Below are 274766 nucleotides of genomic sequence, written 5' to 3' on the forward strand. Positions count from 1 at the left end.
CTCTGAATTATTAAATTTCTAAGGGAAATCTAAAATAGATAATATGTTAAATTTCTTGCACGTTACATTCCCAGACGTTTTAATTTTTCAACCATTATAATAACCATTATAATAATGTTTTTTGTTTTACTGTTTTTAGCAGGAGACATTTTAAAAACAAGAATGTTAATATTAAAATCGAATCCCAAAGAGGGATATTACCAGTTAAACATAATATTAATTGAAAGACTGCTTCGTAACAATCAGTTTTATTTGTAATATGTAAGTCTGGGATCGAATCGTTTAAAACAGCGTATTGCCAACATATTGCCAAAAATTACAACCTCGCAGGGATGTTGTCACGTCCATCACAGGTCCAGCCACAGCAAGTAACAGTGGATAAACAATTACACATTTGGCATAGCTCATTTTGAATAGCTTGTGATTTGAAATGAGACTAGAGGTTCGCGTTTGTTGTTACAAACGCAGAGTGGTCGGGCAGACATTTTTTTTTCAATAAACACTGCCGTGTTAAGTTATGAATATTTTTATATAAGAACAAAGGATCACGAAATTCAATCCTGTCAGGTACAATCAATTATTTTGTGGTAAAATTCAGTAAACATTCTATGTACACAAGTTATTTCTGGCTTGATGACGTCATCATTCAAAAACGGGAAGTGAACACTGATTTAGTTCGGAGTCGATAAATGTTCATTGTAAAGTTTAATGACGTATGAAAGTATGGAAAATAAACGTGTATTTATTTATAACAACTAACTTCCGGTTTGATGACGTCACAGTATTTGGCAGCAGAGAGTAAACACTGTAATGGTTTCGTAACTTGGGCTACGAAGATATACGACATGAAATGAATTTTAGAATATAGTCGTTTTCAAATTCTTACAGAAGTAACTTCCGGTCTGATGACGTCATGAATGTTAAACCTTGCCAAGGTATTTTTGGTTAATCAAAGAATTTTATCAAGGAGCGATTTGGTAAAGTTTGAACGGATGGTTTTCAAATAAGAAAGCGCAAACACTGTGTTATGTGCCGCTAGGGGCGCCCTTTCGAAAGATGACGTCATCACACTTTTTTGTCTGGCATTACTCACTAAACACTATCATAATTTATATGTGTGTAGTAACATGCTTCCAACTTTCAATAACGGTTTTCATTGCACGTCCGTTAATACCGGAAGTGAAGGTCAAGCGGTTTTGTGTCCGGGGACAAGAAATGTTTCTCACGGCATAGTCTACAACCTCACGAAAAAAAGAACACATACTCCATTTAGTTCAAAAGATATAACGCAAACTATTTTGTCAAATTTGCCCTGAAATCGCTTGTAATTTAACCCTGATGGCGTCATGATGACGTAACAAAATTTATAACATCTTCGTAGCATGGTACAAGTTCACATTAGGTTTTTGGGTCATACCGTGAACCGGTTGGAAGAAATTTTGCTTTGATTAGATTTCAGGCAAAAGTCTTCATTTTAAATTCACCTAACTTCGACCTTCCGGTAGACCCGGAAGTAAAGGTCAAACAAGTTCACGTACACGACAAAAAAATGTTTATCAATTCATGGTCTATCCGATTACGGAATACAAACATCATTGATAATTTTGTTCAAGTAATTGATCACTTTTTCAGCTGAAATCGCTTGTTATTTGACGCCCGATGACGTCATCATGACGTCAGAGTAATATGCACCACCAGGCATGAGGTTGGATAAGTTACAAGTTCATATCATGAACCGTATAGGAGAAAAGCCGCGGAGAAGTATTGTCCAGAATTTTTTTAAGATTTATCAGAACAATAACAGAGAGTGGTCGGGTTGTGCCCGACCAATTACATCCCTGCAGCTAAGACTAAATATCCCTGCAATTAATCCGAAGTTGTTCACCTTTTACCCGGATTATAAACTAACAATTGGATAATTTCATACTGGTTTTTTGTTTTGTTTTTTAACAATGTTAAACCCATTAGTTGTTTTGGATGATTGTTTTAAAGGCGTTTTAGCTTTGTTGACTTGCTACATATATGAGCGCCACCTATTGTTCGATGGTGTTCAACGTTGTCTGCTTTAAGCAGCGCACTGTGCGGCCACCTCCCCCCCCCCAAATCTTTTGTTGTTAATTCGTGACGGCCGCCTGACCGCAAAAATATTAAATAAATGAAAAAAAAATGCTGACTGCCTCCCAGCGCGGAGACCTGCCTGCTGTCCCCCTCCGCCGCTAATATGTACGTGAACATCTCATACTGAGTGGGATTTCTGTTCTTCCATGTGTCTGACGTCAAACCCCCTATTTCAAAATATTTACACTCTACAAACACATACATCGTGCTATTGAACTACATTGTATAACATTGACAGCACATAATTGTTTTATCAACTGTCAATACATTGTCATCAAACACAAAGTGACATTCCGATTAAGTTTCACAAACCTATATGTCTACTTTTGCTGTTCAAACATGCAAGAGTATGCCAGCTGGTCATTAGTCCCTAACAATTCCCCCCCCCCTCAAACAAAGAAAAAAAAATCCCATAATTACATTTTCTATTCCTATGGTATATTTTCTCCAATATCAGAACTAATTTTGGCAAAGGGCATGCATACATAGGAACAGAGCCCAAACACCTTTATTAAAACGCCACAAGTGATTTTGATACCTCTTGCAAATTTGAGCGTGTGCACACAGCAGGTTCTCGATAATGAGGGGTCCGCTCATAAGTCCAACGCATCATAGGCCCGACGCCTCATAAGTCCGACATTTTGGACTTATTAGGCGTCGGACATTATGAGGCGTCGGACTTATGAGGCGGAATTAATGCCTATAAGTCCGACGCCTCATCAGTCCGAAATTTCGGACTGATGAGGCGTCGGACCTGTGAGGCGTCGGACTTGTGAAACAGCCCTCTCCGTAACACGCAACACATGCTTTGGGTCTACTGCTCAATTTTGAACAACTGGATTTGATATGGACCTGCCACAGCAAGGGTATCATCCCCCGTCGCTGCAATGCCAACGCCGTAAGTTACGCAAGTTACGCCACTGTGTGTCAAGCAACCCATGAAACTACCATACGGACTGTACTGATGAAGGTGGACTTTGCTTTCAGCACGACCAGATGCTGTGGATTGGTGTGTCGCAGCATGACAGTACACGGCCACATAAATGTTGTCTCGGCTATCGCAGCAAATGCCGTGGCATGTCACATTCTTTCGGTCGCCATTAAAGGTCGGGTGTATTGTAAACGCGTTGGTCTGGTTCAAGACGACCCCCTGGACGACAGCCGGGTTACTTGCGGCCACCAGGATTCGCCCCGTGCGGGTAACTGCGAGGAAATCGGGAGAGATGCTGAGAGGTGCTTGACCAACTACCGATCCACTGGATAAGTCCCGGACGGCGATTTCGTGAGGGTTGGAAAAACCAAGGATAATCTGGTTACCCTGGTAGTGAGCAGCGGTGCAAGGGGTACGACTCCATGTGCATGTTGACGCTGGCATAGGTTTAAAAATTTCGACCCCCTCGACTTGCGGAAAACCACTAAACTTGGTTAACACATCGGCACTGTACAAGTGAGCAACTCCATTAGCACCGACAGCGATGACATTTCCATTAGGTAACGCGACTAAGCGGCCTATGGAAAGAAGTAAATGAGCAATAATGTTTATTGGTTCTGTCTGTTTTTTTCTGTTAGGTTTCTAGGGTGTCACATCGAAAAAACTATTTGTCTAGCACTACAAAGGTTATTTACTTTTGAATGTGATACCGACCATGCATATGATAATTATATTACCTCATAAGGTTCAAATTAGTAAGCTCCGGACAATAATTCAGGTATGCTTTTTATGAAATCATAGGGGGAATTAGGTGAAACCGGTGTTTATGAAGGAATTCGGCTTTGATTAGAGACAATCAGTCAGTCAGTTATTCCGTGAGAAAGGTACGATGGGAATCAAAAGGCTGGGAACCGGGTCCTGCAAAGTGTATCAAAGAACTAGTGGCGAGAGCACCTTCATTGTCAAACACATGAATGTGATGTATCATTCCAATTCTTTGCTCAGATACTTCAATTTTGCTCCGCTGTTAATTTAAATGTCACATTTGCCCCAACAGATATAAATTCTGGTGCAGTGTAATTCGCAAATGTAGCATTCTGGTTCGTAATAGTTTTTAAAAAAAATCGTCATCTTTGTTTTAATGCTCCCATCATTCGATGTTCTAAGTATCAAAAGTAAAATATAAAAATATGTTTCCAATCTCTTTGGCTTTGTTAAAACAATTAAGCAGATTGTGTTCAATAAAGTTCAGTTTTCCTTTCGAAATTCACCTTTGAGGGTATTCATCATGACACTAATATTTTTTTCGCCGTTATTAATTTAATAACACGACTTGTATATATGGATATGGACATCAGGCTGAACATACAAAACTTATATTGCTCGTCGGATTTTTCTATTTTTGTTTGTTTTTTTAATAAAGTAGCGTGTTAAGGTGCCATGTTGTCATGCCTCCAGCACCTACCCGAGAAGAGGTTTTATTAATATGATTTTACAGCTTTGTTTGTTTGTTTTCCCGACTGAGGCGGTATTCAATTGACGACAAAATAATTATCAGTGATATTCAATATCATCTGCCATGAATTGCGCCTCCATTACTTTGATGGTGTCCACCCCATCTTTTTTTAATTATGCGCTTGCCGGCTTGGGAAAAATACCTGCTACCTTCTTGCACAGAGAGTCTACTTCAATCCCCCGTCCCCGTTTATGGATTACTTTGAAAGTTTTCTTTTTATTTTTCATTCTCCTCCCTCTCATACATGGAATGCACAAACTGAATATAAATGACAAAAAAACCGCAACAAATGTTGAAATTTTCCGAAAAAAATGAAGACGAATCAGAAGGCTGCATTCGCGATTTGAACTAACCAAAAATAAAACCATAAACCATAAATTAAAGTGCATAACTGAAATTTGGAAGTTGGAAGATGGAAGTTAAATGTTCTTTTTCAAAGTTCCTGAAGGTCTTTTTTTTTCATAATCAAAGTTTTACCTGCAGGTTTCAACTGTATGTTGTAAGGTTTTGCAGCTGTAGAGATGATTTTTCCATCCTCTCTGTAACCGTACACTATCACATCATTTTGTAAGGCAGCGATGAAATTGATCGTCATTCGTACCTCTGTACTTTGCCCGTCATACCGATATGAATATGATTGCTGCTGCTTATAATTGATTTGGGCATCAATTTGTCTCAGGAATTTCAAAGTTGTCTCAGAAGGGCTCACAACATCGCCGAGCTCAAAGCCATCTCTGCTCTTGAACTCCACTTTCGGATAGCCGGGGATGAAAACACGAGCTTCTTGTGCCAGCGTCTTGAGATCTGCATCAACCACCGAGTGGAGCTCGAGGAAGTCCGCGTCACCAGCGGATTCGACCAGGTCAGCGGCAGTCTTCAATGCATGGCACACACGGCGAATGCAAGCAGCAGTCTGGTTCTTCAAGGTCTCCCTGTCGTTGGTGATGATATCTATTTGCAAGATGAGATCTTTTTTCCTGGCTTCTACCCTGGCCTGATCGCCACTGGCTTCCTCTTGGGTATCGTCTCTGAAGGCCTTCAACTCCCGGGTAAGAAAGAAATCTTGTGATTGGATTGTACGACATTCTTGTTGGAACTGCTGAAGGTTGCTATCCACATTTTTGAACCTAGTCTCTGCCTTTGGAGAGTACAGCTGCGCCTTTTCAGGCAGTTTCAAATCGTGTTTACTTGGCTGTGCAGTGGGAGTGTATCCACAGACCTCGAGAGATTTTACCCGGAGATCCCCTCGACGAGAAATATCCCGAAGAATGTTGCGCTCGACTTGTGATATTTTTGTCGCCTCGACCTCAGCTTGTTTGATCACTTGTTCCTTTGCCGCGGAGATATCAGCGTTGCCAACTTTGTCTTGCTCGGTTCTCTCTCGAACAGCAGACAACTGTTCTTCCATTTGTGTCATTAGCTGTTTTGTAGTGTCTCTGAAGCGAGACGCAGCATCGCCAATCCCAATAACGTGATGCCCTTTATGATCAACAATGGTGCAGTCCCTGCAGATCAACTTGTCGCAGGTCTCGCAGAAGAACCTCTTCTTTTCACCCGAGTGTTTTTCACATCGTGGCTCAACTTTGACCTTTGAGGAGACCGACCCCAAGCGTAAATCAGCCAAGGCCAAGATCTGGTGTTCAGCCGTACCGGCAATGCGACTGTGACCCCTGTGGCACTGGTTGCAAAGTACAAGAGAACAGTCCATGCATCTTACCTGCGACTCTTGCTGCTCGCACAGATCGCAGAGTATCTTCTGGCGCCCTTTCTGCGTCAGTTTCTCCTTCAGAGCGAAATCTTCAACAATCTCCTTCAGATGAAAGTTGGTCTTGAGTCCCGAGACCCCGTCAGACGGGAGCTGAGAATCTCGTCGGCAGACGGGACAAGGAATTACGGACGTACACTCCAGTGTTTTCTGGTACGACAGAAGACAATTCTCACAGAAGCTGTGAAGACAATTGAGAATCTTTGGTGTCTGGTATCGCTCGTGACAGATGCCACACTCCAAGTGATCACGGCTGATCTCACCCAAAACCTTCGTCAGTGGTTCTTCACTCACAGCCATAATCTCTGCCGATGAGTAAGGAATAAAAGTACACGTTCATGAGTTTAGACATTCGGAACCTAAGCCAACCATAACAAGGTTTACCGAAAACTTTACAGTTACAACAACTGCATCAGATAACGGTTGTTACTCCTACAGGATCATATATCAAAAACTATTACAGTGTACACGATCGAAACTAGTACACGCGCGTTTCATGCTTTATGGCTAATAATTTACTGACACACAAAATACGCTTCATCAAAACAATGTTTTACTACCTTGTTTGAATTTAGATTCGCGTTCAAAGATGTGGCGAGATAGAAACGATCAGACTTGCACTGTTAGTTCCTAATTTATCTTGTACAAGTTGCTGTGCAATTCCACAGATGGACATGTACAATGGTAAACGCTAATGGGCGTGTGTATGCAGCCCAAACGAAAAGCCATCAAAGGCACGACGCACCTTATAAACCGCTATAATGCTTAATCATGCAAATTCGTTACACATTAACGACGTTGCATCAGGCGTTGCCACGCACATCGGTATAAAGTCCATCCACTTATTGCAGAACAAATAATAGGGACCGTAAGAAATCGTGAAGGGTAAGTGATGTATTATAAATGTCTCTGAATAAAACAGACCAGTTGGTTATATTTCCATTTTTTTTTGGTGGTTATTTCAAGAAACCCGAATTTCATTATACACCTTTAAATATAGTAAAATGCACCTTATCGGTACTTCGCCAGATGAAATTACCACGCAAAATTTTGATTTTATGAACAACCTATTCTTTTCCGAGCCGCATACGTATTCCGCACGTGTACCATTTCTGATTGTCACTAATACCTTGATGTTGGCCCTGGAAGGAGTGGCTTTAACCCATAGAGCTATACCAAATTACTAGAGCGCTAACTCCTCATTCTTGCGCGCGGAGACGCTTTAAAGCTAGACTTGACTCAAGTCGGAATTGCTTTAAGTCGGTATCTTAGGGTAGCGAAAATCACTTAGTTTACGCCTTCCCAGATGCCCGACAAGGTACACTTCAGCGTGCGTTCCACTTCAGTGCCGTATAACAATGTGCACACATTGTATGTACATGTACATAACAATGTGCACACACTGTATGTACATGTACATTGTACAACACGCGTATTACACGTACATGTGTGTGCATGTACAAGTATTGCAGAGCATGTGCATACATGTGGTGCAAACGTTAGCAATTCCGACTTGATCAATCTGCCATCAGCACCCCCCCCCCCCCTCGCGTGCACGCGCCTGTATTCATCAATGCATATGCAACATTATATAACCGACATACAGATCCTTGTCATTTGATTGGTGGAACTCACATCACGTAGCATTTGTTATTGCTCCCATTCATGCCGCGGCTCAAAAAGTACTATCCGCCCATGGGGAATGGGAAATACTATTCAACAGTTAGGATCTCGACGCGGTATTTGTGTGCAAATGCATGCTGGTGTGCGCGTTCAGCGTTGCGCGTAGCGCGTATTGTTCCAAAGAGCCAGCGCTACAGCGTTGGGACAAACACTTTCGTGAAAGGGTGGTTTGGAAGAAAAATACATTTTCCTCCAGTTTTGTATTGAAAAAAAAAAGTTCAAATATATGAAATGACAAGGATCTATATGTCAGTTATATCAACAAATATTGAGTGGCTTTAAATTGTGAAATGGGAGGAATATTATCGCTCGGTAAAATCTGGACTTTTCCAGTTCACTCGGCTTCGCCTCGTGAAATGGAAAAGTCCAGATTTTACCTTGCGATAATATTCCTCCCATTCCACGCTGAGCCACTCAACATTTGTATACCATCTCCATGCATATGCAGCAACATCGCTTGGACAATCAAAGTAACCGTTTTTCGAAGACTCGTTTATTATTTTCAGTAGGTATGGAAGGCTGGATAACAATCTGCAAAAGTTTAAAAACGTTAAGTTAATTTGTAGATTTGAAACACATTATATTAGGATGATAATACTAAGATCAGCTGCTCTTGGATTGCATTAAAAAGAGTACGACATTCAAATGTTATTCAAAACAAAAGTGATTTTTTATTGAGGTTAACCTGAAAAATATGTTGAGAACCATTGATACCGTTTCGTGTTGTGCATACCCAGAGCCGTTTCAAAGCATTCGAAATTACGCGTGCATGTATCTGTTTCTACTCCTCACCATGGGAAGCGTGTGCGTTCTCCGCGAAACTTTGGATGCGCGAATACGCAGACAACGCTGATTGCGTGTTAGGAATATTATTAAAACAATCTGCGCGCGTTTTTAAGAATAAAAACACCCATTACCTGAAATACTGTGATATGACTGGCTTCTACCGAAATCGGTAGAAGCCAATCACATCGCGAATTAATTTCCATAGACTTTTAATTAATTAACCAACGTGGAACAAACCAGTGCGTACGCTTGGCAGATTGACCAAGTCTGGGTTGCTGCATCACTTGAAAATAACATGCACATGTACGTTTTTAACATGTTGGTCCGGATTCGACGCATGAGGGCGCGCGTTATGTACTGTAAGGACGTATGCGATATGCGCTGTGGGTGGATTTAGGCACAAACCGAGCGCAACCCAGACTTGGCCAAATCTACTTTAAAGCCGTCCTGGGAGCAGACATTTTGAATACACGTGCGTGTTTGTAGAACACAATGCAATTAGATGGATTGAATTTTAAAAGTGTACGCTAAATGCAACGCGCAAGAAGAAGATAGACAAACAACTTAAGCGCGTAATGACAGTTAAAAAAAACGTCACGGCAAAATCATCTGCAGCGAATACGTGCACGTGTTGCGCTGTTTGCGTAGAGCAAAATGACACGGTCATTTGCTGATCGTAATTTTCGGTTTTGGGCGTATAGGCTTCGAGAACACACCGGTATGGAATACAAACGCAGATATGCAAATAGTCTAGGTCTCCATAGGTTTGTGTACAAACGTGGATGCGCCCGTCAGGCATTACTTTGTACATCGAGTTAGCGCTCTTGTAATTTAATATTATACAAATGTGGTGGTCTACCCTACTATAATTCTAGGGCTGGGGTCCGTCCTTGATTAAACACGGATGAAAGCTGGACACCAATCAATCACTTCTCGATCACTACGGTTTATTACCAATCGGATGCTTGGTCATATCATGGAGGTAGGAATAGAAAACCCCCAAAACAAAACCCTGAAATGAAAAATAGGTAGTGCCTATTTAACATATAATAATACACAAGACTTGATACTCATAATGGTTCGAAACATTAACAAAGTGTAAATTTTCTGGCGGAATAATAAATATACATAAACCTTACCCCAGGGTCAGTCAAGTCTATAAAAGTTATGATGTCTCATGCATACAAGGAGTGAGGTGACTGTACACTCGTCTGCATTCCTGGAATTTTAATTCCCCAAAATTGTACAATTTCGTCGCATTAGGATGCACGGTTTTAATTCACTCCCGAGTTGTCGACATACATGTACATGTACATTGTAGGCCTCTTCGCATGCATGTGTCCGGATTTCTCATCGCCCAGTTTACGCGCCAGTATTGCTCATCGAGGGAAAGTCCCTCCGCACGCAATAGCGCGCGGTGTCATAGAGAAAACCCTCTCACGACAAACACACCACACGCAACGGCGGTGTCCTATAGTATCGGGACTCCCACACAAATATTGAGTGGCTCAGAGTGAAATTGGAAGAATGCAATGTAAAATTTGGACTTTTCCATTTCACGAGGCGAAGCCGAGTGAACTGGAAAAGGTTCAGGTTTACCGAGCGATATTATTCCTCCCATTTCACAATTTAAAGCCACTCAATATTTGTTTTACATAAGTGACATATAGATTCTTGTCATTTGATATATTTGAACTTTTATTTCACTACATAATTGATGGGAAATGTATTTCTCTCTTCCAAACCGTTTAACCACTCCTTCACGAAAATGTTTGAACCCCACTCTGTAACGCTGGTTTTTTTCATAGATATAGAACAGGGGCCGTATTCACAAAACGACTTAAGTCATAAAAAAGCAAGCACCCCACTTAAATATGCGACTTAGACTAGTTTTACAATTTAAGCAGTATTCACAAAGCATTTTCACTAAGCGCCCCACTTATTTTCATGACTTAAATCTAAGTGTGGTCGGACCTGTCTTAAGTCAAGTTAAGTGGGGCACTAGGGTGTCATGGCGGCTTTATTCCTTTCCGTTGGTTGGTATTTTTCGGCACAAAATTGGACTTTCTAGGGGTAGAGGGAAATATCGTCAATAACGAATGATTGTAAAAGGAAAGCCAAGTTGAAATTAATGTGTGACAACCCTAAGATTGTAGTTCGTCGACATTCTGACAGTCATTTTCGAACGATTTGTTGATTTTTATGCGGGCGGCACGGGTACGATTGACGAAACCAATGTAATGGCATGCACAGTCCTACCACGTGACTGCCGAAAGGCTATTAATTAAAATTAACTGTCTTACCTTCCAGCGCGTATGACATAAATCATCATGACAATTTGTTTCATACTCGATTGTAAATAAAATGAACAATTCACTTGTAGTTTAGTTGTTCAAACGACCGTAAAAACTATGGTAAATAACTACATGCACTGAGAGCATACGATGTGCATGACGAACTAGGTGGACGCGTGCGTGACGCAGATAAGTTTTTGTGTATTAAATTGAGCTTGGATACTATATCTATGAACTCTTTTGAACAATACGCACAACGCGCAACGCTGAACGCACACACCAGCATGCCTTTGCACACAAATATGTCGTCTTGGAATAAGAATGATCCTAACTGTTCAATAGTATTTCCCATTTCCCATGGGCGGAAAGTACTTTTTGAGACCCGGCGTGAATGGGAGCAATAACGAATGTCACATGATGTGAGCTCCACCAATCAAATGGCAAGGATATGTATGTCGGTTATATAAAGCTCTATATGATTTAACCCTATAAGACCCGGGTTATTCTTACAATCTCACAGCCGGGGGGGGGGGGGGGGGGGGGGGGGGGTGGCGGATCTCGGCCATTTAGTGAAGCCCGGTTCATACTCTGCGCGAAAGCGAACGCGAACGCGAATTTGTGACGTCGTGGCAAGTATTCGCGCTGAGCATATTTCAACTCGGGCAAATTTCGTAGCAAATGTTTCGTGACGTCAAATCCGCTTCGCATTCGCATTCGCATTCGCATGAAGTATGGACCGAGCTTTATACAACTCGGTGCATGCATATAAAACAATCTAACGTCCGTTCATGCAACCTAACCTGGTTGGTTATTTATTCGCACATGGTGCGAATTATTCGCACATGGTGTTTCCGCAAACCTTTCATTATTTAGTATCTTCACCATGCAAAGCCTCAAATCTTACTTATCTTCGCTCTACGGGGAGCTGGTAACCAACCAGGTTAGGTTGTATGAACGGACGTCAATTCGGCGTTCTAAACTCATCAACAACTTAAGCTTCCTCAAGCGATGCCGCGACTCTAAGATAACTCCTGCCGGTCTGCGTATCCGCGATCCCATAAGCACTAACCGGTCGGATTCACTTTCTTAGAGTTTAGGCACTCTCCTGAAGACGGTCAGAGCATACTGACCAGAACGTCGAGTTTATACCTCTGGTTCTTTTCAGAACCATTCTCTTAGTTGAGAAATTATTCGCACATGGTGTTTCCGCAAACCTTTCATTATTTAGAGAGAAACTGATTAAAGAGGTGGGTTTTGAGATGTCTTGTGAAGAGAGAGAGGTTCTGTATTTCTCTAAATTTGTCTGGTAGGGAGTTCTAGAGACGTGGCGCTGTTCATAATGAAATCTTACATAAATATAATATTCCAATGTAAATAAAAATGTAGACCTACATAAAAAAAAACGCTTTGCTGGCTACGTTCTTCGCTTGTGTGTTTTTTTTTGTACTGTTGGGTTTTAAATACTACATAACCTTGATCTTTATGCGAGTGTGATGTTCTTTGCCTTTAGTCACAGCTTGTTTTCGATGGGAGGATTCAATTACCCTTCCCGCCTCCCCCATCCACCCCTACCCACTGATCTCTTTGGTCATAAACGAATACAAAATCAGCGAATACAATGTCTTTCATTTTTTGAGAAACAATTGTGCAATGTTTATTTTATCGTGTTCTCCATAGTCAGAGCATGAACTGAGATGATTTTTTTTCGAAGCGTATCTTTGTGAAGTTAGGGAGCGTGGCCTAGTAGTTAGTGCTCGTGACTCATGATCAGAGGGTCAGTGGTTCGAATCCAGCTACTGGTCATATGTTGTGTCTTTTGGCAAGACACTTCATCCCCGCTTGCCTCTCTCCAACAATGAATATAAATGGATATTGGCATTAGCTTGGGAGTAACCTGCGATTGAGTAGCAACCCATCCAGGGGGAGTGTATACAAATATATATTCTTAGTCGTTTCAAGCCACTGAAACCGGAGATAAACGCCGGTCTGATGGGCCACATTGGCTCATGACAGACCTTTTACTTTATTATGTTTCTGACACGATTACACAAAATAATACAGCAGCCAATGTTGGCTAAATTATGTAGTGTAGGATTTCGAGCTTTGACTGTGAATAACGCGTGTGCTTCTACCGTATCAGAACTCATAATAGGCAGCTGATTTCATTGCCTGTATTGATCCTCCAATTACGGGTTGCGCTTTAATTTGACAGTCTCGCTCCAGGGTCGTTTGGGAAGTACAATACGTGTACGTGCACCGTAGATGTTATCTTTGGCAAATGGTATTGTCTGCGTGTGTGCAACACATATATGCGTTAAAGGCGGAGTCGAGGGTAATCGTTTCGTACAGTAATGAATAGACCTTAGGTGCATTCATTATTTAAATTAAAATAGATAAGGACACCCTTTAAGACACACGCAACGCATTGAATCAATTTGCACGTTCATATCTGCTGTTAAAGGTACAGTTGTTTTGTGCGTTTGGTGTGTTGGAAGTGACAAAATTGCCTAAACTCGAAAGTAGGCTTAATACCTATGGACCTTTCGATGTTTTAGCTCAGTTGCTGTACATATTGTGAGGAAATAGAGAGACCTGTGCTTATTTTTTCGCGCCTCCTAATGGATTCCGTCGCCTTTAAAAGGCAGAATAATTGCCCAGGGCATGTTGGCTGGGGGTCATCCTTATCTTCACTTTAGGTTTTCTCACTGAATTGGAAGGTATACGTTTCCGCGTATTTACCAATGTTTAAGACAGGCGGAGATTGTCCTTTTTTGTGGGGGGAGGTTATAAATAAAAAAAAGGTGCTGCAAATGGTACTGTTTGATGAGAATAAAATTTAGTCTGATACTCGATGTTCTTCTTTCACATACTTATTTACAACAAATTTGTGTCTAGTTTTATATTTGTTATTTCCACACTCACATTTTTGTACAGCAAATAAAGTGCGCTTTCAATAAGAAAAGTACAACCCGTTTTCTAATATTTGGTGAAATGTCTAAGTGTGTCCCTTGTCATATGTTTTGTATCTGAAGTAGGGCCGGTCGTTCAGCAAAAAAAAAGAAAACAATCTGAAGAAAATAAATTGCAGTTGCAGCCGTATATATAGCTAAATTAAATGATGTCAGGTGCGTTTTGTCTAATATTTTTTTTTTATTCATCACTAAAAATGCCATATATAGATAAGTTACATGATAATCTGCACCATCTGCACCACTGGCAGACATGACATATTCAAGACAGGGTCGGTGGTAATTTAAAAAAAGAAGAAGAAGCTATTTTGGGAGGCAAAAACTAGGTCGATCGGAAATGGGAACCAAATAATAAAAAAAGACAATGTCTAATTGAAGGACTCCCATTTGTTCACATGTAACGTGTTCTGCCTGGCATGACTCCAAGAATTTGTGCATCCATTGAAATGCACTGACCGACTCCAATACTGTCGCACACGCAGAATCGATGAAGGAAACTTCTTTTAATTAATTAATTGTTAAAAATAAAATAAAAATAAAAAATGCCCCCCCCCCCCGAGAAAATTACAAGTGCGAGAGCAATTCTGATAAATAGGCCATTACGTTTGCGCTCGTGTCCTTGAAATTAAACGACCATTGATAACGCGGGCTGGGCAGACGCTAACATTTGCTGCGTAGTTAGCAACAGATTGTTTTCTCCATCGAAGAAGTAAGTTGAAGGCAGTTGGGTGTCCGTGAAATAAACACAAGATGAAGAGCTACAAGTTGTTTGATTTTAGCCGGGAAGAGCACATTTACGTCATCTTTTTGGTGGTTCGGTTTTATTGTTTGCAAGATGCGGCCGCTGGTCTCGTATGTAAGTACAGTTTTTAATTAATAGAGTTTTCACTGCAGACGTCGCAGCACATATTTCTCACAATACGTGTTTTATAAAATATGTCAATGAAGAGCGAAACCCAGTATTGAATGTACGTCATCCTGACGCGACTTCCATCTGATGATTGAATACATAATTTACCTAAGATTACAATGGGACAGGGTATAACCTACATCATAACAAGAAGTCTTCTGGCTAGCTCCTTCCTCTACGTACATTTGTTGGTTGGTTGGTGTCCATTTGTTTACAGCCTTTACTCCAAAAAGCAAGACAAGGCTACCCGAGTAACATTTGTTTTCAGAACGCACCAACATACAGGGTGTTCACCTATGGCTGATTGTTCACAATTGTTACGTGTGGTTGATTTACAAATAGGTATTTTTAGTCAAAGTCCAATAAATGGACAATGCCACGGTTGGTTGGTTTTCTCTTGTTTGCTTGACAACAACTGATGACTGGTCTTTCTTAATAGATACCAAGTAGATTTTTTGAAAAGCACACTTGAAAAAAATCGACATTTTAAAATTTGTGATTTGAGTCCCCAGCGCAGTTGGCAAATGGAGGCGAGTTCATATTTAAGCATTTCTGTCCCTAGTGGATTGATAGTATGATCCATTTTTTGATGTAAATAACAACCAAGACACATAGCATTCTTACCATACATAATAAGACAATTTATGCATTCAGGTTTGCTTGAATTTGTAAAAAAAAAAAAAGGAGAGTGGAGCATTTTTTTTTGGGACACCCTGTATGTTCAAAGGGCTCTTAACTGGTTCTTAAAGACTGATGTATGACTGGGCCGGATTTAGCCCACTCATTGGCAAGATTGGTTACTCCTTTACAATAGCACTGCCCGGTCACAAGAGACAATCAGCCAGTGAGTCAGATTTCAAAGAGGACCATAAGCTGGCCTTCTGGGATCAGCAAAAAAACAATACACATGATGAATCCGTTACGTGTTTGTGGCACACGGGTACAGTATTTTTTATCGTTAGGCTTAAATGAAAAACACGTATTTCAGTACATGTATTTATTTTTTTCTTTGGTTATACCGTGACTGTTATATATAAGATCCAAGGGGACGGATTTGCATGACTAAACCACTCCCCTCCAACTGACCACTGTAAATTACATAATTTAAATAGCTGCATCACGTTATTACTCCATATTGATCGATTTGATTCACTTTTTACCGATACATTAGATACATTTATTTCGATGCTTCATAAGGATGACACATAATACATGATGTTATATATTCAAATTGACAATACATACATAGATATATTAACAATAGTGAACATTAACTAAATGGCAACATCTAGGTCCGGGGTAAAAGAACAGCTTTTGTTCCCCAGCCTATGGACAGACAGACAAGTGACAGACATACATGAAAAGACAGAGCACAGACACCGGTGCAAGACAGTAATCAAAGCCGTTATTATCCCTATTACATTGTGTTGACTGCAATTCCTCATCACCCCAACCCAAAACAATTATCGATTTTTGGATCCGCTTTCAGCTATGTGGTTGCGAAGGCCGATTTCTAAAGGTTACGCAACATTTTATTTTGAATGAAACAACATGCACACAGCCATGTTGATGACCGCGGGCGAAAGCTTTGAAAATCAATTTCTGCCGTTTGGAAGACCGTATCTGGGTCATTCTATAAATTTGGGGTCCACTTTTTTTCCCGCCCCTGTTACATCTGACATCTATGATTGTATAATTCTGATGCACTCCTCAATGCAGTCATCCTCCAAGAGTGATTATGAATAGCAAACTACCTACCCAACAAATAAACAATCATTTGAAGTCACTTTTAATGATGCTTGAAGGCAAATTACAAAGTACCAAGGTAACAGGGACGGGAAAAATGTCACACTTTGGACCCCAAATTTAAAGAATGACCCATCTTCATGCAACTGTCGTTTCCCTCATAATGATTCAACTATGTGCTAACAATCGTTTTGATTTGTTTAGTACTTTGCACAAATAGGCCTGGTTACGTGCAGTTTGAAAGTTGTAACATGATGTTTCCAATATCTGTCAATCTTTTTCAAGCCTAACGATAATATAAATAAGGTTCCTATCCATTATGGTGTGCAGTATAAATGTGCAGTATACATATAACCCTTTTGGCCAGCTTCCATTGGTCGATAGCGAGACCCACACGAAGTCACGCCGAGTCACGCCAATGAACATGCTAATTCTGCGCTTCGTCATTGTTGCCCCAAAATCGGCCAACCTGAAAACCATGCACGTGAGTTTGGTCAGTCAAAAAACTCCTCGTCGAAATTGTCCTTGGAGAAAGTTCAAAGTGTAACACAAGCGTTTGCAACAACATATTAAGCTGAAATTTAAAATAAACTAATTCGGATGATATTAGTGTTCCATTACTCGTGAAACTTGAGGGGATTCCTAGAAACTGAGATAAATACATAGATTTGGGGGCTTTTTGAACGATTTCTTCCCGACTTTAAGGCCAGTTTTACCAGTAACCAGTATTGACTTTTCGGCGTCGATGACGGCGATTTTTTCACTGACATGAAGTTAGCGCTCAAGAACGTAATCTGATGAACGTTGTTTAACAACGGCGACGCTTAGGCCTACGCAACCATATGACAGCTTATATGGATTCAGTATTTGGTTAAGTATGGTTACCATCAGTGTAATGGTAGGCCTGACCATTTTTGTGCAATAAGTTTTGTTTTAGTGGTGCAATCAGTTGTACCCAGTGGTTGAAAGTCAGAATGAAATTACACAAATAAATAGTTAGCTATGGTTATGTGAAAATTATTATGCAAATGTGGATTTCATGCCACCAATGACGCCAATTATTATCTAACCAATAAATGTCTGGAATTGCTGCCATTTTGAAATCCAAGTTTGATATTCGTTAGTCCACTTTCACATACCTTTGTACAGCGAATATATGTGTTTTTAGGAAATGTACAATTCGCTTTCTACAAATTGGTGGAAGTTTGCACATGTCTGATGACGGGTTCACCTTTGTTCACACGTACTTTTTGTCAATCTGGCTTTTTTTTCTATCTAACTGCAAAATCCTGGCATTAATAAGTGCACCTATTGAAATGTACCCTCCATACTGTCACAACCAAAATCGACGAAGGAAACTGCATTTAATAATGTTTAAAAAGAACATTAACAATTAGTGAAGTTTTGTTCTGAAAAAAAGGTAAATAAAAAAACAGAGATAGTCTAGATAAATGGGCGAACACGTGGGCTGGACAGACGCTAAAATTAGCTGAGTAGTTGGCAACAGATTATTTTCGTCATCGAAGAAGTAAGTTGAAGGCAGTCGGGCGTCCGTAAAAAAAAAAACATGGTGAAGAGCTTCAAGTTTGTGCCATTTATTGCCACTTTTTTTAATGAATTGGAAGGAGACGGGTATGTGCCTACGGCATTCAAGGCATATTTCTAAATATCATTCAACTGACTGATCGTTGGAAATCACCTTCATTGCTTGATTTCTTCTAAATGACAGCAAACTACATGTAGATGGAATTGTTTCACGGAGTGTCTATAGCACCACAAATAAGCTCTTTCATAATGATTCGGTAGGTTACTTTTGGTATGAATGCAAACGCTCATATTTGTTATGCCTTTAAATGACAGTGAATTTATATGGCAAGATATTGATTTTGTTTACGCTGACAGTAGCATCAAGGACCGTGGCGTGCACATCAAACGCATCTGTAATAAACACTAAGATTTAGGGCGTAGTATTTATGACTGCATTACTCTCATCCTATCGCCAATTACCTACGTTTTCTGGCGGGAATGGACGTAATTTGCCCGCGTTATTAATTTTTGTAAAGAAGATATAACTTAGTGCTCGTCCATTCAACCTCAATCTAAACCGATGCTGTAACCACTGGTAACGTTTGGTTTTTCTATTGTAAGGTTGAGTCATTGGTGGGCTTATTCAAATAATACATTGATATTCGTGCAATTAATGTTAATGGTTACCACCAGTGTCATGGTAACCATTTTATGGAGCATGGTTTTCATTAGGGTGTCCCTTTTTTTAATGGTTGTCATTTCCAACCGACCCTGGTTTCGGCTCCAGACCCAAGAAAACATTATTTTTTTAATCAGCGTCGACCTTCAGTGGAATACATTTAACAAAACAAAATGCAAAAAAAATAATAATGAATGCAAAATTCGGGCAATCGGGCTCTGTATTATTTGGAAGGCTATATAAAATGAATAACAGATTCTGTTAGCGAGGTACGGCGTATAGTAACCAGTGGAATCCCAGAAGATGAGAGTATGTTGCCTCTCATCATATTGGGTGTCTGTAGTATACCTTTACTGGTATGTCATGGCTGCAACTACAGTCAAAACATTAATGAGCTGCTTTGTACGCGGCAGATATATTGTAAGTCAATTACATTTTATTAAAAATTGTTTTATTATTTCATTCAGTGATCAACTCATGGTAAACTCATTGCAAAACGCAAAAATGGAGAAAATACACAGTTAACATCATTTATTATAGCCATCTTTACGGTTGCAAGTGCAAAACAAACATTTCTGCAGTTCTTAGTTGTTGTTTTTTTCTCGACCGACCGACCCTTTTTCAGAGGCAAACAAAATATGAGAACCATAAAAAAAGGACGCAATCAGGTGTATCAGTGGTTAATTCAGTTTTGACGGAATAATTTCACGGGGTGTTTAGTATACCAATAGGATCTTCTTATCTTTATCGAATTAAGCTTTTTGATAATATTCGGTAGGTTACTTTTACTTTTAGAGTAAATGCAGGTGATCCTACTATGATACATTAAAATGATAGTAGATTTATATGGCAAGATAATTATGATGTTTACACTGACAGTCGGGAAATAAAGACTGTGGCGTGCGGACAACCGCAGGAGTTACTTCAGATACCTGCAATAAACACTCAGATTTGGGGCGTGGATTTTTTTTTATCCCCTAGATTACGTGTTATTTCTCTCCTATCAACTCTTATCCAATGACATAAAAGTAATAATGATTAAGAATAGTGATATAGTAATGACAAATTAAATGAAAAATTGTTTTGAAAAAAAAAAATCAAGGACTGCGCTGTGAAGATAAAAGGCAAGTGATACTTCTGACACTTTAAGATTGAGGGCGATGTATTTGTGATGACCAACGTTTTCTGGCGGGAATAGACGTACTCGACCCGCAATATAATTTCTTGTACAAAGAGGCAACAACTTAGTGCCTGTCTTCTAAACCTCAATTTAAACCGATGTCGAATGGTAACCACTGGTAACGTTCGGTTTAATTTAAGTACGATTTAGGTTAGGGTAAACAATACTTAAACAATAAATCGGTATTCGTACTGAAAATTTGAGAATGAAAATAACCGTCTATAAAGTTACCATGGGTATTTGATTATAATGACTAGTGTCCAAGTTGTTTTCCATGAAAAAAATCAGTGAATCTCTCTTGTCACGTGACAGTGTCACGTGACTCATTTTGCAAATTGGTTTTTAAATTGGCGGCACATTTTGAAAAATCCGAGATGTCCGCCATCAATTTGTGGTACATTAGTAATAATATGATGTGATTTTTAGATTACAAAATGAGGTTTGCCAGCAAAATGGATTTCATGTCACTTTATTAACAGCAATTGTCAACGCCAATAAGGTCCACAATTGCTGTCATTTTGAAACCCAAAAATTATCTTTCATATTTCAAAACATAGGAAACACAAAACATAATAACGACTGGAAAGCCAGTCATAAGCTACTTTTAGATGAAAATTGAAATACTGAGATTGTTTAATCCGTTCAAAGAATATTACCATTTAAACGCAATAACTCTAAAACATTTTTGTCCCAAAAAAAACAGTTTATTGTGTATTCCGACTGTTTGGAGCAATACAGAAAATAACACAGCAAACTCGTTTCAACAACTATCAACAAATTTTCGTAGTACACAATATCTTAATTAACAACCCTGGTTAAGCAAACAATATGATTTATAAAATTCACTTTTGTTTTAAAGACGGGCCTTCAAAAGACCTTGTTGAAATGTTTAACTTTTAAACTGAGGTTTTATTGCTAGTGATGTTTGAAGGTTGTGACGACGATTCTTGAAATGGCATTTTTTGAACGACAGAGGTTTTAGATTCATTGTGTTTCCACGGTGATATTCTTTGAACGAATTGAACAATTGTTGTTTTTTTTATTTAAAAATAGCTTATGAAATTGGCTTTCCAGTCATGATTACACACCAAGAAACATTCGTCACACCTGGCTAGAAACCAGTTAAATTTGACTAGCTATTCAGGGTCAGCTGGGTGCAACTGAAATCAGTCAATCTGACTAGATTTTTCCAGTCGGTATTGAAAAAATAGTTTTGCAAATAACTAAAATTTGAGTCGAATTTAACTACTTTTTTCTAGTCATAGTATGAACATTTGCATGTTTAACTTAGATCCTTTTCAATTTTTATTAACTAGGAAAACAAGTCAATATTCTTTGCTAAGTTGTTTGTAGAGTGTATATTTGGTGCTACATATTTTTGTAAATATGAAATATAATTTTGGGGTTTTGGGTTCCACTTTTTTGACTCACCCTGTACAAGAGGTTGTGCAATTAAACAGAAATGGCACATTTCATTTGTTTCTTTGAAGCTAGGGTTTTTTTGGCCTTCTCTTCACACATTTTTGTCATTTTGTTGATTATTGTGGATTATTTTGCCCTAATAAGCGCAAAAATGAATATATTTTCGTAATCCGCGTTGCTTTTCAAATGTACTGCTTAAATTGCTTAATGCCGTAGTGAAAAGCAATTTATTGGTCTATTGTTTGTGCATTTGCATTAATGTCTTCACACCTTGAATGGATGACAGATGCCGTGTTTTCATCTTTCTAGCTTTAAATGTGATGGGCAAACCAGCATGGGAGAGCACTCCTCTGGAGAACTACCCAGCTAGTTTAGCTCTCGATGGAGACATGAGCACATTCTCACACACAAGTAAGACCACGTACTAAAGAAGGGGCGTGGCTTGAGTGCATGTTGGGAGGGCTGACTTTGTGCAAGCTACTTCAATCCGAATAATTGCTCTCAATTGAATACATATTGTCTTAGTTTTCATAATTTTCATTAAAAAGAGATTTAAAGTGTAAACTTACAACTTAGATACGATTGCAAGTCAGACTATAGAAAAGAGAGCTAATACATGTTTCATATGTAGTCACAGATTAAAGGAATGGCCGCACAATCGTTATCTCTTTGCGATGTAATTGTCAAAATGTATTAATTTTCCCCGACGTGCATTTTGCAACATCGCGAAAATAAAAAGATTTTTTTTGTTATTTTGTTTCATTAACAAGGTTATGTTGTTTCACTAATGCAGTTTCCGGAGATCCGCATCCTTGGTGGAAAGTGGACCTGCTAAGCGAGCACTGCCTGGGAAGTATCACCGTCAGCCTCCGGGATGGATGCTGTTGTAATTATCACTATCTTCCCCTACTTTTTTTACCAATCTCATTAAAAATGCAATCAAATTAATTGTCATGCCTTCGTTTCAAGGTGGCGTTGATGACTTGTACTGATTACTTTATCAGTTTGTGAATTTCCCTGATGAACGTCTAATACCACATATGCATATAAAGGACTTGACTAGTCTACGCCCCACAAAAAGCTAATATGAATTTAAGTTTTGCTTAGATTTGCTTAGGGTGTGCTTTTTTCTGTGTGCTTTCAATTTTCCTGCGAGGATGACATTTTGCCTTTTAATGCCTTTTTTTTTTACTACAGATTTAGTGAAATTGGTTTTATAAAAATCATAAATTCTTGATAAAAGTTTTGAATACGAATTTACAATGTTTATAAAACCACCTTATTCTGTTTAATTTAATTTACGAAGCATTCTTATACCATGTCACACGACGAATTGTTTAGAATAGGGCCTGTTTTTTGAAACAGGAAAGTATTTATAATGCGTACCCTAATAAATTCAAAAATTACGATACAAACAAATCACATGTGAGTAGGTTTACTAAATCAATGATAATTTCTCTTATTTTTTTCTCCTCAAGATCAAGATCGTTTCATCACTGCGGTAGCTCGAGCAGGCCTGAGCTTCAATATCATCGAGAACCAACCATGCGGCGCACCAGCCACACGGGCTCAGTCCGCACCCGGATCCGTGAATACGTTCCTTTGCGACACACCACGGATGGCCCGCTACGTCAGCCTGGACATCGATGCCTCCAATCCGGCAACTACGGATCCTATGTTCATGCTTGCAGAGGTGACAGTGCAGGAGTTTACAGCCGGAGAGTGCCCGGTACCTACCGGTAAGACTTTCTGGTTGGCCCTAAGTTACACGCTTATTTAATAGGCACACGCCTCTCACCACCGTGGCCCTGGTTCGATTCCCGGCTGTGGACCATTATGTGGGTAAAGGTTCTTTCCTGTGCCACGTTGGTTTTTCTCCGGTCGGTTTCCTCCCTCCGGAAAAAATCAAACACTTTCATCTCAGGGGAAAAATCAAACGCTTTTGTCTCCGTGGTCATATAATGGGTCAATGTGGCTGGCTGCCAGAGGCACCTTTATATGCCAGCGGCTCGACTACGTTGTAGCCATGTCCTTCGCCATTCAGCCTCTCAGCTGCGAATAAAGATGATTAACCTCCAGATTGTAATAATTGTTATACGATTTTGGTGTTGTAAGAAATGGTTTTTCACTTTTTTGAAAGGTACATTGAGAAGTTTGCGAAAAAGGCCTCTATTCGAACTCGGATATCAACTTTATAGTCAAGTCCCCTTTCAACCAGTCCATGACTCTGCCCTCTTGTGGCGGTGATTTGTATGCATTTATTCGTATATATATATATATATATAATAGCATGTTCTCAAATTCGCTCGTAACCACCCATCCTGCAAACAGGGCGCTCTTGTGAAGGAAGTACGGAAGCCATTATGGGTAACTGATCATGACCTTCGCATACAGCTAGCGCACTACGTATGATAAACAGCTGTAGGGCGTTTGTGGGATGCATGAGCTTCGTCACAGGTCACGAACAATCCGTCGCAGAGATGACAAACCGACGAATAAGCGAAAACCTTGTTTCGAGTAATTCGCGTTTGAAGTTGGACGTTTTTCTGGGCGCCGTATTTTACCCTTAATGTTTCGATAAAAACCCTTTTAGTGTGTATTCGGAATAAAATAGGAAACTTAGTATCTATCAGGTCACTTATTTAATCAGAGAAGTTGTACGATATGATTTTATTTGATCGTAAACGTATTCGTCAGTTTGTCAAATCACATTAATCTCCAATAGCCGGTTGTTCTTCACACTGTTTGTATGATATTCGTCGGTTTCTCGGATCACGCGTGCACGCGCGCGCAATCCGAGAAACTGACGAATAACCTTTGTTGGTACTTCGAACGCACACCTTACATTAGCTGGTTAACAGCGAATTGCTTGTAGCTATTCGTCAGTTTGTCGAATCCGACGCGCGCCAATCCGACAAACTGGCGAATAACATTCGATGGTACTTTGAGCGCACACCTTACATAAGCTGGTTACCAGCGAAATTCCGTATTCGGCACTATGTCAAATTATGGATTTGTTTTTGTGAGTGATTCGCCACAAGGGGGGCTCTGAATCTCAAAATCCAGACAAAAATTCAGAATTTTGGCATTATTACTTGAAAGAGCAACCTTCATAAACCCTAAAAATAACAAAATCTCGAAATCGCCAAAATGGTCGATTCGCCGGTATGTCAGCTCTGCGACGAATCTATCCAATGAGAGCTCAAAGAGATCAGCCCTTCCTAGCGTCCTGTTTGCAGGGCGGCGGTGGACGAGCGAAGTTCTTAAAAAGCCTGGTGAGCTTTGAATATGCATATCCATAGAGGGCGCCCTCTTTCCATCATGCTGGAACCGTTAGAGAAAAAAAAAACGCGGCCCGTTTTCCAGCTCGATTAGCGATGGTTGGGAGGCTGCTTTACTGATAAGGTTCCCATTTCTTATAGACCTGTAATAAAATAACGTTACTCTTTGTTTTTATGTGAACTTTTGTATGGGCGCTAGATGGCTCTCGTCCCCAACTGGCTCCTATAACAAAGTGCACACGAAACAAAGCGTGACGTCGTTACGACTCCCGCATTTTGCAAGCTGGCGAGATGGCTGCCCAGGTTGCTCGCTCCTTAGAACAATTTATGGTTGACTGTCTAGATGCCCGCTGGTCTTTCTAAAGCCTTGTTCGCATTGGTCTGGATTTTTTAACGGAGATTGTTGTTAACTTAATAACCAAATTAAGTCCAGTGTCCAAACTGTCTAGTACCGATCGTCGATTGTACGTGTTCCGCTTGGCAGTCAAGGGCGAATCTACGCGGGGGGAAGGGAAGGGGGGGGGGGGGCGGGGCAACGGGGGCCATGTCACCCCCCCCCCCCAAAAAAAAAGGAACCCAGTTTTTTTAGTATCTAAATGAAGCCGCCAAAAAGACAGGCACTGCGTACACCTAAATCTTTTCCTAAAAAAAATGGTTAAAGTCGTCAGAAATTGCCTTAGATTGCACCAAATGCACAGAGCAACTAGAATCCATATCATTTTTCCCCGGGGCCCGTAAGCCCCGAACCCTACCTAGAATGTTGATTGATGTTTTGGAGTATTTGAGCTATCCATCCATTTATGAGAGTGCCAATCTACTGTAACTTTGCAAAAGTCACTCGTTCACCGCACAGACTATTTACGCCGCCATGATGGTTAGCGTTATGTGCCTCGATCGTTCGATCGCAGGGCGCCCTCATAAGATTCCGAGAGAGCATGTATAAAAGGTAAGGATAACACAACGAATGACTTTCTACTGGCCGAATTCAATCCAAAGTGCGGACGCACGAGTGAGTAACCACAATGGGTTACTTTTTGTTACAATGCGGACGCGGCTTTATAGTCACTTATTTCTCTGGCGTTGAGACTGCCTTTCAGTTTCACATTGTGATTATTACTTCACAAACTCTGCAAGTAATGGCCTATATCCTTTGAATCTCAGATCCAATTCCTGTGCCGGTGCACGTCAACGCCACCTCGGCTAACTTCGAACTGATGTACAAGGGAGCAGCGATCGGGAATACCGGTCCACTAGCGACTCGCGTGGCTAAATCTGCCAAGCGATGCGCCGCTAGCTGCCTCAAGCTCACCGGGTGCGTGTCCTTCGACTACGCGCCGGGGACTGGGCAGTGTCATCTCCACAACCTGAATGCGCAAGACATTCACAAGATCCCGAATGAGGATTTCATGATCTTTGTACCAGTGCAATAATTATCTATTCGAAGCCTGTGGCCAAAAGTCTCACATGTCTTAAGATCAAATTTAGGGACCAGGCAATTTAGAGTGAAAACCGTTCCGATTGAAATACTCCGACAGGGAATCAGTCCAACAAAAACTTTAAAGAAAGATTTATCTATTCAGTAATTATTGAATGAATTTCACCATCGTGTTGTCAATAGTTTCAGTTTGATTGGGTGAACTTTTTTCTCAATGGAGTAAGTTTAGCTCTTTAGAAAACAATAATAACTGTCCCGACCAAAGCCAGTTCTATTTTCGTGTGTATGAAGAAAGTCATGTTGCTGATATAGTTGCTCAAGTGGTTTTTTTTAACATTATCAGCCCAAAAGTGTAGTTTTTTTAAAATTAATTTGCGTAATAACAGTTTTCTTATTTTACTTGACAATCAGTTTAGCAATGGAATTGTAAAAGTGGGTATAGATAGATTGAGCTATTAAGATAGAAACTGCACTACCATTTACTGCAAATAACTACAAATAACTACATATTGTTTGTAGTTTCTAGGCATCAATTTAATAGCCATATTATTTATAGAGAACTATTGTTTATGCATCATATTCCTTTATTCTGATGTGATTGTTAAGGGTCCATGACGTCAATTTTGCTGGGGAACATAATTTTGTCCATCTTTCCACTTCTTTGAAATATATGAAAACTATTTCACATTCCATTTTTGTTTAATCATTTTGACACGTGCACATTTTTTAACATTTGTTATTTCCATGTTTTTTTCCTAACAAATGTAGGTGTTGTTGCTGTGATGTCATCTTATGTAGACAGTGCTCAGTTTCTTAAGGTTTTTTTTTTTCAAATGCTGGGCCCAAAAGTTTGCGCATTGAACAAAATGAGAAAACGTTGCTAATGAGCTTTCTCGTCACCGTTTCACGAACAGCCACATTTGTCAAAAATTACAATTTTTTTCAATTTTGAATTTTTTTTTTCACTATTTTGCTTTAAACATTGTATTTAACCATTTTTACATGTTTCTGTAAGTATTACATCATTAATTTTCAAAAAACATTGATGATGCAAGGGGCAGATATCTCGAAAACTGAGTTTTGCGGTTTCATGAAGAGCCACACACATTTTGTCCCCAACAACGAATCACCCAAGAAAGAACATTTACAACAGCGAAATATCCAAAATTCCCTCGATTTCTTTGGTGTTCAAATAGTTGTAACATTATCCAAAATGCTGGAATTGTGTTTGTGTGTTAATATGACTGCAACCAAATTAAATCTGGTAGTGTATGACCACAATTGGGTATATCACAACCCAATTTGGGGTATTTTAATTTTCATCCTTGTTTGGGTAAAATTAACCGAGGCAATTTTTTTCAGTGTGCCTATGGTAAGACAAGAGTAAATTGTTTGTTTCCCTTTTTTTTAAATAGTCCATGTACAGTTAGCTCAATATTGATTACAAAAATAAACATTCATGCTACGCGCGCGCAGAGCTGAGCCAATCAATGGCCTTAAATGGGCGCTAGCTACCGGTCCCCATATATTGGGGGAGGGGGGGGGGGCAGTCTAACTGGAGCGTTGGATTAGCCATCACGTGATACTCGTGTCTGCCCCGATGCCAACAAGTGCACTTGCTCATGAGCGGGTCTGCGTTGGCTGCCCGGGGTGATGTGACGCCACTGGACAAGTTTGTGACCAGATAGCGGGAACGTGAATTAATACGAAGTCGACTTTACTAATTAGTGACGTCACTTCATTCTCAAATCAGGGCTAAAACTGTGATTGGTCAATTCGAATGCAGTGTTTTGTAATACAACACCAGCCGGGCGCTTGTCGCGAAACATAATACGGAGCGCATGACCACAGCCTCTGTTTATATGTTATAATGTCTATGGAGCGACAACGGTGAATGACCGAAGACCCATTATAGAAAGCGTCCGCTGATTGGTCAGAATCTAGAGGTCAATATGTGATTATCTTGCATAATTAATCAGCAAATCTGCTCAAATGCATGACATATTACAAAGACTACGCACAGGGCGGCGGTAATAAAACCAGAGGATATTTATGTTTGCCTTGGGTACGGGTTAGTCTGAGTATACGGACCGAGCCAATCTCCTGATGACGTCTGATATGTCTAAACATGCAGATATTACGCAAGCCACGCGCCAGCCAAACAGAGTCGATTTTACTAAATCGTGACGTCATTACATTCCTATATCAGGAGTAAATGGTTTGATTAGTCAATTCGAATGCAGTGTTTTGTAATACAACAACAGTCGGGCGCAATATGGCGTAGCATGATACAGAGCGCGTGACCGAAGACCGATATAGAAAACACAAAGCGATGGGTCAAAATCTAGGAAGTCAGGTGGGGTCTTGCCTAATTAATCAGCGAATCTGAATAAAGTTGCAACAGTAGTACCCACTGATCTCTATCGGGATACCGCTTCGACCATTATGCGTGTGCACAAGACCGTGACGCCCTTCCACACACGCGGTGGCCATTTTGAAGCTCCCTCAAAAGCCCAACAACGCACGTATCCGTTTGCCCACAGTGTTATTTTACTCATGTTAATATTAGTTCAAATATGTAATTTTATTTCATGACTTTTCAGATATATTTTTACGTGGCAAAATGAGTGTCAAATTGGCGTCCAGTGACCTCATCCCCACGGCCCGAAGCGCTATCCAGTCAGTATACATTGTAATAGAGATCAGTGATCTTTCACGCGTAGTCGACCACGGCATTTGCCTTGGCCTAGAATATGTACGGTCGGGAGCAAAAAGAACTGTGTCGACTGGAAATGAGAACAATGAATAAACAAGGCATTTGTTATTGAAGGACTCCCCTTTGTTCACTCTTTTCTGCCTGTAACGTTTTCAGCCTGGCTTGACTTCAAGAATTATGTGTATCCATTGAAGTTTACTGGCCGAGTGTGATATTGTCACACACAAAATCGATGAAGGAAACTGCATTTGTTAATTAATGGTTACAGCTTGAAACCACCCCTCCAAAAAAAGGAGAAAAGCTGAAAAGCTTTTAATTCAGCAAAAATCACCAGTGCGAGAATAATTCATATACAAATTATATAGGTCAGTAAGGTTTGCGTTCATGTCTTTGAAATTGCGTCGGGGTGACGTAAATTGAATATTAGGTAACACACTGAGTATACAGTGTTAATACGTCGGTACGGTGAGGGGTAGAACGTAATATTACATAAGTACGAGGATCGATAACGCGGGCTTGCTGGACGCTCAAATTTGCTACAATTTATTCTGGCCATCGAAGAAGTAAGTTGAAGGCAGGCTGATGTCCATACAAAACACGATGCAGAGTTGCAAGTTTTTGGATTTGCAGAGGATTTTCGGCTTGTTGGTGATTCAATGTTGGTGTTTGCGAGATACTGCCGGTGGTCTTGTGTGTAAGTACACTTTGTAATGAATATATACACTCAACCAAAAAAGAAAGTCCCCTTCAGGCCCAAAAAAAAGAGTCGGTCTCTGGTCAGCGCGCGTTGATTTTAATCATGCGCGTCAATCTTTTTTTCTCCAAAATGTTCCGCGGTCGCCGCATCAATTCCGGAAATTTGGTCTGATCAGAATCCGAGTATTTTGTTTTTTTGCCTATTAAAATACTTGTTTGTCCAACCCAATAACTACTGCGAACATCATTGTTTTTCCCAAAACAGTGATAATCTTTACAACAATTATGCAATTTATGACAAATGGTACCGAAAAAAGGTGCATTTCTGTATACGTGCAAAGTGAGGGTGGACCACATGCACAACTTGCACATGTACAAAAGTGCAACTGTTTGCGGTATTATTTGTCATAAATTGCATAAATTCGTACTCATTTTCACTGTTTTGGGTCAAATAAAGAGTATGGCTTTTTGTTAAGGAATTTATGTACTGATTGATTGTTATTTGAGCAAAATGTGCCCAGTAGTTTTCGAGTTAGACAAAAAAGTATAGAAAGGGGACATGGAACCATTAGCAAACAAAATTTAGACTGAACAAAAAATGGTAAATTTGGAGCAGTAGTTCAAAAATAGTTAGGTTTTCCAACGGTGGTCGGCCAAAAATTTAACCATAAATACCACTTTTCTTGAAAATGACTTAACACCAGGTGCCATAATTTTACAAGATGCTTTAGACTTTCATTTACAAACATCCTAGTAAGGTACTTCGTAAAAATTTGATTGTTTTGTTTCTCGATGTTTGCAAATGTTGTATATTCCTTTTAACATCGGGGTTATCCTTCACTGACGTATTTCATACACACTGTAGCCTATGTGCTCGTTGTTGTGAAACGAAATCGAAAAGCTTATCCCACATGTGGAATTCAAATGTGTGTGATTGTTTTAAACACTTTCTCAGGACAGCAGTGAGTATACAATGTTTATAAAATATGTCTGTGCAGGCCAACAGCCAGTGTTAAATTAAGTCACCCTGCCTGAATGAATACATACTTTATCTAGGATTGGAATGAGACAGGGTATCGACCTTTATCATAAAACTCGCCTTGTGGGCAGCTCATATTCCCTAAATTCATTTGTCTAGTCCCCCCCCCCCCCCTATCAAAAGTCGTCGCCCGCAGTCGTCCCCTCCCCACACACGGCTTTTTTTTTTTTAACGAGTGCCTTTTTTTAAGAGACTTGAATTCAAGTGGGTAATACGGCTGGGATTAGTCCGCTTCACAGAGCGCCACCGCGTATCATACCGTACCAACAGCATCGGCACTGGCGCAGTATCGTCCAGGGGCTGCGTGTAGCATATATATTATAATACCATCCGGGAACGTTCAGTGCAACCTCGGCGAAATGTGCGTAGATTCCAATTACCGACTTGATTAATCTGCAAGCCTTTTGTGCACAAGTACGTGGAGTTGCAACCAAAATTGAACGGAACTCTCTGATTGGCTAATAATCAGCAGGATATGAATATTTATATTATGTACGCGTCTCGGTCGGTTCGGGTGCGTCAGTGAAGGTGGGATCGGAACGTTAAACGTGCTGGTGAATGCTACTTGTATATAGTTCGCCGTGTGTAACACAGCCGAACTGTCGATTGTTCGTGAATAAATTCTTTGGTCGTTTTGGAATCAATGATTCGATCATACTCTTAATCGAAAAACACGATTTTTTTTGGGGGGGGGTGGAAGGAGTATTAGATAAAGCTTACCTCGGATGCTTCCATAAAATTAAAAGTGCAGCTGAAACAGTGCAGCAAATTAAAAGAAAATGTTCAACTTGGGGCCCATATACGATTTCATTTGGCCTGAAATGTTCGCCTTTATATTTGGAGTGTTCTTGACACTCTTTCCACCGAGAACCTAGATCTATCGCATCTCCGGTGTAGTAGTTCAAATTGTCTCATCTCATTTTTACTCTAATCGTGTTGACATCTGGGGAAACAATCTAAAGAACCACAACCGGCCCAGCCTCGGTGACCGGAATTACCGTTGACGGTACTCGGTAACTTCCGTATACGACAACTAGTCTCAAACGAATGGCTGAGTTCACAAATGAATCTTTCGCATGGTGACTGCGATAGGTTCCCAGACGTTACACAACATGTTTTATCACCACCAGACTATATGAATGTAAATAGAAACTAGAGGTCAAGGCGTTTGTTGGGTTACAAACGCAGAGTTGTCGGGCCGACAACTTTTTCATGAGACACAGCCCAGTTAAGTTATGAATAATTTTATGTCAGAACAAAGGATCACGAAAATGTAACCTTTCCAGTACAACCAATTATTTTGTTTAAAACGAAAATATATCGAATTTCAGTGTACATTTATGTACACGTACCAGTTATTTCTGGTTCGATGACGTCATCAGTCCAAAAAGGGAAAGTGAATACTGATTTAGTTCGGAGATGACACATGATCATAACGGAGTTAAAATAACGTATGAAAATATGGAAAATGTAAGTGTATGTATCAATACAACCTAACTTCTTGTTTTATGACGTAACAGCATTAAAGATCCAAAGGTCTACATTGTAATGGATATCATTATTGGGGCTACGAACAAAGTTCTAAGACAGGGATAAAATGATAGAATTCAGAAAAAAAATCATGTTCAATTTCTCCCTACAGTAGCTCCCGGTCTGATGACGTCATAATTTGAAACCTTGAAAAGTTACATGTAGTTGATAATTCTAAGAAAGGGCCATTGGGTTAAATTTTGACAAATGGTTTTTAAATTTAAAAACGGAAGCCTTATTTTATGTATCGCTAGAGGGCGCCCTTTCATATAATGATGTCATAAATAATGTTGTTTTTGTGTCCTTTATTACCTTCTTAACACTTCCATATTTTATTTGCTTATAATAAAGAGCTTCAACTTTCGAGTTTTCAATTTTTATTGCACTTACGGTAACACTGGAAGTGAATGTTAAGCGGTTTTATGTTGGGAATAAGAATTGTTGCCCGAGGCATCATTTACAACCTCATGCAAAAACGAACACGATACTCTATTAGTTCTAAAGAGATAGCTGAAACTTTTTTTACAAATGTGGCCCTTAAATTGTTTGTAACTTGATACCTGATGACGTCATGATGACGTCAGATGTTTTTTAACATCTTTGGAAGTAGACTTGATGAAAAGTCGTTAGACTATAGTAGTTTATGTCCGTCATCGATCAGCGCCAAAATCCGCATACCACCGCCGTTCATGTAACGTGAACGCTACAACCAATAATGCAAAAGTCATGTACTAACGCGCGGCATGGTCAGTCTAGTGTCTAACGACTTGAATAAGACGTTTTCAAGCGAATATTCATATATGTAGCCACTGCAATGCATATGCATGACGTTTCCATAGCGAGGGCCAATAGTAGCTTATCTGGCTTACGAAGAAACATCCACTATAAATATGGGGGTAATTATTACACGATCATTTTCAAGTTTCCATTTGATTTGGTAGTCCTATTTTTTTAAATTACAGTAAAAAAGAGTATAACATTGTAGATAATATTAGTACTTTTGCAACTGTCTTTGAATAAAAGGAGTAATATTTAAGTAATTATGGAAGTTAAAACTGTTACGAATAATTGTAATCCCCTTCAAAAAATGAAGTGCGCGCCGACTGTAAACGCAAGCTCCTTTTGGCCCAAGTGGTTTGTTGTAGTTTAACTAATCACCCTGAAAACGAACTCGTTCGCGGTTTGTGCCCATTTTTAAGGTTTCAGAACCGCAATGACAAAAAGCCCGATGCCGCACACAATGAGGTTTAGAAATATATTGTTGCATTATCAAGGAGTAAGGAACATACCCTCCATTATGATGATCAAATGCACAAGTACTGTACGGAACTGTACTACTTTACTAGGAGAAGGTGTTGTACGTTGAGATTTGGAGTGTTGGAGATTTGGGGTACCGGTAACGATCGTTTAGTTGCGCACGGTTATTGCACTCGATGGCCCGAGTTCATCATGTTGGTTTAATTAGTTGAATCATGTGTAATTATATATTGTGGTGGTATTCTACTAAAGCTTGAAAGCTTCGTGAGTGAAGAAAGTATGCCTACATTACGTGATATGGACCTTCCTTTATGAAGTCGATACAGAAACACGAGAAAGGGGCTAGCTGGTATATCAGGGATTTCCCGTGACGTTGCCGTCAAGAAAACTTGTGATTGCCACAGTTTGTTGGGGTTTCAGAGCACTGGAAATCCCCAGTTTTCGCAACCCATGGTCAATGGAACCTCTATACCTTTCGGTGCTAGCTTCTAACTCCTCCATTTTAACGTTGGGCGACAGGAAATCCGAAGAAATTTGATGTAAGCGATTGAGAATGTTTGGTGAAGACTACACTAACATGCCGCGATAATGTGTACGTGTATGTAGACTTGTGTGTACGTGTGTCGTCGTGCAAGCCAAAACGCGGCTAAGAGATGCCTGTTGAATATTCATATTTTCTTGATTCTTAACCAATCAGACTGCTCCGTCCAATTTTGGAAGCAAGTCTCATTGCCTGTGCACAAACTGACAACGAGTTATTCAAGTCTGTAATGCATACACAGAGCACACGCATGGGATCGCACACGCATGGGGTCGAAAATGTACGTAGCGTCCCCGCTACTAGGACAGCATGCGGTACGTCCTACCCCCGGCACAGAGCTTGGCAGTCGCGCGCGGCGGACGTGATTAAAACCACTCATTACAGACTTGATTTTAAGTCTACTTTGGACGGGGTTCAAGTCCATGCTAGGTGTTATCAAAATCCCCTATATTGCTTTGTGGTGCTTGACCAACGGCCTACCTTCGTGAAATACAATTGTTGGTCTATTGTTTATACATTTCACTTAATGTTTTCATAACTGTGGTGGTTGACAGGCCGTGTTTTCATCTTTCTAGCTTTAAATGTGACTGGCAAACCAGCATGGCAGAGCACTTCTTATGAAGGCTACCCAGCTAGTAGTGCCGTTGATGGAGACACCAGCACATTTTCTTATACAGGTAAAACTATAAAATAGATTTCCCAGACAATTTTGGAAAGTGTGCATTTAAATTTGTGCATTTTCCTTGAAGTTGTTCAAGTCTCCAATGTAAGGCAACCCTTCGCCTTTTTCAGCCTAATTTACAGCCTAATTTACAGACACCTCAATTTTTTTCCCCTGCTTTTTATTTATTTTGTTTTTCTTTTATTTGCCGACATCTCAAGATGTTATGATTTTGCACATAATTACCCATTTCTTTTTGTAATGGTAACTGTGCCAGTAAGTCACTTTGTGAATGTGAAGCTCGTCGATACTTACGTTTGGCGAGACTACTTGTTTACTTATTTATTCGATGTGAAATTGCTTCAACATCGGTCAAAAAAAGAAACATGATTGTAATCGTCATGTTCTCTCCTTTGTTTTAACGCAGAGAGAGGAGATCTAAATCCTTGGTGGAAAGTGGACCTGCAAAGCGAGCACTTCCTGGGGAGGATCACCGTTACCCTGAGAAGTGGATGTTGTCGTAATTATAAATATCTTCTTTTGTTCCTCTCCACCAAGCTCATTAAAAGATCACTAAATTAAATTTCCATGCGTTTGTTTGCAGGTAATTTAAGCGACTTGTACTCGTTATCAATGTTTATATTTGTTTGCGGATGGATTTTGTTTACGAACGTGTAACACCAAATAGGCCTATGACCGACTTGAAAAGAGAGTATTACCCACAGAGTGTTGCTCACATTTTTACAAAGGCTATATGAAAAAAAACGCGCGCGCGGTTGTGATAATTCGTCAGATCCGTGCGCTGTCTCGGACGCTGAATTCAGTCCCATTTCAAAACATGATTCAGCAACTTTAGATATGAGAGCGAGATCGTTGTTCAGCGCCCTTCTTTAGATTTTGAGCAAGCTTGTTGCTTCAAACGGTCAAAATGCAGCAATAACAAATGGTGGACTGCACCTCTGATCCAGACGACCCAAACCAGACAGAAACAATAAAGTGCGTCCTCTTGTTATCATCCCTAAAAAAAACCCGCGAAAATTAGGAGCCTACCACCTGAGTAGAGGGGTACCACAAAGTGAGGGGACGCCTGAAAACGGACATCAAGTCGCGCAAGGACAGACAATACAGCCGTGTGGTTGCAAATGGCGATTTCTAAAGGTTACGTTACACTTTATTTTGAATGAAACTGCATGAACACAGCTAGACATGTTCACGTTGGCGGGTGAAATCTTAGAACATTAATTTTTCCAAATTGGAAGACCGTATCTTCATGCAACATGCATTCAGGATATATTTCCCTTATAACGATCTACGTACGTGCTAATAATCGTTGTGATATGTTCATTACCTTTCGTTGAAATTGTAAAAATAGGCTTGGCTACGTGCATTTTTTTAAAATTGTAACTCTGGCGTTTGCAATATTTGCCAATCTTTTCGAGCCTCATGTATATTAAGGTTCCTATCTACTATGGCATGCAGTAAAAAGTTGGAGAAAAGCCTCCATCACGAGTTATTAATTGATAATATCACCCTTTTTGCCGGCTTCCATTACCGAGACCCATGCCAAAAATCGCCGAGTGACGCTAATGAATAATTATGCTAATCTACCGTACGTTATGTGTCGCTTGGCCGAAATCGGTCAACCGTAGTGCCTATGGTGCTTTACTGAACAATGCACGTGGGCTGGGTCGGACGAATTATCCTCGTCGAAATTTTCCATGGAGATGGTTCACGGTGTAACGCTAGCGTTTGCAACAACAGTTTAAGTTGGAATTTGAAATAGACTTAGATGATATAAGTGTCCCACTACTCGTGAAATAACAATTTGGAAAAAATCCTAGAAATTGATATAAATACATAGATTTGGGGAACTTTTCTTCCAGACTTGAAGGTCAGCTATACCAGTAACCAGTATTGACGTTTCGGCATCAATGACTTTTGACACTGAAATGAAGTTTAGAATTTCTTCTTCCATTATAATTTAACATTTCAATCATACTGAGCATATTTCCTGAGAAACACACCGTTTAAAAGGCCATGTTTTTTTGTAGTGCATATATTCCACTGCTCTGCCGTAGCGTCCTAGTAGTAATCGGATTAGCTTTGCTTAACAACGGCAGACGCTTTGCCTTAGCAACCACATGACTGGTTACGCCGCGTGTACAGACACACACAACGCTGCGTAAGGACAGACATACGGAGCTTAAAAGTGTCTCATCGTGGCTCAAGGCTAATAAACTTTCTTTGAACCACCGTAAGACCAATTTTATGCTTTTCACCAGGTCGACTAAACCTTCCGATGATCTTAATGCCATCGAAATCGACAATATTCCCATTTCTAGGGTTCACTCAACCAAATTTGTGGGTGTCATTATTGACGACAAACTTTCGTGGACTGAACACATCACCACCATCACCAAAACCATCTCACGCAACACCGGTGCACTAGCTAAACTTCGTGCTTTCATTCCTCAAACTACTCTTTTCTTACTTTACAATACTCTTATTTTACCGTATCTCAAAAATTGCAATATAGCCTGGGCGCACACAAACAATTCCAAACTTCACGCACTAACTATCATTCAAAAAAAGGGCAACTAGGATATGTACTTTCTCACATCCTCGTGATCACACTGCACCACTTTTTGCTAGATTAAATACCGCAACTCTCTCTGATATCAACAATCTACACACAGTGATATTTTATGTTCAAGTTCACCCATAACCTGCTTCCCCGCACCTTTTCTTCTTATTTCACCACCCTACGAGACACACACACGCACTACACCAGATCTCGCAATAATCTAGTCTTACCCTTTACACGCACGACCCTTTCCATGAACACTCGACTATGGAACACCATTGAAACGAAGGTTAAGGCTCAGTCGTGCTTGGGTAGATTCAAATCTGCTTATAAGAGGTTCCTCATCTCCCATTACGTGACATAGCTTTGGTTTCTTTTCGTTGTTTTTTTTTTTCGTTCATGTTCTTTGTTTACTTTATACTTTATTATCTTCATTCATTTATCTAATATCGTCTATTTTTTTCATTCAGTGTTGTTATTTATAATTTTTTTTATTAATTTATTTATTTACTTACTTATTTACTTCATTATTTATAAAATTTTCTGATTGATGTATTTATTGTTAGGTTGATTGATTGATTTATTATTTGTTGGTCTCTCCTTTATTCGCTTTTGCTATATTATCATTTTTTGCCCCTTTGATTGCTTTGTCATTTCGCCCTCTGTTTTTACAACTCCGTACTTTGACTTTATTATGATTCAATTGATCGAAGGTTTTAAGCCTTTGTCCGTTCGTTGTTTTCGCTTTGTCTTATTAATTGTTATTCTTGTATTCACATATTATTGTTTCTTTTCACTTACTGAATGTTTTTGTTTAAGGCATCTTCGTTACAAGCCCCAGCTTTTAGAACGTGCCTCCATACTCAGTTTCCAGTTAATACCTATTGCTTAATATCATGTACATTTATTGACCCTTTTTGCCTATTATTACTTCAATTCAATACAAGAAGGCATTTATTCAACACTCCTTTAGAGAATACATCCATAAATAAAAGGAAGACTGGTAAATAGCAAAATAACAAAATCAATAAATTTGTCTCAAAAATAATAAAAGTAAAATGCGCTTTGAAGAAATGATAAACTTATTTCAATTTTTTACAACAGAAAGTAAGGAGTATGGGGCTGTTTAAGTAAGCCGAGGCTTGTAGGAAACAGCCCTTACAGACAAAACTAACAACAACCAAAAAAACAACCATGATAACAATACACGGATGAGACAGACAAGACAAAAGACTTACACGACGATAGCTAACGGCAAAAAGAAAAACAAAACAAAAAAAACAAAGCAGTGTTTGATTCAAAAACCAATATTATTGTTGGTACGCGCCCAGATTGTATTACCGTAATTTAGATACGGGAGAATATTATTTCATAATATTTCGTTATATATTTTTAATTAATTCGTTATATTATGTAAATTGTTTGCGTTTGTATACAGAGTTGGAAATAAATGTTAAATGAATGAATGAATAAATGAACATTGCACCGCGTGAAGACAACACCGTAGGTAGTGTCCTCAATCAAGTTTGTTAGTAAAATCGTCATACACACACGCGTTCCACCGCCCTCTAGCGCTCATTGGATAAGCACTCGAGTTGCGTTAACTTCCCGTTTCATTCGTGCTATGCCACACCGTTTGAGGTAAGCATGGTTGAATTGAGGGGACGTCACTATCGAACCGGATAGTACACCACACGGAGGGCATATTATATGTCGTACGTGTTCATAAAGCAGGCCAAATTCTATGTTTTGTATTCCCCTTCATGTCAAGGCAAAGGTTTTCAGTTTCGACAGGTAAATATTTATAACGCGTACCCTCACCAATTAAAAAATTATGCCCCCCCCCCCAATTAAAAAATAATACAATTGCAAACCCAGGTAGATTAAATTGAGGTTATTCTCTGTATTTTCTTTTTTCTCAAGCTAAGCATGGTGACCGTTTCATCACAGCGATAGCTCGAGCAGGCCTTAGCTTCAATATTATGGAGAACCAACCATGCGGCTCACCCACTACGGAGGCTCAGTCTGCTGTCGGATCTGTGAGTACGTTCCCCTGCGAGACGCCACGGATGGCCCGCTACGTCAGCCTAGACATCAATGGCTCGAATCCGTTAACTGTGGAGCCTTTCCTCATGCTTGCAGAGGTGACAGTGCAGGAGCTTGCAGCCGGTGAGTGCCTGTTACCCAAAAGAGAGGCTTTCTTATTGGCCCTTCATAACATTTTAATGCAGCCTTGATAATTCTAGACAACACAACATAAGTTTGACGTGTAACGAAGTACTTCTGCTCTCTTTTATGGGACAGATAAATTTAGAAGTGGACGAAAAGGCTTCACCGGGTTTCGAACTCAGATATAAACTGTATAGTTTTAGTCTCCTTTCAACCCGTTCGCGATTCGGCTCTCTTGTGGCGGTGGTTTATATTTTCCCTACATATTCACTGTAAAATCTGACTGCACGTCATGCACCAGTGTGCACTAGCACATGTTTGTCCCAAAATCATGAACACCTGCAGGCTCTTGACAGGAAACTGAGGCAGTTGAGGTTATATCTGCAACAACACAACAGTGAAGCTCAAGTACATGAGGTGTTACGAAGTTGCCAGTTGTGTATCACATGGCGTACTTGACGCACATGGGGTGACAGTCGGCTTAACCTCAGGTGTGTGTTTTACCAAACGTTGACCCTTCACGTACAACAACTCTTTTGATTTACGTACATGACGCGAGTCACTTTTTACAGTGTTTATTCCCATGTATATCCCATTCTTGAGACCTCTTGACATTTAAATAAAAGTTTCTTTTTGGGGAATTGTCTAGACAAGGCTGGGCTCCCTGATGTTTTGGAGGCTTCGGTAGAGTTTACGGTAGTATTTACTCTCTCGTGATTGCGCACATGGATTAAATTTGTGATTTATGAAAACTGTTGTTTTTTTTGTGGTATATTCCTCTGGCCGGGTTTAATCCAAGTGCGGACGGCCAAGACAAGTAAGTGACAACAGTCACTCACGGTTACTTTGTTGACAAATTAATGCGCACGCGGCTTTTGTCACTTACTTCTCTGGCGTTGAGACTGCCTCTTAGTTTCACATGTGGTACCTCACAAAATCTGCGAGTAATGGCCGATATCCTTTGAATCTCAGATCCAACTCCTGTGCCGGTGCACGTCAATGCAGTCTCGGCTAACTTCAAACTGATGTACAAGGGAGCAATGATCGGGAACACCGATCCGCTAGCGACTCACGTGGCTAAATCTGCGATGCGATGCGCCGCTATCTGCCTCAAGCTCACCGGGTGCGTGTCCTTCGACTACGCGCCGGGGACTGGGCAGTGTCATCTCCACGACCTGAATGCGCTAGACATCGACAACATACCAAACGAGGATTTCATGATCTATGTGCAAATACAATAATTTTCCGGTCAGCTCATTTGGCCAATGCGCTCGTATTTCTTAAGATTGAAACAAGACAATTTAGAGCGAAAATCGCTCTGATTAAAATGCTCTGACAGAGAATCAGTCCAGAGAAAACTGGAGGGAAAGATCGATATATTTAATAGCTATGTGGATTTCAATCTAAATCGTCTTGTAAACAGTTGTCTTGTCTCTAGATTCAGTTTGATTGGGTGAAATTTTACTCAAATAAAGTCATTTTTATCTCTTTGCAAATGAGTTGAAATGCCACACTCTAATAGCCACAACAAAAGATGTATTATTTCCCGACCAAAGCCAGTTCTATGTTCGTGATTAAAGTAAGGATGTAGGCTTGCTGCTGATGTAGTTATTCTCAAGATGGAATATGCGTCGGGGTGATGTAAATGCAACATTAGGTTCTGCCCTCCACCGACGTATTAAACCGTTAATATACTCAGTGTGTTACCCCTGAGTGAAAGTGAGTAAAAAAATCACTCGGATGGGACTCGAACCCAACACCTGCGGCTTTCGGACGTCTTACCACTCGACCACCGAGCTTGCCGGGATCGGATGGCTGGTTCGAATCGGATGTAGAAGAGGGTACCGCAATGAAACTATTCATAAGATGGACTTTGCGTCGGGGTGATGTAAATTCAATATTAGCTTTTGCCCTTCACCAACGTATAAACACTGCATACTCAGTTGCTCGTTTTAAGAATTCATGCAGGAACGTTTTTCAGACGTAACTGGCACAATGTGTTTGCGTAATGTGTTTGTGTATACATTATTGGGCAATCTGTTTATCGATACAATTGTACCAAAAAAATAGCTATAGATATCTGAATGCAAACTGTACGATCGTAAAATGTAAATAATAATCATAAACATTTTTTGTTCGAATTCACCGATTCTTATATTCAAATTCGTCCAGCAATATCGATTAAGTGCACTTCCAATATTTAATATCGTCTTTTGTCAGACAATTTCAAAATTAGTTGAAACACATTCAAACAATGAGCACATGTTTTCGACCCGGTGTGTTCATTTTCGTCTGGTCTACGCCGAATTGTGTTTTTCAGAAATCAAATTCGTCGAATTGATTGATAAAAGACGAATTCGATCTCTAAATGCTGCCATTCGGCAACAGCTTAGACGAATTTGACCAGTAGTGACGAATATTCTCTACCAGTGACTATAAAGAGGGTGACCAAACTTTGTAATTCAACGGTAAATGACTAAGTTGGTTTAGTTAATATCGTGTGCAATTTTCGTGGACGAAATTAATCCTAAAGGGGCCGGGTTATTTTTTACCATCTCTCAGCAAGGGGGGGATTCCGCCCCCCCCCCCAAGATCTTGGCCATCGAGTGATGAAAAATTTTGAAACTCAGTACATGCATAGAACAACTCTTACTAAACATACCCAAGAAATTTCATGACTATAGGTCAAAGGGTTTTGGAATTATGGCCAATTAATTATTCATATGTACGAATGGCAATTCTGCTCTTTATTTATACACGACGTATATGGGAAAATTCAGTTTTCACGGTGCGTAGCGCCGGAAAGTTTTTCGCTACGCAGCAACCCGTGGTCCGATTTTTATATGTTTGGTATCAAAAGATGTGTAAAGCTCGAGGCTAAAAAGTCATAACAGCTCGGGTCGCGAAAAAAAATGGGGGGGGGGCTAACACCCCCCCCGGCCCCTTTAGGGTTCAATGATAGAGTTGGTGAATTTGAGTGAAAAAAAATCTTTTAAAATAGCCGGGAAAACCTATAGTAAATCTATTTAATGACCTTATCATTCATATTACGTTATATAAATTGCTTTCTGGTGTGACTGTATTTCCATAATTATCCGCTGTTGTTTTATGACTGCCCTTTTTAGGATTAAAGTGTGATTTTGCAATCGCCAACAAAATTTTAGTTCTTTCTCTTTTACCATCATACCCCATTTGCATTTTCAAATCAATTCAGTTCTGTGCATAGAAGGCAAAATCGAAATTTATGATTGTGACTTTTCCTTTTTAAACAGTTTCCTTGTGAAGACGCAGTCGTGTGAACAAAAACAATAACAGTCTATCAATGTCAATGTCTGTATGCGTGACATTTCTAATGGTCTGTATTAACAAGATGCGGGCCCCTGATTGGATGCTTTTATATTAGACACAAATAAAACAATTCCGGCAAGCTTATTCTTTATCTGGTTTACTGTAGATTTATCGTAACTATATGGGGATAGAAGAGGAGCTGGGAAAAGTCAATGGCCTATGATGAGTACCATCGCACAATAGGTGGCGCTTTTCATTGTGGCAATATAGACCTTTCTGCGCTTGGTTGGCAAACTGCATTTTTGCCAACCACGGCCTGCAAAACTATGGAAGGTCCAACACTGCAAAAATGAAGAAGAGTTATTACCGATCACCAAAATTTTATTTGATACTTGAAAATACAACATTTTCAACAAAGCTACAAAATAATTCCCAACATATGCCTTTTTGCTATGTGTTGATGGCGTTATGAGGACTTTTTTGGAAAAACATGTTGCCAACCACGGCTTTATTTTATGCGCTTACGGCAGCCCATACAAAATGGCGTCAATGTTTACAAACAAAAGAAAGGCCTATTGCCGAAGTTCCACTCGTTGAAGCAGGGCGCTTTTGAAAAACGGGACAATTTGTTTAAAAAAAAGGGGGGGGGGAGTACCCCCTTAAGCTTCCCACTCCACCCCTCCCCTTGCTGGCTACGCCACGTCTAAGGGTTTGTTTGCGACATGATTATATAAAAAGCAGCCAATTTGGAAACAAGTGCGAGTGCACAATAAGCTCAGGCCATCTTGCATGAAAGTCCTGCATGCAATCTACGTTGTTTTACACTGACCCATATGAACAGTGACCTCTATAGTCACATTGGCGTGTAGCTTGGTAGTTCGTCCTTCATATGCAACACCATACTTTAGATTTATGCCTAGATATATAGCGATTGGAGATAAATACCAAGTAACTAGAACTATAACTGCACATATTTTGCCTCAATTTACAAACTGTTCATAAAGTTTCCCAATTGTTACAAGTTTGCTTTTGTTTCGAAAATAAAAATGTGGTAGTTATATTTTGTGGGAAACTTAGGGGCCTTTTTGGGGTTAATTTTCCGGGGACCGACCGACCTTCAAGTGACATGTAGAAGCTCCTGCCAGAGCTTCAAAATAGTTAGTGTAGCATTTAGGCTTTGACTCTGATCAGCGCGTACACGTCTTCTGTATGGAAGCTACCAGTTTTAATTTTAATATCCAACTGATTTCACGTCCATTATTGACCCTCCCATTTAGGTATTGCGCTATAATTTGATAGGGTCGTTGGGAATTGGTATGGATTGCTAGTGACACTTAGCGAATTATCATATCATATTGGCATCTTTGTCACGGGTCATGGTGTTCCTGATTGTCCTTTCTATTTTCACGCTCATATCTGACACCAGCACATCCCGTAATTTTAAATATAGATTTTTCCAGCTATTTGAAACCATTCTTTGGTTCTAATACACCGATTATTATGTTCAAATTCGTCCAGGACCATCGATTAAGTGCACTTCCAATGTTTATTTCGTCTTTTGTCAAACAATTTCAAATTCAGTTCAAGCAAATTCAAACAATGAGCACACGTTTTCCTCCCGGAATATTATATAGGCCTATTGTGTCTCGTCCACACCAAACCTTCTTATTCAGATATAAGATTCATCTAATGAGTTAAGCAAGACAAATTCGATCTCTAAATGCTGCCATTCGGCAACAGCTAAGAAGAATGTGATATTTATTGACGAATATTCTCGACCCGCTGACTAAAGAGGGGAACCACACTTTAATGTTAAATGACTAATTTATTTTGCTAAAAGTGTGTGAAATTTTTCGTGGACGAAATTAAATGATAGAGTTAGTGAATGTGAATGAATTTTTTTTTTTTTAAAGCCGGGAAAACCAATATCACTGTTTGAGAAAAATAAAACCAGGTCAACTATGTTTGTGACATGATCACATAAATAAATACAAAGTCAATGTGAACGAAATGTGTAGTGCAGGATTTGGGGGTTTCGACTGTTATTAGCGTGTGTGCGTCTACCATATCGGGGTTGGTTATAATATTGGTTATAATATACAGCTGATTTCGTGTCCATTAATGATCCTCCAATGTTGTCACCGCGTCAGGTTCGTTTGGGAAGCATCCGAAGTAGTATGCATTGTCAGGAACCATGGGCGTCGCGAGGGGGGACCACCCCAACCCATGGAAAAACATAAAAACGGGGAAACAACGGAAGACAAAATAACTAAACTCAATATAAAAGAAGAAGACAAGGTGCAAAGTCATACTGCTGTTAAAGGGAATGTACATCATTGGCTTTCGCTGTAATTTTCAGAAATGATCTAGTTGGGGGGTAGTATAATAGAACAAAATATTGTTACACTGACATGTTTGAAGTTTTGTGTCCAAAAATGCTTGAAAAACCAAGAAAAACAAAAAAATTCAAGTAGTCTGGTTCCCTGACTCCACTAAAAATGAAATGGATCAATTTATAGATGCCGGAAAATTGTAAAGTAAGGGAACAAGTCTAGCTGGCCTGCACCCGTTCATGAATATGTAACCAAAATATGTAACCATTCGTAAAAACTTGGTAGTTTTATTTTTCGATGTTTGCAAATGTTGTATTTTCCCTTTAATGTAATGCACATTGAACAACATGGGCGTCCGTGGGAATGTCAATGGGGGTAGGGTGTGCAAATGTCCCTCCTCCCAACATCGAAACATGATAAATTGTGAATATCAAGGAGAAAGTACAAGGATTTTGGGAAATAATGTGCTTTGTCTTATGGCATCGTCTGTTATCGTAGACCCCAATAGACCATTGTCGTTAAGGCGGAGTCAGAGGGCACTGGTTTTGTATATTCATGAGGAAACCTTTTGTGCATTTATTTGTATTACATTAAAATTCCCTCGTAGACACCCGCAACACAAACGGTCAATTTTCATGTTCATATCTGCTGTCAAAGGTACCAAGGATCGTTTTTTTTTATGCATTTGTTTTGCTTAAACATCTCAAGTAGAGCGCATAACAATTAACCTTTCGATGTTTGAGCTCAGTGGCTACTGTACATTCTAAGGAAATAGAGAACACCTGTGCCCAATGTTTAGTCTCGTACGTAGCATTTTTGAAAGGCGGATTAATTTTACTGTTAAAATTTAGGATTTGTTAACCTCTTTTCTCATTTTTTTTTCTCTCGTAATTCTAGCATATACGGACGGTCTACCTTTGTTCACAATTATGTTTTGTTCTGCCTGACATTCAAAATCCTGGCATATATTACACACGTTAAAATGTACTGGCCGACTACTATACTATAAGTTACAAGTAAAACGTTAAACAAAAATATGAAAATCGTATAACAGTTGAAGAATTCAGATAATCAGCCGGACAAGTTTGCGCTCTCGTCCTTGAATTTAAACGAGCATCGATTACGCAGGCTGCATGCAACACGACGCTTAAATAAGCTGCATCGTAAACATCACATGCACATTGTTTTCGCCATCGAAGAAGTAAGTTGAACGCTGTCGTTGTCCGTGAAAACAAAAAGGATGAACACCAACAAGTTTTCGGATTTTAGGCGGCAAGGAAACATTTATGCCCTCTTTTTGGTCGTACAGTTTTGGTGTTTGCGTGATGCTGCCAGTGGTCTCGTGCGTAAGTACACTTTTTATGAATATGCTATCTATCGAGGATGGGAAAGAGGGAGGTACGGGATGCAATAAATGCATATGGGATCATTTGCATTTCTCCCAAAAGTAAACTAACGATTTATTATCAAAAACAGCTTACTTGGAATAAAGATCATACTGGTACTAAACACCCCGTAACATCATTCCGTCTGGCTTGCTGTCATTAAGAAGAAATCAAGAAATTTAGGTAGTTTCCAACGATCAGTCAATTGACTGATTTTGTTTGGAAAAAAAGAGTGCTATGGACGAAATCGTGTTTCGTATTCAAAAGATTGTGCATGGTTTCTCACTCTTTTCCAAGAACTGAAACTTCAACAGATTATAGGTTTTGAACAAATGAACTCAAAGAACTTGGAAGCGAGTCTTGTAGCTCCTTTTACTTGAGTTCAGTTTTCCTTCGGTGGTGTGTCCATCTTGTTTACAGCCTGCACTAAAAAAAAAAGGCTAGCCGATTAAAGCTGGTTTGAGTTCGCAAGAATTGTACTTAGTTGCTCCAGAACGGCTCTTAATTATTGGTTGTTAAAGAGTGGCACATGAAAAGTTTGTTCATGCATAAGTTTATACAATAGCGTGATGGGGTAATCCTATACAGTAGCACTACCGGGACTCAAGTGACTATCAGTCAGTGAGTTAGGTACAAAGATTACTCTATGCTGGATCTCTTCGATTAGCCCAAATAACGCCCATGATAAATAATGTTACGGTGTTGTATCATTTTGAATTTTAACATCACTGTTTGAGAAAAAGGACACAAAGTCAACAAAATGATCGTTAGCCATGATACATAATGTTTGGGTGATGATGCAGTGAGTAAAATTATAGGCAAGAACATAGTTTTATTACTTATTAAACTGCTATTGTATTTTCTAAGATATAGGACTTTAAAATATGCATCTTTAAGATGACGTCTCCTGACAAAAGTTGTCGTCATCATGACGTCACCCAATTTCTGTCTGTAACACATTTCTGTATTATTATGTACATACCAAGTTCCTCCTACAGTTCTCTAGATAAACAAAACATAATAATATGTACCTTCAAGAGGTATCCGCGCTCACATTTTACTCGTACGCGTCAGAACAAAAAAAAGGTACCTGTACATTCTTACTCCTAAAAATATCATACCTCTGCAATTTATCTTTGTTTACAATTCCATTCTATCTGACTGGTTGAACTGCACAAAAACCTTGGCAAATATTTGCACCCTTGGCAAGTTCTGCTTGATCACACTACAAAAATTGACAAAGAAAACTGCCGGCAGCACAATCAATATCTTAATAGTAAACAAAAAAGAAAAAAAGTGCCTCAAAATGCAGATATCAATATGAGGCTAACAAGTTGGCGCTCTTGAGATTAAACGAGGATCGATACATCGGGCTGCACTGACGCTAAAATGAGCTGGTTATTAAGCATCAGAAATTTTTTTTGCCATTGCAGAAGTAATTTGCAAGCAGTTGGGCATTTCTTTTAAAAAACCGGATGAAGAACTATAAAGTTTTGGGATTTGATACGGGAAAAGCACATTTTATGTCATCTTTTTTGGTCGTTAAGTTTATGTGTTTGCATTATGCTGCTGCTCGTATTTCCAGTTATTTTTTTAATGACTATTCACTCTATCAAGCATGAACATGAGACAAGTATGGGCTTACGTTTTTAATGTGATAATATGATCATTTGCATTTATCCCAAAAGTATAAAGCAGTACGGTGGGTTGTTTTTTTTTGAAATACAGGGAGCTTTGGATGATATGGTGTTGTGTTTCGGGATCAAAAGATTGTGCATGTATTTTTTTTCTTATTTTTTTTTAAATTTAACGTGACATAATTTGACACATGATAACGCCATTGTGAGGAAATCTACTGGGACCATCTTCAGGTGATGGTCTAATTTTATACTGCTCGCTTTGACGAAAGTGCCAATGTGTATGGATAGAAGAAACAAAAGTGTGCAAAACCTACAATCTACAAACACTATCTTGCTATCACTTTGTAAACGGTTTAGATGCCAAACATTATGTGTTTAATTCCTAAACATCAATGTGCAATTGCTAAACACTATCCATCCTTACGCTAAACATGTTTAGTATTTAAACATGTTTACAAAGTGATAGCAAGAAAGTGTTTAGAAAAGTGTTTAATTGCTAAACACAGTTTTTGCAGTGTATGGAAGGGAATATGTAGGAACAAACAAAAAAGAGGGGAGGAGAAATGAGAAAACAAAGCTTTAACGAAAACAAGAGCTGTTGCGGCTGACTTGCCGAAACAACTATTGGCCTTCTTCACGAGTTGGCCATTTTTGTCGAGTCCCCCAGACTCATTTTATTAATTGTTAACGGTTGAATGGGATGGCGCCAGACTATTTATGCAGGCACAATGCAGCCTTATTTCACTGTCATTTTTTTTGTTACATGTGGCATTAGACATTAGGGAATGTTTAATTAAATAATGTACTGAAGCAGACTGGAATTTATTATTAATTAACCTAACTTTTTCTTCGCAAGTTCCAAAAATTAATATGATTTTGCGTCACTTTCAGTTCAATTTGGCCGACTCGCGATTAAGGCCCATCGCGCTTTAATGCAGACATCGTTGATCAATGAGGCAATGCATTGGCGCTCTTCAAATTAAACGAGGATCGATACATCGGGCTGCACTGACGCTAAAATGAGCTGCCTATTTAGCATCAGACTAAATGCAGGAGTAAGTTGCATGTAGTCGGGTGTCCGTAAAAAAAACACAGGATGAAGAACTATAATTTTTCTTGGTTTGAGACGGGAAGAGCACATTTATGTCATTGTTCTGGTCGTTGAATTCCGTGATAATTTTTCTGTTCTAACAAAATCATTTTTCTGTTCAAAACAAAATCACTACCTAACTGGGTAATATCCAGTGAAATAGTCGTCTGCCAAATCACCCTTCGTTTGTAACTCAACAGACGCAAATCTCACGTTCGCTGTTAGAACCTGTCGAAACAGTTTTGTTCTCGTTAAGATTTGGTAGGGTGTTTTGGCAACTTGCCAAAACAGCTTTTTGTTTGTCTTTTTGTTACTTTTTTTTTTTTTCTTGTCACGGTGCCATGTTTTTTTTTACGCGTATGACAATGTATCGTGGTAGTCGAATCAAACGATATTAGGCCTATGTAACTTAAGCCAGAAGTGGCAGACACGTTTGGCAAAGAAAAATGTTCGCCATCAATTTGTGATACTTTTTTTAATAATGTTGTGTTTGTTTCAAATTACAAAAAGACATTCGGTGACAAGTGGATTTCATGTCACCTTTGTAACGCCAGTCATCAAACCAATAAAGTCTGGAATTGCTACCATTTTGAAATCCAGGACTACTACATGGTTGATGGGTAAAGGGCTGAATACAACTGGCATTCGATTTTGAATTTGTTTCCAAAATTTAACAAAAAACACCTGCATTGCCAAACAAATCCTTCTTTATCCAAAAACTTTGATTGCCTGAACATGACACTTCATCCAATAAAAAAAGTTATCTCGAATCGGCGGGTCAGCACCTGTTGTCCTAACAAGTCATTTCTCGTGGCCCCTTTAAGCCTACGCTTTCCTAATTTTAAAGCTAGTACAATTAGAAAGAAACAAACAATGTCTGCTTTGTCTGCAATCCTCAATTCGAGTCCTGGCGGGGTCATGGTGCGTGTGCCCTTGAGCAAGGCACTCATTGCTTCTCTCCACCCAGGAGTAAATGGGTACCTGTGAGGGCAGAGATGGTTATGTGATTGATTTAGCTTGCTTGCGCCTAACAGGCAGCATCGAGCTGTATACTCCCCAGGGAGCTGAGATGGTATTTGGAATGTTAAATTGGCCCAATGATCAGGGATAATAATAATACTGTAAGCGCTGTGATTTAGTGTACTAAAAAGAGCGTTCTTAAATGCCGATTATTATTATTAATGCATTACACATTTTATAACTTACGTGTCATGTCTTCGTGGAATACAGTTGATTGGTCTATTGGTTAGGCATTTGCCTTAATGTATTCATAACTTGGGTGGTTGACAAGCCGTGTTTTTCATCTTTCTAGCTTTAAATGTGATTGGCAAACCAGCATGGGAGAGCACTCCTTTGGGCGGCTACCCAGCAAGTAAGGCCCTAGATGGAGACATCATGACATTCTCGCATACAAGTGAGGCTGCAAACTAATCATACATACCATAATGAACCTTTTTGCTAACTTATTCATAATTGTGATCCGCTCTGCAAAAATGAGTCTGTTGTGCCAAAATTCACGATTTGATTTGACTAAAATAATGCAATTGTAATGAAATAAGCTTTCATTTGGCGAATCATGGGACCTCACTGTGATATTTGGCTGCATTGTTCTGCTTGTTTCATTCTGTTAAGTTGTTTTTCACAAAGCTACAAACGTCTCAGTGTAGAAAAAAGTTTTAAAATTTAAAATATACAGTACCAAATATGCACAAAAACAAACTAATTTTGTAAGTCTTGTTCGTACAATATTTAAAACCCCTTTCTAAGACATTTAAACTAAACTACCAAACAACCAAAATAAAACAAAAACAAAAGATCCAAATTGTTATCAAATTTTCACTGTTTCCATTCCAAAATGGCAAAAATTTAAATTCAGATTATGCGCCATCGGACTCATTTGTGAAGATCAGGTCACAATTATGCACGCATGTGCATAAATGGGCATGGCGTTAAGAAGCGAAAGCGGTTTATTGAAAAAATGTAAAGGGTTCGGAATGTTCGCGTCATTTTCTCTTATTTTCTTCAGGATTTGTCGGGGCTGTCTTATCTAGCGGGGCCTCTAAAACCAAAAAATTGATTTTGTCCCGTGCGCACAAGGGGAGGGAAATCAACAGGGCTCCTTTTCGCACAAGTGAATACAAAATTAGAGTGTACTTCTTGGCACCTGTCCACCAAATTATTGCTGAATCGCACTTGGCGTCACCGTCGAATCGGCTGTCATTTTCAAGAACAGTGGATTTTTTTATCAATTTCCCATTATTGTAGTCCGACAAAACTAATAGAAGACTTTGTTGTTCGTGATTTTTCCAGCATCTGTAAAAATCAAACTTTTAACAAGTCATTGTAACAATATTTGCTTTAAAATCCCACCCGCCCCAACCCTTCAGTTTCTGAAAATGACAGCAAGAGCAAATATTGTATATTACGGCAAGAGGGATGGGATGCACACTCTTTCACCCTATTATAGTTACGTTTAATACTCGACTTATTTCAGAACTGAATCACTCACCGTTTCCTAAATTTTCTTCGGCGGGCATTTTGTCAACATCAGGAGAAATAAAAATTGTTATAGTAATTGCCACTTTCTACGTCTTGTTTGACCAATGCAGTTACCAAAGATCCGCATCCTTGGTGGAAAGTGGACTTGGAAGGCGAGCACTGCCTGGGGAGTATCACCGTCACCCTCCGAGGAGATTGCTGTAGTAATTACGCTGAACTCATTTTTGTTATCAAAGTCATCAAAAGACCAATCAAATTCATTATCGTGTGTTCGTTTCTAGTTGGTTTTGATGATTTGTACTTATTGTTATCACTTTACGAATGCCATTCCAATTATCGAAAACAAAATAGTAGGGGCTAAAGGATATACGCCACATAAATCTGATAATTGTAAAGTTACAGGGAAACATGTAGTTGAAATTCAGCTTATCTTGTTTTTTATGCATATTTCTATGTGTTGCAACAATAATATAAGATCTTAATACTTGTTTTCGTTGGAAATGACAAGAAAATGGTAATATTTCAATTATAAGCAAATATTTTCATCAATACATGTAAGAGGGTGCTATTTTGCTTTTGTCACACAAGGTACTCCTTGTCAAAGTGCATATGAACAGTACACAAATTAGTCCCACAAATTTACCCCCCCCCCAAAAAAAAAAAAAAACCTATTCCTAGCTAGAAAATGAAGACAAATTTGATATAAATTTGTACACAGAGCTACAGGGACACTACTGTTCTGCCTTGAATGATATCACGGTTAGGATCATGAACATGGGCATTTGTATTATCATAAAAACAAAAGTGTTAACATTTCTCCCTTTTACTGCTACAAAGGAGATAGAATGTCTCATAGTAACATGGCAAGAAAGCTGTTTTAAATGTGGTTCATTAAAACAAAAGATGCCATTGAATGTTTCCTTTTAGTTTCGCTTGCACGTTTTAAAATAAGGTAAAAAAAATTGTGTGCATTGAAAAATCTTTTTTTTTGCCAGAATCATATTTCTGGATAACTCCTGCTCTTTCACCATTGAAAGTATTACAGTTGTATGCCTACATAGTGCTGATTTCATAAACAAATCTAGGATAATTTTCGGTTTTTCCTCTCCAGATCAAGATCGTTTTATCACAGCGGTAGCTCGAGCAGGCCTGAGCTCCAATATTATCGAGAACCAACCATGCGGCTCACCAGCTACACGGGCTCAGTCCGCACCGGGATCCGTGAATACGTTCCTCTGCGACACACCACGGATGGCCCGCTACGTCAGCCTGGACATCGATGCCTCCAATCCGGCAACTACGGATCCTATACTCATGCTTGCAGAGGTGACAGTGCAGGAGTCACCCGGAGAGTGCCCGGTACCTAAAAGTAAGTCTTTCTGAGTGATCTTCGCATGCATATAAAATGCATTGTTAAGTCTGAACCACACCAACACAGCATATTTTCATTACAACTGATAATGTGTTTACCGACGGATATCGTATCGCCAACAGATAACGTCACAACAGTCGACCGATGCTGTATCACTAACCGATAATGTAACACGAATGTACCGATAGTGTAGTACAATGTGCTGCACTAACAGTCAATAGTTGTTACATTGTCAGTCATAACCGATAGTGTAACAAAACCTGACTGATATAGGGTTACTACATTTACTGCACTATCAGTCATATTTTGCTACATTATCGGTTGGTACATTATTCAGTAAATTGTTGTTACATTATCGATTGGTGATACATTTTCCGTTGGTTATTACATCATCAGTTGTACTAATGTTTTCTTTGAGTATGTGTTTACACGTATGCTTTCGTATGGGACCTTGTTGGCTCTCGACCACACCCAAAAGCGTATACTCTCATCATGTCTTACGTTGCGTGCTGTTTAAATAACTGGATAGTTTGCCCGCTCCTTAACGGGCTTCTTAACGGGCTATCTGTATGACTGCTGGTCTTTATTATAACTGTGGCATAGACACTGCCTTTCAACTTTATTGTGATTCTCATATTTCAAACTGTGCACGTATTGACCCATTCTCTTTTTGTTCAAACCTCAGATCCAACTCCTGTGCCGGTGCACGTCAACGCCACCTCGGTTAACTTCGAACTAATGTACAAGGGAGCAGCGATCGGGAATACCGGTCCACTAGCGACTCGCGTGGCTAAATCTGCCAAGCGATGCGCCGCTAGCTGCCTCAAACTCACTGGATGCGTGTCCTTCGACTACGCGCCGGGGACTGGGCAGTGTCATCTCCACGACCTGAAAGTGCAAGACATCGACAAGATCCCGAATGAGGATTTCATGATCTATGTGGCCGAGCAATAAATCTCCGTTCATTTCCTGTTGCCAATACTCTCATCTAAAAAATCAAACTATGAACCAGACAATTTAGAGTGGAAATCTCTCCGATTGAAATACTCTGACATGGAATCAAAAACTTGAGGGAGAGAGCGATCCAGTCAATAATTATTGAATGGATTTCAGATCGTCTTGTCTTTAGGTTCAGTTTGAATGGTTGAATTTTCACTCAAATGTAGTCCATTTTTGTTCTTTCGAAATAATTGAGTGTGAATACCATGCTCTTGTGAACGCAGAAAAAGATGTATATAGAATGGTAAAAAAAACGCAACCTCATTATACTTCCAATATCCAGGGACCTCAACCATTGATATGTATGGCAAGGACATTTTGTAAAAAGGAAAATGATACAAAGAACAACCGATTCGGTTTAATACTTTTGATTCCATATCAATATTGTTTGTCTCTGAATAGTGCAAGTAGGACAATTATTGTTGTTGTTGTTGCTGCTGCTGCTGCTGCTGCTGCTGCTGCTGCTGCTGCTGCTGCTGTTGCTGCTGCTGCTGCTATGTAAGTAAGGCTATGCTGCTGATATATGGCAGCAGTGTGCTCTTTTAGTAAAACATACATGTACATAACTTCTGACAGCACGGATCAATTTCAGTAATGCATTTTTTCTTTCAACTTAGTGGAAGAACATGTTCTTTTAAGCCATACAAACACTTCGTTGGTGTATCAAATTAGAAAAAAAATCCAGGTCACAGCAAGGGCGAATCCAGGGGGGGGGCCAAAGGGGGCCATGGCCCGCCCCCCCCCCAAAAAAAAAAGAAACCATTTTTTTTTTAATGTGACATCGCAATAAAGGCAGGCAATGAGTACACCACCATCTTTTCCTCAAAGTAAATTGGTTAAAGTGGAGTGGTCAGAAATTGCCTCAGATCGCACCACAGAGCATCTAGAATCCAAAATTTTTTCGGGGCCCTTAAGCGGGCCCCGAACCCCACGCCGTAATTTTTTAGACACACTTTTTCGGGGGACCAAAATTTGTTTGGGCCCCCCCCCCAAATTGTGTTCTGGATCCGCCCTTGGGTCACAGTACTCGCCCTGTAGCTGCTCCTGTGGTTCGTTTTCGAGAATTTTAGGCAGTAAAGTCGTTTATGGACAAACACTGCGGTATTCATTGACGTTTATTGAGAAGGCATACAATTATTAATACAACTTAAGACTACAACTTATCATCACGTGTTTCTTTAATTATAGTTAAACGATAATCTGGTTGATGACCTTATTAATTATACCATTTCTGCATTATATGCCTTTATTCTGATGATAGTCAATTGTATTTTCATATTTGTTGTTGGCTGTTTATGCCTTTTTTTTCATTATCACGATGCAATCTTGCAATCCTTCTAATGTTAACTCTTTCCTCGTTGTCAGATACACGCCGTTTTCATTTTAAAATCTATTTAGTATTGTTTTTCAAGTGAGCAAAATATGGTAGTTTTCCGTCGAAGTATAAAATGTCAGAACGATGCAGACGTATGATAGTAAAAAGAAAATAATGAAAATCTAAAAAGAAAAAAAAAACTTTTTATTACACAATGGCCAAAAATACCCGAAAAGTTACTAAACCATTAACCACTAAAAGATAAATCAATTTTACCCACTTCCGTTCTCAACGACATGAGAAAATGTTACAATTACAGCCTCCACCGAGATTGTAAGCGTCTACATGTATAATTGGCCGCATTCAGCCCCATGCGTTAACCATTTCATTTAAAAAGACAGGTACTGGGTAGTAGTAGCATACTCATTGGAGCCAGGGTAGGTTTCTGCACTTAGATGTATTCTTAGTTTCGCTTGATCTTCATAATAAGGTTTGGAGGTTTAAAGCAATTTTTCCAAAGTCTTTTCACTGGAAAGTTTTCATATATTTCTCTGATTTGTCAGGATTAAACATCCTGATCAATATGGACACCGTTGGTAGTGTCAAAACATTCCAATACACTGGCTAAGAAAATGATAACATTAAAGCTATAGTCCATCATTTGTAATTAGTGCATTTTGTTCGTTTGAAGCAACAAAAGTGTTCAAAATCTAATGAAGGATACTGAACAACTTACTTGATGAAATTTCAGCTCAGCTTCAGCTTTATATTCCGAGAAAAACAGCATTCTAGGATCTCAATTTCAAATCAAAAGTTGCTAAATCATGTTTCGAATTGTTTTGAATTGCAGCTTTACGCGATGTCGCGCACTGATCCAACGAATTATAGCAACCGCGCGCGCCTGTGCGTCGTTCCTATGCTTGTGCGCGCTGCGCCGAATAACAAAACGAACTACTAATTTAAATTTTCCTACGGTGCTTCTTAAGACGCACCGTTGGAAATGCCTTCTTTCGTTGATTTCTTCAAAATGAGAGCTTGCCAGAAAGGATAATTTCACAGGGAGTTTAGTCCCCTTACTATCTTTCAACCAGTATGTTTTTCAACAATAATTACGCCAGTTACTTTTTTGGATAGCTGCAAATGATGGACTCTGGCTTTAAAGATGTTCAGGACCCAGTTCTCCTGTCCCCTCGCCCAACCTCACCACCCCCACCAGCACTCCCTCCCCACCACTCTGGATCCGCCCCTGCCTATGTCCGTATTTGTAGATACTCCTTTCAATGTCTGATCCTGTGAAATTTAGCACGGTCCCGGGATCGCCTGCTCGACCGTCACTTCACACGTGTTCGGTTGGGTGACTCGCAGCAGTGGGATATCCACGGTGACAAACTGGGCCGTCAAGGGAGGGTCGCACACGAAGTCCACGGTAGACCTGCGCACTTCAGCTTGCTGGGCGGTCAGGGCGGAGCCGCATATACCGTTGTTGAGCCCGGTAGCGCTGGTCCCTGCACGGACCACGGCACCGGTCAAACGATCGCCTGTTGATGCGTTAGAAGGCAATAATTAATCAACGAAAATTCCAACATTTTCTTGTATTATTTTAACCTCCACTATTAATATTTCGAATAGGCGTGCATTGTGTTCGATCTGGAGACCCAGATGTACATGTTTTTTATAAAAACAAATTATAATAAATATTTTCATATTTAATTTATAAGTTAATATATCATGTTAAACGCCAAAGTATCCTCTTTCCAATGATACATCGATTGAGTGTCTGTGGCCACGGATGACTTTTGTCAATGTTCAAAACCTGTACTGGCCCAAGTTTTAGCTGGCTAAGATTGCTGGCTGGTTTGTTATGCAAAGGTTGAAATGGAAATGGTGGTGGCCACGTTGAATGCATTGGGCCATGAGGGGTTAACTTCAACAAGGAGAGCGGTTAAATCACTATGTCAAAATTGAAACAATTGTTTTAAAGAAAAGGAATTCTCTTTTTCCAGAAGATAGTTACCCTTTTGCACAAACTTGGCCCAGTGAAGGTTTGTGACCCTTGACAGGATAACAAGGAATGCTCAGTCATCCGTGGCCACAGACATGCAATCAAGGTATCATTGGAAAGAGGACACATTGGCGTTTGACATAATTTCGTGAAGTTTTTCTTTCGGCTTTTATTTCTGTTTTTTGTTTTTTGGATTTTTTTTTAATGATGTACATTATGAGGTCTCATTTTGGTTATTATTATCTTGGTTTTATCTTGATATTTATATTTACATAAAGGTACTTTGGTTTTATCTTTTGTACAGCGCTTTGTGGGTTTTTTTAAATGGGAAGGCGCTATATAAGTTTTTAATATTTATTATTATTATTATTATCTTCAATTTATTTGAAGATATTTACTAGGTTGTTTTTAATTTGGTATCTTTTTTTAAACACACAGTATATTATTAGGTCGAGCTTCTCGTAAAACAATACCTGTTGAATAAAGGGATACATGCAATTTCATGCAGAAATTCACACGTTTGGGCGCATTTAATATATCAGGTTCTTGTAATGTTTGTTTGTTTTTTCGTTGGCAAGTAAAGTTAGCACTTTCGGATTTTCTTGTCGGTTGGTTGGTTTTTTTTGTTTGTGTTCTCTTTTTCACTTGTTCCTTTCTTCGCTGAAGCTAATTCTTTTTTTTTTCAATAAGAAATTGTTAATGAATCTTACTAAACCACAAGTTGTCTTGAAGAGCATTTTTTTTTAATTTAAGCAGAGCGGTCTGAACAACATCCGTTGTAGCAAAAACAAATATTGGTGTCCAATTAGTTTATTTTTATAGAGGACCAATAGGCCCTAAAGTGAGATGCAGCTTGTTATCAATCATGGTTTTCTACACTTGAAAGTTAAATCATGAAGACTTACTGGTACAGTCCCCATGCTTCTTCACCACGACCTTCTTGATGCAGTATGCTGTGATGAGATTCACCTGCAGTACAGACGTCTCCGAGTTTACTGGAAGGAATAAGTTTAAGCTATTTAAACTCACAATGAATATTTACACGAAAGCGAATGAATAAAAGAAATACGCGTGTCCAAAAAAAGGTTTAAAAAAAACCGGTGTTTTATTGATTCTCAGGGATTGCAAACAGTGGCGTAGCCATGGGGCGATTTTTTTCCCAAACAACATAAGCAAATGGGGTGTACGCCATAAGGATTTGGACTTTACTTCCCTAAAAACAAGAAAATAAAAAAAAAAAAAAGGGAATTCGAACCTTATGCAACTCGGACCTTCTATATCTCTTTTTTGAAATCCTCCAAGCCGCAAAGTACAAAAGGAAAACAATTTACAATGTGCTTTCGGATTCACACCCTCCGATCTAAAAACCATTGCACTGTCCAACTGAGCCACTGCACTGAAGAGCTCGACAGCAAACTGTAATTCACGGCATTTATACGTATAACGAAAGCATCGTAGAGGACACTCAACAACCATCCATGCGATGTTCGGGAAAAGAAATATAATTCGCAACCAGGGGGGCATGGGGCACACTCCTTCCAAACTAAAGACTGCCCCTCCCCTTTTACCCTCCAGTCAGAATTTTTAAGCTTTTGTATAGGTTTCATCTGATTTTCGAATTGGTGTGGTAATTGAGTTTGCGACCCTGTATCAGAAAAAAAATCTTAAATTGGGCAGAACAAATCTATTAAACTAAAACATGCGTTAAGCAGGGAGACCAATGACAAAGTTGCCGCCGCCCCCCCCCCCCCCCCGCAAATTGGACCCAAGCTACTCCACCGCTTCGTGTAAGGGACCCGATATGATAAATTTATAGCAATCCTACCTTCAGGCATTTGTATAGGTATCATCTGATTGCCCAATTGGAATGGTGCTTGAGCTTGCGACCCTGTGTCAGAAAAAATACACCATTCTTAAAATAATTGGCAGAACAAATTTATTAAATTTAGTCAAGCTAATGTTTACAAAACACTTTTACAGTGCTCAATATGGGATATTTTCAATCACATCCGCAAAACGTGTATCAAGCAGGGAGACGACCAATGACAAATTGATGCCTTTCTCATAGTGCACTGTTTGAGACATTTTCTTAGATCTACTTTAATTAACAACCAGCAGATAATTACCGATCTGTGGCATGCATTTGTATGTACGTCAAATCACACGTCCAAAGGGCTGCAAGTTGATAAATGATATCGCAACACAAGTAAAACACAACTCAAGCAGGGAACGAAGATTGACTTTCCGTAAGAGGAAAACTGTTTCAGGGATATGTAGGCTTTACATTGGGATTGGCACTTTCGATGGCGTATTTTATTAACAGTGTATTCTCAGTCATCCTCGTCGTGCATGTCTCATCTCACGCAGACAGCGGCTGCAATGTAACTATCACTAAGGGAAGTCAGGTTGGCGTAGCGGTATTCTTTCCTCGCCTTCCACCGCTGTGACCCAGGTTCGAATCCCGCCCAGGCCAATATATGGATTGGGTTTTCCCCAGTATATTCCTCTGGGTTTTCCCCACCTCTGAAGCTGTTATTTCTTCTCATTTACAGGTGTCTTCAGGCTTTCGTGCTTGCAGTGCCTTGGGCGCTATTGGGAATCCTTGGTTTCAGTACCGAATTAATAAATAAATGACTACTAGACTCGTGCGCTTGACCTGAGAAGTAATTACAACCACTTGATGGTTGGTTGGGTGCAGCAGTGAGTTTTACTCGGTGTTGTCTGGGGGCTTTCAAGAATAAATTCACAAGCTTAATTCGTTTGCGACCCTCACTGAAACCAACTACTTCCTACCGAGCAGACGTCCTACCACTCGACCACTGAGCTTGCCAAGGTCGCCTGGCTAGTTTTGAATCCGATGTAACAATTTCAGCCTCGCACCGACAAGCTAAAAAAATATCTTCCCGACGCAAACACTGAAACTAAAACATTTTGGAGTTCATATTGCTGTAACTTGACCTCGGACATCGACTTCTGACTCAACTAAAACTTCGGTAAGACAGCCACTCACTCGATTCACACAAAGTCCCGTAGAATCCCTGACGACACTTGCAGGTTACCCGGTTGATACCGTCCACGCATGCGGCACCATTCTGACATGGACCGCTGGTACACTCGTCAGTATCTAAGACAAAAGGTCACGAAAATCACCCAGAAAAGTTGCTTGTATCCAGAGATGTTGCCATTACCAGTTCAGGTGTATATTTAAAACTCATTAAAATCACGGGTGAGCGTAAATTGCAAACAGGGTTGAAAACAGGGACTCAGCAAGAAAACAGTGTACATTAAAAAGGGATACGGTAAAAAAAAAAAAAGAAGATCCGCTTGTTAACATTTTAAGAAGTTTTTGAAGGTTTGGATTCCGTTACCCCATTCCATGAATAAAAACAAAAACTTACTGATCTCACACGCGGCACCCTCGTAGCCTCGGGAACAAACGCATACTGAGCCTCCAATACGATCTTTAATGCAAATTCCATTTTTGCAGGGATTTTTGATACAGCCATTCGACTCTGTAAGGAAATTATTAAAAATGAAAGGAGACCAATGATATAAGCATGTACATTTAATAGTGGCGTAACTGAGCGTCTGATATAGCAGGAGATGGCAAATTCAAAAACAAAACATATTTATGACTTTGGCGCAGTCGCAATTGATCTACAGGCCTCGATCAGTAACAGCTTTTCAAAGTACCTTTCCTGGATTTTCTACTTTTTTCCAAATAGCATGACCCAGAAAGAATATAGACTTTGGTTAACATCCAATTGAAAACAAAAATCTTGGCCAGGGCATTGTTAAGGTTTATACAACCGCCATGGAAATAAGGGGTGTTTTTTTTTTACCTTTTTGCGTAATCCCTACTTTTTTTCACTGAATGGGGTTCTATGTTTAATTTAGATTTTTTTTACGATTTTTAGATATTTTTTTGGTTGTGTTTTGTTTCATCATAACTTAAAATAAATCGGTATCATTATTGTGTGGAAATTGCGAATAAATCAAATCAAATCAAATCAAAACAATGACTGGCTAATTTCTCGTCGTCTGATTGGACGTCGTTGATCACGATTATATTACTTGTCCAAGCCTAAGGCCTGACCACACCGCAAAAAAAAGGTCCATAGAAAGATGGCTTGATAGATAGTATCATTGCATGTTCACACAATTACGTTACCAATCAGATGACGAAGTATTTAGTCAGGCGTTGTATTAAACAAATAATCAAATGGAAAGAATAATTATTTTAAGTGGCAGGTAGAATATGAAACATTCCATCTGTCGCCTCCTGGAATTTGTGTCACCATTGCACTCATAAACCTTCATTATTTTGGTACTAATCGAGCCAATCTCAAGTCTTTCACAGTTAAATAGTCGACTGGGGAAACTATTATGCGCCTCATCAAATGTTCCCCCCCCCCCCCGCGCTGCCCCAGGTCCGATGTCGGGATTTGGTCACGTTTTTCATGCCCAAGTGTGGGGATTTTGGTCACTCAAATTACACTGTTACCATTGGCGTACTACATGGAAATGCATTTACCAGTGCGCCCCACGTATGGATGTCGGGGCATGGTCGGGGATTGTCGCTCAAAGTTTGCCAGAGGGGTGGGGATTTTGTCACTTCAAATGTGACAATCCCCAGGTCTTGGGTGGGGCAGCCCGGGGGAGGTGTGGGGGGAAACAATTGATAGGCGCATTATCTGGAAAAAAAACTTTTACTGCCACCGCCTGTGTCAATGGACTTATAGTGATGGACTAATAGTGCATTTTTTTTAATGCAGGCCTACATTGTGGGGCCCATCATCATGAGAAAGTTTGCTAACTCTGACAAGTGTTCCTAGGTGTTCAAAGAACCCAGAGGCTGAAATTGGACTGAGGGGGATAAATGTGTGTGTTAATTGTTTCCTCCTGAATCAAGAAAGAAACCCGTGGTATACGCTGCTTACTTGTCTGACAAAGAACACCGGTGTATCCTTTTGCGCATGTGCAGGACACCTTGTTGATACTGTCCACGCAGTTGCCGCCATTTTGGCATGGATCGCTGGCACACTCGTCAATATCTATGGCAAATTATGGACCCAACAATCAGAAAATAAGGCATTTTCAAGTTTCTGAGGTTTTTCGGCTTCAAATTTATTAACGATGTTCATATGTATCGTGTTCCTATCACACCTGCAGGAGGGATTAAGCGATACAAGCTTGACAACCCAATTAAGACATAAACATGAGTATTGAAAGGCTATATTTATACACGCCCAGACGCATTTTTATCACTAAATCTATTAAGAAAACCCACTTTTGCTTGAGGACTTTAATCATATTTTGGGAGGTTGTAATACTGATTGAGCTAACCTCAAAACCTCAAAAGGTTAGTTCCACTCTAAAAATGACTTCACATTCACTTTGCGCAGAAACCGCTTCTGCAATTTTGTTCGGGTTTCGTGTATTTGAATTGTTCAGATCAATTAATGCTTCACTTTTAGGACCGCTTACTTATTTCACACGTGTTTCCCTGGAAGCCTTGAGCGCAGTCACAGCTGAAACTGTCCGCTTCCGGGATGCAGATGCCGTCATTCATACACGGGTCGCTATCACATGGATTCTTGGGCAGAACTGCAGGCAATTATGAAACCAAGAAAGTGGTCAATCTTAATCTGGTTAACAATCAGTAGCAACGTGCACTCTGTGCGCAAGTAGCTCCCTCATGTCACGCGGTTACAAAGAGAGAGTTTTGGAAAATAGCTGGGGGGACTCGAAAACATTCGACCATTAGAAAATGGTCGAATTATCACTGCACACAAATTAGTGATTTAAAGAGGTTGTGGAATGCTCGAAGACATTTCCGTCATTTTTCGGGTATATGTAGCCTAAGGTGTGATGAAATGAAAACGACTATTGTGTCTGTCATGAAATGAGTACATAAGGTACTTTTGAGAGCTGTTTTTCAGGTCCTGTTTCGACCCAAACGTGCAATTTGTGTAAAAGTCGACGTTGGGGGCAGCAAACAAAACATAGTAAATCGTGACGTAATAAGCAGGACTCGTTTATACTACGCTGCATCGGGAGTCCTGCTTATTACGTCACAATTTACTATGTTTTGTATGAAACAATAGTCGTTTTTATTTCATCACTCCTTAGGCTTCATATACCCGAAAAATGACGGAAATGTCTTACCAATTACATACCATACTACAACCTCTTTAACAAGCAACTTTTTCTGAGCCGGAAATTTATCCCGTATGCGTAGTTTTGCGTACCATTCTTAATTGTTGCTTTATTAACGCCGTTAGTATGACATGCCATCTCATTTGCCTCCATGCGTATTAAAAGCAAACTAGATGTTAAAAACAAATCGTTGTTAATGGAAAACGAAGAGATCGTGGTCGGGTAAAGCCTTCTGCGCATGCGACGAAATAAAAACAAATTAAGCAATTTGAGATTTGGGGATAATCTTACATTTTATTATGTCGTCAAAATGATCTACCAAATTTCAGGACACAAAGTTGCATCGTTTGTTAATTACGCTAATTACACAAAGAGACGAATGTGCGACAACTTCGGAATTATGACGAGGTGGCGAATCTCGATTCGTCACTTAGTCTCATTGATTTTGCATGTATACTGGCCTTTCACAGTTTTGCTAGCCTCTAAGATTTGCGTTTTGACGAAGTGACTTATCTGTGATCTAAAATGTGTGCATCTGATATACTTCACTTCGGAAGATTCGTCACTTCGTCAAAACAACGTGGAATTATTATCACTGAGGGGATACCTAAAAACCATCCTCACGGAAGGCTCAGGGTGCAATGGGTCAATTGGGCCCTGTTCTCAAAGCTGCACCAAAAAAAACCTCCCTGCTGCCCCCACAATATCTTGACCCATACTCACTGGTTTCACAGCGTGGTCCAGTGAATCCTTCTGCACATGTGCAGAAAACCTCGTTGATACCATCCTGGCAAGTGGCGCCATTAAGACATGGATCGCTGGCACACTCATCAATGTCTGGTTAAAATAAAATAAAATGAGTTGAAAATGAGCTAAGAATACAATATAGATTTGTCAAACAACTATTAATCAACAAGTACAAATTCCTTCAGAAAATATTGTAATAGCCGTTTGCCAAACACTCACTGGAGTCACAGAAAGGTCCTGTGAAGCCTTCTGCGCAGGTGCATGAAACCTCGTTCATACCATCCTGGCAAGTGGCACCATTCTGACATGGATCGCTGGCACAGTGATTAATGTCTGTATAAAATGATGGCAATCACAAAACAAATGCAACCAGGTGATTATATTTTCATTTTTTAATACCAAAAGGCTTAGCGTAAAAAAAAATATTCCCGTGACACGTCATGAATTTTTTTTACCAGTTCTCACATCTTTCCCCGGAACCACCTTAACTCAAAAGAGATATCTTTTTGTCACACTTTTGTCAACGCAGACTTATAAACGTATTGCTGGCCTCAACATGCCGTATTTAGACAGTACGCATTTTGTTTGCAATCAATTACACACCTATAAATGGATACAAGCCAACTAGACTGGTTCCATGACCTTACGATTCCCTGTCGCCTTAAAATTGCTCCATTTCATCTTAAGTTGCATCAGGGAACCAGACTACATGAAAATGATCTACGACCACAAAACTTCAAACAAGTGAGTGTTAAAATATTTTGCTATAAAATACTAACATCCCAAATCCATCCATTTCTGAAGATTACAGCAAAAGCAAATGTTCTATACATTTCCTTTAAGTCTTTGTTTTTCGGCGAAGTATTATCAAAACATTTCAGTAAGAAAGAAAAAAAGGCGTACATTGTTAACAAAGGGATGTATCAAACATTAATGAGGAACACTCATCAGTCTCACACAGTGAGCCAGTAAAGCCTTCTGCGCATGTGCAGGTAACCTTGTTGATACCGTCCGCACAAGTGGCGTGATTAAGGCATGGATCGCTGGCACAGTCATCAATGTCTGTGAATTGTTTTGATACAAAGCCTCACGTATAAAAGCCACATCAAAGCGAAGCAGTTTACATCGTTTCATCCGAACCCTTTTACAAATTCCCTGCCGTACAGACTACACCTAGCGAATCAATTAGCTTGAATGTCTATCAAATTTTGCTTACTAGTTTCGCAGAGATCTCCGGTGAAACCTTCTGCGCATGTGCAGGAAAACTCGTTTACACCATCCTTGCAAGTGGCGCCATTCTTGCATGGATCGCTGGCACATTCATCAATGTCTGAACAAAATGTTAACGATAACAAGGGGTCAACAGCCACATTAATGACCTTTTATGATGGAATCTTTTGATAAATGGTATTTGGTTGACGCAGTTTGTTTTTAAACTATATTGTAAAGAATGATCAATTACAACTGATGCAAGTTGTAGCATTACAACCCATGCAAGTTGTAGCATTACAACTCATGCAAGTTGTAGCATTACAACTAATGCAAGTTGTAGCATTACAACTAATGCAAGTTGTAGCATAGCAGGCATTACTGTTGAATACTAACTTGTTTCACAAAGGAATCCCGTGAAGCCTTCTGCGCATGTGCATGAAACCTCGTTGATACCATCCTGGCAAGTGGCACCATTCTGGCATGGATCGCTCGCACAGTGATTAATGTCTATGTAAAATGATGACAATGAAAAAAACATTTACAACCAGATGATAATGTTTTTATTCCTAACTCTGAATAGGCGTACTGTACGAAATATTCCTATGACTCTTATTGCTAGGACTCTGTGAAGAAAGATTGGTCTGCAACATTGAGTTTTATCAGTCCTTCTCACTTTTCCAAGAACCACCTCACTAAGGTGAGATTTTCTGTCACATTTATGGCAACGCAAGCTCATCATAGTATTGCTGACTTCAGAATGCAAAGTTTGTTGTTTTGCTTCTCAAAAAAAAGCTAAGAGTGGAGCACTATTTATGAACGATTGATATTTGATGGCACAATATGTAATCGATGAAACATTGTTATGTGTGCAATTTTTTTGTAGGGAATTGTTTCAAAGGCATGTACGTTAGAAGAAAAAAACAATGGTTAGTTATTCAGGAAGAGATGGATGCATTAAACATAAATGAGGAACACTCACCAGTCTCGCACAGTGAGCCAATAAAGCCTTTTGCGCATGTGCAGGTAACCTGGTTGATACCGTCCTCGCAAGTTGCGCCATTCAGGCATGGACCGCGGGCACACTCATCAATATCTGTGAATTATTATATACCAAACATCAGTATAAACTACACCAAAAATGAAGCAGCTTACATCGCTTCATCAGAACCCTTTTACCATTTCCCTTACGTACCGTACACACACAGTGCGTTCATTAGCTTCAATGCCTCTTATTTTTTTCAATTGCTTACTAGTTTCGCAGACAGCTCCGGTGAAACCTTCTGCGCATGTGCAGGAAACCTCGTTCACACCATCTTTGCAAGTGGCGCCATTCTTGCATGGATCGCTGGCACATTCATCAATGTCTGAAATTTTGTTTAACAATAACAAAGGCGTTATAACAGCCATACAAATGACCATTTATAATGGCATCGTTGATACATGGTATTTGGTGACGCGTTTCGATTTTAAACTATGTTGTAAAAAACGTATAAAATGGTCAATGACAACTAGTGCAAATTATAGCAAACATAATGGGTGAACACTAACTTGTTTCACAAAGAGATCCCGTGAAGCCTTCTGCGCATGTGCATGAAACCTCGTTGATACCATCCTGGCAAGTGGCCCCATTTTGACATGGATCGCTGGCACAGTGATTAATGTCTGTAAAGATGATGACAATCAACAAAATTTAATCACAACCTGGTAAAAATGTTCTCATTCTTATCTCTCGATACGCCTTCTGTAAAAAATATCCCTGCGATTCGTATCGTCAGGACTCTGTGAAGACAGATTGGTCTGAATCGTTGAGATTTGTATCAATCCTTTACTCAAAAAATTTCGGTCACATTTTAGTCAACGCAAGCTTATGAGCGTATTGTTGACATCAAAATGCAAGCTTTCTTTTCTTGTCCCTCAAAAAACAGCTAAGAGTGGAGCATTTTTTATTGATGGGTGATATTTGATGGCACAATTTATCAATTTAACAATTTTAATTTTGCATTTTTTGAAGGGAAGTGTTCCAAAAGTACCTCCATTAAAAAGCAACGCTTAATTGTTAAGAAAGAGATGGACGCATTAAGCATAAATGACGAACACTTACCAGTCTCACAGAGAACTCCGGTGAAGCCTTCTGCGCATGTGCAGGTAACCTTGTTGATACCGTCCGCGCAAGTGGCGCCATTCAGGCATGGATCGCTGGCACACTCATCGATGTCTGTGATTGTTTTAAAAACAAAACCGCCGGTTTGAAACCACAATTATGGCAAGCAATTTAATCTATTGAATTCGTAAGAACACTTTCACAAATTCTCTGACGTCCCAACTACACCTAGTGAACCATTAACATGAATTTAATCAAATGTGTATCAAATGTTAGAATTTGCTTACTAGTTTCGCAGAGAGCTCCGGTGAATCCTTCTGCACATGTGCAGGAAACCTCGTTGATACCGTCCGCGCAAGTGGCGCCATTCTGGCACGGATCGCTGGCACACTCATCAATGTCTGGGTGTGTTTTAAACAAAACCTCAGGTTTGAATCCACAACAAGGGCAAGCAATCTGTTTAATTCTTAAGAACTATTTTACAAATTCCCTGACGCACCACCTACACCTAGTGAACCATTAGCTTAAATTTTAATATAATGTCTTTCAAAAGTGTTATAATTTGCTATACTTGTTTCGCAGAGAGCTCCGGTGAAGCCTTGTACGCATGTGCAGGAAACCTGGTTGATATCATCCTTGCAAGTGGCGCCATTCAGGCATGGATCGCTGGCACAGTTATCAATGTCTAAACAAAACAATAAACAGAGGTCAAAAGCCACATTTTTAAATTTTGTAGCAGTATCGTCTATAAATAGTATTTGTTGACGCAGTTGGTTTCAAAACAAACGGTAAAAGACCCTATATTTAAAGGTTATACGCTGTCTTTGAATAGTTAAGTAATCCAACATTATTTTCATGAAGACACTCCAAAACGTATTGCTATCACGAAAAACATAACGTTAATGAACGAACAATTGCTTTGACCTGCAAATTGAGGTCAAAAACTAAAATATTAGCATATTACTCAACACAGCTAGCGGGTGCCGCGAGAAACGCGGCATCCCGCTAGTGTCCTAAGTGATAAATGACAACTAGCAAATATTATTGTTGAACACTATGTTTCACAAAGGGATCCATAAATCCTACTGCGCATGTGCAGTGTGGAGTGCTGTGGCCTCGTGGTTAAGGGCACTGATTCGTGGTCTGTGGGTAAAGCTGCAGGTTGTGGGTTCGAGTCCTGGCGGGGTCATGGTGCGTGTGCCCTTGAGCAAGGCACTTTGTCACTCATTGCTTCTCTCCACCCAGGAGCAAATGGGTACCTGTGAGGGCAGAGATGGTTATGTGATTGATTTAGCTTGCTTGCGCCCAACAGGCAGCATCGAGCTGTATACTCCCCAGGGAGCTGAGATGGTATTTGGAATGTTAAATTGCCCCAATGATCAGGGGTAATAATAATACTGTAAGCGCTGTGATTTAGTGTACTAAAAAGAGCGCTCTTAAATAAGGGAATAAATGTGTGCTCCGGAGGTTTTTATCACTCTGTTTAATACCACTTAGAGTCTGGGTGCTGATAATTACCCGAGCCGGAGGCGAGGGTAATTATCAGCACCCAGACTCTAAGTGGTATTAAACAGAGTGATAAATACCGACGGAGTACATATTTATTCCCATTCATAAATACCTTTTCGGTAAAAAAAAATCATATAATTCGTTCAAAACATCCCGATTTTGTTCAACAAATTCACTTTATGCTTTTTGAAACATCCCTCCTGCAAAATAATGGAGTGTTCAGCTGGCGAGTAAGATGAAAACAACCCTTTTATGGAGATTGACGCGCGCGTATCATGTTCTACGCGATGTCGCGCAGAACGCACCTGGCGCGTTGCGTTTTGAATTTAGAACTATAAAATTCTAACTCCCTGGTAGTGTTGCGCATGCCTACGTGAGGATTGTGAACGTTCAACCAATGAAACGATAAGAGGCACTGGATTTTTAGGAGTCCACATTTTATTGTGACACTGGAAAAGTGTTTAAGACCAGCTAGCCATGTCTTTATCATCCGTTTAATACCGGCCACGTGACGGGCTCTCGACCAATAGGAATGGCTAAACTGTCTGAGGTATTTATGAATGCCGATTATTATGTGCAGGAAACTTTGGTGATACCATCCTCACAAGTTCAATTCAATTCAAAGGCAACATATATTCCATTTCACATTTTGAATTGAGCAATGTTTTTCAGGAAAGTGTTTCAAAGGGATATCTGTTAGAAAAAATGGTAAATTGTTATTAAGGAAGAGATGGACGTACTCAGCACAAATAAATAACACTCACCAATTTCGCACAGTGAGCCAGTAAAGCCTATTGCGCATGTGCAGGTAACCTCGTTGATACCGTCCGCACACGTACCGTCATTCAGGCATGGATCGCTGGCACAGTCATCAATGTCTGTGAAATTTGTTTTCACACAAACCTTAGGTTTAAAACCACAACTAACGCAAACAATGGATGTGTTTTAAACAGAACCCTTTTACAAATTCTCGGACGTACAACCTACATACAGTACAAGTGAACCATTAGCTCTAATTTCTATCAAATGTTAGAATTTGCTTACTAGTTTCGCAGAGAGCACCGGTAAATCCTTCTGCACATGTGCATAACACCTGCTTGATGCCGTCCGTGCAGGTGGCACCGTTCAGGCATGGATTGCTGGCACAGTCATCAATGTCTGTGAATGTGTTCATACAAAACCACAGGTTTAAAACCATACCCGAGAAAAGCAGGGTTTTTTTCATCAGTACCCTTTTACAAATTCTCAGACGTACCACCTACACCTAGTAATGCAGTAGCTTGAATTTCTATCGAATTTCTATTCAATTTTAAAATGGGCTTACTACTTTCGCAGAGAGCTCCCGTGAAGCCTTCTGCACATGTGCAGGAAACCTCATTGATACCATCCTGGCAAGTGGCGCCATTCTGGCATGGATCGCTGGCACACTCATCAACGTCGGTGAATTTGTTTATACAAAACATTGGTTTACAACCACACCCAAGTGAAACAGCTGAATTCGCTTCATCGGAATCTTTTAACAAATTCCCTGCCGTACCACCTACACCTAGTTAATCCATTATTTTAATTTTCTGTTAAAGTATTTTGTTGTTGGCATGCGGCAATGGTACAGCCACCTGATTGAGACTTAGTTCGCAGTTTGGCAATCCCCGGAGTGCTGTCATGCTCGTTTTGTTTTCTGTTTTTTTATTGGTTTATTTGTCAGCTCACTTTGGTTTTTAAAAATGAAATTTGCTTACTAGTTTCGCACAAAGATCCGATGAAGCCATCTGCGCATTTGCAGGAAACCTTGTTGATACCATCCACGCACGTGGCGCCATTCTGGCATGGATCAATGGCACAGTCATCAATGTCTGCAAATTATTTATACAAAAGCTCAGATTTTATTAAAACAACACACAAGTGAAGCAGTTAGCATCGGTTCATTAGAACCCTCTTACAAATTCCGCAGTAAAACACCGAGGCCAACACCTTGTGACTCCATTAATTTTAGTTTTAAAAAGCTGGACAATTTGATAACTAATTTTGCAGAGAGCTGCACTTAAGCCTTCTGTGCATTTGAAGGAAACCTCGTTGATGCCTAGCCTGGTTCCAGGATCTTCCATCGTCCTTATGACTTTGAAAGCAGGGTATGGGAACTGTAGGAAGGTCTGTAGAAACAGGTCACCCGCTTTCTTTTCAAGCGGGAGCCGATAAAAGAGGGGCTCAATTGAAAGCGGCTCCCGGTAGGTGAACCAGGGGTATAAAGCCAGCTCGCCTAATGGGCAATATAGATTATGAATATATCGTCCCAATGTGTGCAAATAATATTGAATGTGTTTCTGGCAACTATAAATTAAGAGAGGGTCACTGAATTTCAGTATTTGAAACCTATGGAGCTCAAATGCTTTAAAATTGCCTGAGGGCAGACATTTTGGCAATTTTGCCCACTGGTTATGGTAAAAGTGCAGGTTTTTATAGTCCGACTGTCATCTGTGCGCAAAGGCGGCAAAAATTTACACACCATTTTCCAAAATAAAACAATCATAGTGCGCATGTTCTCAGATGCAACCAATGGCTTTAAGTAGGAGGAAACTACCGGTCCCCGTATGGGAGCAGGAACTAGTCTAGTTGATACCATCCGCGCACATGATCCATCGCTTGCACAGTCATCAATACATGCGATTTTCTTATAAAAAAAACAAAACCTCAGGTTTAAACCCACACAAAAAGTGAAGCAGATTACATTGCTCCATCAGAACCCTTTTACCATTTCCCTGACGTACCGTCTAGACCTAGTGAATCTATTAGCTTGAATGTCTATCAAATTGTAGAATTTGCTTACTAGTTTCGCAGAGAGCTCCGGTGAAACCTTCTGCGCATGTGCAGGAAACATCGTTGATGCCGTCCGCGCAAGTGGCGCCATTCTTGCATGGATCGCTGGCACATTCATCAATATCTGTGAATTTGTTATACAAATTAAATCTCAGGTTTGATAATAATGATAATAATGTGGGAGGCTAATCATACTTACTCACAGCTGAGAAGCTGAACTGCGAAGGACGCGGCCACATCGTGGTCGAGCCGCTAGCACGTACAGGCGCCTTTGGCTGTCAGCCACATCGACCCATGACCACGGAGAGGCACCCAGAGATCAAAAGTACTTGATTTTTTCCGGAGGGAGGAAAACCGGAGGGCACTGGAGAGAACCAACGCATATCTCTACTTACGTATATGCCTATGTTTAAAAAACGACAATGTTTCCAAAATGACAACTCAGAAGGGTTGGTCACATCCTTGGGAAGCCTATTGACGAGCCAGTTATCTTCTATGCTCTATACTCCCTTTCACATGGCCGACGCAGACAAGGTCGTCAGCGCCAACTCTACCCAGAGTACATCGCAACACATTTGTCACAGGATTTTCTGCTCTCCCCGCCAGAGATCCGTAGACTCACACAAAACAGAGATGAATGGAAAAAACTTGTGTCCGTTTGATGTGCAGTCAGAGGAGGAGGAGGAGAAAGAAGAAGAGGAGGAGGAGTAGGAGGAGGAGGAGGAGGACTTGAGAGGCGCAACGCATAATTCTACTTTTAACGCATGATGGGGATGATGATGATGATGATGATGATGATGATGATGATGATGATGATGATGATGATGGGGATGATGGGGATGATGATGATGATGATGATGATGGGGGGATGATGATGATGATGATAGGCCTGAGGCATGTATGATCTGCGGACAGGATTCGAACCAGGGCCACAGTAGCGAGAGGCAAGCGCTTTACGCACAAGCCACCCAGGCCACCTGGAGTAAAACATTTCATTAGTTTCATCAGAACCCATTCGTAAATTCCCTGCTGTACAACCTTCACCTGGTAAATCGATTTTCTTGAATGTCTGTCAAATTTGAGAATTTGCTTACTAGATTCGCAGAGAGCTCCTGTGTAGCCTGCTGCGCATGTGCAGGAAGCCTCGTTGATACCATCCTCGCAAGTGGCATCGTTCTGGCATGGATCACTGGCACACTCGTCAATGTCTGAACAAAAAGTTAACAACATCTGATATTTCAATTTCACCAAAATGAAATGGTTTCTTTCTTCATTCGATCTGTTTAACAGATTTTCCCCAGCCTGCACGACTACACCTTACGAACTTGAAATGGCTGCATGCCAATATGTGGTTCGAAATTGCCTATACGCTGACCAAATCACAATTTGTAGGCCTACACTTTAATGTATCTCACTGTAACTACGAAGACTTTTGTAGCCATTGCCCTTTATAGAAATGAATTCTTGTATTGTTTTGTGAAATTTGGGTCAAAAGTGGACCCAAAACTTGCTCCATTTTGCAGTGGACTGGAGAATACTACTTCATTTTCAACAACCATTTTCTGTTCATATTTGGAAGGGAAATTTCCCCAAATGGTATCAGTTACACTCCTCTCCCCCTCCCCCCCCCCCCCCAAAAGGACAGAAAGTGTAAAAGAGAATAACAAGCTGAAATCGAAAATATCATAGAGAATTGAGTGTATTTGTCTGGTTTGTTTGTACCGAGGCTGTGGGAGTACTCCTTGGCAGTTTATTAAACTGGTCCGCATGCATTCGCTTAGAACAAATATACCAATTTAGCCTAGACTTACTAGTTTCGCAGAGTGTTCCGGTAAAACCCGTAGCGCACGTGCAGGAAAACTGGTTGATACCGTCCTCGCAAGTGGCGCCATTCTTGCATGGATCGCTCGCACACTCATCAATGTCTGAAAACATGACGACAACAATATTATCGAAAAGCCATCAGTCTTAATTTGGGTAAAAGTTTATACATTTCAGGCCCGTATGTATTCAAATTCACCAACTCTTACTTTCAATTTTGTCCGAGGAAAATAAAAATCCAACAAAACCAATTCAGTCATTTACCAATCAATTTCAAAGTTTGGTCTCCCGGCCTCTTTAGTCTCCGGGTCGAGAGTATTCGACATTACTGATCAGATTCGTCTGAGCTATTGCCGAGTGGCAGCAATTTAGAGATCGAAATCGTATTATACAAATCAATTAGACGAACTTGATTTCTGAATAACAAGGTTTATTGGCGTAGACGAGACGAAATCGATTTCTCCGCGACAAACACAAATGTGCTTGAACTGAATCGATGTTGCTGGACGAATTGTATTTTCAGTGAATTCGAGAAATGTTCAAAATAGCTGGGAAAACCTGTATTATTTTGTTATGACGGAAAGAACATACCAGCTTAAAGATTGAGTTAACATTACTCTCTGAAAATTTGTTTGCACATGGTAAATTTTTCATCATTCAAGATTTCAAATTTCACGTTTCCCTCAAGAACCAACAAACTGGTATACTCACTGGTTTCACAGAAGGCTCCCGTAAAACCCGACTCACATATGCAGGAAAACTCGCCCAGGCCATCCTCGCAAGTGGCGCCGTTCTGGCATGGATCGCTTTCGCATTCGTCTGTGTGGTCAAATTTAAAGCTGGATAGAATCAGTTTGCAAAGTACATCATTATGAACATCTTCATCCCCTAAAAATTCGTTAAAGAGCTATTTTCCCTTGAAATTAAAGTGAACTAATTGTTCACGGATTTTTCAACATATTAAGCCAGATTAGCAGTCCGTGAAAACACCCTTAAGAAAGTCCTTTGTGTACCCATGGAGATAGACCCAGAATACCGTTATGTATAACCAATGAGAATCCTCAGTGGCTAGGGTCATTAAAAAAAACGTGAAAATACCCTTACAGGATTAGTTCTATATAATCCCCATGTAAATGTCCGTGAAACATCTCTTAAAGATTCTTTTCACGGAGAAATGGACTTTTAATGAAAATTTAAGGGATCAGATGTTCATAACATGACGTAGTCGAATCCTTCATAATTGTGATCACTTATCCAGTTACAAGCAGATAACATGTCTCGTCAAAATTCAATTACAAATCCAGTCACAAGTAAGTAACAAGTCCAGTCACAAATACATCACAAGTCCACCACACGTAAAGTCTCAAGAAAATCACAAGTTCAGTCACAAGAAAATCACAAGTTTAGTCACAAGTAAATCACAAGTCCAGTCACAGGTAAATCACAAGTCCAGTCTCAAGTAAATCACAAATCCAGTCACAAGTAAATCACAAGTCCAGTCACAGGCGAATCACAAGTACAGTTATGAAGAAATCACAGGTCCAGTCACATGTAAATCACAATTTCAGTCACATGTAAATCCCAAGTCCAGTCACATGTAAATCATGTGAATCATGCGGTTGGAACAACGGTGGCCGTGGGCACACTTTTTTGTGCTTTATTTACGGAATCTTTTTACGAGGCCCCAACAAATTATGCATTTTGAGCAATTGGGTCGCTTCTAGTAAGCAAATGATCATCTGTCTAAACAACGGGAAATGCACCTGTGTCTATAGCGGCGGCTCAAAAATTCAGCTCATCAATTTGCGAGAAAACTTACTGTGGATTCATCCCCCTTGAATGTCGAGTATTTATTTCAGGAATTTCTAATGCAGAAAAGAAAGTAACACACTTTTCCAGTTTGCATCCATTGGCGTCCGTATGTCGTTTTCCCGCTTTCTCGCTTTCAAGAATATTGTATTGAACCGAAACAGAAAAGGTGAGATGATTTTTTTGAAAATAACCACTTAGAGAACAATGAAGCTCGTCCAATTCATTCACCTAGATGTACTTGTGATTTACTTGAGACCACTTGTTATTTACTTGAGACGTTCTTCAAAGCTCACCTATGCAGTATAACATCGGCAGTTCATACGCCTCCACCTCGCAGATCGTGAGCATGGCTCTACTACTTAATATTCCAACGGTGATGTAACGTGCCCGTAGCGGTCGCTCACACTCCCTGACGATCGTACCGCCTCTCACGAAAGCTTCTTGCTTGGTCACGCGGGTACCGCATGCCGGGATATAGGCAACTTCGACACTAGGCCCAGCTCTAACGAGAGCGCTGTGCAACCTCGCCGCTGAAAAGTGAGGAAAGTGCGGCTACGTCATCACAATAATGGAGTAGATCGTTGGCACTGCTGTCATCTTTGAGGTGTGGGCTTTTGTTAAATGTTTAGTGAATTAAGATTTAAAAAAAACACCTCAAAAATGACTGCTCAGTACAATCGCTCTCTTATACACGGTGGTCCAAATGAAACGTAACAGCATACTACCACCACCTTGAGACCCAAACCACCTGTACCAATTGATGGAGAATCCTTTTAGAAGAATTACGATACCAAAATATTTGGATTTCGTCCAGTAGTTTTTGCTGCAGAGCATATTTTGGGAAGGATACTTTTTTTATGTGGATATTATTACACGACAATCCTTTAGCAATTCATCGGGACAAAAATTACCCCAACTTAACAAAAAACTACTAAACCGAATTGGGCGATCTTGGATTCATTTTTTTTTTTATTCTGCAAAGATTCTCCCTGCATTGCTTCAATGCTTTGAGTCTAAGGTAGTGGAAGTATGAGGTTCCGGTGTTTTGGTTTTTTTTTTACCACCCTGTATATAGATTATTATATTATCTGAAGTTTCAAAGTGTGACCTCTTTACCCGTCCCTGTTATCTTGGTGATTTCAAAGAATGTGTTTGGTATAAAGGCCTAGGTGCACTTTTGGAGGATGATTGCGTTAATGAGTACATCAGAATTATAAACGCATAGATGTCGGATGTAACAGGGACAGACAAAAAGTGGGCCCCAAATTTATGGAATGACTCATTCATTATTATTTTTCCAACTACATGTTCTTTGTAAATTTGTTGGTATGCTCTAGTCTAGTAGCAGACAAACCTATGGGCTCCGTTAGCCAACGAAAGAGCGCGCCCTTTTACCCATGGGCGGGACATTTCGCTGGTTGACGCGCACCGTTCCTTGTGTGTGACGCACGTACACCAGGGAATTTGTACTTCGCACACAAAGTGGCCGCGCTTCTCGGCAAAATCGCAGTCAGGCAAGATGGCGCCGGTCGGACATCCCCAACTGTACTTTCTTTGCCGGTGACGGGGTACTTGTCAACGGAGAGGATAAGGCCCAGGCTTATTATCGCCTGCAAGTCGTCTATACAAACTCACGCTAGGGGATCAGTGGCGTACGCAGGATTTTTTCAAGGAAGGTGTTTCAAAATTGGATGTCGTCATTTATGACGCTAGAAATGAAGATGGTAAATTGTGTTGGCGCCAGAAATAAAAAATAGTATCAGTGGGCTAAACTTAACGCTAAAATAAAAGTCAGGAGTTTGTGTTGGCGCCAGAAATAAAAGAGGATATATTTGAACGGGTTAAACTCGAAGGGCCGGGAACCCACGACCATCAGTTATCTTTTTGAGCTAAAGCATAGTAAATCGGGGGAAAAAAAGTTCTGTGTCTTTATAGTATGATGAACATATGAGTAAAGGGGTCAATGTGGGCCCCTCCCTCAACAGCATTTAAACCAAAAAAAAGAAGAAATTCAAGAAAAAAAGTGACACGGACTGCGGAAGTGCTAGGATCTGTTCTTGTTATTGGCTAAAATCACTCAGCTTCGTCCCCTGGATCTCATGATTCTCATCCATTGGAATCTTTGTGTAAACCGCCCCCACCCCTAAGGCCAAACTTCAGATACAGGATACATATGCGCTCTGGTCACAGGAGCGGATTCAGACTGCCATTTGCCGGGGGCCTAGAATTATTGTAATGAAGGGTCCAGGACCTGCGAAGCCCTTACGGCGTGGGGTCCGGGGCCCGCTTAAGGGCCCCCGAAAAAAAATTGGATTTTAGATGCTCTGTGTGTAATCTGAGGCGATTCCTGGCCACTTCCACCGTTTAGAAAACGTTTAAACATCGAAAATTCCATTTAATTTTTTTTTTTTTTTTTATAAAGTTTATTACGTACTCAAAGTTGAGAACCATGTTCCATCTCCGTATTTTTTCACAATTTTCTATTTTGGAAAGGGATTTATGCCACTTGTAGAGCCATTCGCTGCTGAAGGTACAAAATGGTGGGGGCACCGCTAGGGTGAAATTATAGCATAGAGGGAATTTGAATCCCGGGACATACCGTTATTTTGTTTTACCGTTTTGGATTTCCTCAAAAACAAAAACAGTTAACGAATCATAGACCGTTTTGTCGTTTAACAGTGTTCTAAAACGACAAGCGGTATTAAGATAAATACGTTTTCTCCGTTTTATAAGTTTAGTAAAATTCATTATAGCATAACGATCAATGATTTTTGTTTTACAGATTACACAAATACAGACTGTTTTTTTTATTCCAGTGTCATGGTTAACAGTCCGTGGCGCATTTTGTGGCGGTGGGCAAGGGGGTGGAGGGGGACCATGTTTTACACGAAGAAGTGTTACCTCGGCATAATTAATGCGTGATGTGATTCCTGGCGCGGACCCTGACCCCTTTCTCATGCGATTCAGTCAAGTTGGTGGGGCTTAAAGAGTTCCAAGCAAAATGGCGCTGGAAAACTTCAAGGGAGGACATTACTTTTCACAATGGAAACAGGATGGTAATAAGACGTTTGATGAAGTTGCAGACATTTTGAAGGAAACTGGGGCTCAAGTCGACGCGGCTCTTCAATAGGCAATTCGCAAATTTTGTCGTGAGAACGAAATGTAAGGAGCGGGGCCCAGGCAATGACTCGATCCCAAGGACGCATTAATTAACATTCCTGTGCATTGCTTAATTGCCGAACCTTAAATCAAAAAAATGGTCGGCAAGACTATTGACCGTTTTGTCATTGTCATGATTTTGTAAAACAACACTCTAAAAATAAAGCAACTAACCGTTTAACGCTTTCTACAATTAAAAACAACAACAAAAAGTATTTTGTGTGTGTGACTTAATACCGTTTGACCGTTTTACAAAACTGTAAACGAGAAAACGGTCAATGGTTCGTTTACTTGTTTTTGAGGAAATCCAAAACAGTAAAACGAAATAACGGTATGTTCCGGGATTAATTTGGCAGGAGGACTTATGGCGTGGGGTCCGGGGCCCGCTTAAGGGCCCCGGGAAATTTTGGATCGTAGATGCTCTGTGGTGCAATCTGAAGCGTTTCCTGGCCACTTTCCCCTGTTTTTTTTAGCAGAAGTTTTTTAAATTATGAGGGGATATTTTGTTTCATTTGTTTCAAATACATATAGGCCTATATACTCTTGCTCTTATAAAGTGTCTTCTGTATTCAAAGCTTAAAGTTGAGAACATGCACATAATTTGTAATTGTTCCGCGCTCGGTCACATAACTGTCTTTTCCCTCCATATTTTTACATGGCAAAGGGGGGTGTTTAACAGCTAAAACATCCCCCCCCCCCCCTGCGTACGCGCCTGTAGGGGATGACTACATGTAAATTCTGTCAGTATGACACTCGGGGTACATGTAATACACTGATGGACCGGCTGGTAAAGGGCTGAAGCATCGTGTCAGTTAAATGCACAGAAAGGTCATACTCCAGCAGTTGTTATGTACTGTAGCTCGTAAAACTCTTAGGCCATTACGGGGTCATTAGCGGATCTGGGGTTTGCAACAGGGGAAAAGCCAAGGGTGAGGAGTGAAGACAAATGAAAACAAACACTTTTACTCCCTATTACTCACAGAACAGCTTCGCACCACAAAGAAAAAAGTTCTACGTGTTGTTCATAATTGGGCCAATAAATAGCATGGAGCTTTTCTAGGCTGGTTTGAACTCCTGGTTTTACACCAGAACATTTCAAAAGGAGGGTTAAGATGATTTCTTGGACGGATCCAAAGGGGCAGTTGATGTGGCTAAACACACCACAACTAAATCTCCAACTTCCGACTCTCCAAAGTAAATTATACAATTAAAAGGTTTACTGCAGTGCGTCATCCACCCCTACCTCTCCTCTCCCCCCCCCCCCCCCTGCCAACAATCTGGCCCCAATAACCCAAGCATCCCATTCAGGTTCCAGGACAAAAGAGAGCCTGAAAATGGAAAAAAAATTGTCTTCAAAATGTAGTTCAAGTAATCTACATTAAATTCATATCATCAGTCGAAGAAAAAAGGGTTAACATACTGTGGATTAGGAAACCATGAACTCACGACAGCAGTCCCTTCTGTTAAGCACGGTGACCTTGCTGATGCAGTGTTCCGTTTGGAGGTCAACTTGCCAATACGGATTCCTCTGAAACTCTGAAGGCAAAACCAAACAGAACACAGGGCGAGTAAAAAAAAAAACGAAACTCAAATGATGGGTCCATTGTTTAACTGAAGTACTGCATGCAGCATTTTCGAAATCTAGAATATGAAAACCTAATTTATCAGCTGTTTTTTAGTACAAGAATCACTCAAATCGCTCATGTACTTTTCAAATTACGGAATTTTAAACACAGCCACCGTTTTAATGTTCTTTCAGCAAAACGAAAAGAAATCACAAAGGGATGTGTGTGAATTCGGACGATTCACAATGCAGTGCGCCACCAAGAGTTTGCAACAGAGAGTTCATTTTTCCCAGTGCATTGTGGGAGATGGTCGACAAATTCACAGCGCGGGACATTTGAAATTGTTAGTTTTTCCGGCCAGAAAGTTCGTCAGCGTATGATTCGAGTATCTGTTTGCCCGTTTCTTTCGTTTTATCAATATGGAGTTATTTTGTAAGGCGGCAGAACGTACTATGCCCCAATCTATAAAAAAAGTGAGCTCAAGTTTTCTACAGACACTCGTTCAAATGGGCCCATGTTTTGTCGACCGTAAACTTGAAAAACGAACTCTCTGTGGCAAACTCTTGGTGGCGCACTGCATTGTGAATCGCCCAAGTTGTTTTCAAAGAAAGAACGCTCACCTTTTGAGTAATCCGTGGACAGAACCTTAAAACATTTGTTGTGTTTAGAATTCCGTTACTTGAAAAGTACATCAGTGATGTAGATGATTCTTGTACTGCAAAAAAGCTTATGAATCGACCTTTCACATCCTAGAATTTGAAAGTGCTACATGCAGAGTATTTGGGTTTCGTTTTTTTTTACTCTTTACCCTGTAAAGTATGACATTTTAAGTATTTCTAATAGGCAAAAATGTGTTTAGATGTATTCGGCCTTTCCGCAACTTCTGTGGAAAAGCCTAATTAGTTTTTGTGTTGATTATGATTACGTCATTATGACGTCATCAACATGCGACTTTCGCCACCCTTCCCCAGTCAAAAATGTGGATATATTTAACACAAAAATATCGGACTGTTAATTTGTCATGAAACTTGGTGGAATGTTAGACGATGTTATTATTATGAACAGTCCAAGTTTACGTCACGATGACGTCATTGTTTTATTTAAAGAATTTTATTTTGGGGTGATTTTATTTTCATCACAATAGTATTTTGTTCAGATCAATGTCTTTATTCACATAGAAAATTGCACATTGCATGTGTGCATAGGTGGCGTCATGTGACGTCATTATAAAGGTGCAATTTTCAAAAGTCCTCTATCTAAAGAACTACAAGTCCGATTGCGTTGAAACTGTGTATGTTCATAGACAGGGATGTAGTACGACGTCACGATGAGGTTATCTTGTATTTTTAATAGATTTTCCAAGTTTTGAAGATTATTGCCATATTTCACAAACATGACAAAATTCAAATTTATTTTGTAATAGGTTTGTGAGCTCAAACATATTTGCATAAAATTGTTACAAATTTGTTACGAATTATAAACACATAAGGCGAGCCCTCAAATTAGAATCCCTCCCCGGACCGTTCGGGGTTGAGCCCGCCCAGTATGTTGAAGGGATTGGGACCTTTCGGCCTGGATTAACTCCACCAGGCTTCTGCACCATGGCTCTGGCTCATCACAAAGGAACCAATTTGCAACGTGCTAATCCTCCAGTAGGCAACAATGACTGTGATGAGCTTCATAGAAGTTGCCGCTGGTAATCCCAGTGGGCCGAATAATCCTCCAACAATGGCCAGACTTCAATTTATGTTGCCTATTGTGAAACCCTGAATTGCCAGTTTGGACCTATTGGGCTGTCACGCTTCAGTGACCGGGTGGCTTCTGGCTTCGTACCGATTGGGGTGAAAGAAATTAGCATACCGGACCCGGTACCCGAACGGTCTGTTATCTGATGGCTCGCCTAAGGTAAGTCCAATCGACATCAAACTTGGTGTGTAGGAAGATAGTATTACTAGTATAATGCAAAATTCAAACTGACGTCAAGATGACATTGTTACTAGCAAAATTTGGCAAAATGCACTTTGAAATGTGTTCGTACACAGAATGTATCACTTTACATGACTGCGCATCGACAAAAAACATAAACTCATGAAAAAAAATCATCATGCAGAAAAGCCGTATGTTCTGGTTTTAACTTTATGTTTTTGTTTTAGTGGTTTGTTTGGTTTTTCTTTTCGGGTGGGGGTAGTTTGTATTGAGTAGTTTTGGGTATAGAGAGGGGAAAGCAGCTAAACATGACGCAAAACACCGGTACCCCAACCCCCCTTATTTTACTTACTTGTCGATGAGCATGACTTTCCTGCCCAATTTGAGTTCAGCACCCCGTCAATGGCTCTTTGAGGTTTGGCGCTACCGTACTGTGAAGATTGCTTCACTGGTTTCCCAACAAGGTTCATCTTACTAGTCTCGGCTGTATTTTTTGTGGGGAAAAAAATATTATTAAAGGTCGTGTCCGACGGCTCCGTGCACTAGTACCACCTTCAACGGTAAGAAAGAAAGAGTTGCGGAGGTAGTCTGGTTCTCTGACCCCATTCTCATTTGGACTTCTAAAATGGGGTCTGGTACTAAGCGGTGACGCTTCCATACATTGCCCGGAATTCCGGGTAATGTTTGGTAACTATATGCATATGACGTACGAGGGTCTGGAACCCGCCTCGCCTCGTGATATCAAAATCACAACGGTAACGTTTGCGCGCGCTGAGCCAGTCTGATGCAAAAATGGCAATAGGCCATGCCACGAGTGTGCAATTTTGCAGGTAATAAGCTTCGGAATTTGACATTATCTCTGGCAAACATCGATAAAGAGAGAAATATTGCTGTTCAATGTTTACAACCTATGCAGTTGGAACGCTTGGAGGTTGCCTTAATGGAGACACTGCTGACTTTGTGTATTTTTGTGGTAAAGCAAGCGTGAGTCTCTTGATGATCGTGAGTTTTGTTGATCGAAAGATGGGCACTGTTTACCGGTCCCCTTATCTTTAGCAGGGGCCGGGAGACGGTCTATTGCGGAGAAGCACTTTACCAGGCAGACCCACCTTTAGTCTTGCCGATTTGGGGGCGGAGCTTGGTTTTCAAAAAAAAAGGTGGGTGCAAGGAATAAAAACTGTAGGCCTATTAAACATTTATTTTCCTTCTTTTTCCATGCTTTAAAATGAACTTAACCATAAAATAAAACATTCTAGCATTTTAATAGTTATATTTTCCGCCCAACTTGTGGGCGTGGCCTAAGTGTGTAAAGGGGTTGTGTGTACGGGTGGTTTGATCCAATTGTGACAAATATCGTGCATTTTCGGGGCAAAACCACGACAATTTGCAAGTACTTTAGTCGATGGACAATGTCCTGTAATAGTACCATCAAACCTGTTGTGCTCAAACTGTTAATTATACTCCACCTATCTCCCGGTTTACATCAGAGACTCCTCACTACCGGTTCTTGTTCATATAAGAAAATAGAGTCTGAATTGTTTTAAACTGAGACGGCAGACCATACAGACCTGTATTCCTTAATAAGACTCACCTTCCGATCTCTCCTCTATTAGCATGCGATCCAGGAATCCCAAGTCTCGATACAATAATTCATCAAGCTGAAAAAAGTGTGAGAATCGAACCAAACATTATGTTCTGGTACAACTGACAAACGCATTTTACATAGTCACCGCCTAACCAGCTTGTTACACCTTTTTAATGCATTCGTGTTTATTTCCACTTAATCAAATTTGGATACTAAAGGTTAAGTCAATGATTTGAATAAACAGATGAGATTCAGCGGTGGGCTTCTCCAAAAAGCAAACTTGTCAAGTGGAGAAAACCATAAGGTGTTGAAAAAAGTTGCGGGATCTCCGGAAAACGTACTAAGAACTTAGATATATAATGAGATCTTTAAATGATATTTTGTATTTAATTATAGGATAAAATAACAGTCTGATAGTCACATTTTCTTATAAATTGTTGCTTCAGAGAGTGAACTCATTTGATATAAATTTGAGCAGTAAGACTAGTATGCGCATTTCCAATGTCCTTTGAAAAGATGACCCTTTGAATCAGGTTGCATGATTCTTAAATGAAAAGAACATTCTTAACTTGCTTAGAGACTATAGTCAAACCCTTTTCATTTCTGTAGAACTAGACGTGTTCGACATATTTTCTACAAATTGTTTTGTACTAAGCCTATGAACTTGTTTCCACTATATTCAGTCCCATTTTTCCATGTTTTCCGGTTATGCGCGTCGTCACTAGTCTGCTTTGGCAATCTATATCAGTCATTCTGAACATTTATTGTGAAAATCTGATTCATTTTTTTAGCTACTAGTTCTAGTTACCTTTGTAAGTTGTTATTCAAGTAACATTAAGCATGACTTCAATGGAGTTAAATTATAATCAATAGGTAGTTTGCTGTTCATAGTCACTGCATGAGGAGTGCATCAAAATTATAAACTCATAGATGTCAGATGCAACATGGACAGAAAATAAATTGGACCCCATATTTAATAATAAAAAAATGACCCATAATTTTCCACCACACAATGTTTTCCGAGGTGCGAAACTTGAGGGCCTTTTTCTTCAGCAAATTCTGAATTTTGATTTCAAAAAAAGGGTGAGCTCAAATGTTTTGTACTTCAGGATTGTGGGTTTAAAAAAAGCACGGCCTTTCCATGGAATCCTTGTGGTCTTTTGCCTTCATACCTTAGAGTAGAAAAAAAGTGTATAACAGTTGAAATTGAGTAATGATTCCAAAGAAATGGAACTCGTAGGCAATCTCTATTTCCATAAATAAAACCAACACAATGGTCCGTCTTTGGACACTGGTCCGTTCTTATAAAACGTTGGACACGTGCTAGTTTAGCATTGTACCAGGCGCGGTTCTACGGGGGGGCTAGGGTGGCTGTAGCCCCCCCAAAAAAAAAATTTGTCTAGCCCCCTCAAAATAAATTCCGTAAAACTTGCATTAGCAAAAAGAAGGATTGTGTTGACATGCGAACGGTCTCCCCCTAAAGAAGAAATAGCCGTGACAAGGGGTGCATTAGTTAATATAGTGTGAAGGTTTTAGGATTTTATTGGCGCTCCCCATTGAAAATATGGCATGAGCCCCCCCCCCCCCCCCCCCCCCCACCTATTGATTTTCGGAGGCCTAAGTGTCTGGAAAAAATAAGCGGTCTACATTTCAGCACGCCTCCCTGAAAAAAATTCTGGATCCACCGTGCTAGCCCCCCAAAAATATTGGTTCTAGAACCGCGCCTGCATTGTACTCAATCCTATACAGTAATCCTCGCAATCCCTGATTCAATGAACGAGAAAAAACTGTCTTCTTTGAATTTTGCATTTCGATCTCAAATTTCGCAATTGAAATACTTTGGATCTGATCTGTCTGGGACTTCCAGTGCAAATGCATGCAATACAGAAGCAGGTCGACAGTACAAGACTCAAGGTCCCAGTATATCGCAGTATGGCAATGCAGTATCATTCCTATACGTGTAGTTAGAAATATCACGATAGCCTTCAATACAGCTTTGAACGGGACGAATTCCATACATGGACATTTGCTGTAAGTTTTCAGTAAATAGCCTCATAGGTTTTGTGCACGGGGTGTCAGTGCTGTCCTGGCATGAAACTTTTAACTTAGAGGTCATTAGTTAACATTTTTTACTGGTCAAAACCCGCTCTGCAACCTCTTGAATAAAAGAAATTGTGGATTAAATCACTCAAGTCCGTTACGCCAAATCCTACCTTCGTATCAGGTTCCTGTAAAGTGTACGCAGACACACCGTGGCACACGGCCAGCGTTAGCAGTATAAGACCCACCATGGCCCCACCAACTCTGGAAATCGAAACGAAAAAAAAAATCACTCCACAATTTTTTTTTTATCGTATCACCAGTTCAAGCTCCTGCTCTATATTATGTAGTTTGAAGCCTTCAGGACTGTGGGTAGCCGTCGGAGTATAACGACCTGAGATCTATATCACTCGCTACCGATGAAGGGCAACCTCTCGGCAGCGATGTACCAGCGCCGCACCCGTACCTACAAGCTTTGGTGAATAACCCCCCCCCCCCCCATAAAACTACCTAATAGCAGAATATACAATGGCTATACGCACGAACGGAGATGTATTAATGAAACCAACATTTGAATAACAGTTGCACAATATATTTTTTTTTTCATACCTTCGCGATTAGCCTACAATTGTGTATCATCGCATTGGCCTCGGACGATAACGGGAGTTCGAAGAAAAAACCTTGATGGCTTGCCGGTTTTGTATGCACGCCGCACCTTAATTCCCCGTTTCACCGGTTCACCGGATCACCCCATCACCGGTACGGGTTTTTCATTACCTATTTCACACATACCCGATTTCGTCCTATAATCGGTCACATGATTATCTGTCACATGATGACCAGTCACATGATGGCAATCATGTAACTTCCTTCGTGAATCTGATTGGTTAAAGAGGTTGTGGAATGCTGGAAGACATTTCCGTCATTTTTCGGGTATGTAGCCTATTAAAGGTGTGATGAAATGAAAACGACTATCGTGTCTGTCATGACATGAGTACCAAAGGTACTTTTTGAGAGCTGTTTTTCAGGTCCTGTTTCGACCCGAACGTGCAATCTGTGTAAAAGTCGTCGTTGGGGGCAGCAAACAAAACATAGTAGATCGTGACGTAATAAACAGGACTCGTTTTATACTGGGCTGCATCGGGGTGCACGCCTGTAAATAGACCAAAAATCCGTCCGCCGAGCTCATAAATAAAAGTTATACCCTCAAAATATTCTATATTAGAGAGTTCTGAGAACCATGGAATTGGGGAATTGAAGACATGTGGCACTGAACCTCTGGCCTGGACTTGGAGCTTCCAATTCTGAGCATTTTGGATGCAATCTGGCCCGAAAGTGGCGCTATTTAGCCATGTTGTGGAGGGATTCTTTTTCAAAATGGCTACTTTTCCAGTTCGGGAAACATCATTCGTTTTAGGGGTGTTCTTATTTGGGTGAGAATATCTCAAAAAGTCAATGGTCAACCCACCCAAAATTGAAAAGAAAATGAAAGATGACATGTTGATCATCATTTTTCTGTGCAGCTTGAATACCTGTGAGAGTTCTGAGTATTTTTAAATGAATTTTGAAGTATGGACATTTAGCACTAGTGTCTATGGGAATTTATTTGCAGGCGCGCACCCTATAGATCCTGAGTGGTGGCGGCCATGTTGTTATGACGGGGGATTTCAACGTGTGCTTTTTATTGCTGTAAGTACAAAATAAGCTTAAATTGAGTTAAAATAAATATGAAAACAAACATTTTACACTCTGTATCTTTGATTTTTCAGGTTTTTATTCAAAACACACTGTGGAAGTTAGCATTTACATGTAAGTGAACCGTTAAAAAAATGTAAACAATGAGTCATTCACCCCAGTCTGTGCATGTTCTTATTTTGTTTCCATTTCGGGGTATTTTAATTGGTTATTATTGAAATCGAACACAGAGAAGGCACAGTTCTTTCTTTATTCAGACAAAAATAAGTGAATAATATTGTTTGTACTTGTTTGAGCTTGTACAAATCAAATTTTGACTTGTAATAAAATGGATGGTGAAGGGTGGACATTCACATCCAAGGTAAAAAACTTTTAGCCAATGGATTTCTGGGCTCCTGAAAAACACTGAGACAAAATGGCCGACATGGAGTCGTGGTGCGCCAGAATTAAATGGGCGATTGCAAAAAAGAGCAGATTTCAGCCTTCAAAAGGATGCCGGCTTTGGCGGGGATGCATAAAAAAATCCTATGGCATCATTTCAATGAAAATGCCAGGCTCGAACAAACGCACTCTGAAGTCTGTGCACAGGGCGGCTTACATGGCACACACCGGAAATGTAAATTTGCCACGGGAGTGGGATGTAAGTCACCTGTGCCAGAATTCATTGTGCGTTTGTTTCGAGCATTTGTCCCTTGAACCTAGGGCTGTAAATAATAGCAGAAAAGTCTGCAAACGACTCAAGCAGTGCCAAGGGCACGATGGGTACCGGGAGTGCCTGCTTTAAGGTATCGTAATGAACAATAAATTTGTCAGTTACATTCCAAAAACATAATTTAAAAACGTTTGCAGTAATTGTGTTCAGATTGGATGATGTGGCAGACATTTTTCAAACCATCGTCTGGCTTAGGATCCAGTTGGCCACGTTTATACAGTGGCCGTGTGGCATAATACAGCTGGAATCTTTGAGAACGCAATTGTGCTCTGCGTGTTTTGTACTCCTGACCTTTAGCACGTTTAACATACTGTTTTTGTTTCTTATCCATTTCAGCAAGGGCTTTTGCAGCTGGGGAGCCTGCAGTTACTGGGCAACCAGCAGCTGCGCACTTTTTGACTATTGAATTGGCGTGTCTGTTATTCACCAAGTGCACTGCGCTATGGTCTCGACAAGAACCATTTCTTGAGAAGGTTAGTGTGGCCTTAGGGTTGGTTACTGCAAAGGCATGGTTCATTGATTCTGCTTTTTGAGTACTGGTGCCATATTTAGTTTTTTCAAGGGCTTCTTGGCCAAGTCGTTTGCCTAAGAGTTTGATGAGAGTCTGTTCATCACAAGTTGCTAATTTCAGTTTGCCACGGGCATCGACTGGCAGGTATGGAAACCGATATTTACCACCCATACAAATTTGGGACCACTTTTTGCAAAGGCCGTGATTCCCCATGTAACATTGAACAATGGCACTTGCTGCATTTCTAGCCATGGTCGTCATTTGGGAAGAGTTCCCACCGCTTTTTTTCAGTATAGCAGCAGCCTCGGCCTGTGCCCTGTGGCTGACGTCATCGGCAAATCGATCTTGAATGTTTTTCTTTGCTCTTTTATTTTTGCCTGGAAACATCTCTTTACTGAATTTTGCACGACTTATGGCCGCACAGAGTGATCGGTTTAAATGAGGCGGATCTAACGAATGTTCAGTTTCCATACCTGCCACCTTACTTTGCATATATGATCTCATACCCCGTGCCAGACAACCGTCGGCATCTGTTGTCACCCTATTTACAAACAAAGGTTCTTTACAGTTTAAAAGTTTTTGGGCGCACTGAATGCCCCCGTTGCGCTCATCTCCCATATTGAAGTTCGGTGGACGAGTGGCCGTGCATTTCCCTGCGTGCTTGTGATCCCTCGCTCCGTCAATGTCACATTTTTTGCAAAGTTTGTTCTCCTGGTGGTACATGACAACATACTTGCTGGTTGTCACATTTTCAACGACAACATCTCTTGTCTGGGTGGCTGCGACGAAGGGTGTTTTCTTGCGACAGTTTCGAAGGGGATTATTATATTGTCTGTCAGTTTCCACTGCAATTGCGCTGTGTCTCTCGTAACCCTGCAGTTCATGAATGTCTTTCACGATTTTTCTCTTGTTGCACATGTCCGTTTCATTTTCTGTGGTGATAATTTCACCACATTTGTTTGATGTACTTTGCAGGCTACTTATCGAGGGAACAGTTGTGTCCATTGCAGACAACAGCCGCCTAGCCCCAGCAGCTGCAATGCCGGTGTTGTAAAGACCAACCTGGAACGCCATGTTGGGAGTGGCAGTCCGTCGTCCTCTCCCCGTCTGTGGAATTTCGGTGAACAGTTTTGTCTTGTCAGTGCAGAACCCACACTTTTGGCAGGACAGTACCTCGGACACAGCCAAACCTCGTCGCTCCTCAGCATCTGGCATCAATGTGGGCCGGCCGCTGCAATCAGGATGTGTGCGTTGGTGATCTAGGATAGCCTGCGCTCCCAAGTCGACTGCAGAATTGATGTCGACGAACCGGTAGGCTGCTCGCTTCCCTCCATCTGACTGATCAGCTGGGCTCTGGTGCTGGAGTTCTCTTCTACAGAGGGGCTGTGGTACTGCTTCCTTCTTGAGTTGGAGTTTGTCAAGGGGAGTAGTTTCAGCAGCGTTTGGTCGAAGCAGCATGACTTTCCTTGTCGGCACTGCATTGGGCGTGGTACAGATGAACCCCCGCTCATCTCTTTCAACAGCAAGTTGCATCTGCTGTTGTGTTGGCCTTGTGTACACTGTTGGTGAGTTCATCTGAAAATGACTGATTGGGGATTTACACTTTGCAGGGAATAGTTTATGGCCATTCTGGAACCAGCTTTTCTTCCTTTTGTACACTGCTCGTCCCAATCGACCCATACTGAAACTGCTGCAGAAATAGCTGGTTTTGCAAAATTGAGATTGTTTTTCCCCTGTGTGAGCATGTGACAGAATGCATGTGGTCACACTAACTCTCAATGCCAGAGTGATGACTATACAGCACAAGTTTGGTTAATAATTCAGAAGCCAGTCTGTACAGAGAGTTTATTTCTGTTGTTATTTTATGGGGGGGGGGTGGGTGGGTGGGGGATGGAAGATAGGTGTTTTACAATGGAATCTTTGGAGACAGTAATTAGCCCAGCTAGTACTAAAGAAGCTGGGCTGTGATGGGGACAGGGCCAGGGAGTCATAAATAGGGTCATATAATAAATCTTCAGCATGTACTTTCAGAGAATAAAAGGCAGCCACAGCCAGGGATTAGTGCACAACATCAAGGCCCATTGTGTACAGTTTTTGATCTTCCAAGGGTGTTCATTGCTTGCAATAATTTAAGAAATGACCAAAATACTACTGTTGTAATGTTGCTTATGTTACATGCCACCATTAAAATACAGGGCACCCTGTACATTTGCATATACAAAATGTTAAAGCTGTGCTGAAATTAATTTATCCCCCCCCTTCTTTTCACCCTTGATCCGCCCCTAAAGTGGTTATGGCCACCACAAAGTGACCCCAGATGAACCAAGAAAATAGTTCACACACATTGCAAATGTAAAAGAAAGGAATATGTGGCAAAATTTGAAGTGAGAAGGAAAGAAAAAACAACTTCCATGTGCATATTGCATGCACACAAGCTGTATTTTCCTATTCAAAACAGTAGAAAACACCATAGCCACACCCTACAAATTAGCCCCTGTGGTTTCTCCGAGGGGCAATATTTTTCATTTTTTTTTTCAAAATAATGACTTTGAAGATATTCTACTTCTCCTGAATGTGGTTTTGTGTTAAAATTTGAGAGTTGCCTGCTATTAAAGGGTGCACGCCTGTAAATAGACCAAAAATCCGTCCGCCGAGCTCATAAATAAAAGTTATACCCTCAAAATATTCTATATTAGAGAGTTCTGAGAACCATGGAATTGGGGAATTGAAGACATGTGGCACTGAACCTCTGGCCTGGACTTGGAGCTTCCAATTCTGAGCATTTTGGATGCAATCTGGCCCGAAAGTGGCGCTATTTAGCCATGTTGTGGAGGGATTCTTTTTCAAAATGGCTACTTTTCCAGTTCGGGAAACATCATTCGTTTTAGGGGTGTTCTTATTTGGGTGAGAATATCTCAAAAAGTCAATGGTCAACCCACCCAAAATTGAAAAGAAAATGAAAGATGACATGTTGATCATCATTTTTCTGTGCAGCTTGAATACCTGTGAGAGTTCTGAGTATTTTTAAATGAATTTTGAAGTATGGACATTTAGCACTAGTGTCTATGGGAATTTATTTGCAGGCGCGCACCCATCGGGAGTCCTGTTTATTACGTCACGATTTACTATGTTTTGTTTGCTGCCCCCAACGACGACTTTTACACAAATTGCACGTTCGGGTCAAAACAGGACCTGAAAAACAGCTCTCAAAAGTACCTTCTGTACTCATTTCATGACAGACGCAATAGTTGTTTTTATTTCATCACACCTTAGGCTACATATACCCGAAAAATGACGGAAATGTCTTCGAGCATTTCACAACCCGAGTCTTAACATCAACAGTGCGTCTGGTGATATCGGGTTGGGTGAAATCGTATACCAAAACAATCAGACATGTTTGTCGCCCGGTATATGCGGTAAGATTTGTCCGAATTTTCAGCGCACACCTCTGTACGATGGCCCGATTGTCCAGTGAACCGGTAAAATTGTAAAGGTGTGCGTTGAGATCAAGTTTTAAATACTGTTTAGAGATACTCTATCATTCCAACATTAATAACGCCAACAGTTTCTCCTACGCCAAGTGACTTGAGAAATAAAGCCTGTCTACATTTCATCAAGGATGTTCACGTACTTTTGACCCCCCCCCCCCACCAATAAAAAATGACCTTGCCATGCCACTGTTGCATCCTAGACACCAGGATAAACGACTGTTATGAGCTCGAGTACAAAATGCACTGAGCGGATTTGCCTTAATTGGTTAGACGCGTGATAAAGGGCATTAATACCCGACAATCACTTATCAAAATTCAATGATAATGACCAAAAACGTAGACTAATGAATATTCAAACATATAATTCGCTGGCTTGACAGACTTCGAGGCCAGATCGGGAGCAGAGCCTTGCAAATTTGAAAGCCACCGCGCGCAGTGGTCTTTGTTGAAAAGTATTCATGGTTTTTGCCACCAGCACGGCCGTTATCACGCGTCTAACCAGGAGTTGGGCCGAGTCGTTAATCCTTGTGTGTAGGATCCTTGGTTGCAGAAAGAAATGAGCCCCGGCCGATTGCTCATTGTTCACTTTTCAGGTCATTGTCCGGTTCATTTTTTTTTAGTGCAGTTCAGTTCACACTTATATTTCCTCTTACTCAATTCAAAACTGATGGCAATATCTCAAATTACAGTAAGCAGTGCAAGTCTCCAAAAAAAGTAGAGCTACCCTGTAAACCGGAGATCCCCATAACTTTAAACACATAACACACATTGAAATTGCTTACGGATATTTTGAACAGTTAATATAAATTAAGGGTAGTATTAAGGGACATCAGACTAAAACAACAAGAGCCAGGCAGTATTAAACCAGGGTATTGTTTGCTTGTTGCAGTGACGTATACTAAACTGTGTTTAGCAATTAAACACAATTTTGCTATCACTTTGTATAAACATGTTTAGAAGCTAAACATTATGTGTTCAATTTCTAAACATCAATGTTCAATTGCTAAACACCATCCATCCTTACGCTAAACATGTTTAGTATTTAAACTTGTTTACAAACTGATAGCAAGAAAGTGTTTGGAAAAGTGTTGAAAAGCTAAACACAGTTTTTACAGTCACTTTGATTGGGGGTAGACGAGAAAAGGCACTCATTTACGCTGGAAAATTGCCTGGGTTAATTTTACCCAAGCAAGGGTGAAAACTGCAACTACCCAACATTGGGCTGTCCTTTACCCAATAATTGTTTGGGTTAGAATTTCTCTTAAATTCAACCAAAACTTGTAGTCATCCATGACCAAATTAAATTCAGTCTGGTATGCCACAAGTTTTGGATGAATTTAACAGAAATTCTAAATTAAACAATTGGGTAAAGGACAACCCAATTTTGGGTAGTTGCAGTTTTCACCCTTACTTAGGTAAAATTTACCCAGGCAATTGTTCCGTGTACGGGACACCAGGCCTCCGTAAATTCAAAAAGTACGTGTATACATGGTTCCTAATATGGGGTACAAAACCCAACAGAACAATAGACCCCACAAGGAAGTCTTTACAGAAATTAATCTGCCCCATAATGGAAACACTATGGTGTTTGAGATTTAACAAAGGACAACAAAAGAAAGGAAATTAAGGTTTTCCCCACATTATGTGTAAAGCGGTGTGCTCTTGTCAGTAGCTTTTCAGGTAGCAGACCAGTAAATAAACTTCCATAGACCCCAATGGTAAATGCTCCCACTTCAAAAATTCGGGGAAAATACTCACAACTCTCCAAGGGGTTCGAGACACACATCAAATTAAAGCTTATTTCATCATCTTTCATTTTCTTTTCAATTTTCGGGGGTCAACTGATGAATTTTAGGAGAAATTTCCATCTGAAGATGATCACCCCTGAAAATAGTCCTGAAGCCCATCGCCATTTTGAAAAACGATGCCTACACTCCATTGCAAAGTAGAGCGCTTTTAGGGTCCAAATTACATCAAAATTACACAGAACTGCAAGCTCCCAGTCCTGTGCACGGTTTCCACTCATATTTTTTACAACCCCTCAAGTTCATGGCCCACAGCATGCTCAAATACCGAAGATTTTAAGGGGGAAGGAAATCGTGATTTGGCCGGCGCAGGCAATTTCGGACCGATTTACTGGTCTGCGCCCTTCAACTGTGCCGCCTCGAAGAGCATCACTATTGAAGGGCGCCACCTATTGAACATCGGACCATAGGAAGAAGGTGTCAAACCATCCCCATCCCCACCCACCTCGCCTCCACACACAAGCCTCACACAGGTTTGTTTATGGTGTAAATCCAGGATTTTCGATTGTTCCTCGTCCTCATTCCTTTGTTTATACCCTAACTTTCTTGCAACAGCTCTCATTGGTTTTGTACACGTTTTCTAATCGAGGTCGTCCTCGATTTGATTCCTGTCCTCAATTCATCGATGACGCTCCACATGTGTGTCCTCGATTTACACCATAAACCTGCACGTACATTTTTAAAAGCATCAATCAATCTTGACCGTATTTTCCAAAATCAGGCATTCAACCTGAAGACAGGCATTTAGAAGTTAATTGTTTTCTATAAATAAATATTCAATTTGTGTTGTTTTACAACTATAAAACCTCGTCTTTTTCCTATTTGTGGACGTCTGCATTCCTCCTGACACTGATGGAGAAAAACATGATTGTATTACCTGTATAGATTTTTCCGACCAAAGTCGTAAAATTGTCGTTCAGATTCATTTCAGTGTACGGATATATAGCTGCTCCTGTGTTGGTGCAAGTATTACCCGTTGTCCACGGAGCCTAGTCTCCGTTCCAACGTGTCGTCTGGTATAGAAATGCAAATATCTGCGACCCCGCGCACCAGCCAATCGGAGTCGACTTTACTCAATCGTGACGTCATTTCATTCCGAAATCTGTTTGATCAGTCAAGTCGGATGCAATGCTTTTGTTATATGCAACAGCGGCCTGACATAGAGATCTATCAAACCTAGCCACAACATTAGCTAAGCTTGGCGCATCGCGGAACATTTCACAGAGCGGGTGACCGCAGGCTTTGTTTGCCCAATTCACGACGCAAAAAGGATAACAGATGTCGTATGTAGGTTTTATTTATAGACGTCCATGACGCGACTACGGGGTTATTATAACTCAATGACTAAATATAGAAAGCGGTTGCTGAATGGTCAGAATAGCGAGGTCAAAATGCAGTACATGTACAATTTTTTTTGCATGATTAATTGCCGAATCTGCTTGCATATAACAAAGACTACTCCTGTGTGGTTCGTTTTCTAGAATTTTAGGCAGTAAAGTCGGTTGTACACACAAAGCTTGGTATTCGATCTGATATAAGGTACCCTGTCGAGCCATGTGCCTAAAAGGGAACACAAGATTGAATACGTCTCCACTACAGGGAAATTTCAATAGGTGAATACGTCTCCACAAGCTTATCACGAAATATAGTTATATGGATTTTGCTCAAAACTATGAATTTCCAAGGACCAAGGTGTGTTGATCCGTCGCGAATTTAAGTGTTTTACGTAAGGGATATTAAGTCCGAATTTCAGCCCAGGAAATTAACTCTGGTTAAAAAAAGAGCACTTGGAAACTTCACTTTCAAACTCTAAAATGTTAGTACACGGGAACAAAGAAATGATTCCGCAAGGATATCAATTCCAGTGTTCACGTTTTCCTTTTCGTTTATCAGGCATGCATACAAACTTAACAACCTGAGACAGCAAATTGCAATCATTTGTTTCCTATATGTTTTATTTAAAATCTGTTTAATAGCCTTATCATTCACATTGTTTCGGCATCATATGCCTTTCCTCCGATGTGATTGTCAATTGTATTTTCATGATTGTTCCTACTTGTTTATGTATTCTAATTGTTAACTGTAGTTACCTGTTTAAAAGATGCAGACGTGCGATAATTATAACAAAATTATAAAAAAATTCAAACAATGTCCATGTAAAGGCCCCTAAAAAAACCACTGAAGTTAATCAACCATTAACCATTAACCACTAACCATTAAATCAGTTTAACATCCGTACATTCTCAACGACTAGAGAAATATTTAATATCCGTACTTCTCGAAAATCAACAATGCGCACCATTTGCAACCTCGCGCGGGACGGTGTGGTAACCGTTTCATATCAGACAGGACTAGGGTTTAAAAAAATAGATACACAGGATTGCTTCCGCGTACAGCGGTGTTTTTACTTGCAGCGCACATCGTCAATGGATCATGATTATTCAGCTAATTCGATGTTTATTCATAAGAAAATAACAATGACGCCACACCATTGCTGTCATTTCGTCATGCATGTACACTAAAACATTTCAGAACGGCTTTCGTCGAGCTGCCACAGTGTCCTAATGGATAGTGGAGTGATTTTTTGACCGCAAGATATGTGGTTCGTGCCCATACCCATTTTCATCAAATTATTTGTGTTGGTTGGGATAAGTTTAATTGAAGGGGAAACACTAGTACGAGAACCTAAGTGTCTTCCATCCACCCATCAGAGTCATAAATATTCATGTTAGGGTGCGTGATGTGATCGGTTAAAATACGATGTATGCTGCATAAAATACGCTCCCGTGCATAGACGATCTCTTCGTGTTGCTTGATTTTCATAATTAAGTTTGTAGGTGTGAAACAAATTCTACAACTTGGAAGTCTTTTCACTGGATGTTTTCATTATGCAGATAAAGAGCATACAAGTAGAGCATCATTACAAATAGAACTTTGTTCTCTCTGAGTTGTCATGATTTTGACATCGTGATGAATACGGACAATGTTAGTAGTTCCAAAACTCTGATGCAAACACCTAATAAAAAAATTGAAAATACAAGGGGTTCAGGAACCAGTTCCCCTCCCCCCCCCCCCCCCCCCACCACCATTCCCCTTCTGGATCCGTCCCTGTCTGTGTCCGCTCCTGTCTGTGTCCGCTCCTGTCTGTGTCCGTATTTGCAGATATTCCATGCAATGTCTGCTCCTTGAAAATTTAGCATGGTCCTGGGATCGCCTGCTCGACCGTCACTTCGCACATCTGCTGCTGGGTGACCCTCAGCAGTGGGATATCCACGGTGACAAACTGGGCCGTCAAGGGAGGGTCGCACACGAAGTCCACGGTAGACCGGCGTACTTCGGCTTGCTGGGCGGTCAGGGCCGAGCCGCACATACCGTTGTTGAGCCCGGTGGAGCTCGTCCCGGCACGGACCACGGCACCGGTCAAACGATCACCTGTAGATGCGTAAGAGCGGAAATAAATAGGGTTCAAATCCACGCCAAACATAACACACCCCTCCACTACACAACAACCTTGAAAGGAAAGTTACTATCATTTTTTTTTATGGGGGTGCAGTGCTTTGGGGTCAGCATTTCTCAGTCGGCGTTTCGGGAACGTTTTTGTTTTTTGCGCTGATATGACATTTCATTTTCTGGCCAAATCTCGCTGGGCCCCCAACCCCCATGCCCCGCTCAATGTTGTTTCTCATTGCGCGGTGTGTGCTCCATCCGCTGAAGAGAACAATATTGACCGGGGGAGTGGAGGAGTTGGTGACCGTTGGAGGTTATTTCCAAGTGTCCCAACCATTTCGGCCGGGATTGTAGAGCAATAAAACTTTTGTTTTTGTTTTACTTCTTCTTTTTCTTTTTCTTCTGCTTTAATCAAATCTGGTTTAGTATAAGCATTAATGATTGAGTGTTTTCGGGAATTCAAACAGCCAAGTTTATTTTTTAGATCTCGAGAAACCACATGTCATGAATTTCTTAATAAAAGCAAGGCTTTTCTTTCTGCAAATAACCCTGCCATTGGGTGCCCTTGGCCTCCGTTAATGGATTATGATTTCGATCAGTTTGATTTGCTCTTTAACTTGAACGCAACAACGTGAAGACTTACTGGTGCAGTCTCCACGCTTCTTCACCACGACCTTCTTGATGCAGTATGCTGTGATGAGATTCACCTGCAGCAAAGACGTCTCCGCGTTTACTGCAAAAGAAAATTCGTATAAGCATATATATGTAAACGTACAACGAATATCTACACAAATAAAGTTGAATAAAAAGATACGCGTGTTCAATGGAGGTTTAACAAAACAAATCGGGCACGAAACTAAAGTGTTATGGTCGATTTTCATGGCTTTCAAACAGTGGCGTAAATAGGGAGCATGGGGCACGCCCCTCGAGGACTGTTCCCCTTCTTGAAATGACACCCCAAGGGTCCCAAGCCAATAGAACACCTGTTACGTCATTGCTTCTAGACATTTGGAAGTGGAAAACACCTACATTGCATGGTACAGGGGCGGATCCAAGGGAATGACGACCGAGGTGGGTCGGAGCTGAACCCCCTTTTCAGTATCTCACATGCATAATGTGTAATTGAGACATACATCTAATTAAAGCCAGAGTCCATCATTTGCAGCTATCCCAAAAGTAACTGGCGTAATTAGTGTTGAAAAACATACTTGGTTGAAAGATAGTAAGGGGACTAAACTCCCTGTGAAATTATTCTTTCTGGCAAGCTGTCATTTTGAAGAAATCAATGGAAGAAGGCCTTTCCAAAGGGTGCGTCTTAAGAAGCACCGTTGGAAAATTCCGTTAGTAGTTCGTTTTTTTTATTCTGCGAAGCGCGCAAGCACACGCGCGCGCAGTTGCAATAATCGTCGGATCGGTGCGCGACATCGCGTAGCTGCAACACTGATCTCTATTAAAGACTGGATAGCTAATATAGAGCCGCACAATGCACGAATTTGACGCCATATTGGTGAGACCGGCTGGTGATCTACAAAGGACAAGTTGCCGTCTTTATAGACAGCATGATTTCTTTTGTAACGTCGCGGTTCACTTAACTTATATTTTGGCCACCACCACTGACCAACTGACCAAGGTTTTATAACTGGGATTTTTCTAACGTTGTGGTTAGTTTTATAATGCCGCAGATCACTTTTTCGGCGTTTTTGAAATAATAATCACTACGGAAATGTGTCCCTTTTAGAACATCATAATATGTGAAAGTGACCAAAATGCGCGTCAACTGTTGATACAACGCGCGCGTATTTACGCGTAGACGTTCGTATTATACGCGGCCATCTTCGTGAGACCGGGGGCGAATTGGTCAATATGCAAAGTCTACTGTGTGAATGTTGTATGCATATCCGCTATCCAGTCTTTATATAGAGATCAGTGAGCTGCAATCGGCTTAGTGAGAACGTGTCTCGGACGCTGAGTTCAGGCCCAATTCAAAACATGATTCAGCAACTTTTGATTTGAAATGGAGATTCATAGAATGTTGTTTTTCTCGAAATATACAGCTGAAGTTGAGCTGAAACTTCATCAGGTTAGTTGTTCAGCACCCTTCTTTATATTTTGAGCACTTTTGTTGCTTCAAACGAACAAAATGCACACATTACAAATGATGGACTATACCTTTAAAGCTTATTTCATCATCTTTTCTTTGCTGTTCCATTTTCTTGGGGGATTACAGAAACAGTGCCTATGATCCATTGTAATATACAGCAATTTCAGCGCCAAAGTTCACCCGAATTTCACAGAATAATAAGCTCACAGTCCTAATCATGTCTTTCCCTTCCTTTTTGTTTAATGCACTGCTACCCTAGTGCTGGCTCCACTGAAGATCCCCACCTCCTACCCCTTTCCAAAAAAAATCATGATCCGCCTCCATCTGGGTGATCATCTAGAACCTCTTGTGTGCTTTATTTGAGGGTCATATCCTAAACGTTGCAAACATACCTTCAGAGATCTCTGGGCCTACTGGTACCATTGGAGTTTCCAATTTGACTGGCGAGCCTTCATCAAGAGAAAAAAAGAACGTTAGTATTTTGTTCATGAATTGGTTAAAAATTGTCTATTATATTAAGTAAGCTAATTCCTTGAAACATTTTGTAAATGTATTCGGGATTATGTGATGAAACAGCATTGTTAAAATGTTTGGAAAGCGTCGGCCTTTCACATTTTCGTTGATAACTGCTAGCTCTTGAGTCATATGTAACATGCATGGAGTATTAAATTAAATTACGTCAACTCAAATGTCAAGCACACATCAAGCGGGGGACGAATTTTTTGACGTAATAATGCCTTTCTCCTAGCTCGTTTGAGTAGCTTGCACATACGAACCCTCAATTATTGACTGAAATATCTACATGAGGGAAAACATTTTCTGTTACAAACTTCTATAATAACTCGTAGAATTTCAGACCCGTAACTAGCAATGAAGGCTTATTTTCTTGCGTTTCTAACAAAGAGATTGGAGACAATTTGAGTTTTATATTATTATTATTTATTCGGCCAACAAAACAAGTACAATGACAAAGCAAATATGTATCATAAAGTAAACAAAACTGAAATTTGAAAAGGAACCAATAATGTTAAAAGAAACGTATGACCAGACAAGACTTTAACAGTTTGACAAGAGAGAGGAGATAGAGGGACAGAAAACAAGGACAATAAAACATTCCAACCAACCAGGGTAAGCAGAAGTGTACTCAAACACTGTAGCCCTAAAGCCTGCTTACCCATGCTCGAAATGTCTACACAATAAAATAAATAGATATTGTTCTAACTCGACCTCTGACTTGTGGGAGCATCTGAAGACTTGAGTACACCTCGTGGCAAAGACAGATACTTACTCGATTCGCAAAGAGGCCCGAAAAATCCCTCAAGACACTCGCAGGAAACCTGGTTGACACCGTCCACGCACGCGGCGCCATTCTGACATGGATCGCTGGCACACTCGTCAGTATCTGAGAAAAGGATAGTGAGAATCAACCCAAAAAAGGTTTTTTTTTATCTAGCAGATATTGGGGCGCTGTGGTCCAATGGTTACGGTGTTCGACTCGTGTGCCGTGGTGCATGGTTTCAAATCCTGACCGTGGGAACATGGTGCTTGTGCTCTTGAGCAAGGCACTTTACCATTATTGCTTCGTCCTTCGGATGGGACGTAAAGTCGTAGGTCCCGTGTGTTGTGTAATGCACGTTGAAGAACCCAGTAACACTTATCGCTGAGAGAAGGGGTTTGCCCCGGTGTTTCTGGCAGTGGCTGCAATGTGCGCCGTAGCACCTTGTAAACCATTACAAAGTGCTACACAATGGGTCTCATATTTCTCATAAACTTTATTTACCTTTCTTTAATAATTGACATAATTTCCAGCGCCTTGAGTACCTAATTGTTGGTAGGTATGTGCGCTATATAAGACTCCGTTATTATTATATTGCCATGGAATCAGGTTGGCGAAGCAGTACTTTCCACGCCTTTCATATGTGTAATCTGGCTTATGATTCCCGCCTGGGCCAATATGTGAATTGGGTTTTAAGTTCCTGCCTGATTCCATGGGTTTTTCCTGCGTTGTCATTCTAGGGTTTTCGTACTGAGGGACCCCATTGAAACTAGCAGAAAGGCTTTGGTGGGCCATCCCGGGCTGAATTAAAATAAATTAATGGGCGTCGATCATATCAAAACTCATTGTGTATTTGCTAGAAAACGGAGGACAATGGAAGTTGCAATCAAAGGGATATCTCAAAAACAAAACATTAAGAATAATTTCTAACATTTAGAGCATTTCAGAATTGTTCTGGCACACCATTCTATGTAAAACAAAACTTACTGATCTCGCACGCGACCCCCTCGTAGCCTGGGGAACAAATGCATCTGGAACCTCCCAAACCGTCTTTAATGCAGATTCCATTCTTACAGGGATTTTCGATACAGCCGTTGGACTCTGTAAATATAAATGAGAAAGATTATTGATATAAACATGCGATTCAGTGGCATAACGTAAGGGCCCCATATAGCAGGAAATGGTCTCCGCCGACACAAATGATCTACATACCTCAACCAGTAGCAACTTTTCAAAATAATTTTCAGGGATATGGTGCTCTTTGCTTGAATAGCATGAACCATGAATAAGATAAAGATTTGTTTGTAAACTTTATAAGCTCAATTTCGGGATGTTGGTCATTCGCTTCAGGTGAACGTTTTAATATTGCCTGAAGGTCAATGTTCACTGGACCATGTGTCTGAAATGCTTATGTTCAACTGTAGGTAGTGGCATTCGGGTGTCGTACTTGTGAACAATTAAAGAACAAGCAGTAAAATCCCAAATAACCTGTCCTGAAACTTCAGTTTGTCTCCTAGAATCCAAAATCGAAACTCACTTGTTTCACACAAGTCGCCCTCGTATCCTGAGGAGCACTCACAGCTGAAACCGTCTTCTTCGTCAAGACAGACGCCATTCTGGCAAGGGCTGCTATCACATGCACTTTCCTTCGTCTGGGACACAGCTGAGGATGAACAAATGTAAACAACAAATTGTTTCTTGCCATTCTAAAAAAAATCAAGCAAAGAACTAGCTATTGTATTGCGCCTTTCTGTCATCACTGGTTCCACCCTCCCAAAAAAGGAACAGGCTTTCATATAGTTAAGCTGGCCCACACTGAAAAATTGCCTGGGTTAATTTTACCAAAGAAAGGGTGAAAACTGGAACTACCCAAACTTGGGTTGTTCTATAACCAACTGTTTGGGTTAAAAATCTATGTTAAATTCAACCAAAAGTTGTAGTCATACAAGACCAAATTAAATTTGGTTTTGAATGACCACAAGTTTTGGTTGAATTGAGCACGAAATCCAAACAATTGGTTATAGAACAACCCAAGTTTGGGTAGTTCCAGTTTTCACCCTTTCTTTGGTAAAATTAACCCAGGCAATTTTTCAGTGCAGATCGGTTTAATCCACTGTACACAACAGACTATTTGATTTATTCTTAGTATTTTGAAGTCCTTTGATGCATCTTGTCTACACAATAGTCAGGATTCTGTGTGCTATTTTGTCACCTCCAGTACTAAAATGAACCCCTTGGTGTGCTGATTACCTATCTGACAAAGAACACCGGTGTATCCTTCTGCGCATGTGCAGGAAACCTTGTTGATGCCGTCCACACAGGTGCCGCCATTTTGGCATGGATTGCTGGCACACTCATCAATATCTATGGCAAATTATGAAACAAACAATCAGAACATAAATCAACACACCGGTTGGTGGGAATAAAGCAATAGTAAGGACCTGCTCCCGCACCACCTGGACAAAGTGCTCTAGCTTCCACTGATTTCCTCCTGTACGTGAATGACATTCAATCTCAGGTATCATCCCAAGATCAGGCTTGTTCCTATCGAGAAATGACATAACCTGCAGATGCTGCATTTAAACAGTACAGAAAGACTTTGATGCTCCGTTTGCATGGGAGTACAAATGGCATATTAAGTGTAATTCCTATAACTGTTTTGTAATGCACACGACCACCAAAAAGACCACCACCACATCCAACTATAGAACTAACAACACCCCACTTACAAAAAAAACACGTCATCGATATCTGGGTTATGTTACGTAGCAAGTGTGCTTGGTTTTGCAACATCAACACAATCACCACTTCTGCAAAGAAAACACTTAGTGTCATCCGTCGTAACTTCAAGCCTTGTAGCCAAGAGAGGTGAAGTGCCGCTTGTACCAGTCCTTAGTTCGCCCGAATTGAAATATGGTGTCTGCGCTTGGGCTCCTTACACCGACGAAGAACGGAAACAACTCGAGAGCATACAAAGATCGGGTGATAGAATGTGCTGCCGCAACAATGTCACCATAAACTCCAGTGTTACTCCCATGCTACATGAGCTGGATGGCCACTCCTTGAGTCCCGAAGACTGGCGACACGTCTCATCATGCTCTACACAATTGTTGATGGGTCGGTTGACATTGAAGCTGGGCATAGTCTCACCTCACAAACAAGAACACACAGGAGGTCTCACCAATTCTCATACCACCGACTTCATGCCAAAAGCAGGATCTACAGCACCAGTTTTTATCCATCCACAATCCCACACTGGAATAACCTGCCTTCTCACGTCATCAATGCTAACAGTTTGAATCAATTCAAAAATGCCCTATCACTGATCCCTCGTGCAACATCAACGTCCTCCCTTAGTCCCTCTAGCCCCGCACCACGCCAACTCTAGCGGGCCGCCTCCGTGCTGGAGGAAAACTTTACAGATACAGATACAAAGTTGACAAATGCATTTTTTGTTTTGTTGGGTTTATTTTTGGGGGGGGGGGGGGGGGGGGTGTTCAGGCATTTTCAAACACCTGAGATTTTCAGCTTCAAAATAATACATACTTTTCATAGGTGCCATGACCCTATCACCCCTGGGAGAAGGGTTACGCGATTTTTTGTAAACATTTCTACACACATTTGTTTTTACTAAATCAATCAAGACACATTTCCGCTTGATGGATTATATTCATTTTCGAAAGGTTGCAAATTTATAGTTACCGAGTCAGAAAACCTTAACAACCTCAAAATGGTCAGTTTCGCCCCCCCCCCCCCCCCCAAAGTGATGTCTTCACATTGCCTTTGTGCGAATACACCTGCTGCAACTTTGTCCGGGTTTCGTGGGAGAAGGTCTAAATTTTTGCATATCAAATGGTTTACATTTGAAGACATTCTTAATAGACAGCTTACTTATGTCACACGTGTTTCCCTGGAAGCCTTGAGCGCAGTCACAGCTGAAACTGTCCGCTTCAGGGATGCAGATACCGTCATTCATACACGGGTCGCTATCACATTGATTCTTGGGCAGAACTGCAGGTAATCGTTAAAGGGAATGCACAACGTTTGCAAACTTAAATACATAAAACTACCAAATTATTATATGAAATACCTCACTGGACTGTTAGTGAATGACAGTCTAAAGGATTCTGTAAAATCGTGGCACCTGGTGTGCTAGCATTTTTAAGAAAAGTCGTATTTTTGTATCGATTTCCAACGCTGGTCGGGCGACCAGCGTTGGAAAAAAAAACCTTTTTTTCAAATACTGTCCCTAATTTACCATTAGTTAGTTCACATTTTGTTTACAATCGATTAGACACCTGTGAACATATACAAACCGGATAGATTGGTTCCCTGACCTTATAATTATCCGACGTCTATAAATCGCCCCGTTTCATCTTAAGTGGGGTCAGGGAATCAGACTTCATGAACATAATTATTTTTCTGTGTTTTTCCAGCATCAACGAAAATACAAAACTTCAAACACCTGAGTGTAAAAATATTTTCTAGAAAATGCCAAGCCCCATCCATTTCTGAAACTTACAGCAAAATCAAATCTGATATATCACTTAAAACAAGTGTTAAATCTGAACCTTATTAACCATCAGTTGCAACGTGGAATCTGTGCAAATATATACCCCCTCACTCACTTTCAAAGAGAGAGTTCGTGGAGACCGCTAGCCTAGGACGGTCTTAAGAATAAGAACCATTGCAAATGGCACGTGAACGAGAACGTATGCAGGTCGAAAAAAAGTTCCTCGTTAAATCGCCAATTTGCTTGGTTATTTCATCTGACAAACTATAGGCAGTTTGAATTTCACATCCACACATTAAGATGTACAGGGTGAGTAAAAAAAAAATGAAACTCAAATGTTAGGACCATTGTTTTAGTGAAGTTCTGCATATAGCACTTTCAAAATCTAGGTTATGAAAGCCCAATTCGTAACCCTTTTTTAGTACAAAAATCATTCAAAACACTCAGGTACTTTTTAAGTTACAGAATTTTAAACACAACCACAGAGCTGTCCACGGATCACAAAAAATTAAGTGTTCTTTCATCAAAACGAAAACAAATCACATAGGAATGCGTGTGAATTGTTTTCGTTTTCCTGAATTGTACGTAAGTGATTTGAATGATTCTTGTACTAAAAGAAAGCGTATGATTTTGGCTTTTATATCCTAGATTTTGAAAGTGCTACATGCAGAACCTCAATAAAACAATAGTCCCAACATTTGGGATTCGTGGCTTTTTTTTTTACTCACCCTGGATACCCTTAGGTTTGGTAAAATATAACCACACAAAATGGTGATAATTATAACCAGCTTTTTTTTTTTGAGACGCATACCTTTCCAACATACGTACTATTTGTCATAGTTCCTGATTATTTGACCATTGGTGCGACGCATATGCGGCTCAAACAATACCTTGCTTAATCACCATTGGCGTGGTGATGTTATTGTGGCACATTATGTACAATATGCAGTTCTCATCAAGCTAAGAAAGCAATGTGCGTTTGTTGAAAACAATCTTACAAAATGTTGATATAAGGCCAAAAAAAAGAAAGATTCGGTCTCTGGTCAGACCAAAGTTCCGGAATTGACGCGGCGACGCGGCTTTTTTTTTTTCAAGCTTGGATTGTACAGACAAGGTGGGGTACTATTTTGCTTTGTTGGTGTCCTCATGTATATTGGTGTCCTCCATAATTATCCTTGGTGCTTTCGATCATTTGCCTTGGTGCAATTTCCCATTCCTTGGTGCTCTTTGGAAAAAAATGGAAGAGGTGCGGCAATAGAGGGCGCTGTTGGAGCTACCGCGGAACATTTTGGAAAAAAAAAAGATTGACGCGCATGATTAAAATCGACGCGCGCTGACCAGAGACCGACTTATTATTTTTTTTTGGCCTAACCAAAGGTGTTTTTTTCGAGCCGCATGCAAATTTGTACCTGCACCATATCAAACGATTCATATTTATGCTATAGCCTGGAAGCCCGGACTTCATGAGTAATTCCATCAAGACCAAATAAAAGGCAACACATACTTGTTAATAAAAAATAAATATGTCATCGATGGGGTGGATAACTGACCCGTTTCACAGCGTGGTCCGGCAAAGCCTTCTGCGCATGTGCATGAAACCTCATTTGTACCATCCTCGCAAGTTGCGCCATTCAGGCATGGAATGCTGGCACACTCATCAATGTCTTGAAAAAAAAGAAAATAAAGGAAAATCTAACATTTAACAGGAAAAGCACTACAGTAGTTGAGATGGCATTGTTTTAAAGGAAATACAGATAAGCAGGTTTAAGAGCAAGCCTGCATACCAGCCATGATAAACGATGAATAGGAATGGTAGGTTGATGTCAATATACAATTATTATAACTTACCATTATTAAAACAATACCTTTAAAACGATTAATTGGAAAGCATAATAATTGAAAAGCAGTAAAACGTGTTAAAAACTATATATCCTTTTCTTTTTTATTTCTATCGCACTCACCAGTTTCACAAAGAGGTCCTGTGAATCCTTCTGCGCAGGTGCAGGTCACCTCGTTGATACCATCCGCGCAAGTGGCGCCATTCAGGCATGGATCGCTGGCACACTCATCAATACCTTACGGGGAAAAAATAGAGGACGGGCTATTACTCAACAGGAAAAAACACAATGGTTGAAACGACACAGGCTCAAAGACAATACAGACAAGCAACCTCGGTTAGCCTGCATTGAATGTCAGATATGATTAACAACTAATGTGAATGGTGGGTTGATGTCGAAGTGCAGTTATTTTAACTTACTGGTCTCGCAGAAAGTACCCTCGTAGCCTGGGGAACACTCACATCTGAACCCGTCCACTTCGTCATGACAGACGCCATTCTGGCAAGGGCTGCTACCACACTCGTCAATATCTATCACGAAAGAGACACCAGACAAACCAATAGCCTGAAACTTTTTAATTCAAAGGCATGATTTGTATAACACTACATGAATTGTTGTTTCCTCGTGAATCTGTAGTGCAATGTCGCTTCGGACGATAAAAGAACAAACAGGCAGGCAGTGGCGTAGCCAGGAATTTTTCAGGGGGGGGGGAGGCACTGGAACATTCCATGGGGGGCGTCATGTAGGGGCGTCAATCGCTTCTCAAAAGTGGGGGGGGCATACCTTGATCAGAACTGATGCGAAGCGCGAAGCGCAAGCCCTTACGGCGTGCTTAAGGGCCCGCTTAATGGCCCCGAAAAAAATTGGATTCTAGATGTACTGTGGTGTGATCTGAAGCAATTTCTTACCACTTTCCTCCATGCTTTAACTAATAGTTTCTTAACCAAAGATAATTATTTGAACATCGTTTTTGAGGTTGGAGTCATTGAATCAGCTATCGGTATTCTGAGCTATAGGCGTGGGGTTCGGGGCCCGCTTAAGGGCCCCGAAAAAAAATTGGATTCTCGATGCTCTGTGGTGTGATCTGAGGCAATTTCTTACCACTTTGACCAATAATTATCTAAGCACAAAAGATTGTAATTTAAACATAATTTTCGAGGTTTTCTCAGCTAAAGGCATAAGAAAATATTTTGAACATTGTTTTCGAAGTTGGAGTCATTGAATCAGCTACCAGAATTCTGAGCTATAGGCGTGGGGTTCGGGGCCCGCTTAAGTGCCCCGAAAAATTTTGGATTCTAAATGCTCTGTGGTGCTATCTGAGGCAATTTCTGACCACTTTAACCAATATTTTCTAAGAAAAAGATACATTGTAGTACATAATAGGGCCCTGTAAATGAGACACGAGTTCAAAAATCTGGGGGGGGACATTTGATATTGTGTCCCCCACCCTTCAAAAAGTGGGGGGGGGGGGGAACCAGTCCCCCTGTCTCCCCAGGATTGACGCCCATGGCGTCATGTAGATCAATGTTAATTTTTTTAGAAACTCAAAATCTCACTGGGGGGGGGGCGACTGGGGGGGCGACAAGGTTTCATGGGGGGGGGCGGTTGCCCCCCCCCCCCCCCCGGTGGCTACGCCACTGCAGGCAGGGTAGTTTGGTAAACTACATGAACTAAAGGTTGAATGAAACATGCAATAGGATTTTGATGACGTAAATACATTTAAAACAGCTTTCTTGCCATGAAACTATGACTTTCCATCTCTTTTTTTAGCAGTAAAAGGGAGAAATTTCAAGATTTTTACTTTTTATGCTAATGAAAATTTCCATTTTCATGAGCCAAAGCATGACGTCATTCAAGGCAGAGCAGTAGTGTCTCCATAGCTTTGTGTACAAATATATATCAAACTTGTCTTCATTTTCTTGGAGTAAGTTCCACTTTTTACTTGTTTATCATGTTAAACAGCTTGTTTGGACAATAGAAATGGCCAATATTTCTTCCAATTTTTTTGTGGGTAGTTTTCAAGTACTAATTTTTGTACCATTCAAATGCACTATTGACAAGGAGTACCGACGAGGTGTACCTTGTGTGACAAAAGCAATATAGCGCCCTCTTACATGTATTGATGAAAGGATTTGCTAATAATTGAAAAACTATTACTTCCTTGTCACTTCCAATAAAGACAAGTATTAAAATCTTGTATGTAATGTTGCAACACATACTAATGTGCATGAAAACAAGATGAGCTGAATTTCCACTGCATATTGCCTTTAAACAAACTGTTTGTGTCTTTTATAAAAAAAAAAAAACAGTGCATGAATTGTTATGAAAATGTTTTTTTTTTTTTTTCAAACTATACTCGGGGCTTGTTTGTTTGTTTGAGGAAGATCTCAAGTCGAGAAGAGAATGTTTGTCGAGCACTAACCAGTTTCACACAGGGATCCCGTGAAGCCAGCAGCACATGAGCAGGTTACCGTGTTGATACCATCCACGCACGTGGCCCCATTCTGGCATGGATCGCTGCTGCATTCGTGAATATCTATGGTTGGCAATGCATCATAGCAAAAGGAAAAAAAGAAATTGGTGAAGCGATATGTACTGATGACAATGATCGACACAATTCGTGCAACTATGACAATTGATGCTTATTGTTTCAATAAATACATGTATATCAGAAATTAATCAACCATAAGGAAGTTAAAACACCATATTTTTATTGGAAAGCATAAACTGGTTCTCTACATAAAGAGCAGAAAAAATTGTTAAGAGAAATGTCCCATTGTTTTTCATTCCTACAGCTGCACTGACCAGTTTCACATAGAGGTCCAGTGAATCCTTCTGCGCATGTGCAGGAAACCTCGTTGACACCATCTTCGCAAGTGGCGCCATTCAGGCATGGCTCGCTGGCACAGTCATCAAAGTCTGTGTGAAAGCAATATAAATCCGAATGAAATCAATTTCAAAGCTGATTTGCACAAAATACCCTATCAAAACAGCTGAGATCTGTCCAACGACTAACTAGTTTCGCTGAGGGTTCCGCTGCAGCACGCGTGAAAAAGAAAATGAAAATCATTGCATCAGTTTACTTCGATTCATCGGAATACTTTTACAAATTCCCTGCCACCTATACATCTGGGGAACCCTTAGCTTCAATTTCTACCAAATTCAAGAATGTACTCACTTGTTTCGCAGAAATCTCCGGTGAAACCTTCTGCGCATGTGCAGGCAACCTCATTCACACCATCCTGACACGTGGCGCCATTCTGGCAAGGATCACTGACACAGTCATCAATATCTGACAAAGACGAAAATAATAAGAAAATAATATTAAAGCTATAGTCCATCATTTGCAGCCATCTGAAACAGTAACTGGCGTATTATTGTTGAAAAACAAAATTGGTTGAAAGATAGTAAGTGGACTAAACTCCCTGTGAAATTAATCTTTCTTGCATGCTATCATTTTGAAGTAATCAACGAAAGAAGGCCTTTCCAACGGTGCGTTTTAAAAGACGCACCGTAGGAAAATTTAAATTAGTAGTTCGTTTTGTTATTCGGCGCAGCGCGTGCAAGCATTGGCACGACGCACAGGCGTGCGCGGTTGCTATAATTCGTCGGATCGGTGCGCGACATCGCGTATAGCTGCAATTCAAAACAATTCAAAACATGATTCAGCAACTTTTGATTTGAAATTGAGATCCTAGAATGCTGTTTTTCTCGGAATATACAGCTGAAGCTGAGCTGAAACTTCATCAGGTTAGTTGTTCAGTATCCTTCATTAGATTTTGAACACTTTTGTTGCTTCAAACGAACAAAATGCACAAATTACAAATGATGGACTATATCTTTAAAGTGATATCAAAATTCCCTGTACTTTGTATCGTCATGACAATGTGGAATGTTTACAATGGGCTTTGTGTTCTCACAGAAGAGATTTGCTATTACACATTTCGATTGTCAACGCAAACCTGTATTTTTTTCTGACACGGATACACGAACCAACGAATGAAACCCTGCTTTTTTCAAATAACAGCAAAAAGGGGAGCGCTATATTATACACGGACGTTAATTGACGACATAGGGTATTCGATATCAACAGTGGCGATGTTTATTAAAGGAAGTATGCCCATTATTCCCTGCTAAGACACCTATAGACATAATAACCTTGAATTTCTATCAAATTTAAGAATGTACTTACTAGTTTCGCAGAGACCTCCGGTAAAGCCTGCTGCGCATGTGCAGGTCACCTCGTTGATACCATCCACGCACGTGGCGCCATTCTGGCATGGATCGCTGCTGCATTCGTCAATATCTATACTTGCCAATGCATCATACAAAAAAATATGATGGAAAAAAAAAAAATTGGTGAAGCAAATGTGCAGGACGTTGATCCACACAATTCGAGCAATTTTGACAATTGATGCTATTTTTTCTTAATAAATACATGTATATCAGATATTAATCAACCATTCATAAATACCTCAGACAGTTTAGCCATTCCTATTGGTCGAGAGCCCGTCACGTGGCCGGTATTAAACGGATGATAAAGACATGGCTAGCTGGTCTTAAACACTTTTCCAGTGTCACAATAAAATGTGGACTCCTAAAAATCCAGTGCCTCTTATCGTTTCATTGGTTGAACGTTCACAATCCTCACGTAGGCATGCGCAACACTACCAGGGAGTTAGAATTTTATAGTAACTCAAAACGCAACGCGCCAGGTGCGTTCTGCGCGACATCGCATAGAACATGATACGCGCGCGTCAATCTCCATAAAAGGGTTGTTTTCATCTTACTCGCCAGCTGAACACTCCATTATTTTGCAGGAGGGATGATTCAAAAAGCATAAAGTGAATTTGTTGAACAAAATCGGGATGTTTTGAACGAATTATATGATTTTTTTTTACCGAAAAGGTATTTATGAATGGGAATAAATATGTACTCCGTCGGTATTTATCACTCTGTTTAATACCACTTAGAGTCTGGGTGCTGATAACTACCCTCGCCTCCGGCTCGGGTAATTATCAGCACCCAGACTCTAAGTGGTATTAAACAGAGTGATAAAAACCTCCGGAGCACACATTTATTCCCTTATTACGACTATTATTAAAGACACCATTTTTCAACTGGAAAAGCATGAACTAGTTGTCTACACAAAGAACAGAGAAAATTGTTTAGAGAAATGTCCCATTGTTTTTCATTCCTATAGCTGCACTGACCAGTTTCACATAGAGGTCCAGTGAATCCTTCTACGCATGTGCAGGAAACCTCGTTGACACCATCCTCACAAGTGGCGCCATTCAGGCATGGATCGCTGGCACACTCATCAAAGTCTGTGTAAAAGCAACACATATCCGAAAGAAATCAATTTCAAAGCTGATTTGCACAAAATACCCTATCAAAACAGCTGAGATCTGTCCAACGACTAACTAGTTTCGCTGAGGGTTCCGCTGCAGCACACGTGAAAAAGAAAATGAAAATCATTGAATCAGTTTACTCCGATTCATCGGAATCCTTTTACAAAAATCCCTGCCACCTATTTCTGGGGAACCATTAGCTTCAATTTCTACCAAATTCAAGAATTTGCTTACTAGTTTCGCAGAAATCTCCCGTGAAACCTTCTGCGCATGTGCAGGCAACCTCATTCACACCATCCTGACACGTGGCGCCATTCTGGCATGGATCACTGACACAGTCATCAATATCTGACAAAATGAAAATAATGATAAGAAAATAATATCGAAGTGATATCAAAATTATATCGTCATGACAATGTGGCATGTTTACAGTGGACTCTGTATTCTCAGAATCTTCTTAGCCCAAACAGGACATTTGCTTAAACATTTCGCTTATCAACGCAAATCTGTAAAAAAAATTTACACGGTTACAAGAACCAAGCAATGAATCCTTGCTTTTTCAAATAACAACGAAAAGGGGAGCGCTGTATTATAAACGGACGTTATTTGATGACAGAGGGTATTCGGTGTCAATAGTGGTGATATATTTAAGGAAGTATTCTCACTAAAATATGTCCATTATTCCCTGCTGTGCCGCCGATACATATATTTACCTTGAATTTATATCATATCCAAGAATGTACTTACTAGTTTCGCAGAGACCTCCGGTAAAGCCTGCTGCGCATGTGCAGGTCACCTGGTTGATACCATCCACGCACGTGGCGCCATTCTGGCATGGATCGCTGCTGCATTCGTGAATATCTATAGTTGGCAATGCATCATTCAACAACAAAAACAGTGAACCAATTTGTAAGCATTGATCCACATAATGTGTCCAATTGAATCAAAGTTGCTGCTTTTTTTTCAATAAATATATCACACTGTGATCAACCATTAAACCTTTTTTAAGGCACCGAACTTCAATTGGAACGAATGGGATAGTTCTCTCTGCTGTAAGCATTGATAATTGTTGAGAAAAATGTCATCTTGTGGTTTTTTTTCTGTTCATTTCTATGATACTCACCAGTTTCACAAAGAGGTCCAGTGAATCCTTCTACGCATGTGCAGGAAACCTCGTTGATACCATCCGCGCAAGTGGCGCCATTGTGGCATGGATCGCTGGCACACTCATCAATGTCTGTATTTATTACAAAAACAATGAAAACCCGCATAAAATCAATTTCATCGTTGATTTGCAAAAAGTCCCTTTCCAAAACAGCTTAAATCTGTCCAATGTATTTACTGGTTTCGCTGAGGGATCAGCTGCAGCACACGTGCATGAAAGTTACTGAATCAGGATACTGAATCAGTTTACTTCGATTTATCTGAATCCTGTTACAAATACCCTGCCGCTTACTTCTTGGGAACCATTAGCTTAAATTTCTATCAAATTTGAGAATGTGCTCACTTGTTTCGCAGAAATCTCCGGTGAAACCTTCTGCGCATGTGCAGGCAACCTCATTCACACCATCCTGACACGTGGCGCCATTCTGGCATGGATCACTGACACAGTCATCAATATCTAACAAAGATGAAAATAATAATAAAATAATATCGAAGTGATATCAAAATTATATCGTCCTGACAATGTGGAATGTTTACAGTGGACTCTGTATTCTCAGAATCTTCCTAGCCCAAACAGGACATTTGCTTACACATTTCGCTTATCAACGCAAATCTGTAATTTTTTTTTTACACGGTAACAAGAACCAAGCAATGAATCCTTGCTTTTGCAAATAACAAGGAAAAGGAGAGCGCTGTATTATAAACGGACGTTATTTGATGACAGAGGGTATTCGGTGTCAATAGTGGTGATATATTTAAGGAAGTATTCTCACTAAAATATGTCCATTATTCCCTGCTGTGCCGCCGATATATATATTTACCTTGAATTTATATCAAATTTAATATTTGCCTTGAATTTATATCAATCCAAGAATGTACTTACTAGTTTCGCAGAGACCTCCGGTAAAGCCTGCTGCGCATGTGCAGGTCACCTCGTTGATACCATCCACGCACGTGGCGCCATTCTGGCATGGATCGCTGCTGCATTCGTGAATATCTATGATTTGGCAATGCGTCATGAAACAAAAACAGTAAACCAATTTGTAAGCATTGATCCAAGTAATGTGTCCAATTGAATCAAAGTTGCTGCTTTTTTCAATAAATATATCACACTGTGATCAACCATTAAAACTTATTTCAAGGCACCTAAACATGAATTGAAAAGAATTGGATAGTTTGTTAGCAGTGATAGTTGTTGAGAAAAATCTAATATTGTTTTGGGTTTTTTTTGTTCGTTTGTATGATACTCACCAGTTTCACAAAGAGGTCCAGTGAATCCTTCAACGCATGTGCAGGAAACCTTGTTGATACCATCCTGGCAAGTGGCGCCATGGCGGCATGGATCGCTGGCACACTCATCAATGTCTGTACAATCAGAAAAGAGGGGGGGAATCGAATGAAACATATTGCAAAGTTTTAAGATTTTGGGGTTTTTTTTTCAAAAATTTAAATAATTTGCTTACTTGTTTCGCAGAGGGCACCGGTGAAGCCTTTCGCGCATGTGCAGGTAACCTCGTTGATACCGTCAGCGCAGGTAGCACCATTCTCGCATGGATCGCTGGCACAGTCATCAATGTCTGTATAAGAGTAATAAAAACCCGACTGAATTTCATTGTTGATTTGCACAAAATGCCCTTCCAAAACAGCTTACATCTGTCCAATATACTTACTGGTTTGGTAGAGGGATCCGCTGCAGCACACGTGTATGTAAAGTATTGCTTCACTATACCAAAATCGTCTTACGAGTTCCCCACCAACCAACTACAACCCTGTAAACCATTAGCTTAAATTTCTGCCAATTTGAAAAAAAAATACTTACTAGTTTCGCAGAGACCTCCAGTGAAACCATCTGCGCATGTGCAGGAAACCTCGTGGATACCATCCTGGCAAGTGGCGCCATTGTGGCATGGATCGCTCGCACAGTCATCAATGTCTGACAAAGATGAAAATAATAATAATAAAATAATCTAAAAAGTGGCATCAAAATTCACTACCTGTCGTAACGTCACGACAACGTGGAACATTGACAGTGGACTGCAAATTCTCAAAACCCTCTCAACTCACACTAAATAGTTGCTCTCACGTTGTACGCAAACCTTTTGTTCTATTGCCTGACACCGATACACCATCCATGCTGTGAAATATTGTTTTATACGATAACAGGGAAAGGGGGAGCGCTACATTATAAACATGCGTTATTTGACGACACAGAATATAAGGTGTCACAAGTGGTGATATTTATTAAAGAAAGAATTCCCAAAGTATGTTTGTTAGGAGAAAAGGTAAATTGCTAATGAATAGCGATTGCAGTAGGCTAATGGTCTGTGTCAAACTGACCTGTTTCGCAGAGAGATCCAGTGAATCCTTCTACGCATGTGCAGGAAACCTCGTTGATACCATCCTGGCAAGTGGCACCATTCTGGCATGGATCGCTGGCACACTCATCAATGTCTACATAAAATGATGAGCCCCCAAAAAACGAATGAAATCAGTTTCATCATGGATTTGCACAAATTAAAAAAAAATTCCACGACAGCTTAAATCTGCGCAATCTGTGCAATTTACTTACTGGTTTTGGAGATGCGGTAAACTCTGCAACACATGTGTATGAAAAGTCAGTACGAGTTTACTTATGATTCGTCGGATTCCTTTCTGTAGCACCTACACCTATAGTGGATTGGCTAGCTTGACTTTCTACCAAACTTAGGATATTTTTACCATATTTTTTAATTGGCTTACTAGTTTCGCAGAGAGCCCCGATGAAACCTTCTACGCATGTGCATGAAACCTCGTTGATACCATCCGCGCAAGTGGCGCCATTGTGGCATGGATCGCTGGCACACTCATCAATGTCTGTACAAACAAAAAAGACGGAAAAATCGAATGAAACATATTGCAAAGTTTTAAGATCTTTGTTATTTTTTCAAAAATCTTAAGAAGTTGCTTACTTGTTTCGCAGAGGGCACCGGTGAAGCCTTTCGCGCATGTGCAGGAAACCTCGTTGATACCGTCAGCGCAGGTAGCACCATTCTCGCATGGATCGCTGGCACAGTCATCAATGTCTGTATAACAGTAATAAAAACCCGAATCGATTTCATTGTTGATTTGCACAAAATCCCCTTCCAAAACAGCTTACATCTGTCCAATATACTTACTGGTTTCGTAGAGGGATCCGCTGCAGCACACGTGTATGTAAAGTATTGCTTCACTTTACCAAAATCGTCTTCAAGTTCTCTACCAACCAACTACAACCTTGTAAATCATTAGCTTAAATTTCTGCCAATTTGAAAAAAAAAGACTTACTAGTTTCGCAGAGACCTCCAGTGAAACCATCTGCGCATGTGCAGGAAACCTCGTTGATACCATCCTGGCAAGTGGCTCCATTGTGGCATGGTTCGCTGGCACACTCGTCAATGTCTGACAAAGATGAAAATAATAATAATAATGGATCTATACACTCTGTGGTGCGATCTGAGGCAATTTTAATCAAATTTGTTTCACCATTTTAAATTCATTGTCGAGTTCGGGGTCAGCTTTTTGGAGCTACGGAATCAAATGTAGGCCATGTTTTTAACTGTTACTAGGGGACGAAAATGGTTGACATGACATGTCCCCCGTCCCCCACCAATCGACGCCCATGGTTGTCACAGTGATTCAAAACGACAGACTTTTACTCGATAATTTTGTCCGGGGGCCTATACGTACGCATGCTGTACAGCGTCATTTGGTGAAATCGAAATTTCTGAGAGAGACCCTAAACCTTTTTAGCGTGTAAATGGGTCATCGTGTTTATGGTGTAAATCGAGGACACACACGTGCAACATCAGCGATGAATTGAGGACAGGAACCAAATCGAGAACGACCTCGATTAGAAAACGTGTACAAAATTAATGAGAGCTGTTGCAAAATAGAGTACATGTATAAAAAAAAAGAGAAAACGGAAGAGGAACAACAGATAATCCTTGAAGTGCACCATAAACAAACCTCTGTGTATGAGTTTGTTTCTGCATTCAGTGTATGAGTTTGTTTCTGCATTCAATAGAGGACGTAGAACAATAGAGGACAATATGGTCCAAGATTCCCGAAAGTCCCCAATTTGGCGATCGTGTACATAACATATGGGAGGAGTGGGTAGAACTATTTATGTATTTTATGGCACGCTGCGGTATTTTCGTAGGCCCCTAAATTTTTCGTAGGCCCCCAATTTTTCGTAGGCCCTTAGGCACAGTGCCTTCGGTGCCTATTGGGTAATCCGGGCCTGATGGCTAATCTAAGTTCACAGGCGCCAAAAAGAGCCCTTATCCCGAAAGGGCCTAGTACCTCATTTTGCGATTTCTAAAAGTAGATTTCAAGCGTTTTCCTCTTGACAAACGTCAGGGAGGATAGAGCCACTAGGAATTTTCCCTTTACTGGCTACTAGCTGGTCCAAATGCATCGCATATTCCAATGTTCGATCACAAATATTCAGTTTCAATTAATCCATCCCTGCCGTAGCCATGCATGCAGTGTCCATAAGGCGCTTTTACCTCAATTACTCCTCTCAACCCATGTGTTAAATAGGTACCGGCATTATGCAATGCTGGGAAGGTAACAGACTCGCTGTGGAGGAGGTTTGGCGATCCCCCCACGGCAGCATTTCATGGAGACGAGTCTGGCCCAATCGCTTCGAAGGAGAGATGGGCACTGAGCTTCTGTGAACACAGGTTCGTCCCCCTTTAACCCCCCCCCCCCCTTGCACATGTTGCAGGTGAATTTGAAAGGACCTTGGAGGAATTGGTGCAGATATGAGGGTCAAATGTTAATGGCTACTCTACTGATGTTTTTTATCAAGTTCACTTCCAGCAACATTATACCTGAATCATCTCTTCAGTCCCTTCTGACAATTATTCAAGGGCCGAGATTTTTTCAACTTACCAGTTTCGCAGAGAGGTCCGGTAAATCCTGCTGCGCATGTGCAGGAAAAGGCATCAGCATCCTTCACGCAAGTGGCGCCATTTTGGCATGGATCGCTGTCGCACGGATCAGTATCTTGAACAGAATCAAACACAAGAACAGCAGGAGTGTGTTGGGGCGTTAAAGAACTCAGCATATTGCCATTTATACGTTAATCACGTGCACACCAATCCTGCCAAACAACAGGATTCCAGAATATACTAATGGAGATTGGAGATCAATGATGTTAACGGTTGCTAATAAATCCAAGCTGATTTTTTTTTACAGCGTGTTCGATTACCTCACCACGCGTAGTCGTACGTAAGCGCGACTGCGTTCGATTTAATTTTCACGTGACTTCTCGCTCTTACTCTAGCCTGGTCCAAGTAACCAACCCGCTGAGCCGCTTACTTGCAGGGTATAAAAAGTATCCCACAATACAAAGCGAACACATGGCGGCTAAGTGTAACGCTGCGGCGAACTGAATCCCAAAGTGACTCAGCTTCACTTCATACTAGTACAGAGGACGGGAGGAACGTTAAGTAAATTTTTAAAATACCCGGATATTCTCGACTCATGGTCAAACTACTTGTAATATTCTTGATTTAAGTATTTTTTTCTTAAAGAGAAAGAGATGTTCACCGAGGGAAAGTTTCCAAATTAAGAAATCAAAGTGTCAGAGTGAACTGGGTTTATACCTCTTATGCACTGGTCCATGGACATTTCCCAAACTCTGACCTCGCAGAGCTGCAATGTAGCTTGCTCGGAGGGGATAGTAACGAACAAAAACATCCCATTTACAGGTGGGTCGCACTCGAAGTAGATCGTGCCTCCGGGCACCGAAGCTTGTTCAGCAGTCACCGGTAAACCGCAGAGGCTGTTGTCACTAATGTCCCCTATTCCTGGATGGAAATGCCCTACTCTGACGACAGCACCCGTCAAAAGCTCACCTACCGACATGGGATAGTACATTAGTGTACCAGTTTTGGTTGGTTATTTTAGCAAAATTGATGTTGCATATTACTATTCTACACTATAGCAATTGACATGTGCAATTGTACGTAAATGCAGACTTACTATCGCCATCGCCACGATTCAGAATACTGACATGGCTGATGCAGTGTTGTTCCTCATCATTCGGGTCGAGCCTAACCCCCCAATAGGGATTCCGTTCAGGTTCTAAAATTAAAGAGAACAAAACAAAAATGTCATGATGAATCCGTCTTTGTTGAACGTGTGATACGAAATTGCAGGGTATAGTGTGAAACAACCAAGTAGAACACGAATTGCTTTACTGGGCTACCGGGAGCAAACAGAAACAAAAATGGACAATGAGACAGCACCAGTCAGTCCTCAGGAGCCTCATCATAGGAGGAGGCCCAACCAACCAAGTACAGCGTCATGCAATATACCAACAAAGCCAAAGAAACAAAGAGAAGGAGAATTAAAGTTGTCCACAGTGGTACCCTATAGCTACCCAGGTGTGTAAAGATGTAAAGATGCCGCAATACCAGTGATTGTGCAGCTCCCACCGCTTTCTCCTTCCATCAGAGATGAGTCCGTGAACTTTCCGTCGTTAGCTTTTCTGAAATCACTGTAGCCATTTGAATCCTTAAGCCTAACATTTGAACTTTGTCCTCCGTTATTGCCAACAATATTCAGCTCTGCCTCTCCTTCAAAGTAAACTGTAAATGGGAACATTAGAAAACATTTTTCTCTCATTAATGACAGGAAACAAAAAACATTTTTCTCTCATTAATGTAGCAATCTTGGTCAACTGTCATGTACTTTTGTAATGTTGTTTATTTTAAATACAACCTCTGACATTTTTTTATGCGTATATAACAAGTTTTCTCAATTCTAATGTGTTACATAAGTTTAAAATATAAATGTTTTTATTGTAAACACCTAGCTGTAATCCAGCTTCACCTTCGAAACGGTGCTAGTAAATTTGAATTAAATTTGAATTGAATTGAAAATGCCTTAACCTTAAAGAAGTAATATCAATTAAGTGTTATTTGAGTGACTTTTGCCATCTCACATTACTTGTTACTCGTAACATCGTTCGTATTTTGTCTGGAAAGGTATATACAAAACAAGTACATTGTACATGTCGTCACTGTTTTCACGAAGGGGTGAATTTCATGAAAATCGTCTCTATTTTCGAAACCTTTTTTTTTTGGTGAAATGAATAAATATATCAATATTTACAACCTGGTGAGGCTATACTTTCAACAAATGTATTAGAATTAACCTAACCTAATTAACCTAATTAACGAATGGGCGAATTTGCCACAAGTGCCCTTTTGCGTTTTCACGAAGGGGCGAATTTCCGCACTCTACCGTATTAATAAACTTTCAGTAAATAAATACATTGTAATACAATGAAGCGTTATTACGAAGGGACGAATTTCAGGCGCGGCATTGGTGCAGATATGAGGGTCAAATGTTAATGGCTACTGATGTTTTTTTTATCAAGTTCACTTCCAGCAACATTATACCTGAATCATCTCTTCAGTCCCTTATTCAAGGGCCGAGATTTTTTTTCAACTTACCAGTTTCGCAGAGAGGTCCGGTAAATCCTGCTGCGCATGTGCAGGAAAAGGCATCAGCATCCTTCACGCAAGTGGCGCCATTTTGGCATGGATCGCTGTCGCACGGATCAGTATCTTGAACAGAATCAAAAACAAGAACAGCTAATCCAGGAGTGTGTTGGGGCGTTAAAGAACTCAGCATATTGCCATTTATACGTTAATCACGTGCACACCAATCCTGCCAAACAACAGGATTCCAGAATATACTAATGGAGATTAGAGATCAATGATGTTAACGGTTGCTAATAAATCCAAGCTGATTTTTTTTACAGCGTGTTCGATTACCTCCCCCACGCGTAGTCGTACGTAAGCGCGACTGCGTTCGATTTAATTTTCACGTGACTTCTCGCTCTTACTCTAGCCTGGTCCAAGTAACCAACCCGCTGAGCCGCTTACTTGGGTATAAAAAGTATCCCACAATACAAAGCGAACACATGGCGGCTAAGTGTAACGCTGCGGCGAACTGAATTCCAAAGTGAGTCAGCTTCACTTCATACTAGTACTAGAGGACGGGAGGAAAGTTAAGTAAATTTTAAAAATACCCGGCAATTCTCGACTCAAGGTCAAACTACTTGTAATATTCTTGATTTAAGTATTTTTTTTTAGAGATGAGATGTTCACCGAGGGAAAGGTTCCAAATTAAGAAATCAAAGTGTCAGAGTGAACTGGGTTTAGGGCCTATACCTCTTATGCACTGGTCCATGGACTTTTCCCAAACTCTGACCTCGCAAAGCTGCAAGGTAGCTTGCTCGGAGGGGATAGTAACGAACAAAAACATCCCATTTACAGGTGGGTCGCACTCGAAGTAGACCGTGCCTCCGGGCACCGAAGCTTGTTCAGCAGTCACCGGTAAACCGCAGAGGCTGTTGTCACTAATGTCCCCTATTCCTGGATGGAAATGCCCTACTCTGACGACAGCACCGGTCAAAAGCTCACCTACGGACATGGGATAATAAATTAGTGTACCAGTTTCGGTTGGTTATTGTAGCAAAATTGATGTTGCATATTACTATTCTACACTAAAGCAATTGACATGTGCAGATGTACGTAAGTGCAGACTTACTATCGCCATCGCCACGATTCAGAATACTGACATGGCTGATGCAGTGTTCCTCTTCATTCGGGTCGAGGGTAACCCCCCAAAAGGGATTCCGTTCAAGTTCTAAAATTAAAGAGAACAAAACAAAAACGTCAAGATGAATCCGTCTTTGTTGAACGTGTGATACGAAATAGCAGGGTATAGTGTGAAACAACCAAGTAGAACACGAATTGCTTTACTGGGCTACCGGGAGCAAACAGAAACAAAAACGGACAATGAGACAGCACCAGTCAGTCCTCAGGAGCCTCATCATAGGAGGAGGCCCAACCAATCAAGTACAGCGTCATGCAATATACCAACAAAGCCAAAGAAACATAGAGAAGGAGAATTAAAGTTGTCAACAGTGGTACCCACTGCGCTTCGAACAATGCGTTTACACAAGACCTTGACGCCCTTGCACACACGCGGCGACCATTTTTAAACTCCCTCAAAAGCCCACAATGCATGGATCCGTATATAAAAACACAGAATGATAATAGTTTAGGAAGCAATTTTGGATCATCGAACAGGTTTTAATTATTCATTTTGCCCACAGTGTTATTTTACTCATTTTAATTTTTGTTCAAATAAATAATTTTATTTCGTGACTTTGATGTTTACGTGGCCAAAAAAGGGGCGTCAAAATGGCGTCCAGCGACTTCACCCCCACGGCCCGAAGCGTTAACCAGTCAGTATAATAGAGATCAGTGGTGGTACCCCATAGCTATCAGGTGTAAATATGTGAAGATGCGGCCATACCAGTGATTGTGCAGCTCCCACTGCTTATTGTCCCGTCTTCACCTATCAGAGATGACTCCGTGAACTTTCCGTCATTAGGTTTTCCGGGCTGACGGACGGTTGAACCCTTAGTAGCTGAACTCTGTCCTGCATCATTGCCAACAATATTCAGCTCTGTCTCTCCTGCAAAAGAAACTGTAGAGGGGAACGTAAGAAAAGACCTGAACATAAAAAATAGTAATATTAATTAAGCGTTACTGGAGTGACTTCAACCATCTCACGCTACTTGTTACACTGTTCGTCTTTTGTCTGGAAAGGTATGCACAACACAAGTACATGTAAATGTAATCAGTCGGTATTACAGCCCTTTTACAGCTCCATGATTTCATTAGGTACACTTTCACGACGTAAGCTCCGGTAGAGACGATTCAGGCATGCTGCAGTGATCACTGTAAACACACGAAGCCCCGTTCAATGAAGAAACCACTGTGCTAGCTGCTGTACATAAGCAAATGCCCCGTGACTGATTCTCTGCTTAAATTTATAGCTTCACGATTTATAGACAAGATTGCATGTGTGGGTAGAACTATTGATGTATTTTATGGCACACTTCGGTATTTTCGTAGGCCCCCCAATTTTTTCGTAGGCCCAAGGCACAGTGCCTTCTGTGCCTATTGGGTAATCCGGGCCTGATGGCTAATTCTAAGTTCACAGGCGCCAAAACGAGCCCTTTATCCCGAAAGGGCCTACCTCATTTTGCGGTTTCTAAAAGTAGATTTCAAGCGTTTTCCTCTTGACAAACTTCAGGGAGAATAGAGCCACTAGGCATTTTCCCTCTACTACACTCTAAAAAAGAAGTGTAAATTTATGTTGTGTAAAACTGTTGGGTAAAAAAATTGTGTCATTTCTACTCAATATTGAGCAAAATGAAAATTTCGCTTGTACCTCCTACTTGTGTCAAAATGTTACACATGAAAAGGGTAAAATAGTACCCAACATTGACTACAAGTCCTAGCAGCACAGGCAAAAAGTTAAAATCATGGTATTATTACCCAAGTGATGGGTAAAAGAAACTGGATTTACCCCATCTCTGTGTAACAATTCTTTCATTGTTCACGTCGAAGAGTAAAATTTACCACGACATTAGTAAAATGTTACCACGGTGCGGGGTAAACTGACGCACGTGACAACGTTTACTCAATATTGTGCACGCGTCATCACTCATGTACAAGATGGCCGCCGCTTGTGAGACCTTCAACAATTTGGGAATTTTGAAGACGTGATTTCTTTGTTCCAGGTAGGTCAGTGAAATGAATTTCAGTGTTGTTTCCTCCAAATGGGATGCTGATGTATGAGGATTAATACCGGAGAGATTGGAGAAGTGACATGCTTATTATTTAGACATTATTTGCAACTTGGACGTCACGGCTCTGCCAACCACGATTCCATGCACATGATGCATGCGTTTCATGTACCGTATAGTGAGTGTTCTCATATCTAGAAACACCGAGTAAAGTGTCCGACATTTGGGGAATTGTTTTTGAATGAGTTGATTGAGGGAAATTCTAACACCCCTGCCCATCACATAGCCCACGTTCCTCGTAATAGTCCTCATGCATCAGCACCATATTTGGGGAAATATCATCTTATTCATTTTACTGACTTTCCAACCCAGGACTCAGTTATTGAAATCCCTCGAGATTGCTGTCTCTAGCATGCCATTCACATTGCAGAGTTCAAAGTTGAATAAAACCGCAAGGGTCAATAACAAAGGTACACAACAACTAATTTAAAAACAACCCAAGTGATGGGTAAATTTAGAACCCAACAATGCAGGGTAAAAATTAGAACCCAATATCTGGGTAAGAAATTGACACAACACTTGGGTAAAAGGAGGGTTGGGTAAAGTTTACCCAATAATTGAGTAAAAAGGGAACATGGTCGTCACATGGGTAAACTTTCTTACCCAACTTTGTTGTGCAAACACGTAACACAATTATGGGTAAAAGTTACACAGAAATGGGTACTTTTCTACACTTTAGCTGTTGTGTAAAAAAAAGTACACAAGTTGACGACCATGTTCCCTTTTTACTCTCGAAAAGGTAGTAATTTTACCCAATATTGAGCAACTATTTTTTAGAGTGTAGCTAGTAGCTGGTCCAAATGCATTGCATAGGCCTATTCCAATGTTCGATCACAAATATTCAGTTTCAACTAATCGATCCCTGCCGTAGCCATGCATGCTGTGCCCATAAGGCACTTTTATCTCAGTTACTCCTCTCAACCCATGTGATAAATAGGTACCGGCATTATGCAATGCTGGGAAGGTATCAGACTCGCTGTGGAGGTTTGGCAATCCCCCAACGGCAGCATTTCATGGAGACGAGTCTGGCCCAATCGCTTCGAAAGAGAGATGGGCACTGAGCTCCTGTGAACACGGGTTCGTCCCCCTTTAACCCCCCCCCCCGGCCCTTGCACATGTTGCAGGTAAATTTGAAAGGACCTTGAAGGCATTGGTGCAGATATGTGGGTCAAATGTTAATGGCTACTGTAGTACTGATGTTTTTTTTTATTCAGTTCACTTCCAGCAACATTATACCTGAATCATCTCTTCAGTCCCTTCTGACAATTATTCAAGGGCCAAATTTTTTTTTTCAACTTACCAGTTTCGCAGAGAGGTCCAGTAAATCCTGCTGCGCATGTGCAGGAAAAGGCATCAGCATCCTTCACGCAAGTGGCGCCATTTTGGCATGGATCGCTGTCGCACGGATCAGTATCTTGAACAGAATCAAAAACAAGAACAGCTAATCCAGGAGTGTGTTTGGGCGTTAAGAACTCATCATATTGCCATTTATACGTTAATCACGTGCACACCAATCCTGCCAAACAACAGCATTCCAGAATGTATTAATGGAGATCAATGATGTTAACGGTTGCTAATAAATCCAAGCTGATTTTTTTACAGCGTGTTCGATTACCTCCCCCACGCGTAGTCGTACGCACTGATCTCTATATAAAGACTGGATAGCGGATATGCATACAACATTCACACAGTAGACTTCGCACATTGACCAATTCGCCCCCGGTCTCACGAAGATGGCCGCGTATAATACGAACGTTCTACGCGTAAATACGCGCGCGTTGTATCAACAGTTGACGCGCATTTTGGTCACGTACACATATTATGATGTTCTAAAAGGGACACATTTCCGTAGTGATTATTATTTCAAAACGCCGAAAAAGTTATATTTGCGGCATTTTAGTAACCACGACGTTAGAAAAATTGTAGTTAACCTTGATCAGTGATGGTGGTCAAAATATAAGTCAAGTGAACCGCGACGTTACAAAAGAAATCATGCTGTCTATAAAAACGGCAACATGTCCTTTGTAGATCACCAGCCGGTCTCACCAATATGGCGTCAAATTCGTACATTGTGCGGCTCTGTATTAGCTATCCAGTCTTTATATAGAGATCAGTGGTCGTACGTAAGCGCGACTGCGTTCGATTTAATTTTCACGTGACTTCTCGCTCTTACTCTAGCCTGGTCCAAGCATGGGTCCAAGTAACCAACCCGCTGAGCCGCTTACTTGGGTATGAAAAGTATCCCACAATACAAAGCGAACACATGGCAGCAAAGTGTAACGCTGCAGCGAACTGAATTCCAAAGTGACTCAGCTTCACTTCATACCAGTACATGTACATGTACTAGAGGACGGGAGGAAAGTTAAGTTAATTTTAAAAATACCCCGCAATTCTCGACTCATGGTCAAACTACTTGTAATATTCTTGATTTAAGTTGTTTTTTTTTAAAGAGATAGAGATGTTCACCGAGGGAAAGGTTCCAAATTAAGAAATCAAAGTGTCAGAGTGAACTGGGTTTATACCTCTTATGCACTGGTCCATGGACATTTCCCAAACTCTGACCTCGCAAAGCTGCAATGTAGCTTGCTCGGAGGGGATAGTAACGAACAAAAACATCCCCTTTACAGGTGGGTCGCACTCGAAGTAGATCGTGCCTCCGGGCACCGAAGCTTGTTCAGCAGTCACCGGTAAACCGCAGAGGCTGTTGTCACTAATGTCCGCATATGGTGGATTGACCAACCCTACTCTGACGACAGCACCCGTCAAAAGCTCACCTATGGACATGAGATAATAAATTAGTGTACCAGTTTTGGTTGGTTATTTTAGCAAAATTGATGTTTCATATTACTATTCTACACTATATATAATTGACATGTGCAGATGTACGTAAATGCAGACTTACTATCGCCATCGCCACGATTCAGAATACTGACATGGCTGATGCAATGTTCTCCATTCGGGTCGAGGAAAACCCCCCAAAAGGGATTCCGTTCAGGTTCTAAAATTAAAGAGAACAAAACAAAAACGTCATGATGAATCCGTCTTTGTTGAACGTGTTATACGAAATTGCGGGGTATAGTGTGAAACAACCAAGTAGAACACGAATTGCTTTACTGGGCTACCGGGAGCAAACAGGAACAAAAATGGACAATGAGACAGCACCAGTCAGTCCTCAGGAGCCTCGATCATAGGAGGAGGCCCAACCAACCAAGTACAGCGCGTCATGCAATATACCAACAAAGCCAAAGAAACATAGAGAAAGAGAAATAAAGTTGTCCACAGTGGTACCCTATAGCTACCCAGGTGTAAAGATGTAAAGATGTGGCAATACCAGTGATTAAGCAGCTCCCACTGCTTATTGTCCCGTCTCCGCCCATCAGAGATGAGTCCGTGTACTTTCCATCGTTAGCTTTTTTGGAATCACGGTAGAAATTTAAATCCTCAGCATATGAACTTGGTCCTGCTTCATTGCCAACAATATTCAGCTCTCTCTCTCCTTCAAAAGAAACTGTAAAGGGGAACGTAAGAAAACATTTTTCTCTAATTTATGACAGAAAAAATTCTTATTAATGTAATAATCTTGGCCAGCTGTCATGTAATTTTGTAATGTTGTTTATTTTAAATACAACCTCTGACATTTTTTTATGCGTATAATAACAAGTTTTCTCAATTCTAATGTGTTACATAAGTTTAAATTATAATGTTTTTATTGTAAACACCTAGCTGTAATCCAGCTTCAGCTTCGAAACGGAGCTAATAAATGTGAATTAAATTTGAATTGAATTGAAAATGCCTTAACCTTAGAAAAGTAATATCAATTAAGTGTTATTTGAGTGACTTTTGCCATCACACATTACTTGTCACTCAATAACATCGTTCGTATTTTGTCTGGAAAGGTATATACAAAACAAGTACATTGTATATGTCGTCACTGTTTTCACGAAGGGATGAATTTCATGAAAATCGTCTGTTTTCGAAATTATTTTTAAAATTTGGTGAAATGAATAAATATATCAATATCTACAACCTGGTGAGGCTTTACTTTCAAAAAATGTATTAGAATCTCAATTAACCTAATTAACGAATGGGCGAAATTGCCACAAGTGCCGTTTTGCGTTTTCACGATGGGGCGAATTTCCGCACTCTATGCAATTAATAAACTTTCAGTAAATAAATACATTGTAACACAATGAAACGTTATTATTTGAGGCGCGTGCAATGAAACGTTTTCACGAAGGGGCAAATTTTAAGGCGCACGCGCAGTGGGGCAAAATCTGCGCGTACTGTACAAAAAAATGCATTGACTCAGACCGCCGAAGGGCGAAACCTCCGCGTACTCACTTTAGCGTTTTCACGAAGGGGTGAATTTGCTTATCGGTCTTTTTTTTTTCGTTTTCACGAACAGCCACTTTTCTTAATTGAATAATTCTGCAAAACCTTTCGCCTATTTTCCTTAAAGTTTTCTACATTTATGAAGATTAGAATCTCTTCTTTCCTCTCATACCTAAATCTTGCGTATGTTATACATCTTTAAGTTTCAACTTGTTAAATTATAAAAGGACCAACTTTAAACGAGTTGATCTCGAATGTTTGTTCAGACAGTGAAATACTAAATTCGCCTCTTCGTGAAAACGGTGACGATGTAATCAGTTTGTATTTCATCACTTTTACAGCTCCATGATTTCATGAGTTAAAGGGGCACTAGGTCCTGAAATCCCCGGAAATTTCATGTTTTGGATTGTTTACTTATCCTATTAGAGTTGTTGGCTATTCTTAACAGTCACCGACTTACAACAGTTGGGTGACACGTTACGTAATCCTCCATTTTATGATGGCATTCTGGCCTACGATTTCTATTATGACATTGAAGTGGCGATCATTACGGGATCAGCCTTCTAAACAGCAACCCCAGCAATCCTGTGGGTCACTGGGCTTGGAAAATCTTTTCAAAAAGAGAGCACATGTATAATGGAAGATAAAGATTCTTTAACCGCTCATCCTTCAGTTTGGTTGATAAGTTGCATGAGGCATTCCGCCTGATATTTTTACCACTAAATTTCATCATGTGGTCTGATAGCAAAACATTGTTCTATTTTCAAAAAAAAAATAGAATTGTGAGTGAAAGATACCTTGTTTTTTGTTTTGAAGTGTGAACACTGATTCATAAATACCTAAGACAGTTTACGCATCCCTTTAGGTCGAGAGCCCATCACGTGGCCGGTCTTAAACGGATGATAAAGACATGTCTAGCTGGTCTTAAACACTTTTCCAGTGTCACATGAAATTTGCACTCCCATGAAATCCGGTTCCTTTTAACGTTTCATTGGTTGAACGTTCACATTCCTCACGTATGCATGCGCAATAGAACCCAGTGAATCAGTATTTCATAGTCCGAAATTCACACTACACCAGCCGAGCAGCGTTTTGCACACCACTCCTGCCAAACAAAGTTCCAGAATGTACTAACGGAGATCAGTGATGTTAACGGTTGCTAATAAATCCAAGCTGATTTTTTACTGCGTGTATTACTTCCCCCGCGCGTACTCGTATATACGTGCAAGCGCGACTGCGTTCGATTGAATTCTCACGTGACTTATCGCTCTTACTCTTGACTGGTCCAAGTAACCGATCCGCGAGCCGCTTACTTGATTAAGTATTCCATAATACAATGCGAAAACATGGGGGCTAAGTCTATCGCAGCGACGGCGGGAGATCAAAAGTGTCTCAGCTTCACTTCATACGAGTACAAGACGTCGGGAGGAAAGTTAATAATTTAATAATACTCGGCAATTCTTGACTCATGGTCAAACTGCGTGTAATATTCTTGATTTAATTTGTTTATCTTAAGAGATAGAGATGTTCACCGAGGGAAAGGTTCCAAATTAAGAAATCAAAGTGTCAGAGTGAACTGGGTTAATACCTATGCACTGGTCCATGGACATTTCCCAAACTCGGACCTCGCAAAGCTGCAAGGTAGCTTGCTCGATGGGGATAGTAACGAACAGAAACATCCCCTTTACAGGTGGGTCGCACTCGAAGTAGATCGTGCCTCCGGGCACCGAAGCTTGTTCAGCAGTCACCGGTAAACCGCAGAGGCTGTTGTAACTAATGTCCCCTATTCCTGGATGAATCGGCCCTACTCTGACGACAGCACCCGTCAAAAGCTCATCTGCGCACATGGGATAATAAATTAGTGTACTAGTTTTGGTTGGTTATTGTGGCAAAAATGATGTGGCACATTACTATTCTACACTATAGCAATTGACATGTGCAGATGTACGTAAATGCAGACTTACTATCGCCATCGCCACGATTCAGAATACTGACATGGCTGATGCAGTGTTCCTCTTCATTCGGGTCGAGCAAAACCCCCCAAAAGGGATCTGGATCAGGATCTAAAATTAAAGAGAACAAAACAAAAACGTCATGATGAATCCGTCTTTGTTAAACGTGTAATACGAATGGCAGGGTATAGTGTGAAACCACCCAAGTAGAACACGAATATAAAATTGCCTTCGTGGGGTACCGGGAGCAAATAGAAACAAAAACGGACAATGAGACAGCACCAGTCAGTCTTAGAAACTTCAGCAGGCCCAACCAACCACGTAGAGCGTCGTGCAATATACAAACAAAGCCAAAGAAACATAGAGAAGGAGAATTAAAGTTGTCCACAGTGGTACCCTATAGCTACCCAGGTGTAAAGATGTAAAGATGCGGCCATACCAGTGACTATGCAGCTCCCACTGCTTATTGTCCCGTCTCCGCCCATTAGAGATGAGTCCGTGAACTTTCCGTCGTTAGCTTTTCCGTTCTCATTGTGGATATTTGAATCATCACCATATGAACTTTGTCCTGCTTCATTGCCAACAATATTCAGCTCTGTCTCTCCTTCAAAAGAAACTGTAAAGGGGAACGTAAGAAAACATTTTTCTCTAATTAATGACAGAAACAATTCTCATTAATGTAATAATCTTGGCCAGCTGTCATGTAATTTTGTAATGTTGTTTATTTTAAATACAACCTCTGACATTTTTTTATGCGTATATAACAAGTTTTCTCAATTCTAATGTGTTACATAAGTTTAAAATATAATGTTTTTATTGTAAACACCTAGCTGTAATCCAGTTTCACCTTCGAAACGGTGCTAATAAATTTGAATTAAATTTGAATTGAATTGAAAATGCCTTAACCTTAAAGAAGTAATATCAATTAAGTGTTATTTGAGTGACTTTTGCCATCTCAAATTACTTGTTACTCGTAACATCGTTCGTATTTTGTCTGGAAAGGTATATACAAAACAAGTACATTGTACATGTCGTCACTGTTTTCACGAAGGGGTGAATTTCATGAAAATCGTCTCTATTTTTGAAAAAAAAAAAAATTGGTGAAATGAATAAATATATCAATATTTACAACCTGGTGAGGCTATACTTTCAAAAAATGTAGTAGAATCCCAATTAACCTAATTAACGAATGGGCGAATTTGCCACAAGTGCCCTTTTGCGTTTTCACAAAGGGGCGAATTTCCGCACTCTATGGTATTAATAAACTTTCAGTAAATAAATACATTGTAATACAATAAAGCGTTATTACGAAGGGACGAATTTCAGGCGCGGAATTGGTGCAGATATGAGGGTCAAATGTTAATGGCTACTGATGTTATTTTTATCAAGTTCACTTCCAGCAACATTACACCTGAATCATCTCTTCAATCCCTTATTCAAGGGCCGAGATTTGTTTTAACTTACCAGTTTCGCAGAGAGGTCCGGTAAATCCTGCTGCGCATGTGCAGGAAAAGGCATCAGCACCCTTCACGCAAGTGGCGCCATTTTGGCATGGATCGCTGTCGCACGGATCAGTATCTTGAACAGAATCAAAAACAAGAACAGCTAATCCAGGAGTGTGTTTGGGCGTTAAGAACTCATCATATTGCCATTTATACGTTAATCACGTGCACACCAATCCTGCCAAACAACAGGATTCCAGAATGTACTAATGGAGATCAATGATGTTAACGGTTGCTAATAAATCCAAGCTGATTTTTTTTACAGCGTGTTCGATTACCTCCCCCACGCGTAGTCGTACGTAAGCGCGACTGCGTTCGATTTAATTTTCACGTGACTTCTCGCTCTTACTCTAGCCTGGTCCAAGCATGGGTCCAAGTAACCAACCCGCTGAGCCGCTTACTTGGGTATAAAAAGTATCCCACAATACAAAGCGAACACATGGCGGCTAAGTGTAACGCTGCGGCGAACTGAATTCCAAAGTGACTCAGCTTCACTTCATACTAGTACTAGAGGACGGGAGGAAAGTTCAGAAAATTTTAAAAATACCCAGCAATTCTCGACTCACGGTCAAACTACTTGTAATATTCTTGATTTAAGTATTTTTTTCTTAAAGAGATAGAGAAAAAAATATATTAGAATCCCAATTAACCTAATTAACGAATGGGCGAATTTGCCACAAGTGCCGTTTTGCGTTACACGAAGGGGCGAATTTCCGCACTCTATGGTATTAATAAACTTTCAGTAAATAAATACATTGTAATACAATGAAGCGTTATTACGAAGGGACGAATTTCAGGCGCGTGCAAAGAAACGTTTCACGAAGGGGCGACTTTTAAGGCGCTTGCGCAGTGGGGCAAAATCTGCGCGTACTGTACACATAATGCATTGACTCAGACCGCCGAAGGGCGAAATCTGCGTGTACTCACTGTTTCACAAAGGGGCTAATTTGCTTATTGGTCGTTATTTTCGTTTTCACGAACAGCCACTTTTCTTAATTGAATAATTCTGCAAATTTTCTCACCTATTTTCCTTAAAGTTTTCTACATGTATGAAGATTAGAATCTCTTCTTTCCTCTCATACCTAAATCTTGCGTATTTTATGCATCTTTAAGTTTCAACTTGTTAAATTAAAAAAGGACCAACTTTAAACGAGTTGATCTCGAATGTTTGTTCAGACAGTGAATGAAATACTCAATTCGCCTCTTCGTGAAAACGGTGACGATGTAATCAGTTTGTATTTCATCACTTTTACAGCTCCATGGGGCACTGGGTCCTGAAATCCCCGGAAATTTCATGTTTTGGATTGTTTACTTATCTTATGGGGGGAAATGCATCTTTAATGTAACGTAACCCAACACCTGATGACGTCACGATCACGATTTGTTTCTAGGAATAACAGTGAAGTTAGTATTTCACTATCTGTACAAACATTCGAGATCACACTGTATGAGAACGACACGAAAACCGTATTCGTACTCCGTCGTGTCCTATGTAAACAACCGGCATTTTTTCGTCTTTTCTCGGGAACGGTAAGACAATAGTTTGGTTTCCTTTCAACCACATGTTTGAAATAGGATAAATAAACAATCCAAAACATGAAATTTGCGGGGATTTCAGGACCTAGTGCCCCTTTAACCGCTGATCCCTCAGTTTGTTTGATAAGTGGTCCTGCCTGCATGAGGCATTCCGCCTGATATTTTTACCACTAAATTTCATCATGTGAGCTGATAGCAATACATTATTGTTCTATTTAAAAAAAAAAATAGAACTATGAGTAAAAGATACCTTGTTTTCTGTTTTGAAGTGTGAACAGTGATTCATAATTACCTAAGACAGTTTACGCATTCCTATTGGACGAGAGCCCGTCACGTGGCCGGTCTTAAACGGATGATAAAGACATGGCTAGCTGGTCTTTAACACTTTTCCAGTGTCACATGAAATTTGGACTCCCATGAAATGCGGTTCCTTTTAACGCTTCATTGGTTGAACGTTCACATTCCTCACGTATGCATGCGCAATAGAACCAAGTGAATCAGTATTTCACAGTTCGAAATTCACACTACACCAGCCCAGCTGCGTTTTGCACACCACTCCTGCCAAACAAAGTTCCAGAATGTACTAATGGAGATCAAAGATGTTAACGGTTGCTAATAAATCCAAGCTGATTTTTTACTGCGTGTATACCGTCATCATTTTCACGAAGAGCCACATAATTATGTGGATTTTAAAGAAAAATCGTTTTCAAGGTAATCGCAAAAGAAGTTTCTCATATTTTAAAACTGCAAAAAATACCACTTTGCAACAACGTTTTGGGGCACGAAAACCATCACACGATTCTACGAGAGCTGAATTTTAACACGAATCCAGTAATCAGACTGAATACAGCAGTTAATTGGTGAAAATTAATTAGTAAAGATATGTGGCTCTTCGTGAAAACGCAAATTCAGGTTTCCGACATATTATTGGCCCTTTCCGTTCAACGTGCATTTCCATAGGCGCGCGTGAGTACGCACGCGCAGCTGAAAATGTAACAAAGATAAATAATTATGTGGCTCTTTTCTTGAAAACGGAAATCTCATTTGACCTACTTTTAATTTATTTCCGTGCAATGGGTTTTGTACGCGTTCAAAGGGCCAAAATGTATGTGGCTCCTCGTGAAAACGCAAAATGCATTTTTCGAGATTTCTGCCCCTTGCAACATTAATGAAACTTGGAAATTAATGATGTTTTGCTTACAAAAACATGTCAAAATGGTTAAGTACATTGTTTTAAAGCAAAATGTTGAAAAAAATTAAAATCGAAAAAATGGTAATTTTTGACATATGTGGCTCTTCGTGAAAACGGTGACGATCTACTTCCCCCGCGCGTACTCGTACGTGCAAGCGCGACTGCGTTCGATTGAATTCTCACGTGACTTATCGCTCTTTCTCTTGGCTGGTCCAAGTAACCGATCCACGAGCCGCTAACTTAATTAAGTATTCCATAATACAATGCGAAAACATGGGGGCTAAGTCTATCGCAGCGACGGCGGGAAATCAAAAGTGTCTCAGCTTCACTTCATACGAGTACTAGACGTCGTGAGGAAAGTTAAGTAAATTTTAATAATACCCGGCAATTCTTGACTCATGGTCAAACTGCGTGTAATATTCTTGATTTAATTTTTTTTTTTCATCTTAAAGAGATAAAGATGTTCACCGAGGGAGAGAAAGGTTTCAAATTAAGAAATCAAAGTGTCAGAGTGAACTGGATTTATACCTCTTATGCACTGGTCCATGGACGTTTCCCAAACTCTGACTTCGCAGAGCTGCAAGGTAGCTTGCTCGGAGGGGATAGTAACGAACAATAACAACCCATTTACAGGTGGGTCGCACTCGAAGTAGATCGTGCCTCCAGGCACCGAAGCTTGTTCAGCAGTCACCGGTAAACCGCAGAGGCTGTTGTCACTAATGTCCGCATATGGTGGATGGACCGACCCTACTCTTACGACAGCACCCGTCAAAAGCTCACCTACGGACATGGGATAATAAATTAGTGTACCAGTTTTGGTTGGTTATTTTAGCAAAATTGATGTTGCATATTACTATTCTACACTATAGCAATTGACATGTGCAGATGTACGTAAATGCAGACTTACTATCGCCATCGCCACGATTCAGAATACTGACATGGCTGATGCAGTGTTCCTCTTCATTCTGGTCGAGCCTAACCCCCCAAAAGGGATTCCGTTCAGGTGCTAAAATTAAAGAGAACAAAACAAAAACGTCATGATGAATCCGTCTTTGTTGAACGTGTTATACGAAATAGCAGGGTATAGTGTGAAACAACCAAGTAGAACACGAATTGCTTTACTGGGCTACCGGAAGCAAACAGAAACAAAAATGGACAATGAGACAGCACCAGTCAGTCCTCAGGAGCCTCGATCATAGGAGGAGGCCCAACCAACCAAGTACAGCGTCATGCAATATACCAACAAAGCCAAAGAAACATAGAGAAGGAGAAATAAAGTTGTCCACAGTGGTACCCTATAGCTACCCAGGTGTAAAGATGTGAAGATGCGGCCATACCAGTGACTATGCAGCTCCCACTGCTTATTGTCCCGTCTCCGCCCATCAGAGATGAGTCCGCGAACTTTCCGTCGTTAGCTTTTTTGTAATCACTGTTGAAATTTGAATCCTCAGCATATGAACTTTGTCCTGCTTCATTGCCAACAATATTCAGCTCTGTCTCTCCTTCAAAATTAACTGTAAAGGTAAGAAAACATTTTTTTCTAATTAATGACAGAACAAATTCTCATTAATGTGTCATACCCCCCAAATTTGCCATTATTTTAATTTGTTGGATGACTAGAACAAGTCTATTGTTTGTAAGGTGGTTATGCTGCCTCATCAAAATTCCTTCTTCTTGTACCCTCTTGTGGTGTTGCCCTGTGTCAGGCATGGTTCACATGTATTATGTAAGACAATGTGGGGGGCAACAGCCTGGCCTGGAGTGATGGGTTGTTGGTGCGCGGGTGCGGCATTCCTTTCCTGGCTCTGGTGTAGAGTACATCACTCTCCTTGCTCTGGACTGGAATCACCGCTGAACACTTTCATTATTTTGTAAACCCATCATTTTCCTGGCACAGGTAAGTTTTCCAAATTTGTCTTCATTTAAGTATATATTTATCACTAGTATTAGTTCATTAGTGAACTATTAATTGTCTTGAGTATTTTCAGAGAATATTTACTTTTTATCTCAACTTCCATGCTTGATGATGAGTCGATAGTTATTTTCTACTATGAAACTTATTTGAATGAGTTCTTTCCTTGTACATATTGATTGCGTCTGATTCCAATTCATGCTGTCGTTACAATATTGTGCTCTATATTTGAATGCATCTTTATGACTTCTGTTATGAAAGTATCTTGAGTGGATCACTTCCAATGGTCCATGGATTCAGTATTTTCCATGAGAGATATTTTATGACCCGATTCATTTATATTTCATTTGGACTGTTTGGAGTTTCTGAATGATAATTAGAAAGAGTGAAGTTGATGTAGATATATGTTCAACCTATGGCTTTTAACTTTTCAAGTTGATGCCGATTTATGATTTCACATCATAGGGTTACTTGAACTTTTCTTGCTTATTGATTGCTGAATAGTTATTTTATTCTTTAGATTAGTAGAGCATTTCCTTTTTATTAGATCAGATATAACTTGAAGTTTTATAGATGTCTGATACTTGTACGAATCGTGCCAATTCTGAATTATGTCTATTCATTCATTGTAGGAATTGGTTTGTTTAATTGCTATAGCTTTGAGTTTTATAGTTTGCTCCTTTAACTGTAAGTGTATTTAGCCTTTGATTTAGCAAACACATTTTTTTGTATTATCACAGTCACTAGTCACAGTCCTGCCACTTTAAGCTAGCCTGACCACGTGTGGGTCCAGCCGCCCTGTTATCTGAGACATTCTAGCACTGATCTTATCTTGTAAATCTTGTGTGCAAGACTCTCTAGTCCATGGTCCAGACCAGGCCAGAGTGTGTGATCAAAGTTTTGGTTGACCTTGGGTACACTGTAGATTGCTCATTTCGTATGCACGAGATTTTACTGTTGTTTTATCATCATCCACCTGTTGTAGGCTAGTCGCACTGTGCTCGTTGTTTATCTTTTCTTTAGAACTGGCCTTAGGCTTGTGTTTTGGTTATCTCAGTGTGAGCCCAGATTAATGTACTGTGGGAATAGTTTCAGTGTTTTGGTTTTTAGAAGGATTTTCTTCTGATGACCTTAGTTATTTTGCAGGTTTAGTTTATAATATATTTTTAGTTGATTTTCTTTTGGTTATTTTTATAGACTTGTTTAAAATAATTTAGTTAATTATGATTCCTTTCCTGGCTCTGGTGTAGAGTACATCACTCTCCTTGCTCTGGACTGGAATCACCGCTGAACACTTTCATTATTTTGTAAACCCATCATTTTCCTGGCACAGGTTCTCCTGCCGTTTGTCATGTTGGACGAGGACGAGACCTAGCTGTGCATTACTACTTCTACCACTTGTGGAGCTGAGTGACGATTTTCTGTTCCGCTTTCCTCCATATCACCTTTTCATCTCATCACACCCCTGACCGTCCTCTGACGAGTTGCGTCCTTCTGGAAGTTGCAGTCGCTAGTTTCCTGCCTGCTGCAGTCATTTGACGTCCCTGGATCTCCTCTTCTTCTCCGATGTTTTAATTCTCGTTCCGTGAACTTTGTTTTTTCGTGAACTTTGTACTCGCGCGTTCGTGGACGTAACTGGATTTGAATCGTTGGTCATCGCTGGATCTGGACAAGACCATGGGAGACGCAACTGCGAACAACTTATCCTTTTCTGGCATTGTATAAATTGTTGTAATCTGTGCATTTTCATTTGTGTTTACATATCCAGCTTTCTTTGTTTTTATTTTGTTTTGACTTCAAGTTGAAGAGTGTTTGAGTGATTTGAATTAAAAGTCATTTTTAATTCGAGCTGTAAATACAATTATTTTTGAACATTTTTATTTCTTTGATTATTTTGTCGACTGAACCGGTTGGATTTATATCATTGGGGTTTTTCCTAACTGGAATAGACCCCGCGACAAATGTAATAATCTTGGCCAGCTGTCATGTAATTTTGTAATGTTGTTTATTTTAAATACAACCTCTGACATTTTTTTTATGCGTATATAATAAGTTTTCTCAATTCTAATGTGTTACATAAGTTTAAAATATAATGCTTTTATTGTAAACACCTATCTGTAATCCAGCTTCACCTTCGAAACGGTGCTAATAAATTTGAATTAAATTTGAATTGAATTGAAAATGCCTTAACCTTAAAGAAGTAATATCAATTAAGTGTTATTTAAGTGACTTTTGCCATCTCACATTACTTGTTACTCGTAACATCGTTCGTATTTTGTCTGGAAAGGTATATACAAAACAAGTACATTGTACATGTTGTCACTGTTTTCACGAAGGGGTGAATTTCATGAAAATCGTCTCTATTTTCGAAAACATTTTTTTTTGTGTGAAATGAGTAAATATATCAATATTTACAACCTGGTGAGGCTATACTTTCAACAAATGTATTAGAATTAACCTAACCTAATTAACCTAATTAACGCATGGGCGAATTTGCCACAAGTGCCCTTTTGCGTTTTCACGAAGGGGCGAATTTCCGCACTCTACCGTATTAATAAACTTTCAGTAAATAAATACATTGTAATACAATGAAGCGTTATTACGAAGGGACGAATTTCAGGCGCGGCATTGGTGCAGATATGAGGGTCAAATGTTAATGGCTACTGATGTTTTTTTTATCAAGTTCACTTCCAGCAACATTATACCTGAATCATCTCTTCAGTCCCTTATTCAAGGGCCGAGATTTTTTTTCAACTTACCAGTTTCGCAGAGAGGTCCGGTAAATCCTGCTGCGCATGTGCAGGAAAAGGCATCAGCATCCTTCACGCAAGCGGCGCCATTTTGGCATGGATCGCTGTCGCACGGATCAGTATCTTGAACAGAATCAAAAACAAGAACAGCAGGAGTGTGTTGGGGCGTTAAGAACTCATCATATTGCCATTTATACGTTAATCACGTGCACACCAATCCTGCCAAACAACAGGATTCCAGAATATACTAATGGAGATTGGAGATCAATGATGTTAACGGTTGCTAATAAATCCAAGCTGATTTTTTTTACAGCGTGTTCGATTACCTCCCCCACGCGTAGTCGTACGTAAGCGCGACTGCGTTCGATTTAATTTTCACGTGACTTCTCGCTCTTACTCTAGCCTGGTCCAAGTAACCAACCCGCTGAGCCGCTTACTTGGGTATAAAAAGTATCCCACAATACAAAGCGAACACATGGCGGCTAAGTGTAACGCTGCGGCGAACTGAATTCCAAAGTGAGTCAGCTTCACTTCATACTAGTACAAGAGGACGGGAGGAAAGTTCAGAAAAAATACCCAGCAATTCTCGACTCACGGTCAAACTACTTGTAATATTCTTGATTTAAGTATTTTTTTCTTAAAGAGATAGAGAAAAAAATATATTAGAATCCCAATTAACCTAATTAACGAAGGGGCGAATTTCCGCACTCTATGGTATTAATAAACTTTCAGTAAATAAATACATTGTAATACAATGAAGCGTTATTACGAAGGGACGAATTTCAGGCACGTGCAATGAAACGTTTCACGAAGGGGCGAATTTTAAGGCGCTTGCGCAGTGGGGCAAAATCTGCGCGTACTGTACACATAATGCATTGACTCAGACCGCCGAAGGGCGAAATCTGCGTGTACTCACTGTTTCACAAAGGGGCTAATTTGCTTATTGGTCGTTATTTTCGTTTTCACGAACAGCCACTTTTCTTAATTGAATAATTCTGCAAATTTTCTCACCTATTTTCCTTAGAGTTTTCTACATGTATGAAGATTAGAATCTCTTCTTTCCTCTCATACCTAAATCTTGCGTATTTTATGCATCTTTAAGTTTCAACTTGTTAAATTAAAAAAGGACCAACTTTAAACGAGTTGATCTCGAATGTTTGTTCAGACAGTGAATGAAATACTCAATTCGCCTCTTCGTGAAAACGGTGACGATGTAATCAGTCTGTATTTCATCACTTTTACAGCTCCGTGATTTCATGAGTTAAGGGGGCACTGGGTCCTGAAATCCCCGGAAATTTCATGTTTTGGATTGTTTACTTATCTTATGGGGGGAAATGCATCTTTAATGTAACGTAACCCAACACCTGATGACGTCACGATCACGATTTGTTTCTAGGAATAAAAGTGAAGTTAGTATTTCACTATCTGTACAAACATTCGAGATCACACTGTATGAGAACGACACGAAAACCGTATTCGTACTCCGTCGTGTCCTATGTAAACAACCGGCATTTTTTCGTCTTTTCTCGGGAACGGTAAGACAATAGTTTGGTTTCCTTTCAACCACATGTTTGAAATAGGATAAATAAACAATCCAAAACATGAAATTTGCGGGGATTTCAGGACCTAGTGCCCCTTTAACCGCTGATCCCTCAGTTTGTTTGATAAGTGGTCCTGCCTGCATGAGGCATTCCGCCTGATATTTTTACCACTAAATTTCATCATGTGAGCTGATAGCAATACATTATTGTTCTATTTAAAAAAAAAAAAATAGAACTATGAGTAAAAGATACCTTGTTTTCTGTTTTGAAGTGTGAACAGTGATTCATAATTACCTAAGACAGTTTACGCATTCCTATTGGACGAGAGCCCGTCACGTGGCCGGTCTTAAACGGATGATAAAGACATGGCTAGCTGGTCTTTAACACTTTTCCAGTGTCACATGAAATTTGGACTCCCATGAAATGCGGTTCCTTTTAACGCTTCATTGGTTGAACGTTCACATTCCTCACGTATGCATGCGCAATAGAACCAAGTGAATCAGTATTTCACAGTTCGAAATTCACACTACACCAGCCCAGCTGCGTTTTGCACACCACTCCTGCCAAACAAAGTTCCAGAATGTACTAATGGAGATCAAAGATGTTAACGGTTGCTAATAAATCCAAGCTGATTTTTTACTGCGTGTATACCGTCATCATTTTCACGAAGAGCCACATAATTATGTGGATTTTAAAGAAAAATCGTTTTCAAGGTAATCGCAAAAGAAGTTTCTCATATTTTAAAACTGCAAAAAATACCACTTTGCAACAACGTTTTGGGGCACGAAAACCATCACACGATTCTACGAGAGCTGAATTTTAACACGAACCCAGTAATCAGACTGAATACAGCAGTTAATTAGTGAAAATTAATTAGTAAAGATATGTGGCTCTTCGTGAAAACGCAAATTCAGGTTTCCGACATATTATTGGCCCTTTCCGTTCAACGTGCATTTCCATAGGCGCGCGTGAGTACGCGCGCGCAGCTAGAAAGGTAACAAAGATAAATAATTATGTGGCTCTTTTCTTGAAAACGGAAATCTCATTTGACCTACTTTTAATTTATTTCCGTGCAATGGGTTTTGTACGCGTTCAAAGGGCCAAAATGTATGTGGCTCCTCGTGAAAACGCAAAATGCATTTTTCGAGATTTCTGCCCCTTGCAACATTAATGAAACTTGGAAATTAATGATGTTTTGCTTACAAAAACATGTCAAAATGGTTAAGTACATTGTTTTAAAGCAAAATGTTGAAAAAAATTAAAATCGAAAAAATGGTAATTTTTGACATATGTGGCTCTTCGTGAAAACGGTGACGATCTACTTCCCCCGCGCGTACTCGTACGTGCAAGCGCGACTGCGTTCGATTGAATTCTCACGTGACTTATCGCTCTTACGTACTCTTGACTGGTCCAATTAACCGATCCACGAGCCGCTTACTTGATTAAGTATTCCATAATACAATGCGAAAACATGGGGGCTAAGTCTATCGCAGCGACGGCGGGAAATCAAAAGTGTCTCAGCTTCACTTCATACGAGTACTAGACGTCGGGAGGAAAGTTAAGTAAATTTTAATAATACCCGGCAATTCTTGACTCATGGTCAAACTGCGTGTAATATTCTTGATTTAATTTTTTTTTTCATCTTAAAGAGATAAAGATGTTCACCGAGGGAGAGAAAGGTTTCAAATTAAGAAATCAAAGTGTCAGAGTGAACTGGATTTATACCTCTTATGCACTGGTCCATGGACATTTCCCAAACTCTGACCTCGCAAAGCTGCAAGGTAGCTTGCTCGGAGGGGATAATAACGAACAGAAACATCCCATTTGCAGGTGGGTCGCACTCGAAGTAGATCGTGCCTCCGGGCACCGAAGCTTGTTCAGCAGTCACCGGTAAACCGCAGAGGCTGTTGTCACTAAAGTCCCCATATGGTGGATGGGCCGACCCTACTCTGACGACAGCACCCGTCAAAAGCTGACCTACGGACATGGGATAATAAATTAGTGTACCAGTTTTGGTTGGTTATTTTAGCAAAATTGATGTTGCATATTTCTATTCTACACTATAGCAATTGACATGTGCAGATGTACGTCAATGCAGACTTACTATCGCCATCGCCACGATTCAGAATACTGACATGGCTGATGCAGTGTTGTTCCTCTCCATTCGGGTCGAGCTTAACCCCCCACATGGGATTCCGTTGAGGTTCTAAAATTAAAGAGAACAAAACAAAAATGTCATGATGAATCCGTCTTTGTTGAACGTGTGATACGAAATTGCAGGGTATAGTGTGAAACAACCAAGTAGAACACGAATTGCTTTACTGGGCTACCGGAAGCAAACAGAAACAAAAATGGACAATGAGACAGCACCAGTCAGTCCTCAGGAGCCCCATCATAGGAGGAGGCCCAACCAACCAAGTACAGCGTCATGCAATATACCAAAAAAAGCCAAAGAAACATAGAAAACGAGAAATAAAGTTGTCCACAGTGGTACCCTATAGCTACCCAGGTGTAAAGATGTAAAGATGTGGCAATACCAGTGATTAAGCAGCTCCCACTGCTTATTGTCCCGTCTCCGCCCATCAGAGATGAGTCCGTGAACTTTCCGTCGTTAGCTTTTTTGGAATCACTGCGGTAATTTAAATCATCACCATATGAACTTGGTCCTGCTTCATTGCCAACAATATTCAGCTCTGTCTCTCCTTCAAAAGAAACTGTAAAGGGGAACGTAAGAAAACATTTTTCTCTAATTAATGACAGAAAAAATTCTCATTAAGGCCAAAAAAAAAAAGTATCCGGTTTCTGGTATGGAGCTTGTCCAAAAAGTGGTGCGGCGACGCGGCTTTTTTTTTTTTTTTTACCTGACTTTTTTGCTTCAAATGTCGGCTGATGACTGCAAATGGTGCCCGACTAAACTAAGGCTTAGACTAGTGCAAATATATGGGAGTCCAGAGAGGCCACATAAAGCTTATTCTCGATCATAACCCAATCTAAAAACACGTTAAAATTGTGCAGCAGCAGGATTCCAGTCAAGCCAGTGAGTTTCGCGGTTTTGAGACATCATCTTTCATTGAAAAAAAAACTTTTTCATTTTGCCGACGCGCATGGCTACGGCGACGCGCGCGCATACCAGAAACCGGAGACTTTTTTTTTGGCCTAATGTAATAATCTTGGCCAGCTGGCATGTAATTTTGTAATGTTGTTTATTTTAACTACAACCTCTGACATTTTTATATGCGTATATAATAAGTTTTCTCAATTCTAATGTGTTACATAAGTTTAAAATATAATGCTTTTATTGTAAACACCTAGCTGTAATCCAGCTTCACCTTCGAAACGGTGCTAATAAATTTGAATTAAATTTGAATTGAATTGAAAATGCCTTAACCTTAAAGAAGTAATATCAATTAAGTGTTATTTAAGTGACTTTTGCCATCTCACATTACTTGTTACTCGTAACATCGTTCGTATTTTGTCTGGAAAGGTATATACAAAACAAGTACATTGTACATGTTGTCACTGTTTTCACGAAGGGGTGAATTTCATGAAAATCGTCTCTATTTTCGAAAACATTTTTTTTTTTGTGAAATGAGTAAATATATCAATATTTACAACCTGGTGAGGCTATACTTTCAACAAATGTATTAGAATCCCAATTAATCTAATTAACGAATGGGCGAATTTGCCACAAGTGCCCTTTTGCGTTTTCACGAAGGGGCGAATTTCCGCACCCTATGGTATTAAAGGGAAAATACAACATTTGCAAACATCAAAAAATAAAACTACCAAATCATTTTGAAATACCTTGCTGGACTGTTAGTGAATGACAGTGTAAAGCATCCTGTAAAATCATGGCACCTGGTATACTGTCATTTTCAAGAAAAGTGGTATTTTTGTATCAATTTCCAACGCTGGTCGGCCGACCAGCCTTGCAAAAAAACTGGCTTTTTTCAAATACTGGCCCCAATTTACCATCGCACTTGTTTGCAATCGATTACACACCTATGAACGGGTACAAGCCAGCTAGACTGGTTCCCTGACCTTACAATTCCCCAATCTATGTAAACTGCTATGTTTCTTCTTATATGGAGTCGGGGAACCAGACTACAGGAAAATGATTGTTTTTCTTGGTTTTTATAGCATTTTTGAACCCAAAACTTAAAAAAAGTCAGTGTAACCATATTTGCTATGTATTTCCAACCCCCCAATTCCATCCATTTCTGAAAATTACAACAAAAGCAAATGATGTATATTCCCTTTAATAAACTTTCAGTAAATAAATACATGTACATTGTAATACAATGAAGCGTTATTACGAAGGGACGAATATCAGGCGTGGAATTGGTGCAGATATGAGGGTCAAATGTTAATGGCTACTGATGTTTTTTTATCAAGTTCACTTCCAGCAACATTATACCTGAATCATCTCTTCAGTCCCTTATTCAAGGGCCGAGATTTTTTTCAACTTACCAGTTTCGCAGAGAGGTCCGGTAAATCCTGCTGCGCACGTGCAGGAAAAGGCATCAGCATCCTTCACGCAAGTGGCGCCATTTTGGCATGGATCGCTGTCGCACGGATCAGTATCTTGAACAGAATCAAAAACAAGAACAGCTAATCCAGGAGTGTGTTGGGGCGTTAAGAACTCATCATATTGCCATGTATACGTTAATCACGTGCACACCAATCCTGCCAAACAACAGGATTCCAGAATGTACTAATGAGGATTGGAGATCAATGATGTTAACGGTTGCTAATGAATCCCAGCTGATTTTTTTTTACAGCGTGTTCGATTACCTCCCCCACGCGTAGTCGTACGTAAGCGCGACTGCGTTCGATTTAATTTTCACGTGACTTCTCGCTCTTACTCTAGCCTGGTCCAAGCATGGGTCCAAGTAACCAACCCGCTGAGCCGCTTACTTGGGTATAAAAAGTATCCCACAATACAAAGCAAACACATGGCGGCTAAGTGTAACGCTGCGGCGAACTGAATTCCAAAGTGACTCAGCTTCACTTCATACTAGTACTAGAGGACGGGAGGAAAGTTAAGTAAATTTTAAAAATACCTGGCAATTCTCGACTCATGGTCAAACTACTTGTAATATTCTTGATTTTTAAGTATTTTTTTTCTTAAAGAGATAGAGATGTTCACCAAGGGAAAGTTTCCAAATTAAGAAATCAAAGTGTCAGAGTGAACTGGGTTTATACCTCTTATGCACTGGTCCATGGACATTTCCCAAACTCGGACCTCGCAGAGCTGCAAGGTAGCTTGCTGGGAGGGGATAGTAACGAACAAAAACATCCCATTTACAGGTGGGTCGCACTCGAAGTAGATCGTGCCTCCGGGCACCGAAGCTTGTTCAGCAGTCACCGGTAAACCGCAGAGGCTGTTGTCACTAATGTCCCCTCTTGGCGAGACTGACCCTACTCTGACGACAGCACCCGTCAAAAGCTGACCTACGGACATGGGATAATAAATTAGTGTACCAGTTTTGGTTGGTTATTTTAGCAAAATTGATGTTGCATATTACTATTCTACAGTATAGCAATTGACATGTGCAGATGTACGTAAATGCAGACTTACTATCGCCATCGCCACGATTCAGAATACTGACATGGCTGATGCAGTGTTCCTCTTCATTCTGGTCGAGCATAACCACCCAATAGGGATTCCGTTCAGGTTCTAAAATTAAAGAGAACAAAACAAAAACGTCATGATGAATCCGTCTTTGTTGAACGTGTGATACGAAATAGCAGGGTATAGTGTGAAACAACCAAGTAGAACACGAATTGCTTTACTGGGCTACCGGGAGCAAACAGAAACAAAAATGGACAATGAGACAGCACCAGTCAGTCCTCAGGAGCCTCATCATAGGAGGAGGCCCAACCAACCAAGTACAGCGTCATGCAATATACCAAAAAAAGCCAAAGAAACATAGAGAAGGAGAATTAAAGTTGTCAACAGTGGTACCCACTGCGCTTCGAACAATGCGTTTACACATTGCACACACGCGGCGACCATTTTTAAACTCCCTCAAAAGCCCACAATGCATGGATCCGTATATAAAAAACACAGAATGATAATAGTTTAGGAAGCAATTTTGGATCATCGAACAGGTTTTAATTATTCATTTTGCCCACAGTGTTATTTTACTCATTTTAATATTTGTTCAAATAAATAATTTTATTTCGTGACTTTGATGTTTACGTGGCCAAAAAGGGAGCGTCAAAATGGCGTCCAGCGACTTCACCCCCACGGCCCGAAGCGTTATCCAGTCAGTATAACAGAGATCAGTGGTGGTACCCCATAGCTATCAGGTGTAAATATGTGAAGATGCGGCCATACCAGTGATTGTGCAGCTCCCACTGCTTATTGTCCCGTCTTCACCTATCAGAGATGACTCCGTGAACTTTCCGTCATTAGGTTTTCCGGGCTGACGGATGTCTGCATCCTTAGTAACTGAACTTTGTCCTGCATCATTGCCAACAATATTCAGCTCTGTCTCTCCTGCAAAAGAAACTGTAGAGGGGAACGTAAGAAAAGGCCTGAACATAAAAAAATAGTAATATTAATTAAGCGTTACTGGAGTGACTTCAACCATCTCACGTTGTCTGTTACTTGTTACACTGTTCGTCTTTTGTCTGGAAAGGTATGCACAACACAAGTACATGTAAATGTAATCAGTCGGTATTACAGCCCTTTTACAGCTCCATGATTTCATTAGGTACACTTTCACGACGTAAGCTCCGGTAGAGACGATTCAGGCATGCTGCAGTGATCACTGTAAACACACGAAGCCCCGTCCAATGAAGAAACCACTGTGCTAGCTGCCGTAAGCAAATGCCCCGTGACTGATTCTCTGCTTAAATTTATAGCTAGCACAATGTTTTTGCCAATGAAAAAGGAAGTGGCGCAGCCGAGGGTGGGGGGGGGAACCGTTGCCCCCCCCCCCACCCTTCACGAAAAATCCGAAATTTGCCGCTTTAAAAATACTTTTGTTTTAGCTGATTAGTTTTGACTTCCCTTGACCATATGCCTTTATGAAATGTGAATGAATTGACAAGCAAAAAGAGCGACCTATAGCTCCAATAGGACCAGCACAATAGGTCCAGCCCCTCCCCCCCCCCCCCCACGTTTTTCAATTTTGAAGCACTTGCGGTGACCGGTCATCTGGAAATTTGGGGGAAATGTTGTTGTTTGGTCCACCCTTGGTGCCCCCTCATAACATACTGGTGCCCCCTCATAACATACTGGTGCCCCCCCCCCAAACTTAAAACATCCTGGCTACGCTACTGAAAGGGGCCTTCGCCGTAGAGTCAGTCGTGCCCAGATTGGTTAAACTGATGTATCGGAACAGAGACCATAGCGAGCAGATGAGCTCAAGCCATAATGACACCGTGGCCACATCAACCTCCGTCGCACCGGTCCACCATGTAGGCGATATCCACGCTGACAATTATGTCGTGTTCACCAAGGGAAAGGCTCCAAATTCAGAAGTCAACATCTAAAATTGAACTTGGCAATACCTCTTTCGCACTATTCCATAGGCATTTTCCAGACTCTGACCTAGAAATTCACTCTAGTGTGCAAAAACCAATGGTAGAATACCACTATTCAGTATTGGTAGGCCTACAAATATACACAACTAGAGGCCATAGACGTGCCACCGCACTCATCCATGGGTAGTTCCCTGAAATATTTCGGCTCAAACTGGTCAATAAGCCGTTTGTAGCAGTTTATTTCCTTTTCATATTTTCTTCAAGAAATAGCAAACTGGTATACTCACTGGTTTCACAGAGGGCTCCCGTAAAACCTGACTCACATATGCAGGAAAACTCGCCCAGGCCATCCTCGCAAGTGGCGCCGTTCTGGCATGGATCGCTTTCGCATTCGTCTGTGTAGATAGTCAAATAAAAGTGTCAGAGAAGTCCATCACAATTCCAGACACAATTCTAGGCGCAAGTATAGAAGTAAATCACACGTTCAGTAGCAAGAAAGAGTGTTTATGTTAAGGAGAATACACGAGAAAGTGTGGATTCGTAATTTAAGAATTCACGAGGCGCGAAGCGCCGAGTGAATTCGTAAATTAAGAATCCACACTTGCGAGTGTAATTATTGGAAAGAATGTTGCAATCTGACGCCACGTTTTTCTTCATATATCATCTCAATGAAGGTCATTCGTTGCATAAAATGATGATAAGTCATGAATCTGGGACTGAGAAATGTTTCCAATTTTGTTCGGATATACTTGAAATGACTCTGCATAGACTTTGTACACAAGCGCGGAAGTGGCGTCAGGTTGCAACATTTTTCGCCACACCCGTACAACCAAGTCATTTTGTGTGTACAGACTCCTTACGTCAAAATGGATAGTTCAGACGACGATTTCTTTCTGACTAAAAGTAGTTTTTGTAGTGACGACGGAGAATCTGACTGTGAAGATGCATTGGTAATATTCGGAAAGCAACTTTTCACGTAGGCGGTCCTATTCATGCTCATTATGGAGACAATAATGTCCGACGTTCAAAGTGTGGATTCGTAATTCCGAATCCACACTTTACTCAAGATTCGTCGTTCCGAATCCACACTTTGTGAAAAGTGTAAGAGATTCGTAGATCTGAATCCACACTTTTAAAGAGGTTGTGGAATGCTCGAAGACATTTTCGTCATTTTGGAGTATATGTAGCCTAAGGTGTGATGAAATAAAAACGACTATTGTTTCTGTCATAAAATGGGTACTAAAGGTACTTTTGAGAGCTGTTTTTCAAGTCCTGTCATGCCTGTTCCGAACCAAACGTGCAAGTTGTGTAAAAGTCGTCGTGGCGGGCAGCAAACAAAACACAGTAAATCGTGACGTAATAAACAGAACTCCCGATGCAGAGTAGCATAAACGAGTCCTGTTTATTACGTCACGATTTACTGTGTTTTGTTTGCTGCCCGCAACGACGACTTTTACACAAATTGCACGTTCGGGTCGAAACAGGACCTGAAAAATAGCTCTCAAAGGTACCCTTTGTACTCATTTCATGACAGAAACAATTAGTAGTCGTTTTTATTTCATCACACCTTAGGCTACATATACCCCAAAAATGACGGAAATGTCTTCGAGCATGCCACAACCTCTTTAACAATAGTGTGACGTCATAGCAATGGTTTAAATATCAGTTATAAGAAGGAACGCCTTTGTCACAGTTCACGTGAATAGCTTGCGTGTGAACTGGGACTTTAGGACTTGTGATGGGCTTTGTAGGACCAGAACTACATGCAGAAGGGACTATAGTGACAATAAGTGATGGATTCAACTTCATCTCTGAAAGGTACCAGGCGATGTAATGCCAGAAACCCTGCTCCAAGGAAGATAGGACTGGTATCAAATACTGTGTGGAATTATACCACCAGTAGTTGTATCGTTTGGAAGAAAACATTGAATAGTTTTTAAAAGGGTGCCGGCAGACGCATGCAGGCACGCAGTATTCGTGCATAAATTAAGGTGTACATCCTGGGGGATAAGAGGAATATATCACAGTGACGCCTTCCCATGTTTGGATGGTGTACAGTAAACAAAACATCGATGCAGCCAATTCAAACATGTCTAGTTAAATAAGGAATAGTGAAGGGGGACAAAGGTACAGCGCTCCATGGGCTTCGCCAGGATTGTTTCCAGGGGGGTGGGGGGCAAAGCAAATTGTTCCCCAATTTTTTCCTCAGATTTCTGTTGACGCGGCTTGGAGCATCATGATGTGTTACATCATGATGTGCAGCCACGGTTCTTCAAAGCTCACCTATGCAGTATAACATCGGCAGTTCATACGCCTCCACCTCGCAGACTGTAATTATGGCCTTTCTGCTTAATATACCAAGGGTGATGTAACGTGCCCGTAGTGGTCGCTCGCACTCCCTGACGATCGTGTCGCCTGCCACGGCGGCTTCTTGCTTAGTCACGCGGATACCGCATGCCGGATTCTTGGAGACTATGCTACTAGGCCCAGCTCTAACGAGAACGCCTTGCAATCTCGACTCTGCAAAGTGAAAAAAGGGGAACTCATAACTGTTACTTGGCTGAGGATTCGTCATCACATCGTGTGGATCGTTTACGCCGTAGTCATCTTCGCCGTGTGCGCTTTTGTTAATTGCTTTTAAAAAATCAGATAACAAAACGCACCTCAAAAGGGGACGAACCTGTGTTCACAGGAACGGAGTGCCCATCTCTCTTTCATTTGCAATTTGGCCAGACTCATATGCTGCTGTGGGGGGATCGCCACACCTCCTCCACAGCGAGTCTGCTACCTTCCCAGCATTGAATAATGCCGGTACCCATTTATCACCAGGTTTGAGAGGAGTGAGGTAAAGCGCCTTACTCGAGGGCACAACAAGCATGGCCACGGCAGGGCTCGAACCCACAACCTCATGATCATGAATTTTGCATGTGCTCTACCGCTTTGGACCACACGTGCCCACAACGCATCTCAAAGATGGCTGCCGAGTGTAATCACTCTATAATACAATATATCAAATATGGTTTTTCCCATTAACCTCGGTTCCAAAGTGTGACCTTTTCACCAGGCCCTGTTATCTTGGTACTATGTAATTTGTCATGCAGTTACCAATGATTTCAAAACTTTTTTTTTTCATTTGTTGGGTAAGTGCCTCTTGGAGGATGACATGCATTAAGGAGTACCTCAGGACAAAGGTGAACCCCTCAATTTATAGAATGACATATTTTGTTTGCATTGCATTCATATGTTTGCAAATTTTCTGGTATGTTCTAGTTCATTACAGGACAAACCCTTGGGCGTCCATATGATTTTTGTTCCAGGTGGGGTGGGCTAAGCAAATTTTCCCCAAAATTCCTTAACTTTTTCATTATATTCTCAATTGATCATTTTTCCAAGCGTGAGCAGGGGAGCATTTGCCCTACCCCCCCCCCCATCAAATAAACAGCAACATGGCTTTCGCACCTCTTTTTCCTTTTTCCCCCCTTTTTTTCCTTGGGGGGGGGGGGGCAAGCGCCCCCTTGCCCCCCTTGGGCCCCCTTGCCCCCCCCCCCCCCCTCGCGACGCCCATCGGGACAAACCTACAACCCCCTGATCGCCTGCACGTCCTCCTGCAAGTCAAGTTAAGGGGGAAACTAAAATGTAAGCTCAGTCAAGGGCAGATCCAGGGGGGGTCCAACGGGGGCCGTGCCCCCCCCCCCTCCCCAAAACGAACCCATTTTTTTGTTGAGTGACATCGCAATAAAGGCAGGCACTGCGTTCATCACCATCTCTTTCTCCCGAACCCCTCGTCGTAATTTTTGGGACCCACTTGGGGGGGCCAAAATTGTTGTGTTCTGGATCCGCCCTTGAACCAGTCTATGTTAACACTGGGTACATCGAGTAGTTGTTCTGTACAGTAACTGGTAAAATTCTCAGGTCGTTACAGGGTGGGGGTATTATTAGACTTGGCCAAGTCTGGGTTGCGCTCGGTCTGTGCCTACATAGTCGTGTTCCCTAACGTGGCGCACTTCGAAGCTTACCCAAATTTTCTCGTGTAGTGTTGCCAAACCTCTTTGTTGACAAACCTCAAATTCATGCAATGAAATACTGGTACTTTTACCTTATTAATGCTTGCTGTTTAACCTCTGTGAACAATTTCGGTTTCATAAAATTTAAGCCGAAATTAAAAAACGGTGGCGTCCGGAAATTGGGCACAATTTGGCGGAGTGTTCCCTAACGTGGCGCACTTAAATAAATCTCGGAAAATTCCAAATTAACATTTAAGAATTTCTGTAAACTTGATAAATTCTGATAAATTATTATTATCTCTACCTACATACCCAGCCAGATGTTTGTCACAAAAATATTTTCTTATTTTTCGGGGCATTTTCAAAGGGTTCACTTTGCACTTGAAAATAAAATCGGAAAATCACGCCAAAATATTTTTTTCTTTTAACTTTGTAGCGGGTAAATAAACTCGCGATTTATGAACGGGAGTGTTTATAACTTGATGAAATTTCACTTTCTGTGAAATTTCAGTTAAAACTTTTGCTCTAGCTAGGCGCTACAAGCGAAAAATCAAAGTGCACCACGTTAGGGGGCGCGCCACGTTAGGGTACATCAACAATATAGTAAATCCACCCACAGCGCATATCGCATACTTACAGTACATAACGCGCGCCCTCATGCGTCGAATCCGGACCATCATGTTAAAAACGTACATGTACATGTTATTTTCAAGGAATTGCTAACTTGTGCACCACATGTATGCACATGCTCTGAAATACATGCACACACATGTACGTATAATACGCGTATTGTACAATGTACATACAGTGTGTGCGCATTGTTTTACGGCACTGAAGTGGAACGCGCGCTGAAGTGTACCTTGTCACTGCTTGACGGGCTTCTGGAAAGACGTAAACTAAATGATTTTTGCTACTTTTAAAAAAAATTAAGATACCGACTTAAAGCAATTCCGACTTGAGTCAAGTCTAGGGTATTATTGGATCCGGGTGGGCATTATGGGAAATGCCCCCATCTCGAAAAAGGGCGAACAACATAATTGAAGACGAAGACCCCACTAATATTGTGCTTCCCCAAAGTACAATTTCGTGGTTTTGGACGTACATGTCCGACACTTTTTTGAGCTTCTGTTGGAAAAGTGAATGCTATACACAACCAGTAATGTGACATCGAATGAACAGAAAACAAGGACCAAAGACCTATAGACCGCTTGCAGATGCGTTCCATAATCGACGCGCGAAGGCGCGCGACGCCATGTTGTGGGGACAAGCGTATATCTATCTATGCACATTTTGTCCCATAACATGGCGTCGCTCACCTTAGCGCGTCAATTATCGAACGCGTCTGCAAGCGGTCTATTATCGATCGCGTCTGCAAGCGGTCTATTTGTTCTGAGAACTCAGCCAAAGCCCCTCCAAGTGTCCAAAGTTAATTACATGAATGTTATACATGTTCCCTGCATGCATCATCAGAAATTCAAATCTGGCTTCATTGCTCTAGGTGTTTTTGATTGTAATGCGTCATCCACCCCCGTGGGAACGGCCCCAATATCCCCTGGTAATACCCCAGCCAACCCATCCCGGATCCGCCACTTAATGTGATGTCAGAGAAGTGTAGTAACGTTTTTGAGAAGATTAAGGATAAACTTACGACAGCAGTCCCCTCTGTTAAGCACGGTGACCTTGCTGATGCAGTGTTCAGTTTGGAGGTCAACTTGCCAAAACGGATTCCTCTGAAACTCTGAACATAAAACAAAGCTAATGAAATACTGCATTCGTACATTCCATACATGTATTCGACACATACACAAAACAATTGAATATGTACGATTAAATGGGTAATATCGAAGGACAGTTTTCTAAATGGAAGTAAACGGCCATTGCCAAATGCACATATACATGTATTTTGTTGGGTGATGTAAGGCACGACCCGATCACCGTTTTAGAATTGATTTAATCTTCTTTGTTGGGTGATGGGGCACATACAGCCGGGTACGACTTGATCACCTTTTTAAATGCAGGGCGAGTCAAAAAAAAAAACGAAACCAAAATGTTGGGACCATTGTTTTATTAAAGTCCTGCATGTATAGCACTTTCAAAATCTAGGATATGAAAGCCCAATTCATAAGCTTCTTTTAGTACAAGAATCACTCAGATTATCAATGTACTTTTCAAGTTACGGAATTGTAAACACAACCACCGTTTTAAGGTTCTGTCCACGGATCACAAAACAGTGTTTTTCAGCAAAACGAAAACAAATCACATAGGGATGTGTGTGAATCGTTTTCGTTTTGCTGAAAGAACCGGCGCACGCTTTTTGGTGATCCGTGGACAGAACTTTAAAACGGTGGGTGTGTTTAAAATTACGTAACTGAAAAAGTACATGAGTGATTTGAATGATTCTTGTACTAAAATAATGCTTATTAATTGGGCCTTCATATCCTAGATTTTGACCGTGCTACATGCAGAACTTTAAAAAAAAACCACAATAGTCCCGACATTTGGGTTTCGGTTTTTTTTACTCACCCTGTAGTACATGTTAATCTTTCTTTATTTGTTTTCTTTATTTCTGGACAATAATTCTTCGTGGTTGAAGTGTTTTTCTTTACTTATTTTATTTTTTTTTATTTAATTATTTATTGATTGATCTATTGATTTATTGATTTATTGATTGATTAATTGATTTTTTTTGGGGGGGGGTTATAGAGAGGGGACAGCGGCTAAAACCTTACACCAACACCAACATCGTTTCTCCTTCAATTGTTTTAACTTACTTGTCGATGAACATGATCTGCCGTTGTAGTTTGAGTTCCGGTTCCCGTCAATTGCCCCTTCAGGTAGGCCGGCAGCATTGTTCGTTGACGATTGCTTCACTGGTGTCCCGACAAGGTCCATCTTACGAGGCTCGTCTGTGTCTTGTGAAAACAAATTAAAACAATTAAGATCAATTTGAACATTAAGTGCCGTGTCCGAATGCTCCGTGCTCAAGTACCCCCTCAACGGTATTACACGGAGAGTTGGGGGAGACCCATAGAGCAAATTTATTTAAATTATCCAAAATGCATTCCGTGTGATTTTATTATGTAAAAATGGCAACGCTCAAAGATTTTGAAAAACGACATGGCACTTCTTAACTAAGAATATCGCAAGTTTTTAATGCCAAATGAAGGTTGGACACTTTATTGCCACGATTTCGGTGGAACCTTAAAGGGACTTTGCAATCGTCTGCTACAAAGCACTCTTTGCGGATTAACGGAAGGGAAGAGGGACAATTCTTGTACCTTGCAATCAAGCAATAGTACGGATGATGGGTTTGTTCATTTGATGAGAACAAAACATGGAATTTCTGGCACCTTTAGTCGGAGCAGGTCATAAGAAAAATATTTGGCTATAGAGCAATGGCAGCTTTGTAGAATATAGGTAGAATAACAAGCAATGGCAGCCATTTAGAAAAGTTTCAAAACTGCTTGTTATTATATAAGTTTTTCAAAGGGCAAATGTGCGATGGCCATACAGCGAAATATCTTTCTTAAGACATACCATGACTGTGAGCCAAATGCCATGATTCTATCATCACAGTGAACAACCCCCAAACATTTCTCCAATCTGCTCTACTAATAGTATCCAGCAGCATTTGTGATAAGGTTTTTGTCCCTTAAGCCGGCGATTACATTCCTTGGGGGGCGATGCATCTCTTGTGGTAGACTTCCATTCCAACGACCCTAATTATCTCTTCTTTTCTTCCCTAGCCAGCCAAATGGCGTGGATCGATAGACCAACTATTCAATCATGCCTACGCGCAAGACACTCTAGCTAACGCCTCATTGAGGCTAAACAGATTCAAGGAGAACCTGCCGAAAGCCTTTATACATGTATATGAAACCCACTGAGTCGATTGTCGGTTGGGACACTACTATCCTCGCACCGCCGACATCGCTAGATCGTAATCAAAGATCTTATAGCGCCGAAGGCGCAAGATGGGGAACTCCATAGAAATTGCGAAATCGCCATGGACGCCATCCAGCAAACCATTGTGAAAGCCATTGTTTCACAATGGTTTGCTTCGAGTAAGCATACCATTGTGCAAATAATGGTTTGCACAATGGTTTGCTTGCTCGAATGGCGTCCATGGCGATTTCGCAATTTCTATGCAGGTCTTTACAATGTTCTTCTTTGTTATTGGATGAAACACGCTTCGTTTATGAAACAAATTCCATTGAAATAGGCTCCGACTATCATTGATGAGGGACTCTTGACTACGCGCTAACTGTACAGCTGTGTGGTTTCAAAGGCGGTTTCTAAAGGTTACGTAATACTTCCTTTTGAATGAAACAACATAAATGTTGACGTTTGCGGGTGAAATCTTTGAAATCAATTGCTCCCGTTTGGAGGAACGTATCTTCATGCATCTTTCAGTGTTTGTTTCCCTTATAATGATCCAACTTTAATTATCTGCTACAAATCGTTTGATAATGTTCAGTATTTTTCGTTGTAATTAAAACAATAGGCTGGGGTACGTCCATTTTTTAAAGCTGTAACACTGGTGTGTGCAACATCTGGCAATCTTTGCAAGCCTCATGAATATTAATAAGGTTTCTATACATTATGGTGTGCAGTAACAAATTGCACTATCGCCTACTTCACGACTTATTTATTTATAAATATATCACCCTTTTCCCCCAGCTTCCATTGGTCGATGCCGAGATTCCGAGACACGCCGGTCAAGTAATAAATATGTTAACAATGCGCCTCGTCATTGTTGTGGACAAATCGGACAACCTGAAAACAACATGTTTGTTTGGTGGGCAAAAATCCTAGTCCAGAGAAATTTGCCTTGGATATAGTTCAAATTGTAACTCTAGCGTTTGCAACAACAGATTGAGCCGAAATTCGGGCTATACTAAGATGATATTAGTGTTCAACTACTCGTCAAATAATAATTTGTGAGGATTCCTAGAAATAAGTAATTAAGAAGATCATTGGGGTCCTTTTAGAACTATGTATGATTTTAGGCTTTGCATGATGGAGTATCGGTATCGTTTCGGTTTGCGGTAACACCATGTGGTAATAACTACTGCTAAGAACATATTTAGTTCTGAAAAGAACTTGTCCTGATTATTATCAACCTTCGCTATGTAGTTTTTTGTTCTGATAAGAACAGTCCTGCTTTAAGTTCTAAAAGAACTTGTCCTTTGGTCTCAACGTTTCGACTAGCCTGCTCTAGTCATCGTCAGGAGACCGCAGTCATCGTCAGGTGATTTTTTGAACTATTTTCCCACAATTTCAAGGTCAGCTTTACCAGTGACCAGTATTAACGTTTTGACATCAATAGGCCTAACGGCGTTTTTTTTTTCACTGACATAAAGCCTACAATTTCTTCTTCTGTTATAATATAACATTTCAATCATACTGAGCATTATTTTGTGAACAAGGGAGCGTTAAAAAGCTATGTGCCTTGACTTCACTGCTCTCTTTTAGCAGAACTGTACATAATCGGATTAAATTTGCTTAACAACACAAGTCGCAAAACCAGAAGGCTGTAGACAAGTACAAAACAATAAACCAGGTTCTCGTCCCAACTCCTTACCATTCCAGCCGGTCCGCCACCTTTGTCGTGTTTAAATTCATACATTTGCACTATATTTTGTAAATATATTGTTTATAGATTGTCTTTCAATGTGTTTTCAACAGAATTGTATGGTTATGTAGAAAGGGTTGCGGCGCATTTGGACACAGTTGTGTATCAGCAAAAGAGTCAAGAAAATGGATGAATCCATCTGCCATCATATCCCGGCAAACCGGCATTCTGGGAAAGAAAAGAAAACGAAGCGCCAGCCTCCTTCATTAAAAAAAAAAAGCTCTGGCGAGAAACTATTGGGTTTTTTTTTCTTTACACTCGGTCCAAAAATCAGACTTTTTTAGACGGTTCATGCAGACTACAGACCCGTTTTCCTTATTGAGACTCACCATCTATGTTCACCTTCTTTAATATCTGATCCAGGAGTTCCAAGTCGCGATATAATAGTTCATCATGCTGAAACGAAGTTTAAGGAAAACCAAACATGAAATGCACGTCTTAAAATCAGTGTTGTGTGTCAGTAGTCGAATCCATTCACAAGTAAAGCCCAGTCACACATTCACGGTTTGGAGCTACGGATATCCACAGTTTAAAATTCGTGATAAACCGCGGGAGTACCGGTGTAGCGTGAATATCCGACTCCATGAAATGTGGACTCATTGGTAGTACTGCGCACGCGTGAGTACGATACTATGCTATTTTTAGGCTCGTTTCTGGAGAGTGACCTGTCACGTGCGAGGGATCAACCAATAATAGGGAAATAGGGGTCCGATTTTCATAGGAGTCGGATTTTCATGTGACACCGGACTCATCCTTAGTACATCCGTGGTTATCGTCATCTTCCTTGGATATTCGTGGAGGGGCCGCGAAAATTTGAAACTGTTCCAAACTTCCGCGGTGAATCGTCATGAAAATCAATGTGTGCAACCGTGGGACATCCTCAGGACAACCGCACTAATTCGTATATTATTCGTGGCTATTCGTAAATATTCTTGGAGATGATTAGTAGCTCATTCGTTGTCGAAATCTCTACGAATTCGCTTCAAATGTCCTACGGATATGCCCGGATATGCTAGGATTCCGCTAAGGTTGCACTACGAATATGTATGCTTTAAGTTCGTAGGAGAACCTTGGTCATCCGTGGCCCAATCGCCCAAACGTCATTATTCTTAGTAATAACGTCGATATTCTTCACCAATCCGTCCATATTCGTGACAAACCGTGGTGTATTCGTAGAGAAACCTTAGGACAGTCGTGGCTATCCGTCCTGAAACCGTAGTACATTCTTAGAAAATCGATTTCTCCACGAATCTCGACGGTTCATGTGATGCTCGATTGATTCTTGGTAAACCGTAAATATTAGTAGCTCCAACCGTGAATGTGCGACTGGGGTTAAGCGGATGAACAATAACAAAAGAATGCTTTTGTAACAGTTCACTAAGTAAGATTTGAGGCTTTGCATGGTGGAGATACTAAATAATGAAAGGTTTGCGGAAACACCATGTGCGAATAATTTCTCAACTAAGAGAATGGTTCTGAAAAGAACCAGAGGTATAAACAAGTTCACTACTTGAGTAGTGACATGACTTGAAACTTCGGGACTTTTGATGGACTTGAATGGTGTTACAACTGATAATGTAGTAACCAACGGATAATGTATCACCAACGGATAATGTCACATAAATTAACCGATACTGTATCACAAACTGATAATGTAACACAAAATTGACCGATAGTGTAGTAAAATGTACTACACTGTCAGTCAATCGTTGTTACATTATCAGTCCTAGCCGATAACGTAGCAAAAATTGACTAATAGTGTAGCAACATTTACTACAGTATCCGTCATATTTTGCTACATTATCGGTTAGTGATACAATATCGGTCAATTTGTGAGACATTATCGGTTAGTGACACGTTATCAGTTAGTTACTACATTATCAGTTGTAACAAATGGTCAGCGTCTCTCTAGCATAATGTTCCATTTTTCGTAAATTCCGTAGCGTCTGGATCTCCCTAAAACATAAGAACTTAGGTAAGGAAAATGTTTTAAGTATTTGAAGCGACGGTCTTACTGTCACAATTTTAAGACTTGTCTGGTGCATTTTTTAATTCAACTCCTTTTGAAAAGATGGCCCACAAGCTGTTTCATCAACTGAGGTATTACGATTCTTTAACGAAAAGAAAAAAGCTAATCAGAGACTTGCTCACTATTTAACTCCTTGTCACTGAAGGGCGCATATGTAAAGGATTTTTCCTACATGCAATCCTTGAAATGTACCTCGGTGCTTCATTTAACTTTATGTTTAAAGGGAATGTACATTATTGGCTTTCGCTGTAATTTTCAGAAATGAACTATCTGGGGGGTTAGTATAATAGATCAAATATTGTTACACTGACATGTTTGAAGTTTTGTGTTCGAAAATGCTGGAAAACTAAGAAAAACAAAAATGTTCAAGTGGTCTGGTTCCCCGACTCCACTAAAGATGAAATGGATCAAAAATGCCTGAAAATTGTAAGGTAAGGGAACCAGTCTAGCTGGCCTGCACCCGTTCATGAACATGCAACCAATAGCAAACAAAATTTGGACTGAAAAAAAACCCGGTAATTTTGGATCAGTAGTTGAAAAACAGTTAGGTTTTTCCAACGGTGGTCAGCCGACCACTGTTGAAAATGTACACAAAAGTACAATTTTTCTTGAAAATTACTTCACACCAGGTGCCCTAATTTTACAGGATGCTTTAGACTGTCATTTACCAACATCCTAGTAAGGTATTTCGTAACAACTTGGTAGTTTTATTTTTCGATGTTTGAAAATGTTGTATTTTCCCTTTAATCATCGTATTGCCATTTTAAGAATGCAATGGTGCCTTTTTTGGTTTCTGTGCCAATGCATATTTGCATAATCATGAGTAAAACTGTGATGTCATTCCTGGCAGAAACGTCAGTGTCACATTAACTTTAACAAAAAAGTCGCGAAAATTTGAGGGGTTTTCTGTGGTCATTTAGGCCTACTTTTTTTGCTTTCAGTGGTTCGTTGTTGTTTCAGTATATGACATAAGACAATGATAAAACTTCATGCACAAATGTTTTAAATAATTATTTGGGGTTTAAAAATGTGGAGAGAAAAATCCTAATGCGAAGAACGTGTTTCTTAAGTCACATCACAGCAACAGCGCCTCCAGTTGTCAGGAAAAGCATAAAACATTTAAATGTAAAAACAAAACAAAAAACAGCAATGGACTGGTTTATTTATAAAACGTCGGACGTTTGCATGCCTGGTCTTATACTCATGTAGTTGCCAAAGACGAAGGCAGTCTCATTTCAAGTTTGCTTTGCTAAGTTCCACAATTTACTTACACATGTACTTCAGATCTCATTTGTGCAATGATTAAAACAATCCAATGAAGTAAGTTTTGCCAAAACGTATCTTCTGGATGTATTCTTTTCCCTAAAAAAAAGTTGTATTACTTCTTCCGTTTTTCGATGACAATTTTAAATTTTAAAATGGGATTGGAGTTTCGATGAAATACAAATGGGGGAGGCTGGGGGCACTCCCCCCCCCCCCCCAGATTTACCCAAGTGCCCCTTTGCGGACATAAATGTGCCCCCTCGAGCATAGATGTGCCCCCTCGAGATGAAAACAAAACTAGCCCTAAAATGTCTGATAATTTTTTTAGCAGTAACCACTTCTCAAAATAGTATAGAGAGTGATATGAAAGACGAATATGAAAACCAAGCCCCAAACCCTCTCAATGCGCCCTGAAAATAGGCACATAATGCGTAGTTTGCATAATGGTCGACTTTGAAGCGCACCCCCTACTTTTGAAAATGGAAGAAGTTTTAGAGAGATGTGATGCCGAACCGATGAAACAAAAGCAACATTTCATTGTTCATCTTAAAGCTTAAGATATTGTGCTCGGCATTACCATGGTTATGTAGTTATCACTTATCAGAATTCAATAATAAAGACCAAAAACGTAGACTCATGAATATTCAAAAATGTAATTCGCTGGCTTGACAAACTTCGACGCCAGATCGGGAGCAGAGCCTTGCAAATCTGAAAGCCACCGCGCACAGTGGTCTTTGTTGAAAAGTACTCATGGTATTTGCCACCATTGAGTACGTGCCGTTATCACGCTTCTAACCAGGAGTTATAGCAAGTCGTTAATCCTTGTGTGTAGGATCCGTGCTTTCACTGATATAACAAACGATCGGTCGCACACAATCATGAGTGGGCCAATCATCCAAGATCACCCTTTTCAGGCCAAAGTCTGGTCAAAAAACTTATAATAGTTTATGCGGTACCCGCTGCTATGTACATCAGATTCTATTTTGCAATGGAATAGTAGACATAAAATGGCAATGGGCTTCAGGACTGTTTCTAGGTATCATTCGTTAACACCCTCGCCCCTTAAAAAATAATAGAAAGTGAAAAGATCAATGTGGCTTATATAATTTGATGTATATCTCGGTCACATGCGAGAGGTTGAATAATCTCAGAAAGGTTATACCTGACATCGCCGCCACTCATCATTGTCTAGTTTACATTTTATGCCAGTGTCGTGCAGGCGTGAAGTAAACGAAACCTAACGTTGCGGAAAGATTTCACTTTTTGTCATCATATTTTTATCTAAATGAAGGTCAGTCGTTGCAAAAATGTTGAAAAGACATGAGACATATTTCCAATTTTGTTGAGGCCCTGTCATTTTGTTCGCATAGTCTGAGTATCATCCGCTATCCACGGAGCCAAGTCTCCTGTATTATATAACGTCTGATATGTCAAAGCATGCAGATTAATGCGAGCTCGCGCTTCAGCCAATCGGAGTTGACTTTACTAAACCGTGAGGTCATTTCATTCCCAAATCAGGACTAATGGTTTGATTGGTCAATTCGAATGCAGTGTTTTTAATACAACAGCCGGACGCATATCGCGTAGCATAATACAGAGCGGGCGACACAGGTTTTTTTTTAATACATGTACATTTTTATGACCGAGGACCCGATATAAAAAGAGCTCGCTGATTGGTCAAAATCTAGAGGTCAAGATGCGGTTTTCCTGCATACTTAATCAGCGAATCTTAGACCGTTGCTTTCGCGATGGTCTATTACATAGACTACAGTGCGTGCCGCGAGCATGAAATGTGTAAATAAGCGGGCTGACGTCATCCGATGAAAATTATTCATGTTCACATCAGTTTCATCAGTTGCTATGCGTTATTACCATTTAGACTCAAGAAAGAAACATTGAATTCCAAAAACAAAGGTCTGTGGGCTGGATAAATCTTATTTTAAAAACTCCCAGATGTCCGCGCCCACCTATAGGAATTTATTTACTAGCCTGAACTTCGCTTTGCCACCTCATGATCGAGTCATAAAAAAAGTCCGTCAAGCCAAATCCTACCTTCGTATCGGGTTCCTGTATAGTGTACGCAGACACGCCGTGGCACACAGCCAGCGTCAGCAGGAATAGACCCACCATGATTCTCGACCGACGGAGGGAAATCTCAGACAGCAATGCCGCACCCGCCGCCACAAGCTTTGGTGAAGAAATCTCGGCACCACTCTAATCACAGTGCACTGTATCAATTTGATGCCCACGCACCAACGGAGGCGTTGTTCAACAAGCCTCAATAGCAGTTAGGACAATATACCTTCCTGATAAGCCTACCAAAAAAATGCGTATCCTTGCATTGGTCTGGGGCGATGTCCTTAAAGTCAGTGAATCACAAAGTTTTGAAGAACAACCCTGGATGGCTTTCCGGCTGATGAGTTCTGAATACTGCTTAGAGCTACTTTATATTACCATATAAATTACGCCTGCGCCCTCTCCACACGTTTACACTTACTTCGGGGTTCTTGAATGCTCAATTGTTACCATTATGTGAAGTCTTGTATTCAAGCTGAATAGGCGCTTGGTGTTACTTCATCGGTACGTAAGGATAAGCGGGCTGGTGAATCAAAGAAAAAAACCTTTGAAAGTCTTCCTTAACGACAACCACCATTTATTGTGGCCAAATTGCAACCCACTCAACTTAATAAGAGCACGGAAAATTGCACGCGAAGGAAACAGGATTTGTTCACCCGAGATCCTGCCAACTTAAACAAAATCTGGGCAAAGCGTGAAAACTTTTTGTAGGCCTATATACATGTACATGTAAATCTGAATCTGACACTGATAAACATTTCCAATTTTGTTAGAAAATACTTTGAAATTCTTCTTGACTATCCAAAGACTGCTAACACAAACAACGACGTGGCGTCTGGATACCACGTTCTTGTTATATACGGTGTGTGAAGAATAATATCAAAATTGGAGGACTTTTAGGGTTAAGAGGCCTGTTGTTACTCAACAACAATTTTGGCAATTTTGTTGGGTTTGGTCACATTTTTAGTCCGAACATTTGTAACTCTCACTCTATCCGGTGTATGAGAGTCCAAAAGATAATGAAAACATGCCACGCAAGAAAATAGACTGGCACATGAAACAATTAGTCCACCATCCCTTTACAGCCATGTGACCACAAATTCGTATCCTTGTGGAGACACACACACAATAGGGAACAAAACATTGTAAAGGTGTACATAGGGCAATTTTCATAGATGAATAGGTCTCCACAAGGTTTTCACGAAATAGATATATGGGTTTTACTCAAAAACTAGGGATTTCCAAGGTGGGTTAATTGGTCGCAAATGGAAGAGTTTTAGAAAAGGGATATTAAGTCCGAATTTCAGCCAAGGAAATTAATTCTTGTTAAAATAAGAGCATTTTGAAATTTCACTTTTAAAATTGAAGCCTTTACTACACGAGAACAAAGAAATGTCTCAACAAGGATACAAATTTGAGAATGTGTGGTTGCGAACAGTGGCATAGCAACGGGGGGGGGGCGACATGAAACCTTGTCACCCCCCCCCCAGTCGCCCCCCACTGAGATTTTGAGTTTCTAAAAAAAAAAATCATTGATCTACATGACGTCCCCCATGAAATGTTCCAGCGCCCCCCCCCCCCCGCGCATCCCCCCCCCCCCCCCCAACTGAAACATTCCTGGCTACACCACTGGTTGCGAAGGCCGATTTCTAAAGGATAGGTGTAATACTTTATTTCGAATGAAACAACATGCATACAGACATGTTGCTGTTCGCGGACGAAATCTTTGAAAATCAATTTCTCCCGTTTGGGAGACCGTATCTTCATGCAACGTTCAGGGTTTGTTTCCCATATAATGATCCAACTTTGTGCTAAACATCGTTTTGAAATTATCAGAATTTTTTGTTGAAATTGGACAAATAGGCTTAGGTACGTCCATTTACCAAACTTTAACACTGGTGTTTGCAATTATGTCAATCTTTTCGAGCCTAGAGCCCGGTTAATACTCGGTGCGAAAGCGAAAGCGAATGTTTCATGACGGCAAATTCGCTTCGCATTCGCTTTCGCATGAAGTATAAACCGGGCTTTACGAAAATTGAATAATAAGGTTCCTATCCATGATGGTGTGTAGTAAAAATCTGTACTTTCGCCTCCTTCACGAGTTGTTAATTAATAGATATCCCCTGCAGCTTCCAGTGTCGATACCGAGACCCACGCGAAGTCACGCTGAGTCACGCTAATGAATATTGCTAATAATGCACCTCGTCATTGTTGCGGCAAAATCGGCCAACCTGAAAACCACGTGTTGTTAAATTTGGTCAGCAAAAAAAATCGTAGTCCAGCTAAATTTGCCCTGCAGACAGTTCAAGGTGTAACACTAGCGTTTGCCAAAAAAAAATGAGCTGAAATTCGGAACGTACTAAGATGTTAAGTGTTCAACTACTCGCCACGAAATAACAACCTGTGGAGAATTCCTAGAGATAAGTTAAAAGATTTGGGGAGCTTTTCGAACTATTTTCCACGAATTTTAGGTCAGCTTTACCAGTGACCATGCAGTATTGACGTTTCGCTAACAATAACGGCGATTTTTATTTCACCTTTATTAATCCTCCTGAGACAGACCCTTTTGCATTATGAATAACAATCATGTGTGGTATGTCAGTGGTGTAGCAAGGCCATTTTGATGGGGGGGGGGGGGGGGTAGACGCGTAAAGGGCACTCGCCTCATCCGTGCTGAAAGGTAGACGGGTTTTTTTTCCCACCGGTCAAGCGGTCTCCGTAAAATAAAAGATTGTCAATGGATCATGATTATTCAGCTAGTTCGATGTTTATTCGTAAATAAATAACAATGACATCATAAGAAATTAACAGTGACGTCACACCATTGTTATCAGTCAGTCATGCATGTACATTCAGGCATCATTCGTTGAGCTGCCGCAGTGGACAGTGGATCGCAAGATCTGTGGTTCGAACCCGGGTCCATTTTCATCAAGCGCCCTCAATAGACCAATATAAAACTAATTTTTCAGCCACATGCGGCATTTCTGCATCATCGCCATCTTTTTCTCATGCCCTGCAATCCAGGATGCGTGGAACACGACAGCATCGCTCATGTCGAAGCAGGTATTGTTGCCCTTGACGTACAGTCTGCCGCTTGGAAAGTTCCTTTCGAACAACTGTTTTATCCTCAGTTTGCTGGACACGTTCCTTTGTCTGACGATTTCGTTCAAGACGGCCTGGTCCTGCTTGTGTACTTTCTGCGTTTCCATGGCCTCTATCCAACGTTTGAGTAACTGTACCGTTCGTTCTGTTGGCCTATAGTATATGCAACCACCATTGAAATTGCCCCATTTGGGTTCATCACGAATAAAGGCGACATCAAAGTTGCCCTGAAAATAAGGGAAAGGGTTTCTGACCCAGAACGTGTCGACGTCGATGAAAAATACGTCAAACCCTTGTTGTATGAAACTAAGCACATACTTAGGTCTGCGATTGATGAAGTTGACGTATTCCTCGGTCCCAAAGTCGATGGCCTCACCCTTGGAAGGTAACCTGCCATCCGGTTTGATGAGTTGCAGCCCTGGGTACCTTTTGTCCCCCGTTTCAGAAAGCACCCGATAGGTTTCCTCGTCCTCAGTGATAATGGTCACGTTGGGGTGCACACCCGTTTGGACAATGCTCAGGAGGAAATTTTCGGTGAAGTCCAGGAATCCCGAATTAGTTGTTGTCAGGACGATTCTTCTCTGGGATGTATTGGTCTTCCCCGCCGAACTTGGAGCAGGCAGTTCATTGGCAGATGAATTTACAGTCGGGCTCTCGCTGTCCAGTAGCTGCGCAGATGAGTTAGCTGGCGAGCTACCATTGGTCAATTGTTGAGGGGGTGTCTCGTTACGCAAGCTGTCATTGGGTGATGACACATCACGTGGTCTGCTGTTTTCCACTGATTGGCTGTCAAGTAGTGGGACACTCGTTCGCACTATCGGTGAGAATTCGGGCTGGGAAAGTGTGACGGGACGCGTCCTGAAATGCTGTTGTGCATACTTTGCTGCAAAAAAAAGAAATAAATGCACCATTTAATTTTAACTTACAATTACCTCCATTTCCTTACTTGGGTAAAGATCAACCTTACAAATTAAACGTTTCGGTATGTTTTACTCGTCCTCTTCTAAGTTTTACTATAAGCATGTCCTCGTCCTGGGTTTCAGGCCAGTAAATAGGCCCAAATTGCCCACGATGGCCAAATCACAATTTTCATGCCTTCAAATTCGCCAGTGTTAGAGCATTATGTGAGCCATGACCTTGAGGGTTTGTTAAAAAAAGACTATAAGCCGTGAACAGGACTGCGAGCTTGCATTTCTGTGAAATCTGGATGAAATGGGGCCCTAAAATTGATCTATTTTGCAATGGTGTAGTGTAGGCCCAGGCTTCATATTTCAAAATGGCAATGGGCATCAGGACTGCTTTTAGAGGGAATCGTCTTTGGATAGAAATATCTCCCATGCATGTGAACAAGTCATCGGATAACCCCCCAAAACATATTGACAGAACCTTATGAAAGATGATGAAATAAGCTTTAATTCAGTGTCTCCGTATTTTTTCCTGGTTTTTGGAAGTGGGTACTTATGACTGCGGAGTATACGGCAGTGTACTTGCTGGTCTGCAATCCTGAGACTCGACAATGCCCATGGCTACTTAACAAACACAGTCACTAATTTAAAAGCGCCCTCTTTTGAGATTTCGTCGATAACCAACCCAAGGCCAAAAAAATGTCTCGGTTTCTGGTCTGCGCGCGCATCGCCGTAGCTATGCGCGTCGGCAAAATTAAAAAGTTTTTTTGTTTCAATGTAAGATGAGGTATCAAAACTGCCAATGCACGATGTCGATGTATAATTTCGTCACCGTTTTCACGAAGAGCCACATATGTCAAAAATTACAATTTTTTCGATATTGATTTTTTTCATTATTTCGCATTGAAACAATGTACTTAACCATTTTGACGTGTTTCTGAAAGCAAAACATCATTAATTTCTAAGTTACATTAATGTTGCAAGGGACAAAAATCTCGATAAATGCATTTTGCGTTTTCACGAAGAGCCACATACATTTTGGCCCTTTGAACGCGTACAAAACCCATTGCACGGAAATACGTAAAAGTAGAGAAAATGAGATTTGCGTTTTCACGAAGAGCCACATATCTTTGTTACATTTCAGCTGCGCGCGCGCTCACGCGCGCCTATGGAAATACACGTTGAACAGAAAGGGCCAATATCTCGGAAACCTGAATTTGCGTTTTCACGAAGAGCCACATATCTTTATTAATTAATTTTCACTAATTAACTGCTGTATTAAGTCTTATTACCGGGTTCATGTAAAACTTCAGCTCTCGTAGAATCGTGTGATGGTTTTCTTGCTGCACAAAGTTGTTGCAAAGTGGTATTTTTTGCAGTTTAAATATATGAGAAACTTCTTTTGCGATTATCTCGAAAACGTTTCTTCAAAATCCACATATGTGGCTCTTCGTGAAAACGGTGACGATTTGACGTTACCGACTTCTCTGTTTTTTCTCTTGACTATCCAAATTTCCCGAAGAATATTCGTGTCGGTCGAGATCGCAAATGGGTGCTGAATTCTCAAGCCTTGCGGCCGTACTGAGGTCGACCTCAAGCTCCACCCTGAAGGATATTTTTTTTTTAGAGTTTGAAGGGGAACGAAGCGTCATCTGCAACATCAGCCGACATTTTGAAGAAAAAAAGTAGGGGAAATAAACCCCGTTTCGCCGCACCACTTTTGGGGCAAGTCCATACCAGAAACTGTTTTGTTGGCCTGAGCCAAAAGCATTATATTCCAACCTGGAATTCTTTAAAATGATAAAGATGTTTTCCCCTGCACGGCCCTTGTATAGATTGTTCCTGCCTTTGTCTGTTGTGCAGCGTAAAGGAGTACTTGGGGGGGGGGGGTTCTTCATTACTTACGACCGAAAATGATGAGCACAATAACAGCACATACAGCGAAGCTGCGACCTGTCTTCGAAGCCAAGATTCTCTTCATCTGGACAATGATTACGACCTCAACTGTCAAAGGAATACCATGTATACAAAATAATCACAATTTACACATGTCAGTATCAAGAATGGATAAGTTGGTTCAGCGTGTTACAACTGATAATGTAGTAACCAACTAATAACGTATCACCAACCGATAATGCCACACAAATTGACCGATACTGTATCATTAACCGATAATGTAACAAAAAATGACGGATAATGTAGTAAATGTTACTACACTATCAGTCAATTTTTGTTGCATTATCGGTTAGGACCGATACTGTAACAGCAATGTACTGATAGTGTAGTACATTTTACTACGCCATCGGTCAATTTTGTGAGTACATTATCAGTTAGTGTTACAGTTTCGGTCAATTTGTGTGACATTATCGGTTGGTGATACATTATCCGTTGGTTACTACATTATCAGTTGTAACACAGCGTCCTCAAGTTGAATGAGCGACCTTAACTGTGGTATAACCTATTGCGAGTATTTGAGAAAACACTGTGCCGAAATTGGAACTTTGAGGAATCTTGCTGGAAGTTATACGCTGAACTAGTCCACGAGTGTCCACATTCAACACGTATCATATTGACGTGGCGTGTGAACTAAATAGACATACATGTACATATTCCTTTGTCCTAGATCATTGACACCTCCCCCCCCCCCTTCCACAACAGTGTGTGGCTTATAGGTCGCTCATTTAGGATTTAGAATTACGAGGAAAAAATAGGGTACCAGAGCCTAGTAATGGTGAAATCTATTCAAAATATATGGTTCAATATATGCGTTTCCGTCCAGATCTGTAAGCTCAAGTTGTTTATTAGAACGCCTACTCGTGTTGATTGATATGCCTACATGTTCTAATTAAAGTTAAAGTTAAATTAAGTTTTTATTGTAGAGCAAAAAAGGAAGTCTACCTGATGGTTGACTGCATACGTACCACACTGAAAGCTGTGTATTGGTTATGTGCAGACAACCAGAAACTTCTGAAAACTCCTGATCTCGTCTGAAATCTCCTGATTTCATAAAACTGAAGTGCTGAAAGGTAACACGTAGGCCCTACTCCCGTAAAAACGCAAGTGCTACTGAAAATATGTTTTCACCGACTGATGACGTAATCCCACATTGCTATAGTGATCAGTATTTCAGTCCAATTGAACCCAATGTAGGCCTCGGTGAGTTGGCTATCGCTACCCTGTCAGACAAAACATGCTCCTTGTACTTGTAGGTTTTCATGTATGCAGGCCTAAACGTACGACTGCATGTACACTCCACAAAGTGCCAATCGATAATTCTCTCAAAAGCCACAGACAACCATTGTTATGCTGTATCTGCAACTGACTACTGAAGATTGTTTGGTTCGTCCCCTGCGTTTCCTCCGGGTATTTTCGATCTTGTGAAGCGGACTAGCTAGGCAGAAGCTTGGCCGGAAGAATGACAATTATGTGATCCTTACTGTTGTAGAGAAAACCAAGCAAGTGTGGGGGTTTTATTACTCCGTGAATGCGTAGGGTCTTATTACCTCCGCCAAGGAGGTTATGTTTTCATCGGATTTGTCTGTTAACAAGATAACTCAAAAAGTCATGGACGGATTTGCATGAAATGTTTTCTTAGGGTGGTCCTTGGTACAAGTACAATTCGATTAGAGTTTGGAAGTGATCCGGATCCGGGTCTGCATCCAGGACCTTATCGAAGGATTCTTCACCATTTATGCGAGTATTTCTGTTGGGTGTACTGACAATATGGCGGGGAATTGTTTAGCCTTGTCGGAGGTTTGCGCTCTCTGAGTGCCTTCTAGTTCATTATATCATTTCTGACCTAAAAGTCTTAATAAAATGTCTTCGTCTTTGTTCTACATAACCTGTGTTATCTTCGTATTACCTTTGCGGTGTTGCTTCACATCTGGTGAAATATTTTTAGACGGAAAAAATCACCTTTTACCAACCAAAAAAGAAAATCAAGGACGACTCTCTACATAGGCACAAACCACAATTATATATTTTTTTTACATTGTATTATATTCATTGTAAATATAAATTGATATCTCATTTTGATCATTATATGCAGTATGTTCACAAATTCGTTGTACATTAAAAGCGTAAAAAAAAAATCAATATCTAAATGAATGGTGGCGCTTTCCTATAAAGTTGCGGCGCTATCTGTCTTTGTGACGATACAGCGTCTTTAAGCATTTTGCTAGTCGGCCGGTAGAACCGCAAACGTAATGTTTGATCGATTACAAAGAAAATTACTGTTTATCCACGCCAGCTAAAATCACGTGAAACTGAAAGTAAAATTAAATTGCACAAAGGGTCGCAAATGAATACTGCAACACGCACTTTAACTGAATGAATTATGCCCCACAACTCTGTACATACCGGTGTAGCGTGAATATCCGACTCCATGAAATGTGGACTCATTGGTAGTACTGCGCACGCGTAAGTACGATACTATGCTCGTTTCGGGAGAGTGACCTGTCACGTGCGAGGGATCAACCAATGAAAGGGGTCCGATTTTCATAGGAGTCGGATTTTTATGTGACACCGGTACAAGAAGTCTGCAATAATTTATTACAGCATCACTAGTCATGTCATGTATACAACTTAAATTTCTGGAACGATGGCTATATAAAACATATTGGCACCAATTTCACAATTATGAAGTTGTCTTTTTTTAATTTTACACTTTTTTTCAAATTTATTTTGTAAAAAATCTTACCAAGCCTCCTGATGACGAACAGAGCACACTGTTCGAAATGTCGAGTTGAAACAACTGATTCTTTACAGAACCACACAACTCAAAAGAGATATCATTCACATGGTGTTATACTGCAAACCTATACATTGATCATGTCCGCCATGCAAACATACAAGTCTCATTAAAGTCTTACCCCAAATAGCTGTGACTGGTTGCTAGGTTGAATAACTGATCTCCGGCCTTCGTTTTAATGAAGAAATAGCACTGTATATATGGAAAACAATTATGATACGCCGTTTCTTCTAATTAAGTTGACGGTTTAACGGGGTGCCAAAACTACCACACAAAAAAAGGAAACAGAATTGTTTTGCCAAGTTATGACACGTCATGGGGAAGTATCAACAACGGCACATTTGCATAATTAAAACATAATAACAATAATAATGGAGATTTTTACGATTTAAAAGAACACAAATGCAAAATAATTGTTTCTGATGTTTTCCTTTTTGCTTAAAATGGTGGCTCTTTTGCCCGGGCTTCAGGGTTCAGAGGTATTTTTTTTCTCCAATTTGCATAAATACTATTTTCCTGTTGAATATAATTATAGTTTTATTAATTTCCATAAAGTAACAAAAACATGTATAAAGCACTAATACATCTGTGGGATAATATTAACAAAACTTTAAATACAAACCTCATTTGCATGTAACATATACATATATTCACCGTTATTCTCATATCATTATTGTTTGTATATATACATATATATATGCTCTGGTAAATAAAATATTTATTTGCATAAAAGAAAGGACTTTGGGAAGATTCCATTTGATTGGGAAGATTCCATCTAAACAGCCAGTTTAAGCTGTTCAACTTAATCAGCGCATATATTCAAATATTCCATCAAAAGGTCCAAAAGAGCTTGTGGCGGTATGTTGCTACACCGTCTCGGTCATGGGCGTCATGAGGGGCCTTAATAGCAAAAAAAAAAAAAAACGAGAACCAAAGGGGGAAAAACGAAAAAAAACCGCGTGAAGTAATTTACAATGTAATATTGCCGTTGATTTAATGAGTGGGGGGGGGGGGGCAAAATGTCCCTGCCTACCCTCAAAAATGATAAATTGAGAATATACTGGAAAAGTACAGTGATTTAAGGGGGGGGGGGGGGGTATGCTTTGCCGCCCTCTAGAAAAATCCTGGTGACGCCCATGGTCTCGGTGTCAATATCAGCCAAGTCCCAAACAGGTACCTTTCATTTTGAAGAATAACTGAACACTCAATTATACGTCAATGCACAACCCTAGCCACTTTTTCATTTTTTGGGCACTCATTTTTTTTGACAGAGTTATGGGATGCACAACTTTCCAAAAAGAAGATAGATTAGATACACGTATTAGAATCAAGCATATGGTGAATTCAATACCTTAAGATCAAGCAAGTAAGAAAGGATTTCCGATCCATAAATTTTATTTGGCTCACAAATGAACATACATGTATGCCTTCCTGAACATGAATCACAAGTAGTAATAAATGCTGCATATTGTACATGATGTAATGCCAGCTATATATAACTTGCATTGGTAAAAAAGGGAATGTCTGTAGTAACTTTTAAGTATGTGAGGTCTCGATATTTTTTTGCTTTTTGGTCAGATTTTTACTATTATCATAGTTTGTTCACTTTCTAAAAATGATTTTGATTTTTTTACATTGTGAATGTCATCCAAGGGTGGCAATAAACCGAGGATTGTATGTTCACACAAGTTCACCAGTTTGTGCCGGATTATTTTGACAAGAACAGAACGAAGTGCGGGATAACTTTTCACTCAAGCTCAAGCCAGAAGGGTTGAAGCCGTAGTTGCGAGCAGGTAGCTGACAGATATTTCCGGCCTCGCTCCCAGCGTGTTTATCCGTCATCTGTTCCAAATACCGCAAAACCTTTGGGGGTACACACTTCATCCGGCGCAAACTGGTTAAGAGCCACACCAGGTCTAGAATTGAATATCTGGCCACAAATCTGTGATGTGGCCACATATTCAATTCTTTTACTACGGACCAACAGCTGTGATGGTCAAAGACAAATGCCCAATTCTTCAAGTGTGAAGCCCCCAATAACTTTGGATCATTTGAAATATGCAGTGGATGGATCGAGAACCAGTCTAGCTCTCCCCCAACTCTCCTTTTCTGGCTGTTGAAGGGGTACTTGTGCACTTAAACCATTGCTACATGTATGACGTCACACTATTGTTAAAAGTGTGGATTCGGAACTACGAATCTGTTACAATGGTCACAAAGTGTGGATTCGGAACGAAGAATCTTTAGTAAAGTGTGGATTCGGAATTACGAATCCACACTTTGAACACGTCAGACAATTGTTCTCTGTAATGAGCATTAATAGGACTGTCTGCGTGAAAATTCCCTTCCGCAATTACCAATGCATCTTCCCTTTTAGATTCTCAGCCGTCACTGCAAAACCTACTTCGAGTAAGAAAGAAATCATCGTCTGAACTATAAATTTGTCGACGGAAGGAGCCGGGACAAATGTTGCAACCTGACGCCACTTTTTTTTCTCCATATATCATCTCAATGAAGGGCATTCATTGCAAAAATGATGATAGACATGAATCTGGGACTGAGAAATATTTCCAATTTTGTTAGGAAATACTTTAAACAAATTCTTGTACACAATCGCGGAAGTGGCGTCAGGTTGCAACATTTATCCCAAGTCTTTTCATTTCCACTCACTGTTAATGCCAATACTTCTTTTGACGCAATGGTTTAAGTCGAAGAATACACTCGCAAGTGTGGATTCTTAATTTACGAATTCACTCGGCGCTTCGCGCCTCGTGAATTCTTAAATTACGAATCCACACTTTCTCGTGTATTCTCCTTAACATAGCCCATAATCGACCAGCGTGGATTCCAGCAAAGATTGTCAACAGTGTGGTGAGCTACAGTTCCCACTTACATTTGCTCGTGTACATGTCCGGAAGGTTAATCACCTTCGCTGCTGAAAACATCTGCCAAACGGTGGTAATACACAGGCTGTTTCACACACGGGTACATGTAAGTAGTAAATAACGGGAAATGTGGAACATAACCACGAATCTCTCATCAGTGAAGGCGGTTTTGACTGCTTCCTTTCCGAAGCGTTGATTTGTCATCCCTGGCCCACTTTTTTGCTGTGCACCGTTGTTTCAACCAGTTCACGTCAGTGGTGTGAATCCCTTGCATCACTACGCCCACTGAAAAGAAGGATGTGCCCTTTCACTTGAAGACTCCACTGGTTTTTGCACGGTTCACTTGCAAATTGTTTATATGCACATAGTACACCTGGGCCCAATTTCACGGCGCTGCTAAGCACACGATTTTCTGCTAACAGAGCCTCCATCTATTTCATTGAGACCGTTAGCATAAGCACAGCAAAAGACACGCTAACTTCAGGGGAAAAATGTGCTTAACTCAGTGACGTAACAATAGAAATCTCTATGCACGCGCGACCGTTAGCACGTCCACGCCGTGAAATTGTGCTTAAGGTTAGCAAATTTTTCTGCTATGCTAAACACAACTTTTCTGCTAACTGTTAAGCAGCGCCGTGAAATCGGGCCCTGGTGCTATTCACAGGTGTGAACAAGTAAGACACACAATGCGTCCTTCCTTGGTTCTTCCTTGGTTCTTTATCAGTAGGCCAAGCAGCCACATCTACATTCCCAGCATGGAGTCCACACAGTACAGTCTATCGATTCGATGGCACGATTACGACACTCCATAAAACTCTCCCCCTAAACCCTGTAGTAAAGAATTGGCCGGGATATACTTGTTCCTTCCCTGGCTTATGTACTTCATTCCTCGTTCTGCTGTGTGTTCTCTTTGAGGTTTTGGAGGACTGTGTCCAAGTCCGGTATCCTGGTGGGTTTGATGCCTGTGTGGAGCTCTTGTAACGTTACTTCCATCTGCGAAGTGAAAGAATGGCAGTCAGATGTCAAAGCTTGCAGTTACGGAATTTTGAACACAAAAATTAGTATATTACACAGCCTTGTATTCAAGGCTGAAGTCATAGCCTCTTTTTAGAATTTAGCTCCTGGTATAACTCAGCAATCTCAAAAGCTCTTCAACTTAAAAAACCCACTTATTTACATTTGTTTTGTTTTTATGAGATGTATATTTACAGGGCGAGTCAAAAAAAGAGGAACCCAAACCCCCCCCCAAAAAAAATATATATATTCCATATTAAAAAAAAAAAATGTAACCACAAAAAATAATAACTGGAAAGCCAATTTCATAAGCTACTTTTAGATGAAGAAATAATGAAATTGCTCAATTCGTTCAAAGAATATCACCATTTTTAACGCAATAACCCGAAAACCTGTTTTGTCAAAAAAACTCCACAATTTATTGTGTTTTCTCACTGTTTGGAACAGCAAAGAAAATGACAAAGAATACTGCCAACAACTGTAGTACACAATATCTTTATTAACAACCCTGGTTAGGTAAACAATGTGATTAATAAAATCCCCTTTTTTTTAAAGATGGGTCTTCAAAAGGATTTTATTGATATTTTAACTTCTTAACTGAGGTTGTATCGCCGGTGAGGTCTGAAGACAATTGTGACGACGATTTTTTAACTCGCATTTTTGAACAAAAGAGGTTTTAGGGTCATTGTGTTTAAAATGGTGATATTCTTTGAGCGGATTGAGCAATTTCAGTATTTTTTTCATCTAAACGTGGCTTATGAAATTGGCTTTCCAGCCATTAATTTTTTTTTTTGGGCTACATATTTTTTAAAAATAAAAATAAAACTTTTTGGGTTGGACTTCCGCTTTTTTTATTCACCCTTATGTTACAGTTTTTCTTGAGGTGTGGCTAGTTTTGGATGAGTTTTACATGTACCGGTACCACACGTTTTTCACAAGGTTCAACTATAGTTATTTGGTGAGGTTTACCGTACCTTTTTATGAGGTACCGTTACAGCTAGTTCTGGGTGAGGTTTAACACACATTTTCATGAGGCACAGCTAGTTTTGGTGAAGTTAACCACAAATTTTTCTTGATATATGGCTAGTTTTTGGGTGAGGTTTACACGTACCACATGTTTTTCACAAGGTTCAACTATTGCTTTTGGTGAGGTTTACCGTACCTTTTTCATGAGGCACAGTTAGTTTTGGTAAGGTTTGCCACACATTTCTTCTTGAGGTATGGCTAGTTTATGGGTGAGGTTTACATGTACCAAAAGTATTTCACAAGGTTCAACTATAGTTTTTTGGTGAGGTTAACTGTACCTTTTTCATGAGGCACAGCTTGTTCTGGGTGAGGTTTAGCACACATATTTCTTGAGGTATTGCTAGTTTCTGGGTGAGGTTTACACGTACCACATGTTTTTCACAAGGTTCAACTATTGCTTTTGGTAAGGTTAACCGTACCTTTTTCATGAGGCACAGCTTGTTCTGGTTGAGGTTTAGCACACATTTTTCTTGAGGTATTGCTAGTTTCTGGGTGAGGTTTACACGTACCAAAAGTATTTCACAATAGTTTTGTGAGGTTTACCGTACCTTTTTCATGAGGTCAATGCAGAGTCCTAGCACCTCCCGCCACCGATCCATCTCCAGCTCATGGTAGTATAACTGCTTCTGTAGTAACGCTGACCACTCGTCTTTGGTTTGGGGAATGTCTCTGCCACAACAGACAAAATCGAAAACACGCAAAACATAACATTTCACATCAAATGTATGAAAGTCAACTTTGCAACCAGGAGAAAATACTTTGTACAAAATTTGACAGCCACCGAAACAGATGTCCTGTTCCAGCACAGTGCTGTGGACATCCCTTTCTTGACCAATTAATTCATGCTGATAAACATCACAGGGTGGTTAACGACATGGAAATCATACCTAAAGTGAACAAGAAATACATTTCCCAAGATTTATCATTTAAAAAAAAAAAAAAAAAAAACACGGATTCAGTTTTCTCACAATGTACATGTACATTGTGTACACATTAATAACTTTGTGGGAATTCTTTGTAGGCATGTTAACCTGGAATTTTGCGAGTTCCCAACATCGAGTGGCAAGCAAGGTAAATACCTACAGGTAATATGTACATGTGTACAACATTTGCTTTTGCTGTAATTTTCAAAAATTGATGGATTTGGGGTTAGTATTTTATAGCAATATTGCTACCCTGACCAGTTTAAAGTTTTGTGTTCAAAGATGCTGGAAAAACCAAGAAAGAAATGCTGTTCTTATAGTCTGGTTCCCTGACCCTACTTCATACGAAACACAGTAATTTATAGATGTCAGGGAATAGTCAGGTCAGGGAAACAGAGTAGCTGGCTTGCACCCATTTCACGGATGTGAAACGATTGCAAACAAAATGTGGGCTAACTACATTTTGTAAACTGGGGGCAGTATTTGAAAAAAAGTTACTTTTGCCCAATGATGGTCGGCCTACCATGGTCGGAAATTGATACAAAAAATTCCACTTTTCTTGAAAATGACAGCACACCAGGGGCCATGATTTCACAGGATGCTTAAGACTATTATTCGCTTATAGTAAAGAAGGGTATTTCAAAATAATTTTGTACTTTTGTTATTTGATGTTTGCAAATGTTGTATATTGCCTTGAAGTTACCACAGTGCAACTATTTTAGTGCAGTTGCCAGTTCTTAACTTCGACATCCTGCTTTCGGAAATCGGGGAAGTTCGGAATGTCGTGCAAACTTAGGCGAAAAAATACCAACTGAAAATTACACGATGCATCAACTGTAGTTTCTACTAAAGACTTTTCAAAATTCTACTTTTAAAATTTCACAAAATAACATTTGTTATGTCAATAAGTGAATTGGGCTTTGGACACTCACTTGAGCAAACTTAGGCGAAAAAATACCCATTGAAAATTACATGATGCCTCAACTGTACTTTCTACTAAAGACTTTCCAAAATTCTACTTTTTGAGTTGCACAAAATAAACATTTGTTACGTCAATAAGTGGATTGGGCTTTCGAAACTCACTCGTGCAAACTTAGGCGAAAAAAATACCCATTGAAAATTACATGATACATCAACTGTAGTTTCTACTAAAGACTTTCCAAATTTCCCCTTTTGAGTTTCACAAAATAAACATTTGTTACGTTAATAAGTGAATTGGGCTTTGGACACTCACTTGAGCAAACGTAGGTGAAAAAATACCCATTGAAAATTACATGATGCATCAACTGTAGTTTCTACTAAAGACTTTCCAAAAGTTCTACTTTTTGAGTTTCACAAAATAAACATTTGTTACGTTTATCATGTTTATAAGTGAATTGGGCTTTGGACACTCACTTGAGCAAACTTAGGCGAAAAAAATACCCATTGAAAATTACATGATGCCTCAACTGTAGTTTCTACTAAAGACTTTCCAAAATTCTACTTTTTGAATTTCACGAAATAAACATTTGTTACGTTAATACCGGTAAGTGAATTGGGTTTTGGACACTCACTTGAGCAAACTTACCGGTCGGCGAAAAAATACCCATTGAAAATTACAGGATGCATCAACTGTAGTTTCTACTAAAGACTTTCCAAAATTTTACATTTTGAGTTTCACAAAATAAACATTTGTTAGGCCAAAAAAAAAAAATTCGGTCTCTGGTCAGACCAAAGTTCCGCAGCAATGCAGCGATGCGGCTTTTTTTTTGTTCCCAAGCTTGGATTGTACAGACAAGGTGGGGTACTATTTTGCTTTTTTTGGTGTCCTCATGTACACTGGTGTCCTCCATAATTTGCCTCGGTGCCCTCGATCATTTGTCTTGGTGCAATTTCCCATTCCTTGTAAAAAAATTGAGGAGGTGCGGCAATAGAGGGCGCTGTTGGAGCTACCGCGGAACATTTTGGAAAAAAAAGGTTGACGCGCATGATTAAAATCGACGCGCGCGCTGACCAGAGACCAAATTTTTTTTTTAGGCCTTATGACAATAAGTGAATTGGGCTTTGACACTCACTTGAGTTTGTCGGGAAAGCCTCCCGTCTTCCAGTCACCTTCCGTCCTGACTGCAAGCTGCTCGAGTGTTTGAAGTTGTAGGAATAACGACACATTGACTATTGACAAGAGAGTTAAGCTGCAGATGAAACAAAGCAGACGGATCGTCAGTTTGGCCTAGAAAATGGCAAATGTAGCCGACATGTGTTGTAAAATTCAGTTTCTTAACCACTTCGCGCCGGGAAATATCTGTCAGCGACCCGCTCACAGCAAGTGAGGCCTGAAATACACTCAACCAAAAAGAAAGTCCCCCCCCCCTTCCAATACTTTTTAGTCTAACTCAACACTACTGAGTCAGTAATAATAAAATAACAACTAATCTGTACAGAAATTCCTCAGCAATCCGGCCGTACTCTTTGTTTGGCCCAAAACAGTGATAAAGTGTACAAATTTATGTAATTTATGACAACTTATACCGAAAACAGTTGCAATTTTGTATACGTGCAAGTTGTGGTTCACACTGAACTTTTATTTTGTCATAAATTGCATAATTTTGTACACATTTTCACTGTTTTGGGCCAAACAAAGAGTAGGGCTGGATCGCTACGGAATTTCTGTACTGATCAGTCGCAATTTAAGCATGTGCCCATAGTAGTTTTTGAGTCAGACAAAAAAGAATTAAGGGGGACTTTCTTTACTGATTCAGTGTATAACTTAAATGTGCTGCCCGAGGGTGATGGCTTCAACCCGCCTGGCTTGAGGTCGAGTGAAAAATAATCTCACGCCTCATTCCGTTTATTAGTCAAAATTGGTTAACATCTTGATTTCGTGTATTGGTACTTACAATATACAAATTAGCAGCATGATGTTTCTGGAATCGGTCCTGAGCCATGGAGGTAGATATCTTGCTATTGACGCTAAGAGACACAAAGGGGATACCAGATTTTAAATTGGAGGAATGGAAATGTACATTGCTTGCATGAAAAAAAAGGCCTCTGATGACTAGAGAGCTGTACATGTAATTACCGGTAAGTCAATTTCATGTCAAAGCACAAGCCATTCACAAGGCAATCACAAGTCAAATCACCAGTTAGTCACAAGCCAATGACAAGTCAATTTACAAGTCGATCAAAATCCAATCACAAGCCAATCTCGTGTCAGTTCGCAACTCAATAACAAGCAAATCACAAGTCAATCACGAGTCAATCAAAAGCCAATCACAAGCCAATCTCATGTCCATTCGTAACTCAATCACAAGCCAATCACAAGTCAATCAAAAGCCAATAACAAGTAAAGTACCAAGCCAATCACAAGTCAATTGCCAGTCAAATCACTAGTCATTCACAAGCCAATCATGTTAACTGATGCACATGTGTAAACATGTGTGTGACTGGTGCTCAGCGGTTTGTGATGTATTAGTGACGACTTGATTACAAGTTCAAGTGTGGAAATACGTACCTACAGGGCGAGTCAAAAAGAGCAGAATCCAAACCCCAAAAAATGTATTTCATATTTTAAAAAAATATGTAGCACCAAAAATAATAATGACTGGAAAGCCAACTTCAAAAGCTACTTTTAGATGAAAAAAATTACTGAAATTGCTCAATCAGTTCAAAGAATATCACCATTTAAAAGCTATGACCCTAAAACCTGTCTCGTCCAAAAAATCAATTTATTGTGTGTTTTGACTGTTTGGAACAACAAAGAAAATGACACAGAATACTTGTTTCAACAACTGTCACCAACTGAAGCACACAATATTTTGATTAAAAACCCTGGTTAGGCAAACAATATGATTTATAAAATCTACTACTTTAAAGACGGGCCTTCAAAAGGACTTTGTTGCATATTGTTAACGTTTACACTAAGATTTCATCGCTGGCAATGTTTGAAGAGAATTGTGACGACGATTGTTGAAATCGCATTTTTTGGACGAGACGGATTTAGGGTCATTGTGTTTAAATGGTGATATTTTTTGAACAGATTGACCAATTTCAGTAATTTTTTCAATCAAAAGAAGCTTATGAAATTGGCTTTCCAGTCATTATTATTTTTGGTGCTACATATTTTTTTAAATATGAAACATAATTTTGGGGGTTTGGGTTCCGCTTTTTTTGACTCACCCTGTAGTACTGTGGACTAACCAATACATTTATTTTGACTTTAGCCAGCTATTTTAAAGCGGGTAACAAATAGGCAAATTTTCAGAATTTGTATACAATGACGCAGGCCCGTCACCAGCCCTTTCGAATCAGAGGGGGCCATAGTATACAAATTTTGAATGCTTCGAGTGGTGTAGTAAAACTAGCCTCCCGAGGTGATCCATGGACATTCTATTTTCCTGAGGCGAAGCCGAGGGAAAATAGAATGGTCCATGGATCACCGAGGGAGGCTAGTTTTACTTCACCAAGAGATAAAGCATTCAATATTTGTTTTATAACACTTTACCCACAGATTCTGCTTGATTTTAATATTTTAAATTATCTAAATCTAAACACAGTTGAAATAAACTTCAATTTCAATACAAAATTCGTGGAAAATGTATTTCTCTCTTCCAAACTACCCCTTCACGAAATGTTTGAACCCATGTCTGCGGCGCGCTCTCTTTGGAACAATACGCGCTACGCGCATCACGCAACACGCACACCAGCATCCATTTGCACACAAATACCGCGCCGTGGAAATAGTACTTTGGTTGCTAATGGTATAGTACTTTGGTTGCTACGGGTATAGTACTTTTGGCCGTGCACAGAAAGATAGCAAAATTAGAAAGTAACATGTGACTCGCTCTCGGCCAATCAAGACACAGAATCTGTGGGTGAGGTGTTATAATATCAACAATACAATATATGGGTTTTGCTGGGTGGACAAAGGGCTCGCCAAAGGGGCCCATCCCTACCCCCCCCCCCCCCCCCCCCCCCCCCTTGGCAACGGGCCTACAATGACGTCTCGTCAATGACATTTCTCTACGGACCAAAACATAAAATGAAGAACTTACATGGTTTGGCGGCGACTGCTGGCACTGATTCCATCCTTCTGAGTGGTCGCGACTCCTCCTTCTCTTCCTTGCTGACCCCGCCCACAAGTTTCCTCTTCCGTGTCTTCTTGGTGACCTGTTTAACTGGTGCCCGGCTTTCCAAATGCTGTCTGACGTATGTATCTGAAAGACAAGGCAGTTGAACGTTTTGGGAAGGAGCTTTCTTGACGGAAGGTAGCAGTGCCAGGAAAGTGTGACATTGGGAGTTGTTGGAAAATGTGGTTTGCGATAATTCCCGATTGCCATTTTCTAGATTTGCAAGATTGCTGCACTAAAATGTGAGCATTGTAGCATGGAGTGCGATTCCTTTAAACATGGCACATACAAGGTTTTAACTTCTGACTAGCCCTCAAGCATGTCAAGGAAATCAACAAACTGGGAGACTGCCAACATAGAACTGAAGTGCTGTGGCCTCATGGTTAACAGCATCAGATTTGTGGTCTGCGGGTATTTCTGCAGGTTGTGGGTTGGAGTCCTGCCTGGGGTCATGGTGCATGTGCCCTTGAGCAAGGCTTTTTGTCACTCATTGCTTCTCTACACCCAGGAGTAAATGGGCACATGTGAGGGCAAAGATGGTTATTGTGATTGAATTAGCTTCCTTGCGCCTAACAGGCTGCATCGAGCTGTATACTCCCCAGGGAGCCGAGATGGTATTTGGAATGTTTCACGGGCCCAATGAGCAGGGGTAATAACGATATAGCGCCTTGAGCACCAGTCCTGGTGGATATGAGCGCTTTATAAATACCCACTATTATTATTATCATTAACTCAGCTGCTGGAGTGCAACTTCAGTCAGTGGGGAATGTGGCCAAGTGGTGAGGATTCGTGACTCATGATCAGAGGGTCAGGGGTTCAAATCCAGGTGCTGGCCATCTGAGACATGGTTTGTCAAAATCAGGCACATTTGGCAAGAAAGTCAATTTTCAGTTATTGCAATTTTTAGTTAAATATAGACCATGCTCTTTCAAATGCCACTTTGTTTTTTTGAAATTGGATATTCCAAAACAAAGTTATTAAATTTTGAAATCGGACTGTCTGAATTGTCAAAAATGAGAAATAGACCTTGAAATTTCAAGTTTAATAGTGAAAAAAAATAATTTTAAAATCTAAACTTTTACAGAACATTTCAAACATTAGTAGCATCACAAATTTCAAAAAAAAAATCTCTAAATCACTCAAAATCACACCCATGTCATTTTGCAGCTGTTTCTCTGTTCGTAGTTCTGCCCAATTCCGCCTTGTTTTTCACATTATGTTGTGTCCATGGGCAAGCCACTTCAGCCCCACTTGCCTCTCTCCACCCAGAAGTATTAATGGGTACGGGTATTAGGTAACCGGGAACCAACATTAGGTAAAATGGGTAACCTGCAATGGACTGGCATCCCATCAGGGGCAATCAAAATATCATCAAACCGTTTCATGTGACTGAGGATGATGGGGCGATATTGACTCATGACCGACTTTACCGATTCCGCCTTCAGTCAAAATATACAATATTCAAGCTAATACTGAATTCTTACCGAGTTCGACGTGCTTCACTTTGATGCCGCTGAATGAATTCTTTTCGATGAAGCTTTTGATGGGTCCCCAGGGCGACTTCTTGTAGACGAGATGAGCAGTGACCCTGATGTGATAAATATAATAATAATGAATACTAATACTGGAGGCTTATATAGCGCACGTATCTACCAACAATTGGGTACTCAAGGCGCTGGTAATTATGTCTATCTTTAAAGACAGGTAGATGAAGTTTATGAGAAATGTGAGACCCTTTATGTAGCACCTTTTTAAAGGTGCTGCTGGGCAATTTTTAGCCACTGCCAGAAACACCAGGGCAAACTTCTTCTCCTCTGCGAAAAGTGTTACTGGGTTCTTTAACGTGCATTACACAACACATGGGATCTACGACTTTACGTCCCATCCGAAGGACGAAGCAATAATGGTAAAGTGCCTTGCTCAAGAGCACAAGCACCATGTTCCCACGGTCAGGATTCAAACCCATGCACCACGGCACACGAGTCGAACACCGTAACCATTGGACCACAACACCCCATATAGAGATTCAGGTTGTTAAAAATATGGCTCTTGAATCCACAGAAGTTGTGTTTTTGGTTGGATGTCCAGCAAAATTATTTCACATTTTTAAAATGTTCATGTAGCTGTAAACTGAATACTGATAGTTTAGAGCTAAACTGCATTATATTTGAATCTCCTGTTCAAGTCCATTATTTTTCATGGGGATTCCGGGTCACTTATATGAGGTTTTATCACCATTATCACAACCAACACTACCCCCAAAGTCACCATCCTCCTCCTCAATTATCCTCCTCATCTACACAGTCTTCCACCCCCACTGTCCCCCCCCCCCCCTGTCTCCACTGCCATTTCTTACCTCACGTGACAACTGGTACTCGACACTCTGGTAATCACCATTCTCGCCTCCGTGTAAAAATAATCGGCATACGGAACCCCAGTCTGACAGACCTCAATGTTGACGACATAGCTGTGGCCGGGCCGACTCCAATTCTTAAAGAATATCTGCAGATAAAAAGAGACAAAAAGTTCCAGTCTCATTTAAAGGGGCCATGCAATGTAATTTTGTTAATACGATCCCATTTAATCTTATTTTCAATTTTCATTGTGCCATTTTGAAGGTTTCATGTCTTCATGAAAATGCAAATTCCATATTCACGAGCAAAGTGTGATGTCATTTCGGGCAGAAACCTCAATGTTACAGCTATTTCAGCACTAAAGGTTGCAAGAATTTTGGACATATTGCTGTTGTATATTTTCTTTTCTTTGGTGATTCGTTGTTGTGTCAGTACATGTACATGTATATATGGCAGTTTTAAAGCCAGTGACCAAATTTTGCTCGCAAATGTTTTCAGTGAACAAATGTTTGGGTTCACCATTTGAACAGAAAAAAACCCTGAACTGAACATCGCTTCCTGAAATGACTTGTGATGGACTTGTGATGGACTTGTGATGGACTTGTGATGGACTTGTGATGGACTTGCAGGGACTTGTGATGGACATGTGATGGACTTGTGATGGACTTGTGATTGACTTGTGATGGACTTGTGATAGACTTGTGATGGACTTGCAGGGACTTGTGATGGACTTGTGATGGACTTGTGATGGACTTGTGATGGACTTGTGATGGACTTGTGATGGACTTGTGATGGACTTGTGATGTACTTGTGATGTACTTGTGATGTACTTGTGATGGACTTGTGATGGACTTGTGATGGACCTGTGATGGACCTGTGATGTACTTGTGATGGACTTGTGATGGACTTGTGATGGACTTGTGATGGACTTGTGATGGACTTGTGATGTACTTGTGATGTAATTGTGATGGACTTGTGATGGACTTGTGATGGACCTGTGATGGACTTGTGGACTTGAGATGGACATGTGATGAACTTGTGATGGACTTGTGATTGACTTGTGATAGACTTGTGATGGACTTGTGATGGACTTGTGACGGACTTGTGATGGACTTGTGATGGACTTGTGATGGACATGCGATGGACTGTGATGTACTTGTGATGTACTTGTGATGTACTTGTGATGTACTTGTGATGGACTTGTGATGTACTTGTGATGGGCTTGTGATTGACTCAACTGCATCCCCATCACCATCATGTACACTTACCTGACGCTCTTCCACTCCACAAGATTTCGGTCCCACAGGGTTGTTCAGGTGAAATGTGTAGGAGACATGCCTTATATCCTGCTCCTCATTCTGTTCCCATTCGCCAATGTTGAGATCTGTTGTCATGATGTCAAAAGAAAACTGGGTCAATACATGTAAATGGGAAAATGTGTACTGCACACAGTTACAGACGCTGTGTGTGAACAATAGATGATGCTTTGTCATCACTTGCGCGGGCTCCAGAGTACATGTACAGGGTTCCTTATGGGGCAGATAACACAACAGAGCAAAAGACCCCGCAAGGAAGTCTTGGGAAATCAATCTACCCCATAAGGGAAACTCTACCCCATAAGGGAAAAAGAAGTCTTAAGGGTTCCTTATGGGGTAGATTTACTTGAACTATTATTAACTATAGCTCGCGCCCACACTTGCTCATGTAGCAGCCACAGAATTATGGCTATGCAAAGATAGAACCCATCACTTTAAAACAAAAAATGAAACATAAATGGGTTCACCTGTGTGTTTTCTATGGAGAAGGAAGTTTCTGTAGAGCGGATGCTCCTTGTTGTACATCGCCGCAAAGAATGTGTCCACCGTCACGTTGAAGTAAGAGTTCATGTATTCCTTGGCGTTAGCGTGTAAGGGCTTTGGATCCAGGGATTCCACTTCACCTGTATGGAAGGCAAATGGAGAAAAAATCTTTAAAAATCATTTTAAGACAAAAGTTTGCATGATTGCATTGCCTGTCGAAACTGTTCCATTCCCAATCAACACCTGCATGTTTGTGGCACCTGACTTTCAGTGCATGAAAATAAAACGAACACATTGACAGAGTCGGATTGCTCAGTTGGTAGAGCACCGGTCTTGTGTTCTGGAGGTCGAGGGTTCAAATCTATTTAACTCAACGGAATTTTGTTCAAAAAAATTCTTAAAGGGAGTGTACAACATTTGCTTTTGGCAGCAATTTTCAGAAATAAATGGATTTGGATGATAAGTGTGTTATAAAATAGCAAATATTGTTTAAATGACTTGTTTCACGATTTGGGCTTGTAGACGCTGGAAAAACCAAGAAAACCAATCATTTTCTTGTAGTCTGGTTCCCTGACCCCACTTAAGATGAAACGGAGCAATTTATAGACTTTGGGGAATTGTAAGGTCAGAGAATCAGTCTAGCAGGCTTGTACCCTTTCACAGGTGTGTAATCAATTTGCAAAGAAAGTGTGCAATAACTATTTATGAAAAATTAGGAGCAGTTTTGAAAAAAAAACAGAGTGTGCAGCACTGTGGTCCAGTGGTTACAGTGTTTGACCCACGTGCCATGGTACACGGGCTCGAAACCTGCCAGGAACATGGTGCTTGTGTCCTTGGGCAAGACACTGAACTACAATAGCCTCTCTCCACCCAGGAGAATAAACAGGTAATTGTGAGGGTAGAGACCGATTGCACTGATCTCGGCTGCAGAAAAGTGGTCTCAAGGACTGATGAACAGGGGTAATAACTGTGAAGCGCTTTGACACCTACCTTTGGTACCTACCTAGAACAAGCGCTATATAAGCACCACACACTATTATTATTATTATTATACAGGGACCTTTGGCCTTCTGGTTGGTGACGCTTATTTGTGACCAGCTCTGCAAAAATGAGTCTGATGTCGCATAATTTGAATTCAAGCTATTGCCATTTTGAATGGAAACAGTGAAAATTTGTAAAAATTTCAGATTTTTTGTTTTTGTTTTATTTTTGTTGTTTGATATTTTTAGTTCAAATGTCTTACAAAGAAATACTGTACGAAAAAGACTAACAAAATTAGGATTTGGGTAACTTTTTTGGCTAGGTTCAGTATATTTGTCATTGTTCACACCCTTTTTCTCCACAGAATGAAACAAGCACAACAATGCAACCAAATTTCATTCCCATTTCATTAATGTAGTTAACTCCAAATGTGAGTTTTTCCACACAACAGACTCATTTCTACAGAGCGGGGTACATTTGAAAAAAAAAAGCCTTTGATTTCCCTCTCACCTTCTTCGTCCAAAGCTTTGGAAGCCAGGGCGTCTGACCCGCTCGCCGTGGCCTCTTGACCCATGGCATCTTGACTCCCCACTTCTGACCTGGTAAGTCCTTCTTGCACTGAAAGCTCTTCTTCGCTGTCATCCTGTGGCGGTAAAAAAAACATGGGAAAACTCTTCTTTTTTTTTCAGAAAACTGTGTCTGTTATAGTACCAGCAAGATACTTTTAACCCTAACCTCTAGACAATTTGTGTGGGTGAAGTACACAGTGATACAAGGGGGTTACTCAAAATCAGTTGCACCTCAATGCTAAGATTGCATGGAACTAAACGGCAAGTAGGGTTCCACCTTGAAGATGTAAACCAGTGCTTTTCAGGAAAACATATTTTGCTTCTCTTTAATATTTTCAAGAAGTAGGATTTGATTTTGGGCATCTGCAACCATTAAAACGTATTTTGTTTTGTGCACAAATAAACTACCCTGCAAGAGGCAAATAATTGTCGGGCGCCAATAACTATTTTTTTGGTTTTTTTTAATATTATTCACACATCTGCAACCCTCTGAATAAAAGGTTTTTGTTTTGGACCCGAACAGACCCATTTAGCAAGCAGACTGGCTCTGTGTCCATACATTAACAATACTGATTGTGGGGCGGGAACTAGCCCACCCCTTGTTAAGTAAAACTTCAATATTAAACATGATCTGATTTTTTTTCGTTCGATGTCTCGTTCGAAAGTTAATTATGTTTTATATTGCTAGGAAAATAATAACTGAAATATCAAATCTATTTTTGTGAACGAAACTCGAAATAGCTCGGGGAATTATCTTTAAATAATGCTTTCTATTTCTTGTTTGCTACGTTAGTCAAATGTTTCCATAGCCCGGGTCGTGATGGGTCTGAACAAAGTCAGAGTCATGCCAGGATTTGGATAATGGCCCATACCTCCTCAACTACGTCATCATCATCTTCATCATCATCTTCTTCTTCCATCCCTTCCGTGCCTTGGCTCTTGGACTCGTCATCTCCGTTCTCCGTTTCGTCCGGAGAAAGGTATGGAAGGACGTAGTCCTCGGGAAGCTCGTCGGGGCTCAGCCCCAGATTGGTGCCGTAGTTGCTGTGGACACGGGTCCAGTATTCCGCGGCCGGCATTTTCTGGAGTTTGGGAATGGAATATTGGACTGCATATTAATGAGGGCCACGGGAATGATACACGAGGCAATTTGCGGGCGACTTGTTTTGGGAAATCTTCAAGAAGAAAAACGATAAGTACATTTAAATTCTGTTTAATGTTCAAAGGAAATTCCATAACCTGTTAGAAAGAAAATGTACTCTGTTGTCCAGAATAGTTTTCTTTTTAAAGATAGAGTATATCATTTGCAGCTAGCCAAAGTGTAACTATCAAAATTATTGTTGTAAAGCATACTTCGTTTAAAGATAGTAATGGCACTAAACGCCCTGTGAAAATATTATTTCTGTTATACTGTAATTTTGAAGAAAACAATAAAGGAAGGTCATTTCCAAAGATGCATCTAAAGACGCATTTTTGGAAATTTCTGTAAGTATGGGTGCACGCAAGCATTGACACGACGCACACGCCCGCGGTTGCTATAATTCGTCAGTTCAGTGCGTGGCATCGCGTAGCTGCAATCGGTTGAACGAGAACGTGTCCTGGACGTTGATTGTGTGCGCAATTCAAAACATGACTCGGCAACTTTTGAATTGAAATCGAGATTCTAGAATATTGTTTTCTCAGAATGTATAGCATTCACTGAGCTAAAACTTCATCAGGTTAGATGTTAAGCAACCGTCTTTAGATTGAGTTCTTTTGTTGCTTCACACGAAAACAATGCACAAATGACAAATGATATACTCTACCTTTAAAGGGAAAATACAACATTTGCAAACATCGAAAAATAAAACGAAATTCCTTACTAGGATGTTGGTAAATGACAGTCTAAAGCATCCTGTAAAATTATGGCACCAGGTGTGAAGTCATTTTCAAGAAAATTGTATTTTTGTATACATTTCCAACGGTGGTCGGCCGACCACCGTTAGAAAACCTATTTTTCAACTATTTTTTTTTCAACTATTTATTTTTAAAACTATTTTTCAACTACTGCTCCAAATTTACCTTTTATCTTCAGTCCAAATTTTGTTTGCTATTTGTTACATGTTCATTAACGGGTGCAGAGCAGCTAGACTGGTTCCCTTACCTTACAATATTCTGGCATCTATAAATTGATCCATTTTATCTTTAGTGGAGTCAGGGAACCAGACTATTTGAACATTTTTGTTTTTCTTGGTTTTTCCATCATTTTCGAACACAAAACTTCAAACATGTCAGTGTAACAATATTTGATCTATCATACTTACCCCTCAAATAGTTCATTTCTGAAAATTCCAGCAAAAGCCAATGATGTACATTCCCTTTAATGCTAGCCATACCAGTGCACAATTTTTACACTAAAATTATCAAGGGAGCTACATACCTGATCCAGTAACGCATTCTGCCAGACCTTGAAAAGCAGCAGGAAGGTTCGGTCCCTGGACATGAAGGAGGTGAGGAAATACTGTGGGAAAAGAAACACAAAGCATGTGATAATTTTGGTATTTCCCTTGTATGCATACCCTGATACATGTTCACAGCACACCTAGGCACGTGAGGTCTATCGGTGTAGGTTGTGGGTTTCGAGCCCCGCCGTGGCCATGTATGTGCCCTTGAGTAAGGCGCTTTACCTCAATTACTCCTCTCAACCCAGGTGTTAATGGGTACCGGCATTATTCAATGCTGGGAAGGTAACAGACTCGCTGTGGAGGAGGTGTGGCGATCCCCCCACAGCTGCATGGATCTGGCCAATCGCTAATGAAAAAGACATGGGCACTCAGTTCCTGTTAACACAGGTTCGTCCCCTTTACTTACCTTTACTTTAGGTACCCGGTGTTTACAGGATTTTGTTACCGTTAGAAAGAATCCTGGTATCATCTCAGGTCAGGGAACAACATACCATTTTGGATTACACTAGCGGTAAAATGTTGCCTACAACTGGTGATGGGGCCGCTTCAATGGCAGCCCATAAGCAACGGAACGCTCTGCCATTTCACATACGCAGTGAACACAGACTTGCCGCTTTTAATTGTACTAGTAAGATCAAACATTTCTTTTTAGTGTAGTATTTGTAAATTAATGTGTGATTATATTTTTGTCTGATTTTTATTGTTTTCTCTCAGATAGGCATGAGTACACTCTTTGCGGATTCATTGTTATGTGATGAAAATATACACCTGCATTGCATAAGGTCTATTCAATATTATCATTATCAATGTACAGTGTGATTAAAAAAAAGCGAAACCCAAATGTCGGGACTATTGTTTTACTGAAGTTCTGCGTGTAGCACTTTTAATATCTAGGATATAAAAGCCCAATTCATAAGCTTTAGTTTAGTACAAGAATCATTCAAATCACTCATGTACTTTTCAAGGGACTGAATTTTAAACACAACAACCGTTTAAAAGTTCTGTCCATGGATCACAAAAAGTTAAGTGTTCTTTTAGCAAAACGAATAACAATTCACATGCGGATGTGTGTGAATTGTTTTTCGTTTTGCTGAAAGAACGCACACCGTTTTTGTGATCCGTGAACAGAACTTTGAAATGGTGGTTGTGTTTAAAATTCAGTAACTTGAAAAGCACATGAGTGATTTGAATGATTCTTGTACTAAAAGAAAGATTATGATTTGGGTTTTCATATCCTAGGTTTTGAATGTGCTTCATGCAGAACTTCACTAAAACAATAGTCCTGACATTTGGGTTTCGCTTTTTTTGACTCACCCTGTATTGCACTGCAGTATAGTTAGATATTACCCTGAAGTACATACATGTAAGTGCACTGTACCTTTTCACTTTCTGTAGCTATCTGTACTGCATTAGGTATCAGTCGTATCGTTCTCTCTTTGGTAATGGCCGTAATGTCCTTCAGTCTGATGGTGAGCTGTAAAACAATCAAAACAATGATGTCCTTTACTGATTACAGAATATCAGACGGTTTTGATGTCCTTGCTTCACTACACCCCCGGCAGGAAAAATATCACCCAGGAATATTTATGTTATACAGACTAAACAGGTTTCAAGGTTTGTTACAAGAACTTGCTTAAACAATACAATAGGGAACCTGGTAACAATGAGGTTTTTACCTATTATAAACAAACAATGCACAGTCAAAAGGAAGTTAAAGGGCACTTACATGTAGGAACACCCACTAAGGCCAAAAAAAAAAATAATAATCGGTCTCTGGTCAGACCGAAGTTCCGGAATTGATGCGGCGACGCGTTTTTTTTTTTTTGGTGGCTTATTTTTTTTTTCAAGCTTCAATTGTACCTGTAGACAAGGTGGGTACTATTTTGCTTTTTTGTGTCCTCATTATACATCGGTGTCCTCCATCATTTGCCTTGGTTCCCTTTATCATTTGCCTTGGTGCAATTTCCCCATTCCTTGGTGCTCCTTGGTACAAAGATTTGAGGAGGTGCGGCAACAGAAGGGCGCTGTTGTAGCTTCCGTGTTAATTTGAAGGGGAAAAAAAGGTTGACGCGCATGATTAAAATCGACGCGCGCGCTGATCAGAGACCGAGTATTATTTTTTGGCCTAATATAATGAGAAAAACCTTGCTCAAAGTGAGGATATGGTTGGTACAAAATACCCTGTGAAATTATTCTGCCAGAAATGGTTTCGACTGAAAGAAAACCGTCACCATTTTCTCGAGCTGATGCACACGCCGCTATGTGCACGCCTACCGTTCGTGAAAAACCGCGTCATCAATAACTTGTGTTTCACGAACTGACACGCGGGTGTGGGCGTGAATTACATGTACATACACCCCGAGGACAGACAGACAAAGGGAGAACAAAAGATTCTTTGTTGTCCTCGAGAGTTCATCTTTTGTTGAAATCTGTCCTCGGTCGTGCGTTTGTGTGCTTAGTCTATTGGAGAGTGTTATATTACAGGGACGAAGAAAAAGACAAAGCATTGTCCTTGAGAGTATAGTAAAACATGACTGTGTGCGCATGCACTTCATTCACTGACACGTAATAGAATAATTTTGGTTTTCATGATCTGAAACGCAAGCATTTGGCAGAAATACATTCAGGGAAAAATTAAGAGACTAACCAGGGTTTCCCACTTGAAGATGTTGGCGTAGAAGCAGAGCCAGTTTTCCGTCACGTACATCCTGCCCTGCACAAGGATGTCCTTCTGAAGAGCGCAGGAGTAGTCTGTTGACAAAATCAAAACACACCATCACAAAGTGAGTTCTCAGATATCACAAAAGTAATTTTGAAATTCGAACTAGGAAAGATTTCCATATACGAAGTTCACTAATTTTCCTCTGTATTGACTAACAAGCCCCAAGATAGCAATTTCATGTCATCAATGTCAATTTGAGCAGTGAGAAAATACAAGCATTTTCTTAGAAAACACTTAGAATTGTTCGGTCCAATCTCATAGGGTTTGTACACAGGGTGTTGAGTGAACTTCGTATATGGTAATCTTTCCTCGAACTATTCAAGTGCACATCAAGGAACAAGTTTAGGCCAAAAACAAAATCTGCCCCCGAATAAATGGCATCCAAAATAAGATAGGTAGCATTGAAATTTCTTTCTTGGGGGCCATTTTTTTGTGTGTACGATCATACGGAGGTGTCTACATGCAGTCAGGGGTTAAATGTAGAAATTGATGGTTTTGGGGTGTTTTTTTCCCTTCAGGTTTTCCATAAAAAATAATTAGGTTAGGGGTTGTCAAAATAGGGTAGATACGGTAGGGAAACCAGAAGCAGAACTATTTTTCTTTTTTGGACTTCAGCGAGACGCGAAGATAACGGTATTAAAACCGCCGTTTAACTTTCTCTTCTCGAATCCATGTTACTAGTTGGCCATAGATTAACAAGACTAGTCAATCGTTTAGGACTATCCTACAAAAAACATGGTGGCACCCTGGTTCCTAATAGCTACGCACTTCACGATGCAAAGCAGGCGATCCTAGTACCGGTAGTTTTCAACCTCGTTCCCCATGGGGACCATCTTGGTGCGCCATGTTGGTTCCCATCATGCCTTGCGCAAACTTCACCCCTGGAATTGTGTAATTTAAATGTCCCACTATTTTGGACATTTTACAGCAAGGATTTACGTACCTCTGTCGTCCCTTTTACAACGCAAGATACAGGTTTTTTGTGGTGAAAAATGAGGCTTCCAGAATCCAAATCGTACAGGCGCTCGCGCAGTCTTGAAAAAAAATGTTCGCATGTGATGTGACGTGCAGGAGATTTATAGGTCGTGCAGCCTTCGTAATATGCACGCAGTACGCTCTGAATGGTCAATCAGCATCGTTTACGTATTCTACACTGCTCGCGGAGTCGAGGCTGAGTAGATTTGTGAACAATTTGTGATCAGCATTGGACTAGAGACTTTGCGTGTTATCTGATTGCGCAGGCGTAAGTTGCATCATGAATCTATTGTTCTTGATCGAATTTTCTCAAGATTTGATGAATTGCACTGAGGAATAAAAAAACAGCAGATAAATGCACACCTATCTATGAGGGCTTTGCTTACCAAATCTGCAGTATTTGCTATTTTCTATGTGATAAATGAAAAACGGAGACACAAGATGTGAGTACCAACCTGCAATGAGCTTTTCGCTGTTGTGGATGTTCTTGAAGTACTTTCGGAATTCCTCCGATTTAGATTTGTAGGAAGCTGACAGAACCTGGAAAAATAGATTGTTAAAATAATTTATGAAGTTTTGCAAAATAATTTACTAGAATTACCTCTCATCCCCTCTAAACATGCTAAACAAGTACCAAGTGGTACAACCCAACAGTCTCATGGTCTAATAGTATCGGTGTCATGTGACACACCACCTGACCACACTGGTGTGTCATACTGAATCCTCCTACAGTTCCACAAACCGTACAACTGCGAATATTGCGATGCGATGGGGCGTGATCTAATATACAAATTAGACGCATGCGCATCAGTGTCACAAAACTGCGGGTATTCAATAGAAACTCACTGGCAAAGCTGTGATACACGCGTGGCATGGAAACTGTAGAACGGGTCAAGTAAAGTGTCCACCAACCAACCCACGAACCGACCCACTTACCAACTTACCAACCAACCAACATAAAGAGCTCAAGCCCACGGCATGTTTTACACCGCCGTGGGAAGAACTAATTATCAAAACGAAAACTGATTTCCTAAATGAATCAGTTGCCTAAGACCTCCTTAGCAAAACACAAACAAACACAAAAAAAAACATTTCAACTCACCGTGTACCACGGAGTCTTTTTACTGCTGTTTCTCTTGACGGACTTGGGCGATTTGTCCTCCTTGTCACTTCGGCCGGCGGGGGACAACTTCTCTGAGGGCGAGCCCAGGGAGGAACCTGATGTCTCAAAGCCAAGATTCTGCTGTTGTTGCCGCTGCTGTTCTTCTAGGAGTGGAAGCTCAGAGGGACAGGATCGAGAGACATGGACGGGGGAAGGTTGACTAGCTGATGGTGGGCCACTGGAAGAGGTGAGGGAGACGTTTCGGAGAGGAAATAAATGGGTAGAGATAAGAGTCGTTCTGACTCAAGTGTATTGGAATTAACCCATGGGAGTTGGGCCAGGTCAGAACAATAGAGGACAATAGAGGACAATAGAGTCCCCAATTCCCGAAGGTCCCCAATTTGGATTCGTGTACAAAACATATGGGATGTCTTCCTGAAAGTTAGTGTACAAACAAAAGAGGGACAATGGGGGTACATGTACATGTACCTGATTGCAGGCAAATACACACTTGAGCGGGGTTGGGTTGGGTTGGGTTGGGTTGCCTGCGTTGGGTCCTGTTGGGGTGGGGTGGGTTTGGGTTTGGTTGAATTAAGTTGGGTTAAGTTGGATTGGGTAGGGTTGCGTTGGGTTGGGTTTGAGTTGAGTTGAGTTGGGTTGGGTTGGGTTGGGTTGAGTTACATGTACCGGTACATGTACGCTGAATTTATTTCTGCATTCAAATGGGGGACGTTTAACAACAGAGTCAATAGGGTCCCCAGTTTCTCGAAGGTCCCCAAGTGACGATCATGTGCAAAACATACATGTATGGGAGGTCTTCCTAAAAAGTGAAAACAAAAAGAGGGACAAAAGGGAATCCCTGACTGCAGGCAAATACACACGGAGGTATGGTAAGTTGAGTTCGGTTGGGTCGGGTCGGGTCGGGGTTCAGGCAATTTGGGTTAATAAAGTTGGGTGAAGTTGGACTGCATGGGTTTGGATATGTTGGGTTGGGGGGGTTGAGTTGGATTGAGATGGTTGGGTTGGGTTGCGTTTGTATTTGCCTGCAATCGGGGATATTCGCGTGGGTTGGGTTGGGTTGGGTTGCATTTGTACCTGTATTTGCCTGCAATCGGGGACATTCGCGTGGGTTGGGTTGGGTTGCGTTTGTACCTGTATTTGCCTGCAATCGGGGACATTCGCATGGGTTGGGTTGGGTTGCGTTTGTACCTGTATTTGCCTGCAATCGGGGACATTCGCGTGGGTTGGGTTGGGTTGGGTTGGGTTGGGTTGGGTTGGGTTGGGTTGGGTTGGGTTCGGTTGGGTTGAGCTAGGTTTGTTGGGTTGGGTTGGATTGGCTGAGTTTGTTTCTGCATGCATTAGGGGACGTTGAACAATAGAGGACAATAGGGTCCCCAATTCCAGAGAGGTCCCCAATTTGGATTTGTGTATTCATGTATGGGAGGTCTTCCTAAAAAGTTATAGTACAAAAAAAAGAGGGACAACAGGGGGTCCCCGATCGCAGGCCAATACACACTTGTCTGGAACACGCACTTGTCTGGAATGGGTTACACATGGTACTGGTATGGTTGGATGGTTGGGTTGAGTTTGGTCGGATTGGGTTGGGATTGGAAGGGTTCGACTGGTTTGGTTTGGGTTGGGTCTGGTTAAATTCGGTTTTGGCCGGGGAAGGGTTGTCATTTCGGCAACACTAGAGAAATTGCATGAGTCCATATGTACGCCTACTGATACATGTTGAGTACTCACTTATTACCAGAGTCGACTTCACTCTCGCTAGAGAGGGGTTCCCTGGAGGCTGAATCGCTGCTCTGACGATCTCCTTTGGCCTGTCTACTGCCCCTGAGGAACCACACCCGGTAACACACGTAAAACACACCAGTGAAGAAAACACCCAGTTGCGAACAAAAAAAAGGAAGAATTTGTGAGGTTGGCATGACCTCAGGTGTTCACAAAAAAGGGGGAATTTTAGGGAACACAATACCCAGTTGAACAATCAGCTTTGAAATGTAATACAATAGGGAACATATTTGCAACATTCTCATGCATGTACTGTGTTAATTTCTCTTGGTAAAAAAGGGGAACATGCAAACTGCAAAAAGAAGTTTCAAACCAACAAGAAACTTTGCATACATTTACAAGCCATTCACAGTCTCATGGTCTCATATAGTATCGGTGTCATGTGACACACCACCTGACCACACTGGTGTGTCATACTGAATCCTCCTACATTTGTAAATCACCTTTTAGTGCATGTATTCTCAAAAAAGGATGATGTATTGGTTACACATTTTGAAGGGATTTTCCCTCAGAGTCAAGTACATGTTACAACTGAGTACTTCCCCTTCCCAGTGCACATCTGGGGCCAACTTCATAGAGCTGCTTAAGCACAAAATTTGCACAAGCACAAAAAAGTCTTGCTTAATAAAATCAGGTTACCCGCCAAAACTCCATGCAATTGTTATGCTAAGTAAACAACAGCTAAATACCAGTCACTAACAATGTACATCACTTGGAGTTTTGGCCGGTAACCTGATTTTACTAAGCAATATTTTTTCGTGCTCAGCAAATTTTGTGCTTAAGCAGCTCTATGAAATTGGGCCCTGGCATGGCGTGGACTCCTTGTACACAAAACCCAAGTGGCACTTCAGAGAGACTTATGGGCAGGCATGGATTCTTGAATAATTACACTGTACACTGCTACTGTTCACATTGCACTTGTACAAAGACAATGTGTGCTTGTGCACATTCAGACATGTCAGAATAAAAACACTGTGTGTACTCACACCCCATACATGTTCTCAAATAACGTCTCAAAAAAATGTGAAAAATGAGCTTGGGGTCACCTTTTTTTTTCAGAATTGAGATTTGTATTTTTGGATTCTACAGAACAAGACCTTTCCAATGGCATCCAACATTAAGGGGTACTGAGTTCAGTAACGCAAATATATAGACCACCAACTTACTTGAAGTTGTAAAGCTGATTTCTTTTGAAAAAAAAGGGCATTTAAAAATTCCTGCAGTTGTGTTATCAGTGAATGAACAGTCAACTTATAAGGTGTTTGAGGGAACCCAACAAATTGGAGAAAGGTGCAACAGGACCTACTGATTAAGGTTCAACTGAAAAAAAGACCACCACTTCAAATTTTGGCTTAAATTTGCCCCACTGTACTGCAATATGACAATTGTGAGCTCTTTCGTAGTGACAGGTCACAAACGATCTCAAAAAGTGGTCACAAAGTGCAACTTCTGTATAATGCACACAGTCCTGTGCGAAATCTTGTGCAGAAAAAAAACTACAACAAGCTTGCTAGCTTCATGTACGGAGGAACAAAAAGCCAAAACCCGTACGTCAGCTTTGAACGAAAAATTCAAACTGGTTAGCCGACTCCAAGGGCGGATCCAGAACACCATTTTTTTTTGGGGGGGGGCCAAAAAAAATTTTGGACCCCCAAAAAGTGGATCAAAAAAATTACGGCGTGGGGTTCGGTGCCCGCTTAAGGGCCCCAAATTTTTTTTGGATTCTAGATGCTCTGTGGTGCGATCTGAGGCAATTTCTGACCACTTTAACCAATATTTTTTTGAGGAAAAGATGGTGGTGTACTCATTGCCTGCCTTTATTGCGATGTCACATAAAAAAATATAAAAATTGGTTTCGTTTGGGGGGGGGGGCATGGCCCCCTTTGCCCCCCCCCCCCCACCCCCCTGGATCCGCCCTTGGCCGACCCTGGCAAGCTTGGTGGTAAAGTAGTTTCAATGTATGTGTAATTAGACGTCTTGGACTATACAGTGTGTATCAAAAATAATGCAAACAAAATACAACGGAATGTCAGATGTAGAATGTGTAACCAACATACCGTAGGTACCGTACATTGTATGGTTTAATAGGTACGTCTTTCCACTTCAAAATGAGACATCAAACGGCCAAATCTGACAATTTTTGACAGAGTTACATGTATAATTTTCCAAGAGAGGTCAAATTGACCATGGGACCAAGTTTTTCAATTTTAGGCATAGGGACAAAGGTAGACTAATAGCGTCTGTGTGGATAATTGCCTGGCCTACACAAATGTGTTTAGCCAATTAACACAATTCTAAACACTTTCTTGCTATCAGTTTGTAAACATGTTTACATGCTAAACATGTTTAGCATGAGGTGATAGCAAGAAAGTGTTTAGAATTGTGTTTACTCGCAAAGCACATTAATGTAGGCAAGGCAAATATCCACACAGAGGTAATTAGGCTACTTTTGTCCCTATGCCTGAAATTGAAAACTTGGTCCCATGGTCAATTTGACCTCTCTTGGAAAATTACTCATAACTCTGTCAAACATTATCAGATTTGGACGTTTGATGTCTCATTTTAAAGTGGAAAGGCGTATCTTTCAAACCATACCTGTATATTATCTATATTGGTTACTCATTCTATGTCTGGCATTCCACTGTATTTTGCTTGCATTTTTTTTATACAAACTGTTGTATGCTGGGCAACATGGGTTCGAGTCCCTCCAAAAGCTAGCTTGTTGAGTTTTCTCATTTTCACAATGTAACCTCTCTGACAGCAATGAGTGCACAGTGATTACAAAAAGTAGGATTTTTGGAGGATTCAGTAGGTTACATAGAATGGCAAAATGAAGTTAGGGTTTAAAAAATAAGGGGGGGGGACGGGGGAAAAAGAAAATTAATTCAATTACTGTTAATGAACAACACACCTTCGGAAAATCGAATGTTTCAAACTGGTACTTCGCTTTCTGAAGAAAAAAAAAAGAAACAAAACTCGTAACAGCGTAAAAAACTTAAATACAAGAACCACATGCAAAACTCAATTAAACAATGTTAAAGAAAAACAAGCATTTTCAGAACAAGGGTTGGTATACATACACTTCACATAAACACAATACTTTTGGGAAAGAATGTAGTATCCAGACGCCGTTTCTTTGTTTGTGAACAAATCAAGTCTATGGAGAGTTGAGTGCATTTATTCTAACTTAATTAGAAATGTTTCTAAGTCCCAGATTCGTGTCTTTTCTAAAACAAATTGGCAATGACTGACCTTCAATGAGATTATGAAAAAAAGTGGCGTCAGGATGCAACGTTCTTTCTGAATTTTTTGTTTTGGTCGAAATCACACATTTTATGTATCAAGGCTTTTCAGGCTGGTACCGTAGCTGGTCATGCAATTGCAGTGAACTACACACATTCAATTCAAACCCTTTCTGAGTTTCCACTCATGTTTTAGTTTGTTCAACATTACATATTACTGGTCATAAATAGTGAACTGGTGCAACTGGAGGAAGAAACTTGTTAAATCACAAACTGTATGCAAAAAAACATCATTCAAAATATGTGAGGAGAGAATACCGGTACATGTGGAGTGCTGAGGTTTAAAAAAGGCTTATTATTCAAATGAATGTGATCCCACATACGTGTACCGCTGAACATGTACATCCCTTCTTGTTCGGTAACTATGGGGACTACCGGTACATACATGTATGTACACACGTGTTGTCCCATGGTCAATGGGCAGATGGGGACCGAAGACGCTATGGGGACAGCAGAACGTCCCCATAACCTGGTCCTAATTTCCCATACAATGTGTATACATGTACATGTACATGTACCGTACATGTAGACCTACATTGTACCCTTTTAATTTTATACCGGTACATGTGCCAACGATAGCACATTTCCATTAACCCCCCATGGATGCTCAAGTGTAGCCTACATCACATACATTTTAAAACAGAGAGTCTGCATTTGTGCATAACATGTACTGGTAGTGCTAGTACATGTATTTTGCCAATTTGTTATAGATTGCATGGAAAATTAATGCGATACAATGTAATGAATGTATGAATACGCATGCATGCATGGAAAGTGTACATGACGTTGATAACATACACTTGTAGCATTGACATGTTATACATGTGTTCGGGTGGGCAACGATGGCGTTAAAACTGGATTAGCCGAGTACAATTTGTTGTTCCAATTTGATGAAGCTGCAAGGCAAATTTTTGCAAAATACTGGTATACGGAGTGTAAGTATCATCCGTGGTTAACGGAGCCCGCAAGCTCAGCAACAACATCTGATACACACGGATACATATATGTGTGAATACAAATTTTATGTTGACTTTAGAAATTTCAAGCAAAACTTCAGCCTAAGCTATCGATTAGTCAACTGCCTGCCATGGTTTTGTAATACAACAGCGGGTTACCAAGACCCGATAGAAGGTGCCTTCTGAATGGACAGAATCTGGAGGTCACAACACGCAGTCTTGTTTTGAATAATGAATCTGCACAAATCTGCTCGCACAGCAATCACGTACCAATAGAAGCGTGCTTTGCAATTAGCGACTGCATGTATTCCAAACACTATTAAGCAAAACACTGTATTAAATGCAAAAACAAAAACATCTCAGAACAAACCACAAACCTGCATGCACCAGTACTGGTATTAAAAAAAAATTGGCTGACAACCTGTTTTGACTTAGAAGCCTTTCACCGCTGTGACCCGGGTTCGAATCCCGCCTGGGCAAATATGTGGATTGGGTTTTCAGTCCCTACTTGATTCTGTGGGTTTTCCCCAGAATATTCTTCTGGGCTTTTCTTCCCACCTCTAAAACTGTAACTTCTTCTCATTGTCTTCTCTCCACAGATTTCTTCAGGCTTGCGAGCTACAGTGCCTGCAGGCACTTTTGAGGAATCCTTGGTTTCATTACCAGAAATGATTAATAATAATACTAAAATGTTCCGTCCTTACATTGTATTAAATTCAAAAATTGCATTGTATTCATACAAAAATTACATTGTATACACATACGTGTACTTATACCAAAATACACATGTATACATATGTACATTGTAAATCTACACTATGTACATGTACACGTAGATGAAGTACAACTGTACGTACACAGCTCAGTGAAACTGACCCCCCTGTATGTACATGTACTTACCTTCGCATCTTGCGCACATGTTGCTTACATTTTGTAAAGCTAGGCATGCTTACAAAACCACTTGGCATCCCCACCGACCCAAGCTTCAAACTGACGCGACCGCACAACTCCTTCCCAATCAACATTACACCAAAGCGTTTGAAAAACTCTGCCTGCTCTCATCAAAGACACACGCTTATATACGACGGAGACTGCTCATAGCAACACTAAATCCAACGTCCACACCCACTACTTAGACCGAGAGTCACGTGCGCATGCAACCCAGGACAGACTTTGCAATGGAAAACAAATGATGAGTCATGATGTTCAGAGCGCTCGGCGTGAGATGCATTGTTGACCCTAGCGATACCATAGAAACCGGGTGAATGGGCCAACATTGGGAGGAGCGTTGACCCAGCTTCTCCGCAGGTCATCTTCTTTTGTAAATTGATACCGGAAGGTACAATGTATAAAGCAAAAAAAATTAATAAATAAATAAATAAATAGGCCTAAACCTTCCAAAAAAGATGCGTCTATGGGGATTACTGAGATAAAAAAGGAAGAAGAACCTCATACCAAAATACACGGTAAAGAAAACAAGGGGTTTTTTAAACTTTTTTTAACAGAAATTATGGGAAATCTGGGAAAAAACTTGGAGTACATTTGTGTGACTGTGAGACCATTATTTTCTATTGCCCTATTTACAACTGATGAAGATTTAAAAAAAAAAAAAAAGGAGTTTGATGCAAAATGTGAGAGGAGTGTTTTTGTTGATATATTGCACAGGGCTGAGTGGGGTTGGTTTTTGGGGGGGGGGGGGCCACAGGGTTTAATTGGCACAGGGGTGGATTTTTATGTTAAGATTGTGCGTGTGTGTGCTTTCATTAGTTGATACAGATCTGAATGCAAATCAGGCTGCTACCGGTGCATACACGTACATTTGTATGTATACAGGCATACATACTACAAAGCAGCTCTTTTCTGTGGGTGTGTGTATACATGTACAAGCAGGGGCGTGAATTGCTTCTCAAAAGTGGGGGGACATACCTTGATCAGCAGAACTGATGCGAGCGCGAAGCCCTCCCGAAAAAAATTTGGATTCTAGATGTTCTGTGGTCATGGTGGTGTGATCTGAGGCAATTTCTTACCACTTTCCTCTATGCTTTAACTAATATTTTCTTAGCAAAATATAATTATTTGCTAAACATCGTTTTCGAGGTTGGAGTCATTGAATCAGCAACCGGTATTCCGAGCTATAGGCGTGTGGTTCGGAGCCCGCTTAAGGGCCTCGACAAAATATTGATTCTACCGGTAGATGCTCCGTGGTGTGATCTGAGGCAATTTCTGACAACTTTAAATAGCAAAAGATACTAATTTAAACATAATTTTTGAAGTTTTTTCAGCTAAAGGCATAGGGTTCAGGGCCTGCTTAAGGGCCCCGAAAAGTTTTGGATTCTAAATGCTCTATGGAGCAAATTCTGACCACTTTAGGCCTAACCAATATTTTCTAAGCAAAAGATACATTGTAGTACATAATAAGGCCCTGTCAATGAGACACAAGTTCAAAAATCTGTGGGGACATTAATATTGTGTTCCCCACTCTTCAAAAAGTGAAGGGGGACATGCCCCCCTGTCCCCCCCCCCCCCCCCCCCCCCAGGATTGACGCCCATGGTTTGTATCCATGATCACTTGCACTATAATTAGAGTCTACTGCTTTTTATGTGCGTACGCTCCGTATGCGTGTGCATTCATCCCTGTACCTGCATGCATGTGATCTGTTGATCATTTTTTCCATTACAGATTGGATGTGGTACACTACACTACAGGGTATCGTTCATCAACCGAAATATCCCATTAGATGGCTGCATCATCCCCCATCAAAACTGCAGTCACGCCTTGACTATAAATGAGTCACAGGTACCATGGCAAAGACGTCACATGTAAAATTGTTGAGTTCTTTGTGTTTGTTGATCCAATTCTGTGATCTTTGGACCCATTCGGTACTTGCGATGGAGTTAAAAATTTACCCAAACTGACCCAGAAAAGGGAGTATGGGTTACCGTCTGGGGCGGCGGAACGGTCTGAACATATTCATGACCGATCATTTGAGCACTTATGTACAATAGGCCTACCGGTAAGTAGAATGCATCCCGGAACTATGATGCATCATACCGGTAGCTGTAATGTCCTGCAAACATTTCTCAACTATTTATCACAAGTGCATTCGGTAACTGTTTCTTGTATTTTTCATAAACTATAATCTTCTGTTACCTGAATTAAATAGGGCCTACATACCAGTCAAATCACGAAATGTCATCCACATTTATGAAAGTCGTAAAGCTCAAGTCTCTTGTCATGTCAATTTCGGTATAAGAGACACTTACTCCTTGGTCACGGCACACCCCCTCTTAGAACTTGTGATTGACTTGTGACTTTGGTTGCAGATCTATGTGGACGAAGTGGGGTTATGGGGGAGGAGTGGGGTTATGGGGATGGGGCGGGGTTAGGGGTGGGGTTATGGGGGTGGGGCAGGGTTAGGGGTGGGGTTATGGGGGTGGGGCAGGGTTATGGGGATGGGGCGGGGTTATGGAGGCGGGGCGGGATTATGTGGTCTACCCCTATTGCGCGGGGGGGGGGGGGGGGGGGGGGGGGGGGGTTATTGCACAGGTACATTGTACAGTAAAGGTACTGGCAGTACATACCATACCGGTACATGTGTGCACAATGTACTAACTACATGTACCCGGTACCCGTAGTATAGGCCCGAATGTTTGGAGGCCTCATGCAGGCCCAGTGCTGGTACCGGTAACTGCGTAACCTTCAAGTAAATTTGTCTTCCCTTATAGGCATAGGGAACTGGGCCCTACCGGTACAATGCAAAATTGCCAATTTTTCTTATTAAAACCTTTAAAATTTTAACCTTTTTTCAATTGTAACTTTGTTCAGCATGTTCAGCAGGCACTTTTATCTATTTAAACAAACAAATGACACTGGAGCATGTGACTGTGAGTCTTCTTCTATACACATTGTGACCAGTGCACTGCAGTGCACACTGGTGTTTGTATAGTGATAGACCTACATACAAAGGTATTTTTAGCTCACTTTACACGCTTTAAATAGCAAACAGTTATGGAGTTATTGGAGACCTGAATCAATAAAAAGCGTAGATCTATAAGATGGAGGCCCATTATTAAATAATTGAGTCAACAGCAACTACATGTACATGGATCATCACACTTGTTGAACCCACGAAACCAGCTATCACTGCAGATGGTATTGAATTGTTATCTCCCAAGCGATTATTCGCTATTATAATCCTACAGAAATGCCCTCAAAAACTGGTAAAGAACATCATAATTTTTCAGTCCTTTTGATTTGAGGCGTGTGATCGCACTCCCACACCATCACACGCCTAAAAGCTTCCCGAGAAGTGTGAATTATTGCACGCCTGAATTTCCCTGGACCACAGAATCACACACCTAGAAAATCACAAACCCAGAAAAACCACACGCCTAGAAAAATCCAAGTGTGCCTTTTTCCACACGCCTGTGATTTTCAAATCAGAAGGATTGATTTTTATGTGTACATGTACGTGGTACATGTATATCAAAAAGTACAATATCGTACTGGTAAGTTGGCATTGTCTTTGTTGAATAAATTAATTGTTGGACTGTTGACAAGTTGTCCTTGCAGTCAAAATCAATCAAGAGACTGTTTTCATCCCATAACAATTCCAAGCCCACATAAAACAGGAATGACTGCCTTGGCTTGATTAAGTTAAGTACTTGATTTACAGCTACGCTTTGATTCCTGGTGAGTGATAAAACAGCTGCATGTCCACAAGTTGCCTGCACCCGATTTCATCAAACTCTTCGTACATGTAACTTACAATGCATCGCAGCGATGCGACGCGTCGTACCGGTATCTCAACAATGGGTCGCAGCTGCGACGCGTCCAGCGATCCATTTCACAAACCACGTCATAAGTGCGACGTGTTGCAGGTGTATTTATAGCATAACTCGTTGACTGTTTTTGTATATTTAGTCAGCGTGCAGTAAATAGTCGTCTGATATTCAACAAAGAGTCGTCCGATCTCAGCTCAAAATTTGTTAAAACGTAAAATAAAATGGCGGTCGTATGATGCAAAATTTTTTGAAGGAAAACAAGCTCTCGTTGGACTGTATAGCTACTTTGAAATTTCAACTCTAATATTCCAGTCTAATTCATAATTATTCAATGAATTTTCAATTTACAACTTTACACACATTGCCTCGGTATTATAATCTCATTTATGTAATGTTTATGGCATAAAACTGGCTTAGAAAATTACTCTTCTTATTTGGCGATGACCACAAGACACGTCGTAACTTGCGACGTGTTTTAAGCCGTTGTCAAGCAGGTCAAGGAACTTATGACGCGTTCACATTGCAACTTTTGTGAAATGGATGATACGACGCGTCGCGAGTTGCAACGTGTTACACGTCGTAACTCGAGTTGCGACGCTTCGCAGTGCCTCGTGAAATTGGGTGCTGCTTTGTCTGTTGACTGGACACAGTATGATCTGACTGCTGGTGATGAATAACCCTTGTGAAAAGTACATGTTTAGTGCTCAGTGGAAGTGGTTTTTAATTTTGATGTCTGTGACTGCTTAAATAGTAGGAGGGTTGATCTGTAATGCCAATGAATGGTCTCATACCGGTGTACATGTAGACCAGATGCGTGCAAAGTACTAGTCATTTTTAACCAATAATTTCAAAATTATCGATTTTGTGCACTCTGGGACCAGCTTTACAAGGCTTACCCTGCCTTGTGTTACTGCTCCACCCCCGAACTGACATGAATGTTTTGCAAGGTCTTTAGGCCAAAAAAAAAAGTCTCCGGTTTCTGGTATGCGCGCGCGTCGCCATAGCCATGCGCGTCGGCAAAATGAAAAAAAAAAATTTTCAATACAAGATGATGTCTCAAAACCGCCAAACTCATTGGTTTGACTGGTATCCTGCTGCTGCACAATTTTAACGTGTTTTTAGATGGGGTTATGATCGAGAATAAGCTTTATGTGGCCTCTCTGGACTCCCATATATTTGCACTAAGTTTAGTCGGGCACCATTTGCAGTCATCAGCCGACATTTGAAGCCAAAAAAAAAAAAAAACAGGTAAAAAAAAAAAAAAAGCCGCGTCGCCGCACCACTTTTGGGGCAAGCTCCATACCAGAAACGGGAGACTTTTTTTTTGGCCTTAGTTGTTCCTTTTTCCAGGGTAACAGTCCAACACTATGTCAGCAGTGAACGCTCGATGCCACTCATTATCAGTAACAAACTTCTTTCTTTGTTAAACCTGCTTTTTTTTTTTCGAGTTCAAGTGTTGGCCGACTAGCTAAGTTCAAATGGCAGATTATGAGCTAAATTTGGCAGATGAGCTTAATTTGGCAGATATGAGCTAAATTTGGCAGATTAATACATGTATATGTACATGTGTGTATTTTGTGTTAACTGGACAAATTTTATGCTATTGATCAGAACGCTGCAATTTTTCAACATCTAAGATTTTACAAATGTTTAAAGAATGCAGTACATTTCATAAACCAAAATCAGGTATTGGACCATACAACGCACTACTTGTACTGAGGTACCGGTATGTACTTCAAATCCACTATCGGCATACATGTGTGTACGGTATGTCTCAAACTGGGGTGAAAGTTATGCCCATAGACCATAGACGTACATGCATAGAAGTACATGTACATGTTATACAACATACATGTACATGTACATGGACCGGTATGTTTGTTTATGGTGTATTAAAATCGAGGATTTTCTATTGTTCCTCTTCCCTTTCCCTTTGTTAAAACTTAAAATACTCTACTTTCTTCAACAGCTCTCATTGGTTTTGTGCACGCTTTCTAATCGAAGAGTCCTCCATTTGGTTCCTGTCCTCAATTTATCGATGACATTGCACACATGTGTGTCCTTGATTTACACCATAAACAAACGTATTGTACATGTAGCTGAATCATATAATTCACAAGAGTTGAAATGTATTCAACTTCTGCACTTTCAGAGAGTTAAAACTTGATGCGGTACCTGTACGTACAAATAACAAATTCATTTTTGCCTAAAAAGTATGTTTTTTCATCAAGTACATGTACACTGTACAAGTACAAAATTGCTTTACAATGTACCATACTTCCTATAAGGATATGTACAGTGTATAGATCTGCACGTTTGTTAAAAACTTTTTATCTTTTTTTTTTTTTTTTTTTTTTTTTTTACATGTCATGAAAGTGTACAACACATGTATCCATTATGTGTTACAACTATTCCACAGGAAAATACAATGTATGTATGTGCTTTCCATGGTAACCACAGGTTTTAATTTTAAAACAACAACAGTGGTGCACTCACGCATCTTTGTCCCGGACCGCCCCATCATTGGTTTGTTTAACGGGCGGCATGGCAACGGTTGTCACTGTTCCCCTCTCCTTCTCGCCTTCCGCCTCCCCTGCTTCCGGGTAATTCTCGTGTCTGAAAAAGAAATTGAACGGCAATTCCAACATGATTATTCCCGGGTTTGGTTGCGCCGTCCAAAAGTGCTTGATCCGAATACTTTACTAAACAAAACTTTTTGAAAGTCCTCAACAATGCAAATGTACATGTGCAAAGTACAATGTTCAAAGTACAGGTACTGGTACCATGGTCATACAGATTAAATTAGCAATTCGGTAATCAGGGGCTCGTGAGACTGGACAAAAATGAAAAATCCACAAACTTCGGTTGACATATGTACATGTACATGTATGTATGTATGTGTAGGCCTACCGTGTATACATAAATACATGTACCGGTACCAGTATCATGTGTACCGGTACATTACGTGTGTGGGATACATTTTTACATACCTACATGTATACAATGTACCATACTACAATGCAAATGTCAATGAGTACCAGTACCACGTTTAAAATAAACAATATTAAAATTATTATAGGGCCTACAAATTTTGTTTGCAAAGAGAAATGAATCACAAAACATGTTAACCCAATAACAGTGACTTACAGTACTTAGTAGCCTACTTGTTAAAATATCTTACTCAATAAACTCCCAGGCGTCCCACATTCTCTTTGTGGTGGTCACTGGCTAATGGCTATTATTTTCAAAGTACTATTGCAGCTCAAACTGATGTCCATCCACGTGACAGTGAAACTTTATCCCAACCAGTTCTACATCACAGTGAAACTTTATCCCAACCACTTCTTCAAACCAAATTCCTGGATCAAATTCTTGCACTGATGGGTAATAACCGTAATGCAACCTGACTGATCCTCAATACAGAGCGTCACCAAGGGGGAAGTGCTTTAAAAAAAAAATGTATTGGCTTTTCTCCATCAGCGGAAAAGGCATTGGTTTTTGTTCTGATTATTATTTTATTTGTTTTACTTCTTCTTCTTCTTTCCACCTCAAATCCCACAAACTTTATGTTTCATTCTCGGTGTCACTTCACTTTTGACCTTCAACACACTTCAATCTTGATGAAACTTAAAGGGAATGTACATCATTGGCTTTTGCTCTAATTTTCAGAAATGGAGTATTTGGGGGGTTAGTATAATATATCATATATTGTTACACTGACATGTTTAAAGTTTTATGTTCGAAAATGCTGGAAAAACCAAGAAAAACAAAATTGTTCAAGTAGTCTGGTTCCCTGACTCCACTATAGATGAAATGGATCAATTTATCGTTGCCAGAAAATTGAAAGGTAAGGGAACCAGTCTATAGCTGGCCTGCAACCGTTCATGAACATGTAACCATGTACCAAACAAAATTTGGACTGAAAAAGGTAAATTTGGAGCAGAAGTTGAAATATAGTTAGGTTTTTCCAAAGGTGATCAGCCAATCACCGTTGGAAATACTTTGTATACAATTTACAATTTTCTTGAAAATGACTTCACACCAGGTGCCATAATTTTACAGGATGCTTTAGACTCTCATTTACCAACATCCTAGTAAGGTATTTCTTAAAAACTTGGTAGTTTTATTTTTCGATGTTTGCAAATGTTGTTTATTCCCTTTAACATGATCCAATGACTTTACCAATAAAACTGTTCTGAAAGTCCTCAATGATGTACGTGTACAAAATGTAGTACCATGGTCAAACAAACTACGGTAGTTTAGCAACGGAAGTACATGTACAACCTGAGTGATCCTTAATACTTTTCAACTTGAAAATAAATAGAACTGCAAACAGCTCACTGACTGGGTTGACCTGAACAATACCGGTATATACAAATCCAAAAAAAAATTAAAGTGGCCTAATATTTTATCCTTAGGCCAAAAAAAAAAGTCTCCGGTTTCTGGTATGGAGCTTGCCCAAAAATTGGTGCGGCGACGCGGCTTTTTTTTTTTTAACCTGTTTCTTTTGCTTCAAATGTCGGCTGATGACTGCAAATGGTGCCCGACTAAACTTAGTGCAAATATTATGGGAGACCAGAGAGGCCACATAAAGCTTATTCTCGACCATAACCCAATCTAAAAACACGTTAAAATTGTGCAGCAGCAGGATTCCAGTAAATCCAGTGAGTTTGGCGGTTTTGAGACATCATCTTTCATTGAAATTTTTTTTTTTTCATTTTGCCGACGCGCATGGCTACGGCGACGCGCGTGCATACCAGAAACCAGAGACTTTTTTTTGGGCCTTAGCAAGGACTTCTTCAGAGGCAAATCAAAGAAGTCCTTGCTGAGGATGAAAATTATTGAAATATCACTCAATTATTGAAATATCTACTCAGTAACACACTGAGTACACAGTGTTTAAACATCGGTGAAGGGCAAAACCTAACTAGATTTACATTAAGTGTACTAGACATGCTAGAGATGGAAGTACTGAAGTACAGTAAATTAGGCACAAAATGCCTTGACAAAATCAACTAAGTACATTTATTAGGCCAAAAAAAAAAAATACTCGGTCTGGTCAGCGCGTGCGTCGATTTTAATCGTGCGCATAAACCTTTTATTTTTTCTTCAAATTAACACGGAAGCTCCAACAGCGCCCTCTATTGCCGCACCTCCTCAAATTTTTGTACCGAGGAGCACCAAGGAATGGGGAAATTGCACCAAGGCAAATGATAAGGCAAATTATGGAGGACACCAATGTTTAATGAGGACTCAAAAAAACAAAATAGTACCCACCTTGTCTGTAGCCTACAATTCAAGCTTGAAAAAAAAAAAAGCAACCAAAAAAAAAAAAAAAACGCGTTGCCGCATCAATTCCGGAACTTCGGTCTGACCAGAGACCGATTATTATGTTTTTTTTGGCCTTAGCATCAACAAACATTTTCACCAACTACATGTACAATGTACATGTACATGCAAGGGTATGATGATGACTGAGCACATTCGTTTTGAGACCACTTGGTAAATCGTTAAAAAATGCCGACTGGCCAACTGAAATTTCACTTACTACAAATTTTAAAGTGCTACTACTTTGTGTTCTCCAGTTAACTGTCTGAAATTGTTTGGAGAACAACCGATAAAAAGCAAAGTTTGCTCAATAGCAATACAGACAGGTGTCTGACAGAATATTGTATGCTGGACAACTGGACCATAAATTTACAACTGGTGACTATGAGTCACGGTATTATGTGTTTGTGCAATCATTGGCTTTTGTAAACCATTTCTCACTAGTGATGGAAACTTACAGGGGAGGTTGGGGGATGGTACATGACAATCAAAAGTCATTAATAAGAAAGTTGATCAAATCACAAGTCAATCACAAGGCAATCACAAGGTAGTCACAAGTCAATCATAAGGAAGTCACAAGTCAATCACAAGTTACATTGTGTACACGTATGTATGCTGCAAGTGACATCATTCTATATATGCACCAAGCACAGTAATTTTACTGTAGACATGTATACGTGCAACTCGAAACCTCAAATTGGGATTTGACTCTATAAATCATGTTGTTTGACTTGTGCTCCACAATTTTGTCGTAGTGTCGACAACTTTGAAAGTACTGGTACCAAAAAAAAAAAATTAATTACAAAAAAGTACTAATCAATTGTTTAATGTGAGAGCTTTTCCATGAAACTGTTAAGTGTATCACCTGCTTGTTATGTAATCAGATTAATCCTTCCCTGGGACCGTATTGATTGACAGCTGGAGAATTAAATGCCGGAATCTACTCACTCACGTCATTGCCTGGTTCGGGCATCAAAAAAAAGTTCCACAGAATGGTTACAATATTAAACCTTATCTGCTTGGGCCGTTCTGTTGAATGGTATGAATCCTCAACCATTTGAAACCCTGCAAAACCCTTTTTGAAAAGATTAACACTCGCTGGCTGGCAAATTCATCTACGCCGCCACAGGAGTCAAAATCAATCTACTGACTGATTTTAAGAATTCCCTTGTTAGTTTCAGACCTGTGGTTTTTTTGGGTTTTTTTTCAAATACATTTTACCTCATTCCACCTTTCTGGTACACTGCTGGTAAAAACAAAAGACATGTTTTATTGTCCCCATTTATTTCAATACCACAGTAAAAGGTTGTGATTTAAAAACGTATGGTACAAGATTTCATACCGGTCGGTACAATATGTTCCCCTTTCCAGTCATGTCCACTTACTCATGGAATTGCCGTACGCAAAAGGTATACAGACCTGTTCATGTTATGGGCAATTCCACGGTTACTCACGTTACATTTCTGATGTACTTTTGAGTTTCCTTGGGCTGTAATTACCTTACTGAAAAGGTTTAATAACTGTTATCCCCATGGTAGATAGAGTAGACCTAGACCTACATGTATAAGCACCAAAGGACATCCAGAAAAGTGTGTTGTGTATGATAAACAAGACGCACAAAATCGGTTACTCACGTTACATTTTCGTAACGTGAGTAATCAATTTTGTGCGTCTTGTTTATACATAAAAAAAAAATAACACATTTTTCTGGATGTCATCTTTGGTGCTTAGGTCTAGGTCTACTCTATCTACATGTACCATGGAGATAACAGTTTTCAAACCTTTTCAGTAAGGTAATTACAGCCCAAGGAAACTCAAAAGTACATCAAAAATGTAACATGAGTAACCATGGAATTGCCCTTAATCATGTTAATATGGAAAGATTTCCGTATAAGAAGTTCACTCAACACCCTGTGTACAAACCCTATGAGATTGGACTGAAAAATTCTAAGTGTTTTCTAAGAAAATGCTTGTATTTTCTCACTGCTCAAATTGACTTTGATGACATGAAAATGCTATCTGGGGGCTTGTTAGTCAATACAGAGGAAAATTAGTGAACTTCGTATACATTATATATGGAAATCTTTCCGCCCTTATAAAACATGTACACATGTATGTGTGAAGGTTAACTCGTGAAAGCCAGCAAATGTAAACTACAATACCTTATGTATACTGTACCTTGTGGCTGCGTTAGACTTCTTCCATGCCATAATCCTCGAAACCATCTGTCTGTTGTCCATTATTTTATTCTCTTAATTAAATCAGCTATGTACAAGTACATATGTGCATGTGTACACTCATGCAATGGATGACATGTATGCACAATGTGGACACCAACAACTGTAAGGTAGACCTACCGGTACAGTTCTCCAATGAAGACTCCCTGCACAAAAACCTGGCACTTCTTGAACACCACTTACCAGCACAGTGAACAAATCGGTGCACATGTTCAGGTATAAAAACTAGTAACAATACAGAAAGGTTTTATATCCGTGGACACGTACCGGTACACATGTACAATGAACACTGAAGGCTTGTGTGTATAAATTTCTGAGCCCACAATGAAATGGCAAAAACACGTCACAATATCCGTGCAAGAATGCCAAACAAAAAAATGTAGTAACTGAGTGATGGCCCGGAGAAAAAATTCCTCTCGTTTCTGGTCCCGATATGAGCAAGTTCAAAACAAGTATTTTTTCACTCACGATGGCTCGTGAAATGGAAATGAAGTCCTACATAAAGTGTACATGTAGACCTAATACATGTTCATGTTCATTTATGTACTGGTACCTGCATAATGCTTTTCACGGGCTAAATTATACGTGCATAAAAAATGTCGTATACAGTTCCAGTCATGCCAGTAGGGTTTTCACAGAAATCTTGCAATGAAATTCCATGACTTTTTCAATGTTTTTTCCAGGATAACATGACTTTCAATGGTGAAAACACATTGTTATGGCATGGTGAGGTTGGTTTATCAGTAGTTCTACCCAATACATGCAGTGCAAATTTATGTCAAGTGGATTTAACATCACAAAACAATTTAATATGGCCGACTCGTCAATAACTTACGCAAGTTTTCGCACTGCGAATTGGCCAAAATTAAACACATTTCAACTCTGGCGAATTTCACAGCACGTTTAAACGTGCTGTGAAATTCGCCGGTGAAATTCGTCCGGAGTTGAAATGTGTTAAATTTTGGCCAATTCGCAGTGCGAAAACTTGCGTAGGTTATTGACGAGTTGGCCATATTAAATTGAAAGCGAGGTAAAGTCTTCATTTTTGGAAGAAATGAAATCAATGAAGATCATTACAACTACCAGTCTGCTCTGATGAAAATTTTTATTGATTTGTTTTTAAACTTGTATAACATCCAAATGTTTTAAGCCACATAAAAAAAAAATTGAAAGCGAGGGTTGCAACGCACTACAATCATAAACTAGTCTGGCACCGTCCCATTCAACAGTTTACAACTTATAACGCTTTTTACGAGAATTTATAAATATTTTGAAGCATAGATTCAGATGGGAGTTTAACAAATAATATGTAGGGCCTACTGTATCTCTGTCATGTGTCTGTGTAAAAAAACATCTACATGTACAATGTACATGTTCATGTAGAAAATTTAATATTTCAAGATGTTGTGACACACATGCATGCAAAACTGCCCTTCAACGATAACGATAAACTGAAATTTCTTTTGGACTTATCAAAGATAATTGCGTGTTCTCTGTCATGGTCACATTTGTCACACATCCTTTGGTAAATTTACTTTCATTTTCAGGGCGAACAGGAATCGAGTTTAAGGCGAAGTAAAAAAAAAAACATGTTTAGCGTCCCCGCCCGCTTCCTTTTTAGAGGCCGCCTCCTTTTTTTTTTTTTTTTTTTTTTTTTAAAAGACAAAAATTGATAAATTTTTTACGATCTCTGACAAAAGAAATTGTATTTTTAGACTTTTATACCGTGTTTAAAGCTGTGGAAATAGTCAATGAGTCCAAGTGGTGGCCATTTTGAAAAAAGCTGGTAACCATCTTGAAAAATAGCCCGGACGCGTTGTCTCGAAACATGTGTCGGGCGGCCATTTTGAAAAGAAAAAAAAAAAAAAAAAAGGGCCTCCTCCTTCCTTTTTGTCAAAGAGGCAGGACGCTAAACATGTTTTTTTTTTTATTTTGCCTAATGCTTGGATGCATGTTATGCAAACAAAAATAGTTTCTGTTATTTTGTTAACATAGTTAATTCAGTAAATTCACCGTGACTTGTGAAAAGTTGGTGGATATATTTGTACATCGTGTTTAAAGTCATGTGAAGTTACTATTTCTCAAGAAGAGTTCTAGCTCTGATATTAATAAACTTGTACACAGATTGATTGGCTTCAGAAACTTCTCTTTATAGTACCGGGGTAGGGCAGATGGGGAAATATTTGGGAGAATTGTGCCCTTGATGATACAAGCATGGTACCGGTATTTGGCACACACCTGTACGTGAAAATACCAGCACCCGATTTCATTAAACTCTTCGTAACTCACGATGCATCGCAGCGCTGCGATGCATTGTATCCCTATAATGCGTCGCAGTTCCGACGCACAAAACACGTCGTAAGTGCGAAGCGTGGTAGCAGTATTTTTAGCACAATTCAGTGTATATTTTATGTATTTAGTCAGCGCACAGTAAATAGTCGTCTGATATTCAACAAAGAGTCGTCGGATCTCAGCTCGAAATTTGTTAAAACGTAAAGCAAAATGGCAGCCGTGCGATGTAATTTTGAAGGAAAACAAGCTCTCGGTGGACTGTATAGCTACTTTGAAATTGTAACTGCAATATTCCAGTCTAATTCATAATTATTCAATGAATTTTCTATTTACAACTTCACACACATTGCCTCTGTATTATAATCTCGTTTATGTAAATAATGTTTATGGAATTAAACTGGCTAAGAAAGGGACTCTTCTTATTTTGCGATGACCACTTAACACGCCATAACTTGCGACGTGTTTTAAGCCGTTGTCAAGGAACTTATGACACGTTCAACACATCGCAACTTTCGTGAAATGGATCATACGACGCAACGCGAGTTGCGACGTGTTACACGTCGTAACTCGGGTTGCGATGCGTCGCAGCGCTTCGTGAAATCGGGTGCAGTACATGTAGTAGAATAACAAGCAGTTTTCAAAATTTTCAAAATGGCTGCCATTGCTTGTTAGTACACGATGCCATTGCCTGCCAGTAGTCCTACATGTATTCTACCTACATGTACATGTACCGGTATTTTTTCAAAGGACAAATCTGCGATGGCCCTACGCTAGCTACCGGGGTATAGCCAAATCTTTCTCATGACATATTCAGTACTCTGACTGTGTGCCACAATCCCATCACCTATGATACCGGTACCTGCCGTACTACTTTTTAGGCCTACATGTACATGCACGGTAGCTAGTACATGGTCGGTAAATTCCGAATTGTTCAATACATTGATCCATTAGGCCCCGCCCACTGCACATGTGAGCAAAAACACATGCGCCTCTCCAAAGTGACAGGGCATGTTCAGTCTAACCGCGTGCATGTGATGCATGCACGTGCGCGCATATTAATAATAATATTATGTCAGGCTTTTGTGCACTGGTGTCAGACAACACAAAGCTTTGACCACAGTCAAAAACAGCATGGTGCCAAGCTCAGTGTTTGGTAGGCCTACCGTATTTGTTGGTCTTGACAATTCTGACAACTCCAACTGAAATCTAAGAAAAAAAGGAGCTTTACAATTAAAATTTAAGTGATTTGAACTCTGACACACAGATTTGTTTTAGTTACTGCAAACAGCAACCATCCTGGGCATGTTTGGTAATTAAATGGTGAGTTAGCTCAGTGCATACATGTGCCATTGTATGCAGGCTTTAGCCCAATATTTGCCTGCCAGATCAGTGGTGTGGACACAGCACTGTGTGGAAATGACAGCGAAAAACTTTATCTAAATTTGTACAAGTACAAATGAATAACAGTTATAATTAAAGAATGTTGGGCTCCTGAATAATTTGTGTCGGGCTTAGCCCCCCCCCCCCAAAAAAAAGTATCTGGTTTCTGGTTTGCGCACGCGTCGCCGTAGCCATGCGCATCAGCAAAATTAACAGGTTTTTTTTCAATGTAAGATGATGTCTCAAAACTGCCAAACTCACTGCTTTGACTGGAATCCTGCTGCTGCACAATTTCAACGTATTTTTAGATGGGGCCTCTCTGCGCTTCCACATGTATTTTGCACTAAATTTAGTCAGGCACCATTTGCAGACTGTGTTGTAATTTTGTAATTGTGCGTCCGGAAGCCAGACTGACAGAGCGATGGAATGTATCTGGAACCTGTAAATGCTTTTTAATTAGCTCAATATACATGTACTTCTCATGCCTTATGGCCTTAAAGAGGTCACCTCAAGCTGCCCTCTGAAGGATATTTTGAGAGTGGGATCAAAGCGTCATCTGCAACATCAGCCGACATTTGAAGAGAAAAACAAGTTGGGTAAAAAAAAAAAAACCTGCGTCACCGCACCACTTTTGGGGCAAGTTCCATACCAGAAACCAGGAACTATGGAATGCAGTACAGTATGAAACAGTGTAATACATGTGTAGAGTGCATCCATACACACTTGGGCAGTGTGAGTCGTAAATAAATCAAGTAACAGGCAGGGCGCTTTGGGGCAGTACTGGTACAAAAACACTGCATCCGTACATTTACCGTTAGGCCCTATACATTTTGTAGCCTACCGGTACAGTTCGATTTTAAAGCTCAGGGGCCAATTTCATAGAGCTGCTTAAGCACAAAATTTGCTTAAGCACAAAAACGTCTTGCTTAATAAAATCATGTTACCTGCCAAAACTCCATGGGATTGTTATGCTAAGTAAACAACAGCTAAATACCAGTTACAAGCAATGTACATCACATGCAGTTTGGACCGGTAACCTAATTTTACTAAGCAATGTTGTTTCGTGCTTAAGCAAATTTTGTGCTTAAGCAGCTCTATGAAATTGGGCCCAGGACAGCTGATTCAATGACTCCAAACTCGAAAATGATGTTTAATGAGCTTTTAATTTTTATGCTAAAAAAAAAATTGTTATTTAAGTGGTCAGATATTGCATGAGATCGCACCACAACTACCAGGTATCTAGAAACAAAAATTTTTCGGGGCCGCCCCACGCCGTTAGGGCTTTGCGCTAAGCGCTCGCATTACTTTTAATTACCGGTACATTATGGTCCCCCCCCCCCTTAACATTCTAGGCACCACAACTTGCCTTCACCATTTGCTGCATGTTACACAGTATTCATGCCCCCCACCCCATTTGGAAAATCCTGGATCCACCCCTGTACATGTATGTACAATATCTATTACCGGTACATGTACGGTATGTACTTGAAGCAAAATTACGTGCACATTTTAATGAAACCTTGAACATAATGAACGGACAACAAACATTCATAGCCCAAGCTTCAAATGGCAATACATACATACATGCACTCTTTTTTTAATTTTATGATGGTACATGTATTTGAACACGTACAAAATGTAAAGGGTACAAAAAAGTACCAGTAGGCCTATGACAGCGCACTGCACTCAATGTACAGATGTACTGGTACAATGCATGTCTGTACATGTACCTGCACAAGCTGGCACCCAATTTATACAACCTTGGATTCTGACCTTACACCTTTTCTTTACAAATACTGCTCTTGTACATCCTGTTTTTCAATGTGCGTGCTCTTTGAACATGTCCATAACGTAGAGCATTGTGTAGAGTGTATAATGTACATGTACCGGCATGTAGTAGCCTACATGTATAATGCGTAATCCAATGTTGTGATACTTTCAAATGGGGTCGCTCTTCAAGGTACCGTACATGTACATGTAGAGCTTTTAATCTTCAGTATTTAGGCCTATGCTGTTTGAGTCCAAGTTCGTTCCCAAACTGTACTACATGTACAAACAAACAAAAAGTCAATTTTTATAAATTGCGTGTGCTGTACGTAGTGCATGTAGTGCAAATTCTGCTGTCTCTAGTCTAGAGGGTTTTTTTTTGGGGGGGGGGGGGCAAACAGTAAACATGACTGAAGCAGAGCATCCTTACAGGGGGGGGGGGGGTAATGGGGACAGGCAAATGGTGTGGAGGCATTTTTTTTTAATTGATATTATTTTGATTTGGGGGGGGGGGATGGGGGCACCGGCCTACCTTTGCCATTTGTATAAGTTTACATGGAGGAATTTGTTTCCTCCATGAGTACACTGACATGACTGAGAGCCATGGCATTGCACAAACTCTGTTTTTATGTGAAAACAAGCACCGGTATTTTGGAAAAATAAATCACACACTTTCTTTCGCTGTAGCCTTTTTGTTGATCTATGCAAATTTCACAACATTTTACGTATTTTTTTAGGAAACTAAATCAACACACTGCATTTATTTTGCAGGGGATGACCTGTAGCCTTTTTGTAGGTCTATTATTAATTCACAATACTTTCAGGATTCATCATACATAAGTCAGGTTAAAATGAAATCTCCATGAACACAAATAACTTTCATTATATTATCATTAAATAAAAACACAGTGGCTATTGCTACAGTGCAGTTGAACGTCAGTTTCCTTCAATTCCTCCAAATCCACGGGTTATGAAGAAGAAAATTAAATCAACTTAGATTTTATTGAAATCATAAATGTAAATGAAAAGTCTATTAAAAGGAAAAAAAGGGGGGGGGGGAGTTTGGCATATTTGATACCGGGACCTTCGACATGTTACATGGTATTGTACCCCTAGAACTACATGTATGGGGTTCTGCGCAGTGAACGATTGTGTTTTTGCAATGCTGTAACGATAGCAGATGAAAATCAACTTATGGCTGTAACAATACATATTACCACTGTTTGTCTTTGAAGAACATGTACATGTAGGCCTATATTTTCAATAATTACTCCCTAAGTTGCTGAGTTAAAATTACTAAGAACAGTACCAAGTCCACAGTACCTGTACGCCGAAATCCACCACTGACTCTATCTGTTTCACATTTATGCTTCGGGACCAAATCCATCGAAATCCACCACAAATTCATCACTGCTAAAGTGCTAGGCATACATGGATTTTGAGCATTTTGATGGACTTGGTACATATTGTACGCTACATTGTACTTGTAGCTTGCCTGTAAATTTTACTAGTCCCCTTAAATGGGGGGATGGACAATGATGGATTCTGATAGCCCCATAAATGCAGCCAATTTACTGGACTACCTCCGTAAATAAAGGCCACACTTCCGCCATGTACAAAAACATGTCAAACTTTGTCAAATTTGATTTTCACATTTAGGCTTAGGCCTACATGTAGTTTATTTGTAGTTTGTTTTTGCTTAAGAAGCATACTCACCCTTTTTATAGGCTAATCAGACAGTGCTGCTTTTTTCAGATGTCTAATTTTCGTGAAATTTCATGTTGACATTTTGATACGCAAACGTGTGCAAAAGAATCTGGAAATTTCACAAAAAATAGACATCTGAAAAAGGTAGCACTTTCTGATTAGCTAAAGAAACCATGAAAGAGCTGAAGAGGGTGGGTTATGAGTATACTTCTAAAGCAAAAACACACTACAAACGTAAACTAAGCCTAATGTGAAAATCAAAATTTAACAAAGTTCAACATGTTTTTGTAGGGCCTACATGGTGGAAGTGTGGCCTTTATTTACGGAGGTAGTCCACAGTAAATTGGCCTCATTTATTTACGGAGGTAGTCCAGTAAATTGGCCACATTTATTTACGGAGGCAGTCCAGTAAATAGGCCACATTTATGGGGCTAGGATGAATGAAGGCCAGTTTGGGTTAATAAAAAAAATAATGTAGCCTAGGCATGCTAGGCCTAGTTTCTTGTAGGCCAAATCATAATGATCACTGAACTTAATTTACCTTTCGTCTTCTTTCGAATCCCCTCCAACAATCACAACAACTGGTGTACTTGCAGAACTTGCATAACCTCTGTTGCCTACAGTGGGTGACGGATCTGACCGGTCTGACCCAGCACCGGGCGTCGGCAGTGGGCCGGATACGGCGCTGTCACCTGGAACGCCCGGGGACAAAGCCTCTCTCTGACCTGGTCCTGAAAACAAGGCCGGTTCCGGTGCCGGTGAAGATCGCGAGGAAGCGGCTCGCGAGGGCGAATTTGTCTTCGGAAGTCCCGCTATTTCACCGGGTGTTAACGCCAGGACGGCTTCTTCGCCATGTTCAATCCCATCCTGAGAATTCACGGACACATTCGAAGCACTGTCCGAGTTCGGGGACAACTGGTTGGCCGGGGAATCTGGCGTTACCGCCGGTTGGAAACTGCGCCGATCTCGGTTGTTTCCGGAGGTCGGGTTGAGGAAATCCAGAAACCTGTTCTGTTTCTGGGCCATTTCTCGACCGACTTGCGATGTTAAGAAGGGCGAAATTGATGCATCAAAAGAGCAAAGTCCAGTTTATGGAAGGCATTATTTGATGATAAAAATCAAATCCGCTTAGTAAGGATGATGATTATGTAAAACGTATAATGTCAATGTGGTCTGGCTGCCTCATCCGCGTCGCGATGAAGCCATCGATTGAGCCTGGTTCCCAGACCAAAAGATTCTGACTATTTATTTTAGACGTCAGGGCATCAGGGAATTGTCAGGGGCATGCAGGGAACCAGACTACCCCCCCCCCCCCCGATTTTGCAATCTCGTTGACATGGTGTCGAGCAGTACGCTCCCCAGCGGTACCTTATCTGAAACGAGGTTGAAAATAAAATAAGCTCTGGGAACGATATTGGCGATTCAGCTCATGCCCTATATACAAATCCAGAATCCATGCCTCAAAAGGAGACTTTTTGCATAAATTGGAAAATAAAGACATGTATCGGCAAATCAATGGGGAAAAAATACAGTTAAAACTGTTTAAAGTCCAATTAATGATTTTGATATTATTTGGGATTCCTGTGAGTTTATCTTCTTAAAACATATGAAAGATGGAAGACAATTTAAGAGAACATGGTTTAACACGAAGAATGACAATATTTTAAGGTATGAAAGATTAAATTCCTACATAACATTAAATGGAGTATCCTCAGTGGATAGATTAAAGAAGCTTCCCAGAATTACCTAAGCTGTTTTTTATATGACATGAAAATAATTGTTCTGTTGATGTTTGTCTTCAAACAAGAAATAGAGAGTAAACACACACACACACACCCATATTAACTACATTATCCATTTCAGACATAAATTCCCCGAGTATACTTAAGTATGATAAGTTGAATTTTGTTTCCCCTATATTTCTGAACAATTTATTTATTATTAAGCTGTTGTTTTTCCTTTGGTTGTTTTATGTGTGGATATTGACTATAGCTGCTGCAAATTTGCTAGGCACATGGGCCTTCGATAAAAGGGCGTCTCCCAATATATATTTCTGAAATACGATTTGAATAAAGTCCACTATCCAATTTGATCCCAAAAAATTCGTCATTGCTCCATGATATTTTGTCCAATATGTGTTGCCTGTCTAAAAACAAAACCGTTAAATGGCCAAGGTACATGTATATCAGTTCGTTTTCGAAATTTTGACTTAGTCTCCAACTTAGACTTCATAGCCGTCACTTCGGAATCATCTTGTCCGTGTCCAAACCAAAGTTATCGAAATCAATCTCTGGGAATCGGCCTAAATAACGGATTTGATGCTGCTGAAGCAGACTGGACAGACACAAATTATGAACCTAGACTGTGGCAGTGTCCGTGCAAGCTAGTATGGGTCTAAAAATGTCCTTACGCCGAACCCGGAGGCGAGGCCGCAGTTTTGAAAAATGCTCCCTTCTCTGGTAAACAAGTCATTTACATATGTTTGGATTCTCACCTGTCGTTCCACTTCCAACCAATAGCAGCGATTCTCAAGCGCGCCCAGCCAACTCTCTCTGCTTGATATCTCTCCTCGACCTCGCAGAAGAAATTAGGGCGCGCTTTATTTGTTGTCGACATACAAAAAAAGGTATCGTTGACAAAGAAAACATGTTTGACTTTTTGCCAAATGTTATAAAAGGCTTTAATTTGAATTAGGATATAATGTAACGTCTCTCTTTAGGTCTATTTTGGTGGCTGGATAGAATAATCGAACCGCGTAGGGACACCTCAACAAAGCTCATGCATCTCCGTGTATAATGCATGTACTTGGCCGCATCACTCACCCCATGCCGCTCACGCGCCAGCACGAGTTGTTGTTTTATGCAACAATTATTGATAGGGATATTCCGACCGCATCGCTGCTCTTGTCTGTTGTCTCACCAAAAAAAGGGAACATTTTCAGCGGATGGAACTATTCTTTAGAAGTAAGAATCACACCAACTGGTAGGGGACAATACGAAGTTCATTTCAGTATGGGACTGGTCGTACTGCGACGGAGTTTTATGTGAGACATGCGAGTCGCAAAAGGGACGACCGTGCCAGCAAGACTTCCTCTGCCGTACGCTTTCCGGGCGACCATTGGAAAAAAGTTGGAATTCAACTTTGACTCCCTTCACGAGCACTCCGAGGTCTTCCCTGACCGACTTCTCAGTTTGCCGCCTTCGGTTTGTAAAACTGTCGTGAGTGAATCAGTGAAAGTATTATGGTAAAGAAACTAGTATAAAGTTTATTAGCGAACTTCGTGAAATATGAACCAATTGTCGTGGAGATTTATTGGCTGTCTTCAATAAATATGTCTCAAATACAGGTTTGCCCCCGTACAGTGAGTGAGCCACACAGCGGTGTGAACACCTTTTTTTGTAGGGGCAAGTAGACTTTGTTGAAATCGAAATCGGGACTGTATTTTTTTTCACTTGATATTCCCCATGGAAGATTTTTACCTGGTTAAAAGCCACGGAAAGGTAAATCTTGTTTCGTTAGGTGTTTATTTATCTTGTAATTTTCATGCAAAATTCGCAGTGTTTGTCAAAAATTGGAGTGATTATCTGGTCATGTTCACTTGACCTTTTGATGTCCCCTGGTAATTAACAAGTATCTTCCATGGTAAATATCAAGTGAAAAAAAAACAGTCCCAATTTGGATTTCCTGAAAATCACCTTTTCCCCACAAATAGTGCATATTCGTGTGGCTCACTGTATGGAGGAAATCCAGTATTTCGAGCCACATTTTATGGGCAATACTCAAAGGAACTCTGAACATTAGTCCAGCTTGTTTTTAGAAGAACAATGGATGCTTGAACTGAACTGACATTAAGTGTGGAAGATACACGAGGTGAATTGTGAACTAAACCTCGTGGATTGTATTAGCTGCTTGTGTGGAATTTATCTGTGGACTTCGCTGAATGTGCCGAGGGTCCTTCCAGAGAAGCAAATGAACTGCGGTAAGCGAGTGGGAAGCAAGTTCCGAGGTGAGTAAACATTTCTATAAAGTTGTAATTAAATAAACTTCTATGTAAGTGGCGGCTTGTACATCATTTTCAGGAAAGAATGTAGTATCCAGATGCCACTTGTTTAGTTGTGTAGATAGTCTATATGGAGTGCATTTTCAAAGTATTTGTTAACAAATTTCATAGTATTTTCTAGGGTTGGCTGATTGAAATCGCGTTGATGTAAATCACTGATTTTTCATTCCTTGATCTGACAGTAATATTGTAAATCAAATATGCTTTTGTAGGCTTACTTGAACAATCTAAAGGTGTATAGTCTTACTCCTAAGTTTTTCCATAAAACTTTAGATTGAGATTTATATAATACCTTTTAAAGGTGCAAGGCCAGATTTCTCTTTTCCACCTTGTAAGTAGGACCATCAATCAAACACTGCAAGTTACACAAAAAATCAGTGCTACCGGTTTTGAAATAGAAATGATTTTTATGTAAAGAAAACATGCCCATGCTGGCACAAGTTTAGACATAATTATATATCAATATTTTGAAAGTTAAAAAACTGAAACAAATCTGATTTACATTTAAAAAAAAAATGTGATTGAAATCAAATCAGTCCGGTGTTTTTTAACCAACAAAATTCGCCAACTCTGGTATTTTCTAACAAAATTGGAAAAGTCCCAAATTCACATCATTTAAACATTTTTGGAATGGCTGATATTCGTTGAGATAATGATGAAAACAGTGGCGTCACGATGCAACCTTCTTTCCCATTTTCACTGTCATCTCTTTTATTCACATCGCCCATTACCAAAATTACCAAAATTACCAAAAATTTCCTTGCGTCCAATATTTGAAGAACGAGCATGACATTTTTAGGACATATTGTTGTATCATGTTCATAGTGTCTGTGATCATATCCACGCATGGATTTAATAATCCGGGGGTGGGGCCCCAAAAAAATACTTCTGCTTCCGTAGACATATCATTTGAAAATAGGGTGGATAGGTAGGGATTTGCTTATTTTATGTGAATCCCCAAATCGCTGGATTTAATTGAAATACACCCCAAATTTATTCTCTCTCAACTGTATGTCTAATTGCCCTAGTAATTTGAAAACTTGTTTTATGATTGTGTGTCAACCAGTCGGTGTGAGGTGATGTATTGATTTTTAGGCCCGTGGTATTGTCTGTGTAATGAATCGTCGGAGTTGGGTTGTGAATCAAATCACCACTTGAACATTCCTTCACAATTGCTCTTTGAAAAGTGAACAATGCAGAGTCTAGACTTAGCTCCTGAGCCGTAGGACGCAGCTTGTTTGACCCTTTGACCTTAAAACGGGGCGGTGACATAATTGTAAATGTTATCTCCTTATAAAGGCATTGTATCACCTGTTAGAGCTTAATGGTAACCATTCAGTCATATAAATAAGATTTGCTTTTTCTGTTTAACTTTAAATTATTCATCAAAGTAGAGTGGTATTAATTTGTAGCATACTTCTATACATGTCATTGCTTTCATTTCTCTTCGTAACTTCAAAAAAAGGTTTTACCTCGATTTGAAATTACTAGGGCCGACTCGAATACAGCCCATACTGTAAACAAAGCTGAGTAAAAAAAAAAATCAGGCCTTCTTTGAAAGACAATAGCACAAAATGTTTATTTAGACAAACAGTCCAAGTCGGGTGATAATGTGTTTTAGAGAATATTGCTCATGTTTCTTCTCGAGAAAATGGGCCTTTATTTTATCTTGTAAGAGAATGTTGAAGTCACGTCGACTTGACCCCCCCCCATCATAATTCACTACCTTTCTCATGTCGACCCTCGTCATCAAAAATAAGTTTGTTTAAAGTGTAATGTTCTGACAAAATTGGAAATGTTTTTTTTGTACTCTCTCAACTTTAACTAGGCCCTATGTCTAATTGCCCTATTGAAAACCTCTGTTGTTGTCTGCCAAAATGTAATGCTTTCGTTCGTTGGTTTGGTATGGAGTGATGTATTGATTTCTCGGCCCGTGGTATTGTCTGTGTAATGAATCGTGGGAGTTGGTTGTGAATGAAATCACCACCTGACGTACATTCCTTCACCCTTTGACCTCAAAACGGGGTGGTGATATAATTATAAATATTATCTCGTTATCGAAAGACATTGCATTACCTATTAGAGTTAATGGTGGTCAGTAAGACACTTCTATATATGAGATTTTTTTCTATTTGCTTGCAAACGTCTTGAAACTTAATGGGCTGTTTCTGATATGTATAATTGCCAAGATGGAACTCATGGACCTTGTTCACAAGGTAGCCATTTTTGTCGTGATCTCTGAGTGTTTTTTGTACATTTTGAATTGTTGGGATGGTGCCAGAATATTTTAAACATGATTTCACTTTCAGTTCTTTTTAAAATGTGGCTTCAAACATTAGGGTATGTTTATTCACAAATGTTAAATTATTCATCAGAGTACACTGGTATTAATTTATTTGTAACATACTTTATGGCATTGCTTTCATTTCTCTTCGTTAGTTAAAAAAAGGAAGATTTTACCTCGATTTTAAATGATCCGGGCTGACTAGATGGGGAATAAAGCCCATATAAGCAAACGAGAGTGAAAAAGGGCGTATTAGGAAGCAACCCATTCGGTAATTTTGTTTGTGAAGATTTCATTCAGTTCTTCTTTGAAAGACAACAGCACAAAATGTTCATTAAAAACTTTTCCAAGTTAGGTGATAATGTGCTTTAGATAAAATGACCCTTTTTACCTCCAAAAATGGGACCTTTATCTTATCTGGCAAGTGAATGTTGAAGTCAGGTTGACTTCATATGACCATCATAATTCACAACCTTTTTTTTCTCTCATGTCGACCCTCGTCGGCAGAAATAATGTTGTCTAAAACGTAATTCATCTGACTGGTAAAACCATAGGAATTTTATTTCTTCGAATGAACAATTCCAATCTCCATCCTCGGGAACCACAGATTGCAAACAAATTAAGTGGAATGGATAAAAACAAATGCAAGGAGCGAAAAAGAGCAAGGGTTTTACTTAAATCTTTTCGTATTCCCTTCATCTTAAATTTATCAGTGATCAACAACAAACAGTGGAACCTAGGCCTACAGGACAAGTTTACCCGAAATATTTACTTTTTGACCGATCGGATAAAATAACCTGATTGTCATGTGAGTTTGTTTCCCCATTATTAATGTGAACTTAAAACCAAACAATAAATATTCTAAATTTAATTCAAACGTCAATAAATCCACAAAATGGGGGTACTCTGTGGGAAGAAGAGCCGTATTAAGTTGTATTATAATAGCTCTGCAAATGTGTAAATAGTCCTCATGATCATAATGAGACAATGTGGTATTTTCGAAAGAGAATCGTGTATGTCTTTCTTTTTTTCTTTATTGCACTGTAATTGATGATTAGGAGGGCACATGCGTTTTCTTGTACAAGAAAAGATATGCAACCTTGTTACATTATTATTTGATATTCTATGTGTTTCAAGAAAATAGTCTTTAAAACTCTTAAACATTGGAAGGGTTTCTTATGAATTATCAATGTAACAAAATCAAGGATGTAGACCGGTGACGGGGTATTCGTAAAGGTTTCAGTGATAGTTCATTAATAAATCAATTATTGATAAGATTTTTCCGATATCGAATGGTTCAGTATACATGTAGCTAGAGGGCGAGTATTGAACGGCTGGGTGCTAGTTACAATCAAATTGACGAGAGTACGTCAATTGAGGTATACACATTGTTGAGTCTGTTGGTCTATCTTTGTGAATTGCAATAATGTAGGCCTATCAATGAAATAGTCGAGTTTGAAATATCAGTTCCATCATCACTGGTTTATAACGAATGTTGCTAGAAATCAAGGTCGTATAACTAAATCAATATGTAAACTTGTTTTCAAGTTAATTGCAGAAAAGGAATTCGGGTTTTCGGTTGCGATTGTATTAATAAGTCACGAATGAATAGATAGAAGGTTCGGTTTAGTTTTGTTAGATATTGTCGATTTAAACTATCCAATGCAAACATACATACTGTGCAAAGTTGTCCTCTCAGTAAAATGAGGAAGTTCATGTTTCAAGAGAAAGGTCAAATTTCATGAAGCGGCTCAAGTTAGCAGATCAAGTTTCAAGACAATTACAATTGTAAAAGGAAGCAGATGTTTGAGGATGAAACAGTCAGAAGAAGTTAACAAAACAAGCTAGAAGAGGAATCTATTGACATAAAGATTTTGAAAACAATTTGCAGTGAACTTTAATATTTGAATGGAACATCAAGGTAGAAGAGCAGGCTCAAGATACATGAATGGTGTGGCTAGGGACGGCTGTAAGGGAAGATGGGAGGCCGTATTCTTCATCTAAAAATTGAATATCAAGCTAAGATGACGAAGTTAGAAGAGAAAGCTCAAGATGCAAAAAGAAGTTCCAATTGCAAGAGAAAGTTCAAGTTTCAAGACGAAGATCAAATTTCAAGAGGCAGCTCAAGTTAAAAGAGGAACATCAAGTTAGAGGAGAAAGCTCAAGTAACAAGACTGGTGTGGTTAGGGACGGCTGTAAGGGGAGATGGGAGGCCGTTTTCTTCATCTGAAAATTGAATATCAAGCTAATATGACCAAGTTAGAAGAAAAGCTCAGGATACAAGAAGAAATTCCAAGAGAAGAGAGAAAGTTCAAGTTTCAAGACAAAGATAAAAATTTCAAGAGGCAGCTCAGGTTAAAAGAGGAACATCAAGTTAGAAGAGAAGGCTCAAGATACACAACTAGTGTGGTTTGGGAACATCAAGTTAGAAGAGAACGCTAAAGTAACAAGACTGGTGTGGTTAGGGACGGCTGTAAGGGGAGATGGAAGGCCGTAATCTTCATGTGAAAATTAAATATCAAGCTAAGATGATGAAGTTAGGAGAGAAAGCTCAAGATTCAAGAAGAAGCTCCAATTGCAAGAGAAAGGTCAAGTTTCAAGACGTAGATCAAATTTCAAGAGGCAGCTCAAGTTAAAAGAGGAAAATCAAGTTAGAAGAGAAGGCTCAAGATACAAGACTGGTGTGGTTTGTGAACATCAAGTTAGATGAGAAAGCTCAAAAAACAAGACTGGTGTTGTTAGGGACTGCCGAAAAGGAAGATGGGAGGCCATTTTCTTCATCTAACAATTGAATATCAAGCTAAGTTGACCAACTTAGCAAATAAAAGCTCAAGATACAAGAAAAAGTTCCAATTGCAAGAGAAAGTTCAAGTTTCAAGTGGCAGCTCAAGTGAAAGAAGGAACATCAAGTTAGAAGAGAAAGCTCAAGTAACAAGACTGGTGTGGTTAGGGACGGCTGTAAGGGGAGATGGAAGGCCGTTTTCTTCATCTGAAAATTGAATATCAAGCTAAGATGACCAAGTTAACCAAGAAGAAGATTAAATTGCAAGAGAAAGTTCATGTTTCTAGACGAAAATCAAATTTTAAGAGGCAGCTCAAGTTAAAAGAGGAAAATCAAGTTAGAAGAGCAGGCTCAAGTAACAAGACTGGTGTGGATAGGGACGGCTGTAAGGGGAGATAAGAGGCCGGTTTTTTTCATCTGAAAATTGAAAATCAAGCTAAGATGACCAAGTTAGAAAAAAGCTCAAGATACAAGAAGAAATTCCAATTAGAAGAGAAAAAGTTCAAGTTTCAAGACGAAGATCAAATTTCAAGAAGCAGTTCACTTTAAAAGAGAAACATCAAGTTAGAAGAAAAAGCTCAAGTAACAAGACTGTTGTGGTTAGGGACGGCTGTAAAGGGAGATGGGAGGCCGTATTCTTCATCTCTAAATGGAATATTTAGCTAAGTTGACCAAGTTAGAAGAGAAAGCTCAAGATATACAAGAAGAAATCCCAATTACGAGAGAGAGTTCAAGTTTGAAGACGAAGGTAAAATTTCACGAGGCAGCTCAAGTTAAAAGAGGAACATCAAGTTAGAAGACAAAGCTCAACTAACAAGACTGGTGTGGTTAGGGACGGCTGTAAGCGGAGATGGGAGGCCGTATTCTTCATCTGAAAATTGAATATCAAGCTAAGATGACCAAGTTAAAAGAGAAAGCTCAAGATACAAGAAGAAGTTCCAATTGCAAGATAAAGTTCAAGTTTCAAGACAAAGATCAAATTTCAAGAGGCAGCTCAAGTGAAAGGAGGAACATCAAGTTAGAAGAGAATGCTCAAGTAACAAGACTGGTGTGGTTAGGGACGGCTGTAAGGGGAGATGGGAGGCCGTTTTCTTCATCTGAAAATTGAATATCAAGCTAAGTTGACCAAGTTAAAAGAGGAAGCTCAATATACAAGAAGAAGATTAAATTGCAAGAGAAAGTTCAAGTTTCTAGACGAAAATCAAATTTCAAGAGGCAGCTCAAGTTAAAAGAGGAACATCAAGTTAGAAGAGAATGCTCAAGTAACAAGACTGGTATGGATAGGGACGGCTGTAAGGGAAGATGGGAGGCCGTATTCTTCATCTGAAAATGGAATATTGAGCTAAGTTGACCAAGTTAGAAGAGAAAGCTCAAGATATACAAGACGAAATTCCAATTACGAGAGAGTTCAAGTTTGAAGACGAAGGTAAAATTTCACGAGGCAGCTCAAGTTTAAAGAGAAACATCAAGGTAGAAGAGAAAGCTCAAGTAACAAGACTGGTGAGGTTGGGGACGGCTGTAAGGGGAGATGGGAGGCCGTTTTTCTTCATCTGAAAATGGAATATCGAGCTAAGTTGACCAAGTTAGAAGAGCAAGCTCAAAATAAAAGAAGAAGTTCCCATTGCAAGAGAAAATTCAAGTTTCTAGACGAAAATCAAATTTCAAGAGTCAGTTCAAGTTAAAAGAAAAACATCAAGTTAGAAGAGAAAGCTCAAGTTACAAGACTGGTGTGGTTAGGGACGGCTGTAAGGGGAGATGGGAGGCCGTTTTTTTTCATCTGAAAATCGAATATCAAGCTAAGATGACCATGTTAGAAGAGAAAGATCAACATACAAGACGAATTCCAATTACGAGAGAGAGTTCAAGTTTGGAGACGAATGTAAAATTTCACGAGGCAGCTCAAATTAAAAGAGGAACATCAAGTTAGACGAGGAAGCTCTAGTAACAAGACTGGTTTGGTTAACGACGGCTGTAAGGGGAGATCGTTTTCTTCATCTGAAAATTGAAAATCTCGCTAAGATGACCAAGTTAAAAGAGAAAGCTCATTATGCAAGAAGAAGTTTAAATTGCAAGAGAAAGTTCAAGTTTCTAGACGAAAATCAAATTTTAAGAGGCAGCTCAAGTTAAAAGAGAAACATCAAGTTAGAAGAGCAGGCTCAAGTAACAAGACTGGTGTGGATAGGGACGGCTGTAAGGGGAGATAAGAGGCCGGTTTTTTTCATCTGAAAATTGAATATCAAGCTAAGATAACCAAGTTAGAAAAGAAAGCTCAAGATACAAAAAGAAATTCCAATTACAAGAGAATTCAAGTTTCAAGACGAAAATTAAATTTCAAGAAGTAGCTGAAGTTAAATGAGGAACATCAAGTCAGAAGAGAAAGCTCAAGTAACAAGACTCGTGTGGTTAGGGACGGCTGTAAGGGGAGTTGGGAGGCCGTTTTCTTCATCTGAAAATTGAACATCAAACTAAGATGACCAAGTTAGCAAAGAAAGCTCAAGATACAAGAAGAACTCCCAATTGCAAGTGACAGTTCAAGTTTAAAGACGAAGATCAAATTTCAAAAGGCAGCTCAAGTAAAGAGAGGAAAATCAAGTTGGAAGAGAAAGCTCAAGTAACAAGACTTGTGTGGTAAGGGACGCCTGTAAGGGGAGTTGGGAGGCCGTTTTTCTTCACCTGAAAATTGAATATCAAACTAAGATGACCAAGTTAGAAGAGAAAGCTCCAGATACAAGAAGACGTTCCAATTGCAAGAGAAAGTTCAAGTTTCAAGACGAAGATCAAATTTCAAGAGGCAGCTCAAGTTAAAAGAGGAAAATCAAGTTAGAAGAGCAGGCTCAAGAATGCAGAATGGTGTGGCTAGGGACGGCTGTAAGGGGAGGTCGTATTCTTCATCAGAAAATTGAATATCAAGCTAAGATGACGAACTTAGAAAAAAAAGCCTTAGATACAAGAAGAAGTTCCAATTACAAGAGAAAGTTCAAATTTCAAGACGAAGATCAAATTTCAAGGGGCAGCTCAAGTTAAAAAACGAGCATCAAGTTAGAAGATAAAGCTGATGTTAGAAGATGAAACATTTAGAAGAAGTAAAAACAAGTTTTAGAAGTGGAATCTATTGACTGAGATTTCGAAAACAATTGCCCGTGAACTATTCTATTGGGCTGGTGCGGTTAGGGATCGCTGAAATGGATGATTGGAGACCGTTTTCCTAATCTGAATATTGAATATCGAGTTAAGATGAAAAATTTAGAAGAGAAAGCTTAAGATTCAAGACTGGTGAGGTTAGGGACTGATAATTGAATATCAAGGTAAGATGTTCTAGTTAGAAGAAAACGCTCAAGATACAAGACTCGTGTGATGAGGGACGTCTGTAAGGGGAGAGGGGCAGTTTTCTTCATCTTCAAGAGACAGCTCAAAATACAAGAAGAATATCCAATTGCAAGAGATTTAAACTTCAAGACGAAGATCACATTTCAAGAGGCAGCCCAAGGTAAAAGAGGAACATCAAGTTAGAAGATAAAGCTGATGTTAGAAGATTTTAGAAGAAAAACATTTGGAAGAAGTGAAAACAAGTTAGAAGAGGAATCTATTGACCGACATTTCGAAAACAATTGCCCTTGAACTATTATGTTTTACTGGTGTGGTCAGGGACGGCCGCTGTATGGGGAGATTGGAGGCCGTTTTCTTCGTCTGAAAATTGAATTTTAAGCGAAGGTGATCACGTTTAGAAGAGAAAGCTCAAGATACAAGAAGATGATCCATTTGCAAGAAAACAATCAAGTTGGAAGACGAAGATCAAGAAATAGAGGAAGTTCGAGTTTCTAAAGAAAGATGCAGTTTTGAATTCAGGAAAATTGAATTGTGCATGGGTCCTGGCTAGACTGTTTCCTTGGACACCTTAAAAATATTGGAGTCAGAAGGACATTGGGAACATGGAACCAGACTAGCTCATGGCTAGCATCAGACAGACCAATCACAGTGCGCTTCGATTGGTCACCTGGATTGGTCACCTCGGTGGGCCAATCACAAGGTGTCTCTTTTGAGCGTTTTTGTTTGATGGTGAAATTTTTTTCCATACCCCCCCCCCTCCCCGCTCCAACACCCAAAAATATTTTGATATAATAATGTTCGCCTTGCAAAATATACGTACAGAGCCAGCTTGGTTAGGGGGTGCATGTATATGTACATCATTGTGTCGTATAGTGTTAATACTAGTTCGATTTGAACAGCGCGAAAGCATGGTACGAGCCAACCCCCGAACCCCCCACCCCCCGGGTTTTTTTTATTTTACGGAGGATAAGTGTCCGGAGAAAACAAAAGTGTCTACATTTCAGATATTTTTTGCCGAAGAACCCCCCCCCCCCCCCGCGACAATTCCTGGATTCGTCCCTGCAAATATAAAAGAAAAGTGTCACAGCAAACTGTGGTATATAACAACAGAAATATCTAAGCGTGAAACCTTTGGCTTGATAATAATAACAAGCGTATGCTATATTTAACAAAGAAAACATTCAAATCAAAATATACAATATCTCTGACACCAGTTTATTAATGAAATAGTCCAACTGCAAATGTTATCAAGAGGTTAGCAAAAATACGGAAGTATAAAAATGTTCCTGTCATACAGTTACCATTTTTAGAAGAAACAATAAAATGTAAACATCAATTGCATAATTACCAGTGAAAATTGTTAAATTTTCTTGAATAGCAAAAATATAATCTCAAATCCTGAAAATCAAGAAGTGGTCAGAAATACAACTTTAATTATCACATTTGATGTCTGAGCGTAATTGGGCCAAAAAAAAGTAGTTCTGTTTCCGGTTACATGATAGTTGCAAATAGGGTAGGTAGGTAGGGAATTTGTTTTGTTTTTTGGCCAAGTATACGATCTTAATATGGCGGCGTCTGAGTGTAGTCAAGGGTAAAAGGTAAAAGTTGATGGTTTGGGATGTTGTTGTCTCATATTCCCAATTGAATACATTAGGGTAGGGGCTGTCAGAATATAGGTAGGGAAACCGGAAGCAGAAGTATTTTTGTTCGGCCTTATTGGTTGGATTGAATAAGCCTCTGTACTAATGTTAGCCCGGTGGAATTTCGTCTATTGTGTTTCTTACTAAACACCTAACATTTAATATCAAAGAAAAAGTGCACTTTTTGAGCGAGATTCTTTCTGCATTTCATGCTGAATTCACGCACATATATGTTAAGATTTTTTTAATTCAATTTCAGTTCACTTACACAGTCAGTTGTGTCAGTTGTTCTCTTATGAACAACTAGAGAAAATAACTGAACATTTTTATGTCAATTAGAATACAAAACTACATTCTTTGTTATATCTCCAAAGCGAAAGTTTCCCCTCGTAGCCAGGGCATTTGCCGAAAATTCCGACATTTTCATGAACAATAAATAAACCCAAGATATCGCAAAAGTATGATGGAAGAGATTATCACATTGCATCATTAATTACATGTATCCAGGTCAAAATGACCTGCAGACAATCCGGAAACCTGTTCATATAAATGATTTACATAAAAACCCAAACAAAGAAGCATAAAGGTAAACAGATCCCGGATACACAAAACATTTCAGTGATTAAAAACAACACGACAGTTAGGTCGGTTAATTGTGTATTTCTCGCAAACATTGCTGAAACCTTGATTTCATTTTTAACGCCAGGTAGAGAGAGAGAGTTACAAAACGTCCTTCTGTAGTCACTGTCATTAATATATCTGGGAGTATATCTTAAAAAAATTAACCTCCTACTTAAAGCTGAAGTTATCTTGCATCAGCTGTTATACAATATACTTACAAAGTGAACAATTGTTATTACGTAACAAAAGATTTGTTTCTTCAGCTGGTTTTCTTGCATCAGCTTTTGTCAACACGAGAAACAAAAACATGGTTGGCACAAGAAGTTTAAAATCTTAACTTCCCTCACATCAGCAATTGAATGGAAAATGAATTAATTAATATATCATTAGAGATCTATGTACAGTACATGTTGAAAGCTGTTTGGTTTTATTTTCATTGAAGGTACGATGTAGCTAAAAAATAAGCCTCTACGGAATACAGAGAAAATTTTAACAAAGAAAAAATTGTGCCAAAAGCAGAAGTTGTCTTTCTTCCGCTTTTATACAGTAAGCATACAATGATACTAATGTGGGCTATTCCATAACTTATGGTGCCAACTTGTGACTTTTTGACCCAAAATGGAAAACAATTAATTACCAGGGGATTCAATAATAAGTTTCAGTATAACTTGATGACATTGACAGTCGTCATTAATTGTAGCCAAACCAGACATGATTTACTCCAGAAATGCCAAAATACCATGTCAAACCCATTCCCGGTTTAACGTGTAAAGGGAACACCAAATTATATTTCTGCTATTTCAGTGATAGTTTATGCTCAATTTAGTGTATTTAATATTTATTTTAAAATGTTTTTTTTTTTGGTCGTACCCAGGATAACACATCAATGTTTATTGTGAAAGTAACTTTCTCAGACTAAAAAAAATAGCATTTCTGTGCATGACTGCATAAGGGGACACCATTTCGGTGTCCTATTTACACGTGAAACATAATAAATGGCCCCAAATAAGAAAAAGATTCCAAGTATGCATTCTTTGGTAAAATTTCACACTTATCAAGTGGAACCCATTAGTAGTCGTGATACATTTGGATATGCCAGTGAACCCAATAATGTTTTGATTTCTCAAATGTCCTGTGTAACAGGGACACCAAAAAGTGGGTCTTGCTTACACGTGAAACGTTCGGGCAGACGCACTGTGAATCTCGCTCAACTAGATATATTAAATAATTAAATATAGTGCCATTCTAAAGCAGTATTAACTTGCTTTGACATAATGAAGGGCAATTTTTTTCATACAGCACATGGCAGAATTTGATTACCTACATTTGTACAAGAACCAACAAACACATTTCATAAGCAGTTTGAAAATGTCACAACCTTGGTGTTCATTTACACGTGAAACCTGGCAACCATACTGTCAGGAAACTAGTTAGATGTTTCATCCGTTGCTACCAAATATTTAGGTACAAATACTTTAATTTGAGCTATTAAAATCATTTGTACATATTTCACTATTGGTAATACTGGGGAAACAAATATCACAATGTAAAGAGGGACATTAAAATCCATTGGCCCCCGCATTTATGGAATCGCCCACATACATTTTGATCACCTGTTTTTCTTTAAAAACATGTGTTTGTCTACCACACACTTTCACTTGGATTGCAAACATCAAAGACACCTGTCTCAAAGGTGGATGTTTTTTGCTTCAACAGTTACTTACACTTAACAATACAATCATCATATTCTCATTAATGAAACCCTGCTTGGTTTCATTCTACATTACGGCAACATGTACAATTGTCTTTACAAGATTGAAATTTACAGCAAATGAAAAGCTTTGAAATCTGAAGGTTTCTTCCTTCAGCCGTTAAATAAACGATTACGTAACAAAATAACGTTTATACATTAAGCTCAAGAAATTTCTCTAGTTCCAATTTACCGCTATTATATATATCAATGAGTTTTCTTTCAGGAGGGGCATATAGATTAATTTCTGACAATTTTGTTTCACTACAAGGTGAGTCAATAAAACGGAAACCCAAATTATATTTTCTTAATAAAGTTCTGCATGTAGCACTTTCAAAATCTAGGATATGAAAGCCCAATTAATAAGATTTCTTTTAGTACAAGAATAATTCAATCACTCAGGTACTTTTCAAGTTACTGAATTTTAAACACAACCATCGTTTTAAAGTTCTGTCCACAGGTCACTTAAAAAGGTGTGTGGGTTCTTTTTCAGCAAAACGAAAACAATTCACACACATCCAATTTGAATTGTTTTAGTTTTGATTCATGTACTAAAAAAAGCTTAATAATGGGAATTTCATATCCTACATTGTGATAGTGCTACATGCTTTATAAATTGTTAGGAAATTGGTCCCGCCATTTGGGTTCCCTTTTTTTTTTACTCACCCTGTATAGCTAATAACTGCAAAGTTTTGTTTGTCGCAAAGTTTAATGTTTTAAGAACATCACTGTGTGGCTCATTATTATTATTATAATGGCAGCAATTCAATAACTGTCAAGAAATGCAAACGACAAATTGTTAAGCATCACACTGCAATTTTGAACTGATTCTTGAAAAAAAAAACTGTTGTTGTTATCTTCATATATTTATGTTGTATGTTTGCATTATCTCTGTTCAGGAATGTTCAGTTATGTCGCTGGCAAACACAGTTGACTCGTTAGAATTGAGAGAAAAATAAGGAAGAAAATTTAAGTCTTAGAAGCAAGAAAGGGACGAGACAGAACAGTTCTTGGCAGGAAACCACGTGATGCAGCTGTACTTGTCCTTTATTGGAATCGAACCGGAACCACTAAATTTCCAGAAAACACGTCCGATGCAAACAACCACGATTCAGAGTCAAATGAGCCTCAAAGAAACCCTAGTTTGATATGAACCTCAAACTAGAGACAAGACACAAGAAAAGATCAAGCAGATAGATTGATTGAGGAAATTCAGGCACCTTAAGAAAACACGAACCATGGACAAGGGGAGATGATAGGCAAGAGAAACACAAAGGACTGCATAAAGTTGAGTCAATCCACAAAGTCAAGATACGAATCGGAGACCGATTGTGCACAGGCAAGCAAGCACAGTCAATGCAGTTACCCTTACGGGATTTGAACAGCGGATAAGGCCAGGTGGAAGGGAAGTGGTACCACGTAAAGTGGAGTCAATCCACAAGGTCAAGATATGATCCGGGTACCGATTGGGTAGAGGCAAGCAAGCACTGCAATGCTAAGTCAGTAGCCCCGATGGTGAATGAAGAATAAGTTCACTTTGCAAGCAACGTCCTGTGATTTGAACCAGGAACCAGAGGACAGAGTGAAATAAGGCCCCCCCCCCCAAAAAAAGTCTCCGGTTTCTGGTATGGAGCTTGCCCCAAAAGTGGTGCGGCGACGCGGCTTTTTTTTTTTTTTACCTGTTTTTTTTTTTGAGGGGGGGGGGGCTTCAAATGTCGGTTGATGACTGCAAATGGTGCCCGACTAAACTTAGTGCAAATATATGGGAGTCCAGAGAGGCCACATAAAGCTTATTCTCGATCATAACCCCATCTCATAACACGTTAAAATTGTGCAGCAGCAGGATTCCAGTCAAACCAGTGAGTTTGGCGGTTTTGAGACATCATCTTGTATTGAAAAAAAAAACTTTTTCATTTTGCCGACGCGCATGGCTATGGCGACGCGCGCGCATACCAGAAACCGGAGACTTTTTTTTTTGGCCTAAAGAACAACGGTCAAAATATCCTTCCACTTCCCCTGGCATACTTGTAACAAACCAATGGATCACTTGACCATATTGACCCGAATAACAGCATTGCTCAGAATGCATGTTTCCATAGGAGGGTTAATAAAGCTGCTAAATTATGATACATTTAGCTCTTCTGTATGTGATTTGTTATTGTTTTGTTTTATTATTATTATGTACCATTTCATCGTCATTAATATTTCTTCCTACTCTTCGTAATCCACACTAATAAAAAGCCTGATTGGTGTTTTCACTGTTATAGGGAGACCAAGTGCGCCCTCATTTTCTGTACATGAAAGTTTTGCAAATGATTTGCATGTTCCATTTGCATAAATGTGATCTTTGTGCTTTCCGCGCCACAGCCTCTTATCACTGCATCTTTTCCTGTAAGCTTCGAGCAGACGAGAAGACCAAAACAGCAATACCATTATTCTCTGTAACTTCTCTCGATTTTGCAGGGACCATGGCTCCGGCCATATGCTTGTAATGAAAATCACTGTGGAGGGTTCCTTCCTAGAAACTCCCAGTGAGTATTGTTTTGGAATATATCATCTTTTTGTCGGAGAAATTGCGTTGTTTTCGAGATAGAGAGGATTCGTTGTTGTATTGTGGAGTGCAGCCAGCCATTTGTTGAACTTTGACCTTCATATTGTGTTGCTGTGCCATTTTATTATTATTTGTAATAGTATAATAGGCCCATTACTGAGATGTTATCTTGTTAAGGAATAAAATAATATACGTTCAGGAGAAAGTCGTCACCATAGTCATTGTTATGTATATTGACATTTTGAATGCTTGTCCACTTAACTAGAGTACCGTTCCTTCTTCACTCCCCTAAATTGTCGTGGTTCTTGTGCGCTACAAAAACTGTATGTATATTTCAACTTCTCATGGCAGTGATAATACAAGAATATACATGTAGGCTTGGTGATAATGCTCACATCAGCATTACTTATTTGTCGATGCGAGGGAAACAGCCCAACAGCCTACTTTGGAAGTTTTTGGTCCATCTGAAAATCAACAAATTAATATCGTTTTACTATACATCCATCATACCGTACATGTGGAAGATTTTCCAGGACGACCTTGTCAACCTGCTTTTTATCAGGACCTTTATAAAAGAGTACAAACATGGATAATTCAAGGAGATTCTTTATATGAGCTGTAAGCTTCTTCACACCATCCACACTGAATGCATTGCCTTGAACATCAAGGATTTCCAAACCATGCCCAGCAGGGAGGATTTCTATCAGGTCAGGGACGTCATCGTCATCCAGTTCACATGTAGTTAATGAAAAATCATGCAGGGACCGAAGAACAAGAGGGGATACACCACCCACATGGCCGTGAAGGTTTGTGTTGTACACATTTAACCTATACAACTGTTCACAACTATCCAGCATCTTCACTAGTCTAATGCAATCTTCATACGTTCGGTTTCTCAAAAAGATCTCACCGATCCGACAGCATACACGGGACAGGGATCCTAACACACAGTCATCATCGAAATGAGACATCTCATTTATATCCAGGGAAAGGTTTATTCGTTCACGAAGCCTCTCATCCAGCTCTTCAAGCGTGTTTTCTATGAACTGCAACTCCTTGTTCGCTTTTTCAGACGGGATATACTTGACTTTAATAACCCAACATTTCCTGAGTGACCTGATGTTATCACTCTGTAGCATGTCTCTCATCAGCATTACGTCTTCATGCGATCTACATGTGATATTAACCCGAAGGCGCATAGAAGTGTGGTCACGCAGTCGTTCATCAATATCCCTCAGCAGCCTAAAATCATTATGCGAATTGCAGTCGACAATGAGGACTTTAAGTTCTATTAGTGACAGACACTTCGAGTAATAGTGCATCGCTAAGAGATCCTCATGACTATCACATACTATTTGGTCAGGTCGTTCTAGCTTAACAGCCATTCTTTTAGAACCAGACTCAAGCAATAGCAGGCGTACCAGGTTCTGCAGTTCATTTATCCTCTTCAGTGCAAACAGTTCTTCGTCGTCACTCCATTCTTCCTCTTCATCCGATCCTTCTTCGCCATCCGATCCTTCCTCGCCATCCGATTCTTCCTCGCCAACCGATCCTTCTTCGCCAACCAATCCTTCCTCGGCATCCGAACCTTCTTCGCCAACCGATCCTTCCTCGCCATCCGATTTTTCCTTGCCAACCGATCCTTCTTCGCCAACCGATCCTTCCTCGGCATCCGAACCTTCTTCGCCAACCGATCCTTCCTCGGCATCCGAACCTTCTTCGCCAACCGATCCTTCCTCGCCACTCAATGCTTCCTCGCCTATTTGGTCAGGTCGTTCTAGCTTAACAGCCATTCTTTTAGAACCAGACTCAAGCAATAGCAGGCGTACCAGGTTCTGCAGTTCATTTATCCTCTTCAGTGCAAACAGTTCTTCGTCGTCACTCCATTCTTCCTCTTCATCCGATCCTTCTTCGCCAACCGATCCTTCTTCGCCAACCGATCCTTCCTCGGCATCCGAACCTTCTTCGCCAACCGATCCTTCCTCGGCATCCGAACCTTCTTCGCCAACCGATCCTTCCTCGTCACTGCATCGTTCCTCTATAAGTTGTTTTTGTACATGCTCCAGGATGAGCCCAGTAGCCGGAGACCCCGACAATATGCCGCATACAAACCGAAGCAGATATTTCATGGCACGGACATTGTACGGATTGACTTTCCTCAACTCCTCCTTAAAATCATCTTCGTTTGTGTGATGCAAATTGGCAAAGTAGCATGCTGCGGAGTATTCTTGGATATACTTGTGTAGAAACTCTGCTGCCTTTATCTCTTTCAAGCCACTCGTGAAACTTTCTGTGTGAAGAAAGCCCAACCTACAACCATCCTCCAAATCTTTCTCATCAAATTTTTTTGAGGAGAACCTGAGCATTTCCCCCTCGGGGTTTAGTAGCCCTTTGAGAGCGACTTGTCCAAGTCGACATAAGACTGAATGCGTCAGCTCCTCCACCTTGTCCTCACCTTCGTTGCACCGGTGACTGACCAGAGCCTCAGCAAACTCCTTGAAAAGCACCGTTAATTGCTCAGGCAATTCCGACTGATTTTCCCAAAATATGCACAGAAAGAGTGCAATGATTGGAATTCTGGCCAGTGTGCGTAGGAATGAGCTGGATGTCAAGTGTGAAATTAATGATTTCCCTTTGTCGGCATCAATTTCGGCAAAGTAAGATGTTATGTATGTCTTTGCAGTTTCGAATGTGAAGCCTAATGTTTCAATACGGGCGTACTTTGGGTATCCTTTAACGGCAAAGTCCACCATGTGTGGCCGTGTTGAGACTAAGACAGTGCTGCCTCTCAGCACCTTGTTAAACAAGATGTCCTTGATCCCATAGCCTTCTTTTGGAGCCGGAGAATTGAGCACGTCCAACGGGATCTCATCCAATCCATCCAATAGGAAAGCTGTTTTCTCTTCGTTATCATCAATAACTTTTTTCAAAACGGCCTTTTCAACACGAGGTAAAATCTGGTCACATATGGCCTCAAGGACGCAACTTGTTTCCATTTGCCTCAACTTTACTAAGAACACAAGTTTGAACTTTGCCATCTTGGATTTTGGATCAGTGCTGGTGTGCGCTATTTTCAAGAAAAGAGTTGACTTGCCAAATCCTGCCCCACCCGAAAGAAGGGCCTTAATATTCCCAACTACTTCTGGCTCAAGCATATCATCCCATGATTTGAGGAGAACCTTTACATCCTTATCCAACGTTCGTTTCCCCGATGGTAACAAAATCTCATCGTTTGATGTTCGTTTACCTTTTAATGCCCGAGTGAGTTCTAGTCGAGAAAAATGGTCAACATCCAGAGTTCTGGAAGGATCCAAGGGGTGTGCAGGGATGGAGCTGGTTGTGTCCATGTTGTATTTTAAAACAAGCTGCTGGATGTACTCCAGATCAGTAAGTTGTGCATTTCCTGAAACAAAGCAAAAATTAAAGGTTGTTATGAGTTCATACTACGGAGCCAAATTTCACAATTTAGCTGTCACTCTTAACACAACGTTTGATCAATTTCGCTTGAAATTGGATTATGATAAAAGTTGAATTGTCCATACTTTTTTAGCAATGCAGAAAATTATTTAATTTTACAGGAAACATTGAACGAAACTTTGGCCGAAATTTTGTTATGGAATAATCACGTTAAAAATTTCGAATCTTTCAGTGTCCGACTCTACGGTTCTCGCAGGGTAGATTGGTTGCCGCCACACTACAGTCAATACATGTACGTATAACACCAGGGGTGTTTTCTTTTGGGTTGGGATCGGAGAATTTACAGACTGACATCAGACCCGTACTATGATCCATGTCTGAAGCAGACGGGACAAATGAACAACATTAAATACTAGGTTGCGTTATTTCCAAACAAATTGCACAATAAAAGGGGAATCCCCAACTAAATTAATTTGACGGTTAGTTTGCCGACTGACCCCCAATTCAGACTGAAAACAATATAGGCCAGGCGGAAAGGGGGTGGAGGATGCGGATCTTGTTATTTAACATTGGGAATCTACAATGAAAGCCTTTTAGGGGTAACATACGACCAAAACAGGGGGGGGGTTAATGGTCCGTATTAATAAATCATACAGTTGAAAAAACTTTTAGAAAAAAAAGTAGATTTGTTAAATTTTGATAATTGGGGGGTCACATTTTTAAAAACCACATTACATGACGATCATGTCAATTTATCTTGGAACATCTAAACGCACTTTTTTCTTCAACCAAAACTTTATCAAATTTTGGAGTATCGTCTGGTATTTTGGACAACCTTTTTAACATTATTTTGTCAAAAATGAACTGTGAATTACATGTAGAGCTTCATATGTTCGATATATAAAAACGTATAAAGACTGTGATAAAGTTAAAGGTACAAATGTAAGGAAACTAGCTATATACATGACAGACGATAACAAAAGAATGCGGATACAATGCACTCCATAGAAATCACATATGTTGAAAAAGAAACAGTTAAACGATAAAACAGGCGAGGTGATAAATGATTGTCAATAGTGTTAGCATATAGCTTGAGGTTCCTATATACTACAAGTATGTGAAAAAGAAACGAACACTTACGGAGAATCAGTCCAAGTGATCTGTGACATAATGCAATGATGGACATTTAACTCTAAAGTGACTGACGCGAAAATAAATGTCTAAAGATGGTTCGAAAAGCCTTAATGCAAAAACACGCAAAAGTTATTGGATTTGAAACACCGTTTTAATCGAAGGAAGATAAGCTTGACTCTCATTTTGTCCCAGAAAACATACTAATATACCTACATGTTCATGAGAAAATGTAGTTGTGCCATTGAAAAGTGAATAGGAAGTTTCAATCAATTCGGTTGAAATTTCAGCAAGCCTGGTTGAAGAGGGCATGCGCATGGACAGTTACAACAGTTAACCCAACTTACCTTGAAGACACTTGACGATATCATTTCTGTCGATCCTGGCCAATGCTCCACACAACACGTCCATCTGACATCCAGTGGTAGTCTGCCTTTGTTTCCATTCTACAAGCATCTGGAGTTTTTGACGGTTGACATCTCTTGGGTGGTTGGCCTCACAGGTTGATATGTCTGCATATGTGCAGTGGAGGTGTATTGCAAGATCCTTCCAATCGTGACCAAGTCGCCGAGCGACACCCCAAAGAGTCCGATCAGATATTTCCGCTACAAGATCAAACAGATATTACTTCAAACTGTATTAAAAACTGCATGGGAATAAACTGAAAACATTTAACAAATTCCCGGGTCAGATTACCCGGAACCGGCTCCAAATTAGACTTTTCATTTTTTTGACTCTGTAAAAGTGTCATTTTTGACCCGGAAAATTGTTAGGCCAATTTGGACCCGAATTACGGGCCAGTCTAACCGGGGAGTTTACTGAGTCTGAAAACAAGAATGACAAAAAATTGCAATTTGTGAAGAGTGAAGAATTCGGAAGAGTGAAGATTTTGGATGAGTGCAAAATGTAAGTTGTACGTACAAGTGGATGCGTCTTCTGATACTCCAACGGCGTGGCTTGTAGACGGCCTGGTAGAATCATCATCAGCAGACTGAGTGACACCAACCTCCTCCCTTGATGTAACTCCGGATGCTTGGGGGATCTGACTTGTAGACAGCCGTGTGGACGTGCCAGCTTCATCAGCAGGCAGAGTGCTGACCTCCTCCTCTGATGTAACTCCAGAAGTTTGGAGAATCTGACTTGTAGACGGCCTGGTGGAAGTACCAGCGACCTCCTCCCTTGATGTAACTCCAGATGCTTGGGGGATCTGACTTGTAGACAGCCGTGTGGACGTGCCAGCTTCATCAGCAGGCAGAGTGCCGACCTCCTCCCCTGATGTTACTCCAGGAGATTGGAGAATCTGACTTGTAGACGGCCTGGTGGAAGTACCAGCAACCTCTTCCCTTGATGTAACTCCAGATGCTTGGGGGATCTGACTTGTAGACAGCCGTGTGGACGTACCAGCTTCATCAGCAGGCTGAGTGGAGACCTCCTCCCCTGATGTAACTCCAGAAGTTTGTAGAATCTGACTTGTAGACGGCCTGGTGGAAGTACCACCGCCCTCCTCCCTTGATGTAACTCCAGATGTTTGGGGGATCTGACTTGTAGACGGCCGGGTTGAAGTACCAGCATCATCAGCAGGCGTACCTGCAGTCTTGATGGTCCTGTCAAAATCTGGCAGATGTTTGGACGTTCGCTTCATTTTGTGACATCAGTGCAGTGAACCAGCTCAGTGGGCATGATCTAGAAACAACAAATAGTATACAGGTATACATGTCATGCATGGTCGTCATCTGTTAAACTCCCAAGTGACAAAAGTATAGCCCGAGTAACTAGGACATGGTCTGGCGATAATAGAGTCTTAGGATCATCCCTGTATCACGTGTACCGTTAATCAGTTGCACTCGTACCCCAATGAAAATCTTCAGATTACACCACCACAAAAAGGTAGGCGTACGCCTCTTCCTGAAGCCGTGCTGTACTGTGGCTCATGTGCATCGGATGTTATGCTGAGTGAGATAGCGAATAACAGTCAGTGTTGGAGGTATTGAGGCCGGCCTCGGCCTCGAGGCCGGCCAGGAGTCCGATTTTCATGGCCTCTGCCTTGGCCTCGGAGTGCAAGGCCTTTGCAAGGAGTGTTCTGGCCTCGGTGAATCGGTCGAGGCCGGCTCGAGGCCGCCCACTTTCATGTGTTTTCTATTTCAATTACTTTTTATTTTTTTTACCGCATCAAACCTTCAAAACGCTGCCACAGAGGGTTCCGTGAAACGCAATATGACTTTAAGCAGATACGCACAAATGAATGAACTGGTAATGCGTACACACCCAGAGTTGCAACAAATTTGTTTTTTCATGTTCGACTTGATCCTTTTCTTATTTTGCATGGGTCCTCTGCTGAATAAATGATAAATGTGACCCGCTCCGCAAAAATGAGTCTGTTGTGGCAAAACTGACATTTTGAGTTAAAGGGAATATACATCATTTGCTTTTGCTGTAATTTTCAGAAATGGATGGAATTGGGGGGTTGGAAATATATAGCAAATATAGTTACACTGACTTTTTTGAGGTTTTGGGTTCGAAAATTCTATAAAAACCAAGAAAAACAATCATTTTCCTGTAGTCTGGTTCCCTGACTCCATATAAGAAGAAGCAGAGCAGTTTACATACATTGGGGAATTGTAAGGTCAGGGAACCAGTCTAGCTGGCTCGTACCCGTTCATATGTTTGTAATCGATTGCAAACAAGTGCGATGGTCAATTGGGGCCAGTATTTGAAAAAAGCCAGTTTTTTCCAACGCTGATCGGCCGATCAGCGTTGGAAATTGATACAAAAATACCACTTTTCTTGAAAATGACAGTATACCAGGTGCCATGATTTTACAGGATGCTTTACACTGTCATTCACTAACAGTCCAGCAAGGTATTTCAAAATGATTTGGTAGTTTTATTTTTTGATGTTTGCAAATGTTGTATTTTCCCTTTAACTACATTGATAAAATGGGAATGAAATAAGCTTTCATTTGGTATATCATGGACATCTCTAGGACATTTGATTGCATTGTTGTGCTTGTTTCATTCTGTAAAGTTTTTGCAAAGCTAGAAGTGTCTCAATGGAGAAAAAAGGCTTTGAAAAATGACGAATACACTGTAACTAACCAAGAAAAGCACCAAAGATTCATAATTTTTTTTCTTTTTCTTACAATATTTACATTTCTGTGTAAGATATTTGAACTAAAACTATCAAACAACCAAAATAAAACATAAACAAAAAATCCAAATTTTGAGCAAATTTTTACTGTTTCCATTTCAAAATGGCAAAAGCTTGAATTCAAATTATGCGACATCAGACTCATTTTTGCAGAGCGGGTCACAAATGTACTGTAGCTGAGTTTTTGCTTGTACTTTCAACGGAAATTGGAAACATTGGCCAAAAAAGCGAAAACCACCATCTAAGTCAGGGGCTTCGTTCCAGTGCTACTAGCGAATCTCCCCATGTCACGTCAATGATGTCATTAGCCAGTACGCTGAAAATTTGATTTCAATCTACTCTTGGCCCTGGCCTGAACAAGTGAAGACACAAGTGGGCATTAGCCAAAGCGATAATGGGACAGGGAACCAACCTGTTATTCACATGCATGCGTGCTCGCGCAACGCGAAACCTGTCTATCCTGCGCTTCAGCTTTCCACGTGCGTGCATGATATCACTCAGTTCATCAAAATGAACACGAATTCTCGGATCATAGGGTTTGGATGCAATGGCCAGGAAGAATTTGAAGAACGTTACAAGAGGACATACAGGGCAACAGTGGCGTAGCCAGGAATTTTTCAGTGGGGGGGGGGGGCGCTTGGGGGGCTGGAACATTTCATGGGGGCGTCATGTAGATCAATGATAATTTTTTTAGAAACTCAAAAATCTCAGTGGGGGGCGACTGGGGGACGACAAGGTTTCATGGGGGCTGCCCCCCCCCCCCCCCCCCCCCCCGCAGCTACGCCACTGCAGGTCATACGGTTAAAGTTTATGTAAACTTGTATGAAAAGTCAAAGAAAAGTTACTCCCACGATCTATTTGACACCAAGTTTGTGTTAACTTGCCGGTAACGCCCTAAAAAATTATCCAGACAAATATGTTTATTTTGTAACATTTTATGTTCGTCTGTCGGTCTTTGCTGTTATGTTTACTTTTAGGTACCTTCAATGGTACTACCGGTATGTTTAATTAACCTGTTCATTTGTTTAATTAAACTAATAACACACATATAGTTGCCAAATATGGCACTAACAAGTTTGAGGTCGGCAATTTTGTCTTTAAAAATCTAAGTACGTCGGGTTACCATACACACAATTGTCCTGGAGACAACAGTACCAAAGTACAGAAAGTCGTACGCAAGAGCTCCCCAGCAAGTATCGCTGACGCCATTATGATTCCAAAATTTCTCGCTGTGTCACACAGTGAAATAACTAAACAGCGTCGTTGTATTATGAACACATAAAAGCATTCAAGTCGCGTTCTTGCACACGTTCTGCAAGTCGACATAGATATCCTTGAACCACTGCCCCTGCTTTGCATAACAAGTGCACATGAATGAACGATTTGACTTTTATTCAAAGAAATTTCTATGTACAGTCACCAGACTCTATTCAGTACTTTTGGGTGATTTTTCCCATAACGATGATCACCCCATCGCCATTTTGAAAAAAAAACAGATTCCTTCCACTCCATATCAATATAGATTCCATTCAAATGTTTTGTTCAGAAATCCCAATTCAGGGACATGGACCCTTCACTTCTACAAATACAGACCCTCAAGTGCAGGGGCCAAAATTCTTTATTATTACAGATAAACTAGTATACAAATCGTAATTTGGCCGAATTAGGTCGCGCCTATATGGGCTGCCTCTCATATGTACTGCTATCGGGAAATCTCCAGCGTAATAAAGACTTGAAGAAACTTTATTTTATTTATTTGTTTCAATTATTTTATTTTAAATCTTAAAACATAGGCTAAAATAAAAGCTAAAAGTTGGACAGGCTGCCACGGATATATGTAAAAGTAAAAAAACAACTGTCATCAGACGATTATTCAACCCCTGCCAATAAAGCAGATTTAAAATGCCATTGATAAAAATTAAAGTACTATTGAAAAGTAAATTGTACAAATCATACAAAACCACACAAGACAAGACATGACGAGACATGACGAGACATGACGAGACGAGACAAGACGGGGAGATGAGACAAGACTCAGCACAAAAATCATAGAGTGAAACATTAGACAAACCAGGCAGATACAAAAACATAAAAACGAACTAATACATCAATACTCTTACAACCCAACAAACAAACAAACAAAACAAAACAAACAACCAGACTCAATAACGGGAATGAATGACAAACGGGCTAAAAAGATTATTAGTACCACAAACAAAACAAAACAAAACCGAGAAACAAAAGCAATCCCATCCATTCCCCTAGAGAATTTACACACTAAAGAAACAACAAGAAAATACCCGGTAACAAAATGAAATAAGACACAATGTTACATTGACGATAAAATAAATATGACTGCAATAATTCCTCTCTCAGTTTTGAAAGAAAAGATTCACAGCTTTCCATAGTTAAAACTTTTTCTAATTTTAACACGGTGACTTCGGAGAACATCAATGAGGCAATTGAACAGTTCTCTTATCTTGTAATCCATGTGTCTATCAGTTCTAAGTTTCAAGTGGTGACACGTTAAAGGCTGTGCGACGGAGCTGCCCTGCAATTCATTCCTGAAATTATTGTTGCATTCCCTATTAGTTCATTAACTTTATATTAGAATCAACATTATTATCTATGATAACGAATTTGGCGGGAAACAGAGCTTTCACACAGTGACTTTACTGGTTTATTAAACTGTGTGGGGATTCCTCCAACATCAGGCTTTTCCTTGGTTACAACACCGGTGTCGGAGTCTCACAACACTAACTGAGGGAAACCAAGTAAGCCAAACGGCACGGTACGAGCTATCGCTTCGCAGAGACGGCCGGACTGAAGCGGGAGCGGACCGCTACAGTGACGGGGAAGCAACAGAGAACTCAAAATCTCAGTGGTGGGGGGGGGGGGGGGGCTACTGGGGGGGGGGGCGACAAGGTTTCATGGGGGGCTGTCGCCTTGGACTCGGAGGTTGTGGCCTCGGCCTTGGCCTTGGAGTTGTGGCTTCGGCCTCGGTCTTGGCCACAGCCGCAGAGCTTGTGGCCTCGACTACATGTACATTATGTACAACACTTACATGACTTAACAGCACAATCATGACAATGAAGTATATGCGCCCATAACTTACATAAGTGGACGGTAGCTTGAGGCCAGAGACCAGCTGCCTTTCTTGGCCAAGTGTGCCTTTGTTCCCTGATCTAGTATGGACAATGATGGAAGCTTGGAACAGGAGTGGCAGTGATGGGCGGTGCAATTTCTGCCGCAGTTTCCTTCACTTCAGCAAGCGCACTGCTAAGAAACAGTCCCCAGAATTGTGGAGACCAGTCTCATTGTAGGGTTGGTGCACAGGGTATGAAGTGATGTCCAGGTATGGAATTCTTACTTATTCTATATCACAGCAAAAACATGTAAACTGCATGATTTGTCCACCGAGTTTTTCCTTCCAGTAAGTCATGTAAGTCAGCCGTAATGAGCCATTATGATTGTCCCGTGTGACCATCAGGAAATGGCCTAATTCTGCTAAATGCACTTCAAAAATCTGCTAGATTTAACAAAAACAACTGCTAAATCATCCAGAATTATCGATACACAAAACACATTATAAACACTGATACGGACATGCATATGTTAGAAGATTTCTTTAAAAAGAACAAAATCATAAAATGTCTTTTAAAACATCAGAAATTAAAAAAAATAACCAAATACATGCTACCAGTGCTGCAGTGTGGTCCATACACGTCAGGGAATCTCAACTGACCTGCCTATCTCCGCTGTTCAAAGGTTTGTTTGAAGTGATCGAAGCTTGTTCAAAACATAATATATGCTAGGATCACCGATTTTTTGCTGAAAAACTGCTAAAATGTCATTCTGCTAGATTTTCTGCTAGATTCCTTTTTCATCCAAAAAAATCTGTCAGATCTAGCCGAAAATCGGCTAAAACGGTCACCCAGATGATTTCTGAAATCTATAGAGGGCGCTATTTTTTTTTACCGTTTCCGGTTCGCGATAAATACCACACATTTATATTACATTAGCATGTCACACTAAACGGATTACCCCAGATTAAAATACGGATACCTATATCAAAGAAGAAGTAGCAGTGGAGGTTCGGGGGGGGGGGGGGGGGGGCTGGGGGCTTTAGCCCCACAACATTTTTCTAGCCCCCCCCAAAAAAAAAAAATTCCATAAAAGAAATTGCACTTTTAGCAAATTGTAAGAATGTGACGTACATGCGAACGGTCTCCCCTAAATAAATAGTCGTGAGAAGGGTGCATTTCATACGGAACACTTTTATTTAACATAGTGCGCCATATATAGTAGGATATTGTCAGCCTCCCCATTGAAAATATGGCGCGTTAGAAAAGAAAAATGTTAGAAGAGGAGGATCAAGTTTAAAGAGGGATCAGGTTTGAAGAGGTTAGGAGGGGACAGAATGTAAAAGTTAGAAAAAGTTTAGAAGTAGAAGTTGGAAGTAAATAGCAGACAAAGAATAGTGGAGGAAGAAGCTACAAGAGAAGGAAGAAGGGATGAAGAGAGAGAAGATGTTAGTAAGAGAGAAATTAGAAGGAAAAGTTCGACGAACAATTAAGAAGAAAAATTACAAGAAGAAAGAGTTTGAAGAAGGAAAAGTTAGGAAAAGAAGAAGTAAGAAGAAGAAGAAGAGGAATCTAGATTAAAAACAAGTTAGAAAAGAAAAATGTTAGAGTCGGAAGATAAAGTTGGAAGAGGAGGATCAAGTTTGAAGAGGGATCAGGTTTGAAGAGGGATCAGGTTTGAAGAGATTTGAGCAGATTCACTGATTATGCATCCGAATCTTGACCTCTAGATTTTGACCAATCAGTGGTCAAAGAAAAACTGCACTTTTAAGAGATATTCTTTTCTGCATTTAATGCTGAATTCTCGCACATAAATATTGTTCAGATTTCTTGTAACATTTAATTTCAGTTCCCCCACACACAGTCAGTTGTTCTCATTATGAACAATTAGAGAAAATAATTGAAATGTTTATGTCAATTAAAAAATACAAAACTGTATTCGCAATGTTTTATTTCCAAAGCGGAAGTTTCCTATCGTAGCCAGGGCGTTTGCCGAGCATTCCGATATTTTCATGAACAATCAATAAACCCAAGATGTCGCAAAGGTATCGGGGAAGAGATTATCACATCTTAAATTAACTACATTTAATAATAATTATTATTATTATTCCTAAATGTACCATTAGGAAGACACCTCATCGTTATTTTTTCGATAATAGGGAGACACCGGCTTTCAGGGAGCCCCCCTTTAGAGGCAAAATGTTACCGTCGCAATTAGGTTACATTTGATCCTCGTGGTCTAATTAGTAAAAACAAAAATACCGAAATTCGTGGGAAAAGGACAAGGGAAAATTTGGTTAGGGCACATTTAATTTGGAAATAAATTTGTCGGAAAGTCTGACGCATCTGCCAACAATTAGGTACTCAAGGCGCTGGTAATTTTGTCTCTTTTTAAAGACTGGTAATGTGATGTGTCAGAATGACTAACAGACAATTCGCAAACCTTCGTTTCATATCAATGATTTAAATAAAGATCCAAAACAAAGAAGCATACAGGTAAACAAATCCAGGCCACACAAACATTTCAATGATTACAAACAATACGACAGTTAGGTCGGTTAGTTATGTATTTCACACAAACTTTCCTGAAACCTTGATTTCATTTTTAACGCCAGGTAGAAAGAAATAGTTACAAAACGTCCTCCAGAAAACACAACTATATCTGCGAGTATATCTTAAAAGTACACCTCCTGCTAAGAACTGAAGTTATCTTGCATCAGCTGCTATACAGTAACATTACATAGGTTATGATTGTTATAACATAGCAAAAGATTTAAGCTGGTTTCTTGCATCAGCTTTTGTCATAAAACAAACATGTTGGGCACAAAAACGTTTCAAAAGCTTAATTCCCATCACATCAGCTATTGAATTGGAAGTGGATTAAGTAATATTTCATTACAGACCTATGAATAGTACTGCTTGGTTTTAATTCCATTGAAGGTACGATGTAGTCAAAAAATAAGATTCTACGGAATGCAGAGAATATTTTACAAAGAAAAAATTGTGCCAAAAGCAGAAGTTGTCTTCCATCTGCTGTTAAACAATAAACATACAATGATACTAAGGTGGGTTTTTCCATAAGTTATGGTGCCAACTTGTGACTTTCTGACCCAAAATAAAAAACAATTAATAACCAGGAGATTCAATAATAATGTTCAGGATAAGTGGAGGATATTGACATTCCTTATTAATAAATTATTGTAGCCCAAATCATACATTATTTACTCCAGAAATGCCAAAATACCATGTCAAAACCCATTTAACGTGTAAAGGGAACAACAAATAATGTTTCTGCTAATTTTTGTTATAATTCATGCTCAATATGGTATGTTTATTTTAAATGTATTTTTTGTCTTACCCAGGATAACACATCAATGTTTATTGTGAAATTAACTTTCTTAGACTAAAAATAACATTTCTGTGCATGATTCCATAAGGGGACACCATTTTGGTGTCCTATTTGCACGTGAAACATGGCCCTAAATAAAATAATTCCAAGCATGCAATCTTTGTTACAATTTCACACTCATCAAGTGGAACACATCAGTAGTCGTGATACATTTGGATATGCCATAGCCTTGACCAAGGCTATCAGCTTGTTCTCATACGAGCTTGTTCCCGCTACCGCACACCGCGCGCGCCGCGCCGCGACAATAGGGAGGTTTCGCAAGCGAACGGATACGCTTACACTTACGCTTAGCTATCCGTATCCGTTTTTTACTTACGTGTAGCGAGCGAGATATGCGTGTCGTCTGCACGTTTAGCGGATAGTGAGTGGCGTATGACGTCATACGTGCAGACGACACGCATATCTCGCTCGCTACACGTAAGTAAAAAACGGATACGGATAGCTAAACGTAAGTGTAAGCGTATCCGTTCACTTGCGAAACCTCCCTACAATCACTAGTTGTACTATACCGTTAGCCTCAACGACCCTTGCGTGTGCTTTGTGTGCATGTATTGTACGTACGCCCCACACACACTTCCGCAAACAGCCGTACAATAAGTCGAAGCGCCTCGACTTACTGTACGGCTGTTTGCGGAAGTGTGTGTGGGGCGTAAGTACAACATGTACATGCACACAAAGCACACGCAAGGGTCGTTGGGGCTAACGGTATAGTACAACATTGTGTCGCTGCGCGCGCGGTGTGCGGTAGCGGGAACAAGCTCATATGGGAACAAGCTGATAGCCTTGGTCAAGGCTAGATATGCCAGTGAACCCAATAATGTTTTGATTTCTCAAATGTCCTGTGTAACAGGGATACCAAAAAGTGGGTCTTGCTTACACGTGAAACATTTGGGCTAACGCACTGTGAATCTCGTTCAACTAGATATATTAAATAATTAAATATAGTGCCATTCTAAAGCAGTATTAACTTGCTTTAACATAATGAAGGGCATTTTTTTCATACAGCACCTGGCAGTATTTGATCATCCTACATTTGTATAAGAACCAACAAACACATTTCAAAAGCAGTTTGAAAAATGTCACAACCTTGGTGTCCATTTACACGTGAAACCTGGCAACCATACTGTCAGGAAACTAGTTAGATGTTTCATCCGTTGCTACCAAATATTTAGGTACAAGTACTATAATTTGAGCTATTAAAATCATTTGTACATATTTCACTACTGGTAATACTGGGGAAACAAATATCACAATGTAAAGAGGGACACTTAAATTCATTGGCCCCGCATTTATGGAATCGCCCACATACACTTTGATTGACCTGTCTTTCTTTAAAAACATGTGTTCGTCTATTAAACACTTTCACTAGGATTGCAAACATCAAAGCCACTTGTCTCAAAGGTGGATGTTTTCTTGCTTCAACAGTTACTTACACTTAACAATACAATCATCATATTCTCATTAATGAAACCCTGCTTGGTTTCATTCTACATTACGGCAACATGTATAATTGTCTTTACAAGATTGAAATTTACAGCAAATGAAAAGCTTTGAAATCTGAAGGTTTCTTCCTTCAACCATCAAATAAACAATTACATAACAAAATAACGTTTATACATTAAGCTCTAGTTCCAATTTACCGGTATATATTTTCAATGAGTTTTCTTTCAGGAGGGGCATAGATTAATTTTGACAATTTTGTTTCACTACAGGGTGAGTCAGTAAAAGGAAAACGAAATGGCAGGACAATTTTCTTAATAAAGTTCTGCACGTAGCACTTTCAAAATCTAGGATATTAAAGTCAAATCAATAAGCTTTCTTTTAGTAGAAGAATAATTAAATCACTCATTGTACCTTTGAAGTTACGGAATTTTAAACACAACCACCGTTTTAAAGTTCTGTCCACAGGTCACTTAAAAAGGTGTGCGGGGTTTTTTTTCAGCAAAACGAAAACAATTCACACACATCCCAATTTGAATTGTTTTCGTTTTGATTCATGTACTAAAAAAAGCTTAATAATGGGGATTTTATATCCTACATTGTGACAGTGCTACATGCTTTATAAATTATTGCGAAATTGGTCCCGCCATTTGGGTTCCCTTTTTTTTTTACTCACCCTGTATAGCTAATAACTGCAAAGTTTTGTTTGTCACAAAGTTTAATGTTTTAAGAACATCACTGTGTGGCTCATTATTATTATAATGGCAGCAATTCAATGACTGTCAAGAACTGCAAACGACAAGTTGTTAAGCTTCACACTGCAATTTTGAACTGATTCTTGAGAAGAAAAAAAACTGTTCTTGTTATCTTCATATATTTACGTGGTATGTTTGCAATATCTCTGTTCAGGAATGTTCAGTTATGTCTCTGGCAAACCTCAGTTGACTCGCTAGAATTGAGAGAAAAATAAGGAAGGAAATTTAAGTCTTAGAAGCAAGAAAGGGATGAGACAGAACAGTTCTTGGCAGGAAACCACGTGATGCAGCTGTACTTGTCCTTTATTGGAATCGAACCGGAACCACTAAATTTTCAGAAAACGCGTCCGACGCAAACAACCACGATTCAGAGTCAAATGAGCCTCAACTTGAGAAACCCTATTTCGATGTGCACCTCGAACTAGAAACAAGACACAAGAAAAGATAAAGCAGATAGCTTGATTGAGTAAATTCAGGCACCTTAAGAAAACAACAAAGTGGCCCTGTTTGTAATCGACAAACCGTGGACAAGAGGAGGTGAAAGGCGAGAGAAGTACGAAGCACTGCATAAAGTTGAGTAAATCCACAAAGTCAAGATATGAACCGGATACTGATTGTGCACAGGCAAGCACTACAATGCTCGGCCTACATGTAAGTCAGTCAATGCAGTATAGCCCTGATGGGATTTGAAACGCGGATAAGGCCAGGTGGAAGGCAAGGGAAGTGGTACCACGTAAAGTGGAGTCAATCCACAAGGTCAAGATATGATCCGGAAACTGATTGCGTAGAGGCAAGCAAGCACTGCAATGCTTAGTCAATCATTGCAGTAGCCCCGACGGTGAACAAAGAATAAGTTCACTTTGCAACGGAACAAATTCACGACGTCCTGGGATTTGAGCAGAGGAGACCAATACCATTATTCTCTGTAACTTGTCTCGATTTTGCAGGGACCATATGGCTCCGGTCATGCTTTTTATGTTAATCACTGTGGGAGGGTTACTTCCTAGAAACTCCCAATATAATGGGTAATATAATCTTTTTGTCAGATCAAATGTGTTGTTTTCAGGATAAGGAGGATTCGTTGTTGCAGTGTGGCATGCAGCCAGCCATGCGTTGAACTTGACCTTCCAATTGTGTTGCCTGCCATTTTATTATTGCCATCATAGTATGCGTAGGCCTACTTCTGAGATGTTATCTTGTTGAGGAATAAAATAATATCAGTTCAGGAGATAGTCGTCATACATTGACATTTTGAACGCTTGTCCGCTTTAACTAGAGAACCGTTCCTTCTATGCTCCCCCTAAATTGTCGTGGTTCTGGTCCGCTACATGAAACTGTATGCATCTTTAAACGTCTCAAGGCAGTGATAATACAAGAATATATCTTGGTAATAATGCTCATAGCATTGCTTATTTGTCGATGCGAGTGAAATAGCCTAACAGCCGAATTTGGAACTTCTGTGATCCATCTGAAAATCAACAAATAATGTCCTTATGCACGTAGTCCGTTAAACCTTGCATGTGGAATAATTCGCTTGACCACCTGGTCAACCAGCGTTTTATGAGGACCTTCATAAAGGAAATCAAATATGTCTAGATCAGGCAGATTCTGCAGATGAGCTGCAAGTTCCAACACTCCAACCCCACTGAATGCATTGCCATGAACATCAAGGGTTCTCAAACCATGCCCAGCAGGGAGGATTTCTTTCAGCTCAGGGAGGTCATCGTCATCCAGTTCACATGACATTAACGACAAAACGATCAGGGACCGAGGAACAAGAGGGGCTAAACTATCCAGATGGCCGTGAAGGTTTGTGTTGGACAAATATAAGAATTTAAACCGTTCACAACTATCCAGTACCTTCACTAGTCTCGTGCAATCTTCATACGTTCGCTTACGCAGAGTGATGTCAATGATCCTACAGCATACACGGGACAGGGATCCTAACACACAGTCATCATCGAAATGAGACATCTCATTTATATCCAGGCCAAGCTCTATTCGTTCACGAAGCCTCTCATCCAGCTCTTCAAGCGTTTTTTCTATGATCTGCAACTCCTTGTTCGCTTTTTCAGATAGGATATACTTGACTTCAAAAACCCAACATTTCCTGAGTGACCTGATGTTATCACTCTGTAGCATGTCTCTCATCAGCATCACGTCTTCATGCGATCTACATGTGATATAAACCCGAAGGGACATAGAAGTGTGGTCACGCAGTCGTTCATCAATATCCCTCAGCAGCCTAAAGTCATTATGCGAATTGCAGTGGACAGTGAGGTCCGTAAGTTCTGATAGTGGCTGACACTTCGAGTAATAGTGCATCGCTAACAGATCCTCATGAGTACGACAACTTGTGTCAGTTGGTCGGTCTAGCTTAACAGCCATTTTTTTAGAACCGGACTCGAGCAATAGCAGGCGTACCAGTTTCTGCAGTTCATCCCTCTCCACTGCAAACAGTTCTTCGTCGTCACTCGATTCTTCCTCTCCATCCGATCCTTCTTCGCCATCCAATCCTTTCTCGCCGTCCGATTCTTCCTTGCCAACCGATCCTTCTTCGCCAACCGATCCTTCCTCGCCATCCGATCCTTCTTCGCCATCCGATCCTTTCTCGCCATCCGATTCTTCCTCGCCAACCGATCCTTCTTCGCCAACCGATCCTTCCTCGCCATCCGATCCTTTCTCGCCTACCTTGTCAAGCCATCTTGAGTTGATGCGTTGTTTTTGTACGTGCTCCAGGATGAGCCCAGTAGCTGGAGACTCCGACGATGTGCCGCATGCAAACCGAAGCAGATATTCCCAGGCGAGAACATTGCCTGGATTGATCTGCTGTAACCTTTTCTTAAACTCTGCTTTGTTTGCGTGATGCAAATTGGCAAAGTGGTATGCTGCACAGTGTTCTTGGATTAACTTGTGTAGAAACTCTACTGCCTGTATCTTTTGCAAACCACTCGTGAAACTTTCTGTTTGAAGAAAGCCGAACCTACAACCATCCTCCAAGTCTTCCTTTTCAAATTCATCTGAGGAGAACCTGAGCCTTTCCCCCTTGGGGTTTAGTAGCCCTTTAAGAGCGACTGGTCCAAGTCGACGAAGGATTGAATACATCAGACTTTTCGACTTTTCCTCGCCTTCTTTGCACCTGTGACTGACTAGAGCCTCAGCGAACTTGGTGAAAAGTGCCGTTAGCTGCTCAGGCAATTTCGACTGATTTTCCCAAAGTATGCACAGAAAGAGTGCAATGATTGGAATCCTGGCCAGTGTGTGTAGAAATGAGCTGGATGTCAAATGTGAAATTAATGATTTCCCTTTATCGGCATCAATTTCGGCAAAGTAAGATGTTATGTATGTCTTTGCAGTTTCGAATGTGAAGCCTAATGTTTCAATACGGGCGTAGTTTGGGTATCCCTTAACGGCAAAGTCCACCATGTGCGGCCGTGTTGAGACTAAGACAGTGCTGCCTCTCAGCACCTTGTTAAACAAGATGTCCTTGATCCCATAGCCTTCTTTTGGAGCCGGAGAATTGAGCACGTCCAACGGGATCTCATCCAATCCATCCAATAGGAAAGCTGTTTTCTCTTCGTTATCATCAATAACTTTTTTCAAAACGGCCTTTTCAACACGAGGTAAAATCTGGTCACATATGGCCTCAAGGACGCAACTTGTTGTCTGCACTTGCCTCAACTTTACTAAGAACACAAGTTTGAACTTTGCCATCTTGGATTTTGGATCAGTGCTGGTGTGCGCTATTTTCAAGAAAAGAGTTGACTTGCCAAATCCTCCCCCACCCGAAAGAAGGGCCTTAATATTCCCAACTACTTCTGGTTCAAGCATATCATCCCATGATTTGAGGAGTACCTTTACATCCTTATCCAACGTTCGTTTCCCAGATGGTAACAAAATCTCATCGTTTGATGTTCGTTTACCTTTTAATGCCCGAGTGAGTACTAGTTGAGAAAAATGTTCAACATCCAGGGTTCTGGAAGGATGCAAGGGGTGTGCAGGGATGGAGCTGGTTGTGTCCATGTTGTATTTTAAAACAAGCTGCTGGATGTACTCCAGAGCAGTAAGTGGTGCATTTCCTGAAACAAAGCAAAAATTAGTTAAAAGTTGTTATGAGTTCACACTAAGGAGACAAATTTCACAATTTAGCTGTCACTCTTAACACAACGTTTGATCAACTTCGCTTGAAATTGGATAATGATAAAAGTTGTACTGTCCATACTTTTTTAGCAATGCAGAAAATTATTTAATTTTACAGGAAACATTGAACGAAACTTTGGCCGACGTTTTGTTATGGAATAATCACGTTAAAAATTTCGAATCTTTCAGTGTCCGACTCTACGGTTCTCGCAGGGTAGATTGGTTGCCGCTACACTACAGTCAATACATGTACATATAACACCAGGGGCGTTTTCTTTTGGGTTGGGATCGGAGAATTTACAGACTGACATCAGACCCGTACTATGATCCATGTCTGAAGCAGACGGGACAAATGAACAACATTAAATACTAGGTTGCGTTATTTCCAAACAAATTGCACAATAAAAGGGGAATCCCCAACAAAATTAATTTGACGGTTAGTTTGCCGACTGACCCCAAATTCAGACAGAAAACAATATTGACCTGGCGGAAAGGGGGTGGAGGATGCAGATCTTGTTATTTAACATTGGGAATCTACAATGAAAGCCTTTTCGGGGTAACATACGACCAAAACAGGGGGGGGGGAGGTTAATGGTCCGTATTAATAAATCATACAGTTGAAAAAACTTTTAGAAAAAAAAGTAGATTTGTTAAATTTTGATAATTGGGGGGTCACATTTTTAAAAACCACATTACATGACGATCATGTCAATTTATCTTGGAACATCTGAACGCACTTTTTTCTTCAACCAAAACTTTATCAAATTTTGGAGTATCGTCTGGTATTTTGGACAACCTTTTTAACATTATTTTGTCAAAAATGAACTGTGAATTACATGTAGAGTTCCATATGTTCGATATATAAAAACGTATAAAGACTGTGATAAAGTTAAAGGTACAAATGTAAGGAAACTAGCTATATACATGACAGACGATAACAAAAGAATGCGGATACAATGCACTCCATAGAAATCACATATGTTGAAAAAGAAACAGTTAAACGATAAAACAGGCGAAGTGATAAATGATTGTCAATAGTGTTAGCATATAGCTTGAGGTTCCTATATACTACAAGTATGTGAAAAAGAAACGAACACTTACGGAGAATCAGTCCAAGTGATCTGTGACATAATGCAATGATGGACATTTAACTCTAAAGTGACTGACGCGAAAATAAATGTCTAAAGATGGTTCGAAAAGCCTTAATGCAAAAACACGCAAAAGTTATTGGATTTGAAACACCGTTTTAATCGAAGGAAGATAAGCTTGACTCTCATTTTGTCCCAGAAAACATACTAATATACCTACATGTTCATGAGAAAATGTAGTTGTGCCATTGAAAAGTGAATAGGAAGTTTCAATCAATTCGGTTGAAATTTCAGCAAGCCTGGTTGAAGAGGGCATGCGCATGGACAGTTACAACAGTTAACCCAACTTACCTTGAAGACACTTGACGATATCATTTCTGCTGATCCTAGCCAATGCTCCACACAACACGTCCATCTGACATCCAGTGGTAGTCTGCCTTTGTTTCCATTCTACAAGCATCTGGACTTTTTGACGGGTGACATCTCTTGGGTGGTTGGCCTCATAGGTTGAGATGTTTGCATATGTGCAGTCGAGTTGATACGCAAGATCCGTCCAATCGTGACCAAGTCGCCGAGCGACATCCGAAAGAGTCCGATCAGATATTTCCGCTACAAGATCAAACAGATATTACTTCAAACTGTATTAAAAACTGCATTGGAATAAACTGAAAACATTTAACAAATTCCCGGGTCAGATTACCCGGAACCGGCTCCAAATTAGACTTTTCATTTTTTCGACTCTGTAAAAGTGTCATTTTTGACCCGGAAAATTGTTAGGCCAATTTGGACCCGGATTACGGGCCAGTCTAACTGGGGAGTTTTCTGAGTCTGAAAACAAGAATGACAAAAAAATGCAATTTGTGAAGAGTGAAGAATTCGGAAGAGTGAAGATTTCGGAAGGGTGCAAAATGTAAGTTGTACGTACAAGTGGATGCGTCTTCTGATACTCCAACGGCGTGGCTTGTAGACGGCCTGGTAGAAACATCATCAGCAGACTGAGTGACACCAACCTCCTCCCTTGATGTAACTCCAGATGCTTGGGGGATCTGACTTGTAGACAGCCGTGTGGACGTACCAGCTTCATCAGCAGGCAGAGTGCTGACCTCCTCCTCTGATGTAACTCCAGAAGTTTGGAGAATCTGACTTGTAGACGGCCTGGTGGAGGTACCAGCGACCTCCTCCCTTGATGTAACTCCAGATGCTTGGGGATCTGACTTGTAGACAGCCGTGTGGACGTGCCAGCTTCATCAGCAGGCAGAGTGCCGACCTCCTCCCCTGATGAAACTCCAGAAGTTTGGAGAATCTGACTTGTAGACGGCCTGGTGGAAGTACCAGCGACCTCCTCCCTTGGTGTAACTCCAGATGTTTCGGGGATCTGACTTTTAGACGGCCGGGTTGAAGTACCAGCATCATCAGCAGGCGTACCTGCAGTCTTTACGGTCCTGTCAAAATCTGGCAGATGTTTGGACGTTCGCTTCATTTTGTGACATCAGTGCAGTGAACCAGCTCAGTGGGCATGATCTAGAAACAACAAATAGTATACAGGTATACATGTCATGCATGGTCGTCATCTGTTAAACTCCCAAGTGACAAAAGTATAGCCCGAGTAACTAGGACATGGTCTGGCGATAATAGAGTCTTAGGATCATCTTTGTATCACGTGTACCGTTAATCAGTTGCACTCGTACCCCAATGAAAATCTTCATCAGATTACACCACAGCAAAAAAGTAGGGGTACGCCTCTTCCTGAAGCCGTGCTGTACTGTGGCTCATGTGCATCGGATGTTATGCTGAGTGAGATAGCGAATTACAGTCAGTGTTAGAGGTATTGAGGCCGGCCTCGGCCAGGAGTCCGATTTTCTTGGCCTCTGCCTTGGCCTCGGAGTGCAAGGCCTTTGCAAGGAGTGTTCTGGCCTCGGCGAATCGGTCGAGGCCGGCTCGAGGCCGCCCACTTTCGTGTGTTTTCTATTTCAATTACTTTTAATTTTTTTTACCTGATCAAATCTTCAAAACGCTGCCACAGAGGGTTCCATGAAACGAAATATGATTTTAAGCAGATACGCACAAATGAATGAACTGGTAATGCGTACACACACAGAGTTGCAACAAATTTGTTTTTTCTTGTTCGACTTGATCCTTTTCTTATTTTGCATGGGTCCTCTGCTGAATAAATGATAAATTTACTGTAGCGCAGTTTTTGCTACGCCCCCCCCCCCCCCCCGGCTACGCCACTGCAGGTCATACGGTTAAAGTTTATGTAAACTTGTATGAAAAGTCAAAGAAAAGTTACTCCCATGATCTATTTGACAAGTTTGTGTTAACTTGCCGGTAACGCCCTAAAAAATTATCCAGACAAATATCATGAATATGTTTATTTTGTAACATTTTATGTTCATCTGTCGGTCTTCTTTGCTGTTATGTTTACTTTTAGGTACCTTCAATGGTACTATGTTTAATTAACCTGTTCATTTGTTTAATTAAACTAATAACGCACATATAGTTGCCAAATATGCACTAACAAGTTTGAGGTCGGCAATTTTGTCTTTAAAAATCTAAGTACGTTGGGTTACCGTACACACAATTGTCCTGGAGACAACAGTACCAAAGTACAGAAAGTCGTACGCAAGAGCTCCCCAGCAAGTATCGCTGACGCCATTATGATTCCAACATTTCTCACCGTGTCACACAGTGAAATAACTAAACAGCATCGTTGTATTATGAACACATAAAAGCATTCAAGTCGCGTTCTTGCACACTTTCTGCAAGTCGACATAGATATCCTTGAACCACTGCCCCTGCTTTGCATAACAAGTGCACATGAATGAACGATTCGACTTTTATTCAAAGAAATTTCTATGTACAGTCACCAGACTCTATTCAGTACTTTTGGGTGATTTTTCCCATAACGATGATCACCCCACCGCCATTTCAAAAAAAAAAAAGATTCCTTCCACTCCATATCAATGTAGATTCCATTCAAATATTTTGTTCAGAAATCCCAATTCGGGGACATGGACCCTTCACTTCTACAAATACAGACCCTCAAATACAGACCCTCAAATAAAATTCTTTATTATTACAGATAAACTAGTATACAAATCGTAATTTGGCCGGATTAGGTCGCACCTATTTGGGCTGCCTCTCATATGTAAGCCTACTGTAAAAGTAAAAAAAAACAATTGTCATCAGACGATTATTCAACCCCTGCCAACAAAGCAGATTTAAAATTCCATTGATAAAAATTAAAGAACTATTGAAAAGTAAATTGTACAAATCATACAAAACCACACAAGACAAGACATGACGAGACGAGACAAGACGGGGAGATGAGACAAGACTCAGCACAAAAATCATAGAGTGAAACATTAGACAAACCAGGCAGATACAAAAATATAAAAACGAACTAATACATCAATACTCTTACAACCCAACAAACAAACAAACAAAACAAAACAAACAACCAGACTCAATAACGGGAATGAATGACAAACGGGCTAAAAAGATTATTAGTATTACAAACAAAACAAAACAAAACCGAGAAACAAAAGCAATCTCATTCCCCAGAGAGAATTTACACACTAAAGAAACAACAAGAAAATACCCGGTAACAAAATGAAATAAGACACAATGTTACATTGACGATAAAATAAATATGACTGCAATAATTCCTCCCTCAGTTTTGAAAGAAAAGATTCACAGCTTTCCATAGTTAAAACTTTTTCTAATTTTAACACGGTGACTTCGGAGAACATCAATGAGGCAATTGAACAGTTCTCTTATCTTGTAATCCATGTGTCTATCAGTTCCAAGTTTAAAGTGGTGACACGTTAAAGGCTGTGCGACGGAGCTGCCCTGCAATTCATTCCTGAAATTATTGTTGCATTCCCTATTAGTTCATTAACTTTATATTAGAATCAACATTATTATCTATGATAACGAATTTGGCGGGAAACAGAGCTTTCACACAGTGACTTTACGGGTTTATTAAACTTTGTGGGGATTCCTCCAACATCAGGCTTTTCCTTGGTTACAACACCGGTGTCGGAGTCTCACAACACTAACTGGGGAAACCAAGTAAGCCAAACGGCACGGTACGACTACGAGCTATCGCTTCGCAGAGACGGCTGGACTGAAGCGGGAGCGGACTGCTACAGTGACGGGGAAGCAACAGAGAACTCAAAATCTCAGTGGGGGGGGGGGGGGGCGACTGGGGGGGGGCGACAAGGTTTCATGGGGGGCTGTCGCCTTGGACTCGGAGGTTGTGGTCTCGGTCTGGCCTTGGAGTTGTGGCTTCGGCCTCGGTCTTGGCCTCAGCCGCAGAGGCTGTGGCCTCGACTACATGTACATACATAAATGTACAACACTTACATGACTTAACAGCACAATCATGACAATGAAGTATATGCGCCCATAACTTACATAAGTGGACGGTAGCTTGAGGCCAGCGACCAGCTGCCTTTCTTGGCCAAGTGTGCCTTTGTTCCCTGATCTAGTATGGACAATGATGGAAGCTTGCAACAGGAGTGGCAGTGATGGGCGGTGCAATTTCTGTAGCAGTTTCCTTCACTTCAGCAAGCGTACTGCTGAGAAAACACTAAACAGTCCCCAGAACAGAATTGTGCAGACCAGTCTCATTATTATAGATTTGGTGCACAGGGTATGAAGTGATGTCCAGGTATGGAATTCTTACTTATTCTACATCAGAGCAAAAACATGTTAACTGCATGATTTGTCCACCGAGTTTTCCTTCCAGGAAGTCAGCCGTATTGAGCTATTATGATTGTCCCGTGTGACCATCAGAAAATGGCCTAATTCTGCTAAATGCACTTCAAAAATCTTCTAGATTTAACAAAAACAACTGCTAAATCATCCAGGATTATCGATACACAAAACACATTATAAACACTGATACGGATATGCATATTGTTAGAAGATTTCTTTTAAAAAGAACAAATTCATAAAATGTCTTTTAAAACATAAGAAATTTAAAAAATAACCAAATACATGCTACCAGTGTGGTCCATACACGTCAGGAAATCTTAACTGACCTGCCTATCTTCGCTGTTCAAAAGTTTGTTTGAAGTTATCGAAGCTTGTTCAAAACATATATGCTGCAGTTTTCTGCTAGGATCACCGATTTTTTGCTGAAAAACTGCTAAAATGTCATTCTGCTAGATTTTCTGCTAAGTTCCTTTTTATCCAAAAAAATCTGTCAGATCTAGCCGAAAATCGGCAAAAACGGTCACCCTGATGATTTCTGAAATCTATAGAGGGCGCTATTTTTTTTTACCGTTTCCGGTTCGCGATAAATACCACACATTTATATTACATTAGCATGTCACACTAAACGGATTACCCCAGATTAAAATACGGATACCTAAGTATCAAAGAAGAAGTAGCAGTGGAGGTTCGGGGGGGGGGGGGGCTGGGGGCTTTAGCCCCACAAAATTTGTCTAGCCCCCCCCAAAAAAAAAAATCCATAAAAAAATTGCACTTTTAGCAAAATGTAAGAATGTGACGTACATGCGAATGACGGTCTCCCCCCCCCCCCCCCAATGAAAAGGTCGTGAGAACTTGGTGCATTTCATACGGAACACTTTTATTTAACATAGTGCGCCATACAGTAAGATTTTGTCAGCCTCCCCATTGAAAATATGGCGCCTTAAAAAAGAAAAATGTTAGAATCGAAAGGTAAAGTTAGAAGAGGAGGATCAAGTTTAAAGAGGGATCAGGTTTGAAGAGGTTAGGAGGGGACAGAAAGTAAAAGTTAGAAAAAGTTTAGAAGTAGAAGTTGGAAGTAAATAGCAGACAAAGAATAGTGGAGGAAGAAGCTACAAAGAAGGAAGAAGGGATGAAGAGAGAGAAGATGTTAGTAAGAGAGAAAAAGAAGGAAAAGTTTGACGAACAATTAAGAAGAAAAATTACAAGAAGAAAGAGTTTGAAGAAGGAAAAGTTAGGAAAAGAAGAAGTAAGAAGAAGAAGAAGAGGAATCTAGATTAAAAACAAGTTAGAAAAGAAAAATGTTAGAGTCGGAAGATAAAGTTGGAAGAGGAGGATCAAGTTTGAAGAGGGATCAGGTTTGAAGAGATTTGAGCAGATTCACTGATTATGCATCCGAATCTTGACCTCTAGATTTTGACCAATCAGTGGTCAAAGAAAAACTGCACTTTTAAGAGATATTCTTTTCTGCATTTAATGCTGAATTCTTGCACATAAATATTGTTCAGATTTCTTGTAACAATTAATTTCAGTTCCCCCACACACAGTCAGTTGTTCTCATTATGAACAATTAGAGAAAATAATTGAAATGTTTATGTCAATTAAAAAATACAAAACTGTATTCACAATGTTTCATTTCCAAGGAGAAGTTTCCTATCGTAGCCAGGGCGTTTGCCGAGCATTCTGATATTTTCATGAACAATCAATGAACCCAAGATGTCGCAAAGGTATCGGGGAAGAGATTATCACATCTTAAATTAACTACATTTAATAATAGTTATTATTATTATTCCTAAATGTACCATTAGGAAGACACCTCATCGTTATTTTTTCGATAATAGGGAGACACCGGCTTTCAGGGAGCCCCCCTTTAGAGGCAAAATTTTACCGTCGCAATAAAGGTTATATTTGATCCTCGTGGTCTAATTAGTAAAAACAAAAATACCGAAATTCGTAGGAAAAGGACAAGGTAAAATTTGGTTAGGGCACATTTAATTTGGAAATAAATTTGAAGGAAAGTCTCACGCATCTGCCAACAAATAGGTTCTCAAGGCGCTGGTAATTTTGTCTCTTTTTAAAGACTGGTAATGATGTGTCAGAATGACTAACAGACAATTCGCAAGCCTTCGTTTCATACCAATGATTTAAATAAAGATCCAAAACAAAGAAGTATACAGGTGAACAAATCCAGGCCACACAAACATTTCAATGATTAAAAACAATACGACAGTTAGGTCGGTAAGTTATGTATTTCACACAAACTTTCCTGAAACGTTGATTTCATTTTTAACGCCAGGTAGAAAGAAATAGTTACAAAACGTCCTCCAGAACACATTACTATATCTGCGAGTATATTTTAAAAGTACACCTCCTGCTAAGAACTGAAGTTATCTTGCATCAGCTGTTATACAGTAAAATTACACAGGTTATGATTGTTGTAACATAGCAAAAGATTTAAGCTGGTTTTCTTGCATCAGCTTTTGTCATAAAACAAACATGGTGGGCACAAAAACGTTTCAAAAGCTTAATTCCCATCACATCAGCTATTGAATTGAAAGTGGATTAAGTAATATTTCATTACAGACCTATGAATAGTACTGCTTGGTTTTAATTCCATTGAAGATATGATGTATTCAAAAAATAGGACTCTACGGAATGCAGAATATATTTTACAAAGAAACATTGTGCCAAAAGCAGAAGTTGTCTTCCATCTGCTGTTAAACAATAAGCATACAATGATACTAATGTGGGGTTTTCCATAAGTTATGGTGCCAACTTGTGACTTTCTGACCCAAAATAAAAAATAATTAATAACCAGGAGATTCAATAATGATTTTCAGGATAAGTAGAGGATATTGACATTCCTTATTAATTGTAACCCAAAACATACATGATTTACTCCAGAAATGCCAAAATACCATGTCAAAACCCATTTAACATGTAATGGGAACAACAAATAATTTTTCTACTATTTTTGTGATACATCATGCTCAATGTGGTATGTTTATTTCCAAATATATTTTTTGTCTTACCCAGGATAACACATCAATGTTTATTGTGAAAATAACCTGCTTAGACTAAAAATAACATTTCTGTGCATGATTCCATAAGGGGAATTATTTTTTGGTGTCCTATTTACACGTGAAACATGGCCCTAAAAAAAATAATTCCAAACATGCAATCTTTGTTACAATGTCACACTTATCAAGTGGAACACATTAGTAGTCGTGATACATTTGGATATGCCAGTGAACCCAATAATGTTTTGATTTCTCAAATGTCCTGTATAACAGGGACACCAAAAAGTGGGTCTTGCTTACACGTGAAACATTTGGGCTAATGCACCGTGAATCCCGCTCAACTAGATATATTAAATAATTAAATATAGTGCCATTCTAAAGCAGTGTTAACTTGCTTTAAGATAATGAAGGGCATTTTTTTTCATACAGCACCTGGCAGCATTTGATCACCCTACATTTGTATAAGAACCAACAAACACATTTCATAAGCAGTTTGAAAATGTCACAACCTTGGTGTTCATTTACACGTGAAACCTGGCAACCATACTGTCAGGAAACTAGTTAGATGTTTCATCCGTTGCTACCAAATATTTAGGTACAAGAACTATAACTTGAGCTATTAAAATCATTTGTACATATTTCACTTTTGGTAATACCAGGGAAACAAATATCACAATGTAAAGAGGGACGCCAAAATTCATTGGCCCCCGCATTTATGGAATCGCCCACATACACTTTGATGACCTGTCTTTCTTTAAAAACATGTGTTTGTCTATTAAACACTTTCACTAGGATTGCAAACATTCAAGACACTTGTCTCAAAGGTGGATGTTTTCTTGCTTCAACAGTTACTTACACTTAACAATACAATCATCGTATTCTCATTAATGAAACCCTGTTTGGTTTCATTCTACATTACAGCAACATGTATAATTGTCTTTACAAGATAGAAATTTACAGCAAATGAAAAGCTTCGAAATCTGAAGGTTTCTTCCTTCAGCCGTCAAATAAACGATTACATAACAAAATAACATTTGTACATTAGGCTCAAGAAATTTCTCTAGTTCCAATTTACCGGTATATATTTTCAATGAGTTTTCTTTCAGGAGGGGCATAGATTAATTTCTGACAATTTTGTTTCACTACAGGGTGAGTCAGTAAAAGGAAAACGAAATTGCAGGACAATTTTGTTAATAAAGTTCTGCATGTAGCACTTTCAAACTCTAGGATATGAAAGTCAAATCAACAAGCTTTCTTGTAGTAGAAGAATAATTAAATCACTCATTGTACTTTTGAAGTTACGGAATTTTAAACACAACCACCGTTTTAAAGTTCTGTCCACAGGTCACTTAAAAAGGTTTGCGGGGTTTTTTTAAGCGAAAACGAAAACAATTCACACACATCCCTATTTGAATTGTTTTCGTTTTGATTGATGTACTAAAAAAAGCTTAATAATTGGGATTTCATATCCTACATTGTGATAGTGCTACATGCTTTATACATTTTTAGGAAAATTGGTCCCGCCATTTGGGTTCCCTTTTTTTTACTCCCCCTCTATAGCTGATAACTGCAACGTTTTGTTTGTCACAAAGTTTAGTGTTTTAAGAACATCACTGTGTGGCTCATTATTATTATAATGGCAGCAATTCAATAACTGTCAAGAAATGCAAACGACAAGTTGTTAAGCTTCACACTGCAATTTTGAACTGATTCTTGAAAAAAATCTGTTGTTGTTATCTTCATATATTTATGTTGTATGTTTGCTTTATCTCTGTTCAGGAATGTTCAGTTATGTCTCTGGCAAACCTCAGTTGACTCGTTAGAATTGAGAGAAAAATAAGGAAGAAAATGTAAGTCTTAGGAGCAAGAAAGGGATGAGACAGAACAGTTCTTGGCAGGAAACCACGTGATGCAGCTGTACTTGTCCTTTATTGGAATCGAACCGGAACCACTAAATTTTCAGAAAACACGTCCGACGCAAACAACCACGATTCAGAGACAATTGAGCCTCAACTTGTGAAACCCTATTTCGATGTGCACCTCGAACTAGAGACAAGACACAAGAAAAGATAAAGCAGATAGCTTGATTGAGTAAATTCAGGCACCTTAAGAAAACAACAAAGTGGCCCTGTTTGTACTCGAACCCTGGACAAGAGCAGGTGAAAGGCGAGAGAAGTACGAAGCACTGCATAAAGTTGAGTAAATCCACAAAGTCAAGATATGAACCGGATACTGATTGTGCACAGGCAAGCACTACAATGCTAGGCCTACATGTCAGTCAGTCAATGCAGTAGCCCTGATGGGATTTGAAACGCGGATAAGGACAGGTGGAAGGCAAGGGAAGTGGTACCACGTAAAATGGAGTCAATCCACAAGGTCAAGATATGATCCGGAAACTGATTGCGTAGAGGCAAGCAAGCACTACAATGCTTAGTCAATCATTGCAGTAGCCCCGACGGTGAACAAAGAATAAGTTCACTTTGCAACGCAACAAATTCACGACGTCCTAGGATTTGAGCAGAGGAGACCAATACCATTATTCTCTGTAACTTGTCTCGATTTTGCAGGGACCATATGGCTCCGGCCATGCTTTTTATGTTAGTCACTGTGGGAGGGTTACTTCCTAGAAACACCCAATATAATGGGTAATATAATCTTTTTGTCAGATAAAATGTGTTGTTTTCAGGATAAGGAGGATTTGTTGTTGCAGTGTGACATGCAGCCAGCCATGTGTTGAACGTTGACCTTCCTATTGTGTTGCTGTGCCATTTTATTATTGTGATAGTATGCGTAGGCCTGTTACTGAGATGTTATCTTGTTAAGGAATAAAATAATATACGTTCAGGATATAGTCGTCATACATTGACATTTTGAACGCTTGTCCGCATTAACTAGAGAACCGTTCCTTCTATGCTCCCCCTAAATTGTCATGGTTCTGGTCCGCTAAATGAAACTGTATGCATCTTTAAACGTCTCAAGGCAGTGATAATACAAGAATATATCTAGGTAATAATGCTCATAGCATTGCTTATTTGTCGATGCGAGTGAATTAGCCTAACAGCCGACTTTGGAACTTCTGTGATCCATCTGAAAATCAACAAATAATGTCCTTATGGTTCTACTCCATTAACCGTTACATGTGGAAGAATTCGCATGACCACCTGGTCAACCTGCGTTTGATCAGGACCTTCATGAAAGAATTTAAACGCGCCTAGATCAGGCAGATTCTTCAGATGAGCTGCAAGTTCCATCACTCCAACCCCACTGAATGCATTGCCCTCAACATTAAGGTGCCCCAAACCATGCCCAGCAGGGAGGATTTCTTTCAGCTCAGGGAGGTCATCGTCATCCAGTTCACATGACCTTAACAACAAAACCCGCAGGGACCGAGGAACAAGAGGGGCGAAACTATCCAGATGGCCGTGAAGGTTTGTTTCTAACACATATAAGTATCTCAACTGTTCAAAACTATCCAGTACCTTCACTAGTCTCGTGCAATCTTCATACGTTCGCTTATTCAGAGTGACTTGATCGATCCGACAGCATACACGGGACAGGGATCCTAACACACTGTCGTCATCGAAATGAGACACCTCGTTAATATCCAGCTTAAGCCTTATTTGTTCACAAAGCCTCTCATCCAGCTCTTCAAGTGTTTTTTCTATGATCTGCAAATCTTCGTTCGCTTTTTCAGACAGGATACACCCGACTTCAAAAGCCCAACATTTCCTGAGTGACCTGACGTTATCACTCTGTAGCATGTCTCTCATCAGCATCACGTCTTCATGCGATCTACATGTGATATCAACCCGAAGGGACAGAGAAGTGTGGTCACGCAGTCGTTCATCAATATCCCTCAGCAGCCTAAAGTCATTATGCGAATTGCAGTGGGCAGTGAAGTACTTAAGTTCTGATAGTGGCTGACACTCCGAGTAATAGTGCAGCGCTAACAGATCCTCATGACTATCACAACCTGTGTTAAAAGGTCGATCTAGCTTAACAGCCCATTTCTTAGAACCAGACTCAAGCAATAGCAGGCGTACCAGTCTCTGCAGATCATCCCTTTCCCCTGTTATCAGTTTTTCGTAGTCACTCGATTCTTCCTCTCCATCCGATCCTTCTTCACCATCCGATCCTTCCTCGCCATCCGATCCTTCCTCGCCATCCGATCCTTCCTCGCCATCCGATTCTTCCATGCCAACCGATCCTTCTTCGCCAACCGATCCTTCCTCGGCATCCGAACCTTCTTCGCCAACCGATCCTTCCTCGGCATCCGAACCTTCTTCGCCAACCGATCCTTCCTCGCCACTCAATGCTTCTTTGCAATCCGATCCTTCCTCGTCACTCCATCGTTCCTCGATAAATTGTTTTTGTACATGCTCCAGGATGAGCCCAGTAGCCGGAGACCCCGACGATATGCCGCATGCAAACCGAAGCAGATATTTCATGGCATGGACATTGTACGGATTGATTTTCCTCAACTGCTCCTTAAACTCATCTTCGTTTGTGTGATGCAAATTGGCAAAGTAGCATGCTGCAGAGTATTCTTGGATATAC

The 274766-nt window shown here is 40.2% G+C and overlaps 9 protein-coding genes and 1 long non-coding RNA gene across 64 annotated transcripts; 3 read left to right on the forward strand and 7 right to left on the reverse strand.

The window, feature by feature from the left end:
- Window positions 1-2907: 2907 nt before the first annotated feature.
- LOC119735190 lies at window positions 2908-6630 on the reverse strand. Its single transcript, XM_038208895.1, has 2 exons — window positions 5043-6630; window positions 2908-3627 (listed from the first exon to the last, which is right to left on the reverse strand). Exons 1-2 carry the CDS (start codon window positions 6628-6630, stop codon window positions 2933-2935), a joined length of 2283 nt encoding a protein of 760 aa, XP_038064823.1. The 3' UTR covers window positions 2908-2932.
- Window positions 6631-21846: 15216 nt separating this feature from the next.
- On the forward strand, window positions 21847-26237 carry LOC119735191. Its single transcript, XM_038208896.1, has 4 exons — window positions 21847-21937; window positions 22320-22412; window positions 23005-23265; window positions 25969-26237. Exons 1-4 carry the CDS (start codon window positions 21847-21849, stop codon window positions 26235-26237), a joined length of 714 nt encoding a protein of 237 aa, XP_038064824.1.
- A 30345-nt stretch (window positions 26238-56582) lies between these two features.
- LOC119736224 (fibropellin-1-like) lies at window positions 56583-86178 on the reverse strand. Of its 4 annotated transcripts, XM_038210259.1 has the most exons (29): window positions 85982-86178; window positions 83775-83841; window positions 82536-82667; window positions 80139-80228; window positions 75827-76063; window positions 74433-74540; window positions 73712-73825; window positions 72995-73108; window positions 71911-72024; window positions 70826-70939; window positions 70131-70244; window positions 69851-69964; window positions 68149-68262; window positions 67865-67978; window positions 67578-67691; window positions 67025-67138; window positions 66727-66840; window positions 66456-66569; window positions 65870-65983; window positions 65481-65594; window positions 64484-64597; window positions 64241-64354; window positions 62846-62965; window positions 62299-62412; window positions 60757-60870; window positions 60369-60482; window positions 59184-59246; window positions 58264-58353; window positions 56583-56894 (listed from the first exon to the last, which is right to left on the reverse strand). In XM_038210259.1, the coding sequence occupies exons 1-29, from the start codon at window positions 86057-86059 to the stop codon at window positions 56656-56658; spliced, it is 3390 nt and encodes a 1129-aa protein (XP_038066187.1). In that variant the 5' UTR covers window positions 86060-86178; the 3' UTR covers window positions 56583-56655. The 4 variants fall into 4 exon arrangements, with proteins under 4 accessions (XP_038066187.1, XP_038066188.1, XP_038066189.1 ...); XM_038210260.1 differs by lacking the exon at window positions 64484-64597 and having other exon boundaries at window positions 85982-86175; XM_038210261.1 differs by lacking the exons at window positions 70131-70244; window positions 70826-70939 and having other exon boundaries at window positions 85982-86172.
- A 1169-nt stretch (window positions 86179-87347) lies between these two features.
- LOC119736054 lies at window positions 87348-90595 on the forward strand. 3 transcript variants are annotated; one of them, XR_005272263.1, is made up of 3 exons: window positions 87348-88288; window positions 88552-88688; window positions 89702-90595. XR_005272263.1 is itself a non-coding variant. In XM_038210058.1 (3 exons), exons 1-3 carry the CDS (start codon window positions 87536-87538, stop codon window positions 89987-89989), a joined length of 507 nt encoding a protein of 168 aa, XP_038065986.1. In that variant the 5' UTR covers window positions 87348-87535; the 3' UTR covers window positions 89990-90595. The 3 variants fall into 3 exon arrangements, 1 of the variants encoding a protein (XP_038065986.1); XR_005272264.1 differs by having other exon boundaries at window positions 87348-87497; XM_038210058.1 differs by having other exon boundaries at window positions 87348-87617.
- Window positions 90596-95950: 5355 nt separating this feature from the next.
- LOC119735676 (neurogenic locus Notch protein-like) lies at window positions 95951-163959 on the reverse strand. 43 transcript variants are annotated; one of them, XM_038209485.1, is made up of 61 exons: window positions 163615-163956; window positions 158600-158666; window positions 155407-155541; window positions 154284-154373; window positions 150915-151151; window positions 148919-149026; window positions 147478-147651; window positions 146716-146814; window positions 146340-146588; window positions 145605-145718; window positions 143672-143848; window positions 143239-143340; window positions 142860-143111; window positions 139603-139716; window positions 136269-136445; window positions 135839-135937; window positions 135460-135711; window positions 132166-132279; window positions 131141-131317; window positions 130714-130812; window positions 130338-130586; window positions 127749-127925; window positions 127320-127415; window positions 126940-127191; window positions 125718-125831; window positions 123076-123249; window positions 122302-122400; window positions 121923-122174; window positions 121200-121313; window positions 120156-120329; window positions 119722-119823; window positions 119343-119594; window positions 118627-118740; window positions 117016-117129; window positions 116661-116774; window positions 116452-116565; window positions 116050-116163; window positions 115532-115645; window positions 115176-115289; window positions 114964-115077; window positions 114596-114709; window positions 114056-114169; window positions 113672-113785; window positions 113296-113409; window positions 112783-112896; window positions 112411-112524; window positions 111390-111503; window positions 110376-110489; window positions 110003-110116; window positions 109620-109733; window positions 107617-107727; window positions 107321-107434; window positions 106910-107023; window positions 104738-104857; window positions 103097-103210; window positions 102384-102509; window positions 101834-101947; window positions 100859-100972; window positions 99963-100019; window positions 98113-98202; window positions 95951-97454 (listed from the first exon to the last, which is right to left on the reverse strand). In XM_038209485.1, the coding sequence occupies exons 1-61, from the start codon at window positions 163690-163692 to the stop codon at window positions 97216-97218; spliced, it is 8334 nt and encodes a 2777-aa protein (XP_038065413.1). In that variant the 5' UTR covers window positions 163693-163956; the 3' UTR covers window positions 95951-97215. The 43 variants fall into 43 exon arrangements, with proteins under 43 accessions (XP_038065413.1, XP_038065411.1, XP_038065422.1 ...); XM_038209483.1 differs by having other exon boundaries at window positions 155407-155547; XM_038209494.1 differs by lacking the exon at window positions 145605-145718 and having other exon boundaries at window positions 155407-155547; window positions 163615-163957.
- LOC119735680 lies at window positions 136600-138701 on the forward strand. The gene is made up of 2 exons (XR_005272207.1): window positions 136600-136828; window positions 138177-138701. It is a non-coding gene; the product is annotated as an uncharacterized LOC119735680 (long non-coding RNA).
- Window positions 163960-166386: 2427 nt separating the features above from the next.
- On the reverse strand, window positions 166387-171177 carry LOC119735681 (UDP-D-xylose:L-fucose alpha-1,3-D-xylosyltransferase 1-like). Of its 4 annotated transcripts, none has more exons than XM_038209533.1 (3): window positions 170544-171177; window positions 169551-169626; window positions 166387-167623 (listed from the first exon to the last, which is right to left on the reverse strand). In XM_038209533.1, the coding sequence occupies exons 2-3, from the start codon at window positions 169624-169626 to the stop codon at window positions 166596-166598; spliced, it is 1104 nt and encodes a 367-aa protein (XP_038065461.1). In that variant the 5' UTR covers window positions 170544-171177; the 3' UTR covers window positions 166387-166595. The 4 variants fall into 4 exon arrangements, with proteins under 4 accessions (XP_038065461.1, XP_038065458.1, XP_038065459.1 ...); XM_038209530.1 differs by having other exon boundaries at window positions 169551-169649; XM_038209531.1 differs by having other exon boundaries at window positions 169551-169649; window positions 170567-170653.
- Window positions 171178-175153: 3976 nt separating this feature from the next.
- On the reverse strand, window positions 175154-223050 carry LOC119735767 (protein Aster-B-like). 4 transcript variants are annotated; one of them, XM_038209684.1, is made up of 20 exons: window positions 222387-223049; window positions 209631-209750; window positions 201003-201041; window positions 198041-198133; window positions 196295-196532; window positions 195648-195732; window positions 194143-194246; window positions 192874-192969; window positions 191471-191551; window positions 189924-190133; window positions 188993-189125; window positions 187486-187641; window positions 186971-187086; window positions 185705-185850; window positions 184833-184936; window positions 183274-183435; window positions 181120-181192; window positions 180298-180414; window positions 177869-177989; window positions 175154-176273 (listed from the first exon to the last, which is right to left on the reverse strand). In XM_038209684.1, the coding sequence occupies exons 1-20, from the start codon at window positions 222869-222871 to the stop codon at window positions 176163-176165; spliced, it is 2790 nt and encodes a 929-aa protein (XP_038065612.1). In that variant the 5' UTR covers window positions 222872-223049; the 3' UTR covers window positions 175154-176162. The 4 variants fall into 4 exon arrangements, with proteins under 4 accessions (XP_038065612.1, XP_038065614.1, XP_038065613.1 ...); XM_038209686.1 differs by lacking the exon at window positions 222387-223049 and adding an exon at window positions 214641-214757; XM_038209687.1 differs by lacking the exon at window positions 222387-223049 and adding an exon at window positions 214820-214932 and having other exon boundaries at window positions 175155-176273.
- A 17425-nt stretch (window positions 223051-240475) lies between these two features.
- LOC119735584 lies at window positions 240476-263692 on the reverse strand. The gene is made up of 6 exons (XM_038209347.1): window positions 263481-263692; window positions 246580-246744; window positions 246330-246414; window positions 245756-246013; window positions 242597-244263; window positions 240476-242560 (listed from the first exon to the last, which is right to left on the reverse strand). The coding sequence occupies exons 4-6, from the start codon at window positions 245862-245864 to the stop codon at window positions 241340-241342; spliced, it is 2997 nt and encodes a 998-aa protein (XP_038065275.1). The 5' UTR covers window positions 245865-246013; window positions 246330-246414; window positions 246580-246744; window positions 263481-263692; the 3' UTR covers window positions 240476-241339.
- On the reverse strand, window positions 261110-267075 carry LOC119735585. Of its 2 annotated transcripts, XR_005272189.1 has the most exons (4): window positions 266890-267075; window positions 263396-263991; window positions 262822-263079; window positions 261110-261321 (listed from the first exon to the last, which is right to left on the reverse strand). XR_005272189.1 is itself a non-coding variant. In XM_038209348.1 (3 exons), exons 2-3 carry the CDS (start codon window positions 263948-263950, stop codon window positions 262921-262923), a joined length of 714 nt encoding a protein of 237 aa, XP_038065276.1. In that variant the 5' UTR covers window positions 263951-263991; window positions 266890-267075; the 3' UTR covers window positions 262657-262920. The 2 variants fall into 2 exon arrangements, 1 of the variants encoding a protein (XP_038065276.1); XM_038209348.1 differs by lacking the exon at window positions 261110-261321 and having other exon boundaries at window positions 262657-263079.
- Between the last annotated feature and the right edge of the window lie 7691 nt (window positions 267076-274766).

Source organism: Patiria miniata, unplaced genomic scaffold (genome assembly GCF_015706575.1).
Source record: "Patiria miniata isolate m_02_andy unplaced genomic scaffold, ASM1570657v1 HiC_scaffold_29, whole genome shotgun sequence".
Taxonomy (NCBI): Eukaryota; Metazoa; Echinodermata; class Asteroidea; order Valvatida; family Asterinidae; genus Patiria; species Patiria miniata.

Bases quoted from the DNA above. Each gene is read 5' to 3' on its own strand.
- LOC119735190 (XM_038208895.1), bottom strand. From the start codon at position 6,630: ATGGCTGTGAGTGAAGAACCACTGACGAAGGTTTTGGGTGAGATCAGC. The intron at 3,628-5,042 runs GTAAAACTTTGA...TTCTTTCCATAG, and splicing joins CATACAGTTGAAACCTGCAG to GCCGCTTAGTCGCGTTACCT.
- LOC119735191 (XM_038208896.1), top strand. From the start codon at position 21,847: ATGGGCAAACCAGCATGGGAGAGCACTCCTCTGGAGAACTACCCAGCT. The intron at 21,938-22,319 runs GTAAGACCACGT...TCACTAATGCAG, and splicing joins GAGCACATTCTCACACACAA to TTTCCGGAGATCCGCATCCT. The intron at 22,413-23,004 runs GTAATTATCACT...TTTCTCCTCAAG, and splicing joins CCTCCGGGATGGATGCTGTT to ATCAAGATCGTTTCATCACT.
- LOC119736224 (XM_038210259.1), bottom strand. From the start codon at position 86,059: ATGGTGGGTCTTATACTGCTAACGCTGGCCGTGTGCCACGGTGTGTCT. The intron at 69,965-70,130 runs GTAAGCAAATTC...CAAATTTCACAG, and splicing joins CGGTGCTCTCTGCGAAACTA to ACATTGATGACTGTGCCAGC. The intron at 66,570-66,726 runs GTAAGCAATTGA...AATAATTCACAG, and splicing joins CGGAGCTGTCTGCGAAACTA to ATATTGATGAGTGTGCCCGC.
- LOC119736054 (XM_038210058.1), top strand. From the start codon at position 87,536: ATGAAAACAAACATTTTACACTCTGTATCTTTGATTTTTCAGGTTTTT. The intron at 87,618-88,551 runs GTAAGTGAACCG...TATCCATTTCAG, and splicing joins GTGGAAGTTAGCATTTACAT to CAAGGGCTTTTGCAGCTGGG. The intron at 88,689-89,701 runs GTTAGTGTGGCC...TGTACTTTGCAG, and splicing joins AAGAACCATTTCTTGAGAAG to GCTACTTATCGAGGGAACAG.
- LOC119735676 (XM_038209483.1), bottom strand. From the start codon at position 163,692: ATGGTGGGTCTATTCCTGCTGACGCTGGCTGTGTGCCACGGCGTGTCT. The intron at 116,566-116,660 runs GTAAGCAACTTC...TTGTTTGTACAG, and splicing joins CGGTGCCCTCTGCGAAACAA to ACATTGATGAGTGTGCCAGC. The intron at 97,455-98,112 runs GTAAGTCTTCAC...ACGCATCTACAG, and splicing joins GAAGCGTGGAGACTGCACCA to GTGATCGTTTGACCGGTGCC.
- LOC119735681 (XM_038209530.1), bottom strand. From the start codon at position 170,652: ATGAAATCAGGAGATTTCAGACGAGATCAGGAGTTTTCAGAAGTTTCT. The intron at 169,650-170,543 runs GTAGACTTCCTT...TTCCTTTGACAG, and splicing joins CGTATGCAGTCAACCATCAG to TTGAGGTCGTAATCATTGTC. The intron at 167,624-169,550 runs GTAAGTAATGAA...TTTTTTTTGCAG, and splicing joins TGTGCTCATCATTTTCGGTC to CAAAGTATGCACAACAGCAT.
- LOC119735767 (XM_038209684.1), bottom strand. From the start codon at position 222,871: ATGGCCCAGAAACAGAACAGGTTTCTGGATTTCCTCAACCCGACCTCC. The intron at 194,247-195,647 runs GTTGGTACTCAC...TTTTGTCAACAG, and splicing joins CAGCGAAAAGCTCATTGCAG to ACTACTCCTGCGCTCTTCAG. The intron at 181,193-183,273 runs GTAAGTTCTTCA...TGTGTCTCTTAG, and splicing joins AGCAGTCGCCGCCAAACCAT to CGTCAATAGCAAGATATCTA.
- LOC119735584 (XM_038209347.1), bottom strand. From the start codon at position 245,864: ATGCTTGTAGAATGGAAACAAAGGCAGACTACCACTGGATGTCAGATG. The intron at 244,264-245,755 runs GTAAGTTGGGTT...GCTTTGTTTCAG, and splicing joins TATCGTCAAGTGTCTTCAAG to GAAATGCACAACTTACTGAT. The intron at 242,561-242,596 runs GAAGGATCGGTT...TCGGATGCCGAG, and splicing joins AGGAAGCATTGAGTGGCGAG to GAAGGATCGGTTGGCGAAGA.
- LOC119735585 (XM_038209348.1), bottom strand. From the start codon at position 263,950: ATGAAGCGAACGTCCAAACATCTGCCAGATTTTGACAGGACCGTAAAG. The intron at 263,080-263,395 runs GTACGTACAACT...TTGATCTTGTAG, and splicing joins ATCAGAAGACGCATCCACTT to CGGAAATATCTGATCGGACT.